Source organism: Nothobranchius furzeri, chromosome 10, assembly GCF_043380555.1.
Source record: "Nothobranchius furzeri strain GRZ-AD chromosome 10, NfurGRZ-RIMD1, whole genome shotgun sequence".
Taxonomy (NCBI): Eukaryota; Metazoa; Chordata; class Actinopteri; order Cyprinodontiformes; family Nothobranchiidae; genus Nothobranchius; species Nothobranchius furzeri.
In genome coordinates, this window is record NC_091750.1 from 49079970 (window position 1) to 49352649 (window position 272680).

The 272680-nt window shown below is 41.2% G+C and overlaps 10 protein-coding genes, 1 long non-coding RNA gene and 1 pseudogene across 16 annotated transcripts; 5 read left to right on the top strand and 7 right to left on the bottom strand.

The window, feature by feature from the left end:
- Positions 1–3828: 3828 nt before the first annotated feature.
- Positions 3829–18235, bottom strand: brwd3 (bromodomain and WD repeat domain containing 3). The gene is made up of 40 exons (XM_015961034.3): positions 18069–18235; positions 17869–17927; positions 17747–17776; positions 17506–17565; positions 16315–16465; positions 16127–16225; positions 13938–14098; positions 13605–13826; positions 13365–13465; positions 13195–13265; positions 11411–11511; positions 11290–11330; positions 11108–11212; positions 10872–11022; positions 10655–10789; positions 10442–10570; positions 10087–10312; positions 9839–9979; positions 9581–9758; positions 9342–9435; positions 9092–9259; positions 8944–9017; positions 8660–8864; positions 8446–8556; positions 8256–8363; positions 7701–7825; positions 7517–7599; positions 7322–7433; positions 7149–7210; positions 6870–7025; positions 6677–6797; positions 6470–6595; positions 6307–6382; positions 6167–6217; positions 5939–6082; positions 5672–5824; positions 5418–5587; positions 5130–5191; positions 4904–5038; positions 3829–4819 (listed from the first exon to the last, which is right to left on the bottom strand). The coding sequence occupies exons 1-40, from the start codon at positions 18100–18102 to the stop codon at positions 4023–4025; spliced, it is 5328 nt and encodes a 1775-aa protein (XP_015816520.3). The 5' UTR covers positions 18103–18235; the 3' UTR covers positions 3829–4022.
- Positions 18236–26013: 7778 nt separating this feature from the next.
- On the top strand, positions 26014–72816 carry npas2 (neuronal PAS domain protein 2). Of its 3 annotated transcripts, XM_070555722.1 has the most exons (22): positions 26014–26244; positions 59332–59530; positions 60351–60407; positions 61766–61920; positions 62044–62135; positions 62419–62508; positions 64360–64480; positions 66946–67059; positions 67142–67260; positions 67880–67962; positions 68048–68154; positions 68678–68825; positions 68906–68990; positions 69072–69198; positions 70028–70125; positions 70234–70323; positions 70712–70903; positions 71434–71634; positions 71737–71909; positions 71984–72076; positions 72159–72369; positions 72455–72816. In XM_070555722.1, the coding sequence occupies exons 2-22, from the start codon at positions 59448–59450 to the stop codon at positions 72671–72673; spliced, it is 2658 nt and encodes an 885-aa protein (XP_070411823.1). In that variant the 5' UTR covers positions 26014–26244; positions 59332–59447; the 3' UTR covers positions 72674–72816. The 3 variants fall into 3 exon arrangements, with proteins under 3 accessions (XP_070411823.1, XP_054586595.1, XP_054586599.1); XM_054730620.2 differs by lacking the exon at positions 70234–70323; XM_054730624.2 differs by lacking the exon at positions 70234–70323 and having other exon boundaries at positions 70715–70903.
- A 2920-nt stretch (positions 72817–75736) lies between these two features.
- Positions 75737–86379, bottom strand: radx (RPA1 related single stranded DNA binding protein). Its single transcript, XM_015961040.3, has 15 exons — positions 85637–86379; positions 85220–85362; positions 84930–85122; positions 84443–84551; positions 83703–83803; positions 83494–83613; positions 83305–83400; positions 83065–83232; positions 77428–77579; positions 77210–77352; positions 77073–77120; positions 76957–77006; positions 76638–76874; positions 76040–76204; positions 75737–75963 (listed from the first exon to the last, which is right to left on the bottom strand). The coding sequence occupies exons 1-15, from the start codon at positions 86226–86228 to the stop codon at positions 75827–75829; spliced, it is 2454 nt and encodes an 817-aa protein (XP_015816526.1). The 5' UTR covers positions 86229–86379; the 3' UTR covers positions 75737–75826.
- Positions 86380–88671: 2292 nt separating this feature from the next.
- Positions 88672–114784, top strand: tbc1d8b (TBC1 domain family member 8B). Of its 2 annotated transcripts, XM_015961041.3 has the most exons (21): positions 88672–88918; positions 100522–100632; positions 100758–100876; positions 102049–102274; positions 102499–102739; positions 102818–103025; positions 103096–103263; positions 103348–103509; positions 103743–103893; positions 109980–110194; positions 110569–110686; positions 110764–111049; positions 111131–111260; positions 111338–111436; positions 111515–111583; positions 111767–112007; positions 112096–112161; positions 113661–113753; positions 113886–113933; positions 114010–114107; positions 114187–114784. In XM_015961041.3, exons 1-21 carry the CDS (start codon positions 88792–88794, stop codon positions 114625–114627), a joined length of 3417 nt encoding a protein of 1138 aa, XP_015816527.1. In that variant the 5' UTR covers positions 88672–88791; the 3' UTR covers positions 114628–114784. The 2 variants fall into 2 exon arrangements, with proteins under 2 accessions (XP_015816527.1, XP_015816528.1); XM_015961042.3 differs by lacking the exon at positions 113661–113753.
- A 14839-nt stretch (positions 114785–129623) lies between these two features.
- On the bottom strand, positions 129624–133792 carry gja2 (gap junction protein, alpha 2). Its single transcript, XM_015961043.3, has 2 exons — positions 133596–133792; positions 129624–130951 (listed from the first exon to the last, which is right to left on the bottom strand). Exon 2 carries the CDS (start codon positions 130897–130899, stop codon positions 129838–129840), a length of 1062 nt encoding a protein of 353 aa, XP_015816529.3. The 5' UTR covers positions 130900–130951; positions 133596–133792; the 3' UTR covers positions 129624–129837.
- Positions 133793–135296: 1504 nt separating this feature from the next.
- gjb1a (gap junction protein beta 1a) lies at positions 135297–139992 on the bottom strand. 2 transcript variants are annotated; one of them, XM_015961045.3, is made up of 2 exons: positions 139852–139992; positions 135297–136172 (listed from the first exon to the last, which is right to left on the bottom strand). In XM_015961045.3, exon 2 carries the CDS (start codon positions 136156–136158, stop codon positions 135436–135438), a length of 723 nt encoding a protein of 240 aa, XP_015816531.1. In that variant the 5' UTR covers positions 136159–136172; positions 139852–139992; the 3' UTR covers positions 135297–135435. The 2 variants fall into 2 exon arrangements, with proteins under 2 accessions (XP_015816531.1, XP_015816530.1); XM_015961044.3 differs by lacking the exon at positions 139852–139992 and adding an exon at positions 139328–139481.
- A 3022-nt stretch (positions 139993–143014) lies between these two features.
- On the top strand, positions 143015–165395 carry ophn1 (oligophrenin 1). Of its 2 annotated transcripts, XM_015961046.3 has the most exons (24): positions 143015–143385; positions 144191–144286; positions 144379–144440; positions 145205–145276; positions 149988–150089; positions 150170–150280; positions 150403–150507; positions 150587–150716; positions 150789–150889; positions 150977–151068; positions 152029–152107; positions 153683–153716; positions 153801–153863; positions 154203–154277; positions 156023–156107; positions 156217–156275; positions 157217–157322; positions 157434–157593; positions 159066–159213; positions 159837–160127; positions 161538–161685; positions 162125–162175; positions 162984–163032; positions 165222–165395. In XM_015961046.3, the coding sequence occupies exons 1-24, from the start codon at positions 143232–143234 to the stop codon at positions 165225–165227; spliced, it is 2379 nt and encodes a 792-aa protein (XP_015816532.3). In that variant the 5' UTR covers positions 143015–143231; the 3' UTR covers positions 165228–165395. The 2 variants fall into 2 exon arrangements, with proteins under 2 accessions (XP_015816532.3, XP_054586600.2); XM_054730625.2 differs by lacking the exons at positions 162984–163032; positions 165222–165395 and having other exon boundaries at positions 162093–162157.
- Positions 165396–172824: 7429 nt separating this feature from the next.
- Positions 172825–199903, bottom strand: ar (androgen receptor). The gene is made up of 8 exons (XM_015961047.3): positions 198747–199903; positions 195074–195225; positions 194795–194911; positions 181208–181486; positions 177975–178119; positions 175347–175477; positions 173304–173455; positions 172825–173214 (listed from the first exon to the last, which is right to left on the bottom strand). Exons 1-8 carry the CDS (start codon positions 199760–199762, stop codon positions 173056–173058), a joined length of 2151 nt encoding a protein of 716 aa, XP_015816533.1. The 5' UTR covers positions 199763–199903; the 3' UTR covers positions 172825–173055.
- A 21850-nt stretch (positions 199904–221753) lies between these two features.
- On the top strand, positions 221754–225246 carry LOC107386572 (N-acetyllactosaminide beta-1,3-N-acetylglucosaminyltransferase 3). The gene is made up of 2 exons (XM_015961049.3): positions 221754–221983; positions 223592–225246. Exons 1-2 carry the CDS (start codon positions 221976–221978, stop codon positions 224736–224738), a joined length of 1155 nt encoding a protein of 384 aa, XP_015816535.3. The 5' UTR covers positions 221754–221975; the 3' UTR covers positions 224739–225246.
- A 2917-nt stretch (positions 225247–228163) lies between these two features.
- Positions 228164–232649, top strand: LOC129152430 (N-acetyllactosaminide beta-1,3-N-acetylglucosaminyltransferase 3-like; annotated as a pseudogene).
- Positions 232650–235396: 2747 nt separating this feature from the next.
- On the bottom strand, positions 235397–237621 carry LOC139072219 (uncharacterized). Its single transcript, XR_011521809.1, has 2 exons — positions 237440–237621; positions 235397–237359 (listed from the first exon to the last, which is right to left on the bottom strand). It is a non-coding gene; the product is annotated as an uncharacterized lncRNA (long non-coding RNA).
- Positions 237622–246710: 9089 nt separating this feature from the next.
- LOC107386575 (moesin) lies at positions 246711–262826 on the bottom strand. Its single transcript, XM_015961050.3, has 13 exons — positions 262597–262826; positions 251102–251185; positions 250263–250358; positions 249918–250192; positions 249752–249835; positions 249410–249556; positions 249225–249321; positions 248990–249153; positions 248768–248898; positions 248519–248679; positions 248314–248406; positions 247740–247964; positions 246711–247345 (listed from the first exon to the last, which is right to left on the bottom strand). Exons 1-13 carry the CDS (start codon positions 262606–262608, stop codon positions 247181–247183), a joined length of 1734 nt encoding a protein of 577 aa, XP_015816536.1. The 5' UTR covers positions 262609–262826; the 3' UTR covers positions 246711–247180.
- Between the last annotated feature and the right edge of the window lie 9854 nt (positions 262827–272680).

Consider the following 272680-nt stretch of genomic DNA (forward strand, 5'->3'; position numbering starts at 1 on the left):
TTAGCTCTCTGTTTACAACCCCAACTTAACTTGATTGAACAGATATCGCAGGAAACCAACCAATTTAAATAAACTCTACCAAAAATATACTGACAGAATTACAGGTGCTGTCATAAAATTTGAATATCATGACAATGTAGGTTTATTTCAGTCAATCCAGATTCATTTTTAAAAACAGACTTGGATATTTCAAATGTGTATTTATTTTATTTTTGATTACTGTGACAACTAATGAAACTCCTGAATTCAATATCTCAGAATATTACAATATCGATTAAGAGCAATGCAAAAAAAAAAAAAAGGACTTTCAGAAATGTTGGTCAACTGAAAAGTATGAACATATACTCAAAATGTAGTTGGGGCTCTTTGGCCTGGATTACTGCAGCAATGTGACGTGGCATGGAGTTCATCAGTCTGTGACATTGCTCAGGTGTTATGAGAGCCCGTGATACTCTGAGAGCCTTCAGCTCTTCTCAATTATTGGGTCTGGTGTATTGCAACTTCTTCACAAAATCTCATGGTTTTCCTACAGGGTTAAGGTCAGGTGGGTTTCAATCAATAACAGGGATACCATGGTCCTTAAACCAGGTACTGGTAACTTTGACATTTTGTGCAGATGCCAAGTCCTGTTGGAAAATGAAATCTGCATCTTCATAAAGTTGGTCAGCAACAGCAGGAATCATGAAATGCTCCAAAACGTCCTGGTAGATGGCTGTGTTGACTTTGGACCTCAGAAAACACAATGGACAGACACCAGCAGATGACATCGTACCCCAAATTATCAATGGCTCTGGAAACCTTACACTGGAGCTCAAGCAGCATGGATTCTGTGCCTCTCCTCTCTTCCTCCACACTCTGGGACCTTGATTTCCAAAGGAAATGCAAAATTTACTTTTATAAGAGAACATAACTTTGGACCACTCAGCAGCAGTCCAGTCTTTTTTGTCTTTAACCCAGGTGAGACACTTCTGACAATGTCTCTTGTTCTAGAGTGGCTTGACACAAGGAATGTGACAGCTGAAACTCATGTCTTGCACACAGTACATCTGTACGTGGTGGTTCTTGAACCACTGACTCTAGCTGCAGTCCACTCTTTGTGAATCTCCCACATTTATGAATGGGGTTTGACTCACAATCCTCTCCATTGTACCTGTTTTTGTGCACTTTTTTCTACCACGTCTTGTCTTTCCCTTCACCTCTCTATTAATGTGCTTGGACACAGAGATCTGTGAACAGCCAGCCTCTTCAGCAATGACCTGTTGTGTCTTGCCCTCCTTGTGCAACGTATCAATGGCCATATTTTGGACATCTGTCAAGTCAGCAGTCTTCCCCACGATTATGTAGCCTACAGAACTAGACCGAGACCATTTAAAGGTCTTTGCAGGTGTTTTGAGTTAATTAGCTGATTAGAGTGTGGCACCAGGGCTCTTCAATATTGAACCTACTGATACTGAGTTTGGGATTTTCATTAGTTATCAGTTACAACCTTCAAAATGAAAAAAGAAATTGAAACATATCAGTCTATGTGTAATGGATGAATGTAATATGCAAGTTTCCTTTTATGAATGGATTTACTGGAATAAATCTACTTTGTCATGATTTTCTAACCAGCACCTGTGTACCAGAAGTATGTTGAGACTTTTAAACAAATTTTAAAGAGGGCAAATGTATTAAATTGGGCTTGCTTGTGGAAAGTTCACTACAAATTCATTTGTTTTAAAATATCTGATCAGGCCTGGAATCACTCCTGACATATTCACTAAGTGTTTTAAGGGTAACACATCTTACTTTATTTTTCCTTTGCTTATATTCAACTAGATGACGATTAATACGGACTGCATCTCTTCTGCTCAGCTGAGTATCTAATCCTCTACTAATCCAGATGTTCAACATCTGCTCTTCCTGTTGAAACTCAGCCTTTAAATCATCACATTTTAGTCACTGTAATCAACTTTCTAAAATTATTGCAATCAGGATGTTGTAAAATTTGATTAGATAATCTTTATACAAAATTTCCATCTAATATCACCCTAAAGCCAGTTTTCTCTGTGACTTAGGTGTGTCGGAGCCCAGTGCGTCATCATTTAACCTTGTTTGTTCCTCGTCTGAGTCAGCCCCAGCTTTCAGCGCATTAATGCTGCCGTTGAGTACATTCAACTTTATGAGCAAGCGTCCATCACAGTAAACGGACAGACCCGGCATTTTCACTGTTCTGAAAATGTCTGCCTTCAGTCGATGCTCACCGCCCCTTTGTAAAGACAACAGATGACTCAGTCCCAGCGCTGCTGGTGAGCAGCTCCTCGGGCTTCTGCAGGCTGTTTTTATTCCAGCCATAAAAAAATCCTTTGACAAATTCAAATGCAGATGTTTTAAAATGAAATTCTATTTTTTATTTTAAAAAATGGAACATACAATCGAAACATTTCATATAAAAACGACTTGTCCACCTATGTCAGACTGTATTTTCCCTCATCTCATCTGAACCCATACCTTATGAAAATAAGACTAAAAAAAAAGTCATCTTGCACTCAAGTCACAATAATCCCAAAACACCAGTTAATGCAGCTAGAAAACACCCTACGAGTGACACCAATGTGTGTTTCATTTCTAAGAACTTGATTAAAACAATACTGTAAAAAAAGGTTTAAAAAGTCTCTTATGCAAGGGGACAAAAAGGTGCTTTTGGAATCAATCGCCTGGTGTTGAAAAAAAAAATACGAGGCATCTTTTCTGGTCATCTTCAGACCAGAAAAGTTTTGACAGCACAAGATTTCATGTAAACACCAGAAGAAAAAAAAAAGAAAAGAGTGTTTAATTCTGATGGCACATGAAACACATATGTGTGTATATTTATATATATCAGATGGTATCTGATCTACTCAATGTTAGAAACACATCAGTCCCTCAATGGTTTAAAACACAGAGAAAATAAAATGTGCCATTTTTCCCCTCAAATACGCAGAAAACAAACAAAAACGGCTCAAACAGCAAAATAGAAAATAAAAAAAAACCTAAAAGTTTGCTAGCATGTTTAAAAGTAAAAAGCATGAGGTTTCATCTCACATCTCCATATTTATTAATCAGCTGCCGTGTGGAGGAGATAAATGTGCAAATATATTTCCTCATCACCACTGACACACACTTAAACAAAAATCTCACACTAGAAAAAAGTAATAAATATTATCAAGTGGAAGAGTTTTAGGTGAACACAGCGAGGAGGAGGAGCAACTGTAAAAAGGAGCAGGTTAGAGTACCAACACCACGAGGATGCAGTGGTTTTTCACCCAAAAACAAAAAAGCTCTTAATTTAGAAAAAGATAATAAAAAAAAAGCACCCAGTTGTAATAGAAAATTATCCAAAATATGATGCTCAGAAAAAGAGAGCCCGGAAAACAAACATTCATCGTCCAAAAGTGTCAAAAATAATATAATTATGGTTTACTTTACTGAAGTCCTTCAAGTATTGCTAATCACCAGACCCCACCACATGTGAGCTCTAAAAGCTAACGTCAGCTGCTGTAGCGAGGCTAAACAACAGCCTCGAAGATGGGCTGACATCAGATACCAGAGGTGATTATTCACCAGGTTGCTGATGCTGACCATTTGAAGTCTCGCTGAATTATTGATGATTTAAGTCGACAATGTGACCACCATGTGTTTGGCATCCTTCTTTGGTGACTAGTCAGAAAAGTCGAGGGAGGGATGAAGTATGTAGTGTTGTACGGTAAAGAACCGAGGAGGAGGAGGAGGAGGAGGAGCAGTTCTGGGTCAGCGTGGTTCCAGTAAGGCTGAGGTGAGTTAGTCCAGAGGGTCTGAGTGGGACAGCAGCAGCTCTGTTCAACAGACGAGGACGATCCGTGGCAACAGTTAACGAGCACCAGCGATCAGTATGAGGTTTGTTAGCAATCTCAGACAGAGAAAAACATATATTTAGATTTTATATTTACACTTGTACACAAAAAAATCCCTGATGTTTCTCTCTGGTTAGAGTTTATGTTTGAGGGCTGAAAAGGAGCGATGTGTCAGTGACTCCAGCCCATGAGGTGGCTGACCCGGGCCTTCTCCGTCATACGGCGAACTCGACCGGATCGGGACCTGCCCAGGTTTAGGGGGTCGTCCTTTGACCCGTGGCCGTCGTCCTCAGACTCGTCTTGGTACGTGACTGTCCTGCGGCCCTGGTTCCGTGTGTTGACCCGACCAGGTCTGCACCGATTCCCTTTAGGACAGTTTGATGCTGGTCTTCTCCGTACCTCCATGATTTCCTCCTCTTCTTCTTCCTCAGGCTCCTCCTCCTCAGGCTCCTCTTCATCGTCATCATCATCCTCTCCTTCTTCCTGCACATGTCTTACATGAATCTGTTGTGGCTGCTCCTTCTCTTCTTCCTCCTCTCCCTCCTCCTCTTCATCCTCCTCCTCTGCATCTGCATCTTCATCTTCCTCCTCCTCTTCCTCTTCCTCCTCCTCCTCCTCCTGCTCTGGCAGCTGCACCCGAGCCCGTTTGGGTCCCTGTGTCATATCTGGACCTCCCTTGAGTTTCCTCTTCACAGAGGTGAACACGTTTCCTTTGGCTGAGAGGCGCAGCGTTAGGCAGGGGGCTTTGCTGTAGTCGTGGTCTCCTCCCTCCACGTACTCCTCTGCCTCAGAATCAGGGCTGCTCTCACTGTCAGATGAAGAGGAAGAAGAACTCGATGATGAAGATGAGGACTCCGACGAGGAGCTGTTGGAACCAGAAGCTTTCTCATCGTCGTCATCAGACTGCGGTGATTCTTCCTCATGATGCTGCTTGGAGCCGATGTTAAGATGCAAGTTACGCCGGTGCCCTGATGCAAAACACAAGGCGGGTTAAATCTGTACCGTAACGTAAAACTGACCTGGAATAATCCAGATTATGCTGCTCATGATACCTGATTTCTTCACAGGGGTTGCAAGGCTGCGGGTCGCCCGGTGAGACCCTTCATTGATCTCCTCTATGGCTGCCTCTGAACTTGAGGAGGAAGGTGGGGTTTCCGCTTCCTCTGCTACATCACTGCTTTGCTGAGCTGAAGAAACAAGACAAATTACTCATATTTAATTACTTAATTAAAAAGTATAAGACACAAACCACAAAAAGGCACGCAAATGCAATCATACCCTGAGAAGGCCTCTTTGAGGTCTGGGACTTTCCCTTCCCTGATTTGTGCTTCCCTTTAGGACTGGACATGAAAAAGAAGAGAAAAATTGGAACATTTTATATTATTTTACAGCAAGTAAACACGGAGGCAACTGCAACAGTTAGCAGCCGATAACTCACATAGTTTAGAAACATATTTAGATTATAATAAAGAAGAAATCAATATTTCTGAAGCAGTTCAGTTTAGCTGAATCCTTCATACACGAGGATAAAAACTGTGTTTGTGTGTTTCTAATGATGCTCAGTACCCGAGTGACGAATCCTTAGGTGGGGAGCTGCCCCCATTGTGCAATCTGCTCCTGTAAGAAAGTCTCTGGCGATTCCGACGCTCGTTCTGAACGGCAGACTTGTAGTCGGAGATGATGGAGATGATGTGTTTTTCAAAGAAGGCCGACAAGCTGAGGGTCATGGAAAAGATCTAAAGAAACAGGAGATCTTAATTAAAACACGACTATTTTATCAGACTTAAGTGTATTTTTCAGCTCAGGAAAACAACGTTCACCTGTGATTTCTTGTTAGGAGTGTAAGCTTTAGAGTTGCTGAAAATGAGGCGGACATCTTTGGCAAACTCCATGGGATTTTCGTAATTCCCAGCCACAAGGGTCTCCGACACCGTGCCCAGATCCATGGGCGTGTCGATGATGTCTCGATAATCCTGAGCAAAAAAACAAAAAACAAAACAAAACCAGAAATGTTGACTTTTTGATTTGATATATTCCAGTAGGCAAATCCCTTTTAATTGAATACTGGTTGTTTCAGATGGCTTTACTGGATACTCGAAGAGATCCACCGGCTGTCTGAATGGGGCGGAGTCTGTTGAGGAGAACATTCGACGCAGCAGCTCCCGGCATTGACCCCGCCATGCTTTTGCATCCATAGAAACGCCTCGGGTTTTGGATTTTGGGTTGGCTCCCTGGAAAAAAGGAAATTAAAATTCACCATGAACGAACCAGCATATGTTAAATATCACCATGCGCTGTCTCTTTTGTTTTTTTACCCGGTGTCCTGAAGATGTCCCCGGAGTGTCAAAGTCCACATCTAAGTCAACCTGCAGAGGAACATAAACATACTCTAATGCAAAAACAGTCTAAAATAGATAATCAAACCTTTGTAAACTTGACACGTTACACATCTGACCTCAACTTCTTCTCCACTGCTGATCTCTGATTTCAGTCTTTGATACAAGTCCAGGATGTCTGTGCAGCTCTGGTCTCTGAAAGAAACAGTGAGCCAAGAAGTCAAATATGTGCCTGGTAGTGAAGTATCAGTGATTATAAAAACACACTCAGCTTGGTCTTACCCAATATAGTGGAGAAGAACATCAGTGACCACCTTGGCAGCTGCTACAATCGGGCTTTGGGGTTCATTGAAAGTACGAGCATTGTGCTCAATGTACCGCACCTCCCACATTAAAGCAGAGATCCTCCTGCAAGAAAAAGACACCAGCTTAGAAAACCAGCAGCGGTACATCAGGACTTACAGTGTGAACTCCTGAGTGTTGCTCCACCTGTAAAAGTGGTTCTCCAGACGTCTGCGGACGGTGCTGAGGTCGGTGGGGTAAGCCACCACAGTACAGTACAGCGGGTACTGTTGTAGGTTTACTGGTGATGCAAACGCCTTGGCAACATCTGGGAACAAACGCAGGAACAATCAGACACCACAAACATTAACAGACCTCTGCTGGAGCTGTAGGAGCCTACCTAGTGTGAGAAGCTGATCGATGCCACAGACGACTCTTTGACATTCTTCCTCTTGTGTGTGAGCACCCCACTCTCCTTCCTGAGGTCTGTAGAGCTGAGCTTGGAGCTCGTCCTCGAACACCTCAACTCCGTCGCCGACTTGTTCTGGCAGGGCAGCTGATGGATCACAAAATCAGCAAAGCATAAATTTGTTTTGTGCTAAAAAACATATATTTTTAATGGCCAACAACAGAGTAACAACATGATCACGGGAGCCGCTGGTGTAAGGGGATCACCGACCTTCCTCTGGAATTGGCTCCATGTCCCAGGGACTCATTCTCTCCCGCTCGCCATTATCCCACCTGATACAAAATCCAAAATGCACATCCTAATTAGCCTCAACATAATTTCACGCTTAAAAAGCAAACAGGAACCTGTTATTGGAGCAGAGAGGCAGCTGTGTGTGGACGTACTTCACGGAGTAGCACTGAAACAGGCTGTCTGGATACTCAGGCTGCAGTGGCTCCTGATCCTCCACAGATCCAAACCACCAGGCGTCATCAATAATGCTGCGAAACCTCATACCTGCAGAAAGGATCAAACATTAGCAAAGGAAGATCCACAACAAGTAGCATGTTATTTAAAAGGACCGCTGAGTAACGACAAACCTGGCTGCCAGTTTTGCTCTTTGGCCTCGTTGTAAAATTGCTGCAGAACCAGAAAGTCGATGACATCGGGCATGTCATGATACCTTGGGAGTTTGGGATAGAAAATGTGGTGAAATGCACTTTTATTTTAATTATAGACACTGCATGATGTATTATTATGTACAGATTAAATATAAACACTCACTTTAAGGAGAAAGACTCGTTGGTCATTTTCCCTGAGACTGGGTCCAAAAAGGCCAGCTTTAGGCAGCAGAGGGTGGGCGGTCCCACTTCATATTTAATTCCAACCACTTTCACCGATTCCTGGTCCTGAGGAGGGAGAAGAGAATGATCAATAAGAATTCATGTTTTCTTCCAGCAAATTTTGAATTGTTTACAGCCTGAATGGCTTCACTTTGGAAACTGATGAGCTAACCGCTAGTTAAAGTGCAGCAAAGATGGAAGTATCTCCCAAATTTCCCAGAAGAAAGCTATTAAAGAGTAAAACTGTATTTTTAAATAACTTTACCACAAAAGCACACTTCAGAATGACCAAGGCTTTCCTTTATGAGCTCATCTGTAACAGTTTGTGGCAAATAACAGCATTATATTTTCTAAATGTAGATTTTGCGTTAAATATTTTTGGTAACTAACAATCACAGGTTGTTCGTACACAAGATTAATTGATTACTGAATAAATAAACTGGATCGACTGGACAAATAATTCTAATGGATTGTGGATGAGGATGCTTTTCTTCACCCTGAGGTTGAGTCTGTTCCACGGCTGCTTTTGAGGGTTGATGCTGTAAGCCTTGGCTCTTCGGACAGCCCTCACGTACGCCTGATGGCCTTGTTTAAAGTAGATGAGCTGGACAGCAGAACAAGAGTTTAATTGTGTTTATGTTACCGTGTATTTGCTCCTTAGTATCATCAGAGGTACGGTTTCTTACCTCGTCTCCCATCTGGGGCACAAAAGGAGATCGGCGTGGGATGGTCTCCATTATCCATGACGGCGGCATCCACTCCTCGGCGTTGAGTCCATCCAGAGAAGATGTGGGTTTCTAAGTTAACACAGTAATGTGTGATCATGATACAGCAAATAAAGTACTAAAAACTAATGATTTTTTATAAAAGTACAGTTAAGACTGCATGTAGCAGTCTTACCTGTTTGGTCTCTTTTGGCTTTTTCTTCTTCTTCTCATTTTCTCTCTTCTTCGCCTCTTTTTTGTCATCACCACCCTCCTCCTCCTCCTCCTCCTCAGAGCTGCTGTAACCTGCAGGCTGTACGGGTCTCCTGGTTGGTCGCTTTGGTGGCTGCAGGTTGATCCCGGCGTCTGCAGTCCAATCGGAATATTCACTGGACGAGTCACTGCGAGTCAAAGGTAGACGATGTTAGGCAGGTGAGAAGGAGAATATTAGGTAATCAATAATAGTTTAGACATATTAACCTGGAGCTGCTTTCACTTTGCCACTGAGCTTCTTCTTCAGATGAGGCATTAGACTGTTCCATCTGTTCTGCTGCCTGTCCACATAAAGTTAAACGTTTTTACTGTGAATCTCAGTTAACAGCAACATCTGGTTTCTGGTGAAACTTACATCTCCGCTGTCCGAGTCGTTCTGGCTCTCCGAGTTACGCCTGTTGCTTGGATGTCGACTCCTCGTTGCGGGTCGGCGGACTTGCGCTGATCGAGTCTGATAGGCGTGGCGCTGCTGCTTTTTCTTGGTGGGCCGCAGGGAACGCAGGCGAGATGCAAGAGGGTCGCTCTATGCAGAGTCGAAGATGGGTGGTGTTAGAATAAAGCAGATGTTTGGAGCTCATCCTGTGTGTGAGACTGAAACAGTGTACCTTGGGTGTGCAGGTCAGAGGTTTCCTCCTCCTCTCCATGTTGTAAAGAGAACACTCCATGTCACCTTTGGCTTGTCTGGATTCTTCCAAAACTCTTCAAAGAAAAGAATCACAATGAAAACAATACCTGATAGTAAACCAATGGCCTTGTATTCTTAAATTAGGCAGATCCATGTGCGTAAATCTTTACTGCTTTTATGTAATCTCTTAAAAGTGATAATTCCCTCCATCCAGCTCACCTGAACGTCCCTTGTGGGACCTCATTTACCACCACTCTGCGGCTCCAGGCCAGCAGGTCTCTCTCTGTGGCCACTTGACTACGTAGAGAATTGTGCTGCATCTGCCACACCCCGCCCACCTGCCCGCTCCTGCGAGGTTCAGCAGCCGGAGATGAGGGCACCACCTCTTCTTCAGCAGCTGATGAGAAAAAGATTACATGAGCAGGTTTTGTGTGAAACATGGGTACTTTGTGTGTCTACATAAACAGAGAAACAAACCTTGTGCCTCCTCAGGAGGCTGCTCTGGATTCTGCCGTTCATCCTGCTCAGTCTGTAGCTGCCTGATGAGATTGTCCAACAGGCTTTCGCCATTTTCTGCTGTTTGTTGGCCAAGTACCTGCTCAACCAACTCTCCATCACCTAAGCAAGAAAAGAAGCAGGATGTGAGTCTCTGTCAGTCAGACTTCCTACATTACAGCGACAAACTCATTCAGAATCCTCTGTATGACGAAAACTGGGCTTTTTACTGTTAGCTATGTATCCCAGCTGAGGTATCAGCTGGTCCTCCTTGCAGTTCTCTCTCCCTGGAACCAAACGCTGGTAGTGAGGAGGATGGGGATTCCCATCAACATCCACGAGGAAGGGCGGGGGCATGAGGTGGGGGGCCTGCTGTGTCTGCTCATCCAGGACGTAGTTGTTAGAGTCACGGATGAGAGGTCGGTAGTCCGTGTGGAAAAACATCTGGTCAGGAATCTATAAAAGAATCAATATTGTTTGTTGTGATTAAATAAAGTCCGTTTAAATTCCAATGCAAATTTATTTTGCACGACTCCTTACAAAAACAGGGAAATGCTTATGTTTTATGAGGAAGTCCTTTGTTACCTTTTCGTAGGCTTTGCTGCAGCCAAAGCCAAAAACAAGTAAATGTCCATGTGAGTCGGTGCAGGCAAAATGCTGCCCATCAGCTGAGAACTTGCAGTCAAAAATAGCACCGTGGCCCTGGCCTTCAATCTGGAAACAGGATTTCATCATTAAACCAACACTAATATAAAAAACACGACTAGTGATGTTTGATTCTCTCTGCTGATCAGTTACCATGTTGAAGAAATTGCGGATCTTGACTCCTTTGCTCAGGTCCCAAATGTAAATGTTGCCATCATGCCCAGCAGACATCATGATGCGGGGGTCGAAGGGGTGGGTCTCCAGCACAAACACCTCATCATCATGTCCCTTAATCAGAGGGCACACACATTTACAGCTTTGACTGGTATTCTTTTCACAACACAGGAACAAGTCTGTTTCAGTCACTCACAGACAAAACATGCAACAGCTGTCCAGATGTTGCGCGCCACACTTTGAGCAGGTAGTTTGACACAGCTGTGATGACGGTGCTGTCGGTGCGATCCCACGCTACCATGGTCACCACCAGCTTGACTTTATCATCCCCATTAGTGATAGAACTCCTAGCACAAACAGAACATTAAACCCTTACAGCTAAACGTGTTGGATAACTGGGAGTGTGTCGTAAACTGTAGTTTGCTCTCTTACCCGGGAAGCCTCGTAGTCATGTCTAAAATAACGCTCTTCCACTCTTGTTGCTGGTAATGCCAGATCTTTGCTATTCCGTCTCGGCTGCCACTCACAAACCTCAGGCTGGAAAAACAACAACATTAAATCATCAGAGGCTTGTAAACAACGCTAAAATCCATTAAGCCAGTGTCTGCGCTCACCTGTCACTGTTGTTGCTAAACTGGACAACCACAACTTTGTCCTAAAAAGTCAAACAAGGAAAGAAAATGACTGAACTTTCAAACTCCAAATCATGATGGTGCCATTGTGTTTGTTTCTTACAGTGTGAGCGTCCAACTCGGAGACCTTCATCGGAGTTTCAGCGCCGAGGTAGTAGACTCTAATCATGTGATCCGTGCCACCAGTAGTCATAAACATACCACCTGTTATCGCAGTAAAATCAATGAACACGTAGCTGACATAACACATTAAAGCATCATATACTTCATAACATTTCATCATCATTTATATTCTAGTTTTATTTGACAAAAAGTTTATTTTTGTCTGATAAAATTAGTCACTGTCTGCTTTACACACTTTAAGTGGCAGTGTGTGTTTTCCCTGCCGATAGGGGGCAGTACATACCTAAATCATTGCGAGCAAGTAGTATTTTTGTGCTTGAGTAAGACCTTAAAAACGGATGACCATTAGGGTAAAAAAAAAAAATGACACCGTTCAACCTTCAGCAAAACAACAAGCACATCAGACTCTCTTTCATCACTGTCAACGAGTGAAGAGGTAAATGTGTAAAACAACGGCTGTTTATCAATGTCAAGGCGCCTTGCCTTACAAGGCGATGTTTTGCGAGGCCAGGCGCCTTGCTAGCAAGGACACTGTCCTTCCTTGGTCAAAGAAAACGGTTAAATGGAACAGGCTTGCATCACGTGGCCGCGGCTTCCACAGTGGTCACGTAACGTCACGTGACGCAGGAGATAACGTTATATTTTATATGTATTAGTTTCAATATAAATATAAAACGAGGCTTTTACTTTTTAAATTGTGTAAATGTTTATTAAAAATATAAGTGAGTTACTACCCGCAAGCTGCAACTACTAAGCAACTAACCAACCATAGATAACTTCTTGGGATCTAAAAAAAACATTTGAAATTAGTTGACTTACTTTTAAACTTGAAAACTGTCCCCGAAGTAGCTGCCGGCTTCTGATCCGCCATCTTTTTGAAAATACTGCGGTGTATTGTGGGTAATTTTTGACCAAGGCTAGGCTACAAGACACCTCCCGGGTGTCCTTGCTCAGCTAGCTAAACGGCTAACAAACAGAGAACACACGCCTCGGTAGAACATGAACATTGGAACCGATTGGAACACATCTTGGCGGCTCCTGATGACGTATCTCCTAGGCAACCGGGGCGGGGCCAAGACATCAAGGCAAGGTTCCTTGACATTGAGAAACACCCAACGTTTATGAATGGTGAACATTTTATAACCGCTTGTTACAAATCAGTAAACGTATTTTGTCCTCACGGAGTCCCGTAAAAGGAAACATGGCGTCACCCTGAGACTTCGACCCGCTCCCATGTATTTTAGACCTGATTTTATGGTTATACGTTACAAAGCCGCCAATATTTTTCAAGAACTGGGCATCATTTAGTTAATTTCCAAGAACATTTCAATGAATATTTCCAGAGATTAAAGGTTAAAAACTACACATTATGTCTTTAACAAATACCTATGACAGATCAATACAGCAAGTTCACAAACTATTGTTTAAAACATTATTTATAGGACAAACTGATGATATTTAGACATCAGTTTGCAGACACAATGAGACAAGCCCTGTAAACTGTCTGTCTGCACTGAGATCCTCTATAAAAAGTCAGAAAACAACAAAAAGATCAAACATTTACTGTAAGAGATTTACTGAAAGAGATGTAATTAAGTAGCTCTGATGTGGCTCTGGTTTTGGAAAACCAAACCAGTTTTTAACTTCTCTTTTTTTTAAGAACCAATTCTGTCACCAGTCCTGTTTGGTGGAAAAAGTCCACCAGTGACAACATGAAGTAACACTGTTGCTGACTGGCTCCATCTGATCTAAAAAAAAGCTTACCACTGCTGAAGGAGGACGTGGAGACTTGAACTCCGGGGCGTGACCGCTCAACAAACTTGACCGGTTGATCACTGAATTATAAAAAAAGACAAATACATAAGCGGTGGCTATTGTTGTCAAACTGAAAAACTTGGAAGCTAACACAGTTACATAGATGCTTAAATACATACTTGAATTTCAAACTGAGGGAGTGCCACCTCCAGAAGCACACCATGCCATCTGCACCTGTAGAGGCAAGGTATCGTGTTGTGCCTTTGGCTACAGGACAGAACTGGGAAAAACAAAACGAGAATTTATTTTTAAAATCCAAAATTTGTGAACACACTAAAATATTCTTTGATAAGGCCAAAATCCATTTATAAGAGCAAAAACGAAGGTAAAACTTGCTTTTCTTTTTCAAAATCCTTCACCTGTATGGATGTTATGGAGGAGGCATGGGCCTGTAGAACAGCGACGGGTGCACACGTGCGCAGGCACCACACTCTGATGACTTTGTCACAGCTGGCTGAAGCAATGAGACTATTCTCATAGTTCACAGTAATGTCACAGATCTCCGCTGAGTGGCCGCGGAGTGTTGCCAGGAGCCGTCCATCATCTGTGGCCCAGATTTTCACCAGACAATCATCCGAACCCTTAAAAAACAAAAATGAGATTGTTGCAGCTGGATGTATCAACAGAACCTGTACAAGCACTGTTAGCAAAATAATGATTCTAAAACCTCCTAAAAAAACAGCATTACTCACTGTGAATATGCGTCGACCCGTGCGGTCAAAAGCTACACAGTAGACCGAAGAAAGGTGACCAAGGATGCGTTTGTGTATCTTCATCTGTTGGTAGGAGGACGACGGAAGGGTCTGGCCAAATCGAGACGTACCTGTGGCCTGGCGAGCGCCCATGATGGGCACTAGATATAAAACACATGGCAGTAATTAAGAGACTGGCAGAGAGAACAACAAAATGATTTTTTATTTTCATAAAATAGTGCTCTCTCTGTCAGCTCTGGTTAGTAAACTATTGCCCTGGAATGGACTTCAAGATTTTCATGTTTTATACAGTCAAACAACTAAGTACTATCTCTTTAAAGTGGCAACACAACAAGTAGGGATTAGGGGTTGTACGAAATAGTCGACTAGTCGACTACACGGCTCTGTAGTGACTTTTTATGCCTGTCATCAACTAGTCGCTGTCACGTGATAATGACTGACAAGATGCAGTCCTCGGAAAAGACAGCAGGTGATGAGCCCCTGCGTGTCTGGATCGAGGCGGAGGCGACGCGCTGTGCGGTACTGACACCGGCGGTAAAACGGACTTTTAACCAAACTGTGACCTTTTCCCTCTTGCAATTTAACCTTCCCCTCACCCCCATCCTAATCTTAACCAGTTTGCGCATGCAACGCTCTGATCATTGACGTGCGCTCCAGACATTGCGTCCTAAGCACCGCCAAATCAGCTGATGTCACCACCTCAAAAACAAATTAAACACGCGATTGTTCACGTCGGCTCATTTCATTTCATGTTTTCTGTCTGTTATTTGTGCCTGATGTGTTTCGCTGCTGCGGAGCGAGGCTCTTCAGCTGTTGTCCTCCGGTGACGCACCCCCAAGATTCCACTATCTCCACTCCGCTCCGCTCCGGCATGAACTCCGCAGCAAAAACGGTCCCGTTGTAGTCGGCCGGCGAGCAGCGGCACTCCGCTGTTTTTGCGGTCGGTAGATCTTTTAGAACTGCAGTTCAAAGGTAACTCATAAGGTGAATATATATGAACCCAGGTAGCAGTTTTTCTTTAGGATTGAGAGGAGATGCAGGAAGATAATAAACAGACAGGACAGAAAAATAGTCAAATAAAAACAAGTTTGCTTTTGTACCTGCTGGTTGCAACAAACAGACACCACTGAAGGTAATCAGAAGTGAGGAACAGAAAATGAAATAATTATTTTAATGTTTAGAGCAGCAGGAACTCTGAGAGGCTGCAGGCACATCAGTGAGTTTGCGGCCGCTGCGCAGGGGGAGGGGGGGAGAGGACTGAAGTAGGAAGCAGAAAGTACCGTTGTTAAAAGAGATGTGTTAACTTAGAAAATGTGGGCGCAATTTTAATTGTCAAAAACTCCAGCGAACCTACCAACCGACCCCCCCCCCCCTCCGCTTCCGGCGTATGACGTCATCAACGACTAGTCGAAGTCGACTCGACTTTCAATACTTGACTGTCGACTTTAAAAAAAATAAAGTCGTGCAGGCCCTAGTAGGGATGTCCTGTGCCGATATTGATATCGGCCCAAAAACACTGTATCTGATTATATCGGACTTAATCAAAAATCTCCGATATTAGCAGAATGTTCCGCTTTAAATTCCATTCCAGCAATTCTATCCAGCAGCGCCCAGATCCAGCATGCAAAGTCCACGTGATCAGAATCAATGTCGGCTATGTGGCTGTATTTTTCGTTAAAGTCCCAAAAAGACAGTTTGGCTCAGTGCAACACTTGTCATGCACAAGTTTCCCGTGGTGAAACAGAACCAGGGAAGATTAATACGTCCAACCTCATTGTGCATTTGAAGCAGGATCACTAAACATTGCATGAGGATTTTCGCAGTGTGTGAAATTGAAACTTTAGACACTCAACTTGTAGCAGTTGGTCAGTGAACAATATTGTGTTCTTTCCTTATGTCCTCAGCTGTTCACATTTATGCAACTAAAGGTTAATAAAAAATTGGTCAGTTTTTTTATACTTATTGTTGCTGGCTTTTGTTTTCTGTTTGAGTAATGTCACTTGATGAAGCCTTTTATACATTCCACACTATGAAATAGGTAAAAGTATGTGTGATTTGTGCTGATATCATATTAGATTGATATCGGTCAATACTGAAGGCTGCAATATTGGCATATCGGAAGTTTAAAAAGTTGTATCAGGACATCCCTAAATGCAAGTTTCACATACCAACATTAGGACCACTTCCATGACTGACAGGAGGTTCAGGTGGGCGTCCTCGGTGGAGTGCAACAACAGCTGAGCCACTGCAAACTTTGTAAGTGCAACCTAAATCACATAGACAAGATAAAATAATTATTTCCACTGTAGTAGTGTTGTTAGGTCAATGAATAAAACACATATGGCCCAATGCTCACTTTTAGAGGTGCGAAGCAGCGACTGTCTTCCCAGACCCAGCAGCGTTTGGACTCCAGGAACGCTGGGTGGGATCTCCTTTTCTATGAGCGGACCAATCCGCTGACAAACCAGAAGCAGATAGTCCGCAGGAATGTGCTGATTCAAAATCACCTGAATACAACAAGAATCATCACAAAGGACTCCCAATAAATAATGCAATAATTAACTGAAAAACACCAACATATGAGCAAATCAAATGACATGGCAACTAGGATGAGGTCCTTCATTGAGAAACCATTTTTCTCATTATTTTTGAAAACGATTGGTCACTATGTGTTTAAAATGCAGGCTGAACATGAAAACACTAATTTGTTATTAATTATGCTGTTGGTTTTCTTCAGATAATCAGAAAAATTGACCAGTTTCAATAAATTCAAACAATTCACAAAATTATTTAACCAAAACAAAATAAATGTAAATGTCACTCATAGGAGAGTTATAATATGATCACTTACACTAGTAATAAAAGCTCCTTTCAAATGAAAATAACATATTTGCATAATTACAACATTACCAACATTTTAAGGAATTGCATTCACTATTGTCTTCTACCCAAAAACACTTTTACTCAAAATAAACAAGGTGCATTGTGTTTCATGTAGATATTTTTACTACAAAATTATCTATCTATCTATCTATCTATCTATCTATCTATCTATCTATCTATCTATCTATCTATCTATCTATCTATCTATCTATCTATCTATCTATCTATCTATCTATCTATCTATCTATCTATCTATCTATCTATCATCTTCAGTAGAATGAAAGAGGTGGGACTAAGAAAAACAGCAGCAAATCAAAAGCGTTTGTTAAGAGTCTTCCGGTTTCATTGCAGACGCATATTTGATATGATTGGCTGAAAAAGATGATGGACAGCTCGCTGAATCCGGTTGAGCCAATCACAGCCTGCCTCTCTCTATTGCGTACCAGCCCGCTAGCCTACACAATAGCGTAGCTTATTTAGTTATTTATCAATAGGCTCATATTATAAATATCTACTATATTGTCACCAACACAAATACATTTATTCACATTTGTTTTAAACGTATTTAAACAAGCTGACATCCGATGGGCCACAAAAACCGAACAAGTTAATAAAAATTACTGATTCGATTAAAGTGATAATAATTGTCGCTCCTGACACTCACCCAGTCTTGAAAGGTCCGTTTGTATTTCTCCCCGTCCCAACTCCATCGTTGCGGTATCAACTAAATTTAAAAACAACCAATTAACTAAGATAACATAAAGCTAACAGCTTCGCCACGACAAAAGAAAGCGCTGAATTAAATTTTCTCATGTTAAAAATATCAAAGTTTACCTTCAGGCACAAACACTGTGATAGGCAGTATAACGGAGACCACACATGAGAAACACAGAAATTGAACTTACCTCATACTCTTCCAGCTCCTCAATCAGAATCTTAACAACAGACACACACACACTGTTAGCACCGGAGGCTAACATCAGCTAATTTAGAAATATAAATAACTAATACAACGGTAATATGCTACCTGTGCAGCTTTTTTACAAGGTCCAGACTGAAGAAATCGGGCAATGAGGTAATAAAGTTCTGAAAAGTAAATAAGTTGTTATTAGCTTGCTAATATTATTGAGACGTGCTAATAGTAGCTATTAACGGGCTGAACATAGAAATACAAATTGTTTAACTTAAAATGTCATGTCACTTATAATAAGGATACTCATTACTCACCAGCTTCGGTTTGTGAATACTGTTCTCTCGCCATCTCTTGATAGGACAGACGACATGAAGCCAAACTGGTGTTTTAGCTTGCTCGTTAGCCGCCAGCGAGCTAACAGAAGCTAACAGGCTAGTGAATGGCCTCCTCCTTTCCCTAGTCGTTCTCAGAGAACTCGGTGCTTTGTTTAGCGCCCTCTAGTGGTCATTTATGTTTATGTTTAACCCTCTCAGGCTCTAAATAAGTTGTGATAAAAGGATGAACACCTAAGTCCTTCAGGGGTACTTCTCAGTAAAAAAATGCTCATGAAACACGTATGTGGAGTAACCAGGTAGGTAGGTTTTAACTGTTGCAAATATGCAACGCCTGCCTCCAGAGGGTTAAAAAAAGAATGAATAAATATGTCAAACAAGTTCACATGCTGCACACATTTGATTAAAAATGATAAAACATCAATGGAGATTATTTAAAACCACATGCTTTTTGTTAGTTAGTTGTGCAGAAGCTTTAAACTACTCCTATTATTATTTTCAACCAAGGGGAGTAAGAGTCAAGTAGTGTGTGTGTGTGTGTGTGTGTTTAAAGTAATTTTAATGTAGTTCTTCAGTCTTCATGGACTTTTGATGGATGAGTAGCTTTCCTCGGGTCTTTTTAAAAATTGGTTTTCTATCTGCTTCTTTTACATTTGAGCATCTGGGGTTGATTTTGAAAGAGGCCTCCTTGACCTTAATAGTAAATTGGAAACAGTGAAAAGGTGAACATTATGTGTAGTCCCCCCCCCCCCCCCAACAAAAACCAAGATAAATAAATAAATAAATAAAACACATTTTGGGAAACTCTTCAGACTAAACAAGTTAAAAAAAGAAGTAAAAGTCATACTGTTGGTTTTGTTTGAATGGAAAAAGTCACAGAGCTTTGAAGAGCAGGCAAAGAAGAATGGTCTCTAATCTTCCTTTAACCTTATTTTGTTCATCCACAAAAAATGTATCGTAATGCAGCTGCATGACAAACGTGTATTCAAATAGCCTTAATTTATTTATTATTGCAGTTTCTAATAGCACTGTTATAAATAAGCATCACCCAATAAATGTTCAATCCCTTTTGATTTAATTAAAGTTGCACACAGATTACAAAGTCTACTTTTTAAAATGATTTTGTTTCATCAGATGTTCAGGTTCAATGTTTTCTAAAGTGACACCTGGTTTATAACTTTATTGACTGTGACTCTTGAGCTGAGTGGGTGTTCAGAAGGTCGGTAGTTTGATCCCTGGCTTCCTCAGTCTGCATGTCAAAGTGTCCCTGACATGGTGTTTCCATGGAACCAAGTACATACAACAAAAGGAAAAACTAGTAGCTCCTGTCTCAGAATGAATAAATGAGACCCATTGATGATAGACATACCGTACCTCTCTTTTAAATATTCTTTTGTGATTTACTGAAAAAAAGAGATCAATCGGTTTATGGTTTTTTTAAATTAATGTAAGATGTAAGTTATAACCTTCTCAAACGACGTTGTCATTGTTTTTTAGAATGATTGTTAATGAATGCTAAACAGATTTCTTGAAAATCTACTGAGTAACTAGAAATTTGTTAATCTGTGTCAGGGTTCAGGATTATTTTATCCATTTCTGGTAGGAGTGTGCGTCTCTGGGTTTGTAGGTTGAGATCTTCCAAGAATGACATGCTTTTTGATGGTTTGGCTTTGTAGTGGTGCTACAGAGACACGTATAATCCTTTCAGTGCAAGGTCAAGGAGGCCTCGTTCAAAAATAAAGCGGATAGTATTATAAAATGTTCTTGTGTTAAATAGAAATTAATTTATGAAATTTAAAAACCTTAATATCAAAAGATAAGGAAGACTTTATGTAATTCCTGCATTTTCACAGATAAAAAAAAAAGTTTTCACACCTATAAAACAAACCATGTTTCTTTATACCTCTCCCTGGGCTGCCACCTTACCTTGGTGGAGGGGTTTGAGTGTCTCAATGATCCTAGGAGCTAAGTTGTCTGAGGCTTTCTGCCTCTGGTAGGGTCACCCATGGCAAACAGGTCCTAGGTGAGGGATCAGACAAAGAGCAGCCCGAAGACCTCTTATGATGAATTATATAAATGGAAACCGTGTTCCCTTGCCTGGATGTGGGTCACCGGGGCCCCCCCCTAGAGCCAGGCCTGGAGGTGGGGCACGTTGGCGAGCACCTGGTGGCCAGGCTTTCACCCATGGAGCCTGGCCGGGCACAGCCCGAAGAGGAAACGTGAGTCCCCCTTCCCATGGGCTCACCACTCGTGGGAGGGGCCAAAAGGGTCGGGTACAATGTGTGACGGGTGGTAGTCAAGGGTGGGGACCTTGGTGGTCTGATCCTCGGCTACAGAAGCTGGCTCTTGGCACATGGAATGTCACCTCTCTGGTGGGGAAGGAGCCTGAATTGGTGTGTGAGGTTGAGAGGTTCCGACTAGATATAGTCGGACTCACCTCAACGCATGGCTCTGGCTCTGGAACCAGTTTCCCTGAGAGGGGTTGGATTTTCTACCACTCTGGAGTTGCTCCCACTGAGAGGTGCAGAGCAGGGGTGGGCATACTAGTTGCCCCCCATCTTGGTGCCTGTATGTTGGGGTTTACCCCAGTGAATGAGAGGGTGGCCTCCCTCCGCCTACGTGTGGGGGGACGGGTTCTGACTGTGGTCTGTGCTTATGCACCAAACTACAGTTCAGACTACCCGCCCTTTATGGAGACCTTGGAGGCTGGAAAGCGCTCCTTCCAGTGACTCCCTTGTTCTGCTGGGGGACTTTAACGCTCACGTGGGCAACGACAGTGAGACCTGGAGAGGTGTCGTTGGGAGGAACGGCCCCCCCCGATCTGAATTCGAGTGGTGTTTTGTTATTGGACTTCTGTGCCAGTCATGGATTGCCCATAATGAACACCATGTTCAGACATAAAGGTGTCCATATGTGCTCTTGGCACCAGGATACCTTAGGCCGCAGCTCGATGATCGACTTTGATGTTGTTTCGTCTGACCTGCGGCCGCATGTCTTGGACACCCGGGTGAAGAGAGGGGAGGAGCTGTCAACTGACCACTACCTGGTTGTCAGTTGGCTCTGATGGTGGGGGAGGATGCCGGTCAGACCAGGCAGGCCCACGACGGGCGACGGTGGCACAGGAGTTAAGTGCTCGCCCCGTAATCGGAAGGTTGCAGGTTCGAGCCCCGCTCAGTCTGTTGCTGTCGTTGTGTCCTTGGGCAAGACACTTAACCCACGTTGCCTGCTGGTGGTGGTCGGAGGGACCGGTGGCGCCAGTGCTCGGCAGCCTCGCCTCTGTCAGTGCGCCCCAGGGCAGCTGTGGCTACATCGTAGCTCATCCCCACCAGCGTGTGAATGTGTGTGTGAATGGGTGAATGACTGATTGTGTTGTAAAGCGCCTTGGGGGGTTCCAGGACTCTAGAAGGCGCTATATCAAATACAGGCCATTTACCATTTTCCAAACAAATCGCGAGGGTCTGCTGGGAACGTCTGGCAGAGTCTCCTGTCAGAAGGAGCTTCAATTCCCACCTCCAACAGAACTTCCAAAATGTTCCGGGGGAGGCGGGGGACATTGAGTCTGAATGGGCCCTGTTTTTGTACCTCCATTGTTGAAACTGCCGACCGGAGCTGTGGTCGCAGGATCGTCGGTGCCTGTCGTGGTGGCAACCCCTGAACCCGCTGGTGGACACTGGTGGGTAGGGATGCTGTCAAGCTGAAGAAAGAGTCCTATCAGGTCTTTTTGGCAGCTGACGGGTACTGGCAGTCCAAGCGGAACGTGGCTTGGGTGGTCGCCAAGGCAAAAACCCGGGCATGGGAGGAGTTCGGTGAGACCATGGAGCAAGACCTCCGTACGGTTTCGAGGAGTTTCTGGTCCACCATCCAACGCCTCAGGGGGGAGAAAGCAGTGCGCCATCAACACTATCTATAGTGGGGACGATGTGCTGCTGACCTCTACTCAGGAAGTTGTGGATCGGTGGGCAGAATACTTCGAAGACCTCCTCAATCCAACCGACACGTGTTCCAGTGAGGAAGCAGAGTCTGGGGACTTTGGGTTGGCCTCTCAAATCTCTGGTGCTGAGGTCACTGAGGTGGTTGTAAAGCTCCTCTGTGGCAAGGCTCTAGGGGTGGATGAGATCCGCCCGGAGTTCCTTAAGGCTTTGGATGTTGTGGGGCTGTGTTGGCTGACACGGCTCTGCAGTATCGCATGGACATCGGGGGCAGTCCCACTGGACTGGCAGACCAGGGTGGTGGTCCCCTTATTTAAAAAGGGGGACCGCAGGGTGTGTTCCAACTACAGGGCAATCACACTCCTGAGCCTTCCTGGTAAGGTCTATTCAGGCATTCTGGAGAAGAGGGTCCGTCGGATTGTTGAACCTCAGGTTCAGGAGGAGCAATGTGGTTTTCGTCCTGGCCGTGGAACACTGGACCAGCTCTATACCCTTAAGGGGATCCTGTAGAGTGCGTGGGAATTTGCCCAACCAGTCTACATGTGTTTTGTGGATTTGGAGAAGGAGTTTGACCGCATTCCTTGGGGGCCCTGTGGGGGGTACTCCATGGAGTATGGGGTACCAGGCCCTCTGATTCGGGCTGTTAGGTCCATATATGACCGGTGTCAGAGTTAGGTCGCCGGCAGTAAGTCGGGCTCGTTCCCAGTGAGAGTTGGACTCCGCCCTTTGTCACCGATTCTGTTCATAACCTTTATGGACAGGATTTCTAGGCGCAGCCAAGGTGTGGAGGGCATCCGTTTTGGTGGTCTAAGGATCAGGTCTGCATTTTGCAGATGATGTGGTCCTGTAGGCTTCATCAGAACGTGATCTTCAGCTTTCGCTGGAGCGGTTAGCAGCCGAGTGTGAAGCAGCTGGGATGAGAATCAGCTCCTCTAAATCTCAGACCATGGTCTTGATTCGGAAAAGGGTAGAATGCCTTCTCCGGGTCAGGGATGAGGTCCTGCCCCAAGTGGAGGAGTTTAAGTATCTCAGGGTCTTGTTCACGAGTGAGGGAAAACTGAAGCGTGAGACTGATAGGCGGATTGGTGCTGCATCTGCAGTGATGCGGGCGTTGTACCGGTCTGTCATGGTGAAGAGAGAGCTGAGTTCGAAGGTGAAGCTCTCGATTTACCGGTCGATCTACGTTCCTACCCTCACCTATGGTCATGAGCTTTGGGTAGTGACCAAAAGAACGAGATCGTGGATACAAGCGGCTGAAATGAGTTTTCTCAGAAGAGTGGCTGGGCTCTCCCTTAGAGATAGGGTGAGAAGCTCGGTCATTCGGGAGGGGCTCGGAGTAGACCCGCTGCCCTTCCACATCGAGAGGAGCCAGTTGAGTTGGCTTGGGCATCTGGTCAGGATGCCTCCTGGACTCCTCCCTGGTGAGGTTTTCTGGGCACGTCCAACCGGGAGGAGACCTAAAGGTAGACCCAGGGCATGGTGGAGGGACTATGTCTCTCACCTAGCCAGGGAACGCCTTGGGATTCCCCCAGAGGAGCTGGCCCAAGTGGCTGGGGAGAGGGAAGTCTGGGCCTCTCGCCTTAGGCTACTGACCCCGCAACACGACTCTGGATAAGCGGATAAAAATGGATGGATGGATGGGTGAATCTTTATAATTTGCTTTCAAGGAGCCAGGCATTTTTATCTTTTAAAAATTATCTTGACCAACATATCTCCAGACTCTCCTACGATATTTTAAAAACTTTATTTGTATTTTTCTAGTTCATTTAGAGTCTGAGATCAGTGGACACATAAAAATGGCCTGTGGGCCTTGTGTCTGACAAATATGGTCTAGAGGAGTGATTCATCACTAAATTAAACAAATCAGCTGTGTTCATGAGCTGAAACATGCAGGAAATGTGCTGGAGTTAGAATGCAGCGCAAGGTAGGTCAGAGCAATTTTTTTCTAAAACCCAACAGACCGACCGGCAACTGTGATGTTGCAAGTGCGATATTCTGGCCACAGGGGGCAATAGGGGCTGGGAGGCCTTTCACTGACCCTGTAAAGGCTCGTTTTATCACATACTGGCTCATGAAAATGATTTAAAAATATGAAAAGGTTGCAAAGTATCCCTTCAATTATAATTCCTTTAGTTGGCTCTGCCTACCAACCTGATAAATATTATTTACTTGTACATGTGTTGCATTTTTCCTGCTGAGCAGTTTTGTCGAGACACCCCAATTATGCACTATTATTGCAGAAAGTGCAAAAACTGAGTATCTAAGAACTGCTGCAGATTAAAAAAAATGTTAAATGAGAGCCGAGTTTGTAGTCAGTAATAAATGGGGGCCCGGTGGAAAGGTCTGGCGGGCCGGACGTGGCCCACGAGCCGCCTGTTGGCATTCACTGCTTTAGTTGATCTGTTGTTGTTTTCAGCTTATTTACACTCACACTGTTTTTACTAAAATACTATATTTGTTAAATTGTGTTATTGTTTTAAAATGGGTTCACTTGCACGTTGTTGGTTGAAGAAAACAAGGTCATCAACATTAAAAGTGTTACAGAACAGAACTGGGTTAACATTACAGTTACAAACAGCTCGTATTTAATGATGGTTTCAAGTCTTAGGAGGCAAATAAGGACGAGTAAAAAAAAAAGAGCTATATATAACCAGTTAGACAGACAAATTTATGAGTCAACTAACTGTCTGACTTAACGTTTATTATTTACTTCACTAATGTAATGTTTTACATTGCCATTTGTTGGTTTGACGTCCATCCTGCGGAAAACCCTGCAAGTCACATGTACTGATCTACTTTTTTTAAAATTCCTGCATTTGTTTTAAACCAAATTGGGTAATAAAACAATGTGATTTTTAATAAAGAATTACAGTTTGACCCCAATTTTGTTTTTCATTTAAATGCAGACTTCTGTCACGTGGGTGAAACTGTAATGGGAGCTTGGATTGATAAATACTTATGGGTATGCTGTTATTTCTTTGCCAAAAAACAAATCTCAGTGTCATATACACATGTTTCAATAAAACTAGCCTGACCTGTTCTGAAGGAAGTTAACACCCTTTAAATGTTTCTAAAGCCTCAAACTGATTGGTTCTAGCTTCTCTATGAAAACAAGTCCGTTTTTCTTTGTTTTGAGATTTTGATGCTAATTTAATGAGCATAAGAAAAACATTAAAGAACATCCAGATGTGAAACATCTTGGATCTCTTAAATCACACAGGATTGTTCCAGAACACATTTGGTTTACCCCATAAAATACGTCCTCTTATCTAAGTCAAAGTTTACACTATAATCGTATTTAACCTTTCATTAAGAAAGCGAGGGATGCCAAAAATTCAGGGCCATGTCATGTTGACAATAGCAATGGGAAAACCTCACAAATCATTTTTATCTTCACACTTTTCAATTAATTACGCACAAGATCATGAAAAAAAAACATGACCAATACAATGAGTTGAAAGAAGCTATTAACTTTAACTTTAGGGGGTAACTTGAACACAGTGCCAATAAACATTTGGACAAACATCAATTTTGGAAATGTGCATGAAAAAGACCCCCATGTTCCCAAAACCTGTAATTGTTTTGTAATTATTTAATAAATGTTTTTTTTATTTTCCTGTTACTGGTGTTTGTGTTCCATTTGTTTTGTTTTTCTTCAATAAAGAAAATTGATTGAATACATCGGACCAATCTGGTTTAGAATTTTTTTCGTCACCCGGTAAACCCACCCACCTTATGATGGCGCTAGCGTCAGTCTCAAACAAGTGATCCGCAAATGCGAAAAACTGAGTGTTTTTTTAAATGCTGCCTTTTTTATTAAGAATGAATTAATGAATAACTATTTTTAATAGTTATGTACCTGAGGTGAATTTTATTTTGAAGTATTATCAAGCGCGTGCTCACTAGTGGGCGGGGCTCCGACCAGCCCAAAGACATGTTACGTCGCTTATTCAGCCTCTGTCTCTGTAGCTGTGGACTCAAGACCCCGGTGTTGGTCAGCTCCGCGGTTCTCAGTATCATTATGTAAAATGCCGGTGTCGGTAGCCGGAGCATTTTCTCTCCCTTCGACTGGGTTTAATCCCAAAAATACGGAGAATATTACAGTTTTTCCCAGCAATACAATTTTTTCTTGTCAACTTTTTCAGACATTGAGGTTTTCAAGCCCACTTTCCCCACTCTCGCTACATCTTCTCGTTTTTTGGAATCTCATCTTTATTTAACAGAATACGGTAAGCTCTTCCTTCTATGTTTTCAAATTTACAGGTTTGACAGTTGTCATATAACAAGCTAACAGCGGCTAAAATTTTCCCCAAATTTCTGTCTATCTCGATTAACAGGCGATATTAATCATGTTTTAGAAATAAAAGCAACAACATTTGTTGCTTTGAAATGTTATAATAGCTGTTTAATATTTGCTCTTTCGTGTTTTAGACGTTCCTGGTTTATTACTTTAGCCCTGTTGCTATAAATAGTTACAAGCTAACACTGACCTAAAAAAATATTATGTTATGAGGATGCTTTCTAAAAAACATTTCTGATTTTGTGTGAAACTGAGTGAAGTTGAAAGCTTGACCCCGTCACTGTTTTGTTGTGACTAGTGTATAATGAAGCTTAGTGTGTGTTGTCACAAAGCCACCTGGGAACCTGCTGTTCCTTTTGGTCAAACTCGCCCTGATTGTTACAGCTGAGCTTTTATTGAGAGATTGGTACATTTTTCAGGCTTAATGAAATATGAAAGAATGCAAAAATTGATTAAGTAATCCAGGTGTGAAAACTAGATTTCATACATGGCATATGATGATGGTGAAAAGCCTCAATACTGTTCTAGTTCTGATTTTCAAAATAAAAGTCTTTGGTGCTGTCAAAAAGAACATATATTGTTCAATATGCTTCTATGCATATGTTGTCTTGTTTATGGATATGTTTTTCTGGCCTGATGTGTTAACACCAAGGCTGACACAGCAGACATGGATTGTGATGAGGATGTATGCGAACAGCTGAGTGGGACAGGATGCCTAGTTCCATGATTACTGAAATGGGGTGTTCACGGCACCATATGTTCCTGTTTACATCATGCTGATTAACATTTGGGCCAGCCTCATGACTCATGTCATCTATGTTGCTTCTCAGCTAATTTTTTAGCACTGTTACTAAAATGGACAATCTGAATTCATGTACAGCATTAGTTAAAAGTACATTTTCTGCTTTGCTTTAGGGTGTGTTCACATAGAAACTTGGACTGAAGATAGTTCAGGGGCTATTATTGCTGATGAAGAAAACCATGTCACCCTCAGCTGTCCTTTGAACTCATAAATGAGGGCTAGAGACAAATTTATAAAGCATTATTTATGTAGGTAGCTTCCATTTGAACTTGCTTTCTGCTAAAAAATGTCATCTTGTAATGTAATTTGGTTTGCTGCTTGTTTAAATGTATTACCGGTAAATATAAGTAGACATTTTTCAGTTTTAGCCCAACCTTACAAGGGCTTTGCAGGAGATTTCTTTTTCCAGCGACATAACTGATCACTTCTGTTCCTATTTTTTACTTATTTTTTTGCTTCAGCAATACTGTGTGTGAAATATCTTTGGCTTTTTTTCCTGCTAGAACGGTGCTGTGCTGAAGGTTAGTTAACTGATGACACACAGCCTCGTCTCTGATGTTACAGAGCATGTTGTGGGGAAAGTAGGTTACTGGGCCATGTCCTGAAGCTTAAACTGAATGCTAGTCTGAATGTTGCTAGAGCTGCTTAGTGTGACTAGGCATGCACAAATGGTGTGGGTCTGCGTAGCAGCAAAAGGGATCAGTGCAATGCTCTGTCTCTTTAAGAAAACAGAGCAGTGATCCACATAAAATGAATGCTGAATGTTCAGCCTATGCTGATCGATCTCATGAAATTGATTGAAATCTGACAACAGGTTGCTATTTGACTAATATCGACTTCAATTCAGTCAGTCGTCTTGGATTAACTATTTTATGCTAATCTTTAAATCTTAAATAAAATAAATTTAAAGGTGCATTGTGTAAGAATAGAGTAAGATTTCCCAAAGCAGTCTTAATGTCTCAGTCATGTTGGAAGGAAGGCTGTCCTTAAACATATTGAATTTTTTGCTGGCTGGCAGGGTTGTCTTTTTTTTCTCCTTTCAAAATAGAAGGAGGGAAGTAGCTACAGTTTAGCATCAGTGAGTGTGAGCTAACACTGCAGCGCCGGCATTTGTAACTCGACTACAGCCATCAAAAATCTCTAGAGTTGTTTAAAGAACCAAAGTCTGGAACAAGAGCAACCCAAATTTTTTTTCTTGTAACCCTAGGAAGCCACGGCATCTTTTTGTTGTACTCTAATATCAAGTAAAGACGGCTAGAGGCTAACATTGAGCTAACAATGCTAACAGTAAATTAGAAGCAAATAGTCAGCTCTAAAAATATCTTATTACAGTGAAATTTTTGCATAAAGTGAATAATGAGTCAAATATGGCGCTTTACTCCCTTGAATGAGTCATTCAGAGCAATAACTAATCTATCAGCCAGACCGTAAAAACACTTCTTGTATGCAAGAGGTATTTTACCGTAATACATGTAGGAAGTGCTTCCTAACGTAAAACACCCAATAGTGCTAGCACCAGATATGACAACGTATTTATCAACTTACTGTGTATGACTCATCTGTGCTTGTTACCTAGAATCTTTTGGTGCTGAGCTGTAGATGACAGCCACAAAACTCACGAAACAGAAGTGAACGAGATTGCAGTAACCAAATTTGACCACAGGATGTCATCTTACTTTATTCTTATGTGCTTCACCTTGAGTATGGAACAGTTTATCAAAAAACTATATTAAAAAAAACTCTGCAGGGCTTTTAGAGGTGTGCAGAAGGAAGCTACAGTGTTTCCTATAGAAGTTATATTTGAATAAAAAAAAATAATCAAATATTTATTTTGATGGGTTTGACTGGGTTTGTGTTTCCATTAGGGCTGGGCAATAAATTGAAAATGTATCGTTATCGAAATTTCTGACTTTTATCGAGATAATTTTTGCCATGTCAATAAATTTGATAATAAAAAAATGAAAAGATGTGTGTAGGTTGGAAACATTCATGTCCCTTTAAGAAGCTGTACCACCTTGAGTCACGTAAAAATGTGACTTAACGTAATACATGTGACAGCTCCATCTAATGGACAACTTTTGTTTCTGCGCATGCATGTAGTTATCGTCCATTTATCATTATTGAGGTGAAATCCTCAATATATCGCGATACTGATTTAAGGCCATATTACCCAGCACTAGTTTACATCTACCAGCCAATAGAGGCACCATTGCAGTGAAAAGTCTGCTTGGCACAGTGAGGCTGGTACTGTGCAAAATGGCACACTTGGCAAGTCAAGCAGCTGTTTCTGAGCCCAGAAGATGTTCTAACGTCAAATACTGTTGTAAAATAAACTTATTAGCAGATATTAGTCCTTACCTTGTACGATTTGTTACTGAACAGGGCCTGAAATTCACTTCCAAAAACAGGGGGGAATTCCCCTCTCACATATGTCTGTATAAGGGGAATTTATATATTGGGGGGGGGGGTTACAGAATTTGCGAGTCCTATGTTGAACCATACCTTACATCACGTTTATAGGCAGCTTTCATTGGACTCCTGCAACATTCTCATCTTCGTTGCTCTTGTCCCTTTCTTTGTTTCATCTCCTCTGCCTGATTTCTTTCCTCACACAGAAGTTAAAAAAAGAAATATAAACTTTCCAGGAACTACTTGTGGGATTAACAATAGGCCTTAACATTGTTGTATTGATGCATTTATTAACTTTTTTGAATCTTCCTTAGTGGTCCTCATAGGTGCATCTGTGGCCATCTTTTGTCTGAATGTTGTCTTTTTCTTGGCCTCTAACACTGCATTCCATTGTCATAACTTTGAAGTATAGAAATCAAATAAAAATACTCCTTTTTGCTGCACTGGTATTAGAAATGATCTGAACAATTTACATTGCTGAAGTTTGTTGTCCAACTCTCTGGGCTGCATCTTTGCTCTTGTTTGTGCTTCTTTATCTGTTGTCTCCATCTTCTCTTCTTACTCTGATTTCTGTCTCTGAATTCCTCTATCTCAAACTGATGAATTTTCATTAACCCAACTTTTAACACAAACAGTTTCGTTGATGTGGCATCAAACACGACTGCAACTATGTACATTATTGTATCTGTTAGCTCACAGTACTAATTAGTTTTGGAGCGGGGTTCTCCCACGCTCCGCTTGGTCCTCTTTCCTCTCTGTCTTCTGTCTCTTCTGCTTCATCTTTTTCCATTTGCTAAACGCTCTGTTGAAATCAAACTGCTCTTGCGGAGGGCCAAGCTCTGAAATCAGCATCAGATTGGTGAGATTTGTGTTATTCAGAGAATTTCTGAATCTTGTTTTTATCCTGTTTTGCGTGCTGAATCCACGTTCACATGACACACTGGCAACTGGGATGACTAAAGCGATCTTAATGAGCTTCTCCATTTCAGTGAACACACCCCTATGGTCACTCAAAACAGCCTCTGCAAACTGCTGGAAGGTCAATGAGGCGTTCGAGTCACTGGAAACCATAGTTTGCTTCAGCAAGGCAAACTCAGAGTGTCCATCCACTGCACTTAGATAGTTTGAGAAGTGTGCAAGAAGGTTGTCGAGTTTTTCAAGGCCATAATGAGAAAAGTTCTCTGACTTTTTTTCCATAATGGCCTTTTTTGGCTCCAAAATTGTAAACCATGACAGAACCATGTCTCACAGGGGAATCTTCTCTCAATCTCTGTTATTAAAGATCCCACGTATCTGCTCTTCATTCAGTCAAAAATGTTGTCTCCTTTAAACTTGTTTCCATTAAGAGAACTGAAGAATTCCATTTCTGCAGGGCCAGGGTGGACAGTTATTTCCTTCAGGGCTTCTTTGGTACTTTCAACCATTGGCTGTGCTGTGGAGAAGTCCAGATCTTCTCTTTGAAAATGTTTTGAGAGAAGGCCTACATGCATCAGTACATCCTTCATCATGTGACAAAGGGCCACAAAGTTAAACTGTCTCCCAGCTAGTAGCAGACCTTTAGCTTTGTTAGCATCTTGTGCATTAGAGGAAGCCATGTGCTCCAGGACATCTCTCAGGGATTTCAGTGATCTACACACTACTAACACTGCATTGTGAATTGACAGCCACCTTACTGCATGCGGCTGGGTGAACTTCAGTTGGGGTTCATCCAGCTGTTTCTGCAATTCATGCAGCTTGTTGCTTCTGACAGCAGAATTACTGAAAAAAATTGATCTCAAATCCTGCTGAAACCGTTTCACCTGTGGCACGGAGTTGGCTGCATCACTGGCAGCAAGTGCGAGACGATGAGCCATACAGTGGATTACTACCAGGTCTGGGTTATATAGCTCTCTGAGTTTTTTTTTAATAACTCCTTGTCTGCATCCTGCCATTACAGCAGCTCCATCAGTGCAAACTGCAGCAAGTTTTTTTCCATCCAGTTTTTTTTATTTCAAAAGCTGTTGAATAGATTATAATTTATAATGTCTTCTGATTCAGAATCCCCATCATATTGATTCTTGATTAAATGACATTTAAACATTCACAATGTTGTCAAACCAATGATCACCAGCTGCGATGTTGTGTTTGTGGCTGAATGCTGTGGTAACCCTGTTGGATTCTAACTTGGTTTCAAATTGCTCCCAATAACAGTTTTACTATCTAAAGCGCTCGCACATCATCACAGCTCCTCTTCTGTGCTTCACAGTGGGATCGACACGGTCCGTTCACCCTCTCTGTATCAAACAAAAACACAGAAGCCTGAAACAGAAAATTAGAAAATGCTTTTAAACACACATCGACACACTTAATATCTGCACCACCTTATAGATAATGCAGCACAGTGAGCTCTTTAGACGTACTTCTTTGCATCTGGTATTCCTTTTATTTGCACCCCTACCCTCCCCCCAACCAAAAAAAAAAAAAGAAAAAAAAAATTAAACATTTCTATGAGATTTAGATTTTCTTAGAGACATGACACTCCGGTACTGTTCATCTGCTATCACTAGCTTTTATAAGAATGTCCCTTATTCTTTTGTCTTTCACTCAGCTGTTTCCTAAAACTCTTAAGGACACGCCATATTGAGGTTTGCAAGAAAAAGCTAATTGTTGATGAAATGACATTCAGATTGTGTCATAATTGCCAGGTTTTGAAGCTGCAACAAAGAAAATGGTAACAAATCATTATTTTGAAAACAAAGAATTTAAAAACGATTTAAAACATATTTTTTGCTAAGTTGCTTGTGATGTTTAGGTACAACACAGGTGTTGATTGGTCTAACAAATACATCTGACACAAACCGTTTTATGACAACGACTATGAAACTGGGCCAAAATTGGGTGAAAAAGCAGTAATGTCTGAAGAATAGTCTTTTAAGACCTCATAAATAATAATAAAAAAGGCTTGTTTATAAAAATAAATCTGACAAGGCGAGGGGTAGTGTAAAACTAGAGTAGAATTTGACAACATTGCCATTAAAGATGTCTGACAGATTTGTTATTTTTTATTTTGCTTTCATGGTTTAAAATATGTAATTTGAGGTAAAATAAGCAGCAGAATCCTTGTAAAGAGGACAGCAGGTTGAAATCATTATACTTAGTTTTCATTTAAAACACAAGGATACGTGTTTATCTGGGGAGGGCCTTTAAACATCCACTGTTTGTCTTTTACCTTTCAAAACACCTGTTTTCTTTCATTTTGAGTGATTAAAAATCAAAAGAATAGTGAATATTCAGTGTCTTGTGGCTGAATCCCATTTAAGTGTTTTAAGTTATTTTGAGTACCAGTAGAAGTGAAATATAGATGCTGTACTCACTAGGAATGTGTATTGGTGAAATTCTGGCGATATGATACAAATCACAATACAGAGGGGACGATATGATATATCGCGATACATTCAGCCAGATGATATTAGCGATGTTTTTAGACTGAATTTATTGTAGGAAATTCAATGAACAGTCCAAACTGATACGTAACATGTTTAACATGAGGTATCTGAACCATAATAGAGGGATTTGCATTTCAGTGGTGGAAACAAAATCCAATGCACACTGCTGTCAACTAGCGTTTGGTGTTTGAATTGCACCAGTGATGCGCCAATATGAAATTTTGGGGCCAATACCGACGTCCGATATTAAGATCACTGTTATGGCCAATAATCGATATTTGCAGATACCGATATACTGACATTATTGCTTCTAAAATCAGCAGATTTTGTATAGAATTAAATTATTAAAGCCGAGTTTACATTATTATGCACCCACAACACACACATTTACGGTTCTGAGATGATTACATTCACTATTCACATGACTAAACAATTACACATCACCCCCCTCACCCTCTGAAACAGGCAAACAAATGGAGACAAGATGGAAAAAATATAAGTTGTTAATATCAGCCCGGTTTTATTTATCGAACCGATAAAGATATTTAAAAAAATGACTAACATTGGCCAATACCAATGTTGATGCCGATATATTGTTCATCCCTAAATTGCACTAAAAGAAAACAACACACAAATGTTTGCATATACATTCTTCCAAAAATTCAGCACACAGGCTTTGCATATTGTTATAATATCGCAGGAAAAAATATCACAATATATTGCCGTATCGATATTCACTTACATCCTTAGTACTGACTCTGTGAAGGTATTAGCCCAAGCTTTCTGACTCAGTGGTCCAGTAGTTAAGCTGCTTACACAACAATATCAGTGGGAACAACCCCACTTTTCTTTGTGTGCTAAATTTAGACTAATGTGAAAAGGCTGAGCTGAATATTTGTTTGGTCGCCGCTTTAATTAGGATGCACTGGACTTGTTTTTTTTTGGTTAACATTGGTGAAAACTGCAGTCTATGCTCTGTGGTCACTTTATTAAGTGCTGGCTCCAGATTGGACCCCTTTTCTCTTCAGAGTTGTCTTGATTCTTCCTGGCGTGGATTCAACCAGGTGTTGGAAACATTCCTCAGAGATTTTGGTCCAATTTAACATGACATTCAAACAAGGCAGGATGGATCCACGCTTTTATGATTGGCATCAAATGAGGACATTTGCTTCAGGTCCCTTGTGTACTCCAGGGGTTCCTGCTCTGTGGAGCACTCAGTTTCCTTTGGCCACTGGTACTGAATGACTATTGAGACTATGACTGGCACTCGTATCACACATCTTAACCTTGGAACCTAGGAACTTTGACAGACTAAATGTTCAGCTCCAGTTATATAACAACTTCTACTGACGTCATCATCCGTGCTGCTGATGCTGAGCTCTTGCACCACAGAGCGCTGTAATTGTCATCAGAAGCTTCTGGCTCTGATCCACTTCACCATGATTAAGATTTTTTTCATTCAGTAAATCAAGCTAGTCACATTATGTTAATTTTATTCCTGCTATGTGTGTGTGTGTGTGTGTGTGTGTGTGTGTGTGTGTGTGTGTGTGAGAGAGAGAGAGAGAGAGAAACATCAACATATTTTCTCTGTTGGCCCTGAAATAAAACAAGTATATATATATTTAAAGTTGTGGAACACCAAAAACACTTTGTAATTATAATGTCTGATTATAATCGGTCACTCAGAGTTTTTCACGCAGGCAGAACATGAAAATAGTCTCCTACACCTATCTCCTGCATTAGCTTCTGATAGAAAATAGACGATTAAAATCAAGGATTTGAAAAGCTTGACAGATCTATGTCACACTGTCACTTAACGTTCATAGACTCACTTATCTTGGCTCACAACAGGGAAGGCTGTTGTTGGTTTAGCATCCAGGAGACAACAAATGTTTTGGCTAATAGAAATTAACCATTAGCATTAGCAACTCCACCACACAGCAGAACTCCGTCAGGCTTGTGTTATTTGTGGAGATAGAACATTAACATTGCAGAGCAAACGAGTCAGTGGTAAAGTCGTGTTGCTGTTAGCCAGTCAGAGGCCAGATGTCCTAATGTCAGGAAATAAGACTCCAAATCCTGCCGTCTGAAGCTACTTTCTCCTCCAGCTGAATTCTCCATGCTGATACAGATGCTTCCGGCCCTCTCCAAGTACGACTTACAAGGCATTAATTCCTACAAGAAACCTGATGAAGAAAGTATTGCAAATGTATTGATTAAACGAGTGTTTCATACCATTAATAATGGCTGCTGACCTGAAATTTTTTAGTGATTCCTTTTTATAAATGATTTAACATAAATAAGTATCTTTTAAAATAGTTGGTAATGTATTAATCTTCTCTAAATAGATGCATTGTCTCCTTATTTACCGATATTAGGTTTTCTGTGTGTTTATTTAATCTGCTCCAGGTTACGTTGAAGGACTGGGTGTGGTTACAGTTTGTTTCAGAAGAAGAGAAAAAGTCTCCACAATGTATACGGCCCCAGCCCATGTGAGTGACCTAGATGTGACTCAGCTCTTTAGCCCTGGGTGTTGGCTACATATGTATTACAGCGCTGTTTGTTTTTAAGGAGTCAAGTACATAAGAAGGAGCATGTCAGACCAGACGCTAAAAAGAGCACTCCCACAGCGCAGAGTCATGTCCAGAGACAAAACGTTAATGATGGATGTGCGTACTGAACAGGAGTCACACAAATGTCATGCTTTCTAGTCCTGTGGAGCGTCGACAGAGACCTTTTTAATGTTTTTGTGTTACCTGCCGAAACCCAAATCCCAGAGGCTTAGATTTTCCTCTCGCCCAGAGATTTCTGAGATTTAAAATCAGCTAGTATTGCAGTTCCTCATTCTAGAATATGGTCATTTACTAGCAGTGGCGGGCGGTGCGTTCCACCCCTGGGCCTTCAGTGATTTCCTATTCAGTCCAATCTAATTTAATTTAACCTTAAAATACCATCAATATGACATCACAGCTGGAGAAACCTCACACACACACACACACACACACACACACACACACACACACACACACACACACACACACACGCACACACGCACACACACACACACACACACACACACACACACACACACAGACACCACGTAATTTCCGGAGCCTTTAAAATCAAACTCGCATTCTCAATTGAGAGTAGGAAACTAAGACCACGGATACTGTCAAATCTCAAAAATGAAATACGGGTTTAAGAGATGAGACAGTAAAATAAATAAGTAAAGCAAACACATTATTTGCATTTGTTTTGGAGAAAATGGCACCGCGAAACAATTGAACATGTTGGCGCAGCTGCGCACACCACGTTATACACAATATAAATTGCATAGAAACAGAACACAGAATAATTTCATTTAGACATTTGATTTCATTACCATTTATTGATTATTAACAAAATAAAATGACAAAACATTTTAAAAAATACTAATAAAATGTTTCTACTCACCAACATAAATGTCCAGCATGGATCTCCTCCTCTCCTGCTCATTTGAAAATAAAATCCATCCTTCTTTCTTTCCTCAGAAAAACCTCAATGGCTCTGTACAGTTTATCTGTGCGCTTCAGGTCCATGAGTGGATCCTTTTCTATGAACATGGAAGCTAATGCTAAAAGACGTGTCTGTCCGGTCGTGTTTCTGGCGTACATTTTAACGCGCTTTAATGCTACCAAATCCATCTGATGCGAGCAACAGGCATTCCCAGCAGAATAACCTGCAGCGGTTCTCTGAAGCTGTTTGCCATGGGTACCGTTCATAGTTGCTTGCCTGAAAATGACGAACAAATCCTTTCCCCTGCTGGGACAAGCCAGCTAGTATTGGAGTCAGACGACCTGTTCTCACAAGATCCATTTTTTCTTGAAAGGTCCGTCTTGAAAATGGTGTGGCAAGTAAATCTGCAACCAAGTCTGTCTCTTCTCCTCTTTCAGTCATCATGTGTTCAAAAACACACCGATAGCTGCCTATAGATACAAATCTCCGTATTTAGTTTTGATATTTTGCTTAATGCCACTAGAAAAGTTCTAACTACTGCTTATCCAATCACAGGATGCGTTCATGTCAACTTTTGCTTGAGGCCAGCTAGCTGGCCTGGGCCACGCTGACTCGTGAGCTGACTGGCTATCGCAACTGGATCGTCTCTGTTCACTTACAGCGGACAGTGGGCTTCTCGATTGATTCTGAAGGCCTGGGGAAGACTTAATCTGCCTGAAAACACAAGCTAGCTTAAATTTGATTGGATAATACCCAACCTTGGTATTTTAACACTGGAAGCAGCACAGCCAAGTGGGTATAATAGGATATAAGGAAAATAGACCAGTAAACATTAAAAAAAAAAAATATTTACCAAAGGAAAAAAAATACATTTACGCTTTTGAGTACGTTTAGGCCAGCAGAGAAGGCTTTGCTGGCCCTGACTGCCCACCACTGTTTACAAGGGATGGGTACCTTTGACAGTTGAATTGATATGGTACAAAGTCCCGGTACCTAGGAATCGATACTGATACTTAACGGTACCAGTTTTTGAAACTTTTGAGTTTTCAATAATTAACTAAATCTCTAAATATATTTTTCCTCAATATATAGCCATATTTGGTAAATATCATGAGAAATAACATACAGCTGTTTGCATTTAATCATAGTGTTGTACAAAAATCTGAAAACCTTTAACCACAAGTGTTTCTAAATGATGCAAAAACTAAAACCCAGCTCCATGTACTCCTATTCCTCTTCTATGCCTTCTAGAATAACTATGATGAAACTAAAACAAACTTCGATACCATACAACATCATCATCATCAAACAGTTGAAGTCAGAATTTTTGAGTTCTGAGGAGAAAGCAAACACACCATTAGCTGATGTTAACGGAAGCTAAAACATCAAGCTAACATTATTTTAAACAGTCTACTTACCTGCTGGAGCAGATTAAGAGATGATGATATCTCACTAATCCCCAAATTCCACTACCTCCGCTCCGCTCCGCTCCGGTCCGCCCCCGCCTTCCGCAGCCGCTCGCTTCCGAACTCAATTTTTACTGCTACCCGCACTACAACGGCTCCGCTCCGGTGCGGAGACCTGAGGGGGGCAAACAAGCATGCGCGGGATTTTCGAGATCTTGCGATACAGTCCGAGCAATAAACGCGGAAGTTAGATCCAAACACCCGTTGTGTGGGAGAAGCATCGGCATGAGCTGTTTAATCTGCCCATCATTTGTGTTGACAGATCAGCAGTGTTTGGATCAACAAAGTGTGACTACTTTGATAGTAGAAACTGTATTTATGGCTTACTTTTGTGCATTTAAACTTCAGCCGCCATTGATAGTTGTTAAAAGTTGTTAAACCTGTGCATATGAAACAAAAAACGCCTTTTGTTTATCGATTTATTGTGAAAAACGGAAATTGTGCTTGCTCCTTTTCCTGTTGGGCCGTTGTGATTTCTGTCCATTTACTGCGGAGGTGCTCCGGCGTCCGGCGAAAATAGGATCGATTCTATTTTTGCCGGACGCCGGAACAGAGGGCGGCGCACGGCGCCGCAATGCCGGAGCACGGCCTCAGTAGTGGAATTGCTCTGATTGACTACAACGGGACCGATTTTGCTCCGGCGTTCGTGTCGGAGCGGAGCGCAGCGGAGCGGAAGTAGTGGAATTTGGGGGTTAGATCATTGTCGCATTTAGTGAAATTAACCCAAACTTTAGAGTAGGGCTGCGCAATATATCGCAAATATATCATTATCGTGATATCAGCATGCGCAATACGCATATCGCAAAGAACAGCTAAATATCACAATGGATGGTCAGCTCAAATGTTTGCTACACATAATGCATTCTGTCAATCAAACGGAAGCATGACGTTTTTTTAACAAATCAAATAGAGCTCTTCACCCATTTGGCCCATTGGGTGGTTTCTCATAGGTTAAATGCCCGTCCTCAAGGTGGACAACACTTAATTTTGATGGTTAGCAAACACCTGAGTTAGCTTTGTTCTGCTCTTTCTGCTGATTCAGCTATTCCCGTGATCCACTGATTGCCTTTTCTTGATCATTTTCTTTTCCCCCTTCCTTGCATCTTTTGCTTTTCTATTTTTAGCAAATTGTTGTCATTTTTTTTGTCATTTCTTTGTTTTTGATTATTTTTGTTCCTGAGTAAAGTTTTTATTTATCGCTAGTAGAATCGTCATCACAATATTAATCATTGTTATCGCGTATCGCAGGTTTTCCAAATATCATGCAGCCCTACCTTAAAAGCTTTCTCTCTGCCATGCTGCTTGCTCTGTTTACAGTTCGCCTGCAGTGACTGACAACATTACGTTCTTGCACATGTGCTGCTGTCTATCTTGGCAAATTGTTGTCTCGCAAGTTCTTGTTAATAAAGGACAGGTACTGAAACAAGGCTCTGTTTCATACCATGTGAATCGGTCTTTAGTAGGTACCAAATTCGGTACCCATCCCTATAATTTACAGATCTGGGGGGAAATGGTGTCCTGTCGTTCAAAGGGTTAAAGAATAAAATGTTTTGAACAGAGCTGCCCAAAGTTAGCCTGGCAAGCCAGACTATATATTCACATATATAAAGAAAGAATTTGGTCTAGTTCACTAGGCTAGCCCAAAGCTGTTTGAACAAAGTGAATGAATCCCCTTGGGCTACAGGTAGTAGAAGGTGCTATAGAAAAAAACGGTGATAATGATGATGATGAATCCCAAATAATTATCACAGTGAAACAGGATTTCTGCCTTTCCCTGTTAAGAACCTTGTGCCCTAGCTCTACGTCATCCAAACAGGAACAATGACATTGTAAAGACTTTATTTTAGTAAAAGATTTTAAAAAATCATTACTATAGCTTGACATAAAATGTTCTTTCAATATGCACCAAAAGTATAATATAATAGTTCTTTGAATAACAAAACAGAAGAGATATCTGTCTGTGACCTATTGTTGCAATTCTTTCTTTTCATCAAGGACAGAACATTTTATTACAAGCAGCTTTATTCTCCTTGAAAAAAACAAAACACCCTCTTCCCAGTGAGAGGGACAGAGGTTTGTGTGTTTGGTTAGAGAGCTTTGGAAATATGGAAGGCAGAGTTTCATAACAAGGAAAATGAAACAGCAGCAGATAGGAATGGAGACATAAGGTCATTTTTTCCATAGAGTCCTTGCAGAAGGCTCTCAGAGTTCACTCAAGAACCTGTGCAGAAGCCATTTGGTATACATGCACGGTTGAGTTAATAACTTTCATTTTAATCAGCTTATTTACTCAGAAGGTTTTCCAGTCAGACCTGTCTGATATATTTAAGATAGTCTAAAATTAATCTGGAGCGACAGACTCTCAGAGATTCAGCTAATTGGAGCTTGTTTTGAGCAGCAGCAGCAGACAACTATAACTACAGGCTGGAATCATTTTGGTTATTCGTTTACAATTGTTGAAAGAATATAATTATGAGGAAATTTAAGAATGTCTACCTGTTTTTTTATGGGTCTGCTGAAAAGGATGTGGCCACCCACAGAGACTCAGCTCTGTGTGCTGAATGTGTAATTATGAGGCTTCTTGGGGAGAATCATCGCCACAGAAACACTTTGGAAATTGTGACAAAGCAGGACTGAATGTCTGCTCTTATGTGTTTGACTGCAGGAATAAAACGTCCAATATTTGTTTTTTTATGTGATCTATTTTGGCAAGATTTGTTTTAACATAATTAATTTGTTGTTCAACAGGTGCATGGACAAATTTAGTTTTAAAAAGGGAGGGAACGACATGTGCTGTGTGCTTTTCTTCTTGTTCACAGCCGTTGGAAACGTGTTAAACTGTGTTCTGACGGTGCCGAGCTTCAGCTGTTACCAGAGGAGGATTAAAGCAAAGCTGCTGTTCAGTTGAACTTGAGACACACTCACATTCGTGGGGATGCACGTCAGTGGGGAAGCATTAATGATTTGGTTCTTCTCTGATCAGTGTTGGAAAATTAAAAGCCCCAGCATTCATTGAAGGAATACCATCCTTTTAACTTAGATCAGCCCTATGCCGAGAAATGTTGACAGCTGTTTAGTCATATCTAGAGATTAACAATGCACAATCTCAAGTGATAAGTTAAAAATCGAGAAATGGCAACAGAGTGACAGCTGAGAATCAAGAAGATTATGGACAACCCTGAGCATTCTCTTCACACGACTGTCCGACAACGGAAGAGTGTCTTCAGTCAGAGGCTTCTTCAGTTTCGCTGCAACATTGACCGCTACTGGAGATCCTTCCTGCCAACAGCCATTGTAATATACAATAACTCTTTGGTGACTTGATTATTATTATTATTCTGAGCTACTACAGCAATCAATTTCCCTCTGGGATTAATAAAGTATTTTTGAATTGAATTTGAATTGAATTGAATTGAATTGAGACGAATGATTTGTGAGTGCTATCAACAGCAGCTAACGTGATGCTAAGTCAAATACAACATCTATGGCTTTTTATTTAAATCAGCGGCTCCTGCTGCAGCTCTGTCTGCACTTTCTAAAGTAAATCTCTCCATCCCTGCTGCCTCTGTCCCAAGTGAGCATGCAGGAGAAAACACAAGTGTCCAGAAATGGTAGACACGCTTAAAACCCTCAAGAATAAAATTTCCCAACATACACTTTATAGTTCAACTACTTCAACAACATATTTTAAATATACTATACTATTATACTATACTATATACACTATACTATTATACTATACTATTTAAATGTATATAATATATACCATTTATATATACTGTTTTCATTAACCCAACATTATGTTTTATCTTATCTTGTGATCTGAAATGAACCCTCGTAAATAATAACTCAGTCACTGCATTTTCACATTCTAGCTTAATATTTCTTACATTGAACGAGTCATAGTTCAATAGATTAGCTGTGGTGGCCGTGTTTATTCAGACTGACTCAATGGCATAATTATTTGTAGATTTTAATTTCATAATTATTTTCAGAGTTTCATTAAAAACCCTTCAGAGAGTTTTTGCTAACACACACACACACACACACACACACACACACACACACACACACACACACACACACACACACACACACACACACACACACACACATACACACACACACACACACATAGTGTCACTTTTGGCAGCAGGTGATTAAAAATGGCCATTTTGAACAAAATGCCCCAAAACATGTTTTTTTATTTATTAATTTTTTGCTGCACTTGGACAAACTCTCCACAAATTTTTACTTGTGCTCTATCTGCACTTAGTTATATGGTGCAAAAAATTGCTTTGAATTTATTGTTGTGTAACTTGAAGAAAAATGACATAAAATGAGACCATTTTCCAATTGTAAGAGGATGGTTGTTGCAATTTAATATCTTTTTTTTTTTGTGCTTCTGGGGGAAGAAAACGCTCAGTGGTTTGAAGCTTTCTCAGTTTTTCCACAGCAAAAAATTTAAAAGAATTTAAAACTTTCACCATGAGGCTCTGCAGCTTGTAACAGTTAAATAAAAAAAAGTAAAAGACTTACACCTGCATATAGCTGTGCTCTTTACATATTTAAATGTTTTTTATTTTTTGCATCATATAGTAGCTCAGAAGATAAGGAATAATTAAAGCACGAACGGACAGAAAGGTTTTCTTCTGCTTATTTATATATTCAGCAGACAAGTGAATGGATTTCTAGGCTGTGTATGTAAAATCTCTTCAATCTGAAGAAAATGGAAACCAGCAGCTTGATGGACGTCGCTGCCCTGGTTAGGGGGAAAGTAGACACCACACATTGTTACCATGGGAACACACAGAGTGAACAGCCGTGCCAGTCTAATTAATGACAGTCACTGCTTTAGCAGAGGGCTGCGATGACATCATCAATACCAGCATCACGCATGTAGCTGGAGGCAATATGGCTTAATTTTTGAGTCATTAAACAAATAATCCCCCTTTTCACTGGTGCAAATTCAGACAGGCTGGATAAAGGTGCAGAATTATAAAACACACAAATGCACACACACATACACAATGACCAATTATTATGTAGTGATGCCTACTTATGAGCACAAAATGTCATCTCATTATCCAATAGCATGACCTACATAAAGGAGCTTAACTAATCTCTACGTAGGCGGATGGTGAATAATGCAGTGAAATGTGGGAGATCTTTATGAATCTTAGATGTCTCACACTTGTTGATCGCTGGCACAGAAACAACTTTAATTGGGAATAAATCTGTATCAACAACACTTGCTCTGTTTACTTTCTTATCATTGTTTTGATACCACTCACTGTACTGCATGCAGATAGCAACACAAGTATGTTGTGTTTCTATAAGAAGACGTTGTGACGATTTGTTGACAGTTTAGCATATTTGTTGTCTACATTTCACCAGTGCGGACAGACACAAATGTAAAACTTGAGGTGCAGCTGGAAACGTTTGAGGATCAACAGTTTGTTTGCTCTAAATTTGACCATGTGTGGTGTTTTCTCTGTCTCCACTTTGAAAGGCAGCCCATGAGATTTCTGTTTTACTTTTAATATGATAATATGAATAATTCATATTTTTCAAAGTACAATAGTATGCAGTACAGATCTAGCCTGGCAATTCAGCCAATGTAAATATTAAGTCTGGCCACAAACCATAGAAGAAGATAGGCCGTATGGCAGAATCTACGGTTGTCTTTAGTTTGTCTCCACACACGACTGGACAGCGCTAGGACCAATCGGAGCATCAGACAATGTGATGTATTCATCTCTACGGAAATCATTCAACAAAGTTGCCTGCCATACACCGTCGAAGAAGATGCAAATACAACCTTTTTTGTAATAAATGACTTAAACGGTCTGTCTCATACTATTTCACACCTTCCAGAGCAACGGTATGCACAATGTATGATAATATCACCGTTGGCTCTATTGAGATGTCTCTGTTTATAAAATGTAAGTTTTTCTCTAAGCCATTCCTTTAACCAGGAAATAAGTCGCTTAGATTCGATGCAGTCCTGCCTTGACCCAAGTGAATTCCACAATAGCACACAGTTGCAGACCCAGAGACCGCAGATTCACCGTCATGTCCTACTCAGACAAAATAAGATAAAATCTAACCATTTCTGGCGATTATTCAGAAAGACCGGACAGGGATCCTGTTCCTCTTTTAGACAAAAATCCATTATACGGTTCTAGGTATTATTTAAAGTACAGATTAGATGAGAAATAAATAACTTCCTCAAAACTGTGGTGATTAAGCACCTTGCTAGCTACACGGAAAGACAAAGAGTGTTGGCAAAGAGGGATCCAGATTTAAGTGTACCTCGATGGGGAGGAGCAGGACGTGGTGACGCAGCAACAATTCCATCCAGCTCAATGCAGCTAGCTGGTCACACCAGCTAGGATTTGCAGCTGAGACAGGATAATGCATGTGTGAAGCCAAAAAAAAAAACACTTTTCATGAGGAAATAATGACATGACATGGCCAAAAGCTCCAAAAAATGGATTTTGCACAATATAGGACCTTTAAGTAGCCTATCAATATCTGCCCATGTCTCAAAGAAAAGCCCAAGTCTTAACTGTACAAAGCTGATGTCAAAGCCATATCAAACTAGCCTGGCAAGCCAGACTAAATAAATGTATTATTTGCAAACTTTGCAAAGCAAGAATTTGGTCTAGTTCACTAGGCTAATTTCAAACGACTACCCTCCCAGATCTGACACCATCGTTATAGTTTATTCTGTCACAGCTCTGGTGCTAAGTACTCCCAACAAACAAAGCGCTGTTATCAGCAAGACACAAAACTGATTGGGCCAATGGTAGACCTGCTGACGCTATAATAGAGGGTGGCTAGACCGACCTGCAGAGCAAAATCTTTTGCTACTGCTACGGTTTCTCTAGATTTCTCAGGAACTAAGCCTAAATAAACCATCAGAATCTGTGTAAATGAGCACATTAAGTATTTTAGCTGCAGATATCTATAATGAAAATAACATTAGCAGCAAAATCATTCCGACGATAAAGTCAGTCAGATGAAATTTTTCGGGATTTGTTACAGCTGCTGTTCACATGGACACTGGTAATGTACTCTTCTCTCTTCTGCTGTAAAATATGAGGAAGGAAGTGCGGTCTGGTGTCTGCCTAGTACATCCAGGACACACAAACTAATCCAAAATGTGTCTCTTGTAGCAGGTGGAGAATGGTGGATGAGACTCATCAATTGCAGCTTTTGTGTTTATTTCGATACCACCTGTATGTGTGTATTCACAAATTCAACTAGCAATAGCAGGGCATCTTATTGGTAAAGAGTACGCAACAGCAGCTCTGCAGCATGCACACTACCTTTTACAGTAGGACATTGTTTTTAGATGTCTTGCTTTTACATTGGGTGTAGAAAATGCCCAGAACAAGTTTAAAGGTGTGGTTGACTGAAAAAATGTTTTTTAAATGTTTTTTCTGATTCTAATCGGTCACTGAGTTTTTCTGCAGACTGAACATGAAAATAGTCTTCCTACACGTACAGTATCTCCTGCATTAGCTTCTGATAGAAAATAGATGGAGAAACTAGAGTTGGGCAAGAAATCGTTTTTCACATGTCAATAAAGTTGATGATAAAAAAATGAAAATATGTGTGTAGGTTGGCGACATTCGTGTCCCTTTAAGAGGCTGTACCACCAAGTTACGTGACAACGTGACTCAATGTAATATATGTGACAGCCACATGCCACATCTAGTGGACAACTTTTGTTTCTGCACATTCATGTAGTTATCATCCATTTATCGTTATTGAGGTGAAATCTTCAAAATACCGTGATAGTGATTTTAGGCCGTATCGCCCAGCCCTAAGGGAAATGCTAGGATTTGAAAATCCCCACAGATCTACATCACAATGTGAAGTAGCATTAATGCACTCGCTCATCTTAATTCACGACAGGGAAGGCTGTCGTTATTTTAGCATCCAGCAAATAGCAGCGGATGCCTCGGCTAGTTTAAGCTAACTGTTAGTATTAGCAACTTCACTTCATGGCAGAAGTCCTCCAGGCTTATGTTATTTGTGGAGAGTAACAGAGTTGCAAGTCAGTGGTAGTGTCATGTTGCTGTTTTCCAATCTGGGGCAAGATGTCCAAATATCAGGAAACAAGACTCCAAATTCTGTCGTCTGAAGCTCAGCTGTGATGCTGCAGACTTGGCCTGCCGAGACAGGGATCTGTGGGCTTTTTTGTGCCCTGAGTTCTGCCTGCAAGGCATTCATTCCTTCTAGAGACCACTGCGTATGTATTGATTAAACATGTATTCCATACCTTTAAAGCAAATGCCACCCCTTTTAGAGCATATTCTCATCTGACTTTGCATCTTCTGAGCAGACATATTGTAGCCCTTTAACAGATGTTAACTGCGTGTTTTAATTTGGTTGGTATATTATGGATATGCTATTATATTTTGTTTTGTTTTGGTGCTAAGTGTAAGTATGACTGACTTTTGGGTCTCAGATGTGAGAGAAACCAGCATGATCAGACTTTGGTTGACAGTATTAGAGCACATGACAAGATTTGTAGATCATATATTTTGCCATACCGTACCATACATAAACATAGGTATTAGGGATGTGTATTTGTGAGATGTTGGCGATATGATACATATCTCGATACAGGGAGGACGATTAAATGTAACACAGTATATTGCGATACATTCAGTCAGACGTTATTAGCGATTTTTTTAAACTGAATTTATTGTAGGAAAATTAAATAAACAGTCCAAGCTGATACTTAACATGTTTAACATGAGGTATCTGAACCATAATAAAGTTTACATTTCAATGGTGGACACAAAACTCATCGCACACTGCTGCCAACTAGCGGTTGATGTTTGAATTGCACCAAAACAAAAGAAAATACGCAAGTTTTTGCATGTAAATTCTTCCAAAAATTAGATACACGGCTTTTGAGTATCGATCTAATATTTCAGGAAAAAATATCACGATGTATTGCCATATCGATATTTTCTTACTTCCCTAATAGGTATGGTATGGTATGGTATGGTATGGTATGGTATGGTATGGTATGGTATGGGATGGGATGGGATGGTATCATATATTTTAACAGATCAACTCAAATAATGTCATTAAATGAAAAATTATTTTATTTATTGTGATAAAATATTATGATGTCAAAATAGTTTATTTTTCTAGTGGTAGAAGACCTATAAATACTGGTGGTGATCACGTGGCTCTTTGTCTCATAATTTATTGAATACATTGTTACATTTGTAAATCAAACCAGCCATCAGAAAGGGCACGGTCCTAAAACAGCTGCAGTTTGAATCAGCCGAGAGCAGAATGTGAGTCGGAATATTTTGTTGAAACTCGAGGTGTGTATCTTAAGCTCAACCACGTCTTCAAGTTCTTCGACATCTGGAGAGAAACTCTATTCATTAAAAGCTGAATAATGAGGTCAGGCAGAGCCAGAAGCAGCTGCTGAAATTACATTCTCACCGACTGTATTTTCTGCCAGGGATCTCTTTATAAGAGAACCTCTGTTATAACGGAGTGTAATACTTTGGCTGAACAAATAAATCCTCTGAAGCATAATTTGAAAATATCCTAGAACCTTAATATTTTTGCAATGTTTCCTGATGTTATGGACTCACTAGTCACATGATGCCTGACCTTTGTAAAGCATTGTGTTAAAAGCTGTTTAAAAAAGATTTTTTTAGACAGCCTGAACATTTATTGTTACTTTTCTAAACTGTGAAGGATTTATTGACTTTTTAACAAAAGACAGTCAGACAAAAGTAAAAGAAAAGCGCTGCACACAAAGCTATTATAGTGAAAATGGTGCAAAATGTTCCTGCTGAACAGATGTAATGAAGAAGAAAAAAACAGCTGACCACTGGAGCATTGTATAATTTTCAAAGCTGTATTAATGACAAAAACAAATCTCTTTATTTCTGGGCTGTACTAGATCTATAATCCTTAGTTCACCCAAAGTTTTCACACGAAAATATTCTATTTAAATACAAATTCCTGTTTATTTGCTTCAGAAATTAGCAGCAGTGCTAGCTGTTTGTTGCACTTGTAGATGGAATTATTTTTACTGGAATAATTAATACATAATTTATCGTAATGTAAAGTTCATGCAATAGCATATACTGCTAGATTTTTTCTAGATTAGACTGGTTGAGGACGATTCAGTAGCCACCAGCTTGTCTGTGTCATCACAACTGATCTGTGAGATAAAGAGCTAACCTAATTTTTTCATTACTTCATCACTAGAAAACTGCGTCAAAAGATTGTATCTATCCTTTAAAGGTGTGGTTCACTGAAAAAACATTTTAATGATTATTTGTGATTATAATAGGTCACTGAGTTTTTCATGCAGGCTGAATATGAAAATAGTCTCCTACACCTATCTCCTGCATTAGCTTCTGACAGAAAATAGATGGTTAAACTCTAGGATTGGAAAAGCCTGATAGATCTATGTCAAGTGGTTGCTTGGACCAATCCATACTGGCTTGAAACGAGGAAGGTTGTTGTTTTAGCGTCGAGAAACAGCAGAGAATGTCTCGGCAAACCTAAGCTAACCGTTAGCATTGGCAACTCAACCACATGGCAGAAGCTCTTCCAGGCTTGCGTTATTTGTGGAGATAAAACATTCATGTTGCAGAGCAACTAGTTAGTTGTAGAGTACAGTGTTTCCCTTACATAGGCGTAGCCGTGGTGGGCTGCCATGGCTGAAATCCCAGCGCCACGCCTACAAGATCCCAAGTTTAATAGATTTTTTTTTCTTTTGCGCTGTTTCCCGAAGAAGCAGCGGGAACTACTCTGTTGTTGCTTGTGATCACAGCCGGCAGGCAGCAAGGAGGAGGAGGCAGGGCAAGGTGGTTACAGCTAGGGATGAGCCGGATACTCATTACAGACTAGTATCCGGTACGGATAAAGCATTTTTGACGAATACGAACATGAAATGAGTAAAACTCGTAAATATCTGTAATCGTGCTGAAGGAAAATCCTCATTGGGTAACTGACTGTCTTCACGCTCTGTGATTGGCCAGTCACGTAGAGCGCCCGCCCCTCCCTACACACAAAACTGCAGCCGGGAGCTCAGTCCGTCCGACCCATCCATGCGCGCGCACACACACACACACACACACACACACAGTAACGGAACTCTCTGTGCTTGCTTCACTGTTGCTCACGTTTCTTCAGTGCTCCCTAGGTTTTCTTCAGCTCGCCTCTTTTTCGGTTTAATATTTAAAGTTACTTTTTTCGTAACGTATGTGGTGCATTTGACAAGACAGAGCTGAAAACGGCTCGTGCATGCGTCGGTCACTGCCTCCGCTCCGGTCGGGTTTTTTTTTTAAATTATTTTAACTCTCTCTCCCTCTCTCTCTCACACACACACCTCAGTCAACATTGTTTTGTTTAACTGTGTGTGGGAAAAATGCCAACAACGTTAGGAGAAAAATCTGTTTAATCAAATTAAAATAAAATGGTTCAAGTATTTCATATTTCCTAGTTCCTACTGCAGTTCATATGCATTAATTCATGCACTTAAATAATAATGTTCTGATTTTACTGAAAAACTTGTTCTGTAATAGTTCCTTTACTATTGTATTCAAAAATATTTAATCTCAATTCTGAGGCTGCTCTGTAAATACAATACACATAGCAACTTCTGATCAATCCAAATAAATTTCAGATTTAAAATAATGTATTGATGTAAACCACACCCACTAATTTCCAAATAATAAGTTGCGTTCATCTGTGTATCTCCTTTGATCCGCATTAGTGATATTTTCAGCACCAGAACAATGAAGCAAAGAAACAGATTCCTGAGTTTATGTTAGTAATTTTATATGGTGCATCTGACCTGTTCTATTTTTCTCTGAATGAGATCAAATCAGTGCTTCTATGGGTTGTCTCCTCTCTGCACTAGAAAAATTTACTTTATTATAATGTTCACTGTAATGCATCTTGATAACAAATAAATTAAATCAAATATATTGGTCATTAATGCCAAATATGTAAATTTGTGTTTCAGTCATTTTTATACTAGCTTAAAAATACTTCATTAAGTCTACTAAGCAGGGGTGTAGAATGTGTTTAATAGGGCCAGCCCAGTAATGATCTTGGACCAAAATAAAGGGGGCAGAAAGTCAAATAAAGGGGGGCAGAAGGTGATGTTTTACCAGACGCCAAGAAAAATTTAATGCCAAATCCCCCTGCAAAGTGTGTCACTGAGAGTTTAAAACAAAAATTATTTTTGTGCAAATATTGGTGTATTCACCTTTAGTACTAGTTATTAAAATGCAGCAGTTGCTGGATTGGTGCAGTTCAAAGTGGAGTGCATCACATAAAACAGAAATAACCCTTTGATGCATGAATTATGAAATCTTCAACCATGATTTTTTAAACAATTTTTTTCATTTATCTTTAGGTGTGAATGAAAGTAGTTTCATATTTACATATTTTTGTAACATTTAATTTACAAATAATTTATTACATGTCCGCCTCAGTGGACAGCGTGCATTCTGAACATGAAATATGTTGGCTTGACTTACTGAAATCCAAATGGAGGGGCTCAAATGCAATAAAGTCTTCAACAGCTGTGCTTAATAGCAAAAATTAAATTAAATAAAAAAAAACAATTTTGAATACCTGTCCACTGTAGTGACCATTATGCATCAAAGGGTTAAGGTGAGACATGTCATACCCCCCCCCCCCCACCACCACCACCACCACCATCACCACCACCACAGCTGGAAAAATTCCTAGGGGAAACACTGGAGTAGCGTCGTTTTTATCCAAGCTGAGGCAAAAGGTCCAAATATCAGGAAATTAGACTTCAAAACCTGCTGTGTTGAGCTCTCCACTGATGTGGCAGACTTGTCTGTGGTGATGCAGGTGTTTCTGGGGTTTTTGTGTCTCAAATACGGCTTGCAAAGCATTCATTCCTGCCAGAGACAACTCAAATGCATTGATTAAACAAGTTTAAATGACCTTCAACCTCAACCAACTTCAACCATTATATCCTGAACATACACAAATTGTAATATTATCTAACAGTTACAAAGTTAGAAAATCAAAAACTGGTACTACTAATAATAGAACCAATCATACCCTTAGACTCGTTTGAAGTTATCACCTTATCTTAATGCTAAGTAAACTGATTGTCTTAAAGCTTACACTACACAACCTTTGACTATTGGCGAGTGTTGTAATGATTACATAAAGGTAATTTTGAAACCAGTAAGTCTTGCAGACTACTGACCCACATTTGGGACTTCATCGGGGGGAAAGCTAACCAGGAAGTTGTTAAAACACACACACACACACACACACACACACACACACACACACACACACACACACACACACACACACACACACACTCAGAGAAGAAGTGCATAGAAGGGAACAACAAAAACCCTCAACTTGTTTGGATGATTGTCATCTTTTTAGCTGCTGCTTATTTAGCCCCATTTGTAGAAATGAAGTGTTATCTTGATCTGCTCCATTTTTATTGCAGGATTTATTCTGAGTTGCTTTACACATTACTTTATTTAAGGGAAAATATTATAATTTATTTTTAATAATTATGGACCTCGTACTAGACTAGCTGCTCTTGAGATAGTATCATTCAGTAACATTGCATCCATAGTGATTTAGTGACATTTAAAAGGATGTTATTTATGCATCAGGCGCATGTTCAAGATTACAATCTGCCCTAATGCTTGTCGCCGCAGGTTTCTTTCACTTGTGTTGCACAGCCTCTGCTCAGACCTCTGCCGTCGTTAGTATTGAGCTACCAGATGACCTACTTTCTGTGCTCTCAGCAGCCCAGTCCTGTTTACAAGCCTCAGCCAGCCGAGGATGTGGAGTACACTACCTGGAAAACTAACACACTAACCCCGCAACTAAAGCAGGAACCTGGAAGGCAGGAAACGAAAAAACTAGCAGACAGTTGTGGATAAATCAGAACTCGTTTGGAGCACACGGTGATTAACAACAGCTCATTAATAACTTGTTATGCAATTTAATGCTTTGAGTTCTCCCTACTGCTTCAGCTGGACGTTTCTAGTTTAGCTGCTATGTTGTAATTGTATTGGGAAAAAATGTCGGAACCATTGTTTAAAGTGAAGAGGGGGACTTCATTTATGGACACTCGTTCTTCGGGTATGTAAAGCTCAGATTTTCTCCACGGGATTCTATTTGTACCTCATGTTGTTTAAACTGCAGCCTCTTCTCAGATTAGAACTGGTCTGCTGCATTATTACTTCTAGTTGCTCTTTTTTCCTCAGTAAAGCCAAACAGCCCTTTTTCTTGGTATTTGTAACAGGAGTCTAGAAGTTCCAAGCTCCCCTGAACGCCCCTCACATGTTTTCAGCTCCGACTATGTCCTGGTTACTAGGTTGAAATAACCTATTTTTACCGCCGTGCCCCCACTGGCATTCATAGCAAACATGAGAGAAAATGTTAAATATAAAAATAAAAGTAAAAGAAGTCTACTTATCCAGCTTGGCAGCACTAACTCTTTTGATTCACAGTTTTCCTGCCTGCAGATAATGTCAAAACTGGGGTTTTGTTACCAAGAAAATTTTCTCTCTTTGAGAACTTACAAAAGAAAAATTTTTGGTCTAATAATTAGGAATAAGTTGGATGATCATTGAGTTGCTTCCTGGTTTCTGCCCTAAATCACTGAAAAGTGAGACTTGACACATTTAAATAGTAAAATGGTCAGATCGACATTTAGAAAAGTCTTACTGCATCTTGAATTAGACATATGTATGTCTATTCTGTGTGTATGCATTCAGATTTTTGAGTTTATGTAACATAAATTTGTGTTTTAATTTTGAGCCATTGAACAAACCTAACAATGCGTATAATTAAAAATACCCAGCCTGAACAAAACAACCTGCTTAAAGTGACTGAAACAAAGCAAGTCCATGCCCAGTTAGTGTTTACTCAACCCGGAGCCTCCAATACAGCAGCACAGCTGTTGTTTGGACCCCAGACTCCGTTTCATTAGCCGTTATCTTGAACTGGTCTTTCAGCACATGAACAACAAGAACAGTGTTTCAGCTCTGACTGGCTGCAGTATTCTGTAGGCAATGTTGTGATTCAGAAATTATCTTCTCATTAGCGGTGTTTTACCTGAATTCATTTTTCTCTCTATTAACATATTTTAATTGTTTTTTTCCAGGATTGCAACATTAACATGAAATGTGAAATGGCTTTATAATTCACAGCTCTGTGACTCAGCAGGAGGAAAAATGGCAAATACTCAGCTGGCAGTGTGATCAACGCTTGCTGTATTTTGAGCTTTCATTTTGCAGAATAGATTTCTGCTCATATTTAACACATTGCTTGATATTCTTTCAAATGTTTACATCATATCCAAATTTGCATAGTAAGTTAACTTGTTATTCACTGATAACTAGAGATGCACTGACTCTGGTTTTAAAGGCTGATACCAGCTTCTGATTCCTGTACTTCTCTGACCTTACAATACTTTTAAAGCAGAAATGTTCCAGATAATTAAAACATCTATTTAAAATTATTTTAAATCAATATTTAATAATGTAATATAATAAAAATTTCTTGAGTTTTAATGTGTTACTTGCAAAGTAAACATACAGGTCCTTCTAAAAAATTAGCATATTGTGATAAAGTTAATTATTTTCTGTAATGTACTGATAAACATTGGACTTTCATATATATTAGATTCATTACACACAACTGAAGTAGTTAAAGCCTTTTATTGTTTCAAATATTGATAATTTTGGCATACAGCTCATGAAAACCCAAAATTTCTATCTAAAAAAATTAGTATATCATGAAAAAGTTCTAAACGAGCTATTAACCTAATCATCTGAATCAACTAATTAACTCTAAACACCTGCAAAAGATTCCTGAGGCTTTTAAACACTCCCAGCCTGGTTCGTTATTCAAAACCGCAATCATGGGTAAGACTGCCGACCTGACTGCTGTCCAGAAGGCCATCATTGACACCCTCAGGCAAGAGGGTAAGACACAGAAAGAAATGTCTGAACGAATAGACTGTTCCCAGAGTGCTGTATCAAGGCACCTCAGTGGGAAGTCTGTGGGAAGGAAAAAGTGTGGCAGAAAATGCTGCACAATGAGAAGAGGTGACCGGACCCTGAGGAAGATTGCGGAGAAGGACCGATTCCAGACCTTGGGGGACCTACGGAAGCAGTGGACTGAGTCTGGAGTAGAAACATCCAGAGCCACCGTGTACAGGCGTGTGCAGGAAATGGGCTACAGGTGCCGCATTCCCCAGGTCAAGCCCCTTTTGAACCAGAAACAGCAGCAGAAGCGCCTGACCTGGCTACAGAGAAGCAGCACTGGACTGTTGCTCAATGGTCCAAAGTACTTTTTTCGGATGAAAGCAAATTTTGCATGTCATTCGGAAATCAAGATGCCAGAGTCTGGAGGAAGTGTCAAGTACCCACAGTCAGTGATGGTCTGGGGTGCCATGTCAGCTGCTGGTGTTGGTCCACTGTGTTTTATCAAGGGCAGGGTCAATGCAGCTAGCTATCAGGAGATTTTGGAGCACTTCATGCTTCCATCTGCTGAAAAGCTTTATGGAGATGAAGATTTCATTTTTCAGCACGACCTGGCACCTGCTCACAGTGCCAAAACCACTGGTAAATAGTTTACTGACCATGGTATTGCTGTGCTCAATTGGCCTGCCAACTCTCCTGATCTGAACCCCGTAGAGAATCTGTGTGATATTGTGAAGAGAAAGTTGAGACGTCAGACCCAACACTCTGGATGAGCTTAAGGCCGCTATCGAAACGTCCTGGGCCTCATAACACCTCAGCAGTGCCACAGGCTGATTGCCTCCATGCCACGCCGCATTGAAGCAGTCATTTCTGCAAAAGGATTCCCAAGCAAGTATTGAGTGCATAACTGAACATAATTATTTGAAGGTTGACTTTTTTTGTAATAAAAACACTTTTCTTTTATTGGTCGGATGAAATATGCAAAAATTTTTAGATAGGAATTTTGGGTTTTCATGAGCTGTATGCCAAAATCATCAATATTACAAACAATAAAAGGCTTGAACTACTTCAGTTGTGTGTAATGAATCTAATATATATGAAAGTCAAATGTTTATCAGTACATTACAGACAATAATGAACTTTATCACACTATGCTAATTTTTTGAGAAGGACCTGTAGATTTAGCTGTTTTCTCACCAGTCCTTACAGTCACTGGGTGAGGGGTAGAGTAGAGTACACCCTAAACAGGTCACCAGTTCACCACAAAGCGGACATACAGACACACAACAGACAATCATACACACACTTCAATATAAATCAGTATATAGAACCGAGAGTTAACCTATTACTGTTTTAGAACATTAGGAGCAAACCAGAGTAGCTGGAGAACATGGATGAAATGAAATAAACATCATAGCTTGTTGTATGTGAGGCAACACTATTAACCACATGTTCCACCGTGCAACCCTCATCCTGATCTTGACGTGGGTAGATTGTTTCATCTTTGGTTTTACAGACTTAAGAGGAACACAGAGCTATTAAAAAAAATCTGTAGTCAACTTTTTTATCCCGTAATAGTTGCATTAAAGGTTGAATATGGATCAATTAAATTAAAAAAGCAGCTGCTTCTGAGGCCAGAAGATGTTGGTAATAGAAAGGCTAATGTTAAATACTGTTGTAAAATAAACATATTAGTAGAAATTAGTCCTTACACTGTACAATTCACCATGGTGACATGACATGGTGCTGGCTGGTCACTTCACATATCCGCAGCAAACCTGGCATCCCGTGGGCTGGACACCTTGTGCTATTGTTGCACTTCAACCTCCACACACTAGAGGTCGCATTGGTTTTCGTCTTCCATATTCAACCTTTAATACAGGGCAAGGGTGCTGATCCAAATCGGTGTCACAGAATGCAGCACATTATGTTCCATGATCACCTTTAGACAGGGCTGTTGGACTCAGAGATGACAGTTATGAGTTATTTCCCCAGAAGGACCTTGAGTCTTTCTAGGAAACCACAAGTTTTTACATCGAGCTTCCTTTCAGGAATGTTCTGTGCAAGCAGAAGGAAAACCATCATCACTGTTGCTCTGTCCTCTATACCATGTTCATGTAACGTGTTGATCATGAACTTTACCCTCAGTGATCGGGAGTTCAGGTTTCCCTTCAAAAGCTCCAAAGGCACAAATGTAAGCAAACGCTAATGCGGTTTATCTGTTAACCCTGTGAGGTGTGGTTTAACCTCCACACAGCAAAGGAACAGGGTTTCACTTTACCACTGAGAACACATACACACACACGCGCACACACAGTTAAACCGCTAAAGTCATGTGATTTTTATTTGATTTAGCACACTTTTTGCTAAACAATTCAGAATCACACCTTTTCTGTTACTCCCGTACTACAAAGATTCTCAAACACAAAAACTAGTGATCCCTCAGCCACTGCAAAGGTTTATTTGCTGAACATAAAAATTAAGATCAACTTGGGAAACATTAGAATTAAAATGGTCCTTTTAATGTTATGCCTGACTTGTCTGTAACAGCTTGTTATTCCACTTTTATTGTTCGTTCAGGAGGATTTTAACAATCTAGGTTTCTCTTGCTGTTTTTCATCTTTGTGGTATGTTTTGATAATTGTGGGTGGAAAGAAAAGACTGGCTTATTTTCAATAATTAGGACTTACATGAATATATCATTAATAAACTGGCTTCTTAAGTGCTGTAGCATCATATTGAGAGCGTTCTTCTGTAGTGGACAGATCGAACTTTATGGAAAGATAAGAAAATCAGTCGGCTGACTAAAAATATAGCTCTAGGTTAGTGAGCTGGAGTGGGAGGCATGGTGTGAAACTGCCTGAAGTGTTTGAGTGAAATCTAAGGTTACTCATCCACACTGTACTGGAACTGTTTGGAGGAGTCTCATTTCAGCAAAGTGCAAATTAGCTGCCCCATGAACAAAACAGATGAAATCTAAAGCGTGCAGCAGGAACGTGCAGCAATCATTAGTGGTAAATATCTCTGCCTCACAGTTACAGCCTGCTCTGCAGCTTCCTCATGCTTCTTTACTTTATTAGCTGCATGACCCATTTCATGCTCTGAATAGTAAACTGAATTCACAGCCCCATAATTAAAAATGAAAGAATGTGTGAAACATAAAATGAATGTTTCATATTTTTTCCTCCCGATAACTATTTTGATTTAGCTGTAAAATAACTCATGATTTGAAATTGAATTAAAACAACTACCATTGTATGTTATTTGATTTTGTTTATTTCTAGTGTTGCACCTTCTAATCCAAAGTTAAAGGAAAGTTTGTGTAGTTAAATCACTGGAATGTGACGCTAATTTGGAATAAACAACGGCTGTTTGAGTTTGACTGAATTTCAGATGAATGGACCAACACTTCAGACACTGTTGAGCAAACAAATCTAGCATTCTTGATCATCTTTTGCTGCCTAAAGTTTCACATAGCAGTTTTTTTAAGGTGTTGTTCACTAAAAACCCATTTTTAAATGATTATTTCTGATTATAATCAGTCCCTCTGAGTTTTTCATGCAGGCTGAACATGAAAATAGTCTCCTACACCTATCTCCTGCATTAGTTTCTGAAAGAAAATAGACCAAAAAAAAAAAGCTTGGTTCAGAAAACGCCTCATAGATCTACGTCACACTGTCACTTAACATTCGTGGACTCACCCATCTTGACTCATGATGGAGAAGGCTTTTGTTGGTTTAGCGTCCAGGAAACAGCAGAGAACGTCTTGGCTAGTAGAAGCTAACCGTTAGCATTAACAACTCCCCTTCACAGCAGAACTCCTCCAGGCTTGAGTTATTTGTGGAAATTAAACATCAGCATTGCAGAGCAAAATGTGTCGGTAGAATCGCTTTGCTATTTTCCAAGCTGAGGCGAGATGTCCAAATATCAGGAAGTAGGACTTGTCTGAAGCTCTCCTCTGATGTGGAAATTTTCTAGGGATGTCCCGATCGATCACATGATCGGAAATCGGCCCCGATCACGTGGTTTCAGACTCGATCAGGACTCGGGCTTTAACTTCCTGATCCAAGCCTAATCCGGACTCGGATACTGGGTTCAAATTACAGGAGAGCAACTTGGTTCTCCTTAAAGGTTGTCAGGCTCTCCTAATGCCCTTAACTTACACACCCAGAAGGAGCACAAAAAAGATCCAGTTTCTACTCATATTATATTATATTATTTACATGGACTCAGTGTAGCGGGGATTCTTTTGGGCAGAGATGCAGAGCGGCAGGCAGACCGCTGATGATTCATGAACTCCAGCTGCGTACATTAAATGTAATGATCAGCAAGATTTCTAGAGAGAACTTGGCTAAAATTTACAAGTAAGAAATGACATAAATATTAACTGCAAAACATCTATTAATGGGGCATTATGGAAGTTTGACAGCCAAAACATGTATAGAAATAATAAATTTCTTCTTCATACATTCTCCTGTAATGCCCTGGTCCTGTAGAATGAGCCCTGGCATTTTTACTGTGATTGCCTGTTTTTCTGTAAAATCACAGAAAAAGAGAGCTGCTCGGGTCGAGCAGGCTGCTTCATGCGCGTTCACACTCAGGCATAGCCCGTAGCATTTGCTATCCATAGCTTTAGCAGCAGAGAGTGAGGTAGTGCCAACTCAGCGACTTTGTCGCTGTTCCTAACGCCTAGTGATGAACCTAGCTACATTTCTGAGGACCCTTAGCTACTTTCTTTTAGATATCTCCTGCAAATTAGCAACAAAATAGCCATTTTCGCTCCGAACCGTTCTTTGAACGTTGTTTTAGCTGTAATCAAGGATATAAATATTATATCCGAACGGCATTGAATTCACAGATAAAAAAGATGTTGGTTCAACTTTCATTTTGGAACAATTTTTCAAGCAAGGGAAGGGCATGATCTGAGCATGCAGGAAGACTGACCCATCATAAACCTTTGTTGGCTGTGCTGAAGAGAAAGGTACAGAACCAAATTATTTAATTAATTAGCTGCGTGTTCTCCTGTCCTCTCTCCTCCGGGCCACACACACACACACACACACACACACACACACACACACACACACACACACACACACACACAGGACTGTCTCAGCTGTTATTTTAGTTAAGGAGTGTGCACGTACAGCATGCGCGCCTCGTGCACGAGCCTACTATTGAAGCCGCCATTACGCTTTTGGCCTGAGGGGGCAATCGCAAGCATAAAAATTCAAAACTCCGTAAAGTCCCTTTAAAAGGTCCATTTATGTTAGTAGAAGATTGTAATAATGGAATTTTACTCACAAACAAAACCTCCATGGTGTACTTTTCTCAAACATTTAAATGAAAGTTTATCCTCTGGAACAAGATGAAGCTAAGATAAATTTCCATCTGTTTCCACAGGTTTTGGTTTTCCTTCTATGGCTGTAAGAAGGTGGTGGACACCTGGTCTCTGCTAGATTTAAACAAAACAAATTTCGAACAAGATTGGGGCTGATGGCACTGTCGAGTCTTCATAGATGGCCTGGTTGGGAGAAGGAGTGACTATGGACAACCTTTCTGACTTTGACGGCCCATGTCCATCCAGCCACAGGGAATGGGAGTGAGTATCATATCCTATTTTTACGTACGATTTTTCTTGTTTTCTGTAACATTCATTGATATTTTACCATTAAATATGTAAAATACAATCATTTATTATTTGAATGAATGCCTTTTATTCGTTCATCCGTTCTTTAGGTGGGTAACAGAGGTAAAAACCTTTATTGTAGCAAATGATTTGTTAAATTCAAGCCGATTGCTCGTACTCCATATTTTCCTGTAAAAATCGGGAGACAACCAGGGTCCTGCAGCAAAAGGGTTGCAGGTTTGACACCCAGCTATGGATTTCTTCACTGTGTGTTCTTCTCATGCATGAGTGGGTTTTCTCTAGCCGTCTAAAATCATGCATGTTTCATTAATTGAAGACTCTGAATTGGCCTTTCATGTGAGTAAGTGGTTGTTTCTCTCATGTGTCTCTGTGAGGGACAGGAGACATGTCCATAGTGTCTCCCGCCTATTACCTGGTGACTGCTAGAGAGCTGGTCACCAGCTTCCTGTAACTCTCTGGGATTCTCAAAATGAATGAAAAAATAAAAATTTCTCCGTAAAATGGTTAAGTGATAGTTGGTTTAGTGACACAAATCTGTTGCAGTTTTGTAACGTTGATGTGAAAATTCACTATTATGCTTTATTGGGAAGCTTGTATAAATCTGTCATTGTTAGTTGTGTTTTTTAAGCAACACATACATTTTCCCACTATGATGTCTTAAATTGGCTGAGAATAAAAGCCTGTGTGAAAGAAGGGATCATATTATCAGTCTTGTGTAACAATAATGTAAAAGGATTCAGAACAACATTTTAACAGTGTTGTTGTGTTTTAGTACAAACAGCTGTGTGGAAGATTTGATGGATGAAGATGAGAAGGACAAGGCAAAAAGGTAATTAAGCCTCTGTGTTTACATGTTTAACCTTTATACATAAACATTGCATGTGTGTCTTGGAGTGAGCAACCGATTAAACAAAGGTGTGCACAAGTATTTTGCAGACTTGAAACAGAAATGTCAGTCAGACCACTACCGCCCTCTGTGGCCAGAATCTCACAACTTCAGACTGGCGGGCTGCTCTATTGGGACTTAGAAAAAATTTAGCTGACATACCCGACGCTTCTATAGAAACCAGTGAGAGATTTCAGCAGTTCGATTAAGGTGTTAAAAAGAACGCACAACGAAGAAGTTTTTGCTTTCGGTTTGACCGGAGAGAATTAATAACGAACACTAGGGGGAGCTAAAAGCAAGCAAAACTGCCACGTGTGCCTTTAAAAATGTATACAATTTCTCTGAGGCAGAAGCTGAACAACAGATTAATCTGGAGGAAATCATCTAGAATTACAAAAACAAATACAAAATATAAGGTGAATATTCACTTTAAAATATGTCATTAAAGTTGAAGCTAACATGGAATTGAATAACTAAAACTGGTCATTTAAGTTTCATCTCTAACACAGTTTAAAGTTGTGCACCAGATCCATGTGTGCAGTAGCCTGGCAAGCCATCCACTATATGAGATATAGTCTATTGATGGCTCTTACTCGTGGGGCGGGATCTACAGTTGTCTTTTAAACTGTCTACACATGCTATTTGATAACGTAATCACAGTGCTGTAATTGGACCATCACATATGTCAATCAACAGGGCAGTCCACCACACATTGTGGAAGAAGCAGGGAAGAAAACGAAGATATGTGTTTTTTTTTCTAAACAAACGCACTGATTGGCCAGCCACAATACTGGTTGGGGCTGCGGAGGTTCCAATGGAGCTAGATCAAAACACAAAGCTAAATTATTTTGCTTTGACAAATGACTGTCTAGATTTTAGGCTATGTGTGCAAAGCAAAACTATCTTTTCTGGATCCATTTGAACAGGAACTGTGCCAACACTTAACATTTTAACCCTTAAACCCTTCAACCACATAGAACCAAATTCTGTTTACACCTTTTGGTTCTAATGGTTTGACTTTGGTAAATGCAGTATGCAACTCCAGTGGTTGTATACAGTATGTGTTGTAAATGCTTTGTTTAGGTATTATTATGTGACATTTAGTGTCCTCCAATGAGGTCTTATTGATATGAAGGTTGTTTCTCCACAAAAGATGTTTATTCTCTCTGTTTTTAATGGTTTATTCTAAGCTTCATTGACATGGCGAATGGAAAGAATAAACCTAAAACTGCTATATTTGATTTTTTTTAAACCCACACTCCCTCTGATTTTATTTTAAATGCATTTTCCTTCTGCTTCAGGGCATCTCGTAACAAATCAGAGAAGAAAAGACGAGACCAGTTCAATGTGCTCATCAAGGAGCTGTGCACCATGCTGCAGGGTCAAGGCCACCCGCGCAAGATGGATAAATCTACCATCCTGCAGCGGACTATTGATTTTTTACAGAAACAGAAAGGTAGCAAACTGTTATTTTGCATTTGCAAAGATTTCAGTGTGTAGTTTAAACAATTTGTGTTTAATTGAGTCATTTATTAATCTTTTATCATTGACTTTTAATTTCAACTGAACCTTTTTTCAGACATCACAGCGCAGAATGAAATTTGTGATGTGAAGCAAGACTGGAAGCCCTCGTTCCTCAGTAATGAGGAGTTCACTCAGCTAATGCTAGAGGTAAAACTCATCAGGATGGGTTCCTGCAGCAGGTGATTTGGTGTTAAGACTGACTAAGAAAAAAAGAGAAAGAAAAATGATTCCAAAATTGACAAAGAGTAGGAATGTTATCATTTTGTTCTGGATTCCTGTTTAAATGAATTTATTCCAGGCCAATTTTAGGTTTAAAAGGTCCAAAAATGATTAAAAATAAATATACACATTTATTCCCAGTAATTTAATTTCTAACAATAAATGTATTTGATCAAAAACTTGATCGTCCTGTTGGATCGTCTCCTTTCAGGCCCTGGATGGTTTCCTGGTCGCATTAACGACAGACGGGAACGTCATATATGTATCTGACAGTGTGTCTTCACTTATTGGCCATTTACCGGTGAGTTACTGAGTGAAATATTTCACCTGTTGATGTTTCTCTCTCCGCATCTTCATTGATCAGCATGTATCTGTTACTTTAGTTTTTATCGCTTCCTATGCAAAAACCAAATCCTTCAACTGCAAATACAGGTGCTGGCCAGTAAATTAGAATATCATCAAAAGGTTGAAAATATTTCAGTAATTCCATTCAAAACGTGAAACTTGTACATTATATTCATGCAATGCACACAGACCAATGTATTTCCAATGTTTATTACGTTTAATTTTGATATTTATAGGTGACAACCAATGAAAACATCAAATCTGGTATCTCAGAAAATTAGAATATTCTAAAGGCCAATGAAAAAATGTTTGTTTCTCTAATGTTGGCCAACTGAAAAGAATGAACATGAAAAGAATGTGCATGTATAGCACTCAATACTTAGTCGGGGCTCCTTTTGCCTCAATAACTGCAGTAATGCGGCGTGGCATGGACTCGATCAGTCTGTGGCACTGCTCAGGTGTTATGAGAGCCCAGGTTGCTCTGATAGTCGTCTTCAGCTCCTCTGCATTGTTGGGTCTAGCGTATTGCATCCTCCGCTTCACAATACCCCATAGATTTTCTATGGGGTTAAGGTCAGGCGAGTTTGCTGGCCAATCAAGGACAGGGATACCATGGTCCTTGAACCAGGTGCTGGTGGTTTTGGCACTGTGTGCAGGTGCCAAGTCCTGTTGAAAGGTGAAGTCTGCATCCCCATAAAGTTGGTCAGCAGCAGGAAGCATGAAGTGCTCTAAAACTTCCTGGTAGACGGCTGCATTGACCCTGGACCTCAGGAAACAGAGTGGGCCAACACCGGCAGATGACATGGCACCCCACACCATCACTGACGGTGGAAACTTTACACTGGACCTCATGCAACGTGGATTCTGTGCTTCTCCGCTCTTCCTCCAGACTCTGGGTCCTTGATTTCCAAAGGAAATGCAGAACTTGCTTTCATCAGAAAACATAACTGTGGACCACTCAGCATCAGTCCAGTCCTTTTTGTCCTTGGCCCAGGCGAGACGCTTCTTGCGCTGTTTCTTGTTCAAGAGTGGCTTGACACACGGAATGCGACACCTGAATCCCATGTCTTTCATGAGTCTCCTCGTGGTGGTTCTTGAAGCGCTGACTCCAGCTGCAGTCCACTCTTTGTGGATCTCCCCCACATTTTTGAATGGGTTTGTCGTCACAATTCTCTGCAGGGTGCGGTTATCCCTAGAGCTTGTACACTTTTTTCTACCACATTTTTTCCATCCCTTCGCCTGTCTGTTAATGTGCTTGGACACAGAGCTCTGCGAACAGCCAGCTTCTTTAGCAATCACCTTTTGTGTCTTGCCCTCCTTGTGCAAGGTGTCAATGATTGTCTTTTGGACAGCTGTTAAGTCAGAAGTCTTCCCCATGATTGTGGTGCCTTCAAAACAAGACTGAGGGACCTTTTAAAGGCCTTTGCAGGTGTTTTGAGTAAATCAGCTGATTAGAGTGGCAGCAGGTGTCTTCTATATTCAGCCTTTTCAGAATATTCTAATTTTTTGAGATACCAACTTTGGAGTTTTCATTAGTTGTCACTTATGAATATCAAATTTAAATGTAATGAACATTGGAAATACATTGGTCTGTGTGCATTGCATGAATATAATGTACAAGTTTCACGTTTTGAATGGAATTACTGAAATATTTTCAACCTTTTGATGATATTCTAATTTACTGGCCAGCACCTGTATGGATGTGATCTATACGTTTTAGAAACGAAGCATCTGTTTAGAAGTTTTTTAAATTAGCAACAGAAGACTGACTGACTGATGTGAGTGCGTCCCCCCGTTTTTGTACCAGTCAGATATGGTGGACCAAAATATCTTGAATTTCCTCCCTGAGCGGGAGCACGGGGAGGTATATAAGCTGCTATCATCCCACATGCTGATGACTGACCCCATTGCTGCCGACTTCCTTGACAGTGAGTATCCTGCTGAGCAGACTCCCTACACACAGACACACACGCACGCACACACACGATCGCACAACCTATGTTTGGGTCATCGTGTTTGAGCACAGCAGTAGTAGAAAAGATTGAAGCTCAGAGATTGTCTTCCACTTTAAAAAAAACTTCAAAATCTAAGCATCCCCTTTTTGATTCTTAGCAGAAAATTCAGTATTTTTGTAAATCTATCATGTATAAAAATAAACATTTCAATCCTGTTGACCATCCAGTTTGTTCTGACTGAGCTCTGTATTTTTAGAGGAAGTGGACTGTGGTTTATTGGATTGCTGATTAGTTTGTGTCTATGATTAGACTTTTGGCTAATAATAGGAGCTAGCTTAGTATCATAGTTGAGACTTTAAATCACTGTTATGTTAACACATTAATCCAGAGCAGTGTGCCATGGGAGGCCAAACACTCTGACCTTAATCCGATGTTTCTGTTGGGCTTTTCTGAGAAATAGAGACGGCGATTCACCAGAGTCTCAGGATAATGTTAGATAACTTAAAAAATGTCCCAAAACCACATTTGGAGCAGTCGTCGTCTTAGTTGGAAATCTCTCCGTTGTAAGGACATAGCTGATTAGGATGTCACTGTTAGTGTCTTCATTTGTTTACGATCTGTCCTAATTTTATTCATAATTTGACTATCAACTCCTATTAAAGTTTTCCAACATTTCTGACACTTTGACTCAGAGAAACTAAATTAAGAAAGGTTCAAAGTGTCTGCAGCAACATTCTGACTATTTTGAGAGGAAAACTGCTGCACAAACTCTTTGAACATGTTCACGTTTTGAGACATCTTGGAAACTCTTGTGCTTGCTGTTTGCAGTTTTTTTTTTTACCAACAGTTGCAGCTGTAAGCTGGTATTTTTATGCTTTAGCAGTCAAACCCGATATCTTCTTAAATATATTTTTTAATCTTTTTGGTCAAATACAAACAGTTGATATCCAAAACACACAAGCTTGTCATTACCAATGCTGGATTACTCTAACAGCACCAGTGTGTTGTTTCAGACTTTTATACCAAATTTCATTTGAGGTTTAAGTCACTTTTCATATTAAGCATCACCACTGCCCATCATTAATCCATCTATCCATCTGTTCATTCATTTTCCTCCACTTAATCGAGGTCGGGTTGCGGGGGCAGTAGCCTAAGCAGAAAGGCCCAGACTTCTCCCCAGCCACTTAGGCCAGCTCCTCCGGGGGAATCCCAAGGCATTCCCTGGCCAGCCAAAAGACACAGTCACTCCATCTTGTCCTGGGTCTTCTTTTAGGTCTTCTCCCGGTTGGACCTGTCTAGAAAACCTCACCAGGGAGGCGTCTTGGAGGCATCCTGACCAGATGCCTGAGCCACCTCAACTGGCTCCTCTTGATGTGAAGGAGCAACGGGTCTACTCTGAGCCCCTCCCAGATGACAGAGCTTCTCACCCTATCTCTAAGGGAGAGCCCAGTCACCCAGTGGAGAAAACTCATTTCAGCCACTTGTATCTGTGATCTCGTTCTTTTGGTCACTACCCAAAGCTTGTGACCATAGGTGAGGGTAGGAACGTAGATCATCCAGCTCAGCTCTCTCTTCACCATGGCAGACCAGTACAACTCCCACATCACTGCAGACGCAGCACCAAATACTCCTGTCAATCTCGCGTTACATGTTTCCCTCACTCATGAACAGGACCCCAAGATACTTAAACTACTTCACTTAACCCTCTCACTGTCTTTATGGGTGACCCCGCGAGGAAGGTTGACCATTGAGCAGGATTGATGGTTTATCCCTGGAGGTCCACATGGCAGGGGTGAGGTGGTGCTCACTCCTCACCCCTGCCACATGGACCCAAGGGAAAAACCATCAACCCTGCTCAATGGTCAGCTTTCCTCGCCGGGTCACACCCATTAGGACAGTGGGAGGGTTAAGGCAGGACCTCGACCCTGACCCGGAGAAGGCATTCTTCTTTTTACCGACTCATACAAACGTCTTTAAACTCAGGACAGCTGCAGGGACTCACACAACTTTCATCCAAATAGAGTCCTGTCAGGTGTCTGAAACCATTTTCCATTTCATTTCTACAAGTCTGAGAGTGTTACAAATGTAAACTATTCTGGGAGAGGTTGGAGAGCTTTGAAACCAAGTTGTGACCAGTTGGAGACAACATCAAGAATCTGATATTTTTAGACTGACAAAGTTGAAAATCAAATTAGAATGAATTGAAATTTAGGACATAATTATGACACATTGTGACTAAATTGTGATGAGAATTTCACAATTTATTTGCTGTTGTGATCTAAGCTAGTGTTGTGTGTAAAACTATGATTCCAGAAGAAAACTTGCGTATTTAGTCACAATTTTGTTATTGAAATTAAAAGGATTTCAAAAAGAGGAATCATTCTGATTTTAAAATAAACGTATTGTATATAACCAAGATGATTTTTCTCTTCCTTTAGGTGAGTCTCATATTGAATTTTGCTGTCACATAGCCAGAGCTAGCATGGACCCAAAGGAGCCGCCTGTATACGAGTATGTCAAGTTTGTCGGAGATTTCAAGTTTCATAACAATGGTAAGACGTTGTGTTTTTGTTTTGTTTTGGGAGTGGGTTAGATCAGATCTTTGTGACTAAAGTGCCTCCTTTTGTCTCACAGTGCCTACGTCTTCTTGCAACGGGCTGGAGCTGACGTTACCAAGAAGTTTGCAGTCGTCGCTGGAGGAGCAGGTCTGCCTCATAGCTACTGTACGATTAGTCACGCCTCAGTTTCTGAAGGTAAGACCTGTTTGGTTCAGACTCGTTCCTTTGTTTTACAGCTTGTACTGCAAGCGTTTGTCATTTCCAACAGGAAAACAAAACGTGACCCTGAGAAAGTGAAATATTTGACATTGAACTCTAATCCTTTACTTATTAATAATTTCCAGTGACAGCTCTGACCAGAATTAACTTGAACTTATATTTTTTCCTCCTCTGATCCCAACAGATTCGAAGCAAATCCTTGGTTTAATTTTCTGCTCTTGAACTCCCATCACTTCACCCTCGCAGACTAATTCCAGTTGTCATTTGCTTTCCTTCACAGTATCTGTGCTCAAGGTCGCAGCTGCTTGGAAACATTCAGAATATTCAATCTGTTTAACTGTGACACGCAAATATGAGCACAAAATGATTTAGTGTGAACAAAACTGTGAGGAAATGTTGCCAAATTCTTGATGCTGAGGAGCAACATGCCGTAGTTTTGAGATAACACCTAGTCTGATTATTGCAATCCTGCTAAAATAACTTTGCGTGAAAATATATAATTGAGAATTTTTCATGAGTAAAATTGTAAAAAGAAGATATAATTTATTTTGGTTTGCTGTTAAGATCCTGTCTCAGTAGTTTTGTTTTGGTTTAGGATTTGTGTAATGTGGAAGATCCCTGTGATGAATTCACATCCAGACACAGCCTCGAATGGAAGTTCTTGTTTTTAGATCACAGGTAAGAACTAAACATGATCCATATAATCATCTGTATTGATTTATTTAAGTTTTTAAAGTGTTTATGATTATCTTTTGTGTTTCAGAGCATCACCCATCATTGGCTATTTACCTTTTGAGGTTCTTGGGACTTCTGGCTATGACTATTATCACGTGGATGATTTGGAGCTTATAGCCCAGTGCCACAAGCAATGTAAGAGTCCCACAGGCAGACTGACTAAGCGTGAGCAGCGCTTGTTTTATAAAAGCATCAAGCAAAGTTGGCTCCTTCTCAGCATCAGAATGTAATGAGCACAGTCTGTGAGCGGCGTCTACTCTTCTTTAGCACATGATAGCTGTTGTTTTTGTCTTTGATAGTTGGACTTTGTCCAGCAGGCACAAAAGTAGCAGAGATAAATAAATGTTTCTTCACCGTGAACTGCAGGTCTTAAAGGATGAAAAACAAAGTTGCCCCACCTTATGATTACATTTCTAGTTTAGTAAAATAGTTTTTTTTTCTTTCCAACACCATACATTCATTACCTAATGCATTAAAACAACTATTAAAGGGCCCTTAAATATGACTCAAAACAACAGGGTGTGCACTATGTCTTACCCTTGCTCTCAGCATTGCATCCCACCTTCAGATGTAGAGTGTGGAAATTTATCAGAAATTATCTGAAGTGTAGAAATGATAGATTTGAACACAATAATGTGTGCTTTTTGTTTGCTCTCAGTAATGCAGTTTGGAAAAGGGAAATCCTGCTATTATCGGTTCCTGACCAAAGGACAGCAGTGGATTTGGCTGCAGACTCATTACTACATCACTTACCACCAGTGGAACTCCAAACCAGAATTCATTGTCTGCACTCACACTGTTGTTAGGTTAGTGTGTTTCTTCTGTCCTAATAATACACAAACACGACAAAACGAGACAAACGTAAATCTGTCTGTTTGCTGTTCAGTTACGCTGAGGTGCGAGCTGAACGGAGAAGAGCTTTTGGACTCGAAGAGTTGTCTCCACCTGAGATAGCGCCCTCCTCTGTGAAGGTCAGAGTCAGGAGCTTTATTACGTACGATGTGACGTTCAGGTGTTTGAGGCTCCGTGCTGAATGTTGCTCTGTCTCGCAGGCCCAGGAGCTGTACCTGGACATCTGCTCCACTCTGGACGCTACCCGCGACAGAAACAGCGGTGCACGTTCGGTGTCCTCCCACAGCTCTCGGAAATCCTCCCACACGGTGCAGTCAGACTCTTTGTGTGAGTCATCCTCTGCTTCCTAAACTGCTAACTCACTAAGCAGCGTACTCTTATGTGAATAAATCATATATGAGGTGAAATTGAGCTTAAAAACGGTCAAATTTCAAAACTAAGCATCATCCCCATGTTTGTGTGGGTGAAGATGCATCCGTGAGGAAATGCTCCCATGGTTTACTTTGGCTTTCCCCTGTTACTTTGAGCCTTCAGACTCGCTGCTGTTCCACCCACCATCACCTCACTTCCATCTGCATATTTATGAAGACAACAGCAGCTGTTGATAAAAGCAAACATAGAGCTGAAATCTTAATGCACACACCAGTGCACTTTGACAGCTGCTGGTTTCTTGTCTAGGTTGATTTGTGGGGTTATAACGAAAACAACTGAATTCATCAGTTTTTTTGCTCAGTGCAGTGGCTGAATGAAGTAGCAATCAATGAATCAGCAGCTGTGCTATACATCCAAAGAAAATAAGTTGTTTTGGTTTTATCCCAGCAAAGCTGTTGTTCCTCTGCTGATGCCCGGAGCTTCCTTTTGGGAGGGGGGGGGGGGGGGTAACCAGTAAACACAAAAATAGCTGCAACTCAGCCAGTTTTAAATTTGATGCGCTGGTGGCTGAAAATCCTCCACAGCGTAGATTTTGAGTGCTAACAGATTGCATGACTTCTTATAATGTGTCGTGTGATTGGGCAAATGATCTGTTTATCTCCTGAGTGTAATTGACTCATTAGAGCTCGTTGGAAGTGTGTTTAGCTAGCAAGAGAGAAACAATGATGGTAAACTAAGCGAACATGTCGTCAGACAGCCTGTAAGTGACCTGTCTCCTCTGTAGCTGCAAACTCCTTCACAGAGGCCTGCACGCCGTCATGGCAGGCTGCTTCTGTCGGCCCCGAGAAGTCATCTGCCAGACTCCAACCCAGTGCTTCAAAGGTCAGTTTATACTCCTCCAACACCAAATCTGTCTGTGGGGGGAAATCGGTCGGTGCAACAACGACTGGTGCTGGGTTGTAAACTTCTGCGTTTTATTTTCTCCTGTAGAATTTGACTCAAAGACAAAAGTCCTTTGACCTTGTTCCCCAAATGAGCCTCTCCCTTTCTCCAACCTGCAGCAAGCACTCCCCCACAATGGTTGGGGCTTAGACTTCCTGTCCTACCAGTTGCCCTCATCTGTTCTGTGTGCTGCATCTGATAGTTATGACTGTTGCTGTCATCTGTCTTCATATCATCTGCTTGTTAAAAAAAAACATAAAAAGAAGAGAAGAGAAAATGGTTTTCTCTTCTATCGTTTTATTTGGAATGTAGTTTTTTCCCTTAAAAGTTTCTAAAGAAATCGTTCACGTTACGTAACAGTAAATGGCTTCTATCACCACAACACCACGCTCAATAACTAGCAACCGCATTTTTTTGTTTTCTTTTTTGAAAAAAAATCATGAGTGGCAAAAAAGATAATTAATGAAACTTGAATCAAGTATAAAATAATTTATTTTTGATATTATATACATTTTTTTCTCTGCAGCAGCAATCCCAGCAGCAGCAACAATCCCAGGAGCAGTCCTCGGTGTATCAGCTGCAGCAGCCTCAGCTCGGTGTAATGAACCAGCTGAAGGAACAGCTGGAGGAGAGGACGCGCATTTTGCAGGCCGACATTAAAACCCAGCAGCAGGAGCTGCATGATATTAAGGAGAAGCTTCATCTCGCGAATCTGCAGGTAGCAATCCCACCAAAGGAGAAAGAGGACCCTCAATCTACTATTCTCTAAAGAAATGTCTTCATCAGAAGACAAGCATAGAGGTTTTTTATTTATGTAAAATTAACTAGGTTTCATAAAAATACATCATCAGAGGTTTTGTCATATCTTTGAATAACATTTTGCACGTGGATATTAGGGGTAAGGAAATAAATTAGCATCCTGGTACCAAATCCTTCCTGTCGTGGTAGATTGTCTCCACCTAGAGGCTATTTTGTGTACTACATGACCCGTATAACATTCTGACTGGAAGTGTGTTCTGGATGTTGGTGAGCTGATGTGATCATGTGATCACCCTACAAAAACTAATTTTGTTAGTGCTCAAACTGAAATAATTGAAGAAGGATTTGCATAATGCTAGTTTTTAATCTTTTCATTTGGGTTTTATTGGTGTTTAACATGCAGAAAACGTCAGTATAATTTATATGAAAGCCAAACATTTTTCTGAAGGCATGAATAAACAAATATATTACTTTCTGTCTTCATCTTAGATGTTGTTACAGCAGCCGATCCACAATGACTTTGGTCAGGCCCAGCAGCAGCCGCAGCAGCAGGGACCAGGAAGGCCGACCCAACAGAACCAGTCAGGGGTCATCAGGCAGCTCTCAGGCCAGTCAAAGCCTGCCAGCTGCAGTGCTCACAGTTCATCACCCCACTCTGGCCTGAGAGAAAACAGCTCACCCTCCACGCAGGTTCTTAAAACGAGATGGAGCTTTTAAAAGCAGACATCCGATCACGTTAAAGTCTAAATGTTTGGTTTGAAGTTTCTCTGAGGAGCTTTTGTTCGTTTTCAGGTTCAGCAGAGGACTGCTCGGGGCAGGCAGTCGGTGAGTTTGCCCATGCAGACGAACACAAGTCTGACCACGCCCTTCTACAGCAATCCCATGATGTTCTCCCAGACGAACACAAGGCCTCAGCAGGATGCAAACCAAAGACACAACCAGTTCAGCCAGGATGGACAGCTACAGTGAGAGCCCTAAACACACACTGGTGTCTGCTTAGAGATGGGATGAAGAACTAACAGCTTCTCTTCCCCTGCAGGATGCTCCTGAACCAGCCGGTGCAGACTCTGGTTCCCACTAGCAGCATCACCTCACAGCCCTCCCAGTGCAACATGGGAATCTCCCAAACTCTGTGAGCCAGCACACCCAGTCCGTGTTTGTATCACATAGTTTTGTACCGTTTCTGAGCTCTTTGTTGTTTTTTTACTTCACAGATACAGCTTGGACCAGCCGATCATCGCCCCCTCTTTTACAATGCAACAAGTCAACTGTAACGCCGTGCTCGTGCCATCCCCCGTCTTCACGTCCCCCATAATGATCCCACACAACACCTTCATCACACATCAGTCCCAGTCAGCCCACCCCACTCAGCCTCAGGCCTCCCAGCACTCGGTGCAGCCTCAGCAGCCCCAGCAGTTCTTTCAGGTACCATACTCATCATCATCACAACTTTTATCACATTTCTGGGTCAGTTCGCTGGATAACATTTATGCTTTCTTGTTGTCCACAGATGACTCAAGGGCTTGTCCACAGTGGATCGACTCCAACTTTCCTACACACCACCAACGTCCCACAGCAAAGCACCGTGGGATACATTCAGCAGCAGCTGCCAACGCAGCAGCTGCCTCTAGCACAGCAGCAGCAACCGCAACAGCAGCAAAGACAGTACCAACTTTCCCAAAATCGGACAGCCAGCATTTCAGATTTTCGGAATATGCTGACTCGGTAGCACCAAGGACTTTCTGGAGCGCTGAGATTCTGCCTTTGTGGCGCCGCCCTGCAGGCGGCAAAACAATGTGGCACTTAGAAATCAAACTTGGATGGCGAGTTCAGAGACAGCTGGTTCTATACAACACCAGGCCGTCCTGGCTCTGCCTGATCCGAGGAGAGAGGCCACGTGACGCTCACTGAGACCGCCAGAATAAGTGGATTATCCAGGCTCTGAAGATGATGCTTTTACGCGTCTGCTTGTTGAAGTTTAAGTGTCTGTTTGCACTTTGACACCAACCCATACCGTAATGTAGAATATTTATAATTTTTCTGTGGTCGATTGTTTCCTTCTGTTTGATTACTTTTCAGATCTACAGCTCAGCGCCCCTTCCCTGGAATATCATCCTTGCCTGTTAAACAGGGTTTGTTTGTGTGATAATTCTACAGCGGCACCACATTCTGTTCCAAACACGACGATTCAAAATCGGGCCTGAAGCGACAAAAGGGATTTCTTCTCATTATTATGAAGGTCCATCTAGATTTTTAAAGCCTCAATCTGGGCCTGAAAGAGTGGCGCTGTAGCTGCCCCAGAACTAAAACAGACATTGCTCCTGACGAGCTGCGAGTCCTCGTGTGATCCAACAGGCAGAGGAGGGGTAATCGTGCCTTCAACCGTGATGCATTCATGGTCTGGTTTGATGGTTTTTGTCTGATTACGGCTTTAAAAATCCAGCTCAGGTCCATTTGGAATAGAAATGGTATATTTTCATAAAAGAATGATTTCTACTTTCTGCGTCAGATAGAAATAGGGAACGTGTAGATTTATACTGGACAAATTACAACCATATATATTTAATATATATGCACTGGAGGAATTTCTACTGCAACCTCAACATGCTCAGTAGATCCTGAACAGTTTCATCCGTGTGGTTCATCCCTATTGCTTATTTAACAAAGTGTGGCATAAAGAAACAACAGTTATTCTACCACTGATCTGTGTTCTGCACAGAGAGAGTTTGCATGCAGCCTAGATGAAAACAGTATTCTAATGTGGTCGACGTGTCTGTTGGATTGTTTATTTGAACAATTTATTAAGACAGAAAAATCTGCTTATCGGCCGATACTCCAAAAAGGTCTGTTCTGTCATTTATTTAGACATTATGAGCTTTTGAAGCAGCTTTCCGACTCTTTCTTTGACAATCTTTGGAGTTAATTCTCAGACTGTTTAGATTTAACGGTGAACCGATGCTATTGATGCTGCACTGATGATACTCGGATTACAGTTGTGACACTAAGAAGATTGAAATGTTGACGCTTGACAATGAGCTTAGTTCAAGAAGAAAAAAAAAAAGACCATATGTGCATCTAAACTAACGAAGACAATCAGCTAATACATAAACAGCGCCTGCATTATAGTTTCAGTTTATTATTCAGTCTTGCAAATCTTAGCTTATTTTCCACTTAGCACGACAAACACGTTTTCGCTCCACTTTATGAAAAGCAGCCCGTCGTGCTCCAAATGCGACTTCTTTTGGTGTTATTAAAATATTCCTGTTGAAGACTGGTGCTGCTCCTGTTGCACACTCAGCACGTATGTTTGGTGCCGTTTTACGCTTTTCTATGTGCAATGTGGATTTAAAAGAAGAATGTTAATTTATGCAGTTTTACCTGTTTCAGAACAGCGTTGCCGTGTAAATAGGGCTGTATTATAAACACATGTACCAGGTAATTTATATGGAAGTATTTTATTTTCTTTGAATGAAAACATTCCTTCTAGCAGTATTTTATTTTAATATATATTCACTGAAGGGGGGTTTGCACAGGACTTAGCATAAGTTGTACGGGGTTAAATGAGTCAGAGCTCCTGCTCCGCCGTTCATAAACATTTAAAAATACTCAAATTCAAAGTGCAATTATTCTGCATCAGTAACAAACTCTGAAGGATGAAGCTAACGCTAGAGCCCTGTTATTACTCACTATTCTTCCATAAGTTTCACATGTTTCTGCTTCGCCAGCAGCTCAAGAGGTGCCATTCACAACTTTTTGTGTTTCTTGTCTTCATTTGTTGAGCATTTCTCAGTGAAAATGCTCCAAATCACATGATTAAAGACAATTCATTTATAATCCTGCAGAATATCAGCCTTTTAGGCAGTGAAATGGGTTATATGAGATTATTTTTCTTCTGAACACATCATTCAGACGATGTTGGATTTAGACGAAGCATCTGTTACCGTTTAGTTTGCCTTCAGAGGTGGTTGAGGGAAACTCGGCTCATTAAACTCATCTGACTTGAACCTAAATCACCTACTAACATCTGGATTACTTCACAAAGGTTGTAAATAATTTGTTCGATTGGTGTTTTGTTTCCCTCCCAGCCACTCTTTGGATTGCTGTTCTCGTTCGTGGTTTTTTTTTTCATCATCGTTTGTTCTTTTTCCACTTGATGGGATGTGAATTTGATCACATTGAACTTCATCTATATTTTCTGATTTGCAACATGTGACACGTGACTGTGGGCAGTCAGATTAATGCTTTCTGTGCAAGTTACCAGAACATGAACAAAACAACACAACCCTTGCGTTCAAGCATTTCTGCAGTTTCAGTGCAGGAAGTAAAAAAAGAATAAAGATTATATTGTATTATAGAATGTTTAAAAATGCATTTAAAATATTTTAGGCCACATAGTTGTTTATTTTCTATGTCTAATAGATTGCATATGTATGTTACATGATTTAAAATTAAAGTAATTTTGTAACAGATTAAGAGGTGTCTTATTAGAAGAGGTGTTGTTTATTTTTGGACCCAGATCGGTGTTGCAGTCACGTGTACAGCTCGTTTTCTCTCTCTGTATTTTACCATGAAAGATAAGCTTTAAAAAAAAATGAACATTTGTTTTAAAAGAATTAAATTGAGTTCAGCCTAAATATTAACTACGATATATTGAATTATATATAAATCAACTTGAATATTGTGAAATATCTGAGAAAAAAAAAATTCAAAATACCTGTTATTCCTCAGCTGCATGACCTGAAATCAAGGCTTTTATTTCTATAATACACACGACACAGCTGACTTCTCAAAATTAAAGCTGCAGAATTTTATTTTCTTGCTCATTATAAAAATACAAAAAGAAAGCAAAATTTTGTACATTTTTAACAGTTTTTTGCAGTTTCTAATCAGGGAAAACTTCTGTGAATTTATAAACTTTGTTCATCAGGACTTCCACTTGATTCCCACCCAAATGGCAAAGATCCAGGACGCACACCAGATGCATGTCTTCCAGCTCTGAGGCCGTCACCAAGATCTCCTCTGCAAGATGACGACCACACATTTAGTTTGAAGCGTTACGACCTGCTGGGACAACGTTTGTGTTGTTGCCTCCTACCGGGCTGAGGAAGGGCTGCACCGCTGAGCGGGAACAGGAAACCAGATGAAAGGCAGGACAACATGGTGTTGTTGTGTGGATCTTGAGGAAGACCAACAGCTCGGGGATCGCCGACGTTCCCGACAGGGAAAAACGCAGCATCGACAGCCATCTGCTTGTTAATACCTGTTGGAAATTTAAAAAATTTTTCTTTTATTATTCAAGAATTAAGAAAAGCTCCTGACATGTAGGTCTTTATGACACGGTAAAAATAAAAGAGCAGAACACATTTAAAGAGGCAGATCCACCTTAACAACAGAGCTGCATGAATTCAAGCCTTTTTTAAGGTCACTCAGACCTCTGACTGTGGAAACTGGGTTTCACTGACAGCAAGTCTTCACCTTAGAGTGACTCAGCGATGATGTAAATTTAATAAAATATAAAGGTCAGGTAGCAGTGTTTGTTCCAGACTGAACACAAAAGGACTCTTCTGTCTCGGTGAGGAACCCACTCATAAAAAAGAAGAAGCCTGCATTTTCGCAGTGAGTCAGACAGATGCTGAAAAGACTGGAACACTTAAGAGACGGCGTTATCTTTGGTCAGGGAGCATCTGTTTTACCCAGAATAGTCAGCTGGTAGTATCCGGGACAGGAAGCAGGTGGGATGGGGTCGGCTATTGGCTCTGACGTCCACTGCCCCGGCTGAAGGTTAGACCACTGCATCAGGGTGATCCTCTCATCAAACACAAACTTGCGAAAGATGCTGTCCTGGTGCAGGCCGCCTTGACACAAACGTTCAGAGAGTTCTTGTTGCTGTATGGACCAGCCGCTGATTTCCCAGAATGGAGCGTTGCAGACTGGGAGAAGACAAATGCATCATTGTGAGTATCAGAACACACACACAGGCACAGGAGTGAAGGTGAAGCTCCAGTAACTCACCCTGACCTTGATCCACCTCCTCTTCCTCCCTTCCATGTGTATTTCTGTGTCTGAAGCAGAGAAGAGATGAAAAATGAGCTCAGAATGAAAACATCATGTTTAGATTTAAAAACTACCTTTTAGATGAAGCGCTGCCACGATTCAGGCAGGATGGTGTGGTTTCACTGAAAAACACGAGTTACCGCACATTTAACTCAATAAATCAGCCGTTTGCCATCAAGGTACAACAAATAAATATAAAGGTCACCCATACCTCTGATGATTTTTTATTTTCAATATGTTTGCTGAGCTTCTGTCAGAGGAGGGGGATAATGAACCACCTGCAAATGTTTGCTTAACTGTTGGAGGAGAAGCTTGTTGTTCTGGTCCAACTTGTTCTTGCTCATCATCTGAAACCTAGAAAAACCTTATTTTTACATTTGAAACACACACCATTCTTAAAAATAATCACTGTAAAATTACATCTGTCACCTCATTGCCTTCCATTGTTTGAGTCTCTGAGGATCTTGGGGCTTCTGTGTAACGTACTGCTGTGATCCATCCCTGAATAGCAACTCTTTTATGTTCTCTGTATTGCAGAGTCTCCAGCTCCTTCTTCAGGTCGGCCGCAGAAACCAGAGGAACTTTACCATAAAGCACAAATCAGCAGTTTTTATCTTTTCGGGAATGATGTATGACTTTTTTGAAATCCACAAAATTATGGTCCGACTGTTGTGTGATAGCGCCTAATATATATTAGGGATGCACGATATATCGGCATCAATATCCAGGGTTCCCACTCTTTTTTTGAACATGATTTTCCTGGACTTTTCCAGGACATTTTCAAGACTTTCAGCTGCTACAGTAAGGCTCAAGTTATTACAACTAGGGCTGGGTAATATCATTTTCATGTCAGAATGTATTAGGGCTGGGCAATAAATCGAAAATTTATCGTTATCGAAATTTCTGACTTATCGTGATAATCTTTCCCATGTCAATAAATCTGGCAATAAAAAAATGAAAAGATGTGTGTAGGTTGGCAACGTTCATGTCCCTTTAAGAAGCTTTACCACCTTGAGTCACGTAAAAATGTGACACGACTTAATACATGTGACAGCCCCATCTAGTGGACAACTTTTGTTTCTGCGCTTACCTGTAGTTATCGTCCATTTATCGTTATTGAGGTGAAATCCTCAATATATCGTGATATTGATTTTAGGCCATATCGCTCAGCCCTAGAATGTATTTTGAAACAGATATTATACTGTACCTATACCGCTATATCGATTTTATAGTTGTGCAAAGATTGTTGTTTTTCACTTTAGGGACCCTAAGTCTCCTCCCTTTCCGGTCGGCTCATGAGTCCCCGGAAGAACGAAAAAATGTATGCAAGTCAATGGGGCTAAAAGAGCACCCTGGATCACGCATATGTTGTACTGCAATTTAAATGAAAACTAATGATGGGTGTTTTGGCCATGTACTTTGAGATTTATCAGCTTGTAAAAGTTCGTAATTAGCATGACTACACATTAGACCTCGGCACGTCGCATATATGACGTCACCACAGAATCTCCTCTTACCACATGGCCAGATTTATGGTGGTTCTTTCCTCCTGAAGGAAGGATTTGAAGTTTGTTGAACTTACATCCATTTTCCCTCTGTTTTTCTACGTGTCTGGTTCGATGACGTCACTTCTGTAATGCGCATTTGTAGTCCTGGACTTATTTTCAAACAAAACCTAAAATAACGTTTCTCCCCGTTCAAAAATGAGCGCTTTCTTGGTATTAAAATGTGTCTTTAAAATTCATGGACATAATATGTGAAAGCAACTGTGAACCCACCACCCGCAGGAGGAACACGAAGGGTCCGGTGCAGTGTGGATCGGGTGGCAGACCAAGGAGGGAGCCTTGGCAGTCCGATCCCCGGACAAGGAAACTGGTTTTTGGGACATGGAACGTCACCTCGCTGGCAGGGAAGGAGCAGGAGCTTGTGGCAGAGGTTGAGCGGTACCGGCTAGATATAGTCGGACTCACCTCGACACAAAGCATTGGCTCTGAAACCCAAGTCCTTGAGAGGGGTTGGACACTCTCTTTTGCTGGAGTTGCTCCGGGTGAGAGGCGGAGGGCTGGGGTTGGCTTTTTGTTAGCCCCAAGACTCTCTGCCTGTGTGTTGGGGTTTATCCCGGGGGACGAGAGGGTAGCTTCCCTGCGCCTTCAGGCCGGTGAACGGGTCCTGACTGTTGTTTGTGCTTATGGGCCAAATATCAGTTCAGAGTACCAACCCTTTTTAGAGTCCCTGGGACGAGTGCTAGATAGCGCTCCATTAGGGGACTCCATTGTCTTGCTGGGGGACTTCAATGCTCACGTGGGCAATGACAGCATGACCTGGAGGGGTGTGATTGGGAGGAACGGCCCGTCTGATCTGAACTCGAGCGGTGTTTCATTATTGGACTTCTGTGCAAGCCGCAGTTTGGCCATAACGAACACCATGTTCGAACAAAAGGATGTCCATCGGTACACTTGGTACCAGGGCAGCCTAGGTCGCAGGTCGATGACAGACTTTGTAGTCGTATCATCTGACCTGCAGCCGTATGTTTTGGATACCCGAGTGAAGAGAGGAGCGGAGCTGTCAACTGATCACCACCTGGTGGTGAGTTGGATCAGATGGCTGGGGAAGATGCTGCGTAGATCCGGCAGACCCAAATGCATAGTGAGGGTCTGCTGGGAACGCCTGGCAAAAGAACCTGTCAAGACGGTCTTCAACTCCCACCTCCGGCAGAGCTTTGACCGCGTCCCGAGAGCAGTGGGGGACATTGACTCTGAGTGGGCCTTGTTCCACTCTGCGATTGTTGAGGCGGCTATTGCTGGCTGTGGTCGCAAGGTGACTGGTGCCAGTTGTGGTGGCAACCCCGGTACCCACTGGTGGACACCAGAGGTTCGGGGAGCCGTCAGGCTGAAGAAGGAGACCTACAGGGCGTGGCTGGTCTGTGGGTCTCCGGAGACAGCAGACAGGTACCGGATAGCCAACCTGGGTGCAGCAGTAGCAGTTGCCGAGGCAAAATCTCGGGCGTGGGAGGAGTTTGGTGAGGCCATTGAGAAAGACTATTGATCGGCTCCAAAGAGGTTCTGGCAAACTGTCCGGCGCCTCAGGAGAGGAAGGCAGCAACTCACTCACACTGTTTACAGTGGGGATGGGGAGCTGCTGACATCAACTGGGGCTATTTTCGGACGGTGGAAGGAATACTTTGAGGAGCTCCTCAATCCCACCTACGTGTATTCCGAGGAGGAACCAGAGCCGGGAGACCTGGGGATGGACTGTCCAATCTCGGGGATAGAAGTTGCTGAAGTAGTCAAACAACTACACAGCGGCGGAGCCCCGGGGGCGGATGGCATTCGTCCTGGGTATCTCAAAGCTATGGATGTTGTAGGGCTGTCGTGGTTGACACATCTCTGCAACATTGCGTGGTAATCAGGGGCAGTTCCTGTTTAGTGGCAGACCGGGGTGGTGGTCCCCATTTTTAAGAAGGGTGACCTGAGGGTGTGCTCCAACTATAGGGGGATCACACTCCTCAGCCTCCCTGGAAAGGTCTACTCCAAGGTACTGGACAACAGGGTCCGATCGATAGTTGAATCTCAGATTGAGGAGGAGCAATGTGGTTTTCGTCCTGGCCGTGGAACTGTGGACCAGCTCTATGCCCTTGCAAGAGTGATGGAGGGGGCATGGGAGTTTGCCCAACCAATCCACATGTGTTTTGTGGATTTGGAGAAGGCTTATGACTGTGTCCCCAGGGGCACCCTGTGGGGACGCTCCAGGAGTATGGGGTGGGTGGCTTTCTGTTAAGGGCCATTCAGTCCCTTTACCAGAGGAGCGTGAGTTAGGTCCGCATAGCCGGTAGTAAGTCGGACCTGTTCCCGGTGAGGGTTGGACTCTGCCAGGGCTGCCCTTTGTCACCGGTTCTGTTTATTACCTTTATGGACAGAATTTCTAGGCGCAGCCGTGGTGTGGAGTGTGTCGAGTTTGGTGACAGGAGAATCTCGTCTCCGCTTTTTGCGGATGATGTGGTCCTTCTAGCTTCATCCAGCTCTGACCTTCAGCTCTTGCAGGGTAGGTTCGCGGCCGAGTGTGAAGCGGCTGGGATGAGGATCAGCACCTCCAAATATGAGACCATGGTTCTCGACCGGAAAAGGGTGGCTTGCCCAATCCGGGTCGGGAGAGAGGTCCTACCTCAAGTGGAGGAGTTTAGGTATCTCGGGGTCTTGTTCACGAGTGAGGGTAGGAGGGATCGGAAGATCGACAGGCGGATTGGTTCAGCGTCTGCAGTGATGCGGACACTGAGCCGATCTGTCGTGGTGAAGAGGGAGCTGAGCCAGAAAGCCAGGCTCTCGATTTACCGGTCAATCTACGTCCCAATCCTCACCTATGGTCATGAGCTTTGGGTAATGACCGAAAGAACGAGATTGCGGATACAAGTGGCCGAAATGAGTTTCCTCCGCAGGGTGGCCGGGCTCAGCCTTAGAGATAGGGTAAGGAGCTCGGACATTCGGGAGGGACTCGGAGTAGAACCACTGCTCCTCCGGTTCAAAAGGAGGCGGGGGACATTGAGTCCAAATGGGCCCTGTTCCTTGCCTCCATTGTACCCGACTCTGGATAAGTGGAAGAAAATGGATGGATGGATGGAAATCTTGAACTGTGTTTTGTTTGTCAATTATATTGCTGAAATTGCTATACATTTCCGAACCTGCGTAAAAGTCCCGCCTCCTAGTTTAATTGACAGCAACAGGCAGATTTCTCCACACAAGTTTATGCAAGACTTAAACTCAAAACAGGAGACTGTCAATAATGCGGGACACGAGTTTCAATTTAAGGGATGTAAGAAAAGTCATAAGAATGCAGGACTCTCCCGCTCTGGTCATCATAGTGACGACACAACACAGCTCTCAGTTTGCTCCTCTGTCAATTAACAGAAAGAGGGAGAAAAACCTCTCACTCGATACATTGCAATACAGCAGCACTCTTTAACTGAAAGTCGCTAGCTTTGGATCTTCTTTGGAGAAATAAATCTTTACTTGAGTATGAAAAATTGGTAAATCTAGCAACAAAGACAGATGGACACACTGGGAAGCAGAACTGTTCAAAGCAATTTGATTGGTTGGTAGCGTCACGTGGGGCGCTGTGCCGGCTGAATGCAGAAATGAAAGCAGACAAGCGCTACAGCCAAATACCCACTGAACACAGCTGAAAACAGAAATTCATGCATAAAATGTTTACCCCTTTGTATTCATTCACAAGGAGGGAAAATAGATTTCCAGGACAACTCAAATATTTCTAGGACATTTTCCTTTTTTTCGCATTTTCCATGTGTTTTCCATGACTGGAAAATTGATCCACGATTTTCCAGGTTTTCCAGGACACGTGGGAACCTTGATATCGGTGGTAGTCATTCTTTAAAGAGCAAGTCACTCCAAATCAACATGTTTTTTTGCTGATAAACTATATAAATGAGTGTCTGATTGTGCTGTAGACAAATGTAGTCAATAACTCGGCACTTTAGTGCATCTTAGTTAAAATTTAAATATTCTGCCTAAAACTGTCAGCACTGCATTTGAATTTAAATCTGCCATCGCTATTGGCTAAGAGGTACACTATGATGTTAGATGGTACATTATGATGTCACAATGTCATGAGTGTGTGTATTTGTTAGCGGCTCCGCCCTCTCGGTCTGCTAAGCGACAGCATTTGTTGCATTTTTCAAACAGGAAGTGGGAGTTGAGTAAGAATCTGGCAGGGGATGACTTGCTCTTTATCATATCGGTCCGATAAGTAAAACTGGGCCGATATTAACAACTGATATTTTTTCCATCTTGTCTCTGCTTGTGTATCTGTTCCAGAGGGTGTGGGGGGTGATGCTGTTTAATAGTTTAGTCATGTGAGAGTGATGGTAATCATCTCAGAAGCATAAACATGTGAAGATGGATATATATATATATATATATATATATATATATATATATATATATATATATATATATATATATATATATATATATATATATATATATATATATATATATATATATATATATATATACCATAACCACACCATAAAAACTCATGCACCATTTCTTTTACCTGGTGATTTTGCTGCTGTCTGTTTAAAAAACCGTGGGGGGTGAGGATAGCAGTAATAGCCACCAACAGTGGACTTCTGCATGACTGTGTTGTCCTTCAGAGTTTTGGTCCACTGGATGAAGCTTTTCACCCTGGGGTCACCCACATATGGCTGGCCCTTGTGGTAACCTGTTGGTGGTGGTAGAAAACCAGTGATCTGGTGATCTGAACACAGAGAACTGCTCTACCAGCTGCAGTCACCTGTGATGAAGATCTCTGTTCCACAGCTGCTTGAGAGGTAGGGCTGTGAGCCTTCCACTTTACAGACTCGCATCTGCGTGCACACCAGGTAGGTCACTGTGGACAAGAAGACGGGACATTCGAGGAAAAATGTCCCACTTACAGCATGAATTAGTCAGCACAGATCAGATATGAATTAATCCAGCTCACTTGGACAAATGTGACCAAAGATTTCAGGATGAGATGTGGAAAACAGCTCCAAGATGAAAGGCTGGTCAAACGTTCCATCCACAGCGTGGACCCAGCGATAGCTCCAGTATTTATCAGGACCTAAACGGGAAAAAATATAATTCACTAAATAACAGACAAAAGGTAAATGACAAGTTTCAGCAGAAAGACGAAAGATGAACATGCCTTACCTTTGTTGCCTTTGCTAATGACTCTTTCCACACGGCCAGCAAATGTTACCAAACCAATGACATCACAAACATAATCACCGGGCAGATTCTCCAACTCAGACCTGTGATAAACAGAAACAACATCAAACAGTATGAATAACTGTTGTAATCATACAATCCCATGTAAAACGACAGTGACAGGGTAGATGCAGGATCTCTGCACATTGCAACACCTTTTCAGGACTTTAAGGTCTTCTAAATAAAAAATTTGACTTCATCACAACTCGCCTGTAACTAATAAACTGTTTAATTTTGACATTCAGATAAAACGAAAATTGTTTTGCAATTAAACCTTTAACCAAAGGCAAAGTTTATTCAATTTTGCCAAAGTATCACAGCATGACAAGTGAGTCCAACAACTTTTTATGGTTTTCATTTTTCTTAAATTAGTTGATTAACTTTCAATACTTTTTTTGGGCTGCATGGTGGCGCAGTGGTTAGCACTGTTGCCTCGCAGCACGAAAGTTGCAGGTTCAAAACTCGGCTGTGGCCTTTCTGCGTGGAGTTGCGTGTTCTCCCCATGCATGCGTGGGTTTCCTCCGGGTACGCCGGTTTCCCCCACAGATCACTACATGCCCTATAGGTTTGAAATTGTAAGTCGCTTTGGATAAAAGCGTCTGCTAAATGAATAAACATAAACATAAAGTTTCAATACTTTTTAAGCCCCCTAAATAATAAAAACACAGTATCCATCTGGTTACCTGCTGGTGAACTGGTAGGAAACCTCGGGGAGCCCCCACTGAGGCTGGACACTCTTGGGTGAGACTATGGTGATGACAGCAGCCGGCTCACGATAGTTCAAGCTGATTTCTTAGAGAAACACATTAACAGGTTGAATAAAAATGAATGTGGTAAAGGTTTGATCCAAATTCTAAAAGCACCAACATTCCAGCTTTTAACCTTACTCTAGGAAATGCAAATATTTAAAATCTGAATGTGTTTTCTGTTTAATATGTTACAGGCTTGACTTCTTTGCTGAGATTTCCCTGAGTCTGGACGAGCAGCTGGAACATGTTTAATTAAACGATCTACTGGTAATAACGAGGGAACTATTAAAGATATGTTATTTCTAATACAATTTATCTCCAGAAGCATGATCACCTTGTAGGTGACAAGAGAATCTTTTGTGTTTTGAATCATTATATTCCCCAAACTTGTGGAAAAACAAAGGCTTAGTTAGGGACGTACCAGTAGAGGTGAAGTTTGTCATTCCGTAGTGGCTCATTTGTGGGCGTGATTTGTTTGAATAACTCTTCTTCAGGGCGTAATTTTGGAGATACAGCACCGTGCCGACACTCAATCTCTGGTAAAACTCGGGACAAAGATCATTCCAAAGCACAAGCGACATTATGCCACTCTTGTCAGCAACCTCAAAGTACGCCTGAAACGTGACAGATTTACACACTTTGGTTATAATAAAGATCTAGATTATGAAGATTACATGATGATCTTATAAGTAACTGAATGGTTAGACTCACCTGATAGGGGTAATGAATCTTGAGTCCCGGCCTGCCGTAATACCTTAACCTGGATTTGTGTATTATTTTTACCAGGAGGGGATAAGGCTTCTTTGAGTATCTGAGATAGGACTCCAGACCACCTAGGAGAGCGACCTTTGACACTGACATAAAAGATCATTAAGGTTTTCACTGAATATTTAGCTCAAGTCAACATAAAATATTAAAATGTATAATAAATTATGACATACTTATAAAAGAGTATACAATTTAATAAGTAGTTATGTTTTATATTAGTAATTTTAGCGTAAAGGTTGGTGGACTAAGAAAATTAGTTGTGTGGGAGAAAGTAATAAAGAACTTTGTAGGCAGATTCTGGATAAAATCTTAAAACACAAGTGTAAAGCCAAAGTTTGGACAGGTCAGAGGTCATCCTACCGTCCAGCACTGTTTCAGAGGAGGGAGAATCTGACATCCAGATGTCCCCCTCTGGATCGTCGTTGTTCCACAGGGGCAGGTAGTGTCTGCAGTCCGGCTGCAGAGGAACATCACTGTGCAGCAGCATGCTCCTCTCCATGCCAGGCTTCACCAGAACTGGTAATGACCGGATGTCATCAACACCGGGCAGAAGAGCGGACTTCTCTGCGTCACAGACCAGCGCCTCGACACAAATGTAACCACATCCCAGCCTCCTCTCGTTGTAAACATAGGAGCACTGCCTGACGCTGATGTCACTTCCTGTCCTCAGAGTGTTGGTGTGCACAAGGTGGTTTAAACTGGGGTGAAGAAAGCATTTGGCTCGCCAAGATCCGTCTGTGACCGTCACGTCGTAGCTGTAGAAGACGGGCTGCTGCTGATCCACAGCCTGCTCAGACAGATACCTCCGAAGGGCGATGACAGCGACAGGAGGGGCCTCCTGAGCGCTGAGTTTCAGGCACGGAGTGTTGGATAAGCGCTCCAAAGTTGACAAAAGGAAAGACGGCTGACGGGGCGCAGAAAGCATAGAAGAACAAGACGAACTACCCTCCATTGGTTTAGAAACCCACCCTCGATAGCATCAAGTTAGCTTGTGGGCTTTTTGCTCCCATAAGTTATAAACTACTAAGATAACTGTGAAATTAGTAAAATAACCCAAATGTACGTCAACATCACAGTTCGCCACGAAAGTTGTTGCTTGCTTGACGCTGAGACGTTGAACTTACCGCTAAATTCTGATGCAGTTTGATGGCGTCATCATTTCGCTCAACCACCACACCGAAAACAGCTAGTTTTTTAAATTACATATTTCATGTTACAATGTGAAATAAGTGGTTTGACTTTATTTCCTTGACCCAAAATGTTTCGGGATATTCTTTATTTTAAAAGTCGAGCTAAAAATGCAATTTGAAGTGACGTCATTGGTGCGCCGAGAAGGCGAGGACCTTTTTTTTAATTGATGAAAATAACATTTTCAAAACTAGGAGCTTGACATTGATTGTTATAACAATTTCAGGTGCAGAGAGTTTAAGTGAGACATTTCTATAAAGAAAAAAGGAAAACGAGTAATATGGCTTAATTGTGACAAAAGAAAAAAAGACAACAATATGACTTAATTATGCAAGGCATTAAAACAACATGAATTATGCAATTTTTGGTAAATTATTGCAGTTTCCTTATTAAATCTAGAGAGGCATTAAAGTGACTTAAATATTGTGTGAAGTAGTTCAAAATAAGGAAAGAACAGATGTAGTGTTCTTCCGTAAACTATTTACACAAAATAATTACAAGGTTTATCAGAAATATCAAAGTCCAAATTGTCCATGTAATAATTAACATCTTGTAAAGGAAGGTATGTTAGAGATTTTGAGCGAGATTTAACAACAAATGTCAGCCCAAGACCATAACAGATTAATGATGATGATGATGATGATGATGATGCATTTTTAAAGCGCCTTTCAGGGAACTCAAGATCACTGTACAAAAAAAATCAAGTCAAAAGGGTTTTTGTTCGTCACACTGAGATTTTTCTGATAATCAAAGAGAGATGGCAATTTTTTTTAAATGTGGGGATTTTCCTACATGTATTTGCTGACAGACTGGCAAACAGAAACAGAAAAATCTGTGTTCTGGTTCTAAAACAGATGTCGTCATTAATGAGCGACAAGTTACCAAAGATTTTGCCTAAATGAGTTGGTAGATGAGTAGATCGTTTTGGACAAAGTTGTATTAGATTTCAACATACGACAGGCTGAAATACTGTAATTTTCAAAACACAGTTATTTTCGTCAAAGTTAAAATATATACTCTCAAGATCAACTATATGAGCTAGTTAGTTAAGTTAGCATTGATTGAAGTTCAAAGCAATTATTTCTCTTGTAACATTTCAATGTTTAGTATAGTTAATGTAATTTCACCAAATTACCACTAGAGGGCGTAATTTTCTAAAAGGCTAAAAGCTACAAGAAATTTATCGTTTATTTTTTAAAATTCCCTTCCTAAATTAGCCACCTCAGCTGTACAGCAATCAGACGAAGCTTTTGTTTAAGTCATATTAGTCGTTTTATTCTTATTTTAATTATTTATTTATTTGCATAGATGACTCCTTAGAATGTGTTTGTTCTAATTTTACAATGTTACCACAAGAGGGCGACACTGGTGAAGCTGAAATGAGCCCAAAGTCAATCACATGAAATTTCACCTCTTTGTTATTTTCCTCCATCTAAAATAAGCCACCAAATTTACACTACTTTGGTTTGAAACGTACTTTAAAGTATTACAATTACGTCATAAAACACATTTTAGAATTACATTAGAACCAACAGTTAAAGCGAATTTGTTGTTTTATTATTTGTCATGCACTGAACCTTGACATAGTTTAATATTCAGAGTGAACTGAAAAGGCTGAACGAGTTGATTCATTTATTTTTATTTTGCATTAAGTTTTGTTCCAATGGAGACAGTCTGTGTTACTTCGTACACACAAATGTTGGATAGCAGTGTTCAGAATAATGTGTTATTCCGAAATGTTACTGCCTTAACTCGATATTAATCATTTGACAATAGTTAGATAGTTTATGTTCACACTCGTTTATTCACATCTTTTATAAATATTTAATAATAAATAAACACTTACACCTGTGGTACTCCTTCGTTATAAATGTGTGTTGTCTGTTTATTTGGTGTTTAGTATTTGTTAAAGCAAAATCTACTCAAAAAATCCCAAAGCCAGTAAAAATTGTCTTGGAAGAAATCGTTTTCCTTTATAAACAAAAAGCTTGACATTCAGATTTTGTAGGGGTTCATAGTAATTATCACATTATTTTGGGAAAACAATGTATTTATTTGTATTGATTTGTATTTATTTTATATATTCGTGCTTAAAATGTCAAATATTTGGTTTTTATGGAGCCTAAAACAGTAAACAAACTGGGCCCGTGTCCTCGGCAAAAACTACAATCCCACAATGCTTTGCGCTTTTGGCAGCATTTCTTGTCGACGTGGGAAGGGAGGGATTCGGACACAAACAAATGTCTTCGGTGTTCTTGTCGGGGCTTTTTACAGCTGACCGTGACATGTCAGGTGGATTTGTTAGAGAGCTTCGTCACGTTTGAAACATGTGGCTGAAACCTGAAGAGATTCTGCTGAAAAACGCGTTTAAATTGTGGGTCACCGAGAAGGATAACGAGTATTTCGTGCTGCAGAGGAGACGAGGTTACGGAGAAGGAGGTGGCGGGCTGACAGGTAACGTTAGCGGTTTGGGTTTAGCCCCATTGGGGAGTCCAGAACTGCTGCCGCTTCGAGAATAACGTTTAAACACAGAAGAGTTATTTATAGAATAATGTGTTCATAAATGTTGCCTAGCTTAAGAGCGGTGAGTCGTTGGGAGGGAGCTAATGCCTCCTGTTTGCAACAGGTAGTCAGAGTGAGCATCTAACAGCTGCTGTTCAGTTCAGAGAGGATGAAGTGTGTGTGTGTGTGTGTGTGTGTGTGTGTGTGTGTGTGTGTGTGTGTGTCAGCCAATCTAATGTGTGAAATCACCTGGAAACATTTAATTTAGCCTGAATATGAAGAAAATAAACACAATCACACTACAGCAGCATAGAGCTGCATCAGCAACACTAGTGAGGAAATGGATGATTTTTAAAAACAGTTTCGCACTAAGTCCAGTTCACAGCTTTGCTAAAATCTCGTGTTTTATTTTTAACCATGAGTTAAAGTCATTAAAGTGACTATAAGGAAGTTTGACAGCCAAAACATGTATAGAAATAATAAATTTCTTCTTCATACATTCTCCTGCAATACCCTGGTCCTGTAGAATGAGCCCTGGCATTTTTACTGTGATTGCCTGTTTTTCTGTAAAATCACAGAAAAAGAGAGATGCTCGGGTCGAGCAGGCTGCTTCATGCACGTTCACACCCTTAGCATTTGCTATCTGTAGATTTAGCAGCAGAGAGAGAGGCAGTGCCAACTCAGCGACTTTGTCGCTGTTCCTAACGCCTAGTGATGAACCTAGCTACATTCCTGAGGACCCTTAGCTACTTTCTGTAGAACTTTCTTCTAGATATTTCCTGCAAATTAGCAACAAAATAGCCATTTTCGCTTCGAGCTGTTCATTGATTTGACGTTGTTTCAGGTGTTATCAAGGATATAAAAGTTACAGATACTGTGAATGTTACTAGAGTGTAGCTCACCTTGAAAGATGTCTAACTCCCATGCAGAAGTCCTGGGTTCGATTCTGGGTGTAAACATAGTTCATGTAGAGTTTCTTTTTTACATTAATGGTATATTTTTTTACAGTAAGATGCCCGAATTTTTATTTGAGACTCGCCGAACGACATTGAACTCACAGATAAAAAAGATGTGGGTTCAACTTTCATTTTGGAAAAATTTTTCAAGCAAGGGAAGGGAATGATCTGAGCATGCAGGAGGACTGACCCATCTTAAACCTTTGTCGGCTGTGCTGAAGAGAAAGGTACAGAACCAAATTATTTAATTAATTAGCTGCGTGCCACACACACACGGGACTGTCTCAGCTATTATTTTCGTTAAGGAGTGTGCACGTACAGCATGTGCACATCGTGCACGAGCCTACTATTGAAGCTGCCGTTATGCTTTTGGCCTGAGGGGGCAATCGCGAGCTTAAAAATTCAAAAGTAAAGTCCCTTTAACTCAGGTTAGACCTGCAGCTGCTTGTTCCCAATGTTTATCCATCTGTTGTGTTCAGTTGATTTGTAAAAATCCCTAAAACTTTACTAAGTTGCTGATTGAACAGAATCACAAATATACAAAAATGGTCAAATACTCCTCCTAAAATCTATTAATTTTATTGAAAGGGATGTTCCATTCAAAATTGAAAATTTGTCTGTTGACAGGTTTCCTCGAGTTAGAAAAGTAGGGAAAAAACTATTTTTAACCAGCCAAGTCATTCTCTGGACCCTTATGTCAATAATTGTCACTTACAGTCAGTCTGATTTATTTAGGTCAACAAGAAGAATTGGGATCACTACTGAGTGATTTTAAGGACTTTTTTACTCACAATGCTAGTTGGAACCATTCACTTACTGTGTTTTATGCTAAGCTAAAGCTAAAGGAGTACAGCTGGGTCAGGAGAATTACCCGGTTAGTTAAAATAGTTTTTGCCCACTTATATAACACTGGGAAATATGTCAACAGACAAAATTTCATTTTTGGGTGGAATATCCCTTTGAGACAGGCATGTCCAAAAGTGCAGTCCTGCAATTTAGTGCAGCCCCCACTTGCATTTTTAGAATGATGAATTCGCTCTCCGTGTAGGATGTTGAAGATCGAACCTTTCTACCATGTTTATGTTCAGATTAGTATTTCTATTTTGAAGAGTACGAAAAATGATCATTAAATAATGTTTGCATTTTTAAAGGAAGAAAACCACATTCTTGTGGCCCCCCATTGACTTTAAACATGACTTATTTGGATCCTCGTTTTGAAACGTTTGGAAATCCTTGCTCTGATCTTTTAAGAATTCATTTTCTATTGCCAAGTAATTCTAAACTGTAGAAGCTTCCAGGCTGTTAATAAAATTTCAGCTTACAATTAAAATGCAATTATAACATCTGAGAAACCTTACACATCGATTTCAAAAGCAGGTGCAAAGGAGGATGGAGTAATCCAAAGAAGCAAAACTCTCTTGCTCAGTGTTTTTTGCTCTGATTCTGAGATTAGACCTTCAGCTAGCAAACAAATTCTAATAAGATTCTAATCTTAGAAGAAAAAAAAGTCAGGTTTACCCCAGTTTCACACTGCAAGCATCAGTGGAACAGAACAGCAGCGGAGCGGCTCACTCGCGAACTTCAAAGCGGCCCTTTTCACACCGGGAGAGTCTTGGCCGCGGCACGGCTTCCTCACTGCACCTCGCTGTACTCACGAGATTCTAAAATCCCTCGAGACTTCCAACACCTTCCTCATCGAGAGATCACAACCCCTGCGAGGAATCACACTGTTGCACTTCTCGAAAGAAACTGGTGGTAAACAAAGCCGTTCGGTCACACATACTGACGTAAGTTATATATAACATCGCAACGTTGCATTTTATTTTGAAAATAACCGGGGACTTTACACTGAAACCGTGTGGTTTCCTGTCTCGCACTATGTGAACTGCGGAAATTGATGTGTCCCAGAAGCGGCTCGTGGAAAAAATAGAACTCGATCCTATCTTTAGCGGCACTGCGCGACATGCTGCTTTTGGGACGCACCTGGAAATTGCCGCGTCGCGGCTGGTTTGAAACACTACATAGACTATAATTGGATTCTATTTGAAGCGGTGCAGCTTCGCTGCCGTTCCGTTCCGCTGATGCTTGCAGTGTGAAACCGGGGTTAGACCAACCTCATGTAAATGTCACAAAATGCTGCTTGTCATTCACAAGACTCATACAACAGTAAAGATAATTTACTAAAAACAAACGATAAAAAATATTTTACTCCTATTTTGAAGATCAACACTTAAATCAGTAAAATTATGAGCCAATTTAGTTGCAAATTAATTGGCCACAAAGGAAATTAACAAAGAAGTCAATTTAACAATCATAGAAGAAGAAATTCCTCAATGTGCAGATTTTCAAAAACCCCTTTAGTAATGCGCCGGCACTGGGCAGCTAGTGGATGCTAGTTACAGCTAGCCACTAACCGGAGTGTGACAGCTGCAAAGTAATTGGTAGATAATTAATGATAATGAGTGGTTTCACACTTGAAGCTGAAATTATCCCCGTTTCATGCGGCAGCTCTTTTTTTTTTTTTTTTTTTAACGTGTCCTGTCTGGCTGTGAAGCAAGCAGAATTGATGTCTGAATGCTGGTAACAAGCCTTACAGTTTTACTCTCAGGTGGAGCATCAGAGCATCTGCTTTTAATGTCTCAGGTGGAGCATCAAAGAGTCTGCTTTTAATGTCGCACCTGATATTTAAAACTTTATTGTTATTGTTTTTGAATGCTTTGTAATTTCGACCAGACACGGAGACAGAGGTGAAAGAGAAAGGAAAAGAGAAAAGGTGGGGAGAGAGGGGGTTAGGTGGGGGGGGGATTCAACAAAAATAAACAATAATGAACAAGAGTCTGCTTCTAGACCTGCAAAATGAGACGAGAAAAAAGCAAAACATAACAAAAAATGGGACACAACACCAATATAACAAAATCAAGCTATCACTGCGTCAACTTGATGAAGAAATATATAATCAATCATTGTTTAACTAAACAGTCACACGATAATATACCACAGTGCATTGAGTGCCCACCATAGTCTTAAGACATGTGTTGAACGTGCCCAAGCCCATACTTATGAGAGCACCATGTGAGCACCTGTGTGTGTACACGCGCTTGTTTATGTAAGGTTTATCTATAGGAGCGTCCAATAGAGAGTGTGAGGGACCACAGATCTGCCCCCCAAAGACGCGTAGGAGACGGGGGGGAGCTCCAAGTCCCAGAGATCCAGGCGCTGCCCCAGAACACAGGAACCCCAAGGAGCCCGCAACCAGAAAGGCCCCCGCCCCCCTCGAGAGGCACAGAGGATCGCCCCGGGGGGCCACAACCAGCAGCCGGCAGAGCCCCGGGAGATATCAGCGGCAAGTCCTCAGGCCTGCCCGCAGCCTCCCACCCCCTAGCCGGCCGAGTCCGGGACCCAGCGACCCGGGACCCAGGGGCGACCACCCCCGCCGGGGACCCAGCAGAGCCCAGGGACCCAGACCCCCCCAGGCCGCCACTGGGATTGATCAGGCAGATGCCAAAAATCTTAAACTCCCTGACCCGGGAGCCACGAACACTCAGGCAGACCAAGGCATCACACCCACACCAGGTGTGACAGGGGGGAGGGGAGACGAAGATCTATATCATCAAAGGAGGTCCCAGGAGAAGGGAGGAGTCAAAGACCCCACCTGACATATACAGTCATACACAAACACAGTCACACACTCCCTCCCTCATGCTCACACATGCACATACAACCAAAGACTTACAAAAATACACGCCGGACACCCATTCATGCTCCCCATACACACCCTATTCACTCTGGTCCCGGTAATGCTGCACATGGAGTACAACCACCACCGGTTACCAGAGTTTGACCCTTTCTGCTGGGGTGCTGATGAGCAGGCTCCCCCGCCCACCGCCGAGCACAGCAACCCACCACCCCAGACCCCAACCAGACGGCCAGATCTCCCTCCTAGTCTCCAGCCCCAGGCAGCCAAGCAACAACAGAGGTGTGCTAAGACCCCCTGGTCTCCCTCCACCTGCTCCAACATAGTGTTGTGTGTTAATGAGGTGTATTCTATTGCTGTGGTGAGCGGGCAGTGCGGGCATTTTCTGGCCTATGCCAGCTGATGCCACTGCACCACCCTACTTGCACCCACAGCCCTTGGTGTCTAAATGCAGTTTAAAATTCGAAGTGGGCACCGGCACTCGGGAGGAGGCTGAGAACTCCCCCTGCCAAGTGCCGTTGAATGTGCTCACTCCCAAGGCCCTAAGTGTATGTTTGCGTGGAATGTCGTCGGTGGAAGTGCATAAGGTGCAAATAAAATTGGGGGGCAGGAAGCCACAGGAATGCGGAAATGGGGTCCATACCCGCACTCCTCGACTTGTCCACCCCCCAAGGTCCTATGTGCATGTTTGTGTGATGATGTGAGGGAGCAGGAGGAGAGAAATAAACGGGGATGGGGAGGAATGGCTGGTAGGGCTTAGCCCTCCAGGGAGCCAGCTCCCCCACTGACCCCAATAGGCACCTCCGTTGTCATACCGCCGCGCAGGGCATGGAGACCCCAGCCCATCCTGCCAGGGCCCAAAGCAGCAGCATCACAGAGCCCCACAGAGCCCGAGGGAGCCGACCCAGCCCCACCCCAGCAGAATATCTATGCCCATCCCTGCATTTGCACAACTTCCAGAATATATAAGACATAAGACATCCAGGTAAGGTTGGGTCCTCCCCCTCCTGGACCTCCCCCTCCCCTGTGATGGGACAACAGAGGAGCCAGGGCCTGCCCTACGCCCCCGAACCCGGGCCAGGTACTTCTGCGTATTCCTGCCTTCTTCCCGGCAGCGTACATGTAGGGACCCGACCCCCAAGGCCCAGCCCAGATCCCCACACGGGGCCGGCCACCCCAACACCCCGAGCCCCCAGGCCCCCACCCAGACCCACCCAGGGGCAATGCAGCCGCCAGGCAGTGACCCATGGCCGCCGCCAAGACCTCCAAGGGGCTCCACTCACAACCGCCAGCAGTACACCCCCCGAGGCAACCCAAGCACCTCCAGAGGGGGGGAACGGCCCCCCAGTGCCAGACATCCCCAGTGAACCCATCCCCAGGGAACATCCAGATACTCCAAACTCAGACCCTCCACCCCCCCACCCACACCATCCCGCAGGACATCATCAACGGCCCCCCATCACCGCTATGTGATGGAACCGATCAAAGGAGCCCAGAGAGATTTATTTGAAGTGGAAGCAGAGGCTAAATCAAGTGCAATATGATCTAACAAAAGATTTCTATACTGGTTAATGCAGAGATTTTCTCTATTTTTCCAATTCAAGAGGATAGTTTTCTTAGCGATGCATATGGCAGTCAGAACCACGTGAACCAAAGATTTTTCAATCGGGACATCATCCAGGTTTCCCAGTAAACAAAGAGAGGGGGTGATTGGGATATGACATTTCAGAGACTTTGACAGGTCTTCACATACTCTACCCCCAAATTCCTGGACAGGTGGACAGGACCACAGTGCATGAACGTAATTGTCAGGAATGTTGTTTGTGCAGTGTGTACAGATGTCAGACGACACAAACCCCATCTTGAACATCCGATGACCTGTATAGTGTACTCTGTGTAGAACTTTGTACTGAATTAATTGTAAATTGGGGTGTCTGATCATTTTAAAAGTTTTTAAACAAGTTTGGGACCAGAAGTTCTGGTCAAAGCTGACTGATAGATCCACCTCCCATTTTTCAATAGGGATTGCTATTCTATCGTCTATTTTGGACAGTGTCTTATATACTTTAGACAGTAGTTTAGGGGGTTTGAGATTGCAGAAGTCTAAAACCCTTGGCGGGGTTTGTAATTCTATTTTATTGAGCTTAAATTTTTGTTTGACTACAGATTTGATTTGGTGGTATTCTAAAAAGCTATTCTTTTCTATTCCAAATTGGGAGACTATTCTATTAAATGGGATGAAGTCCAATCCTTCATATATGTTTTCCAGGTATAGGATTCCTTTATTTTTCCAGTCCAGAAGGTTCATCATTTTATTATTTTGCAAAATATCAGGATTATTCCAGATAGGTGTGCGTCTGCATGGTACTAGTGAAGACTCTGTCATTTTAAGATACTCCCACCATGCTGTCAGAGAAGTGCTGATACTAATACTTTTGAAGCCTTCATGTTTTCTTACGCTTGAGCTAATAAATGGTAAGTCTGAAAGCTCTATCGTATTGCAAATTGTCTGTTCTATGTCTAACCAGGACTCATCTAGTGGGTTATCTTGCAACCATCTTGGTATATATTGCAGCCTGTTGGCTAAAAAATAATAATAAAAGTTGGGTAGATCCAGTCCTCCTCTGTCTTTGCTCTTCTGAAGCGTTTTTAAGCTAATTCGTGGAGGTTTATCCTGCCAGAGGAATTTAGTAATTGAGGAGTCCAGAGATCTAAACCAGTCAGCTGGTGGTTTGTTTGGGATCATTGAAAATAAGTAATTTATTCTGGGTAAGACCATCATTTTAATTGTAGCAACTCTTCCCATCAGTGATATTGGTAAGGATTTCCATCTAGCAAGATCATCCTCCACTTTCTTTAAAAGTGGGATGTAGTTTAGTTTGGTTAGATCTGCTAACTTGGGAGAGACATTAATTCCCAGGTATGTGATATTACCTGACTCCAGTTGAGTATTAAGTAAATTGACAAAAGAGAAATTAATTGGTAGAACTGTTGATTTTAACCAGTTTATAGAGTAATCTGAAACTTTTGAAAAAGAGTTTATCAGTTCTATTGAATGAGACAGAGACGATTGAGAATTCTGGAGGAAGAGTAAAACATCATCTGCATAAAGACTGATCTTATGTTCTATTTTATTACACTTTATCCCTTTAATACCTGTTGTTTGCCTAATTGCTGCTGCTAGTGGTTCGATAAAGATAGCAAACAGTGAGGGGGAGAGTGGGCATCCCTGCCTGGTCCCCCTCTGAAGACAGAAGCTAGCTGATATTTGGTCGTTCGTCCTAACACGTGCAATTGGCGAACTGTATAATGTTTGTAGCCAGTTTATGAAGAAGTTCCCAAAACCAAATTTATGTAAAGTTGCAAATAAGAACTTCCAGTTAACTCTATCAAAAGCCTTTTCTGCATCTAGAGATAATATACTAGTTTCTATGTTTCTACTGTAAGAGAAATCTATCAAATTAAATAATCTACGCGAATTAGTGGACGACTGTCTACCCTTTATGAAACCAGTTTGGTCAGGGTGTATTAAGAAGGGGGTTACCTTCTCTAATCTTTTTGCCAGGGCTTTACAAATTATTTTGAGATCAACATTAATAAGAGAAATTGGGCGATAGCTGGTTGGAAATGCTGGGTCTTTGCCTGGTTTTAACAAGAGACTAATATTGGCTGAGTTCATGTTTGGCTGTAATCTGCCGCTCTCTTCGATTTCCCTCACCATTCTGAAAAATGTTGGAGCCAAAATGGTCCAGAATTCTTTGTAGAACTCTGCTGGGAACCCGTCTGGACCTGGAGCTTTCCCATTAGTCATGGATTTAAGGGCTTCCTGGAGCTCTGCTGATGTTAGTGGCGAGTCCAGGACTGCAACTTGGCTGTCTGTTAATTTAGGAAGTGTTATCCTATCAAGGAACTCATCGATCTCGTCATCTGATGGGTTTATCTGTGGTGAGTACAAAGTTTGGTAAAAGTCTCTGAAAGTGTTGTTTATTCTTTCAGGGTCATAAACTATATTCCCAGTTGAGTCTTTAACAGCAGATATGGTAGTTTTCTCTTTATTAATTTTTAATTGGCTGGCCAGAAATTTACCGGATTTATTACTATGTTCAAAGTTTTCTATTCGTAGTCTTTGTGCTAAAAATTGTGTTTTTTTGTCAATAATTCCATGAAATTCTAATTTAGCTTTACGTAATTTGCTCAGTAACTCTTCTTCTGTGGATGTCTCTAAAGACTTAATGATTTCTTCTAACTCCTGGATACGTTTATTTTCTGTTTTTTTCTTATGTGATGAGAAAGAGATTATTTTACCTCTCATCACTGCCTTTCCTGCCTCCCAGAGAATAGATGCTGATGTTCCAGGCAGGTCATTATGTTCTAAATATAAAGCCCACTCCTTTTTAAAAAATTCTATAAAACCTTCATCTTTAAGCAGTGATGTATTAAACCTCCAGTTTTTGCTTGGTGGGATTGCTTTCTTGTTTACTAGAGTTAAAGAAACCGGAGCATGGTCGCTGACAACAATAGGGTGTATCTCAGTGTCTGAAATGTCAGCCAGCAATGAGCTGCTGACTAGAAAATAATCCAAACGTGAATGAGAGTGATGGACGTGTGAGAAAAAAGTATACTCTCTACGGTTAGGATGAAGAGATCGCCATGCATCACAAAGCCCATAATCACTCATGTACTGTTTAACTATATAAGTGGATTGCCAATTGCGCCGAGTCCCAGCTGTACTGAGCCTGTCTAAGGAATGCATCCAAAGATTAAAATCACCTCCAAGTATAAGTGGACAGTCCAAGTGTTCGGAGAGTACAGAGAAAAAATTATGAAAGAATGGAGGGTCATCAATATTTGGACAGTATATGCTCACAATACATAAGCGTTGGTTCTGTATAGTTATTTTTAACATTATAAATCTACCTTCTGGGTCAGAAACTGTGTCCAGTACTGTGAAATTGATGTTTTTGTGTATTAAAATAGCTACCCCTCTTTGCCTAGAGTTATAGCAGGCAGAGAACATGCTGGGAAACTCAGGTGTTTTAAGTTCATCTGCCGATGTGGCAGATCTATGAGTCTCCTGTAATAATATTACGTCTGCTTGCATTCTTTTTAACTGATCAAAAATCTTTAATCTTTTATCTCTTGAGCCAGTTCCATGTACGTTCCATGAGACAAATCTTAGTGCACCCATAGATGTGTGTGTGAGTAGCTAAAATATGACGCCTTCATGTGAATAAGATGGAATAAGTATCTAAATGTATAAAATAGTATGTTAATAAATAACAGAAAAGTAAATAATAATAAGGATTCAACAGTGTTTGTGGTTGTATTATTTGACGCATAAATTATGATATTGTGTTGTGACTTAAATATATCCATGTGTGTGTGTGTGTGTGTGTGTGTGTGTGTGTGTGTGTGCGTGTTCCTGTGTGTGTGTGTGTGTGGGTCTGTGTGTGCATGTGTGTGTCTGTGTGTGTGCGTGCGTGTGCGTGTGTGTGTGTGTGTGGAGTCTGACGCAGTGTTGGAAAGTTGTGTGGTTGTGCCATACAGGTGTAAAGAAGCAGATAAAAAGAGGAAAGGAAAATACAGAAACAGGTTAAAAAAGAAGAAAGAACTAAAAAGAAAAGGTGATGGGGTGTGAGGTGATGATGAACAGGTGAACTCATCATCTAAAACACGGATCTAGCAGCTGTTTATTACTGACGTGCTCAAACCCAGTGAATCTGATAAGAAAAATAAAGGTCTGACCTGATGTTGGGCTAATACAGCCAGTCTGTCACTCCTCGCTCCTTGTAAAGTTTATTATCCACATAAAGCTTATCCACTGAGATGACAGCTCTCTTCCCATCTTGGATAAACTTTTTACGCAGCGGAAAGAGAGCTCTGCGCCGATCCAGGATTTCCTTAGGAAACTGGTCATTAACGCTGAAGTCTTTGCCTTTGAGCTCTCTTCCGTGACTTTTAACCAGATCCTTCTGCTTAAAATGTTCAAATTTAGCCACGATGGGACGAGGTCGTCTGCTGTCCCCTCTTTTAGCTCCAAGGCGATGTACATCGCCTTCATGCGGCAGCTCTAATGATGGTGGAGGTTAAACATGGTGGATCTCAGCCTGTTATGTCCGTAGACAGAGCTTGTTCTGGATCTACAGGAACGTGAAAAGTGTTGCCTGCTTGATGCGGTGAGTGCTTCTCCACAAGGTCGCTCCCGTGCACTGGATAGTGGTTTCAGCACAGCCCTGTTAATAATTCATGGAGAGCTCAACAGATAGTCGGTGTGAAGGTAACAGATTTAGCTGATATTCGCTCCAGATTGGACCAGGGGCATCCTTAATTTCCGCTGTCTGTGTGGTTCAAACCATCTGATCCAAGTTTGAGTAAAACACCAGCGGGTTCTGCATCACTTTAATTATTCATCAGTAATCATGTTGCTGCTGAAGCCGATAAGGAATTCAGATGGTCCTTGTTTCAGCACCATGATGGTTGGCAGAACCACCTTATATATTTATTGCCTGCTTTTTAAAGTCGACTGTAGCTTAAAGGTTATTTATGCTAAACTGTAGGGATGCAACAATGCCGCTTTTTTCCAAACCGATACTATACTGATACTTGGATCTGAGTACTCGCCGATACCGAATACTGATACTTCTACCACACAAAAAAGTGCTATGAATTGGAATACAGGTTTTATTTTCTTCTCTGCTTTCAACAGGAAAACACTGTGAGGTAGATAAAAAGTAAAATATGTTAATAGAAGAAATGATCACAAAACTGAAATATTGGGTGAACAGGAATGACAAGTTACAGTGAAGCCACTTTCAAGCAACTGTATTGGTATCGGTTAAATTTTACAGATACCAGGGATCGGTACATCCCTACTAAACTGATAATCAACCTGCTGTATCTTTCAGGCCTTCTCGTAGGAACTCTTGACACCGTGTTGGACTCCACATCCAAAGTTGCTCCTTACCGCATCCTTCACTACACACCAGATTCACAAGTGTACTGGTCCATAGCATGTGGTACGTGGCTGTGTTCTCCCCTGGTTTTATTCTTTTGGTTGTTCTTTAATGTTGGTTTTTACAGCTCTTCTTCTAGCAATGGTATAACTTTCTCATTACTTCTATTTGTCGGTCTGCTGGTCCAGGTGTTACCAGGGAGGAGATCATCCAGCACTGGGACTGGCTGCAGCAGAACATCATGAGGACACTCTCTGTCTTTGACTCCAGTGAAGACATCACCAGCTTCGTGCAGGGCAAGATTAGAGTAAGAAATTCCCAAAGTCCTTCTCAACTCGTCCTATTATCCTGTCTGTCTGCGTGGATCCCATCTTATTAACTTCTTTATTAACCTGTCTTTCTGCACTGATCCTGTCTTATTACCGTGTTTATTAACCTGTCTTTCTGCACTGATCCTGTCTTATTACCGTGTTTATTAACCTGTATTTCTGCGCTGATCCTGTCTTGTTACCGTGTTTATTAACCTGTCTTTCTGCGCTGATCCTGTCTTATTAACGTGTTTATTAACCTGTCTTTCTGCACTTATCCTGTCTTATTAACGTGTTTATTAACCTTTCTTTCTGCACTGATCCTGTCTTATTACCGTGTTTATTAACCCGTCTTTCTGCACTGATCCTGTCTTATTAACGTGTTTATTAACTTGTCTTTCTGCACTGATCCTGTCTTATTAACGTGTTTATTAACCTGTCTTTCTGCACTTATCCTGTCTTATTAACGTGTTTATTAACTTGTCTTTCTGCACTGATCCTGTCTTATTAACGTGTTTATTAACCTGTCTTTCTGCACTGATCCTGTCTTATTACCGTGTTTATTAACCTGTCTTTCTGCACTGATCCTGTCTTATTACCGTGTTTATTAACCTGTATTTCTGCACTGATCCTGTCTTAACGTGTTTATTAACCTGCCCTTCTGCACTGATCCTGTCTTATTAACGTGTTTATTAACCTGTCTTTCTGCACTGATCCTGTCTTATTACCGTGTTTATTAACCCGTCTTTCTGCACTGATCCTGTCTTATTAACGTGTTTATTAACCTGTCTTTCTGCACTTATCCTGTCTTATTAACGTGTTTATTAACTTGTCTTTCTGCACTGATCCTGTCTTATTAACGTGTTTATTAACCTGTCTTTCTTTACTGATCCTGTCTTATTACCGTGTTTATTAACCTGTCTTTCTGCACTGATCCTGTCTTATTACCGTGTTTATTAACCTGTCTTTCTGCACTGATCCTGTCTTATTACCGTGTTTATTAACCTGTCTTTCTGCACTGATCCTGTCTTATTACCGTGTTTATTAACCTGTCTTTCTGCACTGATCCTGTCTTATTACCGTGTTTACTAACCTGTATTTCTGCACTGATCCTGTCTTATTAACGTGTTTATTAACCTGCCTTTCTGCACTGATCCTGTTTGCCTTCTAGGGCCTTATCGCTGAAGAGGGGAAGTCTTCTCTGGTGCTGGAGGATGATCCAGAGAAATTCAGAGAAGCACTTCTGAGGTTTGAGAAGTGGTTTGAGCTGCCCCCCCAGGAAAAGCTGGTCACATATTACTCGTGCAGCTACTGGAGAGGAAAAGTCCCCTGTCAGGGCTGGCTCTACCTCAGCACCAACTTCCTGTGCTTCTACTCGTACCTTCTGGGATCTGAGGGTTAGACCTGTCTCTGCTGTAATGTGCCCAGTAGTGTGCTAACTGCTGCTTTTATGGTCCCTTATTTTCCAGTAGAAAATAGCTTTTGGTTATGACTTCTCCATTATAGCTGACCTCACCGTGTTGATAATGGGTAGCCTAGCCATTTTTGTAAAACATTTTATTATGATGCAACCGGCCGTTTCAGCCCTACTCAGAAGTTTTTTCTCTGCTTTGTGGTGCAGTGAAGCTGGTCATCTCCTGGGATGAGATCTGGAGGCTGGAGAAGACCTCTAACGTTATTCTGACTGAGAGTATCCACGTTCTGGCTCACGGAGAGGATCACTACTTTTCCATGCTGCTGCACCTCAGCGAAACCTTTGTCATCATGGAGCAACTGGCTGACTACGCCATCAAGCGTCTTTTTGACAAAGAGGCATTCCAGAGAGTGCCGGCGCTCTCTGACCCACTGCAGATTACCAAAAGGTGCCATCTGTTGTCGGTTTGTGTGACGGTGCCAGTTTCCTTTGGTTTTAAAATAAACTTTTTTGACATCTCCTACAGAGGCCTTGAGGCTCACACAAAAAGTGAGCAATTCCAGACATTTTTCAGGCTTCCCAAAGAGGAAAACCTGCTAGAGGTGCACGAGAGCTACCTGTGGGTGCCCTTCAGCAACCACAACACCCTGGGCAAGATCTGCCTGTCTGAGAACTATCTGTGCTTTGCCAGTCAGGATGGAAGCCAGTGTCATGTCGTTGTTCCAATGCGAGAGGTAAAAATGTCACTGGATTGCTGCGAACATGACAGGATGAGTCTTATCCACTAATGTTACCTTATTGCAGGTTATTAGTGTGGAGAAGACTGATTCCAGCAGCAGGGCCATAATGGTGTGTGTGCGTGGCAAGAGAGCGCTGCGCTTTTCAGAGGTGAGAGACTTCCAGCGGCTCGCAAACACAGTCCGTAGCAGGTGTGGCATCAGCGCCAGCCCGCAGCACTCTGGTTCATCAGAGGTAAGAAGCTGGAATGTTAAATCGCCTTTTTCATCTCGCGTCGTTAATCAGAGTAGTGATGCATCGTGTGTCTTTACCACTAAGGGCATACGTGGAGAATGTCAGTCCCTCATCAATCACTTTGAGGACAACCCAGAGGACGTGACTCTCATGGTGGGACAGAAAGACAGCAGCAAGGCTGTCAGCACTGAGGCCCTCATGACTGTTTTCCATCCTCAGGATGTTGAAAACCTTGATCCTAAAATGGTGAGTGCAAATATTATTCACTCTTTATCTCCTGCGTTTTCGTCAAAACGTTTGTTCTTTGCCCTTTCGTATCATGTGACTCCCAGGATGATCAGGTTGCTGTTAGAGTTCTTTTGATGCTAATAGAAAATAAAACCCTACAGTATAAAGGTTTTTAAAGGCAGATGGCCAAAATAAGAATCAATCTTGCATCTGCTCAGAAAAACGGTTTGATGAGGACGTGTGTTTTCTAGCTGAAAGAGAAGATGAAGGAGCAGTCATGGAATATCCATTTCTCTGAGTATGGACGTGGGACCAGCATGTTTTTCACCAGGAAGACGCGAGACTTGATTGTTCGTGGTGTTCCCGAGTCTCTGAGGGGAGAGCTGTGGATGCTGTTCTCAGGTGTGTATGCCACATAGCGTCTTTATGAAAAGTCTGTTTTGGTTTTATGGTCGGGGGCAAAATGGAAATGATCCTGGTTTTTACCAGGTTCTGAATTCATTCAAGTCCAGCATCAAGTGGAATAAAAAGTGTTGATCTCCTTTAGAGGTAACATGTTTTCCCCTGATAACCCTTCTTAAAAAGCCAGACCTGATCAGCCTATTTCTAGCTGTCCTGCCATGACATTTAACCTTTAACCTTTGAACTGAAGCCCTTAGAGTTGGAGATGTCTGTCTGACCTCAGGGGAGATTTGCTGTCACTAGTCACTCTAAATGATTTAAATAACCTTTCTAAATGATTAACTTTGGATTGTTTGGTAATGACCTTTAACCCTTCTCAAAGATCCTTGCTGTATCCCTTCCACGACATTATGTCAACGCGCGTCTGTATGCTCCAGACCAGCAAACTATCAAAACCTCCTGTTTGGTGTGAGATCACTACTCTGCAGGGCTGTACAGTGTGACATATATGTCGCATGTGCGATGAAAAAAACTCTCTGTGTGATAAACTTAACTGTTTTTAGACGTAGCACTTGTGCAACATCTTTTCAAGTTACTTTTTTCTTCTTCAGAACTTCTTGTTATTGTGTAAGGAATGCCTTTTACTGGCGCACAATGTACTAATAGATGCTGTGGAGGAAAGCAGAGAAACCAGCAAAAATACAAAGGCAGAGACGGTCCAAAGTTTGGGATGAAAAGTGCAACTACGGGCAGATTAGCTAATGGTAGCGGGTAGCAGGCTCACGATCAAACGGGGTTCCGAAAAATATGATGGTTGTGAAACTAAGAATATCTAAACTCTACGAGCGGAAGAAAATTCCCCATCGTCCTGTTCTTAGCTGTCTGCAGCGCTGTGCAGCAGAACTGCAGACATCAGATTGCTGATTCGAGTCTGCTTCAAACACCGCAGCAGAATATGGCAAGCCACTGTAGCATTTAAATCACAAACGTGTCTATCTTCAAACATAATTTAAAACAGATTGTAATGATAATAGAGGGTAAATTGGGTTAAGTAAATGGCTTGAAAAGCTTTTAATATTATTACCACTACTTGTGACCAATAGCTGTGATACTCTGTATAAATAGAATACCCCCTGCTTGGTCTTAGTATGATTAATTAGAAGATCCTAGGATTCTTTTAATTATTAAGGGATTGTACACACTTCGCTTTGATTCAAGAAACTGTCAGGTTTATAAACAAAGTAAGAATTTATTTACAAACACTTAAGACTTGACAAATGTTTAAACTATTATTTACTGTGAGTGGATGCAAACTAAAGGATAGTCTGGAATCTATGTGTGAATATAATATATATCAGAATCTCCATTCTCAGAGCTGAGTTCTGGATGGAAAGAATTTGGTCTGCAAATAAACTGTAAAGATGTTATTAACAGAACTACATTCAGTCGCTATCTCGCTGTGTCTACCTCACCTGTTCTGGAAGACCCCCGTTGGATCCGAGATGTCCCGGGGCCGACGACCCCACTGCACCTGGCTCATAGAAAAACCTCGATGCGCCCAAATTCGTCCTGGGATGTCTCCCGGGTCACAACGATAGATGAAACCAAGCGTCTTAAAAATAACTCTGAAGGCGTTTTGAGTCAGCTTTGTTCTGCAGGAAAACTATCTTTTTATTCAGCTTCTCAGGTGCGAAAAAGGTTTAAGGTTTTGACAACGTGTCAAAATCCTTCTGGTTAGAGAGGTGCTAAAGATGGCCGGTCTGAAGCTCGCTCTAGAGCCCTATTTATAATTATAAATGGCAATATTTAATTATTATCTTTAATTATACAATCTTCTTTTCTTCTTCCTCTGGGAATAAAGGAGTTTATTTTTAAAGAGTTCCTCTCTGATGGACCTTGGAGGACAAGATGTTATTGTTTATGATTTATTATCTCTGCAGTCCAGCTGGTGTGAGGAAGTAGGCTCTGATTAAAGGGGCTACGTGCAGACTGTCTGACTCCTGTCAGGGGAAAATACAGTAAGATGTGTCATAGCCAGGGTAAGTTGACCTGGCTGTGCATTTGACCTGTGAGATCTCAAAACCAGGCCATTTCGTGACGTTACAAGATTATTGCTAACCTGTACATAATATATGTCACCATTCCGTTTTAGTAGTAGAAATGAAACATTATTAGCATTTTCAGTACCACTGAACATCTTAATGAAATGCATTCAATTCTACTGATCATAATTTAACTGTGGATTTATTTATGTTCTTTTGATTAAGATGAGTGATATGAGTACAAACCTAAAATGTTACAGAAATATAGGTCAAATTTTAGTTTAATAAAATATCTAATTATAAATATCAGTATGGGAAAGAGGGAACTATTCAACACCAATTTAATACAGGGAGCCTAAGTCACGCCCATCTAGTTCTGGACCAAGGGGGCAAAAACGCTGTTTTCTAATTCTACTTGTTATGTGCCATGGATTACACTTATGAAATGTGAATTTTATAGATGAATTTCGATATGAAGAAAGCGCTTATTTTTGAACGGGGAGAAACGTTATTTTAGGTTTTGTGTGAAAATAAGTCCAGGGCTACAAATGTGCTTCACGAAAGTGACGTCAAAGAAACCGACACGGGGAAAAACTGAGGGTAAATGGCTGTAAGTTCAGCGAACTTCAAATCCTTCCTTCAGGAGGAAAGAACCACCATAAATTTGGCCATGTGGTAAGTTGCAGCTACGCTAGGGGAGAGGAGAATGTGCGGTGACGTCATATATACGGCGTGCCGATGTAGTAATGCTAACAGCAAACTTTTACAAGCTGATAAATCTCAAAGTACTTGACTGGCGTGGTCGAAACACACATCATTACTTTTTATTTAAATATAAGTACAACATATGTGCAATCCAGGGTCTAAGGTATAGTGGTTCAATAGTTACATCTTACGTAGGAAACCATCAAAGGTGAGATTCCATAGAAAATATGAAATCAATTTGATGTATCTTTGAATATCACTTTAAACAGAAGATCGGAACTTTTTATTGCAGGGATTAGGTAACACTTCGTATTAACCCAGAGTCAAAAGAGAGAGAGAGAGAGACCAGTTTTAAAGTTTAAGAAGATTTATTTCTAAACAATTTAAAATAAGGCTAACTAACTCTAAACACTCTATGTGATGAATGGATCTAGATGTGAATGAGGCAAAATGGATGGTGTAAATGTGGAATGTTGTTATCAGAACTCTCGTTTCCAGAGAAGCATTAGTTCTGTGTGGGAGCGAATGTTTTTGCTCTAAACTACAGTCGGAGTTTCAAAAACCACATTCAGACACTATCTTGCCGTTCTACATACCCTTGCGGAGACCTCCGTTGTAGATCCAGAATGCCAGGTCCTCAGACCCACTTTGGCACCGGAGCCGGTGAAACAGCGTAAACAACAGTTGGTTGACAGCATCAGCGGGTCCCTGAAGGGTCAGTGAGTTCAGCTTTTACTCTGAAGGAGCGTTGCGTCAGGTGTAGCTTGCAACAGGTTTTATGATCCAGCTTGTCAAGGTTCTTTGTGGTTAAAAAGTTACGAGTTGCCGGCTTGCAACTCTAGAACGTTTGAACTGAGTTAAGGGTGACGTGGGAATTAGTTTTATAATTCAGAGTTTTGATTTATGGTCGAATCAGAATTTGACAACAAAAATAAACACCACACAGATCACGCCACGCATCAGAAAGGAAAGCTCTGATTGGAGAGGCAAAACCAATGTGTCATGTGATTTTAACATTAAGTGTGATAGGAGTGCTAGTGTGCAGTTTAAAGTTATATTACTTATTATATACTATCATAGGATTATACTATCAAGTAATTAATATTCTCATTTCACATATTGATTTAACATTGAGCTTTACATGATTATTTGGACTAACAAAGTTATTTGATTATTATTTAATAGAGTTCTTCTGATCTTCTCTTGAGCTGTAGGGGGAGGCAAATAGCTAGTTAAAACAGTTTAGATGCAGAGGCATCAAAGGCCTTGAGCAATATCTCAAGGAGATTAGCTCTTCCTGAGGAGAGAGGAAAATGACCTTTAGGTGGAAAAACGGTCCCTTCATGACGCTACAAAGGCAAAGTGAATTAGAAAATGGCTCTTTTAGCCCCGTTGACTTGCATTCATTTTTCCGTTCTTCTGGGGACCAATGAGCCGACCGGAAAGGGAGGAGACTTGGGCTCCCTATTGAGCCTTTTATAACAAGAGTCTGACATTTCAGCCTCATAATTATGTTTTATTTCATGTTCTGAAGCAGCAGACCATGGTCTTGTTTCACATGAAACACTGTCAAATGGAATATCCGATTAATCAGAAGATTCAATAGAACATTCAAATACTAAAATATCCAATAGCTGCAGCCCTATTTTAAACCTTTAACAGAACAGAAAAACAAACAGGAAGAAACAAAAACACAACCTGCACCAAACCAAGGTACGTCTGAGAAGGTAAAAGTTTATAAGTACAACACTGTGGTGTTGTACTTGAACAAGTCATTTAACGATCATTCGTGAACTTGTTGATTTTTTTTGTGTGAACGTAAACCAAACTTGCACCACTTTTGCCTGATAAATATTAAAGTGCACGCTGCGTTCTCATTCTGGCATGTGTGAATGGGTTTATAAACGGCACTCTACTCCATATCTTTACGAGGATAAAGCCTTAGCTAAAACATCCTGTTAGCCGTACAGTTTATAAAAAGTAGACCACAAAAACGCGACTATCATACAGCGATCGGCGTATTGTCTACTCTTCTATGTCTATGTCATTGAGGACGGACCTCTATAATGAACAAATTACACAAATTTAAATAAAAGAAAAAAGCTTTTTTATTACACTGACAAAATGAAGATATTTCAGAATCAACTTTATTGTCAAGTACGTGAGTGAGACTCACATTACCAGGAATTTGCTTTGGTGGTTGTTATTAGAGCCCTGCACTGAAGCCCTATGCCCTCGGGTCGGCCTGGCCCGACAGCCCGAGGGCCGGGCTTCGGGCCAACAACTGTGTAATTACCTCAGACACGGGCCGGGCGCCTTTATTTTTAATTGAATTAATTAAAAAAACTGATACACTTAAACGCAGAAGCACCTGCCTGCTTCTCACGCACCGGCACCCGTTAGCTCAGTTAAGGTCTGTGTGGTGTTTAAATGCGCCTATATAAACGAATTCTCAAACTGCTGATTGAAACATGTGCCCCTATTCTAATATGCCATTTTATGTCCACTTTGATATGTCAGAAACCATACGTTTATTCTCATGAAAATGGCAGCATTCTTTTCTCTGTGAATAAATTTGCTCTGCAGTTAAAAAAAATACAGCATTCATTGCTGGTTTTTTTTCCAACTGGAGAGCGCATTTTCAGAGTGGCAGATTAAATTTACAAACGCTATATTAATTGGGGGTGTTTATTTAATCTGCCGTTCTGAAAATGCGCTCTGCAATTTGAAAATTAGAATGCTTTTTTTTCTAATTGCACAAGAGCGCATTTTCAGAGCAGATTAAATTTACAAACGCATCCAATTAATATAGTGTTCGTAAATTTCATCTGCCGCTCGAAAAATACGCTCTATTAGAAAACAAGCTGCATTGAATGCTGTTTTTCTTTCTTTTCTTTCTTTTTATTTTTATTTTTTACTGCAGAACACTTCCCACAGATAATTAGAATGCTGAGCATTCTATCGCGCTAAAACATTATGAAAGGTTAAAAAAAAAAGTCTGGCTCGGGTCGGGACAGAGAATCCTGAAAACCTTTTCGGACCGGGTCGGGCTGGGGCTCCACCCCCTCGGGCCGGGCCGGACACGGGCTCAGATTTTAGGACCGTGCAGGGCTCTAGTTGTTATTGTCTTTTAATTAGATGCTCTACTGGTGTTTGTCAGTGTGTTTAAGTAATTGTAAGAACTACTTTTGGTTTTTAGAGATTGTAACAAATTTTTTATGCTGGTGCTACAACTTTTTGTTCTGTGCTACAAAACCTACGGCCTTTGTAGCACCGATGCCATAAGCTAAACATGTTAACGTACAGCCCTGCTGTGTGTGTGTGTGTGTGACCCTGCAGGTGCTGTTAACGACATGGCCACTCACCCTGGCTATTACACCGAGCTGGTGGAACAGTCCCTGGGGACAAGCACTCTGGCTACCGATGAGATCGAGAGAGACCTGCACCGCTCTCTCCCCGAGCATCCGGCGTTCCAAAGTGACACGGGAATCTCAGCTCTGCGCCGAGTCCTCACTGCCTATGCTTCCAGGAACCCAAAAATTGGATACTGCCAGGTTCTCATGTTCTTTCTGTGATTCTTGTTAAATGTGAGAAAACGAGTCTGATGAGAAACACTCACATTGTTGAATTTGGATTTAGTTTGATGTGTTTCATTACTTTGTTCATATATTATTGATTATTTAGTTAAAAATTTGGTCATAAATTGGTTTATTTTAGATGGAAGCATGTTGAGCTGCTCGTTTACAGTAAACCATGTGATTTCTGTTGTCATGGAAACCTGCATGAGAAGTTGCAGAACAAATGGAAAGCTTCTTTCTCTTGATTTGCTGCCAGGTTTGTTTTCCTGTCAGTCCTGCAGCTAAGAGGTCATTAAGCTCTGCAGTGTGTGTTCTTGAAGCAACATAATGGAGCCATTTCTCCTCTTTAGGCCATGAACATCCTCACCTCTGTTCTCCTGCTCTATGCTAAAGAAGAGGAGGCCTTCTGGTTGTTGGTAGCCGTCTGTGAGAGAATGCTGCCGGACTACTTCAACCGCAGAATCATTGGTGAGTCTCTAAACCTCAGATTAGACCAGCTTTGCAGGTGATTTTTAATTTGACACGTCTGACTCTGATGTTTTCAGGTGCTCTGGTTGATCAGGCCGTGTTCGAGGACCTGATCAGGGAAAATCTCCCCCAGCTGGTCGAGCACATGACGGACCTGAGCTTCTTCTCGTCCGTGTCCTTGTCCTGGTTCCTCACGCTGTTCATCAGCGTCCTGCCGATAGAAAGCGCTGTCAATGTGGTGGACTGTTTCTTCTACGATGGGATAAAGGCCATCCTGCAGCTCGGCCTCGCTGTGCTGGACTACAACATGGAGGCTCTCATCGTCTGTAATGACGACGCTGAGGCCGTCACCGTTCTGAACAAGTCTGTGGCCTTAGAGCTTCATGTTTCAGCTGGTATTTCTTTAAATCACCGAGTCGTTTCATCCTGATGGTGTCGTTTCAGGTTTTTCGATAACGTGACAAATAAAGACAGCCCGTTGCCTCCAACAGTGCAGCAGGCGCCTGTGAGTAACAACGACAAAGCATCTCACATCAGTGTGGATATCTGCGAGCTGATCCGAGAGGCCTATGAGGTATTAAATGTTCCCGTCCTGTTCTAGTCAGCTTTGTGTCAGCTGGGGTGGACCTCACCATTACGTCTTTCTGGTAGAAATATGGACACATCCGTTCGGAGGATGTGGAGAGCTCCAGGAAGAGAAACAAACTGTACGTGATCCAGACTCTGGAGGACACCACCAAGCAGAACGTCGTAAGTGAGAATACAGGAAACTACCTCGTCCTGTATCATCACCACGGCATCAGGAGTTGATTTGGCGTCTGTTTTCAGATCCGGGTGGTGTCTCAGGAAGTCCGACTTAACGTCTCACATCTCGATGAGCTGTATAATTTGTTCAAGGTAAGTCTGAAACACAAAATGGCATCCTTTCTGCTAGTGTATTAAATTTGGGATGCACGATATACCCGCATCAATATTGGTATTAGTAAATACCGATTAACAGCGAAAATAGTCCGTATCGACCCAAAATTTAATATTGGTGCATCCCTAATTTAAATGCATCATGCTTTCTCCTGCTTTCAGAGACAACATTTCCTCTGCTGCTACTGGACCATGAACAGCCCGGCTCTGCTCCACCACGACCCCAGCCTGGCCTATCTGGAGCAGTACCAGTTGGGTTTCCAGCAGTTCAGCGTGCTGTTTTCCCTGCTGGAGCCCTGGGCTTTCTGCACCTCCAAGAGCACCCTCTCCCTCTGGGTGTTCCGCTTAATCGATGAGAACCAGGATGGTCTCATCAACTTTAAAGAGTTCTGCTGTGCCCTGGGTGAGCCCGTCTGATTCCTGCTCTCCACTAAAGCACCATCTCCTTTTAGCATCCCTTTTACTATAACTGCATTCTGCTTCATCCACAGATACTTTTTACAGTGGCTCATTCACAAACAAGCTGAAATTTCTCTTCAAGCTCCACCTGCCTCCAGGTTAGTGATAAAAAAAAAACTGAAAAAAGCAGCTCAAATGAACATTTCTCATTATTTTTTCTCCCTACGTTTCTATTGTAGTATCTCTGGCCTTTGACCCATTTTCTTTTACAATCTATGAATTGAGGTCCAGCAGATGTTTTCACATGTGATGCTTTCGTTGTCACAGCCACGTTAGGCGTACACTACTGGAACACTGTTAAATCAGCAAACAGGTGTTGTCATTTCAATAATCCAGCCTGTAACTCAGGATTTGTTGAGCAAGCTCTTTGCCGGGGGGTAAGACACTTTCCTCTGTTTGATGTGTCGCTGTCTGCTCTGAGGCTTGGTGGGGGTAAGATTAGCACATTTTGAATGAATGTTTGCCATGGAAACAAGGGGTTTGAGGCGCTGTAAGAGCATTTGCAGTGCAATGCTTTTTTTAAATTCTAAAAACAGGATCCATGTGAGGCAAGAGTTGCTCAAATTACAACCAACAGCATAGCAGCCGACAGCCCTGAATCACTGTTTGTGCCGGAGCAGGCCATTAAGCATCAAGCTGCAAAGCCTATTTCCTGCCTTCAGGAGGGTGCCTAGTGCCTCAGCAGCAAGGGCAGGTCACATCCTGCTGCTGCAGCTCCAGGCCCAAAAGCGCGGTCTCGTCATCTGCAGACGAGCGCTGCTGGAAGTGAACCAAACACTTCATTGATCTGGGAAATGAAATCATGTGCCTTTCAGAGCTGAGCATCTTTCAGTCCAAAACAAAAAGTGCAGCAGCTGTTTTCACTAATCAGATCAGCTGCTCGGCTGCATCACCTCTTTGTCGTTGTTGGGCATCGTTAAACTTTTACAGCTTCAGCTAAAAGAACCTTATTATTGAATAGAGCAGATGTTCCTTGAGAGTGAATAATGATCAGCACGTGTCAGAAAACACACTTAATTATACTGTTAGGTGTGTGAACGGTAAAATGAGGTTAAATAATTTTATTATCATATTCTGTGGCAGATGAAGGGAACTTCCTGGCTCTTCAGGTCATTTGTTTAATCGGTTCATGGAAACCACACGCATGCCTGCCCCCACATGTGGCCTTCAGTGGGGGTTGGGGCAGCAGCCTGTCAGTGGTGCAGGCAGAAGGCATTTTAGAGTTTTTAAATGTTTAAATGAGCCTTTTCGCATTCTTAAGGATACATTTGATGCATCTAAAAAACGAGTTTATCTCCCACCCCTATTTGTTAGCTAATCTGATCACTGAGATTTTACAGGTGACTAAAGCTGTTCACTTTTAAGCAGATCAGCCACGGTGCACATCAGATCTGACACGCACAAATAAAATCATGAGGAAAGAGGAACATATTCAGTCTGTGAGAAATCATCCAACGGTTCTGGATCTAGTATTATCTGTAGCATGCAGCTAACATGATTTAGCTTTAGCCTCTTGTCTTATTTTTACTGATCTAAAATAAAGTTTTTTTTTTCTTGGTTTCTTCCTTCCATTTGGCTCTCACCAACTCTGCTTAAGCTTTCACAGGAAGTCCTTTACACTTGAAGGAACAGAGTTTGCAGGAGTTTATTCCTCTGACTGAAGACTCTTCTCCCTTCAGTAAACTCTCTGGTTAGCCTCTTTACCCTTTTTCCTTCTTTAAACTCACATTTCCCCCTTTTTACTTCATTGTAAGTCTTCCTTTTGGGTTTTATCTGGAAGCACGACTCTGGACAGTTTGCTCATGTCTTCTTTCTGTTTCAGCTTTTGATCTTCCAGAAGATGGAGTGATAAGGAAAAGTCCTGAAAGAGGTCAGATTTACTTCACTTTTCATGTTTTCAGCATTATCCCAGTGAGTTTCAGTAACTTTAGGTTTTATTCTGTCAGGCCGGGGGAAGGTGGACCTGCAGACGTATCTGAAGCAGTGGCAAAATGAAATCCTTAGAAAAGAGGAAACCATTAAGGACCTACCCAGAATTAATCAGGTAGCTTATAAATCATCCTATTTATTAATTTCATTCAAATAAAAAAATCCTTTGTTATAAAAATGTCTTTCCATTTCAGTCTCAGTTCATCCAGTTCTCCAAAACACTCTACAATATTTTTCACGGCGATCCAGAGGAGGAGACGCTGTACCGAGCTGTTGCCCACGTGACCAGCCTCCTCCTGAAGATGGAGGAGGTTGGACGGAGGCTTCAGGAGCCAAGCAGCCCACCTGAGGCTACAAAGCCTGCAAGAACCACCACCCCTGCTGCTGTGGAGGAGTCTTCAACCACAGAGGAGGCCTCCACAACCCCGGAGAGCTCAGACACCTGCAGCTCCCATAGCAACCAGGAGGCGGTGTCCAACCTGACCCACACAGAGTGGTCCTTTTCCTTCGAGCAGGTCCTGGCCTCTCTGCTCAACGAGCCCACCATTGTCAGCTTTTTTGAAAGACCTGTTGATATTCAGACAAAACTGGGGAAAGCGAGGGCTACCCAGCTCAAGCTAACGGCGAGTAAATGAAGGACGCCGACGGGGCGGGCGCTTCGTCTCTGACTCAAAACTGCGCTTCAGCTTTAATTTCCTTCACTTGGAAAAGTTTGAAGAGCGAGATTATTTTGGTGTCATAAGTGAAGAGGTGCATCAGGAGGCTGTGGTGCAACATGGTGTAAATGTGCAAACGTGGAATCTTGAGACTTTAAACACTAGTCCGTAACAACCCCCCCCCCCCCCCCCCCACACACACACACACACACACACACAAACCAGGAACATGGCTTAAAGGGAGTTTTCAGTGTTTTTTCTGTGCCAGTTATAAATAATTACCTGGCTACGTAGCTTCCTGAACAGCCTTTGTTTGGAGAAAACAAGTTTATATCCTACAGGACCGATGGGCTAACGGCTAGTCTAAGAGCAGCTTTACGGAGATCCTTCAGGAAGCTAGCTAATGGGTGAGATGGGAATTATTTGTAACATTTACTCAAAAACGACTAAAGTCCCCCATTTAGACAAGCTAACAGTTCACAGCATCTGAATGTTGAGATTCTCATCCAGATTAGTAATGCCTACTTTAATCAGAACTACTGTGTGTGTGTGATAGTTTCTCCTTTGATCTGAGTGTCAACTTAATGTAAGAAACACCAGCTTAGGCCATCGTAGGACAGACCCGTAGTGTATCTTGGTAAAATGTTGCGATTTTTCCTGAAAGCCATAAACCGATTGCAGGGATCGTCTGACCGAAGACACCAGACGTGTGAGAGGAACACAGCGAAGGACATTTGCAATAAGGTATGGAGCGTATCCTGTCCCGTTTGTCCTGCAGCAGCACACGGCTCCTCCCAAACTCACCTCAGACACGTGTGAGATATTCTGATTTCATGTGTGGTCCTCGCTGTTCTGCTGCTGGTTGTTGCTGCTCCGTAGGATGTTACTGGCTTTAATGAGCGTAGCGTTTAGCGTGCAAGGGTCAGTTTTCCTTTAGAGGCCTGTGTCGAGATCTAGCGAGCTGTCAGACTGTCGTGGAAAATCCTTAATGGGACTCATTGTTTCATCAACTCTCAGGGTGACATTTGTGTAAAAGGGAGCAAAAGGGATATTTTTCAACCCGAGACAAACCGTATATAACAAATATATGTACCTGGCTCTATCTGTGACATGATCGCTCATAGAGCATGTGTAGCCTACCTGTAGGATTTTACGGACCTTGGTAAACTGCTTTTACTGCTTGCCACCAATTTATTTTCTATTGTTTTTGCGTGTTGCTTCTGTCTCCGTGAGTTATTTGCACAGTTATTGGAGATTAACGAGCTGTAGATGTGCCTGTATCTCTGCCAGAAATCAGCGGCGAGGGATTCATAAAAGGTTGCGACCTCATCAGCTGCAGCTTTTCTTCTCTTGGGGCCAAATTAAAGAATTATTAAAGCTTTATGTGTCGCTGCTTGTCCTGAGGACTTAGTGTTTTAGGTGCCTCTTAACTGTAGCGTCGATTCTGCTGTTTGTTTTTTACTGTTTCACTTTATTTGTTTACTGATAAATCTCATCTAGGACTGAAGGACCAACCTGAAATATATTTCATGATGTAATCAAATTAATATCAGAAGTGGTATTAAAATGCACCTCTCACTAGAAGATACTGCCACTTTGCTCATCAGTCGTGTATCTGAGGAAATTTCATTTATTAGATATTAAAGGTTTAATAAAGACTAATTCATATCATTACAAACCAACACTTCAATCTGAGCATGTTTACCTTTTTATTAAGATTGTTTGCTTGCAGTATTATTTTACTTAGCATCTTTTAAAAACTGTAAAACCTCTGAAACATGAATGAGTTTGAGTTGCATGCTTCAGTCGGTCGGTTTTCAAATATGATCTTACCGTCTGGTTTTAAAAATGTGTTTTACTTTCAGGGACTCTTGTTTTGGTCTTTGGGAAATGTAGAGTAATGACTGTTCAGACTAATTCTGCAAAAAATGCTTGAATTGAACTAGTTTAAAAAATTTGTTTCTCTTCATGTGAACCTAAAATTTAAAAAGGGACTGAGGAGGCGAATGTCATTGTGCAGCTCTGTTTTAAATCAAACTTATGCAGAAATGTTGCCTGGTTTCCTTCTTGTCCATCTAGAATAAAGAGTTGTGATTTAATGAGTGATCTCTTCATTTTAACAACAATACAGCTGAAGTAGGGGTTCATTGTTGTTTAAACACCACAGTTAACAAAACTTGAGACAATTTATTCACAGCTGAGCTGAAACTACTGATCTTGGTCTCTGTGGCGTGCAGTCGGGGTCAGCAAGGCCTTCTCTGCTGGTCTAAATAGGATACCCACACTGAGCACATTTGATTCTTCACAAATCACAAAAGTTCATCTGAGTTACATACAGATCTACACTAGCACAAAGCAAGGAGGTGAAGCGATGCCTTCCAGTGGCGACAAGCCAGAACTACACTTTGGTTCTGGTAAACCAATAAGTAGAGGACGCTGGGAATGTTCAAATGAAGGCGGGAGAGTAGAAAGTCAAAAGGGAACTGCATTTATTAAGTTACAATAGTTAGGAAACATGGGCTGCCAACTCATGCAATGAGTGAGACACTCACGCTACAACTCTTGTGTGTGTGTGTGTGTGTGTGTGTGTGTGTGTGTGTGTGTGTGTGTGTGTGTGTGTGTGTGTGTGTGTGTGTGTGTGTGTGTGTGTGTGTGTGTGTGTGTGTGTGTGTGTGTGTGTGTGTGTGTGTGTGTGTGTGTGTGTGTGTGAGGGTATCCATCTGAGGTACACATTGCATTGTACTACTGCACCCCCCCTTCCTACAGCACTGCATTCTAAATATCTATTTGGCTTTTTGAGGAGGGGTATTGACATAACAGAACAGTTATGTCGCATAATGTCTTAAATTAGTAAGCTTATAGCACACTGGGTCAATTCTTAAAGAAGATATCTTTAGCTAAAATTACATTTGGAGTTAAATAGTGTCAGCATTTATGCAGAACTTCTCTAACATACAGGTCAAACTCAAAAAATGATTATGTCATGCAAAACTCCATTTATTTCAATAATTCAACTTAGACCGAGAAACCCTTTAAAGGCTCAGGAACTCTTTGCAGGTGTTATGACTCACGCTCATCTACTTCTGGACCATGGGTCCCCAACTGCCCATAAAAATGAATGGGAGTCTATGAGAGGATAAAAGTTATTTGTGTGAATTTTAAAAACACACTTTGATGCCAACAAAGCGCTTATTTTCAAATGGTGGTGTTATGTCAATTTGTGTTTCCTCGTCAACGAGTGTTACCCTACAGCTCCTCACAGCTCAGGTGGAGAAAAAGATGTGTCCAATGAATGTCCACAATCACAGTTTCAGACCAAATTTCAGCTCTTATAACTACAGATTCTGAATCAGTTGTAAAACCGTCAGTTTCTCAACCAACAACAGAGGAGTAATGAGAAACCGGGGAAATGCTGAAGTTTCAGAACCAGAGGAAGCAACAACTTCTACAGAAGAGTCTAATGGAGAAAAACCAGAACACGACTCTGTCCTAGACGTGGTCCAGGAAGACATTCCAGAAAATCTTGAAGGTACTTCTGTGCAAACTTCCTCTCATTCTGAAACTATCCACAATCCTTCAATTTCAGAGCAACATGATGTTTCTGCACAAAGAGATGTAGCATCAGAAATGGTGACAAACTCAGAACTTTTAGAACCAGAGGAACCAAACGTTCCTCCACCTAGGCCCAAAGGAAAGAAGAAACGGGACAAAAGGAAGAAAGTCCTCAGCGCTCAAACTCCTTCAGATTGGGAAACTGAGTGGATTTGAGACTGAAAACAGATTTGACATCCTACGAACAGCTTTGTCCTTTGAAATCATGGATTCTACTTAATCAAAACTCCTACAAAAACTTGTTCCAGGAGAAAAAAAAAAACGGAAGCAACCTTAAACATCTGACACCTGCCCATAGACACCACCGATTCTTACATGTAAAGACTTTATATCTACATGTACTTTAGGTCTGTATGTTTGTTTTTATTTATGCATTTATGCAAGAAGAACACACACCGAAACAAACCTCCTCCAAACTCCCCTTCGATGAATCACCACCTTAACGCGGTGGAGGGGTTTGCGTACCCCCGTGATCCTGAGGTCTGAGGTTATCAGGGAGTCTCTGGTGCGGTCTCCCATGACAACCTGGTCTCAGGGGAGGGGTCAGACTGAGTGATTCTGCTTGATGCAGATTCTGCTTCATGTTTTCATGTCACAACCAAAAGCTGAAGCTCCGGTGATGGTACATCAGTAATGAAACGGTGTGGCTACATTGCACCTCATCACCATAAGTGTGTGTGTGTGTGTGTTGCTATGATTCAGTTTGCCCAGTAAGTGGAGTTAGAGCTCCAGTCTTTGATCTGCTGCATTCATGAGCTCAGCCTCACACACTGACAGCAATAACCTAGCATCAGTGTGATCTTGTCTAAAATGGAGCTGAATTGTTTTCATAATTAATCAAAACAAATAAAAAACTACAAGTGTTGAAACAAATAACACAAGAGTGTGTATTTAAGACATGTACTTACTCAATGTTTGAAAGATGAAACACTAGAAGTATTTATTTTACATCCTTTATTCATTGAATACACAGCAGAGTTGATGCAGCTTTATTTAACAGCCTTGTGACGAATATTTCAACCACAGTTTATTTACAGTTTTTCTCAGTTGCTTTGGTGCATTTCTCACAACAGTAGTAAAGTTTGCACCACTGCTAAGGTATTTCTCCAAACAATTAGTGCAAAGTACAAAACATGGTAGATAACCTGCAAAAGCAAGTCGAAATGGGCTCTAAATGGGTTCATGCTTCAAAAGCAAGTCCCTTAATCAAAGTGGATCATTTGTTCTTCAAAGCAAGTATTTATGTCAATGAAAGTGTCGGTGTCATCAAAATGACAATTTATGACAGCAGCATCTTTGAACAATTAAGTCAAAAGGTTTGAACATGTTTTCATTATGATATTAGTCTGGAAGTGCTCCCCAGGGCTGCTGTGGCTACATAGTAGCTCATCACCACCAGTGTGTGAATGGATGAAAGACTGTAGTCAGAAGCAGGCTGGCCGTCAGGATGTTCTCTAGTTTCCCCGAACAGCCGGTCTGTTCCAGGCCCACACACTCCCTGTCTCTCTCAGCTTACTGGAGTATATTTTTACACCTTTAGGTTCTCACTGGTTTTTCTGCAAAATCCGCTCAAGATCTTTGGGACTTGCTGTCCAGGTCACCAAATTATTCCTTTATGAGAGCTGATGTCTGAACTTTGCAACATTTACTATGTGTTTTTGTTTTGTTAGTTCTGGTCAGATTGACAGTGACAGTTCACAGGATTGAAAATTTAATCAGTGAGGGATGCGGAAAAAACAAATTGCAGGTATGTGCTGGTGGTGACGCACTATTGCAGAAAGAGCAGCAAGAAGCAATTTCCCTCTGGGATTAATAAAGTATTTTTGAATTTGAATTTGAATTGAAGAAGCAATTAACCATGCTCGACCTCCTAAACTAATAAAGCTAAATATGCTGAGCCACAAAGATCTGTTTAGTCATTATTGGCCCATTGTGTTGTGTTAAGTGGTCTCTTATAATTTAAACTTTAAACAATAGTAATTATTTATTCTCAGGTTTTTCTGATGTGCAGCTTATGTCATATAGAGTAAGATCATGGCAGGGTGGAGAGGCAACGGCCCGGACGGGATTTGATCCCCAGGCTCCCGGGTGAGAGTTATGTGTGCTAACCAGTCAGCCAAAGGGACATCACCATGGCCATGTAGCCAGGACGCATGATCAATTGGGACACAGTGACAGGACGCTCACACTGTCGCATCATATCTGTTTACCAAAACGCTTCAGAAAACATCACAGTCATTTCAGCTCAGACGGAACCGTTGAGCTGACTCCATCCAGTGCTGCAGTGTCATGGAGGCTGTTTCTTCTCCCTGCTGATTACCTGAAGTGGCTCCTGCAGTGCTTTGATCAGCATCTCCATTTAAGCCTGACAGCACCATATCTGATCTCTGCATTACAGATGGAGCTGGCCTCCAAAGTTCTTGTTCTTAACACTTTGATTCATTAAAAAAAAACATTTATGAGTTGATGTTTCCCTCTTCTCCTGATCCTGCTGACAGCTCCAGCTCCTCCGGAGAACCAGTTAGAGCCTACTCCCTCCGCCTGCTGGATCCGTCCCCGCTTCTACCAAACAAACAACCTTCAGCTTTGGATCACCTTCTTCTGAGTCTGGGTCCACTCCTAACCTTTGTCATCCAGGCTGAAATGCTCTTTTGAACAACTTATGTCAGCATTGATAATGAACAACACAATAACACAGGAATACATCTAGAGCATCAGATTGTTTTTTAATACAAACATGTAGTTTTCAGACTCTTACTGTTGCACGATACAATGTTTTCATTAGAAAAAGATTTTTAAAATGCTGAAAGAAAAGAGAAAATAAACATTCACGGTGAATAAATGTGATAAAGTACATTTTAATGACACAATGTCCGTTTCTTCGAAATAAATACTGACCATCATGGACCCATCCCATATCTGAAGCAGTTTGAAGTCTGTAATGTTTATGCATTCACTTATGTCATGGATTTTATCAATATATTTATCAATAACCCATTTTCTGTAGTGAAGAGAGAAGGAGACAATGAACAACAAGTCAAACAGTTATAACTGTGGCAAGATGCTCGAAGCATAATGCCCCGAACATGCAGTCACAGTCTTTATTTATAGAGAGATGGGAGTGGAGGAAGAGAGAGAGTCCGTGTGTGGGAAGTCAAGAATGTGTGTGTGTGTGTGTGTGTCTTGTGTGGGTGTGTCTGAATTAGTGAGCATGCAGAGGCATAGAGCAATACATTTACATTCAGTTGAATGAGTCAATGATCAAGAATTAATAAACAAATTTTTCCATAACATTCCCTCCTGTTTATCCAAATAGGATAAACAAACAAAAGGAAGCAACAAAACTAAACCAAATAAGGAATACAAAATAAGTAAAGTAATTAGGAATTGTTTCAATGGGGAGCCAAGAGGAGGTTACGACCCAAAGATGCAGACAACCAGATGACACCGAGTGGAGCAATAACATAAAATCCTTTATTGAGAATAAATCCAAAAAGGCAGGGAGCCAAAAACAAAAATCAAAGTCCCAAATAACAAAACCTAGAATCCAAAAACAAGATCAAAATCTAGAGAGGGGAACGAGACAAAGTTGACACAAGACAATGACCCAACAGATAGAGACACAGACAGGGTTATATACACTGGGGCATGATGAGAGGCAGATAGGCTGCAGGTGTGTGGGGAGAGAAACCAAATGAAAGCAATTAACTAATCGGGGAGGAAACTAACATGACCTAAGAGTAAAAACCTAAAGACAAGAAGAGCCAACAAAAATAACTAATATTCTAAGGGGGAAGGAAAACTACAAAAACCGGTGGGAAAACACACTAAAGAGACTAAAATGAAAAGCTGAACCTATATGAAAACTGCAGAGGGGTGACTGGGGAGACCAAAGGAACACAGGACCTGGGAGGGATAATCTGGAGGGCTGCAGACCAGCGGACACATGAGGAACACAAAGAGACACATAAGGGGATACTTAGAGGGGAATGGAGTACACAAGGAGACACATGAGGGAGACGCAGACCATGACAGGAATATTATCCACTTCCATAACTTGTCACCACTAACTATTGTAATGAATCAAATAGAGGGTAACTGGATAAATTGCTTAGAGCTATTTATTTTTATTCTCATTACTTGTGACCCATAGCTGTGATACTCACCTGCGCCTCGACAAAGAGCGATGGACAGTCTTACAGCTTTGTAGGTTGTCCAGGGGCGTCACCGTATGCACTGATCCCCCTGGTGTCGGGGACTTCAGTACCACATGGATCATGGGGCTCCATACGTCTTGGATCTTGGTCCTGCCCCTTTTACTGTGGTCCTCAACATAAACCAACTGCTGTACCTGCAGTTCGCTGGCCAGACCCTCTCCATCATGGCGCTCTTTACGACGATCCGCTGCCTTTTGTATACGATCCTGTGCCCCTTTAAGGGCAACCTGGAGTCTACGGTGGTGTTCTTGAACCCAATCCTCCACTCTGCCTGTTTGAACCTCTGGGACCCTTCCAAGGAGAAAGTCAATAGGTAAGCAGGGTTCCTGACCAAGCATTAAAAAGTGAGGGGACTCACCCGTAGACTGATGAACAGTGGTATTATAAGAGTACAATACCTGTGGTAAATACTGGGGCCAAAGGCTTTTCTTTTCAATAGGGAGAGTGCGTAGCAAATCATGTAACGTTCTGTTGAACCTTTCACATTGGCCATTTCCTTCTGGATGGTATGGTGTAGTGCGTGTCTTCTGAACCCCATACAGCTCACACAGCTGATGGATTAGTGCACTCTCAAAATTACGGCCTTGGTCCGAATGCAGTCTTCCTGGAACACCAAACTTGTAGAACCATTCATGCACCAGTATTTGAGCCACCGTCGCCGCTTGCTGGTCCCTGGTTGCCACTGCCTGAGTAAACTTTGAAAAAACATCAGTCATCACAAGCACACTTCTTACACCATCCTGAGATGGGTCCAGCAGTGTAAAGTCTATCGCCAATACTTGGTTTGGTCTTGATGCCAGTACATGTCCCATAGGTGCCCGACTCTGAGGACGAGGGGCTTTTGCTAAGGTGCAGCGTTCCCACTGGTGGCACCATTCCTTAATATCTTTCAGCATCAGCGGCCAGTAACATCGCTCTCTGATGAGTTTTGTAGTCCTCTTCACCCCCTGGTGGCCATGGTACTCATGCAGCTGCTTCATGACATCCACCTTCAATGCCTCTGGAAGTAGCAGTTGATTAATATCCTCACCACCTTCAGGCCGCTGCGTTTGGCGGTAGAGCAAACCATTTAGCTGAACGACTTTACTCCACTGCCGACACAGCTCCAAAACCTGGGGTGAGAGACTCGCTCTTTCTGTCCGGTCTGGGCGTTTCTGGGTCTTCCAAAACCCCATAAATGTATTTAAGGTGGGATCAGCTTCCTGGAGAGCCTTGAGGTCATCATGGGAATAGGACGGAAAAACTGATATGGCTGCCTGGATGGCTTGTTGAGCCAGGTCAATACCTCTGGGCAATCTCAGCACAGGCACTGACACTCCTGGAAGGGGAATGTCAGCCTCCGTGGGGGCCCCAGGTTTCCTTGAAAGGGCATCTGCATTCACATTGGTTCGACCAGATCTTCAACAAATAGTGAAGTTAAAATCTGCTAGCTGTGCTGCCCAGCGCTGTTCAGTTGCGCCCAGCTTGGCTGTGTTCAGATGGCTGAGAGGATTATTGTCAGTCCACACAATGCATTGTTGACCCAGCAAATAGTCTCTGAACTTCTTGGTCATAGCCCATTTTAAAGATAAAAACTCCAGCTTCATGGAACTGTAATTAGACATGTTCCTTTCTGTGGGTCTTAATCCACGGCTAGCAAAGGCAACAGGGCGTACCCTGTCTTCCTGCTCCTGGGAAAGAACTGCTCCCAGGCCACCATAACTGACATCAATCTCAAGAATAAAAGGCAGGGAGAAATTTGCATATGCCAGAACAGGTGCACTGAAACTGATCCACTCTAGCAGCTATGTGCCTGGAATTATATCAATAGAACCAGAACAGGTCCAGAACAGGAATTGAGACGATGTGTAGTTTTGAGGTTTTATTTCATATTATTTATTCATACTAATTAAAGTCATGCTTGTGGCCACAACGTCTCTCAGGATCCATCGCCTGTGTTTGCCTTAACATTTATTCTAAAACAAAAGAGAAACACTCTGGTTTAGAGACTTGGAGGTCCTGACCTTAACCTCCATCACCTGTTCAGCTTTCAGCAGCTTCCTCTGAAGAGTTATGGGACTGCTTGGAGTGTAATTAAGGTAGTTTATAATGGTAATTAAAATATGAAGATACTCATTAAATCTTCTGACTGACCCAACAGAATAAAGTGTAACACAGTAAATACCCATAGTACCCAAGTACCAGCCAATGAAATTACCAATTTGCTTCCGGCCATTTGATGCATAATATCGTTTTTAATAATAGCATAATTACAAAAAACATGGTCTATGATCCAATTGATCAGTTTAATTTTGTTTCAGACTTGTTCCTAATGTTTGCTTCTGAAGCAGGAGAACTGATTGCCCCCCCCCCCCCCCCCCCCCCCATCCCGTCTCAGCGACGCCCCTCTGAGTGTTCATGACAGCTATATATAACAGCAGACAAGAAGTCTGTAACAGCACGCCCGCACCAGTGCATGATGTGGTTAGTGTTTGGTAACCGGTCCATCGTGAGTTCTGAGTCTTCTTATGAAGACTTTTGGCTTCCTGCACTATGTGACCTTCATATAATTTAATAAAACTTTATCCTGTTAAGTTTAGACTGGAGATTGTTATTCAGCTACTGTGAGGACTTTGGGTTGGACTCTCCAATCTCTGGGGCTGATGTGGTCATAAAGCTTCTTGGTGGCAAGGCTCCAGGGGTGGATGAGCAGACTGGGATGGTACCCCTATTTACAACAGGGGACAGCAGAGTGAGCTCCAACTACAGGGGGTAACACTCCTGAGGCTACTTGCTAAGGTCTATTCAGGGGTTCTGAAGATGAGGGTCTGTCGAATTGTCGAACCTCGAATTTAAGAGGAACAGTGTGGATTTCCTCCTGGCCGTGAAACACTGGACTAGCTCTATACTCTCAGGGGGATCTTGGAGGGTGCGTGGGAATTTCCCCGACCAATCTACATGTGTTTAGTGGATTGGGGAAGGCGTTCGCCCGCGCCCCTCAGGGGACCTGTGGTGGGTACTTTGGGAGTTTGGGGTACCAGGCCCTCTGATACGGGCTGTTAGATCCCTGTATGACTGGTGTCAGAGCTTGGTCCGGATTGCCGGCAGTAAGTTGAGCTCGTTCCCAGTGACTGTTGGACTCTGCCAAGCTGCCCTTTGTCACCGATTCTGTTCATAACTTTTATGGACAGGATTTCTAGGCGCATAGGGCATCTGTTTTGGTGGCCTAAATATCGTGTCTCTGCTTTTTGCAGATGATTTGGTCACGTTGGCTTCATCAGAACGTAATCTTCGACTTTTGCTGGAGCGGTTCGCAGCCGAGAGTGAAGCAGCTGGTATGAGAATCAGCTCCTCTAAACCTGAGACCATGGTCTTGAGTTGGAAAAGGGTAGAATGCCTTCTCCGGGTCAGGGATGAGGTCCTGCCTCAAGTGGAGGAGTGTAAGTATCTCGGGGTCTTGTTCACGAGTGAGGGGAAACTGCAGCGCAAGATCGATAGGCGGATTGGTGCTGCGTCTGCAGTGATGCGGGCATTGAACCGGTCTGTCGTGGTGAAGAGAGAGCTGAGCCAGAAGATAAAGCTCTCGATTTACCGGTCAATCTATGTTCCAACCCTCACCTATGGTCACAGGCTTTGGGTAGAGACTGAAAAAACAAGATCGCGGGTTCAAGCGGCCGAAATGAGTTCTCTCTGCAGGGTGTCTGTGGTCTAGGGTGAGAAGCTTGGTCATCTGGGAGGGGCTCAGATTAGACCTGTTGCTCCTCCACATTGAGAGGAGCCAATTGAGGTGGCTCGGGTAAGGGAAGACCCAGGACACGCTGGAGGGACTGTGTCTCTCTGCTGGCCAGGGAACACCTTCAGATTCCCCCGGATGAGCTGGCCCAAATAGCTGGGGAGAAGACGTTTGGGCCTTTAGGCTTAGGCTTCTGCCCCAGCAAACCGACTCCGGATACGTGCTGAAAATGGTTGGATGGCATGAACTCACAGTTAAACAAACAATCACAGAATTGAAATGAAAACACACATTCTCTGTTTGGGCTAACACACAGTCTGTTGTCAGCAGAGTAAACAGGTTTAATCAGTGATGTAAAGTAGTGCAAACACATCATCAAGCATATCTCTGGTTTCACATTCAGAATTACAACAGCTACTTTATCTGAGGTAATACTAATAACAGTTTAAAGCCACAAACAAAATGCTTCTCAAACTCCAGTCTTGCACATCAAACACCAAAATTAAGTTTTGAGACCAAAGAGACATTTTATGAAAGCGGATAATAGTTTGGCTCTGGAACGGTAAAAATGGTGTCTTGTAACATCTAAAGGGATACTATGCACCTTTTTCATATTTTTATATACTTTTCTTGAGCCAGTATGTTCTAAAACGACCATTTACAGGGTTAATGAAATGTTACTCAGACGCCAACCGCCCTCTGTGTCCAGAATACCACATTTGTAACTTCAGAGTTGGCGTGCGCTCCCTGCTGGTGAGGGGAGCTGACATGGTGGAGCTGGAGCCTTATTACAGCACGATTCCTGCATGTTATAGATCATGAACACAGCTGCTTTGTTTGATTTAGTGATGAATCGCTCCTCTAGCAACTGATGACCACTGGGGAGACATTTCAGCAGTTAGATGAAGGTTTTAAAAATCGAAAACATAGCGAGGAGATAAGTTTCATTTGTGGTTTAATCTCAGAGAATTAACAACGGACACTAGGGGGTGCTAAAAGCAAGCAAAATTGCCTAGTATCCCTTTAATGCATTCAAAACAACAAGATAAAGGACGACACAGAAGCAAACAGAAAATGTATGAGGCAATAAGGCTCACGTCCAGTGTATTTCTACTTTCACCTACTACCACAGGTGTATTAGTACACATGTAAAGTCCATTATCACATCGCACTTTTTCTAAGTGCTGATAAATGTTCTTGCAAGTTTTATTTGCATTCCACAGTCATCAGCTGCATGTAAACAGTTCACGTGCCTCATGACAGTAAAATAAAGAACATTTGATCTGCCTCTCACTTGTCACAGCATCTGAAGTTTGAAACGGTAATTATTAATTTGATCAAAGTCACAACTAAGATCAGAAATGTTTGTATGTCCTAACTGGGCTGTTGTGTTGAAAAAAAAAACCTACTTAGGCATTTTTTAGTTTAAAAAAATGTAAAAATAAAAATAGCAACAAAAAATGAGAGTCAAATGGTAAGAACTCAATCATTTAAATTATTAGGCAGCACTTTAATGCCAGAGTTTGCCTTCCTTTAGGTTAAGTCAAATATCTGTAAACAATAGCAACAGAAAAAGCTTAAGCTCATTTATATTTAAGACTTTAAGTCACATTAAATGTGTCTTCTGAATGAAATCGACAGTGCTTCAGATAATTTTCCAGTTAAACTCAATGAGTCTTAATAAATTTGGAATTATAGTTATTAAGGCTGCTCTTTCTGAAGCCTGCATGAAGCTTACACATGTCCAGGATGTCTTTAGATTAACTATGGATGAAGATATGAAATCCCACTAACTGATACAGAGACATGGGTTTTTATAAATGAATAATTGAACCAGGTCACTCATGGTAGAGACCTTACCAACCTCAGATTTGTGGTTGGGAAGGTTAAAAAAACAATTGTTGAAGACACATCTGGTTGTATTCGGTTGAGTACAGGAAAGACAAAGGGGACAGTTGTCACACACACCGGTGTGGTGAAAATTATTCTCTGTATTTGACCCAACCCCCTTGGGGAGCGGTGAGCTGCAGCTGCACTCAGGAACTATTTGATGGTTTAACCCCCAATCCAACCCCTTAAAGCTGAGTGTCAAACAGGGAGGCATTGTGTCTCATTTTATGAAGTCTTTGGTGTGACCTGTCCAGGATTTGAACTCCGATCTCCCAATCCCAGGGTAGACACTGTACCACTAGGCCACTGAGCTGGTTAGATGCTGTGTAACTACTTCAAACATGTCAAGTAATGAAGTACAAATACTTTGTTACATTACTTTAGTAGAAACGATTGGATGATATTTTAATCAACCATTAAAACACCCTATTGTTTGTACGTAATCCATTGCACATTTTGCATGACACAAATCATGTCACAGTCCAACCAGGACATTCATTCATTCATTCATTCATTCATTCATTCATTCATTCATTCATTCATTCATTCACTTTCTTGTTCATTCACTTGTTCATCCATTCATTCATTTTGACAGAACCATTGTATCCTGTGTTTAGACATCCATGGGCAGATACTCTATGTATCCTAATTAATCAACATTAAAATTTTATATAACATTACAGTAGGGCTGCACAATATATCGCAAATATATTGTTATCGCGATAACAGCATGCGCAACATGCATATCGCAAAGAACAGATAAATATCGTGATGAATGGTCAGCTCAAATGTTTGCTACACATAATGCATTCTGTCAATCAAATGGAAGCATGACATTTTTAAAGAAATCAAATAAAGCTCCTCACCCATTTGGCCAATTGGGTGGGTTTTCATTGGTTAGATGCCCGCCCCCGAGACGGACGGCACTTAATTTTGATGGTTAGCGAACATCGGAGTTAGCTTTGCTCTGCTCTTTCTGCTGATTCTGCTTTTCCTGGTATCCACTGATCCTTTTCTTGTTCATTTTCTTTTTCCCTTTCCTCACATCTTTTGCTTTTCTCATTTTTACGAGTTTTTGTCAATTGTTTTTTATTATTTTTGTTCCTGAGTTAAGTTTTTATTTATCGCAAGTAATATTGTCATCGCAATATTAATCAATGTTATTGCATATCGCAGGTTTTCCTAATATCATGCAGCCCTACATTATAGTCATTAATACCTTGAGATGTATAGTTGTGGCGTGGCTTAATTATACTTTCATACTTGAAGTAGTTTTGAAACCAGTACATTTTTTTAACTTTTACTCAAGTAAAAAGCTTAGATTTACTCATCATCTTCTACAGATGTTTTTTTAAACCCTGCCTAGTATCTATACTTCCACCTGAGCAATGAATATAATACTTTTGACACCTCTATAATAACATCCAATAACACACGCTGTCTTCCTACTCAACTCAACTTCCTGATTCTCAAAAACAGTTTCTACTACGGTGAAGGTTCTCATTCAACATTCTTGTGCTACTGACTCGTTTTCATTGTCTATGCAGTTTTGTCTCTTACATTCAAATAGATGTTTTAGATGTATAGATGTTATTCCTGCAGTTACAATAAAGCAGCTATCACCCACTCCAGTCCTCGAGGATGACCATCCTGCACATTTAATAAGATCACAAGGTTTTATGGAGCAAACAAATGGGTACATTTCTTAGGACGGTAGCCTTCGAGGGCTGTAATTGGTGAGCCCTATATTAAAAGTCTTCAGATCTTCAGGTCGTCCAGCCTGCTTTTGTTGTTGTGCTTGCTCGACTGACTGTTTCTGCGCTGATTTTCAGCAGGGGTGTCACAGATCGGACCGGACACTTTAGTTTTCTCTGTGTCGTCTTCTTCTACTTTGCCTTTTCTTTCCACAGCCATGTTGTCTCTGTTTTGTTTGTGAACGGCCTTACTGTTGTAGGGGCTGTAGGCAGAGTTTGGCTCTGTCATGCTGTACTTTGAGTCTGCAGGGAAAGGCTCAGGCACAGCGGAGTGGCCTGTAAAGTAGGTGTAGTTTGGAGCAAAGGGTGTGATCGCCTCATTCAGCGCCTTGGGACCTTCACGGGCAGCCTTTGATCGTCTGTAGCGAAGACCCTGGTGGCACTTTTTGAAACCTAGATGGTACATTTCCACCAGATTGAGCAGCAGCGATACACAAGCAACTGCAAGCATGAAAAGTATAAAGATTGTCTTCTCCGTGGGTCGGGAGATGTAGCAATTCACCGTGTTTGGGCAAGGCCAGCGGTCGCAGGTGTACATGGCCTTCAGCTCAAACCCGTACAGGAAGTACTGAGCCACAATGAAAGCAACTTCAAACAGAGTCTTGAAAATTATGTTAAAGACGTACGTTCGCAGAAGTGCACCTTGCAAACGCACATGGCCCTGGTTATCTTTCACTGAGGGCTTAGGGGGCTTGTTGTTGAGAAATTGTTGTTGGTTTTCGTTTGTAAGCTCCTTGAGCTTCTGCTTCTCCTTTTCCTCCATGCGGACCAGATGGATGACATGTCCCAGATAAATAAGAGTGGGCGTGGAGACAAAGATGATCTGCATCACCCAGAAGCGGATGTGAGAAATGGGGAAGGTTTTATCGTAACAAACATTTTGACAACCAGGTTGTTTGGTGTCACACGTGAAGCCGGACTGTTCGTCTCCCCAAACTTTCTCTGCGGCCGTTCCCAGAACCAAAATACGGAAGATAAACAGCACTGTTAGCCAAACCTTGCCCACCACGGTAGAGTGTTCCTGGGCGCTCTCCAGCAGCTTCCCCAGTGAGTTCCAGTCTCCCATAATGCTTCACAACCTAACCTTTCAACAGAAGCTGGAAAACCAGGAAATGAGCCTGAAAAAAAAGAAGAAAGACACTGTTTTAACTTGGATTAAATAAACACTGTAAATAAAGCTGTAAAATTAGACCAAAGAAAACAGCCCCATGCTAGTTTTCATCTGTGAATAGAGTTGAGCTCTTTTGAAGATGTTGTGTGGAACGCCGTAGCTCATTGAACACTCTGTGATGGAAGAAATGGAGATTAGCTCTGATTGCGCTAACAAGCTAAGGACTTGTTTGAATTGGAACAGTGTGACCAACATGGATTGATTCCATCTCAAAACAACTAAAATTCAAATGAATAATAGTATTAAAATCATTCTACATGCACATTACATGATTATGCTGATGGAAACATTTTAATATTAATGCTGGAAGTGCCTAAGGCTGCACAGGAAGTTCTGCAGCTAGCTACTTTAGCTATACATTTGCGAATACAATAATGTGAGAGTTGTGTGAAATGTAAGTCATTTGGCAATGTAAAGGTGGATAATATAACATTTGCTTGAGTTGCTGTTTAAAGTTGATTTTAAGATGTATTAAAGTCCTAACATCACTCTGACAAGCATTAGCTTCCAGTCAGAAATAATCTTTATTTCTTATACTTGAGGTTGTCAAAGAGCTCTCCACATGGATTACTTTACAGAAGGTCTAAACTATGAGCCTAAAAATCTAGGCAAACTGGAGCAGTAGAAGAAGATTCTGCTCTACAGGTTAGTCTAACTATGCTCCCTTGGTGCCTCAACAGGTCTACCATCAGCTCAAACAATTTTAGGTGGGGCCAATCACAGAGCTTTATGTTTTTACAGAGACATTGGGCAGACTTACCACCAGAACTGTGATGGAGAAAAACTACAAAGATGACGTTGGCTCAAGAACTAGTCTGAAATGGCTTTGGCATCAACTTTAGACAATTTGGACTTGAGATATGAGCAGATAGCCGTACTTAAGTTCTTTATTTCAAGAAAGTCTGTATTTGCTTGATCGGACCCGCTTTGTCCATGTGGGGTTGCGGGGGGGTGGGGGTGGGGTGGGGGGCTATCTCCAGCGGTCAATGGGCAATCAGGCGGGGTACACCCTGGACAGAGAGCCAGTCCATCGCAGGGCAACACAGAGGATTAACAATCATGCACACACACACCTAAGGACAATTTAGACAGACCAATTAACCTAACACTCATGTTTTTTGGACTGTGCGAGGAAGCCAGAGTACCCGGAGAGAACCCACACATGCACAGGGAGAACATGCAAACTCCATGCAGAAAGATCCCAGGCCGGGAAGTGAACCCAGGACCTTCTTGCTGCAAGGCAACAGCTCTAACCACTGTTCCACAGCACAGCCCTGTCCTACCTCAAGTGGAGGAGTTTAAGTATCTCGGGGTCTTGTTCACGAGTGAAGGCAGGAGGGATCGGGAGATCGACAGGCGGATTGGTTCAGCATCTGCAGTGATGCGGACGCAGAGCCGATCTGTCGTGGTGAAGAGGGAGCTGAGCAAGAAAGCCAGGCTCTCGATGTACCGGTCGATCTACGTCCCAATCCTCACCTATGGTCATGAGCTTTGGGTAATGACCGAAAGAACGAGATCACAAATACAAGCGGCTGAAATGAGTTTCCTCCGTAGGGTGGCCGGGCTCAGCCTTAGAGATAGGGTGAGGAGCTCGGACATTCGGGAGGGACTCGGAGTAGAACCGCTGTTCCTCCGGATCGAAAGGAGTCAGTTGAGGTGGTTTGGGCATCTGGTCAGGATGCCTCCTGGACGCCTCCCCGGGGAGGTGTTTCGGCCATGTCCTGCTGGCAGGAGGCCCCCGGGTCGACCCAGGACACGTTGGAGAGGTTACATCTCCAGTCTGGTCCGGGAACGCCATGGGGTCCTGCTGGAGGAACTGGTGGAGGTGGCTGGGGAGAGGATGGTCTGGAGCTCCCTAGTTGGGATGCTGCCCCCGCGACCCGGACCCGGATAAGCGGAGGAAGACAACGATGTAATAACATAACAATAATATGGCTCAGATTAACATTGGTACCCATAGAAAACATATTGAACCTTCACAGTTAAAACACTTATTTCTAAAATGTTTTAATCATTTAATCTACTTTTTCTAGATGATTTATCTTCAGCCAAACTGACGTCAGCTCAGAACTCCACGCATACATAAATGTCATTTATTTATGCTTATGAAATTGTTTTAGCTACTGTGGTTCAAGATGACATGCCAATTGATTCCTGCCGAATGCACTGTCTGTTTTCCTGGAGGTTGTGTTCTTTCCCGTGTGTGCTGATGGGAAAGTCAGGACATAGCTGACTGTGTGTGAAGAGTAGCCCTGAAGCCGCCTTGGTGGAACCTAGTGGCCTCAGCCTAGATCTTGTGACACCGTTTCCAACAGTCTCCACAAACTCATTTATAAATAGTTACACTTGTCATTTGAAAGTAGAGGATCAGGAAACGCTGTTGACTACCTGAGAATCTGCTTTAAATAGGAGAGGAAGACAGTTTCCACAAACGTAAACTTTTAGAAATAAACAATGCAGTTCTTAATTTTCACCTTTCACAATTATTCTCCCATGCAGTTAAAAGCGGGCGTTTCAATTTTACTGCTGATGCGTAAAATTGTCACCCGATGAGCAGATTTTCAACAATCATCTCCACAGAAAAGATCTACCTGTTCGTTCACCTCACAGAGAGCAGATCTTCTCACACATCCAAGATGAACTTCTCCCAGTTTCTTTCACAGAAGACTCTACCATCATGTTCCATTCCCTCCGCCCTAGCCATAGCTAAACCCTGTGTCCGTGTGAGCACATGAAAACTTTCCAATCTTTAGAAAAGCCTCAAGCCCCTCTCTGAAGAGGTGTTTCTTCTGATATGAGTGGCAGCTGAGGAGTCCAGTAAGGATGGAGACTTGTCTGACGTGTCTGTGAGCTCTAAATATAAGTCACGGAGCAGGGAGTGGCTCCCTCTCTGGTGTTGACCCCTGACTTTGAGGCAGATTCATTGGTGCATCCTCATCTAAGCACTTTAGATAACAAAGAGGACTTTGAATGTGTTAAAAAGAATTAAGCGACACACGGCACCAGACTGTTTTTATGAAAACAATGATTTTAGTCTTCAGCAGTGTGGAAGCATCAAATTTTCCGTCTCTGTATCAGACATCTGTGTGGAAGTCATCTACAAATCCCATGACATTTAATCACGATCATCTCTAGAACTACATTTTGCAGGAGTTTGGGTTCCACCATTTTGAACCTCAAACACGGTGTCTTTTTTGGTGTGTTCCTTAAAAATAGAAGCATTCCTCAGCAGGTTCAGCTGTCCACAGAGTCAGTCACCGACCCCCTTAAATAGAGTGTCTATTGATAACCTCCAAACTCTGCACTCAGGCAATTATGAGAACCTCACCACCCCGAGGTGTTTCCTCAGCAGCGACAGCACGAGGGTGCCTGGGTGTGGAGAAGGTGTAACGAGATGTGAGGTGAAGACGTTTGGTTTAACTCCACTTGGTTTATCTCTCAGTCACACAGCTGAGCTGAAAGGAGACACACAGGGGCTCCGTTGATTTCAGATGACTTCTGCTGGCCGTTTGTGGTACTACAGCTCACACACGCACGCACGCACGCACACACACACACACGCACACACACACACACGCACACACACACACACACACACACACACACCTCTGTTAACTTGTTTTTATTCTGTAAAGTAACATTTCAAAAACACGGGAATAACAGACTTTGGTTAAGTTAATTTTGTTGCATAGACAGTGGACTCACAACCAACACCTTAACATGTTGAATACTCGGCAAAAAGTTTGCAGTTCAAGTATTTTTCTGCTTATTTAGTTCCCTTGCATCTAAAAGCATCCAGTTAACAAAAAATATATATATATTTTTTTTTACTATCAACAAGGCACCACAAAAGCAGTAGAGGCCAGGGTTTCCCTCACCAGAGGCAGGATCCCAGGTGCAGGTTCACCCCTGAGAAAGTCCAGTCCAGCTACTGGGACAGCTCTGAGTCCAAAACCAATTTCCTCTAGAAGATCATAAATAAAATAGGTTTAAATCATAAAACAGGGGAGGTATTAGACTACAGGAACACCTTTGATATTTAAACACCTAAAATTAACATTTTCCACAGGACCACAGTGCTGCTGTGTTCTTTGTTTTGATTCTGAACATCTCATGTGGAAGATAAAGCCTCCTAATTTTAATGAACGTCAAGCCAGTATCTCTCAGAGCCTAGACCGTTAGTGACTGCAGTCGGAGACACTTTTGTGACAAGTTTCATAAATGTGTCGTGTGAGGAATACGATGCAACTGTTGCTATCCACCAAGTGTCTCAATTAGTTCACAATTTCCCTCATTTTTTGTGTTGTCTTACATTGTCCTACACTTTCTGACTCACACATTTAGATTTTGTTTGCCTGAATGGTTTGAGGCGTTTTGGGAAATCTCACTTTTCCGTCCCTTTTTGCCTTAGAATAAATTATGTGGATTTTGTTAGAAAAAGCGAAGCTTCTGTTGGATCCAAGCTCCTATAGAGGAGTCTCCAGCATTGTGCAGATGTTTACCACAGGCCTTCCCCACCAAGAACACCACTTCTGCGATGTTGAGCAGAATACAAACCCCTGACACGGCCAGCATGAACACGGTGAAGACCGTCTTCTCCGTGGGCCTCGACACAAAACAGTCCACTGTGTTGGGACACGGGTACGAGTCACACTTCACCAGCCGGATCATTTTATAACCAGGGTAAATCATGTAAAACACATACATAAACGTGACCTCAAAGATAATACGGAACAACAGGCTGATGACGTATGTCCACCACAGGGCCCCTGTGATTTTCATCTTCTGGGTCTTTATCTGCTCCAGGTCTTTGGGATTGGTCCGCCCTGACAGTTTGTAGATCCTCTTGTCGACATGTCGGCGGTGTGCCACGTGCATGGCCACCAGCAGAGCAGGAGTGGACACCAGGATGAGCTGGAGCGCCCAGAGGCGGATGTGGGAGATGGGGAAGAAGTGATCATAGCAGACGCTGTTGCATCCTGGCTGCTGCGTGTTGCAGGTGAAGCCGGACTTCTCGTCTCCCCATACGCTCTCGGCTGCAACCACCAGGACTAGGATACGGAAAATAAACAGGACAGAGAGCCAGATGCGACCGATGCCGGTGGAGTGTCGGTTCACGCCACTGATGACAGCATAAAATGATGCCCAGTTCATCTTTGGTTCCGGGTCTGCAGAAAATGTAAACATAAAGTGGTCAACGTTTTGAAACACCTAGTAAATAAGGGCGTTTAGGGCAGCAGTAGCTCTGGAGGTTGGGTGGGTTGTCCCATAATCGGAAGGTTGCAGGTTCGATCCCAGCTCAAGACAGAGAATTCTGCTGTTGTGTTCCTGGGTAAGACACTTAACCCATTGCTGGTGGTCGGAGGGATCAGTGGCGCCTGTGCTCGGCAGCCTCACCTCTGTCAGTGCGCCCCAGGGCAGCTGTGGCTACATTGTAGCCCATTCCCAACAGTGTGTGGATGTGTGTGTGTAAATGGGTGAATGATACACTGTAGCGTAAAGCGCTTTGGTGTTCTCTGACTCTGAAAGGTGCTATACAAGTGCAGGTCGTTATCATTAACTTTTTTTTTGTATTTTTTAAAGGTGTGGAGCCCTGAAAATAATCGTTTTAAAACCTTATTTCTGATTATAATCTGTCACTCTGAGTTTTTGATGCAGGCTAAACATGAAAATAGTCTCCTACACCTATCTCCTGCATTAGCTTCTGATAGAAAATAAACGGTGAAACTCTAGGGTTGGAAAAGTCTGACAGATCTACGTCACACTGTCACTTAACATTGATGGATTTATACATGTTGACTCACGACGGCCGGGGAAGATTGTTGTTGTTTTAGCATCCAAGGAACAGCAGAGAACGTTGCGGCTAGAAGCTAACCGTTAGCATGGTAAATGACTGTATTTGATACAGCGCCTTCTAGAGTCCGGAAACACCCCCAAGGCGCTTTACAACACAATCAGTCATTCGCCCATTCACACACACCTTCACACACTGGTGGGGATGCGCTACGATGTAGCCACAGCTGCCCTGGGACGCACTGACAGAGGGGAAGCTTCCAGGCACTGGCGCCACCGATCCCTCCGACCACCACCGGGGGGGGGGGGGGGGGGGGGGCAAGGACACAATGACAGCGACAAACTGAGCGGGGCTTGAACCTGCAACCTTCCGATTACGGGACGAGCACTTAACTTCTGTACCACCATCACCCCACATCAGCAACTCCACTACATGGCAGAGCTCCTCCAGGCTTGGGTTATTTGTGGAGATAAAAACATCAACGTTGCAAGTCAGTGGTAGAGTCGTGCTGCTGTTAGCCAATCCAAGGCGAGATGTCCAAATATCAGAAAAAGACTCCAAAACCTGACGTCTGAAGCTCAGCTGTGATGCGGGTCACTTCTAGTTCCTGGAAATGGTGCACTGCTGTATTTTGCCCCCTAGAGTACGACTTACATTCCTATTAGAGACCACTGCAAATGAATAGATTAAACAGGTGTTCCTCACCTTCAAATAAACAACTTATTGTACATATTTTTCTAATAATCTTACACTAAAAAACAGAGAAAACATAGTAAATTCTCATGTGATGAAAGTAATCATTAAATTATGTATTTTTTAATATAACACACATTTTTATTCACAGAAAACTACAAGTGTTCACAATTCCTTCTTTGTCTCTTCAGCTGGTAAATAAGACCGTTTTGGTGTGTTAGTGGTGGTCAGAGGGGCCGACGGCGCCAAATGGCAGCCTCGCCTCTGTCAGACCGCCCCAGGGCGGCTGTGGCTACAAAGTAGCTTACCATCACTAGCAGTGTGTGAATGTGAGAGTGCATGAAAGCGTCTTTGAGTGTCCTAAACAAGCGCTATATAAATTTGATGCATTGTTATTATTATTATTATTATCAGGTTTAGCCTGTGGCACCAGCTGTCCTCGTGATCCAGGTTTCAGGCGTCCTCTGCGTTTGGGCGCAGGAAGCAACAAGAACCAAGATTTTTTAGGGTGACCAGGGTTTAAGTCCCTCAAAAGCCCTGGCTGTGAGCTTCTGGGTCTGTCCTCACCCTTTAGGATGGGCGGCACATCAGTGAATATTCCAAGTAATTTATTACCATCATTCTGTCTCACTTATTCTCTATTACAGCTCACAGATTACATGCCAGATTAACAACTGTGGGAAAAACAACAATTTACTTTGGTTCATGCAGCTTCTGTCAGGGCAGCTTCATGATAACAAATAACTTTTAACGGCTCACTGAGCGCTGCTAAATCATAAAAAATACAAATAAATCCACAACCCTGTTCCTCTGCGGAGAATTTTGCAGATTGGAGTTGTGTGTCCAAGTTTACTTTCATCATTACACATCTTATTTTTTATTTTAAGTAAATCTCAAGTATTTATGAGAAAACAGTTTAACAGTCTAAATGATTAAATGCATCAAAGACAACAAAAAGTGTAAAAGGTCGGCCGTAAATTAGAACAATAAACTGTTAATCACTGATTGTTTCACAAAAATAAATACAAATAGAGTCTGAAGGACATTTAAAATGTAGAGACTGAGATAAAATTTAAACAAACAGCTGCTCAGTTACACTTCAATTAAAACTAAAAATATAAATCATGATGTTATAAACAAGATAAAGACTACATGGAATATCTGTTTATTTCTCCTTTTAATGTAGATTTTTACAAACTACGCACCGACACTTGTTTTAGCCAGTTTAGCAGAATTCCTAAAAAACGTATTAAAAAGTGAAAATATTCACTTACTTTTTATAAAAATACATGTTTTCATATCACAAACATCTACTTATAACACTTTGTATTACCGTCTCCCTGTAGACATTTTGTTTTACGTTAAATATTTGAGGATTTCTCGTTAATAATGGCCCTTTTATTTCTATAACTGAGTTAGATTAAAATTCAAAGCCTATTAGATTTATAGAGGAGTAAGTATAACATCATGATGATGAAGGTAAAGTTGAGCTGAATCTACAAAGTGGTATCCAGTTCTCACTCGTCCAGTATTTAGTTTTTTTATGACAAGTTCAGAAATTTTGAACTGTCAAAAATAAATTTATTCTAAAATGTTCTTTAATAAATACATTTATGATCATTTACAGCTTAATTAACACCGTTACAGATCAAGTGGGTTAAAACTCTTACAGATAAAAATATAATTTGACTACTTGACATTAGATTTGAGATTTAAAGATCCAAATTTAGATTTAAAATGCATAGAGTTTCACTTATTTTCTTTCATCCAACCCCTCCTGATTGACCTTTGACCCCCATCAGGTAGACACATCTAGTCTAGCAGTAAAGTGGTTACCGGGCTCAGCTGGAGGTGTAAGAGGCATAGGAGGCAGCGGTGAGGATGAAGTGGACCTGCTGCTGGTTTGGCATGAATGTGGATCCTGAGGAGCAGAGAGACCTCTCTGACCCTCCCGCGCTGCTGCAGGACGTTTAAGGCTGCAGCTCTGAGGTCTGGGTCACGTGACTCAGCCGTGGTCCTGGCGCAGCACGGACAGTGGGCATCTGAAGCCAGTTTGATGATAATATTCATCTCTTGTTTGCAGGAAACCCCGTTATGCTCCATAATAAAATAATTCATCTGTTCTTAACTGAACCTCACACATCAAACTGGTTAAGAATTTTATGGTAAAAAAACAAAAGAATAGTCATCTTTGTCTCCAAGTGTCACGTTTTTCTGCTGGCATGCTGTGACGTGGAGATAAAGGAGATTAAATTGTGTTTCCAATTTCAACACACAGATTAAACCAACCAAACACACTCAAACAGCCAATCAGAAACCACCTAATCTGTCGGCCAACAGGAGAAATGAGAAGACCTTACCGTCAGCTGTGGTTTTCTATGGAGTACATCCAGAACATTAGCGTTAACAGATTTTTTAATCTGTGACCGTGAACAAGAGTATCAGCGCACCATGACTTTGCATTGCTAATGATTCCCCACACACAAGCCACTGCCCTGCACTGACCAGGTCATATGCCTCTGTGAGGAGAGGAATCTGCATACAATGGGTCCATTTATGAGGACAAAACAAACAGCTTCAGAGTTGTGTTGCACACAGGAAGTGGAGGACGGTCTTGACGCAATATAGAGCAAAACATCAAAGGTCCAAAACAAAGAAAGGGCCATAAAATCTAAAGATAAGAGGACAAAGGCTGATTTTATTTTATATTATTATAATTATCTGTTGTTATCTGTGTTTTCTGTCTCAACCATGTTCCTGATGAATACTTCATCTCTGTCTCAACAAGTCAGTAAAGATCTTTATTCCTCACTGAGACCTGGAACTGAATTACCACTAACTGGGATTAGATGCTGGTCTAGTCAACTGAATAATCTCTTTTGTTCAAAAATAAAGAAAGATTATAAGGCTGCTCAATTTAGCCCTGAATACAATGTATTTATCTTTTCATGGTGACTGACTGACAAACAAGCTATGCAAACGTATTTAAAATACAGTACGCTAAATAATACATTGATAGATTTTATTGAATTATAAAGATTCATAAATCAGGGTTTAATATTCTAATTTTACAGGATATCTGGTTAAGTCCACACACATGCACTTCTGATTTTTAAATAACTTTGTTTCTTTTTTACATTCATCATATATTTAGCATTTTAAACACGTTTTAAATCACTAAATTGGATGAAAGCATCATAAGTGAATCTCTGTGTTCCTGAATTACTTTTCATTATAGAAAAATACCATCCTCAAAATGTTAAAAGGCAATCAGTGTTTATTAGAAACACAAATAGTTAATTCAATAATTATTTAAAACCCTTAGATTACTGAGCATGAACTCATTATTATGAATAAGTTTGTAAAACCTTGTTGAACATGTGGCAATAATTCATAATGCAGAGATCCTTATAAAATGTTTTTATTATGTCACAAACAATCAGAAGCATCACAGCACTTTACATCCTCTATGAAACTAACCTCATTGCATCCTTAAAAAGGAAAAGGAGAAGTGCATTATTTCAGTTAATTCAAATGTTTTTTTACAACATGCGATAAAATTAGTGTTGTCTGTTCTGTTTTCTGGGTGTTATTACACAGTATTTCCTACTATAAACTTAGATTGAGGTTTATTTTCATTCTAAATGGTTTTTCCAGGCACTTTGAAAGTTTCTGGTCCCAAAGATCAAAGAGTCTTGACCACATCCACCAATCAAACATATGAATGCTGATTGTACAAAAACAACCACTTTAATTGGTGTTTCGAAGCTGTCTCTTGCCCGCAGTTTATGTCTGACTGATGTCATCTGGAGTTTCCAAAATGTAACTGCAGCATTAATTACAGAGAGAAACTATTTAGGTTCTTAACTTAAATTAATGTTGTCATTTTCAGGTAAAACTCTGTATATCCATTTTAATAAAATATGGGATAAGATCGAATATCATTTAAGTCAGTTAATTTGTATTGCACAAATTCACAACAAGGCACTTTACAAAGCAAACGCTCCAATTGAATCTGCTAAACAGTGCACTGAGTTTAGTTAATAGTTCTGCTATTAAAAGTAGCACAGAGGAAATATATCAGTTTGCAGCATTAACAGAAGTGATATAAAACTACACCGACTATGTTTGTATTCAGACACATTGGAGGGATTTCCTGGATGAACTGCCTATTTAAGGTCAAATAGTTGTCTGGTAGAGAGTAGAAATCATGATTGAATCAGTTACAGCAAGTCATCCAGGTCCTGAAGCAGAAAAGCAGCCCCACACCACCACACCACCACCACCGTGTTTCACTGTTAGTATGCTGTTTTACTGAAATGCAGTTTTAGGTTTACACCAGCTGGAACATGATGCACACCTTCAAACAATTCCATTTTGCTCCAAAATGTTTTGGGGGTCATCAAGATGTTTTTGTTTGTAAATGTGAGACGGAGCTTTGTGTCCTTTATAATCAGCAAAGGTTTTGACCTTCTGACCCTCCAGTGGAGGCTATTTCTGCTGCTATGGTCACTTTTTTGTTGTTGCACCACGAACTTTGACCTTAAAGTGAACAAAATGCGATCTACAGAGCTTAAGATTATGGGTTATTTCGTTTTTGAATTTCTCTGTAACACAGGCATGCTGTATTGCTTTTTGAGATTGTTTGGTCCACGTCATGTTGTGAAATTGGTTCTGTTGACGCCATTTCTTCGACAGGTCTAGTAATCAAGTCTGAGTGTGGCTGGTGAAACTCATCTCAGCTTTCCAAATAATTTGGTTTATCACAGTTAGTTCATGATGGGGTGAACAGGGCTAGGTCGTTTTGGGAAGATGTTTTTCTTCAGTTAAGAAATCGTCAGTCAGAAACAGCATTTTGTATTTTTGCAGGTAATCTGACACAGAAAATTTGATTGAACTTTACTCGAATTTTATTTATTTAAATCGACAGACAGACAGACAGACAGACAGACAGACAGACAGACAGACAGACAGACAGACAGACAGACAGACAGACAGACAGATAGACAGATAGATAGATAGATAGATAGATAGATAGATAGATAGATAGATAGATAGATAGATAGATAGATAGATAGATAGATAGATAGATAGATAGATAGATAGATAGATAGATAGATAGATAGATAGATATAGATAGATAGATAGATAGATAGAAGGTAGCGGTCCCTTTAAGAACCTGTTGGGTGTGGAAAAGATTGGCGTCGATGGCCAGTTGGTGTCATTCCATTGCGTTTCGTTTACGCCTTTGGCAGACTGTAGGCTATTAAAATGTTAAGATTACACATTTTTTGAGAAACAAACTCGGTTTAGTTTGTTTTGGAAGCTTATTTAAAACGCTACATCTGTGAGTTACGTAATGAAAGTTTAACCAAACGCGCTGAAGTATTTGTAAAAATGTAAAGCGCTACAGAATGGAACGCGTCCAGAGAAGATTTAGCCGCTCTTGTTCTTCTCACAACACAACAAGGAGGGAAAAGTAGCCAAAAGGGTCAGGATACGGTTGTACGAGGAGGAAAACAAGGCGTCTGACGAGGCAGGAAGGAGGTGTTTAAGCTAAACAGGCTAAACTTCGTTGTTTACGTGACTGGTGGTACGTCTCGCGGCTTCCGCAGGCTCCCCCGGACACCATGGTTCTAGCTAGGACCAGTTAGGAGTCGTTTCTGGTGATGAGCAGCGTTGTCTTCTGAAGTAACCCCGTAGTTCTATCGTGTGAAACCAACACTTCCTCCAGAAGACCATGGGGCATCCTCCTCTCGAGTTCAGCGACTGCTACAAGGACAGTCCCGACTTCAGAGAAACCCTCAAGTGTTATGAGCTGGAGCTGGAGAGGACGAACAAGTTCCTGAAGGAGCTGATCAAAGATGGCAACAGCGTGATCGCTGCGATCAAGGGTGAGCGGGCTTCAAGTCAGCTGTTTTTAAAGAGTTCTGGGTGGATTGGGGCTTTACTGGGGGGGTTTGTGTGACCAAAGTGGGGGGTGGGGGTGGGGGCAGTCAGGAAGGTGCTGATTTCATGCAGATGTGCTGGAAGACCAAACCACCCAGCAGCTGGACCGTGTAGGAGTTGCATATCTCCCTTTTCACTTCTCTTTGTCAAGCTGCTGGGTCCAGTCCCACAGATAAAGAGCCAGAACCAGCGACAGCAACACAGTTACTATAAGTGGGCTAGAAGAGAACACTGTCCAGGAAATCATGGCATTCTGGAAGTGCTGTCCACATATTAGTCAAAGGTCACTGGCTATTATCTGGAACATTGTGAGATATAAAGTGTTATTATACTAATATAAGTGGTTAGGACAGAAATAAGTGACACTGATTACTGAACAAACACAAACAGTCTCAAAAGGACTTTTCTTCTGCAGAAAGGCTGATTTATGACAGGAGAGGCTGCAGCCAAATTCCCCGGGCTGCATGCAGTACAGTATTGATCTGACAGGCTCAGTTTTGTTTTGATAATAAAAGCCACACATAGCAGGGATAAAATAGTTGGATCTACTTCATAATGGCAGCTGCTGAGCTGCAGAATCCTGCCAAAAATCTCCTTCAGGCTTTCTCTTTCCTACCAGAGAAAACCTGCAGAGGAGCCTACATGCTGAATTTAGAGAACAATAGAGGATTGCATGTTGTTGTTAATACTGAGTGGGGCGAGGCTTCTGCTCCTCCTTTTAACTTTGTTTAAAATCATTTTTCCTAACAGGCTATTCTCTGGCTGTGCAGAAGTTTTCCCAAACTCTCAGCACGTTCCAGTTTGACTTCATTGGCGACTCACTTACGGATGATGAGATCAACATCGGTAAGATGGATAATGTTTTTTTTTAATTTCATACCGTTCTTCACTGCTTGAGTCTTTTAATCAGGCATTTGTTTCTGTGTTTTCATCTCCAGCTGAGTCATTCCAGGAGTTCGCCGGACTCCTACAGGAAGTGGAGCACGACAGGATGATGATGGTGGGATATCTGCTTCCTCCACGCTCTCTCCGTATCCTACATGACCCATCATTAGACAAATGAACCGACATGAATATGTCTGGCACGAAAGACACTACAACAAAAATGTTGCTCTTTGAAGGAAATACACATTTCATCTGTTTGTTATGAAACCCTGTGTGGTTCACGTGCACGCACACGCTCATTGCATAACACACTGAAACGTTTGAATCACTTCTGGCAATCTTTAGGTTTTTGTTCCCCTTTTACTTTTCCTGTTCTTCTTTTTTGTTAAACAGCCCAAAATCCTTATAGAAACTTTAATTTATTAAATTCCTGCAGTTTAAAACTTTGTCACTCTCAAGTAAAACAATGAGGATCAGAATGTCCCTCCCATCAGGTCTTACTGGTTAATCTGGCTTGTGTAATCTTAGACCATATTTTCCAACACAAGTCATGCATAAGTCAGTGCTTAAGGTGGAATGGCAGCATCTTCTAAGACATTTTAACCCTCCCACTGTCTTCATGGGTGACCCCGCCAGGAAAGCTGACACGTGGCAGGGGTGAAGTGGTGCCCACTCCTCACCCCTGCCACGTGGACCTCAAGGGATAAACCATCAATCCTGCTCAATGGTCAACTTTCCTCATGGGGTCACCCATGAAGACAGTGGGAGGGTTAATTTATGTCAAACTGGAATTCCCAAACACGACTTGTTTAAAACGTGTTAATCCTGTCAAGAAATACAGAAAATTTCTATTTGTAATATTTTTGTTTTCATGTTCAGATTCAAAATGCCACCACTCTGCTCATCAAGCCCCTGGAGAAGTTCAGGAAGGAGCAGATAGGAGCAACAAAGGTGAGCGCTTTCATAGATTCATCTGTTTTAAAAATAAAACGAAGAAGTCACTGGTCAGCACAGGAAGCTCACTGGGTATCTTTTACTGTGTCAGTCGTGAGTCAGGTTTCTACTCAGCATCTGGGTGGTTTAAGAGACCTCCAAAATAAACCGTACCAGTTTACGCCCAGTTTTCACTCTTGTTTATTAAATGTTCATAACTGAGAAAGAATAGTCACAACTTTCTTCTTTCTCCTAAAACAGATCAGCTGAACATTGTTTTATTTAAACCTTTTTCACAGGATTTTCTGAAGTTTTAACACCTAACGCGCTCTGGTCAAAGTACAGCAGGATTACAGGATCTGAGTCTTATTAAGTCTGTTTTAGAGCAAATGTCCAGCTGCTGGTTTTAGGAGGCGATGTGTACGCTCAGCTCCACACCTTCACTCTCCTGCAGGACGTGCGTTTAGAGAATTGGCTTAATTTCTGTGATTGAAACAGATTCTCAGTTTTCAAAACTTTAAGCAAATGAAAATCTGAAAGGTGTGGCACCTTTCGCTGCAATGGCAGCTGTACATCCTTTAGGCATGTCTCTTCCAGGTTTGCACATCTAGAGTCTGAAACTTTTGCCCATTCTTTGTTGGAAAATACCTCAAGCTTGCCCAGATTGGATAGATAAAGCTTTGTGAACAGCAGTTCTTTGTACAGATGCTCAATAGGATTTACAAGATCTGGATTTGACCGGGCCGTTGCAACACATTCTTTGGTCTAAACGCTTCCATTGTAGCTCTTGCTGTATGTTTAGGTTCACCGTCTTGCTGGAAGGTGAATCTCATTCCCAGTAACAGGTAGCAGCCTACAACAGGTCTTCTTCCAGGATTGTTCTGAATTTAGCTCCATCCATCTTCCCATAAACTCTGACCACCATCGCAGTCCCTGCTGAAGAAAAATTATCCCGACATCATGATGCTGCCTCCACCGTGTTTCATAGTGGGGATGGTGTGTTCAGGATGATGAGCATGCTCAGCTTTGAATGCTCAGCAGATACCTCGCTGTGTGCGCCTAATTTTCACAACAGTGGCCCATTGATCTGCAAGGTACCGTTTCGTTTATTTTTCTGACATGCAGACGGGGGCTGCCATCTTGGAATTGTGTGAGCGGAGAACACGCTTTGAATGGCCACTAGAATAATTCAGCTCAGCTGGCAGCTCACATAGCACATGCACGGTGAGTTTCTACACCCCGTGAGGCGAGAAATATCCAACCGGTTTGATGGTCACCTCAGCTTCTCTTGAGGCAGAAAACACAGTGAAAATTAGGCGCACACAGCAAGGTATCTGCTGAGCGGGGCAGTCATTCGAGGCCGTTCGCTCAGCAGTTTGCTCTTGTGTGCGGCAGGCTTAAGTCTCATCAGATCAGAGCCTCTACTTCCAACTGTGTCCACCACATGGCATACCATGTTTATTTGTATAGCACATTTAAAAACAGCATGACAGCTGACCAAAAGTGCTTCACAAAGGAGCATGAATGCTCTAAATGTGAGATTTGTGGAGCACATGTCTTACAGTTGTCCTGTGGACAGATTCTCCCACCTGAGCTGTGAATTTCTGCTCCTCCAGAGTGACCGTGGGCTTCTTCGAAGCTTCTCTGATCAGTGCTCTCCTTGCCCGGTCTGTCGGTTTAGGTGGACAGCCATGCCTTTGTAGGTTTGCAGTTGTAGCATCTTTTTCCAATTTTAGATGATGGATTGAAAAATGTTCCTTGAGATTTTCAAAGCTCCAGATATTTTTAATAACCTAACTCCTCAACTTTATCCTTGACTTCTCCGGTGAATTTCTTGGTCTTCATGATGCAGTTCAATAATGTTCTCTAACAACCCACTGAGCCTTCACAGAACAGGTGTATCTATAACGAGACTAAATCACACACACAGGTGAGCTTTATTATCTAATTAGGTGAATTTTGAAGGCAACCAGATTTAACTGTTTAATTTTCTAACGTTTCTGCTTCTAGTGCACAAAAAAAGGCTGAAACCAAACTTCCTATAGAAATATTATATTTCACAAGTTCCATTTTTCACATGACTTTCATTCTTAGCTTCAGCCCTCACAAAATATAATAACATTTTAACCCCTTTATTGCCAGGTTTATAATCAAAACCAGAACTGTGGGGAAAAAAGTAAAAAGAAAAAAAAATCAGCTGACTTGGAGTGTCAAAACTTGGTATAAACATATTTTTTCCTTACTTTGCGTTTTTTTAATGTCATATTTTCTAAAAAGTCACAGTTTTAGTCTTTGTGCACAAAATAATGCTGAAACAAAACTTCCTCATATATCCATCCATTCATCCATCCATTTTCCAACACATTCTCACACCCAAAGCATCAAAAGCATGTGACCAAGCCTCAATATATGACGATTCGGGATGCCCCAGCGCGCCAGGAGACGACGGTCAGGGACACACTGATGACGTACCGTCCCAGAGCGTCGGTATCCGACGCCGGTGGTGAGACGGACATTAGAACGACTTGTGAACTACTTAACCTTCCCCTCACCCCAATACTAACTTAAGGTTAGGATTAGGGTGAGGGGAAGGTTAAATAGTCAAATAATGTCTGTGTGACCGCGGGCGTCAGCCAGCAGAGTCACTTGTCCCTGATCGTCGTCTCCTGACGCGCTGGGGCATCCCTACTCATCATATATTGAGACTTGGTCTCGCGTCATATTTTGACGCTTTGGGAGTGAGAATGTGTTGCAACTAATTTCTGAACCCGCTTGTCCATGTAGGGTCGGGGGGGGGGGGGGGCTGGTGCCTATCTCCAGCGGTCAATGGGCAATCAGGCGGGGTACACCCTGGACAGAGAGCCAGTCCATCGCAGGGTAACAGAGACACTTACAGGACAAACAATCATGCACACACACTCACACCTAAGGACAATTTAGACAGACCAATCAACCTAACATTCATGTTTTTGGACTGCGGAAGGAAGCCGGAGTACCTGGAGAGAACCCACGCATGCACAGGGAGAACATGCAAACTCCATGCAGAAAGATCCCAGGCCGGGAAGCGAACCCAGGACCTTCTTGCTGCAAGGCAACAGCTCTAACCACTGTGCCACTGCGCAGCCCACTTCCTCATATAATATTTCATAAGTCCCAATTTTTTTAACATGAATTTCATCCTTCAGTCCTCACAAAATATCATAAAATATTTGTGTGTTTTTGAGATTCAACCCCTTTATTTCCCCCTTCATTGCCAAAGGCAGAAATGTAAACAAATGAAAAAACATGTAATAATTTTATGTGTTATGTCCAGATGATTTGTTTTGTAGGTGAATTTTCAACACATTGGAGTGCCGTAATGAATTATTTTTATTTGAATGCTGTGCCAGTTATCACCCCGCTACACATGGGGGAAAAACGCATTCTAGTGGAAAACAAAAAAACTTAAAATTGCATCTTTGGGACTCAGACAGAATACGTATAATAATAAAAAAAATGCTAATAATATTTTAGCTTATTTGAAAAAAATATATATTTACATGGGAGTCAATGGCACAAACAACAGCTAAAGGAGCATCAATGCAATAAAATAATTTCAGCGTTATGTTAAATGGAGTAAAGGAATTTTTTTAAATAATTTTTGGTAATTCCCCCAAAAATAAACCTGCAAAATAAATTAGATAAATTGTATTAGAATAGCCAAAATATTCACGAAAACACCTGTTTACGCAAAAAAAAAAAAAAAACACTAAGAGTTTGTGCTTGAAATGTGTGGAAGTGAATACTTTTGCAAGTCGCTGTAAAGATGATCTACAATCAGGCCCTGTTTTTCTTATTTATTTTTTTATAAAACAGATTAAAAGCATATCTTAAAATATATTTATGTGGCTCAGCTGATTATCATAAGACATTCATTTAATTTTGGCTCCTTTTTAAATGAACTGATAGTGATTCATCCTCAGGATTCGGTTTTATTATCATCAGCAGAATATTTATGCCCCGAAGGGAAATAATCTAAATTATTTATAATTTTTTAAAAGTCACACAGTAATTAATAACGTAGCTCTAGTTTAATTTTCTCTCACTTTGACTGGTCGTGTTTACTTTAACATCATTTGTTAAAGTTTTCATTATTTGAGGCTTTTAGTTTTTAGTTTTAATCTTTTTTTCCGAGTTAATGAATTATTTTCTATTCAATTGTCTCTAAACTTTAAAGCCGTTACCTTTGTGTTTTAGCCACAGCCAGTTTGTCGCGTTATCCACATTATTTAATAAAAACGTATTCATCTCTGCCTTTTTGTCCCAGTTCCAGAATGAGGTTGATTGATTTTTTGTTTAAAACTCGTTAAAATCTAAACTAAAACTGAACATTCTCACCTTTTTTACATGTCATGTTTACTTTTGACCTGTTCCACATGCAGCGAGTCGGGTAGGAAGTGTAAATACCTTCCTGCCACATCACATGGCTTCATTTATGATCAAAAGAATCATTTTCCTCTTTTTACCATCCCGGATGAAGCAGCAGTTCCTCATGTTAAATAGTTTATTTTATTTATTTTTTCTGCTTTGCTGAGATTCATTTGATTCCATATTTATTTAAAATCGAGGAACCATGAGGTGGTTCATAATTGACCTGAAACTGAAACATTTTGTCTGTTTTTTACGCTCAGCTTTGATTTAGCAATTCTTCTTGATCCGATCTCACCGTCATATTTAATGTATCCTGCAGGAGAAGAAGAAGAAGTTTGAGAAGGAGGGTGAAAAGTATTACTCCCTCCTGGATAAACACTTGAATCTCTCTGCCAAGAAGAAGGAGAGTCAACTTCAAGAGGTTCGGCTGGATTACGAGTGTTTGCATCAGTTCTGTTATAAAAGGTTAAACTGGTGGAACTGGGAATGTTTCTTCTGCAGGCCGATGACCTCCTGGACAAAGAGCGGGTGAACTTCTACGACTCCTCGGTGGAGTACGTTTACCAGATCCACCAGGTTCAGGACAGGAAGAAGTTTGATGTTGTGGAGCCGGTGAGTGTGGTCTCCCACTCTTCCTCTTTACGGCCACATTTACAGGGAAGAGTTTATTTTTACTGCCCACACATGAGTTATTGCAGCGTTTCTTTACATAATATGCACCTTCTGCTGCACAGGTGCTGGCATTTCTTCACAGCATTTTCACTATCAACAGCCTGGTGGTGGAGACAACTCAGGACTTCATGCCATACAAACAGGAGCTGCAGCTCAGCCTGCAGAACGTAAGTGGTGTTACCGACGCTTACAGAGACCTAATGTCCTCTGGATGTCTCTCAAGTGCTTTTTTCTGCATGTCTGCAGACAAGGAACCACTATGAGAGCACTTGTGAGGAGCTGGAGGAGTTGATGATGAGGATGAAAGAACCCTCCCAGATTTGTAAAATACAAAACTTTCTGCCCATGGAGGGCTTCTTATACATCCAGGAGAAGAGTAAGTTTAACTGGTTCCTTTAATTTACTCCGTTTCCAAGTCTTTCGTGTCTAATTTTATGTTCTGTTTTAGGGGCTTTGGGTGTGTCGTGGGTGAAACATTATTGTAAGTATCATAAGGAGGGGAAACAGCTGACGATGGTGTCCTGTGAACAGAAGCCCAACACTAAACAGGTGCCACAAATAAACAAAAGACTTTCTGAATGCATCGTCTCGCTCATCCATCGCTTTTCCAAATCGGTTTTCTTTTTTCTCCCGCAGGCTCCCACACTGCTCACCCTGAAATCCTGCATCCGCCGGAGGACCGAGTCCATAGACAAGCGCTTCTGCTTCGACGTGGAAACCGCGGAGAGGTGAGTCAACGCGAGAGCCTTGTGGGATAAACAGGTTCGGGCGACGAGGTGAACAGGTGGCTCACAAGGACGGGCTGTGAAGGCTAAATGGACTGTAGCCCAAACATTCCCCGAGCTACGGGCTGGCGCTGGAAACAGATGGCAGACTCTGGGATTTCAGGGGGAAGGGAACACAACAAGCTCATATTCATATAAGCATTTGGAGCAAAAGGCATTTGAATCACTGATCCTAAGATAGATATCTGAAATCTGCAGAAATACTTGATGTTTCAAAAGGTGTAAAATCTTCATGAGTTATGCATTCATTTGTGTCTGAACTGAAGCGGTTGGACAAACTCAAGGTGGCACTGCTGTCTCGTCTAGGAAGGAGTGCTGTGAGCTCACAGGGTTAGAGGCGGGCGAGCGCACACCTGAGGCCCTCCCGATGCTCACAACCTGACTTTAACATGAAAGAAGTGAATAATCGGGGATAAAATCTATAAAATAAACTAGTTTTCTTCCCAGATTCAAATCTGGAGAAGGCAACAATACCTGTGTGGAAAAGGCGATGACTGTTTAATGTGAAAGTTGATTTATTAAGATAGTTTTAGGGGTTTTAGTTTCAACAGAACCATCTTCAGTCGTTTCAGTTAAGATTTAATTCAGCAGCCTACGAGCTGCTGGCGTCGGATGGCGTTTCTGCAAAAACGGCTTCTCATCTCTTCTTCATGCCCCGTCTCATTCTGCTCCCGTCACTGCCACATGGGAAGAACACTTCAAAGACTCTTCCTCCTGGGGGGTTGTGTGGGGGGGGGGGGGGCTCTTCCTCGCTTGGCCTTAAATAACCGAGTATGATTTGTTGTGAGTTTAATAAAACTGCTCACAGTGGTTGGCCGTTGTAACGCCGTGCATCCTTTCAGCTGAATAATTAAACTGCAACCTTTGCCTCTCTTTTAATGGCTTTTGTTACTGTTTCCATAGAAACGCGCCCGTCACTTTCCAGGCCCTTTCAGAGGGGGACAGGAAGTTGTGGATGGAGGCCATGGATGGAAAGGAGCCCGTGAGTTTGCCGCTCGCTCGTTTGTCTGCTTTTGTTTCAGCTTCCACGAGCGTTCGAAGCGAGTCTGGATGAAATAAAAAAATTTCGGTTTAATCTTTTAAAATCCAGGAGAAACTTCAGCAGAGACAGTAAACAAATAAATGATGGTACCATTGTTTTAAATTGCGTTTAATCACGTGCGTAGGTGTGAAGCAGAATCACAGCTGGAAGCTGGAGTTTGGCATTTATTAAGGAGTGACTTCTGCGTTGCAGATATGCGCGGTATTTTTGATGAAGCTTTTAGAGCACATGAAGGTATTTGTGTGCAGCTTAACAATGCCTCCAGGTTAGTTAACAGCCTCTCACAGCTATTAACTAATCATGCTTAGTTGTTAATGGAGCCATTTGTGGAAAAACGGACAATTTGTTGCTCCCACGACCTGTCTTTGTTCCCTGCATCTCAGAGTCATGCAATTAGAATTTCTCTCTCCATTGTCACCGTGAGTTGTGTTTTTATCTTCTGCGCGTTCGGCAGACGCTCTCCTCATCATATCAGTCCTGTTTTTGCTGAACGGTGCAAAGAGAACAAATAGAGGATGTGAAATTAACGCACGGCACACTTTGAATGCCTCCTTCCTGTGGTGCTTCCCCAGCAATCTCTTCACACGATGAAACTTTTACAAAAACATACAAAGCGTCTGCCACAGCAGCCTGAGAGCTGGAATCAAAATATTTAAAATACCGAAAACAGAGAAGTCGTTGGGTTCTTTTCTCGCGTGGGCAAAAAGAAGAGCTACAAACTAGACGGATGGACTTTAGCAAATGTTTTGGCTAATTTTTTCTCTTTTTTTTTTTGCATATTTGAAGTCCAAGAAGCTGACATGTTTGATCTCATGTCCCAAAATAACAAGTTATTCCTCACTTTAACACTTTTTAAAAGTATTTGGCAGCACTGGGTGAATTCCTCACAGTAACTGGATTTCTCTTGGCAGATTTCTTATTATGAAATCAATCATTCAAACGGTGGAAAAATGAGCTCAGTTTCGACTGTACTCGTTCTCTTTTCTGTCTCTGTTTCAAACGCATACTTGATTTGTCATCAAGCTGAAGTGACACGGGACAAAAAAGAAACGTTTTGACTTCAGAAACTAAATCATCAGAAATCAGAAACGTGTTTTCACACTCCTGCTCCCTGAAGGAGTATCCTGATCTCTGTGGAGGGACGGAGAGCTAATCAGGCAAATAATCAAAGCTTTGATACTAGAAACTTTGTCCAAGCGGTCTCAGAGTTTCTGGCAGCTTTACCTGCCGCCTGTTGAGCCTAACAGAAAAAGTACATCATATATTTTCCCTCCCCTTCACAGTTTCTGTTATTTTATGTAATTTAGATCTGTTTGCATTTAACCAGAACCAGAAAGCAGTCCTCAAACGTTCACAAATCCTCTTGGAAGCTACATCTCTTGGATTAGATGAACCATCATCAAGCATCCCCCTCTCCATTATAAGAAAATAGACAGATCATTAATCACGCTGGTAGATTTTTCCACATGCTCCCCAGTCTTCGCTTTTCTTTTACATTTCTTATTTTTATTTCAGATTTATCACTCCCCGATCCACAAGCAGGCTGAGAGTAAGTCGGTCATCATCTAACGTTGTAATAAAACTCTGTATTCTGTCGAACGCTCCTGTTTATTTTGGGTCTTTGTTCTTCCAGTGGAGCTGAATGAAACCGGGTTCAAGTTTGTGAAAAAGTGCATCAACTACATCGAGGATAAAGGTAAACGATCCTATGAACACCATCAGGCTTCTGCTGGTGTCCCGATTCACCTGTTGGGGGCGTCATTGAGTCGTATTTTCATGCTGCGCCTGCTCTCGGAGGGAAATCTGCATCAAACCCAAAGAGACGTCCTTTTTGATCAGAACTCTGTAGCCACATGATGTTTGTCTAGCATCTTCACATTCAGCAGATTTGAAAACCAGGACATGGGCGTGTAATCCCACTTAGAACATTTTTACAGCATATAAATTAAGAAAAGAACATCCTCTGTTCCGACTCATGCATGTGGTACATTTCCGCTGGATTCATCTCTCTCTTGAACTTTTCCTCTTGTTGCAGCGATCACACAAGAGGGAGTGTACCGAACGGTTGGCAGCAACATCCAAGTGCAGAAGCTCATAAACACCTTCTTTGGTGAGGGAGCGAGTCTGAGCTTGTTCTTTATCTGTACATTCACTCATCGTAGCCTGGTGTGTCCAAAACATGGAGCTTAGATGTAAACATGAATGCATGAAGCAGATGGAAACTGGTAATCTGGCTAATCTGAAGAGTTGAATTGAAGAAATGTGTAGAGGAAGGGCCTCGGGATTATTGTTGGAGGAAAGGTAGTCAGCAGACTTTTTTATCAACCATCTGATGGATTTGAATGAATTTTCATTAAACGTTCGACTAGAACGGTCAAACCTTCAGAGTCAACCTGATCCAAGATGGCTGCTGAAATGGATACGGCTCCTTCAATCCTAACAGATTGAACAGTATGTTGTTTAAACTGCTCATCAAGTATTGTCTAATTCAGCGGTAAAAGCAGAAGGTTTTGTGGTTTGATCGAAGCGATAAAACAAAGCTGCTGCAGATGTCTACAAGCTGCCGCACCAGGATCGATTGGCACGAGAGCTCAAGCTATGGAAAGAGTTTAAAGCATCTTCTAAAAGTTAGTTCATCACAGAATCTGGCAAAAAAACACATTGGTTGTTCCTGATGTTGTTTTCTGTTTGGAGCAGGAACAATAGGAACAAACGGGTGGACCAGTAGAGAAAACTGAAGGCTCAAAGTTTTAAAAATGGAATAGCTGGAGATCAAATGAGATGATGAATCAATATTTTTCACTGTAAAAACAGATTTTATTTGCCAGAGGTTGTAAAATACATTTTATTATCAAATCTGTTGCCAAACCGTTTTATTCGGGCCAGGTTTTGCTCTAGCTCACTACAGTCGTATGCGGCAGCAATGCAATATCAGCGTGCTCAATGTCAGTGTTGCAAGGGCCTGCAGTAACTCACAGGCTCTTATATCTAAAGTGTTGTGCATTGAAGCATTCAAGCCCTGCATTTAAATAAACATTTTGACCAGTTAGATGGACTCCAACTACTCAGGACACCCACTCCCAGTATAGACGGCAGTGGTTTGGGATGCTAGAGTACGTTGTGAGCATCGTGATGACTCAACTGAAAGAGAGGCAGCAGGAAAGCACTCATTTCATAAGAATGTTCAATAATTTAGCTATTTTCTTGTAGTTTCAGTGTTAACATGCTTCTGTTGAGACAGCTTAGATTATAATCTATGAAGCAGACGTCGATGTTGGCATCTTGTCTGGTTTGTGCTGAGAAGTGACCACATTAAAGGACTGAAACAGAAACTTTACAGGTTGCTGCATGTTGATCTGTGGAAAATATTAGGACCTCTATACAATAAAGTTCCCTTTTGTAGTTGTGGATATTAATAATGCAGTGATAAAGTATAATATGCTAAAAAGTTACGTTTGCAAGTGCTCATTGTGCTTTCAAGGTAGTAACTTAGTCTGAAATGTTTATTATAGCAACTCTAGATGAAATATACAGATTTGGCTCACTATTTGGCAAGAAACCAGCCACTTTAAATTTTTATTCCCTTAATCATTGTGTCATAAACACTTACCAATGATTTACAGATGAATTTTTTAAATATTTACAAACAAGTTTTATAAGGAGAGCCTTATTGTACATAAGAGTTGTTGGAGGGCGTTGCTAAGCTGGTGTTTATTGATTGGTCGTGACGTAAGAGGTTGAGGCTTTGAGTTCAGCACATAACACACTCTACCAGCCTAATATGTAAATATTTAATTATCCTTTTAATCATTTTTATCTATCAAGCTGGTTTAAATGGTCTTTGTTGCTTCGTAGATCCAACAAATCCAGGAAACGTGGATTTCAACAGCAGCGACATCGATGATAAAACCATCACAAGCGCCTTGAAGTTTTATCTAAGGTTTGTTTTTATGTGTGAACGTAGGAAGATTGAGTCTGAGAACGATCAGTTATCACCTACTGACAAAAGTTTCTCTGTGTGTGTTTCCATGTTTTTCTTTCTCCCACAGGAGTTTATCTGAACCGCTGATGACCTACGATCTGCATAGAGACCTCATGTGTGCAGCAAGTAAGGACAGAATATTTTTCTGAGATCAGGGAGGTTTGGTTTGAATCATCACAAACATCCGCAGAAAACAAAAGCTTCATCTTATCGGTTTAAAGGGTCAAAGACAGATTTACGAACTCACTAATCTAAATTCAAGGCATAAACGAGTCGTCTGTGCAGGCTGCAGGTTAAGCTGCTGTAGATCAGCGTGGACATTAAAGGGAATGTTTATTTTTCTCTGTCACAATAAAAGATTGTAAAACTGAGTAGACAGTAAGTTTAATAGCCTCGTTCTGTCCGGATGTTGCATTAATGCCCGTAGAAATACTGTTCTGTAGCTGCATGGAGCTCCTCACATTACACATCCTGACATTTAGAAGTCCTGTTTTTTTATTAGCCACATGCAGCTACGGTGGGTGGCCTCGACCCACAGCTAACTTCTTTATCATTGAATAGAAACGAGTCATTTTGCTTTCCTTATTTTTATTAGGCTCTGATTAAGTAATAGACATCTATGAAGCCATCAGATTATTTCATTGCTGTATGTTTTTTATTTCAGACGCATTTCCTCCTAATCTGCCCAGCAGCTGCTGCCTCTCCTCTTTGGTGTTTTTCTTTTGTTTTGACGTAGTCCTATAGTCTTTCTAGAGGATTTAAAGCCACCGTAACATAAAAATAAAGCTTCTCTCGTATGAAGTCTCTGTGGTGTATTTTACATATTTTTACCCAACTTTCGGACCTCTAGAAATGTTGTTTGAAAGTTTTTGACTTTCCTATCTCTTCTTCTTAGGCTCGGTAACATCTACAATGCTCTGTGTTTATAAGCTAACATTAGGAATTGTGTTTTACTGTAAATTAATGTTTCAGACATAATAAATCCCAGTAGAGGGGTGTTTTTTAATGTAAAACACATTAATGTTTGGGTTTGTTCACTAAAATTGTCTGATTTCTTCCCATCACAGAATCAGATAATCTGGACTTTCGACTGAGTGAAATTCATTCTCTTATCTACAAACTACCAGAGAAGAATCGGGAAATGCTGGAGATTCTCATTACACACTTAGTTTAGTGAGTAAACATGTTGTCTTGTTGAGTCCCTGGAAAGCCCCGTCTTCTCCGTTGCCACTGTCTGACTTGAGTTACAGTTTTTAATCTGCCCAATCTGGCATCTGTTGACAGCGTGTGCAGCTGCAGTGATGAAAACCGCATGACTCCTTCAAACATGGCCGTAATCTTCGGACCCACGCTAATGAGAGCGAAGGAGGAGACGGTGGCCGCCATGCTCGATATCAAGTTCCAAAACATCGTGGTGGAGATTCTGATCGAGGACTATGAAAAGGTACAAATTATTAACCTCACAGGAACAAGTGGAAGCTCATTATTTATAAATGACTCATTATTCGTATAATGGAGGGGTCCTTGAATTTAAACCCACATTTATCTTGTTGAATAGGCAGCTTGGGGTGTCTCGTGAAGCGAACCAATGGCCACGGAAAAACAGTTTGTTCTGACAGAATCTGGTTACACACATCATAAGCGTAGACACGCCCCTTTATATTAGCATGTCCCAACCCACTTCAATGTCAGCCACATATAAACGGTGGTGGTGGTATTTCTAACCGCACAACAACACAAAGCTACTGCTAACGCTAGCCTTAACTAATGCTAATGCAAGCCTGAGGTACTGCTAACGTTCCTGTTGGACAAGAGGAAAACAACAAAGACATTCCAGGATGTACTGGGATTATCCAGACTGAATTAATCCCAGATAGATCCATAGATTGCCTATGGAGTTATCCAGATAGTAAACATAGTTTCTAGCAGCGTTATTGAGCCATCGAGGTAAGCCGGCCAATCAGCACATAGCTCTTTGAATATTCATGGCTTGGTTGAATGGGCGTGGAAAGCCACTCTTTCATTGTAGGGCATTATAATGGTTGCTGGGCAATAATGTAGAAACACTCCTATTGCTACTCACTAATACGTTGTTTCTTATTTGCTACTTATTTGCAGCCTTAAAAAAAAACTAAAAGGGAACTTCAAACTGCGGTTCCGCTGTGAGAAATGTGCTGTGATTTTTGAAATGGACAAGATTTCCACAAAACAATTTTAGCAAAACCGTCTTTGGAAGTGTGTGTCTCAGGCAGACTTCACTGGAGAAAGAGCTTTCAAAGCTTCAGTGGGTCACAGGAAATCAGACTTTTCATCCATCCATCCATTGTCTGGACCCACTTTTTCCACGTAGGGTCGCGGGGTGGGGGTGGGGGGGGGGCGCTATCTGGTGCCTATCTGGGCAATCAGGTGGGATACACCCTGGACAGAGAGCCAGTCCATCACAGATCAGACTTTTCATGAACTTGTTAAAGTTTTATCATTTTGAGAGATTTTACAGTAAAGTGTGATGATGTCACACTTCCTAAACTGACTTATGTTCCGCATCTATGAGATCAAACAGCTTTTGCTTCTTCATACTTGTTATAAACCTCACTTATGGGCATTTTTGACTTCTCTCTAAAAATAGTTTAAAACCTTTCATGCATACATCACTGTAAGGGAAACTGACGGGTAACCATCAGATCGTCTCCTGTTCAAGGCGTATAGTTTTTGTATGGCTACTGTGCGCCAGACGATTGATTTGTACTCTGAGTTTTCCACTGGCCATCTGCAGTCGGGGAGTAAGGGACACGGTTTCTCCCTTTAAACTTAAAATGTGTTGCAGTGATTATTGAACGTGCATCACCTCTGACCTGAGCTGAGCCTGAATAAAACAGACGTAGCGAGCCTGAACATGTTTTGTTTCTGTCGTTACAGACCCTCAGCTCCAGTCCGGAGGACTCCACCGCCCCACCCGTACTACCGCCGCGGGTCACCCCGAGGAAGCGCCAGCCCATAACGATCTCCAAGCGGCCCGCTCGTGTTCATCAGACTTTAAGTCCTGACCACTTCCAGCACACAGAGAGTAATTATCCCCCTCTGTAGACCCGATTGTCATCACCACCCCATCATCACTCCATCCTGTCTGTGCTGAACATACAATAGATGATTATTATGTTTTTTTTTATCTTTTAATTTTGTTTCTTTTTTCTTTTTTAAAATCCTGAAATTGCGTACCTGCTGGGTCTTGACATTTTCTAAAAAGTGTGCATTTATTTCAATAATTGCCACCAAAAATGAAATCTGTTTGTCTACTTACTCTTTTTTTTCATGTATTCTTCTTTTATGTTCAAAAAGAAATCATTTGATTATTTTTTTAAAAGCTCATTTTAAGTGCAAATAAATAAATCAGCTCTCCATTTAATCTTAAGTCTTTTTATTCTGAGCGTGTGGAGGTGAGTCATGTAATTTTCTGTCCGTTTGAACTCTTTGTGTGGATTTAAATGAGCAGAAGAAGCTGGGTGTGACTCTGGGACACTTGATAAACATGCTTTTCTTTAACTTCCTCCAAACCCAGGCGTTTATGAGAAAATGTGACATCATCTCATTTAGTGCAAATCCAGTCTTTTACATTAAAATGTGCGTCGAGTGAACCTCAGAGAGAACACTAACGCATACAGTAGTGTTAATGCTGTCTTTTCATGACAGATGGACAGGATCACACCTCCATTGTGGATGGGGACGTCTCTGCAAGCCCCAAACACCTAAAGCCAACAAAACCCCCGAGCGGTGCTTCGCTCCTTCCAAGAGAACCTCCTCTCAGGCAAGGGTTTATTCCCAGACCTGCGAACTGTCAAGAAGTCGAGAGGACAAGTGATACACGGCAAAAGCCAGATTCCTCCCTGGCAGCGAACGGCGAGCCTGGGATCTGTGTGAGCAGGGTTGGATCGTTTCAGAGCCGAAAACCTCCTCCAAAGGGCACGACCGCCAACCGAGAAGGTAGGAGGAGCCACCTTTATTCATGCAACTCCTAACGATTTCTCTCATTAAGAACTTGTTTGTCTACTGATGGAAAATCAGCTTATTTACACAATATCCAAGTCAGAATAAACATGAATAGCTTTTTCTTTTATTAGAAATTTTTAGATTGAATTTAATCAACTCATCTTGCTTGACTTGTAATTAATGGTGTAAGTTTTGTTCCTTCGTCCTGACGTCTCCTGGAGCAGTTCTCTGTAGCTGGAACATGCAGCCAGAGGGATTTTGGACAAATCCTTGAGACTAAAACACTCCAGCTCCTTCAAGCTCAATGGGTTTAGCAGTAATCCAGCTATTTATTCATTTATTTCTTTAAAGATTCTCAACTGGATTGAGATATTGCTTTGAGTTCAAGTCCAAGATATTTAAATATTTCCCACTTAGTCTCCTCCAAGTGTTGCTGTTATTCTAGGAGGTGGAGCTGCGCCTCAGCTTCAGTTTTCTAAAAGACTGAAAAAGTTTTTTTTCCCCCTCCAAAGAATTTTAACACTTTCAACATTTCTCATCAAGTTCCAGCTGTAATAAATCATCTCCACAGCATGAAGCTGCTCCCATAATGTCGGGACGATGTTTTCCACATCGTCGCACACGTGCTGTTTTATTCGACGATCAGGAATTAACGGTCTTGTTTGGAGTTTCTCCAAGAAACTTGAGTTTATGCGACCTAAAGACTGTGGTTTATTTTGGACATAAAATCCAGAGTCGGTTTAATTGTATGATTTAGACAAACACATCCAGCTTTGTTTAGCAGCTTCTATGTTAGCTCTCTGATTAACGCTCTTTACTGACTGGTTTATGGTGGGTTCTGTTTTTATACTCTAGGTTTTGTATAAGTATAGCATGCTGGTTTAGAGCCCCGCTCATCCAGGTATAAATATACGATTTTCTTTCTCGCCCTAGTCAGTCTGTGTTATTTTGGAAAACACTTGGCTGTGATTTGTTTATTGTGCATTCTTGGTGGTTCCTTGCTCTGGGAGTTTTCACTCAAATCTGGTACTAAACTGCATCAAATGCAACCATCATGCAGCCCCAGGATAATGCTGATGAATTTATTTGAAGACATTTTCAGACTGAGTCTGAGAGAATTCCTAGCAGCCACACGGGGGACGGGGAAAGGTTCCTAGTTCCTATCTGTCCAAATGCGCGTAAAAAAGCGGCTGGTTCCTGAAAAGGTTCCCACATTCCGAATGCGCCTAAAGACGCCGGCCTCGTCGGAGGAGACGTTTAACAGGCTATCCCCCATTTCTCAGCAGTAACAAATCTTTGAAATGCATCTTCTGTGTTTTATTTTTATCATGTTCTATGCTAGCGGATAAACTAGCATCTTCCTTAATGTCCACCCTTATGTATTAATGTGTTTTTGTTCTTCAGGGAATTCTGACGGTCCGATCAGAACAAAGGCAGCAGAGAAACACCCAATTTGCCGACCTCCGATCAGGCCTCCAGAACCTCCCTCCAGGTTCCCCACACCGCAAAAGCCCCCTGGTTTAGTGATCAGTGAGGGCACGCCCACATCTTAGTAAGTGCTTTTGTAAAGGTCTCTGGCTTCCTGCTGTTTGATATGCTAATGAGGGATTTAGAGCAAAGCTTCAAGTCCAATTAAGCTCCAGGATTTAACTTTTTACAATCAAAAACAATAAAACACCTTTTAAACAACCTTAAAATCCTGATAGATTAGCAAATTCTAGTGGCTCAGGCATCTTCAGATCTCACGTCACAGTTGATTTTGTTCTTTTAAAAAATCAAATACTAAAAAACAAATGCATAAAAAAATAAAGCATTACACAATGTGTTATTGTGATGTATTTTGGAAACCGCGACAGTAACCAGCTGAGTATGAAAACAAAAAAATGTGCTGTTAATGTCAAAATAATTAAAATGCCCAAAAGTTGAATTTTCCCATGAACTAAATAATAAAACCTGCAGGTTTTTTTTTTATTTCTCTCTCCTGTTTGCAGCGTTGCTTCTAGGACCAAGTTTTTTGAAAATGCCTCCAGACGAGTTGGCAGGTGAGACCTTTTCATTCATTTTGCTCCTTTTCTTTTGAACGACTCGACACTAATCAGATACACATGCTGTTTAATGCATCAGTAAATGTCAGTTAAACAACGTGAGAGTGTGAAAAGAATTTGAACGCCTATTATATGCATCAGCAGTTAATCCTTAGGTTTTCATTCAAGGCGTCAAAGTGAATAAAGGCAAACTGCTGCATATTATTAAGCTTTTCTGTGCTTAGGGCTGTTTATTAGGACATTAAATTTATCTTTACTCTGGAGTTATTTAGATCCTTCAGCTCACATGTGATAAAAGTGTGTGTGTTGATTTTACGTCCCAGCGGGGGCTTTGCACAACAACCCCGGGGATGTTTTGTCACCGTAGAGACCAGACGGAGGTCTCTCTGGGATCAGATGGCTCGTTTTGAGTCAGGACCAAATTGTGTTTAAGTGGCAGCGTTTCTGCTGGACTGATGGTTTTTGGGCGTTTTTGGGCAGAGGCGGTTTCACGTGCATGCTGACTATTCCCTGATTTTGACTCATGTGAGGTTGCTTGTTACACATGATGCAGTGAAGCCTCTGTCATGTGGAAACAAACACATCTGCTCTTTTATGATTTTCACGCGGCTGAGCCAAGCTACGGCCCCTGCTGTCGGCCCAGCGCGGCCGTAAATAAAGAATGTGGGAGGTTTATTGAGTCAAGCGCATGTTTTTGTTGTCCTTTACTGTTTGCTAACAGTTTGGGACATCAGATGCAGACCTTCAGTGTGATCTCGTGAACATAAATGGATTTTAATTTCTTTTTAATTCTTCTATATTTTAGTCCACAACTTTCTCCACTTTCATCAGGACCGACAAATGTGAAAAAAGAGGTACGAGTTTGTGTGTTTGTGTGTTTGGCTGGGTCATAAAAGCTAAACCCATATTTATTATTTTGCCCTAATTATTACAGAATTTTAGTTCATCGGCAGCCTGTCGTACAACATCATGCAGTTTAGAAAAACCAGCTGCAGTCTGATGTCTAACCTCAGCTGTTTAGAGAGTAATTGATTAAATGAATGACAAAGAATCTGTGTTTATTTCATTTGATGATTCTTTTCTTTATTCAACTAAAAAAAGTCCTTAGAGATACAATTTCTCTTCTTCCTTAATGATAACATAATCAAGAATAAAGCAACATTTGGGTGGAGTAAGGAAGTCTCATTGGGATATTTATCATTTTTATATTTGATATTATTTCAGAACTTTTTAAGATAAGTTCAAATAAGAAGTGTCAATAGGGAGCCTAAGTCACGCCCATCTAATTCCGGACCACGGGTCCCCGTAAGAACGAAAAGATAAATGCAAGTCGGTGGGGCTAAAAACGCCATTTCCTAACTCCGCTTGTTATGTGCCATGGATTTCACACACAGTGTCTGTGAATTTTAAAGTAGCATTTTGATGCCAAGAAAGCGCTTATTTTCAAACGAGGGGAATGCTAATTTAGGGTTTGTGTGAAAATAAGTCCAGGACTACAAATGCGCTTCACGAAAGTGACGTCATCGAGCAAGACGCGGAGAAAAACGGAGGGAAAATGGATGTAAGTTCGGCGAACTTGAAATCCTTCCTTCAGGAGGAAAGAACCACCATAAATCTGGCCATGTGGTAAGTAGCCGCTACGCTAGGGGAGAGGAGATTGTGTGGTGATGTCATATATGCGACGTGCAGATGTCTGGTGTGTAGTCATGCTAATTACAAACTTTTACAAGCTGATAAATCTCAAAGTACGTGACTGGCGTGGTCGAAACATCCATCATTAGTTTTCATTTAAATTGAAGTACAACATATGTGTGATCCAGGGCGTGAGGCAAAGCGGATTAGACAATAGCTCTTTTAGCCCCGTTGACTTGCATTCATTTTTTTTTCTCTCAGGGACACATGAGCCGACCAGAAAGGGAGGAGACTTAGGCTCCCGATTTAAAACACACAGTGTATGAATTAAAATTAATTATATTACAATTTTCATTTTAGCTCTTATTATTTTATATTTTAACCTTAATATAACCCTTTTCCAGTGTTTCCTCTGTGGGAGCCCTCTGCCCCGGGGGTGGTGGTCGGCTGTCGCGGCCTGGGTGCTTTTCAGGTGTGCCTGGGTGGAGGTGGGGGTCTCCGCCCTCCCTGCCCTGGGCACCCTGTGTCGGTGCCTTGGCTGCTGCTGTGGATCTGCTGCTGTCGGGGCAGATGGCTTCCCTGATGGTGTTTCCTTATCTTAGCTGGTCTGGCTCATTCCATTGTGTTTTTTCCATGGGGGGGTGGGGGGGGTGGCATGTGTGTATGTGTGTGTGTGTGTGTGTGTGTGTGGTCGGAGGATGAGTGTTGTGAAGAGGTTTTTATTCTCAGACTGTTTTCAAAGTCTGGGGATGGGAGGGAATGTGGGGATGCGGGGCCTTTTTAACTTGTTAAGCACGTTGAGTTACATGCATTGTATGATTAAGTGCTATATAAATAAAGTTTGATTTGATTTGATTTAAACACAGAAGTTAAAGCTCCCTCTAGTGGCTGGTTCCTGAAAACGTTTTTAAGTCCCGCCCCCTCATTTTAAATGAATGGGACATTTTTCTTTCTTAATAAAAAAAACACCTCTCGTCTTACTTGGTAGATGGCTTCTGCTTATTCAAGTAGCTACTATATTGCAGCTGCTTGTTAAAGAATTTATTTTCCTAACATGTTTACTTGTAATTAAATATCTGACGATTTGAAATGCCATGGTTGTGAGTGGATATTTTCAAAAACAAAAATTTGTTATCTTTAGTTACAGGTTCAAGGTTGGAAACTCTAGAGGTCATTGATTTTACAGAAATATTGTTGAATAATCTGTTGGACTCAAATCAAACCGCTAAGATAATTAAACAAAACAAAATGTTATGTTTTGTATTGATCCACTTAGAAAATATCACAGTACTTACAATAATACTTTTTCTTTACGTTGCCACAGCGACTGCTGTTTCGTGTTTTAAAACATGAAATAAGAACATTTACGTTTATTTCCCTCATGTGACGAACCATGTGTTTTTGTCCACAGAACTGAAAATAAAGTTTTACAGTCAACAACGTCGTGACCTTGACATGCTGCTCGTTAAAGGAGTCGCCACTGATTCTCTCAGAGATCAGCAGAGGAACCGGTTCCTAAGTAGAACCCAGTGAGTTGGAGAGCAGCGGTATGTTAATAGTTATTCTGCACCCGTTGAGTTAAAACAACATTATTGTTGAATTTAACAAATTTTAATTACTCTTGGCCCATGTTTTAGTTTCCTTTATAAGATTAACAGCTGTGCTGGTTTTTACCAGTTATAACTACTTATAGCCAGTTATAACTGTTATAACCAGTTATAATTGGTTATACTTGGTTAATCAGGTTATAACCAGTTATAACTGGTTATAACCAGGTATAACTGGTTAAGGTTTGATTTCAGAGGCCCCAAAGAAAACTGACTAATGGCTTAAGCTATCATTTTAGAAATGTACTTCTGAGATAAATATGTTATAGAGACTACAGTCAACACTATGAATATCTCGATCTATTATATTTATTATTTGTTTAATAAACAAACAGCACTAAAAGAGGCACTAATACCTTCTGGCTTCAAAATGTTGATTTTGAAACTAATTAATGGAGTTAATGAGGTTTTAATTGTGTCTTTTGGGACTTACAGTGTTGAGAGTTTTAGCTTGAATCCCAGCTGGTTTTAGGTTAAAGCTAAACATTCACCTTTTACCTGGTCTGGTACCTCAAATGAAAGACTGTGTTCATTTGCTTTAATTAATGTGATTTTATTTTTCTTAAAAAAAAAAGCTTGTTTGTTTCAACTTTAATTTGTTTAATTTTGTGAATATAACACTCCATGTTTTGTTTTCACTTGTTTATTATGCTCATGTTACACTTTTAAAACTCTGGGAAAAAAAAAAAAACACTCAGATATTTTTTTCCAACTTTTTAAGAACAGAAAAATGAACCATGAAGGATTCTTGAAGTGACTTTTATGTTTGCATTTTTCCCAGATAGTTTGAGCTCAGCTCAGTATTTTTCTTGCATAATGCAGCATTCTCTATAAACACAAGTTATCTCGTGAAGCGTTTTCTTTTTGTTCATCAACATTTGATGCAAATCTGCTCCTGAAGGACTAAATCAAATTTCAGCATAAGCTATTTTATTGCAGATTGTGTTTTTTTAATGCTGCTTGAATGTAGACATTTGAAAAACTGAATTAAAGCCCTCTTTGAAATTAAAATATTCTTTGAAAGTGTTGTTTACATCATATGCACCAATCAGAACCGGGACAGAGGACGTAACATAAACAAACACATCTTTGTTTGTGTCTTGTGGGGATTTGCATCAGGATGACTGACATAATGTAATCCGTATTTGAACTCTTAAAAACGCTCTGAGCCCCGAGCAGCTTTTCAAACTGAAGGCAGCATCATGGGTTCAAATTATTTGTCAGATGCAAGATAGAAAAAAAATCTGCAAACAAGAATACAGAAATGAATCACTCTTGTGTTTTGTGTTAATTTATTGCAGCAGCAAAGAGCAGCGCTGGCGGATTTGTTGGGCTCTAAAGGCAGGATCTGTGGTGTTTACCGCAGCATGCTAATGTCAGCATGCTAACATGCTCTCCATTATGATGAACCAGAATTTATGTCTGCCCCATGGATCATGGCGCCATAGTTGAAACCAGGGATCGTCAGTCTGACAACTTTCTCCTTTGGAGACAATAAAATTTAATGGGATACTATGAAATTGTTGAAATCCTAAAACTTGAAGCGGATCTTCAATCAGAGGACACCTGGTGCCTCCACTGCTCTTCAGCTCTCCTGTAAATCTTTACGACTGTCTCGACACACAGCTGGTCATATGGCTTCGTGGGATTTTGACTATTTCAAAGCAAAAAGAGAAAAAAATACTAGAAATCTGTGGTTATCTACATGAAAATATGTTTCCAGTTGGACATTGTATTAATTTTGCCATCCACTCCTCCTGCACATTCCAGCTCTCCACTGCCATAGCCAGCTCATAGCCCCTCCGCGTTGGCCCGGTTCGCCCCCACCGGCTCACTCTGAACCGGTTGGCCCACATGGAGGCTGAGTTGAAGCCTCCATGATAATTTCTTCATGCCTTGTGTGGCCCGGAGCTTTGGTAAACTAATGTGCGGAGAAGAGTGTGACAGTCAGATAAGCAGTGTGATCGAACTGACTGAACAAAGCTTGCTCTCATTAAGACTTTACACCGATTGTTACACAGCCCCCCCCCCCCCCCCCCCCCCAAATAAAAACGAGAAATATTTAAACTTAGACAACACGGCTCTTAAAAAGGGCCTAAATGCTGCTAAAAGCCTGTCTTCTTCATGTTCAATTAGCTTAATCTTCCTCTTCTTCTGAGACATTTATGTAAATGAAAACTTGGGGAAGAAAACAACTCTGCACACATTTTCTCTCAGAGATATTTTAATTGACTTTGAAATGTGATGCGACTTTACATCTCTGAAAAAAACACGCTTGCAAAACACAGGTCACAAAAGATATAAATCAAACAGGAGATTAATCTGAAAGTGTTTGAACATCAAAAACACATTAAAGTGATCAATATATACATTTACTGTAGCATGTACAAAGAGCCTTGTCAGAATGCAGAAAGACATGAGAAATCTAAATTATGAACACTGCAGATTAAATCATTTGAATCAGGATTAAAAGTTCCAGGGCTCACTGACGTGCACGGTGCACGTGCACAATGCGTGACAAAAGCTACAGTGACTAAAAAGCAGGATTATTTTGCTGCAATGGCGATCTGGTGCGTTCAGGAATTGTAAGAGGGTTTGAAATCCATCTCTGGATTTTTGATTGAATAAAATCTGCACTTTTATAAAGTAGCTAATTTAAAAGTTTCAATTATTTTTTGAAAATTATCCAAAAACAAGCCGACCATCGCTGCACAAGAAAATGTTCCCTTGTCCTGTCTGTGTGGATCAGTGGTGACACCGCCGGTCGGTGCACAACTAACAGAATGTCGCAGGGAAACTACAGCACAGCTCAGCGTTACACACACACACACACACACACACACACACACACACACACACACACACACACGCACACACACACACACACACACACACACACACACACACACACACACACACACACACACACACAGGAAAATCCGCCGGATACATGCATCTGCAGACGTGTAAAAGGAAACCGTTAAAACCTGCTAGATTTGCAGAGAAAAAGATCAATGTTGGGTAAAATAAAAGCCAGGAAAATGTTTATTTTGCAGAGAAAATTATTTGCTGAAAGATGATTTTAACTATTATTTTTTATCTGTAGGTATTTTGTATTTTTTTTTCATTCTAATTAATTAATTTCTGCTGATTATACTTTGGAAAAACTTTTGTCTATTTAATTTCATATATCTAGAATGACATTCAAGTATTTATGATTAGTTAATATTAAAAATGCCTCTTATCCTTTTTTTAGGCCTTTTGCAAACAGCGTACATTATAATGTTTTTTGTGTTTTGAGTGTCTGGGATCGGTTATCTCGAAGACATTCCACGGATTCTTTTTTCCGTCTCTTCGGCAGTGCCGGTCAAGGACTTTCACTCTCTCTACGGCTTCCAGCTTTGAGTTGGCTTTGACTTTAAGTTTGTTGCCCTGCTGGAACATCGCCGTTCTCGTCTGAGATCTCTGGCGCTGTGGATTGGAGGCTGTGTTTTACGTCCATGCTTCTCCAACGCCGTGTGGCATCGCTGACGGTGGCAGAACTCTGCACACTGCTCTGTGCCTTTTATCGGGTTTATTCTAACCCTTTCTGATTTTCTCTTATGTGTGCTAATTTGCTTAAAAACAGAACCAAACAATTACCGACACTATATACATAACCTACCAGTTTGTGTTTCTTCACAAATTGAAATATCATCAAAATCTTCACCAAAAATCACTTGATGTTGCTTTTAGATTGATTATAAACCCCTTTTTCTTCTTATTTACACCATCTAAAATAAAATTTGAAAGCTGCTGAGTAGAAATGACTTAATTGTATTTTTTTTTTTATTTTATTTTTTTTACAAATAATAACAAATCAACACTACAAATGTTCAAAATCAGAAAGAGCAGCAGTTAAACATGCACAGCGTCCCGTTTGTAGGTCTGTTCTGTGTGACCAACACTGTGTCACGGCTTAAGACGACGTGTGAATGCTGAAGTGGGTAAGTTTTGTTTTTAGTTGTACAAAAAATAAAAATAAAACTTGAGTAGACTCTGTCACCAGCTGCTTAAAGCTTACACTGAGGTGGAGCTTGTAGTACATTATGTGTTTTACAAGCAGATGAGAGTATATAGTCATTATTAAAATATACAGAGTGAAGTTTTGTTGTTTGACTGCACCTTCGAATATCAAATCTGAAGTTTTCCCACCTTTTTGCTTTGACAGTAGTTGTGCACACACTTGGCACTCTCCTCACAAACTCTTAGCTAATCATCATTCCCAAAAACACATTTTAGCTACTAGTTAACCAACTTTAAAAGATGATGGTTAGCTGGCTGCATAAAAAGTTTTAATTAGTTACCTGTGATTTCTACACAGGACAGACAACTATAATAACCAACTGGGACATGAGAGAAACACACCCTGGGTTTAAGTCTGATAATGTCTTATCAGGCCACTGGGTGGCGTCATTTTTCAAATTAGATGTCTTCCTTTAAAACTGTTGTTGGTCAGTAGAGCGTAGAGTTTCTCCCTGGACATGATTTATCTGACTCACCCTTTATCAAGAGTAAATCACTAATAATTTGAATAAAAATCAGTGTTTAGAACAACTTAAGTGTGATAAGTTCAGTATTGAGAGTATTAGTCCTACTTGCTGTGAATTTGCATCTGTGTTTCTGGATCCTACTGTGGAGCATAAAGGGAGCAGTGTGATGGTGTGGGGTGTTTCAGTGGCGACATATGCTTCATGCCTAGACTGCCACAGCTCAATCACACCATCAGCATGGAAGCCTTGAGACAACTCTTTAGGGTGTGTTGCTGGGACAAGCCCAGAACGTCTTTGCATCATGACGGGAATGCTCTGCTGACAAGTTAAATTATACTGCAAAGAATGTTAGGGGCAGGAATAACAGCAGGGGGTGTTAAAAGTTAAAGTCCCGTTAGTTATCATACTGATGTGTGGTGAAATTTGTTCCCCGCATTTGACCCATCCTCTCAGGGGGGCGGTGAGCTGCAGACATGGCTGTGCTCGGGAATCATTTGGTATTTCAACCCCTCCTTAAGGCTGAGTGTCAAGCATTGGGTCCTGTTTTTATAGTCTTTGGTATGACTCAACCAAGGATTTGAACCCACGATCTCCTTAGTCTTGGGGTGGACACTCATGCCACTAGACCGTTGAGCTGGAACGCATATTTGGTGAGTACCGGGACAGTGTAATGTGTTTAGGATTAGAGATTACACGTCCTCTCTGGGGAACCCTAACCCTAATAGGTCAGCTCCTCCGGCAGGACCCCAAGGCGTTCCCGGACCAGATTGGAGATGTAACCTCTCCAACGTGTCCTGGGTCGACCCGGGGGCTTTCTGCCGGCAGGACATGCCCGAAACACCTCCCCAGGGAGGCGTCCAGGTAATTTAAAGTCCAGAATTTAAAGTCCCTGTTGCTTTCTTCTTTTTCTTCCTTTTTTCTGTATTCTCTATTCTGTTTTTCTCGTTTTTTCTTTATTCTATCTTTTCAATCTTCTTCTATTCTGTTCTTTTATTCTGCTTTGACACGAACCAACAATTGGAGGGGAGTTTCTGAGTGACACGCGCCGGCCCGTGCATTGCCAGTGACTCTCTACTCCAAACTGTTTTGGTCAAGGTACTGATTCAGGGGGATGTCACTGAGATACATCTACTCCACCTAATAGGTCAAGGACAGTAGTGGGCTCTTTATCCAGTGTTGGGGGATTTTTGGAGTTGGACCATCCAGAGTTTCTCCAACAGAACAGTGACCCAAACACATCTTCAAACTATAAGATTGTTTCACCTTTGAGGTGACTGATGGAGGGCTGCGTGGAGTTTGCATGCTCCCACCATGCATGTGGGGGTTTTTTCCTCCATTTTCCTCCCCCTGAACAAAGACATGCACGTCACACTTAAATGGTCACCCTAAACTGTCCCTAGACTTGTTTTGTGTCTCTGTGATGGACTAGAGACACGTCCATGTTGTTCCTCTACCTCAGCAGGGCTGAAACAAGCATCCAAATGATGACCTCACGAAGCTGAATGAAGGAATGCCACGACTGAGCAGAAACCACCACCAAACCAAAAGAAGCTACTTTGTTTTTGCTAAATGTGAAACTTCTTTGGAACTATGTAGCTCACCACAGGATTTCTTCTGCTGTTGAGTAGTTTGTAGCACAATACATGAACAAGTTTGTTCAAACTGACTGGAAAGACTGTGATATAAAGAGATATTTTCAGCTGCCTCAAAGTGCAAATCTCAGTAAAAAGGGTGATTATTCCACTGGACTTCCATATTTGTAAAACCTGTGCTGGTATTTGGGACCTCGTGTCTGTTTTTCATCTGCAGCTCCACAACAGCTGCTAGAAAACTTGTTGATATTTGCGCATCAGCGCTTTCTGTCTTTTGGGATTTAGTTTACATAATTTAGAGCACTAGGTTTGTGTTTCTCAGCTGCACCGCTGACAACCCTAATGACCTGCTTTCGTTTCGCGGAATGCTCGAGTCCGCTCGAGTCTAATCGGGAGAGTTTTTATGGTTTTCCTTTGTAGGCAGCATTCTGTATCGGTTACTGTTTTATTACAGAGTCGACCGAGGTTCCAGTCCAGATGAGCCGATAATAAATGCTGACGTGGAAACCTCCAAACAAGTCCTGCAACCAGAGGCAGCCATCCACGTTCTCTGAAGCTGTTTACAAATTTGGGGCATGGATTGCAAAACCTAAGACACAGACATCCTGTCTCTGCTTATTCGTGTGCGTAAATTGCAAATCCACGAAGCGCGGGTCCTGAAACGAGTGTGCAGACCTAAATACGCTGACCTGAAATGAACTCTCTCTCTCTGGTCTGCTCACTCGGAAAAAGACGTCCGACAAGCCCGCGTTCGGAGTCAGTTACAGACTCTGGTGGTGTCCTTTGTTGCCAAAGGTTTATTGTAGTGATAGGATGCTGATTAATGCTGAAGGGGAAATTGTCTGAAAGTAGAAAAGAGCTTTTCTGAGACTGACAAGCGAGCGTAATTTTAAAGGCTCAATGGTGGTGCCATAAAATGTCTAAAAACTCAAATATGTTCAGATTGACAGACATTCTAGTATGGCGCAAGATCCAGAATCATTTTTTTATGCTTCTCCATTTCACATGAAAAACATTAGATTTCAGCTTTTACAAAACAAAGACTGATTGCATAAAGATATTTAATTTATTATTTTAGAATTTAATCATCGTCCGCCTTTAAATATTTTACAGAATTTAGGATTAAATTTATAATCAAGGTCATAAGCAGAACTGGGGTTTTATTTTTGGGGAGATGTGCAGTTTTAACCTCGTTTGCTTGGTCTGGATTTTAAGGCTAGGATCTGAAGCAGCATCTTTTTTCTCTGTGAACAAACACACTGAAAGTGGAGAGTTGTCTGCAGAGGAGACCTTGCAGCTCTTAAGATAAAAGCTTAACCAGTTCTGAATAAACAATCTCACTTATGACTAAAAGGTAGAAAAAAAACAAGAAATCTTGAACAATAAAATAGTGATTACAGGACGGGGCTAAAAGCAGTCAAACTGAGGAGGTGGAGAAACAGTTCACAGCCTTTGTTTGAGTTCGTAGAGGCAGCACTTTAGACGCTTTTCCATGATTAAAAACAGAAATCCTTCTACTTGTGAAACAAGATGGGTTTAGCCAAACCTGCCAGGATCTTTGGAACGTGAACTGAGATGATTTCTCCGATCATCTCTGGAAAGTTAACCTTCGTATGGAGCGACTGAGCCTGGACAAAAAGGTCAAACGTGAACTGGTGGAGCTTCTTTACCGTCTGAAATGGAAGAAAAGACCAAAAAAAGTTTCAGTCTCTTGTTTTAAAGGAATTTACCTGGTTGGTCGGATTTGTGTTTTAAATCTCACCATCTGCAGAGAGTCCAGGAGTCGTGTGAGCTGGTAGAACCTCTGAGGACAGTTTGTTGTCATCTGGTAGTTGATGAGACGATCCAGTTCATTAATGTAGGTGAGGCGCAGCTCGTCAAAGTACTTCTGGCTTTTTAACCCCTCGACCGGAACTGGAAAAATACAAAACAACCAGAAAATCACCTTTTTCCCCCTCAGTCCACCAGAGTAAAACATGTTCATGGCTGCAGCAGAAGCAAGATCTTTGCATAAAGGACAATTTACAAGCGGATTAGGGCCACTGAAAAAATTAAGAGAAAATAAGTTGGAAATCTTTTTTGTTTCAGGGTTAGGGTTAGACGTTCATTATCATTTTTAAAAAAACAAACAATTTTGTTTAAATTATTTGGTATAAAAAAACTAACAGATTTTTTTTCTAAGGGATGTTGATGTTTTCAAGAAATCATGTAAAAAGCCTGAGTAGAGCTAAATATATTAGATACTTTTTGTGACATTCTGTTATGGAATGTAATTATTCAATGTAAAAACTGAAATTTGAAGAAGCCCTCATCTGTAATGTATTTGTATAAAACACACAAACTAGTTTTTATTTTTCTTAAATTATTTTAGCCATAGTTATTAAGATTCATTATGGAAGGTTCAAGTCCCACAGGTTGCTGATCCCAGGTTGCAGACCTCTGGCTGCAGACCCCTGGTTGCAGACCTCTAGTTACAGACCCCTGGTTGCAGACCTCTAGTTACAGACCCAAGGTTGCAGACACCTGGTTGCAGACCTCAGGTGGCAGACCCCAGGTTGCATACCTCTGGTTGCAGACCCAAGGTTGCAGACCCCTGGTTGCATACCCCAAGTTGCAGACCTCTAGTTACAGACCCTTGGTTGCAGACCCCTGGTTGCATACCCCAAGTTGCAGACCTCTAGTTACAGACCCTTGGTTGCAGACCCAAGGTTGCAGACCCCTGTTGGCATACCCCAAGTTGCAGACCTCTAGTTACAGACCCTTGGTTGCAGACCCCTGGTTGCAGACCTCTGGTTGCAGAGCTCAGGTTGCAGACCTCTGGTTGCAGAGCTCAGGTTGCAGACCTCTAGTTACAGACCCAAGGTTGCAGACCTCAGGTGGCAGACCTCTAGTTAAAGACCCCTGGTTGCAGACCTCTAGTTGCAGACCTCAGGTGGGAGACCTCTGGTTGCAGAGCTCAGGTTGCAGCCCTCTAGTTACAGACCCAAGGTTGCAGACCTCAGGTGGCAGACCTCTGGTTGCAGAGCTCAGGTTGCAGACCTCTAGTTACAGACCCAAGGTTGCAGACCTCTAGTTACAGACCCAAGGTTGCAGACCTCAGGTGGCAGACCTCTAGTTAAAGACCCCTGGTTGCAGACCTCTAGTTGCAGACCTCAGGTGGGAGACCTCTGGTTGCAGAGCTCAGGTTGCAGACCTCTAGTTACAGACCCAAGGTTGCAGACCTCAGGTGGCAGACCTCTGGTTGCAGAGCTCAGGTTGCAGACCTCTAGTTACAGACCCAAGGTTGCAGACCTCTAGTTACAGACCCAAGGTTGCAGACCTCAGGTGGCAGACCTCTGGTTGCAGAGCTCAGGTTGCAGACCTCTAGTTACAGACCCAAGGTTGCAGACCTCTAGTTGCAGACCTCAGGTGGCAGACCTCTGGTTGCAGACCTCAGGTGGCAGACCTCTAGTTAAAGACCCAAGGTTGCAGACCCCTGGTTGCAGACCTCTAGTTGCAGACCTCAGATGGGAGACCTCAGGTTGCATACCTCTGGTTGCAGACCTCTAGTTACAGACCCTTGGTTGTAGAACTCTGGTTGCAGACCTCCTATTACAGACCTCTAGTTACAGACCTCAGGTTGCAGAACTCTGGTTGCAGACCCAATGTTGCAGACCACTAGTTACAGACACCTGGTTGCAGAATTCTAGTTGCAGACCCGGGGTTGTAGAACTCTGGTTGAAGACCCAAAGTCACAGACCCCTGGTGGAATACCTCAGGCAGAAGACCCCTGGTCTAAGAGGTTCTGAATTTAAAAGATACTCACTGATACTGAAGAGCAGGAGGGCCTTCATGCAGAGGAACTCTTCCTGAGTTATCTGCAGTAACACAAACTCCTGTGACAGGTGTCTCATCCGCATGCAGTGCTCATACATGGTGGAAACGTGCATCCGATGTCTGCAGATGTAAAAGGAAAGGTCAGAATGAGAGACGTGAGCTAAAGGGAAGGTTCTGTTACCGACAGAGAAAGGTCAGAGGTTAAATCTCTGAATTACATCAGAACAATAGCAACTGCTGCTAGATAATCTTCGACATCAGTGGACAAAGTGAATGAAAAATGCTATCAGTGTTTATCAGCGTCCGCCACCTCTGCCAACGTGAACTCATTTGCCAGTTACCCACATTCCTGAGTTGTGCAGATAAAAGTGAAATGAGGCAATTTGGTCAGAATTTTCACTCAGAAAGGTGAATTTTCTCCTACTCTGGAATGTGCCGTTTCCAATCTGAGGTTAAATAAATCTGTAACTCAGATGAGTGTGTAATCTGATTGTGCTACTGAGCACGTCGGATCGGGAAATGAGTTGGAATATATCAGGAGCAGTAAGCACGATGGTGTAAAAGTTCTGTCCACTTTTTAGGTCCGTTTCTCTTCATTTAAAAGAATAAAATAACATATTGTGTTTTCAAGTATTGCTGTGGCTTTCTTCTGTTTTTGGTAAACTTTTTGAAGTGCGTGTTTAGTTCAGGTGAAACTTTCTGTGGGTAAAAAGTCAGGCGTGTTTACAGTTTTAGTTTCCATGGTGACGGCAAACATGTTTTACATGATTTCAGACTGAAAATCCACCTGAACGATGTCTCTGTAAACACATTATTTATAGAGGAATCAGGACTCCTGCTTGGTTTAAAAACAACGGCATGATTTTTAACTTTTCCTGCTTTACAGCTTATTTATGACATTTGAAATACAAATCAGTTGGATTTGAAGGAAGTAAGACTAATTTTTGTTTGGCATCTGAAATCTATGTCCCTGCAAATGAGTTAGTTACAAAAAACGAAGGAACAATTCTGTAATTCCTCAAATAAATATGCATTTTTAATATTTAATTTTCAGCACCAGACCTCTCGGAAAGGCTGGGGGCGAGGTTGACTCAAACAAATGAAAGGTCAGCATTAATTACAGGCCAAACGGAGAGTTTGGGGAGAAAATAAAACGCATTGTGATGAAAAATGCAATTTGTAACAACTTTTGTTTTATCTGCTTTATGAAATAATTGTAGTTTTTGTTTGCTTGATTTTATTTTAACACAGCTGAAAGCATCTAAAACCTGCCACTGACATTTTACCTTGTTAATGCCACTAGACTTGTTTGGCCCATTTCATCTAGATATTTTAATGCCTTGTTACAGTCATGGTAAAAAATTGAGCACACTTGCCTTGAAATTAGTCTAAAAGTTGGTAGTCATAAATAATAGAGACAGGAACTTATGGGGTATGTACCGAGTATTTATGAGGATGACATTACAGGAAGGATTTTGGTGTTATTGGGTCTTTAAATTCTGAAAACTCGGATGTGCACTAGTAAGGAATCACATCTAAGGGCACAAATCCTCCGCCTCCTCCTCTCTGGATAATTTTTCCTGCTGAAATCCTGTAAAAGCACCTGTTTTTTCTCCTTGTCGAGGACTGAATCCAGCAGCTCTGCAGCTATTTGATATTTAGTCAGAGCTGAACTCCGACACCTTTAAACGACGGCCGGATGACAGATGGGCATTCCCACTGATGCTAACACCACGTTGCTCCAGTCAGAGGACTGCTTCCTGTTTCTAGAGACCCCACCCACTTTAAGTGACATCACCTGCTGGCAGGGTCTTAAAAAGACCAAAATATCTCTGACAACACACACCATGAACATATTTTATCTTATTTATCAAAGCCCAGACCAAAAACTAATGTTCAAATTAAAAGTTTGTTTTTGTTTAAACTTAAATCCTGTTTTCTCCATATTTGCTGATATTAGGCTCCTTTAAGTGCTGCCGAGATGTTTCTGGCATGGACGCTTGTGCATGAAGAGGGGAGATAAATCTTAACAGATAAAACCTGATGACCCTGATGGAGGCCACAAACCAAAACACTCTCCTCCATAAAATTGTTTAGACCAATTTAAGAAGTTTCCTCTTAATAACACAAGTGCTGCAGGAACTTTTACCTCCACAGCTCCTCTAACAGTTTCAGTAAGTGTCCCCCTGCTCTCACAGCTGGGTATAATCAGGGTTTTACTACACTGCATGCTCTTGTGGTGAAAAATTGTCATGTGCTTGTTTGAGACTTCTTACATTGTCACATAAATAAAACATAACGACAATCCCGCAGTGACAGATTTAAAAATAATCTTCCTCCAGGTGAGTGATACAGCTGGTATTTGCAGGAGCTGGATGATAATTCAGTTGCCACCATTAGTATTCCTTGCTCACCTCTGTTGTCGGTAATATTCTGAACTGAATTAGCTAAAACGTGTCTGACTGCTGAAAAATGTTCCTGACGTTAATTTCAAAAGGAATCAGGAGGAAAATGGCGGTTAAAGCCTGAATTCCTGCATCAATTCACTGACTAAACACAATGGGCAGCCATTAATGGCTGTCCCTGATTCAGCTTATACATATAGGACTTTACTCACTCATTAAAGACAAGGTCCGGGGCAAAGTAAAGCATCCTGCCGTTGACGTTCTTATAGGACCTCCATATCAACGCAAACACCATCACTCCCATCCAAGACTGCTGGATGATGGTCATCTGGTCGTCCACGTGCAGGTTTCTAAACCCTGGAGACAAATTTTAGGAAACAGTAAGATAGGGATTAGTACTGCTGATTAAATGTTCACAAAAGTTCCCTCTCACACACACACACACACACACACACACACACACACACACACACACACACACACACACACACACACACACACACACACTCAATAAATTATGTATTTTCATGAAAACCCATGAAATAGAAAAAAAAAACGTACTTCAGAGCTTTGAAAATTGGTTTCTGTAATTCTACTCTACAAACATCAACACCTGTTGTAGATGTCTCTCTGAACAACTTCAGGTTGGAGAAATGTAGATAAGATTCCAGCTTGACATGCTAACAGCTAGTCCAACTCAGGCAAAGTATATAAACCTTTAACAATATATATGTAAAAGTTCGCAACAGATCCTAGACGTCTGTAACTTCGGGGCGATGATGGCTCTGTATTTGGTGGGTTGAAGGTTCGATCCCCAGGGTCGGCTAGCCGTGTCAGTCGTCGTGTCCTTGGGGAAGACACTTCAGCCTCCACGGTGGCTTCAAGCAATAGGGATCACAACACTGCGTTAATCTCTTATTGTTTATTTTTTAATCTCGTTTAACATTTTTTATGATCGTTTTCTGCTTTAATTCAACTTTTTCTTAATGTTTTATGATAGTTTTTACTTTTTACCTTTCTTTTAATTTTCAACGACACTACATTTGTTCTTATTGTGTGTTTTCTGGTTGTGTTCAGCACCTTGGACTTCTGATAAATTCATGGAAGGTGCTTTATAAAAAAGTAACTAAACTAAACTGAACGGTATGGCAGACTACCCCTTTGACTGATTTCCGTCATGATGAATATGTCTCGCTGTCCGTTGCTCTGATTGGTCCTAGCTCTGTCCAACTGGTGCAGAGACAGTTGCACCCCCATGTCTATGTGTCATGGCCAGATTATATATTCCAGTTTACCAGGCAATAAAGGTGTATGAAAGAAATCCACTTTGCATTAGTTGTTATGAAAATGTTTTTAATCTATATCAGACTGTTGCCACAGATATAACTAAAAGGATGATGGTTTATCGCTTATGAAGATACAGTCAGGAGTATTCCTTGTTTTTCCAAACCAAGGTTGTTCAAAGGGTTATAAGCAGGTAAGGTATGTATATTATTTTTTTATATAATTTTACACATTTAATAAATGTAAAGTATGGCCTAGATCATCTGGAGTGTTTTTCCTTTTGCTTAAAATAAACAGAGATGCAGAAGTAAGACAGAGAACTCCAGCTAGGCCAACTAATAGATCAGAGATGCTGTCTCCTACTAACAGACCTCCCCTAAGTGTTGTGAAAAATTGTAGGAGCATGCATGTCAACCATGTGAGAGGACAAGTCATCTGGCAGAATTTATTCTTGTCACATTATTCTAAAGTGATTATTAATTTTGTTACTATGAAATAGCCTCAGATCATGTTGCTGAGAAACTCTCAGGTGACTCAACATGGCGAGCTTGTGTTATGTCGTGAATTCAACAGGACAGGGGATGAATAATGTGTTGGCAATATGGTAGCAATAAATAACGTGTTAGGGTTTGATCAACAGCCTAATAAAAAAGGCTGGTTCTGTTCTGGGGACAACTGTGGAACCGCTGGAGGAGATAATGCAAAGAAGGATTCGCCAGAGAATCAAGAAAGTTATGGACAACCCTGAGCATTCTCTTCACAAGACTGTCCGACAACGGAAGAGTGTCTTCAGTCAGAGGCTTCTTCAGTTTTGCTGCAACACTGACCGCTACTGGAGATCCTTCCTGCCAGCAGCCATTGTAATATACAATAACTCTTTGATGACTTGATTATTATTATTATTATTATTATTATTATTATTATTATTATTATTATTATTCTGAGCTACTACAGCAATCAATTTCCCTCTGGGATTAATAAAGTATTTTTGAATTGAATTGAATTGAATTGTTAGCAGGAGCCAGTTGTACCACCATACTGAACAAAACCTCTAAAGCTCAATAAATTAGCCCTCTGCTGGGTAACATGCCCTTAATGAGAGAAATGTGGCTATGTGGTGGAGAAATTGCTGTAAATCTGTAAAATTATGGTCGACGCCCAGAGGGAGGCATAATAGGAAGTTTGACTTGCACCAGAAATGAAACACATCATTAGACAAAGTAGGATTACTGGGTCATCTTGAGCTGATTATTGCTGCCAATGTTTGGGATCATGTAAGAGCAGAAGTCAGGACATGTGTGGTCTTTTTAGTGACAAATGTTACTTATTAGAGCTCAGTCAGATAGAATAAATTTTCATGTTATGCTTGTTAACCAATTATGAGAACAAGTTGGGTTATTTGCAGTGTCAAACTCGAACAATAAAAAAATATTAAGGCAACACTAAAGATTTAAAACGCTAATGCTTTCAAACTGGTTTCACTGGTTCTTGAGCAACTTCATATTGGATAGCTGCTGACCAGAACTGCACTGAAAAGTTTTGTGGTTCGGGTGGGAACACTAATGGGAGGCCTCTACCAGCTTTACGGCAATAGATCTGCCAGTATAAAGCTTACTAGCAATGAGCTTTTTCAGTTCACCGAACATCAGTAAAAGGCACAAGAAGAAGACAAATTTTACTTTTTGTCGGCAGAGTTTGGAAGTGAAAGTAAGAAAGAAATGTCTTTGGTGGTGAAGGAAAGAGCTAAAACCAGAGCGAACGTTGGCGTGGCCTACACTCGTTTCAGGGAGCTAAAGGAGGCTACGAAACCACGGACTGATGGTGACCTGGCTTTGTTGCTACTTGTAAGTAATAATAGTTTTGTCCAACGGTGGGGATCTTTTTACTTCATGGTTTGTTTAGTATCAGTTGGCTCGTGTTAGCGTTAGATCGTTGTTAGCACTAGCCACATCAGGTTGTGGCAGGGTTGTTAACAACAGTTGTAATTCCGCTTTCAACCAGTAGGGGGAGAAGTAGAAAATGTATTTAGTGTTGCTTTAAAAGGAGAGATTTAGAGCTTTTAATAAAGGTGCTAAAACAGCATAACAGAAGCACTATTAATGCTATTTTTATCACAATTTCTAATGAACTTCTGAAAAATAGCTGTAGAAAATCCATTTACCTGGCAGTCCCTTTGCCCATTTGACCACTTTGACCAGTTGCCTCTCCCCCAGCTCATTGAGACTGGTGAGCAAGCTGGCAGCCGAGTCCGGCTGGCCACAGTCGTGACCTGCATTCACCACCTCAGGCTCAATGGACTCCAGGATGTTGAGGAAAACCAGCTGGGAGTTAAAGTTGGGACCTGATTTAGGAGAAATGTTGTGGGGGACTTCTGCTGGTTCCTGAGCAGAAAGATCCTCTTCTGTGTTTTTCTGCTGCCCGATCTTCTTTAGTTTACGCGCTGCAGTCGGAGACAAAAAGAAGACGTGTTGTTTAATCAGACTCTTTCGCTAAACATCTGGATAATCTAATTTAGACAATAATCAGAATGATAATTTCTGTTTGGTTTAATATCTGAAATGTTAAACAGCCTAAAAACTCCCATGTTCCAAATCTTCCACTGAAAATGTCCCACGTTTTCATTTGCGTTCAATTTTCTTTACTGAAATATCAATTTTCCTCAGAAAACCAACTCACTAATAGCTTTACAGATATTGAATCGTTTTCAGTCCCTCTGACCAGATGAGGCTCATCAGATGGACGGACTACCATCATCGTTTGAGTCATTATTAACCAATCCGGAGATTTCTAAAGGATTTAAACCAGGAATAATTGAAAAATCACATTTTCTTCGTATTTCTTTGATTTTTGGTAAAACATGCGTTTCTATGGCTCTAACACAACATTGGTCTCTGGTTTCCATCTTAGCGGTACTGACGTGATTTCTTTACACAAATATTCTGAATATTCTGCAGCAGCTGGTCCACATGGAGACCTGCTCTCTCCAACTAAACTGCTCTTTTTATTTGATAAAGCGGGCTGTCATGTGCTCAGAAATAAAGAGAAATTCAAATAGACTAATTATTATACTCCAGAGCCAAACATGTCTGATTTTACGTCAATAAAGTTGAAGACTTACACTCTTTCTAAAAGTTAATACTATTAAAATTGAAGGCTTTTTTCAGAATGAGCCGAGAAAAACAGCGAAGAACAAATGGTTACTATGTGCTGAGGGCTTTAAAGAACAGGCACTTGATTGTTTGCTATTTTAAGTGCAACTAGCAGATCTAAGAAACATCATAAAGAATTTTTTTTAAATTCCAACCATAACCGGATGATCTAATTCTCTAACAATGGATCAGTTGTTGGCTTGAAGAAGAAAAACTAAGAAAACAGATGATCTAAATAAGAGACGACAAAATACCTCTTTAATAAAAAGCAACAAAAGTAAAAAAAATAAAAATAAACTTTTAATTGCCGTGCGATTGCCTCCAGCGGTGTATGTGAAGAACTTCTCATTAAAACTGCAGCCTGGCTCCTCGGCTCGGTTTGATAAATATTGAACTGCTAGTTTTAGACACGACTTAAGTCTCTCTCAAGAGTTGCGGCGTTGAAAGAAAATTGCAGATTATATAAGATTTCCATCTTCATCCCTGATCCAATAACAAACATTTCAAGTACAAAATGGTAATTAAAACTTTTCTGGGGGATTCTGGGTTGTGACACGGGAGCAGTTCTGATCTTTGCAGAGCATAGTGTAAACAGGTTGGGTTGAGCTAACCTTCAGAAGCTCCACGTGAAAAAGATTCAGCAGGAACCTTTTGCACAATCCAAAGTAAAAATTCAGAAGCAGATGCCAGGATTAGGAGCTGGACAGAGCTGACCAGGAAAACTGAGCTTTGGTGTCATTTTCATTGTTTTTAGCTGAAATTGGCAGCGAAGGAACAGCAAAGTGATCCATTACGTGCTCGTTTTCCAGCTAAATCAATCTGCACATGTAAAATCACCAATTTTAGGGTAATTTTTATCTCCTGCGGCCTTATTGGTCTCATGGTGATTGTAATCAACAACTTTATCACTTCTGTCTTCTGATTGATTGCATAAAAAACCCACAGGGAAGTGTGGGGTCTTTGTCTCCAGATGTGTTATCTGTGACTTAGCAGATGCCACTTCACGCTCGTTTTACTGTCCAGGCTCAAAGATGTCATTACCTAATTTCTTGTGTTCCTGTAAAGGTAACCTGCCTGACAGTCTGACACAGAGAAGAATAAAAAACCTTTTCAATCACTCTCGAGACTAGGTGGTACCAAAAGCACAACTCAGACAGCTTAAATACAGAAAAAAAAACGCTGATTAAACAGAATTAGTACCAATAAATCATGCTACTTAAATTAGCTTATGAAATTATATCATACTTATAATTATTATAAGATGTAACTGAAGCAAACATAACTATAATGCAATGTTTTTGCACCTGAGTTGTGCTAAAAAACAATCATTTGTTGCATATTTAGTGATCAATTTTTTGAATCCAAATTAAGTTAAAGTGGCCACCACAGCTAATCTTAGCAAAGACTGAGCTAATACGATGTGTTATTCACTTAAAGTCATCCTCAACAGGCACTTTGAACACTTCCTGATCACGCAAAAATGTTTCTAATAACTAGTGACATCAACCTGGTCCAAGATGGCTACCACTGTTAGTTCAAGTCAATCCTGGCTGCATCTGCAGGGGTCTGTAATATAAATGAATTCCTTATGAGGTGATCTATGTTGGAATAAAGCTCTAGTGGTCCTGTTTCAGAAAGTAGACTTAGCTGGAGGAGAGGGAAGCAGAAAATGGCAGGATTTAGAATCTTACTCATTATTATTCATGATATTCGGACATCTCGCCTCTGATTGGCTAACAGCAACACAACTCTTCCACTGCCTCTTTGCGCTGCAACATTGATGTTTTATCTCGACAAATAACTCAAGCCTGAAGGAGTTCTGCAATGTTTTGGAGTTGCTAATGCTAATGTTAGCTTCTAAAAGCTAAGGCACTCTCTGCAAATAAATCCACATTCTGTGGGAAGTACAGGTGCTTGGCCAAAAATTAAAATGAATTTAATGTTTCTTATGCATTTACAAAAGTGTACTATTTTCACTATATTTTCTATGGATTTATTGTAGATAACAGGAGAATCAGACCCCTACAAAGAGGTGAAAGTCAGACCTCGGTGTTGGTATTCCCATGAGCTGCTCTTTCACAACCCAAACCTGATCATTTCTGGCATGGTCACAGTGGAAAATACTCAAGCCACCAGGGATGGAAAACAGAAAAACTCTGCTGATTGAGAGCGTCCAGGAAGTCATCTGACCCCAGTCCTCTGGCTTGTGACATCACTGAACCTGACCAAATCAGCCTCAGGTCTTCACACGGTTACGGACGAATCGCTTCATCTGAGCCTTTTCTTCCCCTCATAGGCTCGCCACCCTGGCGCAAAGGAAATCTGGAATCATCTGACCACATGACAGCTTTCAAATCTGCAAGAGCCCAATATTCATGCTCCAAAGCAAACTAGGTTTACGGATAAGTGATAGTCCCAAGGCAAAAAACGGTTAGGTTCAAATAATGCGAGCTCTCGTCAGAAAAGCAACTTTTTTTCTAATCTGAAACTCTAATCTGAGTTTTGCTGTTGATTTTTTTTACTTGATCTCTCCTAATACCTAAGTGATCTCTGCATATGATCAATAATTTTTCATTGCCTTTTGTCATTTTATCAGGTTTTAATAAACAGTAACCAGATTTCATTGTTTTAGCTTTTTTTAGCCTCCTGACATTGGGGTGTGTTTCTGACATTTTGTGCCTGTTTAGTTCTTTTCCTTATCTACTTGCTTAGTTAAATCCAGGTGGTGCCATTTCTTAAAATTTGTCCAGACAGTTTAAGAACCCTACAGCCAGTTTTAGGTAAAAAGTTCTCCCGCTGTGTGAAAATGAAATAAAACATTTGAGTTAACACTGATAGTCTGGATCTCTAATAGATATCTGGCGTATGTGTCTCTCCATGGCATGACGACAAGACTCTTTTTGTTTCTTTGGATGACCCACCACATTGAAAACTGATGCTGAGGAATCCTCGTGAGCTGACTTCTGTGGTTAGGGGCACTTTCCTCAGGTTTAGAGGCATGCAAAGCAACAGTTTTCCATAACTGCTTGCAAACACAACAATTGATCCAGCTTGGCTACTTACTGCCAGTCAAGCACGAGCTGAAAGCAGCTCTGTTTCCTCATAACACAACTCCATTTGTTTTCCACTGACAGGTGATCACACCATGTTAATTAACCATAAAGATGATGTCACTTATCTTTTTTATCAGTCACGCGTGAGACGGAGAGCTGCGCTGCAGAGTAACGTGATCAGAGCAATAACAAGCAGAACGTGGTGTTAAAGCAGAGCGCATTGTGTTGGTATCCACAATTATAATGACCAAAATTACTTTGAAATACTTCATTTTAAAAGCAGATTTGAGGTTTCTTCCTGCATAATTTAGGGTTAAATAACTCATTGCCAGCTGAAACCTATTTGTCACTGCGGTATTTTTCTAGTTGGCGGTCCTTTCAAAGTTTTCTCTGATTTATCTTTTATTTTTAGCTGGAAACCGATTTAAATTAAAGGCCTCAAGATCCTTGAAGGGATGCGTGTCGCCTTTCATGCCTGAATTTTAAAGAGACATGTTCAGAAATTATAGAATTATAGCCATTTTGGTTAAACCTTCAAATAAAAATAATGCTTAATCTCACGCAGTTTAGTAAGATTTAATGCGATCTGTTTGCACTCAGCAGAGTTGCTGCCACACCACTTATTATCGGAATATGTGATGAGTGAGTTATGGGTATTTTTGTGTTTTTAGGGTCATCTTTAACCCTCCCACTGTCTTTATGGGTGACCCCGCGAGGAAAGCTGGCCATTGAGCAGGATTGGTGGTTTATTGCTTGAGGTCCACTTGGCAGAGGTGAGGTGGTGCTCACTCCTCACCCCTGCCACATCAACCCAAGGGATAAACCATCAACCCTGCTCAATGGCCAACTTTCCTCGTGGGGTCTCACCCATTAGGACAGTGGGAGGGCAGGTTGACTCCAAAAGGCAGCCAGTCGTTGACATGTTGGACATATGGTGATTCTTCTCTGAAAGTTATGTTTAAATCTTCCTGGTGATTAATGAGATGTTTGACAAACAAACACAAAACTAACAGAGGCCTAAAACAGTGGTTCCCAATCTTTGTTTCCTTGAGGACCACCTTGCCTGTGTCCAAGAGAAGCCAAGGAACCCCAACCAGTGGTGCCCCTAGATACTTTTCATAGGGGTGGCCAGATGGGGCCAGAGAAAATTTTGGGGGTGGCACACCAGATTGGTCGGTGTGGTAATTCTACGAGAGTTTAGCCTGTGGTGATGCATTGCATGCTCCTTTGTTATTTCATTTAAAAACAATATGCATCCAACACGCTTACCTCAAATTTGAAGAACACAACATTTTCAGAAAAAGACATTTTAAACTGTTATTTAGAACGTTTTAATATTAATTGTAGAATTTTTAGAACATTTTAACTGCTGACTTCACAAAAACATCTACAAAACTATAGAGATTTAAAGTTTTGTTTTGAAAAGGGTTAGCAGGAGAAGCAAAAATGGTAAATGATAAAATGGCCTGTATTTGATATAGCGCCTTCTAGAGTCCTGAAACCCCCCAAGGTGCTTTACAACACAACCAGTCATTCACCCATTCACACACATATTCACACACTGGTGGGGATGAGCTACGATGTAGCCACAGCTGCCCTGGGGCGCACTGACAGAGGCGAGGCTGCCGAGCACTGGCGCCACCGGTCCCTCCGACCACCACCAGCAGGCAAGTGGGGTTAAGTGTCTTGCCCAAGGACACAACGACAGCGACAGACTGAGCGGGGCTCGAACCTGCAACCTTCCGATTACGGGGCGAGCACTTAAATACTTAAAAAAATCAAATTATTTATTTACTCTTTAATTCTATATTTTTATTGGGTTTTACATTTATGTTTGATTAAATAATATGAATTTATAGTTTGTGTGAACATTAATGTGATTCATTAAAGAACACTGATCTCCTCTGGTGTGACCAATGAGGTGGCCAGCAATTTTCTAGGGGTGGCCCTGGACACCCCTGGCCACCCCTTGAGGGCACCACTGCCCCCAACCCCAACTCCTACCCGCAAACATACTTTAAATGTGATTAATTATAAACTTTATACAGGCAAAGATTTGTAACTCTATTACAAGTTTTGATTATGCTACTGGATGTGTTATTGGGATTTTATAAATGTATGTTTACAACTATAATCTTGGTAACCTCATACCCTCAGCATATGGGGGTACCCTTGGGTAATCAGGGACCCTGGGCACAGGACCACAGTTCTAAAAGATGCATACCTGCATTCCTTCTCTGAGGTTTATTTCTAAACATTTTACATAATGGTTCAATGCTATTTATTTATTTATTTATTTGCAGTAGAGTTCTGGCAAATTTAGCATTTTCTAATAAATTCCTTGGCTTTCTAACTTCTCTAAAGTGGAGATGTTTTTGGAAATGCCTTCAGGAAGCTTTAGACTGAGTCTGTTTTGAGAAAATGGGACTTAAAAAAAGAACCGAGTTCAGTTTTGGTAGAAAAAACTGGAAGCGACCCTTTACCAATAATTTAACTGTGGTCAGACAAACACAAACAATCCCAGCAGATTAAAGATTTAAACACAGGGAGGGATTTTGCTCTTGGAGAGACCATTAAGACGCCAGAGTCACCAACAAACTGAGTGAAATTGAAAGGGTCAATTATCTCTTTAGAGCAAAGAGAATCATTTGAATAAGAACACCAGGATGGTTGAAACCTAAAGCTAAAACAAGCAGAAGAAAAGGCACACAGAGAGCCAATGATTGATGGAATAAATCAGACTTAGGCTTTAAAAAACTTGCAAATTAAAGAGGTTAAGGTGTGTAAGGTTCAACCTAAAATATCTTGGCACCGGGATTATTTGAAACGAGGTAGAGATGAAGTCAAAGCACCTATTTTCTACATCAAACGATTCCTTGTAGCTACGAAGCAGAACGTTTTGAGTGTGTAACATTAACTTCAATGTTTTTATGAGAGTAAAACATTTTCAGTAATCTGGCGGTGAGACGTCATCAGGACAGTCGAGCCTGTCCGCTGCGACGCTGAGAGATCAGAGGATAATGGTGCCTTTGTGTAAATCATTAACTTAAAAAGGTTTAACTCTAACGTTCTGGTTGGGAAACAGTGTTGACTTTGGCAAACTGGTATATGTTCAGGTATAGAGAATTCAGAGGGGAGAATTTTTACAGTATAGCAACAGACATAAGAAGCAGGAAAAGTGCACATCTGCTGTGAGTCTCCTGTAATTTTGTTATTTCTCTGCTCACATGACTCTATTTGTGGGAGTAATTAAAATTCCAGAAATAACATTGAATTCTATTTGCACGAAGATTTTCCTCAGAGATAGAGTATAAGCAGACAGACGAGATTCAGAGTTTCCTTTTCATCCTCAGATCTTTAAACTGATAAGACAAAATCAGATTGAACGTAGTTTGTCCTTTTTAATTTTTCCAACACGAATAGCCTGTTTAAGGTCAAAGGTCAAATGTTGTCCTTCAGGAATTTCTGCTAGATATCAGAATTCATGCTTCCATCTATTACAGACCATCATACTGCCACCTCCATGTCTGACTGTTGGCAGGATGTTCTGTTTCTGAGATTAATTAAGCTTTTTCTTATTTAATCGTGACCTCTGACCTTAACTTTACCCAAGTGAGGTCTGCAGTGCTTTAGATGTTCCGGGACCTTTTGCACTTGACTTTCTTCAGCACAGATAATGATGTGTTGCATTTTGAGATCTTTTAGCCTACTACATGTTGTTGAACAGACTCTTTTAAAATTATGTCTTTATTCTACAGGTCTGACCTACAAATCTACTATAGGTTCAAACAATTAAGTCGAGCCAATCACATTGCTCAATGTTCATAGACAAACGTCGGGAGAGCTACAAAGATAGCATCAGCTCAGGAAAAGCGCTCGTTTAAAACGGCCTTGGAAGCAACTTTGGGCTTTTTTTAGACATGAGCAGATAAAGATGTTTAAGTAATTTCTTTCAAAAAAACAATGTTTTTGCTTCCTCTTTTTCTTTGACAGTGTATGGCGGACTGCCCCGTTGACTGATCTGTAGCAATGAATTTGTCACGTTGTTCGTGGCTCTTATTGGTCCCAGCGCTGTCCAGTTGTGTGTGGATACAGTTTGAAAGACAACCATAGATTCGGCCCCACATCCAAGCTCTGCCTACGAGCCATAATATACACACTGCATGACCCAAGAAAAGTCACCATCTGGATTTAACTAAGCAAACAGGTACGAGCCTCCTATTGCGTAATTATTTAACCCCAAATGGTGCAATTAGTTGCTTCTCATTTCTTAAATAACCATGTGGAAAGACACATATGGTGGTCGTGGAAAAGATGTTACTCTGTTTGAGAAGGGTCACATCATTGGCATGCATCAAGCAGAGAAAACATCTGAGGAGATGCAGAAAAGACTAAAACTGGATTAAGAACTGCCCAAAGCATTATTAAAACTGGTCTGATGAGTCCAGATGGACCCTGTTCCAGAGTGATGGTGCATCAGGGTAAGAAGAGAGGCAGATGAAGTGATGCACCCATCGTGCCTACTGTACTAGCCTGTGGGGGAAGTATTATGATCTGGGGTTGCTGCAGTTGGTCAGGTCTAGGTTCAGCAACAGGATGTGCTCCAAGAATTAGGTCAGCTGACTACCTGAATATACTGAATGACCAGGATATTCCATCTTCCCTGATGGCACGGGCATATTCCTGGATGACGATGTCAGGATTCATCAGGCTCTAATAGTGAAAGAGTGGTTCAGGGAGCATGAGACATCATTCTCACACATGGATTGACCACCACAGAGTCCAGACCTTAACCTCATTGAGAATCTTTGGGATGTGCTGGAGAAGGCTTTGTGCAGGGGTCAGACTCTACCATCATCAGTGCAAGATCTTGGTGAAGCATTAATGCAACACTGGATGGAGATTAATCTGGTGACATTGCAGAAGCTTTTTGAAACAACGCCAAAGGGTATGTCGGCTGTAATTAAAGCTAACGGTGGTCCAACAGAATATTAGTGAGTGTGACATTTCTTTTGGCCAGACTATATATTTACATATAGGATGGCTTGCCAAGTTAGCAGTAACCAGGATATCAAATAAAAGCCAGCTTTCCAAATATTATGGATCATCTCAGTTAATGAAGGCAATTTAATTTCCACAGCACTGTAACTGGAGAACGATTTGTAATTTTCTTATATTTAAATCAAATGTCACAACTAGAACTTCTAACTTTCTTTAAAGTACCTAAAGCAAAGAAAACCCTCTCAGTGACACCATCCTACTGCTGCCTCCTCCATGATTCCTCACCATAAATTTCCCTGTGAAATGCCGAGAGTCAATTATACGTCCGTGATGAGAACATAAGTGAAAGGATCTTTTTAGCCACGACTAGAAAAAGAGGTGCCTTTTTACTACAATCACAGCATTAGATCACATTTTCCCTCCACAGGGTTTGTCAGTGACTGGTGGCAAAATTACCAGCATGTCTGCTGCTTTAATTCACATGTCTCGTGTCAGCTTTGTGCCTGCAGCCCAATTTTCACCGTTAACAGAATGAGAAAATGGAAGAGAGTGAAAATTGAACACAGGACCAAAATTAGTCCACTACATGTCAATCTTTACAGCCTAATTTGACGAGCAGGTCTGGGTGACAGTAAGGAGAAGTGAATGGAAGAGGTCTAAATTGCATGGCAGCTCAGTCAGGGGCTTGATTATCAGTAACATCCCCTATTGTGATGATGCTGCAATTGAAGTGAACCAGCTAAGATGTGCAGTGCAAAGAATAAAGTACTTGGTCTTGGAAAGCCATTAATAGTTTCACTTTTAGGACTTCACTTTCTCTGTAGTGGGCTTTGTTCGTTTAGTGTGGAGTGCGCTGCATTTGTTACCGTCCTTACAGCACTTTTTAAAATCAAATTTATATTCAAGCACTGCACACCCCGAGCCGGGCGCAGAATGCTCTGTAGATTCAAGAATATGTTTGTGTGCATGCACAAAGGCATAAAGAGGCCCATGCATTACGGCGAATGTGCATGGATCGCCGCTATAGCTCTTGAATGTTGTAAAATATTGCTCACATGCTTCAGTTTTCTTTGAATGTCCATTTCTATAAATGGAACTAATGCATTTGTGTGTTGTGTGATCATGAATTAAGTGCAAAACTATGATTTCTAGGCATTTTCTGAGTTGATACGTTTAGAATGAACAGAAGAAACACAACTGGGATTAACTTCTGAGGTTCAGGACTTGTTTTAATTAAAAATATGTGAACAAACTGGGAATCTGATGCAAACTGCATGCTCAGCGTAGGGAGAACAGAAGACAGATCATTACGTAGAATATCGGAGTATCATGGATAGTAGGAGCTGCAGATGGTCCAATGACAAGTGAGGGTTGGTTCTTGTGCCATTGGAGATTCAAGCCCTCAGACAATAATTTGATCAAACATCTGCTTTAAAGTGACGGTGTGTATTTTCCCTAGTGATGGGGCAGTACATACCTAAATCACTGCAAGCATGCGGTATGTTTGTGTTTTAATAAGACCTTACCAACGGATGGCCATTAGGGTCAAACATCAGACTCCCTTTCATTAATGGCAACGAGTGAAGAGGTTAATGTGTAAAACGACAACTTTCAAGGATGGCAAAAGCTTTGTAACCGTTTGTTAGAAATCAGTAAATGCATTTTGTCCTCACAAGCTCCTGTAGAAGGAATCATGGCGCCTAACATGGAGTCGCCCTGAGACTTGGACCCACTCATGTATTTTCATGGTTATATGTGACGAAGCCACCCATGTTTTTCAACAACTTGGCATCATTTCATTCATTTTCAACAACATTTCAAAGGATTTTTCTGGAGATTAACGGTAAATTGTCTCTTTAGAGCTTTTATAGCAAATTTGAAAAACTAATTTTCTTAAAACATATTTTCATGCCTCTAAAAATCATTCTAGTATAGTATAGCAGCAAATATATTGTGGAGGTAAAAAAAAAAAAGAAAAAATGTAAGGAAGTGGTTCTCTTGCATTTGTCTAAATACCTTAGCCAGTAACATGTTTTCGACTGAAAGCAACCATTGGACCATCTGGTTGTCGGTTTCACTGAACCCCCACACTTCCCTGGGTTCTGCACGCATTACACACTCTCGTATTTTGCAACAGAACACCACTGGTGTAAAGAAGAAGAAGAAGAAAATGTCTTTTCTATAGCGCCTCTCAAGATAAAAATCACGAGGCGCTTCACAAAAACAAAACATGTGAAAATATAAAAAATGATTTAGAAAATGTTTAAAAATGTATTTAAAATTAGCAAAAAATAGACAATTGTGATTAAAAAATGTAAGGAAAGAGAGAGAGTGAGTAGATAGGGAAATCAGTGAATCCTGAGGAAGGTGGAATAGGTGGGGAGGGCAGTTTAAAGAGAGAGTGGTGAAGAAGGTCACACAAAAGCCAGCTTGAACAAGTGAGTCTTCTGCTGCTTTTTAAAGGAGACCACTGAGTCCACTGATCTCAGGCTCAGAGGAGAGAGTTCCAGAGTCTGGGGGCCACAGCATTAAATGATCTGTCACCTTTGGTCTTTAGCCTGGTGCGTTGCACAACCAATGGGCTTTGATCACTGGACCTCAGGGACCTGCTGGGGGTGTAGGGACTAAGAAGATCCCCAATGTAAGATGGTGCTTGTCCATGTAAGGCCCTATAGACCAGAACCAGGATCTTGAAATGAACCCTGAAGTTGACTGGCAGCCAATAAAGCTGGAGGAGAAGTGTGAGACGTTCTCCGCTCAATAATATCAGAGAAGGAGAAACAGCCAGCTGCTACCACTTCAACTTTAGGACAAACTACCAGAGTGCCAAAAATAAAAACATCATTTGAAGTCACGGACAACAAAAGACGTTGGGTGTGTGTGTGTGTGTGTGTGTGTGTGGGAAGCCAAGAATATGTGTGTGTGACTGGCTTGTGTGGGTGTGTCTATATGAGTGAGCATGATCAAAGAGGCATAGAGCAATACATTTACATTCAGTTGATTGAGTCAATGATCAAGAATTAATAAACATACATTTTTCCATAACAGACCTAAAACATGGCAACTGGTGTTTAGTACTGTCTCGTTTTCTCTTGAAATGGGGTTTCTGGTTCCAGCAGAAGAGTCTCAGAGAAGATACCCAAGGGGAGGGGTGAGTGTTCCGTGACCGTGTTTGCGTTAAAAACCTAGCTTGTTCTGTAGATTCGCTAAAGCAGCTTTAAGCCTCATTTCAGACAAAAGTTTTTTGACCAGATCCTCTCCTTAAGGACTGATTATTGTAATGCTTCAAAGATGATCTTATCAGATATTCCTGCCATGTGTGGTGTGTTAAGAGCACTCTGGTCTGCTCTGAAGCATGTCAGGATGGCTCCAATCTCACATGCGGGTTCAACATGTTGAATTTGAGGACAAATCAACATGCAGCCTGTTGATTGTGACAAGAAGAGAGGGAAGCATGCTGTGTGCTCCTCCTCTACTTATTCATTCTGAAGTTGAGCTTGATCATGAGAAGTTTTGGAAGATTCCCCATCTGACGTGGGAATGTCCTGGGAATGTCTAGGAATGTCCGTTTGCGTAGTGTGTAATTTTTGTCATGTTGCTGCACACCAGTGTAGGACCAAAACTGGTATGTCTGTGATTTTTTGTTTTATCACCACATGACCGGTCTCTCGTGCTTTGAAAATCATCTGACATTAAAATCCTGCCATGTGAACCGGGCCTTAGGCATCTTAGAAAATCTTTCTTCTAGCTGAAACTTTGCTCACAACCTGTTGACTGCTCTAACAAAAGCAATACTCATGTTTTGTGATTACAGATGTTTCAGTTTCATTTTTGGAAACAAAACCAACGTTGGGTTTGTTTGAACCACAGATGAGGAAAAAACATCCTAAGAGAAAGCATGCTTAAACTTTTGGAGAGGTGATTCCTTTTTCCTGGAAGTTATTTAATCAGAAAAATGTCAAACTGCATTCTGCACAACGTCCACCAGCAGAAGTGGCTCGTCCAGATCTGAGTCACCAAGGCAAGAAAACCCAAAAGCTCTTAACCCGCTGAAATCTACTTTTCAACCAGAACAATAATTACGCTCGTGCCCAGGAAGACACACAAAAAGAGCCATTTAATGGAAAGGTGACGTAAAACAGAGATTACGAGCCTCTTTCCCGCCATAACGAGGTATCAGTCTCCTAGTTTTATAAAAATAATTACTTTAATCAGGGAAAGCACCAAAAGTGACTTGATCTGATTTTGTTTCAGTAAAAAAAAAAATGTTTAAACAAATTAAGAAATTAAAGGTTTTTATTATGTAGGCTCATTCAGTGCATTTTAAATAATAAAATCCTGATTGTCATTAAGATTCTGGCTGTGAATCATCCAAAATGATAAAATATCCTCATAAAAATGAAGTTAGAAATTGTGTCTTAAGTCTGGTTTGGCTCTGAATGCTTTTTTTTGGACTGATAACATGATGCATTATGGGTAAAATGTTCACGCAATCATATTGTACAACATAAAAGAATGCCTGAATCAAATATGTTAGCACTTCACCTCCGAGTGTCATTCCTGCTTCAAAGCACTTCTTCAGACGACACGAGGGGCAGTTCTTTCTCCTCAACTTATCAATGGTGCAGTCGTTTTTACTTGCACACAAGTACTTCTGTTTTCCTGCATGAAACACAGAAACCACCCATCACAAAAAAAGAAAAACTTCATCATTTTCCATTAGCAAATAGAATAAAGCTGGTTTAATTAGTGAGGAAAGAGTCTAAAGCAGGCCAGGAGATGACGGCGTGAGCCACCAAGCTCAGAATCCAGGTTGCGTTTTACCTTCTGCAGCTCTTTTGAAGAAAACTTTGCAGCTGCCACATGTGAGTGCACCGTAATGGCAGCCAGATGCCTCGTCTGAACAGATCAGGCACGTTCTCTGAGGGGGGAAGAAGAACTCCATGGGAAACATGTGCTCCCGACTAGCTTCGAACCTGCAACCAGACACGACAAACAACAAATGTGATTAAAAAAATAAATAACAAGTCTCCACATCTTTCCAGCAATTTATTTAGTCTCATTTTAAACATCACTACTATAGTTTTCCTTATTCAGGTTGAGTTTATCTTCTGAAGATGTCTGCCCACAGCTGACAGCTTAAGCCCAACCTTGAACCACACAAAAATAAAAAAGATCCTTCAAAAGCCCAGACAAGCTGCTAGTCATCCTGCAGTCTGTGTGTGGCGGTATTCAAGGAGAGCACGGCTTAATGATTTATGAAAGTGTGCTAAAGACTACAGCGCTGGGTGTCCGGTGTGTGTGTGTGTGTGTGTGTGTGTGTGTGTGTGTGTGTGTGTGTGTGTGTGTGTGTGTGTGTGTGTGCTTTCTGTACTGAGAAGAGTTGTAAACAGAAACGTTCAGACATAATAACGTTGCTTCAGTGACGAAATAAAGAAAAATATCAAAGCTGTAAAAGTGACACCGACTTGAGCAGAAATGTGTTTCATTTAGAGCACAGAGACCATTTTCCATGGATTAGACTGATCCTCATGTGTCAAGAGAGACATATGTTCCTGTTCATCCCCATCATGCTCGTGCATATTCAAAACCCAAGGGTGCTTTTTCATGAATAAAAATGACTGCTGCAGCCGCTGACTAAGCCTAAAGACTCTGTCATGGACTAATTATGGAGAACGATGCAACTTTCGCAGCATTTGTTTTGGAAAACAGGAAGTCACCATCTCCATGAATCATAATCCATGAAACAGCACTTCCTCACCAAGATCAACGACTGTCTTTATGTTAGTTCTTACGTTTATTTACTCAAATGAATCTCAGCCTTATTCTTGCAAATTCATTAATGGTTTTACAAGACTTGTTTATCTCAGCGGTGTTTACATCAGCTCCAGCAGATGTCTGCTCTTGCTGGTTCCTTTCGTAGAACCCAATAAAGCTGGTGGAGTCTGGTGTTTAGGTGGGGAGTATCCAGGTCCGCTGGAGGTTTGGGATTTTAATGGCATGAGGGAATGTTTCAGGTGCAGCTTGGGGAGGAAAGCTGCACAGATGGAAGATGTCTGGCTGCAGAAAGATTCATCTTTACTTCAACAAGTGGTTCAGAGTCCTGCTTGGAGGATGGCTCCTCGGATTCCTGGATAAACCAGTTTGTAATCCTGGTTTGGTTGTTTGTCCTCTTAAAGGGTAATTTTAGATCACACTCCTATTTAAAACACACACACACATACACACACACACACACACACACACACACACATTGAAATAGGCCTTTTATGATGCACCAAGATTATTCTGACTTTTGCATTAACTGAATTAGATGTCTACTTTTATTTCCTCGAGTAAAATAATAATAATAATAAAACTTTGCAGCATTTATTGTTCTTTCTTAACTAAATCACAGTGATGTTCCTTCTTTCATGCACACAGTATTAAATACTTAACAAAATCATCTGTTTTCACTAAATTTGGAGGTCGTTTTTAATCTTTTTTAATACATTACTGAGCTCGTGTGAGATATTTCAGCACAAATGCAGACAGATCTAATGTCCATTAGTATTTTACCCATCTTTCACTCCAACGTTCTTCTCACCACCCCATTTAGGACATTCTTCTCTCCACACACACACACACACACACACACACACACACACACACACACACACACACACACACACACACACACACACACACACACACACACACACACACACACACACACACTCATACAACTTCATTTATTTGGCCCAAATTCGAGGGAAAATCTACAGCTCTGCCGAAAAACCACAAGCTTCTAGGAGGAAAAGACGGAAACACAGACCGTGCGGCGCACAAGATTTTTCTATAAATGAGTTGGACTTCCATTTTAACCAAAACCCTGCTGCAGCAGCCTCAACGAGGAGAGCAGGTGCTTTGCTTGTAGCACGAGAGGCGTTTTAGTAATTTGGCAACAATAAAAGGTTCGGCTGAGGTCAGGTTATACAAATGAGCAGCAGATTGTTGCTGCAAATGAAAGGACAAGTCTGGGTGCTCTTTTGGAGTTTGTGCAGATAAAAGCAGCAGAACTCAAGATGAAAGGTAACCGAGGTGGATCTGGTTGTGGATGGAGTAAACAGATTTCTGGATCAGACCACAGCAGAGTCTTGTTGACCTGATGGTCTCAACAGCACACAGAAAAATGGACTGCTGGTGGGGTTCCTGTCGCCCCCTACAGGCAAAACATCACCAAAGACCGCATTAAGAAAAACATTTCACCACACACAGATATGATGAACCTCTTTGAACCGGTGTCCAAGTGTGTGTGTGTGTGTGTGTGTGTGTGTGTGTGTGTGTGTGTGTGTGTGTGTGTGTGTGTGTGTGTGTGTGTGTGTGTGTGTGTGTGTGTGTGTGCTCTCAATTATTAACTGCAGTGAACTCACAGACAGACTGTAAGCTGAGAGACATCAATCAATTTGTTACCACATCCTCAGCGACCCCCAACACCACAAAACCCAATTTATTAAATAACACACACACACGATGAAATGACCTGTACAATACCTCTCAGTAATGCACCTTTAAAACATTTATTGTGTGTTTTGAATTTCATTTGTTTTCTAAAATTCACTAAATTAAAATCAGTTTACAACAAATTTTCACAGAACTTTATCATTTTTTATGTTCCATATTATAAATATTTCACTCTAATCTTGACATTTTTTCAACATCAACGTTTATATTTCTATTTTCACTCATCTGTACCTAAATAGCCAAACGTAATACGGACACATCCCTGTTTTCATTTATATATAAACAATTAACATCTGACTGTATTATGTTGCCTTTGACTTCGTTAGAAAACTGCTTATTAATGATGTTTTAATTTGTGAACCAGCTGTATTTTAGGCCAATGCGAGCACATGCTGGGGCACATCAGGGGGATTTTAACATGAGGAAGCCTTTATGATTTATTTTTCCAGACTGAGGCAGAAACAGCTGAATGTTTGATCACTTAAACACTTAATAGATTGCAGGAGGACACATGGCTGTTTTCCTGTGCAGAATCATCTGCTGCACGCTGAGTGGGTCTCTGAGTTGGTTTTAATAAATTCACTTTGACATAATTATTACCTCTGTAATAAAAGGCAGCCACATGCATTTCTCTTTCCTAAACAGGTGCTAACTCACTCTGCATTTTCAGACTCAATGCATTCATTATAAGTTTTAAAATCATCTTGTGCTGGAAAAACGTGGATTTACTTAACAGCAAGATGGAGTTTTATGGTGCTTTAAGTTTGGCTTTTTCTCCTTAATTCTGACCAGATCAGCGCCAGTCTGCATGGCTGACTTTGATGTTCTTGGAATGGGCTTGAAAAGGAGGACTTTTTTATTCTGATGTATTAAATAACTGTAAACTCAGAAACGTTCAGAATTTTCAACCTTGCTGAATGCCTGTGTGTAATAATAATAATAATAATAATAATAATAATAATAATAATAATAATAATAACCGGGTTGGACTTGCCTGGTGTCGTTGTAGACCACATCCAGCCACTCACCGACCTCGCTCTTCATGTCGCAGGAGTTGGGATGGGGCGTCCTCAGCATCCCGCCGGGATACCACTGCTCAGGACGCACGACGCTCCCCTCGTACGGGTTACATATGAACGCCGTGCTGGCTGCAGACTCGTTCACGCGCTGCCTCGAGCCCCAGAGCTGCGTGTTGTACTTCTTGTTGAAGGTGTAATTACTAGCCCACAGCGCTCCCGGAGCCTCGCTGCCCTCGCACTTGACTCTGACGCTGAAGCACTCCGGAGGATATCTAGCAGGCTCGTCCTCCCCAGCATCCCCGAACTCCCGCGCTGCTTCGGCTGGGAGGTTGTAGACCCGGCACGGCCTCTCCGGAGCCGCGCGGCTGAACGGCACCATGCTGTTTGACGGCGCAGCATGGGCATAATGGCAGGAGGCAGCGCGCGCTGCGTCCAGGTGATCCATGCCTCCGCCCGCCTCGCACTGGGCGAAGTTCTGCGCAGACGTCCGGGTGGAGGGGAGGTGATGGAAAGAAGCGGCGCTGTCGGAACTTTTGAACATCTCCCCCGCCGGTTTCTGCTCGGGACACCTGTACTCGGTGACGCTCTGCGCCCCGGGACAGCTCAAAGGCACCGAGTCCACCCCGAAAAAATACTCTCCGCTCATTTGGTCGCGTGCGGCGCACGGGGGGAGCGCGGGGTCCACGTCGGACTCCATGGCCAGACCCAGAGACACGGACACGGCTTTGCAGAGCTCCCTGGCGGTCTCCGAGATTGTTGCGCAGGCAGAGAAGGAGCGACTGTCGCCCTCTCGGCGGTCTGCGTTTAACAACTCATCCTGAGGAGCAGCAGCTGTCTGACAGCAGCGGGGCTCCAGCATGTCACAGGCAGGCGGATTGCTGCGTCCGGATCCGTAGCTCATCTCATGATCGGGGTCTTTGAGCCCTCCTCGACCACTTCCTGTGCAGTTTTTGCTAAAACAGACCCGACTTTCCTCAGTTTTGTGCGCCATACCAAGAGCGCTCGCCCAGCGTCGGCTGTCTCTATCCTCCTTAACCCCGGGGGGAACCAGATAACTGGCCGCCAGCTTGGCTCTTTTCCCAGAACCAGTTTGTTGGACTTTGCACGAGAAAAGTCCGCACAGGTCCCAGTAATGTCTGATCTGCTGTTCGGCCCGATCTGACTAGGAGCAAAAACGTTTTGGTTCAAAAAAAAAAAAAAAAAAAAAAAAAAAAAAAAAAAAGGTCTCACGGAGCAACAGGAGTTGCAAACTCCTCCTAATCGGAGATGTTCGGAGTCAAAAGGGGCACAAGTTTGGTTCGGCTATAAAGTAAAATTGGGAAAACACCTAAAATGTCGCATTTCCTTTCTGTGAAGCAGCAGCAGGACGAATTTATAAATTTAAGTGGGTTAGATTTTATTACTCCCTGGCACGCATTCCCATTAGACCAAACAAGGCGGCTATTATCTGAGATTATTCCCTCTGCCTCCCGTTGTTTTACTCCAGATTTGCATCAGTGCATCCCAGTTTCTAGGTCTGACACTGGCTTGATTGGATGTTTTCTTCAGCGCACAGGTGCGTTTTAAAGATTACTGACTATGTTTAAAAAAACAGTCCAAAGATAAGAGTAATGTCAAGTTGCCCGCTCAGAAAGATTTTAGTTCAGTTTGACAAGTTAAAAAGGATTTAACTCCTTAAATAACTTTTATTTTAGCCACATTTTTGTTATAATTTAACCCAGTTGCCAATTCATAAGAAAAAAAAGGCAAAAATGCAGTTAGAACAATGTCTACTGTATAATTAATGGCGTCTTATACAAAAAAGACCAACTTTGCACAAAAACAATTGAAATAGATGCAGGTAATTTCCCTCTATGACAACTTTGGTCAAACAAGTGGGAGGTTTTTTTTCAACATAACTTTTTGCACAACAGAGTTTTGGTTGGTTACCATGGTGACACTAATGAGCCACAGACCACAGCTTTAACATTTCTTCGCATCTCTTTTCACAGATAAATCTAGGCACAGACGTTTAGTCTAACAGCTCTTGTTGATGTTGGGGTTTGGGAACCACGGTCAGAAGAAATTAGCACAGGACTTGTGTTTATTTACTACTGATGTATCTGCTGATCTTGCCATGATGCCAGGACCAGCTGTGGCGTAGGGAATGAAACAGGCTTTGTTCTTGTTGTCCCAGAATGAAAATAATTCCCTCTTGGATGGGGAATGAGAAGAAGGGGCAGTGCCTAGTATGTTAGCTATTACTGGTAGCATGTCAAGGCACCTGACTTATTTATGAATGAAGACCTCTGTGAGAGTTGGACACCCAGAGGAGGGACAGTCAAATCTATTTGCTTTTCTTTGAATATCGTCCTCGCCATAGACGGGTTCGGATTTGCCTTTGAAGGTTATTGGAGCGCACAAGCTACAGGTCGTCGGAAGAACCCTAAGAACAGCTGCGCTCCCAGAAAAGTTTAGAGGGTCAGAGGGTGGTGGCGGTGAAAGGGGTGGCCCATCAAGTCGGTCCTTGTGGTAATTTTTTTTATTTTTTATTTTTATATAGCGCCAAATCACGACAAGAGTCGTCTCAAGGCACTTCACATAATAAACATTCCAATTTAGGTCAGTTCATTAAGCCAATCAGAAATAATGCTTCCTATATAAGGAACCCAGCAAATTGCATCAAGTCACTGAGTAGTGTCAGTGAATTTACAGCAATCCTCATACTAAACAAGCATGCAGCGACAGTGGAGAGGAAAACTCCCTTTTAACAAGAAGAAACCTCCAGAGGATCCTGGCTCAGTATAAGCAGCCATCCTCCACGACTCACTGGGGATCGAGAAGACAGAGCAGACACACACACACACACACACACACACACACACACACACACACACACACACACACACACACACACACACACACGCACACACGCACATGCACACGCGCACACACTGTGAGAGCGTTTAACCTTCAGCTGTACATTTCATGCTTCTTCCTTCTTTGTCATTGAAAATCTATTTGAATCCCAAAAAAATTCCTCAAAATAGAGAAACTAAAACGTTTTAGGAAAAAAAACACTATCAGTTATATTGTTCAGCATTTAATTTGCCCATTGCTGTCTTAACAAAAGCATTCACAAAAACAATTGACATTTGAACTTATTTTGGAAACTGTGGAGTGGGGTGGCCAGAAATGTTCCAGTGGGGACTTCAGCCACTCCTGGCCACACCATGGGGGCGTCACTGCCCAGGAAGAACAATTAAGCCACATTACATCAATAAATACAGTTTTCAGTGGTAATGATTGATGAAAAGAGCAAACCACAGTAAAATGCATCGTATTTGTGGTATTTTTTATTACTCTAAACCTTAGATCTAAAACACGATGGAGGTTGTAGCATGGTCTCATTACTGGAGGCGCTTCCAGAGTGTTTCACAGTGTTTAGCACCATTTGTTAAACTCAAGCCGCTGCAGATGTCTCCTGCAGGAGGAGACTGACTCTGAAAACAGGTGAGACTGTTTATTTGAAGTGTGTTGAAAACAGAACAAATCTGGAGCTGCTGTTCATTAACGGAAAAGCAGAGAAAATGAAGTTTGAGCTATTTGGTAAATTAATTAGTGTGATGCTGATGAGGAAACATGTGACTTGAGAGTAAGGGAGGACTGTGAGCTCTGATTCACACGAGCCTTGCCAAAACTCAAACACGAGAGCAACTTTCTCTGTTGTTTCAACTTTTAAGGAGAAATGTTTTAGTTTTTATCATTTATAGAATTTTTTGAGTCACCTTTGGTAAAACGTTAGCCTAGAAAAAAAAAACTATAAAAATAGACATGAGAATTCAATGAGAATATGAATGATATTAAAAACAATAATCAGATGCCAAATTTCTACTAAAAATATCTGATTTCTGTACAATTGTTTGTATATATTTATAGATATCTGAAAATCACGGGAGACTCCAGCATAAAACTGCACATAATCTGAAGAGCCTGAATAACGACCGGGTTTCATGCAAATGAGAAGTTAAAGCTTTAAAAAAAAGACGTGTTTGTTTTCTCTGTTCCGTGTTTGAACATTTTATTAAAATGATCCAAAATATCCTCCATCTTTTTTTAAAACTGCTGTTTTGATATCCTAAGATTCTCTGATCCAGACTTTTGATCAAACTTGAAGTTAAGGTTAAATAGATCCAAATCTGTGTTATTTTGCATTTGAATAATCTGAAATGAAAACAGTTATAACACTTAGCTGCAGCTGGATGGGAGGGTTGCAGGCACAAGCCTGCTCTGTGGCATCGTAAACAGACTGGGAAACATGTAAAATCTTTTCAGAAACACATTTACCTAAAGCACGTTTTAAAATCCCAGACTATTCAGACAGTTTTTATCATTATGTTTACCAATTCACAATATTAGAGTTTCTTAATGAATGAGCTTGAATGCAGCTTTAATTTGAAGTTATTCACAACCAAAATAGAGTGTTTGTTATTTCTAACAAATGGGGGGCTGTTTATCAGGGAGGAATTAATTTAATTACACTAATTACCATAACCATAAATAAGATGTTTATTTCTTTATATATTTTGGTGACGGGTACAGACAGAAGTCTAGACACGGCCATCTTTTTGTTATGCTCTGACAGGCTTTTACTGACGCTGTTTTCAGCTGTTGATGGATGCAAAAAAGGTAGAAAGCAGAGACGAGAGAATTATTTTATAAAGTTTTTCACAAGAAATTATTTTCGGCATTTATTTTGTTTCTCACTCACAAATGAGTGGAATAAAACTCGTCTGTTTTCTAACATTTAGTCTGAAAGTTAAAACCTTTAACCTACAGGAGCTGAACAGAATAAACTCTAAAAAAAACATAATGGTTTTCCAAAATAAAATACCCGCCAAATGAATATTCAATCAGTCAAGATTGAACATAATAATAATAATAAAGTAAGAAGAAGAAGAAGAAGAAGAAGAAGAAGTTACCATATTTGTGTGTTTTAACTCTTCTTAGAAGGATCTTTGCAGAGTTTCTCTACTCTGACCAAAAGGGGCTCCACTCTTCTCTACTAGCTTTAATCTGATTAGCGTTTCTAATTTCACTTCCTCTACAGATTTTGACGTGACGGAAACACTTGCACACTGAAAATAGATTCCTCCAGGGAAAGAAAGAGTTGGTTTTCTTAATTCAACATTTCAGGCTTCAAATTGAACCAAATTCCCCTAAATTGTCAATCACACAAGTTAAAAGCCCCTCACTTAGCACCTAGTGGTTATATTGTGACATTACTAAAATGCAGATGCATGAGTCCATTTCCCCAGAGTCTGACAGGAGTCAGTCACCAAAGGCTCTGGTCTCATCCTGCTATATCTGAAACGTTTTTGGTTTTTACTCTGAAGCTTAAGAACATTTCGCCCGTTATATTATCACTGTTGAACGAGAGATCAACTCAACTGCAAAGTTCAACTGGAAACTTGGAGTCCTTCCTGTCTCTCACGATTGTGGTAATAGCTACCTGTAATTTTAGGAAATTTCATCATGCAAAGACAAGAATTAACAATGACTTATTTTTATTTCAGTTGAGTAATGTATGTGTGATTTGATTTGATTGGCTCAGGCCTGCATGGGATGCTGCCCCCGCGACCCGGACCCAGATAAGTGGAGGAAGACGACGACAACGACTGGATCAATTATAAAAAATATCCTGCAATCCTCTAGCATGAAAGCTCAGTTTGCTCTGAAAAACCCTCTAAACTTCAACCAGTTTGCTGCTGTAATGGAGCAGTCCTTGAAAACTGAGGATGGAATCACTAAACTGAGAGACAAAGGTCTATAATTGCTGGAAGAGTGGCTCCAAATTCAAGGAATAAAATAAAACCCCTAAATACACAAATAAATAATCAACTGAGAAAAATGAGATCAAAGAAAAGTCTGAATCATAACCCCTTCACTATTTCAGTTTAATGAATTACCTTGTGGGTTTTCAGGGATGTTTCCTCCATAAAACACCTGACAGGAAAAAACTCTAATACACAAATTGCACCTGTAATTTATAAGAGTGTTGTGGTATATTATCCACATCATCAGCAGGTTAAAAGTCACTTCAAAATGCATCCAACAGAGGGTGTGTGTCTGCAAATCCAGTAGATCATGACTGCACTCATAGTTTTCTATCACTCATGGAAAACGGTTACATAAGCAAACTAATAATACAATTATGAACCCTCAAACTGATATGAACAAGGGAAAGCCACCCGAACGTCCTCTTCATGAAGTTTAAAAGCCAAACTTCAAGTAATGTCTGATAACCGCATTACTGTAGTTGATGGCTCTCACATGCTTCCACAGCTAACAAGCAGGCTTCCTCTGATGCCCGGGGCAGTGAACTTTTGCCACCATTCTCTTTGTGCAGTAAAATCTAACAAAAATATCCCTTATGATGTCACAACAACGTGATCGTGATTAGCTTTGGCTGATCTTGTGTTGTTCTCAAAACCACCCGATTGCGGACTGATTTCTATGCAACATGCACATGAGAGTGAACAGCCATGGAAACTGCAAATCCAGAACAAAGAAAGCTGCTTATTGAAGTTCTGCCATCTAACACCAAAACAAAGGATGCTTCTTATTTGTATTATTTGTTTAAAATGAGGCCAGATTTGGTGCCTTTTAAAATCTATGGTTCCTTAAAGGTGTGGAACACCGAAAAGCAATTTTGTAATAATTATTTCTTATATTACGTAATCATTAATGCTGAGTTTTTCCTGCAGGCTGAACGTGAAGATAGTGTCTCCTGCATTAGCTTCTGACAGAAAATAGACAGTGAAAATCTAGGATTTGAAAAGCCTGACAGATCTACATCCCAAAGTCACGTATCATTCATGGACTCACCCATCTTGACTCACAACGGGGAAGGCTGTTGTTGGTTTAGCATCCAGGAAAGAGCAGAAGATGTCTTGACTGGTCGATGCTAACCATTAGCATTAGCGATTCGACAACATAGAACTCCTCCAGGCTTGTTTTACTTCTGGAGATAAGACATCCATGTTGCAAGGAAAACAGAGTCAGTGGTAGAGTGGCATTGATGTTAGCCAATCAGAGGAGAGATGCCCAAATATCAGGAAACAAGACTCCAAAAGCTGCCTTCTGAAGCTCAGCTGTGATGTGGCTCAATTATAGTTCCTGGAAATGGTGACCGCTCCTCTTATACCATCATCATATATACTCGACAAATAATGTCCATAGGCTTGAATTATACATTTTTGATTTCAAATGGGAGTTTTCCACCACCGTCATTTTGACCGCGTCACACATCTTGTCATGCCCAGAAGAGGGAAGCTGAGGGGGGCTGTTATGGTAGGAACAAATGAGCCAATGTAGCTACTAGCTAACTTAACTAAGCCAAGAAGCTAAGAAGGGCTATGGGGACCGAGGTAAGTAAGTAAGTAAATTTTATTTGCATTGCACTTATCACAGACAGAAAACCACAAAGTGCTTCACATTAATCAAAACAAAACAAAGCATGAAGTCATAAATTATATTGAGCTTAAAACATAAATAAATTAAAATCAGAACAACAAAGTCATGAAATTCAAACACCACAAAACAAATGAAAGATTACAAATTTGAGTTACAAATAAGAAAATAAAAGATTTATGTAAAAGCAGCTTTAAAAAAAAGGGTCTTTAGCTGTTTTTTTTAAAAGTGTCTAGACTGTCAATGCTACATAAGGATAAAGGAAGATCATTCCAACGTCGGGGTGCAACAGTCTGGAAGGAGTGATCACCTCCACTTTTGTGTCTGGTCTTTGGAACTTCTAGATGGTTCTGTTGTGTGGACCTGAGGGCTCGGGTTGGCACATAAGGCTTTAAGAGTTCAGTAATATAGGGAGGAGCTTGACCATGTAGAGCATTGAAGGTTATAATAAGGATTCTAGAATGATCTCTAAAGTAGTTCGGAGATATTTCTTAAATGATAAAAACAAGGCTGTAGTCATGCTGGTCGTCTGTGGGGATCTAATATAAACTGGTAGCTGAAAGCTGTGGCCTTTTACATGAGCTCATGATCCACGGTCGGAGATCAGCGCAACGGTAGCTACATGCTAACCCGAAGGTAAGGGAGTTTTTCTGGGCGTTTTTAGCAAGAAAAACGCAGTAGAGCAACTCAAAAGTGAAGGCACCGCCGGCCTGCTTAGTAACAAAATCGTAACAAGGTAGCTGACCAAGGATATCGTGCTTCGCTGGACCATCACGGTCAAAGATCCGCAAGTCCACTGATGTCGATGGTCCTGGCTCGGGGAGCGTCGACTCGGCTACCGGCGCTGTGTCGACGCAGAGCCGGGAGCCACTTCGACACTCCCCGTGCTGGAACCGTCGGCAATGTCGGACTTGCGGATCTTTGACCACGGTGGAACACTTAATCAGAAGAGTTACAAAAAAATTCACCTCCCTCAGAGTTGACATGAATGTAAACTAGATCTAGTAAACCTGAAATGTTTTTTTTAAATAGGCTGTAGACATGTTTATTTCTGCTGTGAAAATATCATTTTTAACATGGAAGTCAATGAGGATTTGCTCACTTCTGTTGCCAGCCCCTAGTGGATGAGGGTGGAACTGCAATTTTAGCAACTTCCTTGTTGGCTTCAAAAATTCCCTGGATTATGTGGGGTAGGATAAAACGAATGTTTTATCCCTTTCTTGTTTATTTGTTTTGACCAGATTGACAAGGTAATGGCTTATCAAAGCAGGTCAACACTAAAGCAAGCTGTTCTTGACTTTAACAATGCAAAGGTTTCTTATTAAAACATGGTTTCAGAAACATTTACTGTCCTTTGAATTTTGCATTATGCTGTTATCCCTGCAGGAAGTGACACTGACGGAAGCACTACTGCTAGCTACTATCTGAGCTAAGACAACATTGAATAATTTAAAATCTAAATAACCCAACCCCAGTGGATCCAGCCTATTTCTATCGGAGGTTCCTTCACGTTCAAAGGAGGTTTACCTTCCCACTGTCACCCTAGTGCTGCACTTGATCAAAAACAAGGTGATGCTTCAAATCATTCCCTTCATATTAGGATAATTTAAGTCATTGGGATTTTATACTCAAGCAAATCTAATTCCACTGCAGCTGTATTGAATCTCCTTTAAACAGCTGGTCTGAATCAGGTGCTGTTATGATTTGAACCTGTTGCTTTTTAATGGACTTTTGAAAGAAGTGGTGATTTAACAAAAGAACTGAATTAAATAAAATTATTGTTATTATAAGATGATACAGGTTTTTCTCTCAATCTCTGATTCTGCTCTCTCTCTTTTAATTATTGTCTTCAATGTTTTGCTCAGGAAAGTTGTATCTAGTGCACAAGACAATATATATATATATATATATATATATATATATATATATATAGATAGATATAGATATCTATATATATATATCTATATATATATATATATATATATATATATATATATATATATATATATATATAATATCCTTGTAAAACAAATAAAATTCCAGAACTACATTTGTGTTATGATCTTTTTCCAAATGCTCACAAGCATCACTGAGCACAAAGAGACAAAGTCAGGTCATTATAACATTTTCCCGAATTAGAAGTGACTTTAGAGAATCAGAACCGAGCTGTCTATCTGTATAAGGTCTATCTTATGAAAACACCGATCCACTGTGGAGGATCAGAACCTCCATCTGTGCAGCTGAGAGCAGCTCTTACTCTATAAAGTGACTTTATCTCATTAGTGATCCTTTTATTGTTCTAAGTTCTGCCCCAGGTTTCAGTTGGACTCACTCGGTACCACATGTTTGTGTTTAAATACTGCAGATCCCTAACTGATCAGAGAGAATTATTAGCAGTGACTGCAGCCGCTCTCACATAAAACACACTCCCTGGTGGTGCGAAGACATGGAAGACACAATTTACAACATCAACCCTTGACACCTCCTGCGTGATCTGAATTAATAATGTGGAAAAGACTAATAGCAACACCATGTAGGACATCCATTTTCTAATTTTACTAGAATTCTTTTCATGTGTTAAATTTTAAAACATCACTAAACTGCTGCGAAGACAGCGCCGCGTCCCAATGAATCTGCAAACACGGCCCGTGAATTTGGCTCAAAGGCTGTGTGTTACAACACCACGGGTCTCCATCCATGGAACCAAGCCTTGGACTGGTCCCAAGCCGAGCATGTGGGTCAGGGATCTCTTTTATTTGATCCATGTTTACCTTGATGTTGAGAGATAAACTGCAGGGACTCCCTCAGCCTGTTACACCAAAGTCAAAGTGAATTCTTGACATCATGACTGATGATGATGCTTGAACTCCAGTCTGTTCAGAAGAACGTATGAAACCTCCAAACTTAAACCGCCCAACTCATAAAAATCCCGTTTTAGTGTTTGGAGGACTCAACAGCCTAACATTGAGGGATCATTTTATCCTTAAACACAGAGAACAAACAGACCTGAAGTTGGAGATTTAGTGTTGCTGCTCTGTTTTACTACAAATGAAGGAAGGAAACACTTCTTTAACGTTCTGCCAAAGATGCTTGAGGTTTTGTGAACTGGAAGTCCTCACGCTGTCCGATTGTAACCTTGGATCTTCATGGATTTCTCCATTTTTTTCTAGAGAAAAAAAAGGCCAGCATCTCAACCTTGGCTCTGTTCCTTTTGGAAACCTTGCTGTTTTTTTTCCCTCTTCCCTCTCCCACACATTCCCGCCCTTATCACCACCCTCCTTCAACTCCAGGGTAAAGGAAGATTAAGTTTCATTTACTATTAACTCTGTCAAAGTAACAGTAAATTATTTTTTGTGGATTTGAGCTGATGTCTATTCTTGGAGTCAGCCAGGTTTCAGCCGGACAAAAAAAAAAAAAACATTAAAAACAGAAAAAAAAAAACGTCAAATTTTAGACTCCTGTGCCAATCAGAGCTAAAGGAACCAAGGCTACGTCCAGGAGGGAAAAACGTACAAGCAGCAGGTGTTAAATGTTTCTGTCGGCGTTTTTATCAAGGACATTTCTGTCTGGCAGCCGCTCATGGCCTTCACAGTGTTCGCTCCCGCTGGAACAAAATTCAGACCTTCAGGAGGATGAACTAAAAAAGGGAATGACCCAAGACGTATCAGGCTGGATCTCATATTGTTGTGAAAATCTGCATCACACTGGGTCACTCCAAACTCACTGACCTCCTGAGTTCACCCACAAATCACTGCAGACATTTAATACTATAAAACACTTAAAAAACATTATTACATCACGCCAGGAATGATCTTCAGAAGGACCGAACTAATCAGGAAGGTCATTATTACTAAAAGTGGGTTATTAAGGAAAATTTGATGCGTATTCCTGTTTAGTTTTATGGTTTCCTGTCAAATCTGTTTCATTAAGACAGTATTTTAGTTTTAAATGAGAATTTACTTTAATCTGAATGTAAGATGGCATTTAAAGCAACAAATCAATTAAAGGAAAATAATACAAATGAGCAAAATGAGAAAACAAACAAAAATGCATTACTAAACATATTCCACAGACGGCTAAAGCCAGGGGATAGACTGGGTTTTATCAGCAAAACTGGATATTTATCTCATTAACCCTCTGGAGGCAGGCGTTGCAGATTTGCAACGTTAAAACCTACCTACCTGGTTACTCCACATACGTGTTTCATGAGCATTTTTTATCTCAGAAGTACCCCTGAAGGACTTAGTTGCTCATCCTTTTATCAAAACTTATTCTGAGCCTGAGAGTTAAAGCATCTAGAAATAAAAACAAATCCACAAAACTGATCATTTCCAGGGATCATTTGCCTTCATTTGGAAACCTCATGGAGTCTGAAACTTGTTGAAATACATTTTAGAAAAGCTGTTTATTCTGTATTAAATAAGAACATTTTAAACAAAATTACACAAATCAGACTTAATATCTAAAATGATGATTAGCCTCTGACTGAAGGATGTTCGTAGGTTTGCTGTCTATATTTTCTATTATGAGATCATTTAATTTTATGTTCCAGTCGAGCGTTGCACCAGTCAAAACACACAAAACCAACCAAAACACACATTTTCCTGTGTTGTCTACCAGTTACCTGATATATTAACATAATTCTACTCCAGTTTCATTCCTATATTTTGTTTCTTATTTGCTAAATCTTGCTGTTCGTTTACTTTAGACAATACAAACATATCTAAAATGATTAATGCTAATCTGCTTTTTACTAATTCTGTCTGAGATGTTTGAGTGTTCATTAATCTGTTATTATGTCTAATGTTGCTGTTTATTCTAGAGACGAGGTTTCTTTATTAAGGGAAGGGTATTGAAGAGATGAAATGTGTTAGTCATAAATGACAATTACGAAACAATTTAAAGTTGATCAAAAACATTTAAATGTTACTGTTAATATTGATCATTCCTGTGTATTTTATGCGGATGCTTTCAGTAGAGTACGTTTACTGAAGCGGCAGGGAGAGGGTTTCCTCCAGAATGTTTAAAATACTTTTTCTCTCACCATCTAGTGTTTAACAGATGGATGTGCAGCTTCTTGCTCTCATCAATAACTTCTGTCTTGGAAGGACAAGGAGATTAGACTTTTCAATTCACTTTATTTATACAACACCAAGACACGACAAGAGTCGTCTCAAGGCAACTCACAAAATAAAACATTCCATCTTAGTTCAGTTCATTAAGCCAATTAGTTAAAAGTTTCCTATATAAGGAACCCAACAGATGGCACTTTAGAGCAATCCTCATGCATGTGGCAACTGTGGGGAGGAAAATTTTGTTTCAACAGGAAGAAACCTCCAGAGGGTCCTGGCTCAGCATGTATCTGGATTATTTTTTTAATCTGTGAAAAACCTGATTTTGTCTCAGCAGCAAATTATTATATATAGTAAAAAGCTTAGAACTAAACCTATATATATATATATATATATATATATATATATATATATATATTAACTTGTTGAAATTATGAATTGATAGTTTAAAGCCAGGTCATACATTAAGTCAATAAGGACTCCTGCTTTATCTTTACCTAAAATCATTGTGATCAGTAGAGGTTTTTTTGGACTTGTTGTTTTGTTGCTCATTCTCCAACCGGTTCCTGAACCCGACCCTGACAGGTGTGTTGTGGTGTCAGATGAGAGGTGTGATTGGATACAAAGTGCTGGCATAAAAGCATGCAGGTCAAATCTAACACTGAATTTAATTGTGCCATGTTCATAAGAACGTAAATGTGACCGAAAATGAGTGAAAAAGCAGCCAAAGAAGTCCAAAGAAAACTGGAAAATCCTGAAAAGTGTTAATGAAGACCAGCTTAACGAGTTCAGACTGCTTCAAAGAAACAGATTCACTTATTCATACTTTAACGTGCAAATTATCTTGACTTAGGACCAGATTTTAGATATGCAAATGTTAAAAAAAGCTTCAAGAAAAACACACACACACACACACACACACCCACACATTGTGCTCATAAATCAGGAAACATTTCTTTGAAGGAAGTAAGTTACTAACTGTTGCTCCAGACCTAATATTACCACGAACAATATTGTTTGCATTTAGAAGAACTTCTAAAGATCTTGGCTTGGTTTCTCTTTTGTTTGGTTGGTGGTCCCTCACTGGGGGGTTGGGTGTTTTGGGCTGGGGGTGACAACACATTGAACTTCTGGCTTTGAATTTGTGGGATCCCTCCAGCTTGGGCCTGGGCCGTTTCTCAAAATCTGTACTTGTCAAAACTTGTGCACTTGTGTATTTGTGAAACAACGAACCAAGTACTGTTCCAGTCAAGTACATATCATGGCAAGTACACTCAAAGTTTCTGGTTGTTGTTTCTCTACCATCTGTTTACATTGATGTGTCCTTCTGCAGAGGTCAGAGTTAAGGGTTCTGCATCAAAACACTCTTATGAAAGTGATCTGACAAAAATGTGTGAAAAAACAGCCAAGCTTCAAGAAAAGATACCTTAAAACGACGGAGGCTGAAGAGCAGTTGAAAAGATGCCAAACAAGTCTTGCTGTTTGAAAGGAAATTAAATAAGACCTGAGATGACTAAAGAACTTGGCATCCTGAATGTTGGCACTTGATTGACACAGTTATTTCTAAAGAAAATATACAAAGAGAATTAGTGGCACAAAGGAATTCCATAATTATTAGTTGGTGTTAAAAAGTCCACTGTGCTCAGATATTAGGGAAGATTTATTTTTACAAAAGCATAATCTGATTTCATGAATTAGTTTTTGCTGTGATCATTTTGTCCACTTAGCTGTATTTATTCAAGCTTTAACGATTCAGATTTCCTCTCCATCCAGATCTTCTGTTGGAGCTGTTGTCCGTTAAAATGAAGAGAATGAAGACTCACGATATTAACCTATCTGTCTGATAACATTGTTAGTGTTGCTTTAACACTGTGCTAACTTTGGCTAGTAAAGAGCTAGCGTGTATTATCATTTAGCAAGCCAAAGCGGAAATGTGTTAACTCCTTCCTCATATGTGAGTGGACACATACTATTTAAAACCTTTGTCTCTATTTGAATGTGGTGTGTTAACTATGGCCTGGATTATCCTGTTGATGGTTATTCTTGGCGGATCCTGCATCAATCGCTTATAAAATGCAATAGAGCAGCAGCTCTTTCTTTGTGGCCCCCGAACCGCATAATAGGAATGGTGCCGGTGTGCATGCATTGGTGTTCTGTTGAATTGTAGGCTTGTGTAATGAAACCCCCCACCCGGTCCAACAGTCGAGCTTCAAGGTCGTTTTGTTCAGTGGCCCTCAGACCATTATATTTGAGTACCCCTGCAATAGAGGATACAAATGGTATTGCAATGCGGAAGTTATTCAGCTGGCTAAAAATTCAGGAAGGGTTTCGTGGCATAAACCTTACTAGTATTCATGAGCTCACCCATCTCAGCCACCCAACCAAAATGGGTTGATTTTTGCAGCCGGGAGAGAACAGAGTGTGTCTCGGCTAGTACACTGATAGCTTTAGCAACTCCACAGTGTGGCAGCACTGCTTCAAGCTTGTGTTATTTGTGGAAATAAAAGAGGATTGTTGCAACACAAACGAGGCAGTGGTAGAGCTGAATTGTGCTGACTCCAAATCCTGGAGGGGGACACACCCCATTAGGGAGAGTGGAACAACATCGCCGCCATATTGGATGGGTCTCCTCACTCTCCAAAGTCAATGCAGAGTGGGCAACAAAGGCCGTTTCTGTGCAGCCTGCAGCTGCAAAAACCGGTGTACAATTGAAAACTGCTCACATGGGATTACTATTGACTTTTCTAGCCTACCTGATGAGATTTTATATTTTAATTTACTTTGTTTAGTTATATTTATATTTCAATTACCACACCTTGTGTCTGATTTTGCAAAAAAAAAACTTGATAAAATGTGTTTTTTAGTTGGATAAGCACCTTCCTCAGTAGAAATGAATGCACTGGGGGCAAATTTAGACCCATCTAAGATGGCTGCCAGCCACTACAGCAGCTCAACAGGCAGCGCCAGTCCATGGGGTAACTACATGTCTGTGCTGTTGGCGACAACGTTTTTTTGAGTGGGGAATGGTGTGGCTAATGTGGCACCATAGACCGTAAATGTAAGATGGACGGAGCTTCTGTGACATCATCTGTAGGTTTCTGATGAGCTGAGTTGAAGCCCAATGGGCGGCTCCCACCACTGCCATCTTGGCCGCATCATGTATCTCGTCACTCCCGGAAAATACCACATACATGAGGGGACGAATGTTTCCCTTTTCAGCCTGATAAATTGGATATGTGGCGTGAGAAAGTGTTAAGACAGTGAAATGTGCGTCTCATGCTTAACTCATTCACTGCCAGCCGTTTCCTGATCGCTAACGGCCTTCGCTGCCAGCGTTTCTCATTGTTTTTACTGTTTTTGTAAGAGTCACAGAACGTTGCGTGCTAGGATTATGTCGACGCCAAAACAACCAAAACAAAGCGGAGAGTCACCTCTTACATCAGGAAGAATCTGCGTGTTTTCAGCGTTATCCGTTCTTTCATAATCCGTTGTCGAATTGTGATCGGCAGACGCATTTCCGGTTCGCGCCTCACTTTTTTTTACAGGAACGGCCCAAAAAGATCTCCAAACACATGGATGTTCTGCTTCCTGATCACGTGATGTGTGACGTATGACGTATGCGGATGAAGATCGGCTTCGGGGCTGAGATGTTTGTTCTCAGCGCGGGGCTCGTTCCGATTTTCAAACAGTAAAAAAATGCAAATGACGACTCGTCATTGGCAGTGAACGGTTGGATCTAAAATGATGACTTTAGTCGTCAATGGCAGTGAATGAGTTAATGCATGAGAGTCTGCAGCCCTGCAAATGTACTGAAAAAACAAGCTAATGACAACTTTACATCTGCAGCATTTCAGGCCACATTTAGATTAGGAATTTGAATACAGACATTTTGAAAGCGTTATTGATTCATTAAAGGGCTGATCATGAAAAGAAACACAGGAACACCCTTTGATGTTGTCAAACTGGATGATTTATTAACAGAATGAACTGTAATAAAAGAGGATTGTCTGGCTGTGCTGATTGTTTCTAAAAAGATACATCAGGTTTCATGTTGATGCAAATTCAGAGAAGAGGAGCCAAGGGTTGTTTTACTGGCGTGAAGTGAAAATTTGACATTTCAAATAATATATTGTTGATTTCAGACTTTTTTTAAATAGTCATTTCAAAATCACTCCCTAAAAATATTCTGTGCCAAAGCAAACATAGTTTTCAAGAATTAAATTATTGTTTTATTACTTAAAAATTTTACTTCTTTTTATTGTTGGAAGAGTTCTGAAGAAGATTAGGAACTAATGAAGTCATATCAGCTACACCTATTAAAATGTGTCTGTCATGCCAAAGTCAAACACAGACTTAATTTCGGCTGGAAGGGGAGTCTGATTAGAGTCTGTAAATCAATGTTCTGTTTAATATGTTTCAATGATCTACTTGAACTAAAGTTTGGACCTTATTAGACAGTTTTATGGCTTTTTTCTTATAAGGTACAACCTCAACCTAGGTAGAATTGTTCAAATGATTCTTAAGGACCTGACTTGTTCTGGAGTCCTCAGGTTGATCAGGTTTTTGTTGATGAAATCCTTCCTGAGTCTGGGTCCTTGGTTAAACTTTATAACTATAGCTGCTGTCATGATGGTATTCTCAAATCATTTGGGTTTGCCCAAGAGCAACCTGCCAGTGGAAATGTTTAAGGTTTCATTCATCACAGCCAGTTTCCCGGCCAGATTTCTCACCCAACCACCCACGTGTTTTTAGTCAACACTGTTTCATTATGAGCTCTACGTTTCTGCTCCCACTAGCATAGCAGCTTTACATAAAAGGTTCAGTGTTGATGTGTGAGAAGACATTTCAAGTAAAGGGTGTGGAATGGCAGTCATGCAATGGATCCCGGAAGTGTTTTTGCAAATTCCAGTTTGCTGAAGGAGATGGATGGGCCACCTACAGATTTCCATTTCAGAGATTTAGATAATCTGGTGGGAAATGGGAGCGATACAGTCAGTGTGTGTTGTAAACAATTCTCAGACAGATTTTAGCTCAGTGTCTGTTAAACTGACTTGTATTTTAAAGGGAACCCAGGTCACAAAACCTTGTGGTTCTTAAAAGATAAATGTTAGTATCGGTTATATTAAAATGGTGTAAAAAACCTTCTTGATGTCTTCATTTTTATAAAATTTGTTAAAAATAGTTTAACTTGTAGGTCGTCATTGTTGCTAGCATCACACTGCACTCTGGGTAGTGGCCTCATATGGTTGCACCTCGGTTGCACCAGCCGGCTTTGGGACCCTGTAGTGACTGTTCAGCGACATCAACATGTCATCTGTTCAGCCTTTTCAATTTGAACCAGAGCGAAACATTAATGAGGACATCACTGACGATGTTTCACAAAACAAGCGTCAAAATGAAGAGCAAGAAGGGCGGGATGAAGAGAGAGCAGGATCGAGTTGCAGGAGCGGGTTGCAGGAGTGGGTTGTCGGCTCAGGACAGTGTCCAGCGTCTCTTGTCTCTCCAAGGGCATTTAAGCCTGATTCATGCTTCTCCGTCAGCTCCACAAGGGACAGACACGCATGGATTGATGGAAGCGTTTTGCTCTCATACTTCTCCGTCTCCTGGAGAGTGTTGCAAAGCAATTCCCCGGCAGGACAACAGAGGGCGTAGCGCTGTTCTGTGGTATCCTGTCATGTATCGGTCCAAGATAGTGTATTTATATTGTGTTTTTTTGTATATAAGAGACTTTTTAACACAGACAAATTTGTCTCTCATCCTCCTCCACCTCTTCATGCGCTCGCCACCTCTAAACCCACGTTTCCTGACCAATCAGCGGTGTCCTGACCAATCACAAGCTTGCGTTGTCTGTCTCGACTGACGGATGTTTAGAAAAGAGAGCTCGACTCCGTCCGTCCTTGCGGAGCTCTCCAGCAGGCCCGCAAGGACGTTGTGTGTCTCCGCACTGACGCAGACGGAGAAACATGAATCAGGTTTAAGGCTCCTTGTGTGGGAAAATGGTCGGTAAAGCATTTAGTTTCCACCTTCTCTTATACCCAGCCGCTCCGGTGAGCTCTTTAAGTAGTTGTGGTCCACTTTAAGCCTCAAACGCATCAGGAGATAAAAGTTGGGAACACAGCAGCGGATCTTTGGGAAGTTGTGTCCCTCCACAGGCATCTTCCCACTGCCTTCTCCTCTTCTTGCCAGTGGGAAAGCTGTGTAAACTCACATCACTCCCCTTGTTGCCCTCTGACTGGAAATTACATCCAAAAGCAGCACAATGCTGCATTTTGCTTCATTATTAATACGGTGAGCGCCTAAACAAACACTAGCGTCAATAGCTATTCTTCCGGGAGCAACCAATATAAGTCATCGCCCCCAGAGTGCATTGTGTGCGGAAAACATGGTATCCTATGTCAAAAAATGTACTAAATATTATAGATTTATAAATAAACAGCAATATTTTGTGTGTTTCTAACTTGTGGCTTCTTAGGGCACACACGTCCTCATAGCTGGAGTTCCTTTTAAGCTAAGGTTAATTAGGCACGGTTCACACTGTAGGGTTTAAAAATTGTGGAAAGATTTTTCAAACATCAGAGATCGGACACGCCACGGTGAAAATAAAAGCTTTGGTCCCGATGTTGTTCGGCCACATGGCAAAAGCTCAAACTTTGTCAGGTCAGGTGGGAAATCTCACAAAACCTCCTGACATTAAACGTGACTTAGCAGTAAACCAGAATGATGGACCGTGCAGGCTGCTTCTGATTGGCCATCACATTCAACAGGCAGCACACTCTAACAGTTGTGTGTCATTTTGACGGATTGCAGGTCTGCAGGCATTTTAAACATTCTCTGAACATTGCAGAGGCAATAACATCAAACAAGAAAAGATTCCCATGTGATGTCTGATGGAGCGTTATCTCATACTGGGACACTATTCTCAATACTGGGGCAAAAATCCAAAACTTTGTGACTACTGACGCTTTGAACCTAAGTCACCTAATCACATGGGTCCACCATACTGGAGGACAAAAGCTTGTAAACAATTAGTGACACAAGTACTAAACAAAAGGAAAAGTTGTGCCTGAGATTTTTTGTTGTGTTGTTGTTTTCTTTATTGTGACATTTAGCATGACTTCAACTAGTTCAAGCCCAGTTCAGTTATCAGAAGCAGATCACCTACGTGGGGCAAAAGTGAATTATGGAAGTATTGAACGGAGAGGAAACATGGCGACAGTTCATATTTTTTTGCCAGTTTAGACTGGTTTCTACTGGTTCAAGCCCAGTTCACTTGTGGGAAGTTTTAGGTGGAGGTAGAAAAGTGACAAAGTACATTCTGGCCACAGGTTTAAATGTTCCTACTTGTAGTGGAATTGTTAAATTGCATTGTTTATATCTTACTGGGACACTAAATGTTAATGTAAAATGAAAATAGGAAAATTCATGGTATTGAATGTTTAATAATTATTATTCCAAAAATATAAGTGACAGGAAGAAAGTCAATCATGATGGTTTTCTTAACCCTATTGGTGAGACTGACGGACAAAAAAATGTCTAGTGCAACCTCTGATATATAAATATATTGATTATATGTGTATGTGTATATATATATATATATATATATATATATATATATATATAGACTCAGTTTAGAGTTTTTTATGCTTTCCACTAGATTGCACATTTTTCTTATGTCTACTGGGGAAATAACCAACACTACATTGGAATAAAAAAAACTTCAATGAAAATATTTTTATGACCATTTATGACACGCCAGTGTGTTGAAAATTTGCCCATAAAACAAATCATCTGGACATAACACATAAATTTTTTTTATATTTTTTAGCTTGTTTACATTTGTGGTTATGATCATGCACCTGACAATAAAGGGGGGAATTAAATGGATTAAATCTCAGGAACGACAAATATTTTATTATATTTTGTGAGGACTTAAGCCAAAGGACAAAATTCATGTAAAAAAATTTGGGAGTCATGAAACATTATATGAGGAGGTATTGTGTCTGCATTTTTTGTGCACCAAAGTTAAAATCGTGACTTTTTTAGAAAATATGAAATTACAGCAAAATTATTATGTGAGCAAAAAATATTTTTATGCCTTTTAGTGACACTTCAAGGCTGTGACAGTGTAACTCCAAAAAAGTAATCTGAACATAAAAAAAAGAATAGATTCTGAATATATTTTTTATTTCATATTTTCACAATTCTAGTATTGATCATAAACCTGGCAATAAAGGAGTTAAACCACAGAAACACACACATTGTTTATTATCTTTTGTTGGGGCTGAAGATAAGGATGAAATTCATGTTAAAAATTTGGGACATATGAAATATTGTATAATATTTCTATAGGAAGCTTTGTATGTGATTTTTTTGTGCTCAAACACCAAAAATTTTAGAAAATTAAAGGTAATATAAGAGTTACCAAGGAGATGGTACATATCTATGGCCTTGTTCTTGTCACAAAATACTGTAGCTTCTCCTCTTCACTGCAATAGCAACTGGTTGTAAGCATTCAAGATTGTTTTGATTTGATTACTTTCCAAACCTTGGGAGCCTGAAGAGCTGTCAGCTGTTCTGAACGACAGCAGCAAACGACTCAAACAACATCTAAAAAAACGGCCTCATGCCGCTCCTCGGAAGTAATTTGAGGGATTTTTGTAATAAGGGCTCCTGACCCTTGGCTTCTTCAAACCTTTACCATGTTATGCTCAACAAAAATGTCTGATTTCTGTCCTCATTGCTAAATAATAACTATAAAATGATAACTGAGCATGTTTTTGTGTTGCAATATAAAGAAATAAACATTCATTTTATAAAAGAAGCAAAGCATCAAGTTTGGGAATGTGTAGATCTTATTTTTTTACCATTCTTTTTTCTTTCAGACAAGTGAAACCCTCGAAAATCACCAGATCAAACAAAAATCTATCCCACAGTTGATTGTGACTGAACATATTAATGATGTTCTGTCAGCTTCTGGAAAAGTAATTTTGTGGGTGATGTATTTTTTTTAATCATTTTTTTGCTTTACATATTTTTGGTAGCAGGCAGAGAACAGATAATCCTCATTCAACCATATTTCTGCCTAATCTAACAATATTTTCCTGCAGGAGGCTTGGCTCCTTCGAGCACAAGTCAGGGTGACACGGAAAGAGAGCAACATTCACATCCAACAGGTCACGCTGCACCACTCGGGACGAGCTAACAGTAGCGAGCCTCATTTGCTTCAGTGTCAGCTTTGGTGGCAAATGATTTGTGTTTCATTCGAACATTTCTGCAAGAAAAAAGAGAATATGGACAGAACACCACGGCCATGACAAAGACGACTAATAATTATTAATTTTAGAAATTTTTTCATGCTTATTCTGTATTTATTCAACCAAAAATGTAAACATATATAAAAACCTTTGCTCTAGGATTCAGAAATAGGAGGCTGAGATAGGCCATTTGTTTAAAAGTTCTTTAGTCCAGTGGGACTTCGGTGTGAAATTTCTGACCACTTTACTGTAACTCACAAATCCAAACCCAGTCATTTAGCTGGATTCCAGTCGAGACTTGGACAGAACTCTTCCTGAGTCCTCTGAAGTTTTGGAAGCAGACACTTGTGGATTTGCCAGAGAGCTGAGCTGTTATTAAATAAGAGCCCAAACCCATTTATCCTCACAGGAACATTTTACAGAACACACAACGGACCACAAAGATGACATAAAACACCAGCAGAATTTGTTCAGTGGCCTAACTTTTTCTGGCCAGAGAAGCAGGCTTTGTGATGACTATAAATAGCTGCCAACATGAACACAATACCCTGCACTACAAGATGAACTGCAGCATATCTTTACATAAAAAAGGTACAGACACAAGTTACTGGCCTCTCTCTTAATTTTCTAATTATTTTCAGAAATAAAAACTGTTTTATTTCCTGGCAGTAAGGGACTAATAAAAAAATTAAGTAAAAACAAAACAACGGAGCCACTAAAAGTGTTAAAACGAGTAAACAGAGGTTAGGTCTAGAGTCCTTTAGAGGTTTTTAAATGATCTTTAGAGAAAGTGAATGTGGACTTTGAGTTTAGTGTTTGACTAAACTTCAGTTCAGACTATCTCCTCTCAGAGTAGATCAGGTGGGATAGTTTTCATGAAATGCCGTGTGGAACATGTTTTAACTCTAGTGTAAGAAAAAGGTAAAAAAAACACGACTTTTACAAAGAAAATTAAATCTGCCTTCATTGATTCTTTGTGTTTGGCTATTGGTTTAGGATCAAACACTTGGTTTCAGGTTCTGTGAGTCTCAACTCTTCAATGGACTTTCTCAGTATGTAACTACAGTCCTGAAAATAAGTCATAGAACTCTAATGATTTTGCTAATCTACAGAACAAGGTTTTGAAGACAAACACGTCGTCCCTCCCCTCCGGTATCTACCCTGAGACACTTTTGCCGGAACCGGACACCCGTTGCAGCTTCAAACCTGATCAGATCTGTGCTGAAAAGCTTAAAAGACTAATTTACCTGAAATATCTGAGATGTGGAGTTTATTTTAGAATGTCACGCCTCTGTCTGCCTGACAGACTAGAAGCAGGGCTTAGTCATTAAGTGTCAGAACATCCTTTTACACTGAGGAATGCTCACAAGTGTTCGCTTGTTACCTGTAACCTGAAGGAACTCAACCACTGCAGTTGTCAATCAAAATGTTCAGGTAATAACTAATTATTACTAATGTTTCTCTATCAGCGTCATGTTTGTGTTACACTTTCTTTCTTTTATTCTGGTGGTAAATGGAGCGGTTATTTAAAAAATTCTATTCTGTAACAACATATTTCCATTATAAAACCTTACGGTTGTGATATTTTTTGTTTATATACATATATACTTATACATATAGGGCTGCATGGTGGCGCAGTGGTTAGCACTGTTGCCTGGCAGCACGAAGGTTGCAGGTTCGAAACTCGGCTGCAGCCTTTCTGCGTGGAGTTGCGTGTTCTCCCCATGCATGCGTGGGTTTCCTCCGGGTACTCCGGTTTCCCCCACAGACAACAACATGCCCTATAGGTTATAAATTGTAAGTCGCTTTGGATAAAAGCATCTGCCAAATAAATAAACATATTATCTAGCTATAAAAAGTAATGCTGTGATATTTATAAAAATATTTTTAAGGTTTAGTAACTATATGTACTTTTAAAATTATGTGAGGATTTTGTGCCAGTTTTAGTTTTTATCATCGTTTTTATGGCCCTCCTTTTTCATCTTGTGTCACTATTTTGAGGAAAAAAAGAAATGAAACTTGAGAATAAAGTTACTGTTGGCTTGGGGATTCAGTATGATGAGAAAACAATAAATCCACTGTTGAATGCCACCAAACAGGAAAAGCGGGTGTTTTAGGGTTTCTTTATCAGAAACGGAAACATAAGTAATTGCATTTCATTAAACCAACCATGGATTTCAAACCTGCACAGGTAGTATTTAGTTTGACTTGATTTCGTTTCACAGGAGGACATTATTACCATTTACCACCCAAACCACAACCTTGTTGCCATGCTGCCCTCTGGGAAAAGGTTCAGATCCCTGAGCTGCAGGACCAACAGACTGAGGAATAGTTTCTTTCCCTGGGCTGTTAGAACCCTGAGTGGACAGAAAAATTAACTGCATTGATACTATTTTGTACTGTCTTTGTTTTTATTGCATGGTGCATATTGTACTTATCTATCTATCTATCTATCTATCTATCTATCTATCTATCTATCTATCTATCTATCTATCTATCTATCTATCTATCTATCTATCTATCTATCTATCTATCTATCTATCTATCTATCTATCTATCTATCTATCTATCTATCTATCTATCTATCTATCTATCTATCTATCTATCTATCTATCTATCTATCTATCTATCTATCTATCTATCTCTATCTATCTATTGTTGTGCTGTTCTGAGCAAATGCTCTAGTCATAAAAAATCTGACTAATCTGAAATTACCCTAACCTTCTCTTTATAATAAAAAATACCAATGAAATCATTTTTTTTTACTAAAGTTTATAGATCCATTTGTGAACACATCAGTCTGAGCAGTCATTTTGTAAAACGATGTTTCTGCAGAAACTACAAGTTCACAACCTGAACGACCCATTACAACAATACCATCATACAATTGCCTTGATGCAATGCTATCATGCTAGTTTTCCACTGCTGATTGTGCACGCTCAAAATCCTCGCTCTGGTTTATTTTTCACTCCATCCGGTAGTGTCATATGCACCAGTCCTTCAATTCTTAACCTAATGAGACATCTATTTTTGTCACTGCAGGATTCTGAAACAGCCATCCATGACACTTTCCGTGGCACTAGGAGTTGTCTTTGTGATGGTGTTTTTCTACAATTTTCAAGATTTCTCAGATGTTGACCCCCCATTTCTTCAAGTCAATGTGAGGAACTATGTTATCCATGAGAAGCTACCCAACAGAAGTTTGTCCAGGTACAATTACTTCTGGCACCAATGTCAGCAGAACACATCTGCTGCCAACATCAGCGGTTTCAGTTCACTTCCTGGAAACATACAGGATGTCATTTATTACCAGCACTGTCGGCATTTCCCCATGCTGCTTGACATTCCTGACAAATGCGGTGGAGTCGACGGGTCCGTCCAAGTCTTTCTTCTGCTGGTCATCAAAAGCTCTGCTACAAACTATGACCGCAGAGAGGTGCTGCGCAAAACCTGGGCCGAGGAAAGACTTTATAGGGGTGTGTGGATTCAAAGACTCTTCATCTCAGGGACGATGGGTTCTGGTTTTGAGAAAGAGAGACTGAACCAACTCCTCCAAATGGAGCAACGCAAGTACAACGACATTCTCCAGTGGGACTTCAATGACTCATTTTACAACCTCACTTTAAAGCAGATGCTTTTTCTAGAGTGGATGGAGAGAAACTGTCCACACGCTCGCTTCCTGCTGAACGGTGATGACGATGTCTTCGCCCATACAGACAACATGGTTGTGTATCTCCAAAACCTGAAGGACAACAATGGAAGTGAGCATCTCTTTACTGGCCATCTGATCTCCTCTGTGGGACCCATTCGACAACCAAATAGTAAATATTATGTTCCAGTGCAGTTGTACGAGTCCCACTCATACCCCGCCTACTGTGGTGGTGGTGGGTTCCTTCTGTCTGGCTACACAGCTATGGTCATATACAACATGTCTCACTCCATCCCTCTCCTTCCCATCGACGATGCTTACATGGGAATGTGCTTGGCCAAGGCAGGACTAAAGCCAGAGTCCCATGCTGGGGTGAGGACAGCAGGACTACACCTGCGTGGCAAAAAGGTGGATATTTACAATCCTTGCTATTACAGGGAAATGATTCTTGTTCACAGATTCCTCTCCGTTAACATGTATGTTATGTGGAACAGGCTACATGACCCAAAGCTCAACTGCTCCACCCAGGATCAAATATAACCTAGAGTCAATATGGCTAAGCAAATCAAGGCAGGGCAAATTTTGTTTATAGAGCACGTTATCACGCACAAAGGTCATTCAATGTGTGTTACAGTGTTAAAATGTTAAAACTAAAGAGAAAATATAAGAACAATAAAGTTCAACTCCTCAGCACTCACATGGGTAAAGCAACAGAGAACAGGGCATTTTTGGGGGTATTTGTGATTCATTTACCCGACAGAGACTTTAAATTTGTGCAGGAACCACACCCTGAGGGGGCTTGTTTTGCTTCAGCTTCCGGACTCTTCTACTGGATCTAGTTATTTATATACTTAATTGCTCAGAACAAACAGTGTAATTGTAAGAGCAATTGGGGTTTTATAAATTAATGTCATGGATGTTATACTAAAAAATGTTAATAAGGAAAGTTTCTTAAACGTATGAGCTTTCTGATGACCCTGTGCTCTTTGGAAAGCCTAATAAACAAATCCAAACTGGATTTAATTTTTGTTTGAAATCCTCAAATAAAAACGGGTTTTAGACAAGTTGTTGTTTTTTGTGTTCTGCTTAAACGGTTGATGCTTTTAGTCATTTATATGAATTTATACACGGGAGCTCTAAGTAAAACACAGCAAAACGCCATCCAAACATTACCATAACCTTTGTAAAACTAAATAAACTATAAACTAATCCCATAATTACAAGCTTAGTTACCGGTAGTCTGCATTTATTGTTTTCACTCTGAGAACAAAGACTGACTCATAGGTCATCCAGAGGAAGAAATAGCTTCACAGTCTGCATGTTTGGATTGTTGCGCTCTCATTGCACCCCCCAGAGGACAAGAGAGAAAACATTTTGCTACCAAGAAGGTGAAAGCACCTTGATTATGGTTTTGGTTTAGCGGAGGCATCGTGAGGTACAAAAAAACCGAAGACCTTATGTCTGCAGCAGAACAATCAGAACGTCTCACTGTGCAGACAGTTTTAATGGGGAAAATGTAAAAGGTCAGCAACAAGTTCTTCATGAAATGCTCTCAATAGCTAATCAGGAAGGGCTACGGACGTCTCAGTAGAAATCAGGAGTTGTGTATCACAAAGGTGTGTGTTAACCCAATTCAAAAGGAGGGAAACATTGGCGATGGTTTCCTGTCCATCAGTCTGGGAAGGGCTGATGATGCACTCCATCATTTTGAGAGAACAGTTGCCATTTTCACCCAAAAGAAGTTTTTTTTTTTTACCGTGTCCTGTCTGGCTGTGAAGCAAACAGAATTAATGTCTGAATGCTGGTAACAAGCCTTACAGATTTACTCTCAGTTGGAGCATCAAAGTGTCTGCTTTTAATGTCACGCCTGATACTTAAAACTTTATTGTTATTGTTTTTGAATGCTTTGTAATTCCGACCAGACACGGAGACAGAGGTGAAAGAGAAAGGAAAAGACAAAAGGTGGAGAGAGAGGGGGGAGGGGGGTTCCACAAAAATAAACAATAATGAACAAGAGTCTGCTTCTAGACCTGCAGAAAGAGACAAGAAAAAAAAGCAAAAGAACAAAAAAATGGGACACAACAACAATACAACAAGATCAAGCTATCACTGCGTCAACTTGATGAAGAAAGATATAATCAACATTGTTTAACTGAACAGTCACACGATAATAAATCACAGTGCATTAAGTGCCCACCATAGCCTTAAGACGTGTTGAAAGTGCCCAAGCCCATACTTTTCAGAGCACCATGTGAGCACCTGTGTGTCTACACACGCTTGCTCATTTAAGGTTTCTCTATTGGAGCGTCCAATAGAGAGTGTGAGGGACCACAGATCCGCCCCCCAAAGATGCGTAGGAGACGGGGGGAGCTCCAAGTCCCAGAGATCCAGGCGCTGCCCCAGAACACAGGAATCCCTAGGAGACTGCAACCAGAAAGGCCCCCGCCCCCCTCGAGAGGCACAGAGGATCTCCCCGGGGGACCACAACCAGCAGCCGGCAGAGTCCGTGGAGATATCAGCCCCGCCCGCAGCCTCCCACCCCCTAGCCGGCCGAGCCCGGGACCCAGCGACCCGGGACCCAGGGGCGACCACCGCCGCCGGGGACCCAGCAGAGCCCAGGGACCCAGACCCCACCAGGCAGCCACTGGGATTGATCAGACAGACGCCAAAAATCTTAAACCCCCGACCCGGGAGCCACGAACACTCAGGCAGACCAAGGCACCACACCCCACACCAGGTGTGGCAGGGTGAGGGGAGACGAAGATCTATATCATCAAAAGAAGTCCCAGGAGAGGAGAGGAGTCAAAGGCCCCACCTGACATATACAGTCATACACAAACACAGTCACACACACTCCCTCCCTCATGCTCACACATGCACATACAACCAAAGACTTACAAAAATGCACGCCGGACACCCACTCATGCTCCCCATACTCACCCTATTCACTCTGGTCCCGGTACTGCTGCACATGGGGTACAACCATCATCAGTTACCAGAGTTTGACCCTTTCTGCTGGGGTGCTGATGAGCAGGCTCCCCCGCCCAACGCTGAGCACAGCAACCCACCACCCCAGGCCCCAACCAGACGGCCAGATCTCCCTCCTAGCCTCCAGCCCCAGGAAGCCAAGCAACAACAGAGGTGTGCTAAGACCCCTAGTCTCCCTCCACCTGCTCCAATATAGTGTTGTGTGTTGATGAGGTGTATTCCATGGCTGTGGTGAGCGGGCAGTGCAGGCATTGTCTGGCCTATGCCAGCTGATGCCACCGCACCACCCCACTTGCACCCACAGCCCTCTGTGTCTAAGTGCAGTTTAAAATTAGAAGTGGGCACCGGCACTCGGGAGGAGGCTGAGAAATCCCGCTGCCAAGTGCCGTTGAATGTGCTCACTCCCAAGGCCCTAAGTGTGTGTTTGCTTGGAATGTCGTCGGTGGAAGTGTATAAGGTGCAAATAAAATTGGGGGGCAGGCTGCCACAGGAATGCGGCAATGGGGTCCATACCCGCACTCCCTGACTTGTCCCCCCACCCACCCCCCACCCCCCACCCCCACCAAGTCCTATGTGCATGTTTGTGTGATGATGTGAGGGAGCAGGAGGAGAGAAATATGCGGGGATGGGGAGGAATGGCTGGTTGGGCTTAGCCTCCAGGGAGCCAGCTCCCCCAATGGCCCCAATAGGCACCTCTGTTGTCAAACTGCCACCCAGGGCATAGAGACCCCAGCCCATCCTGCCAGGGCCCAAAGCAGCAGCATTACAGAGCCTCACGGAGTTCGAAGGCTCCAACCCAGCCCCACCCCAGCAGAATATTTATGCCCATCCCTGCATTTGCACAACTTCCAGAATATATAAGACATAGGACATCCAGGCAAGGTTGGGTCCTCCCCCTCCTGGACCTCCCCCTCCCCTGTGATGGGACAGCAGAGGAGCCAAGGTCTACCCGAGGCCCCTGAACCAGGCACTACTGCATGTTACTGCCTTCTTCCCGGCAGCATACATGTCAGGACCCGACCCCCAAGGCCCCGCCCGGATCCCCACTCGGGGCCAGCCACCCCAACACCCCGAGCCCCCAGGCCCCCACCCAGACCCGCCCAGGGGCAATGCAGCTGCCAGGCATTGACCCATGGCCGCCGCCAAGACCTCCAAGGGGCCCCACTCACAACCGCCAGTAGTCCACCCCCCGAGGCAACCCAAGCACCTCCAGAGGGGGGCAACGGCCCCCAGTGCCAGACATCCCCAGTGAACCCACCCCCAGGGAACATCCGGATACTCCAAACTCAGACCCTCCACCCCCCCACCCACATCATCCCGCAGGACAACAAAAAAGTTTTTAACTCTCATCTAACATAATTAGCCCCATTTTTAAAGATAAATAAAATACTCAAAGTTCCAACTGCATGAAGCACAGTAATTTTCCAAACTTGTTCATTATAAAGGTGAAACAAAAAAAGGAACATACACAAATGTAGTAGCAGATTGTTCATCTCCAAACCTTAATTTATGGACTAACCCCACCTCAAGTGGCTCATCTTGATGTGGAGGAGCAGCAGGTCTACTCCGAGCCCCTCCCGGATGACCAAGCTTCTCACCCTATCTGTAAGGAAGAGCTTAGACACTCTGAGGAGAAAACTCATTTCAACCGCTTCTATCCACAATCTTGTTCTTTTGGTCACTACCCAGAGATCGTGACCATAGATGAGGGTAGAAACATAGATTGACTGGGTAAATCAAGAACTTTGCCTTCTGGCATAGCTCTCTCTTCACCAAGACAGACTGGTACAATGCCTGCATCACTGTAAACGCATGGACCTCTTCCCTGACCTGGCATTCTGCCCTTTTCCGATTCAAGACCATGGTCTTGGATTTAAAGAAGCTGTTTCTCATCCCAGCTGCTTCACACTATAGTTGCAAACCGGTCCAGTGAAAGGCGAAGATTGTGATCTGATGAGGCCAACAGGACCACATCAGCTGCAAAAAGCAGAGACCCGATCCTTAGGCCACCAAAACTGATACCCTCAACAACACCTTGGCTGCTTCTAGAAATCCTGTCCATAAAAGTTATGAACAGAATTTAAAGTGCAAACTTGGCAGAGTCCAAATCTCATCAGAAACGAGACCCACTTACTGCCGGTAATGCAGACCAAGCTTTGGCACCGGTCATACAGGGACCTAACATCCCATACTGATACTCCATACTCCCGGGGTAGCCCCCATAGTGCCCCCCCCACCTTCCCCCCCCCTACCCCACCCACCCCCATGGGACAAATCCACAAAACAGATGTAGATTGGTTGGGCGAACTCCCACACACCCTCCAGGCCCCCTAAGGATGTAGAGCTGATCCAGAGCTCCATGGCCAGGTAGTCAAGTAACTTTTTAGATTTGCCTCAGCGGATTATCACAGTGAAATGTAAAGTGGGATGCAAAAGTTTTGGCAGCGTCGGCTATCTTCATGGTTCTCCTGTTTAGATCCTTGGTTGTTACAATGAAAATGAAAGTCAACTATATCACATTAGGAGACTCACACAGTGATATTTGAGAAGTAAAGCATATGCTTTACTGAAAGTGTGCTATAATTGTTTAAACAAAATTACCCAGGTGCTGAAAAAGGAAGAACAAGTCAGAGCAAGTGGGAGGAGCTACAGCCCAGATGGGACGACCTTCTGGTTCCATATTTGCATCTTAGTGCATACACTGAAGAAAAGCAATCAGTGAACTTTATTCTGAGCAATAGAAACAGATGAACAGAGAAGGAGTAAAAACATTGTTACCCTGCATCATAATTTCATTACATCATTGGTGAGAAGTGTGACGGTGTGGACTTTAAAGAGTTAAGTACCCAAAGACCCCTGCAGAGACAAAAAGGTCATTCAAGCTTCTCACAATGAGCTTGCACATCACCTATAGTAGTGTGGATGTTGGAACGAGCTCTGGCCTGTGTAAAACATTAATAACACACTGAACTTCTGTGCTTTTCTGATAATAATAAATAGCTAATGACGCGAACCCGACACCTTGCACAACATGAAAAACAAAAATGTCACTTCACAGGAAATTCCATCCATAAATCAGACGCAGTCCAAATGAAGGGAATTCATCTCAGAAGTAAGAAACAACTGTCATTTGCATGTCTAGATAACTGGTTTACTGTAAACAATCTTCCAAAGTCCAAACTCTGCCTTCATTAGCATAAAAACTGAAGCTGCATTAAAATGTTTTATTTTGTAAAAGTTTATCAACGCTGATTTTGTCTGTGACTTAACGAGTTTGCTTCCTCCTTTTGTTTCCCGTGTTTTATTGTCTTTGTTAATGCTTTTATTCGACGCGTAAAGTTAAATGTTGTCATTTAAAGCTGTTTTGAGCTGCTGTCTGACTTGGTCATTAAACTGTTTTATTTTCCAGCAATAGGTCATTAAAAACTGTTAATAAAAACAAGCATTAAACCTGAACAGACTGCATTTGAAAGAGTTTTTAAGACAAAATGTGGAATTTGTGACTAACTCTGCAGACTTCAGAGAACATCAAGCTGAATAGTTTTCATGCATCAGCTACTGTGCCCCGCCGTCAGATTTAGGTGAAAAGCAAACCCTGCTTTGTTTGTAAGAAGAAAACTCAATAGTGACATTTCAGGTTTATCGGAATGCAGCATGTGAGGGAGAGCTAAACTGTTTATTTAGGGGTGAGAGGGAAATAAATCAGGGTTTGACTTTTACAGCTTTAGTTAATTATTTCTTTGTATATTTTCAACGTTAGATTCTGATTCTGGGAGACTCCAGACTCCTCTAAGAGGAGTTATTATGAGTTGAATTAATCTGAAATCCACTCACAGGTCTGTTCGCCCTCTTGGTCGGTTTTACTGTGTTACGCTAGAATTGCTGCTATTATTTAAGTAGAGCTTTAAAGGTTATTTATTAAACATCAGTTATGTGGAGTTTTATGAGTCCTGTCTGTCTGTCTGGCAGACAGGAATGAGAACGATTTTATCTCAGAACATCTGTTTCTCCTGAGGCGTGCAGCTACCTTCTACCCAAACGAGACTCGGCTAAAATGTTCAGGTAAATATAATTTCAAATGTTTAAACTGTCAGCTTCTGGTCTTTTACAACTCTTTTATTCAATTTCAATGATAAAATTTTTATTCTATAATATTTCAGTAATTGAAATGTAGTTTTACTGTATTTGATAACATTAACATTAATTACTGCATTATTAAGCATTAACAAACAAAGGATCCCTTTGTTAATGTTCTCGATATTAAGTGTCTTTAAGGTTAGGACATAGGGCAGAGAGGGGCATTCTGCTTAGTAATGCATTGCTTAGCATTATTAAGCAGTTGTGAATACTTTATTTGATAATTTATTACTGCTTAATAATGCACTAAATAGTGTTAATAAAGGGGCCCTTATTGTGAGGTGTAACCCTGTATTTTAATACCACGTATTAGTTTTTCTCTGATCCATCTTAAATGAAAGTAAACATTTCTTAACATACTTTAAAAAGTTCCACTTGTAGAAAGCAGCAAATTATGTAATAAGTTCAACTTCTAAATAAATAAAAATCAAGTAAAATTTTTTACAACACCAATAAAATCTATTTTTGGGACTAGATGTCATAGATCTGATGCAACAATCTGGGCTCTAAAGTTGTGTCTCTCTTGCCAACATCCTTCAAAACTCATCTATGTTCTGTTTGATTTTCTGTTCCATACTAGGGTCCTTATCCAGTATCCATGGCACTTTCCGTGGCACTAGGAGTTGTCTTTGTGATGGTGTTTTTCTACAATTTTCAAGATTTCTCAGATGTTGACCCCCCATTTCTTCAAGTCAATGTGAGGAACTATGACATCCATGAGAAGCTACCCAACAGAAGTTTGTCCAGGTACAATTACTTCTGGCACCAATGTCAGCAGAACACATCTGCTGCCAACATCAGCGGTTTCAGTTCACTTCCTGGAAACATACAGGATGTCATTTATTACCAACACTGTCGGCATTTCCTCGTGCTGATTGGCATTCCTGACAAATGCGGTGGAGTCCACGGGTCCGCCCAAGTCTTTCTTCTGCTGGTCATCAAAAGCTCTGCTACAAACTACGACCGCAGAGAGGTGCTGCGCAAAACCTGGGCCGAGGAAAGACTTTATAGGGGTGTGTGGATTCGAAGACTCTTCATCTCAGGGACGATGGGTTCTGGTTTTGAGAAAGAGAGACTGAACCAACTCCTCCAAATGAGCAACGCAAGTACAACGACATTCTCCAGTGGGACTTCAGTGACTCATTTTACAACCTCACTTTAAAGCAGATGCTTTTGTGGATGGAGAGAAACTGTCCACACGCTCGCTTCCTGCTGAACGGTGATGACGATGTCTTCGCCCACACAGACAACATGGTTGTGTATCTCCAAAGCCTGAAGGACAACAATGGAAGTGGGCATCTCTTTACTGGCCATCCAGGGAAATGATTCTTGTTCACAGATTCCTCTCAGTTAACATGTATGTTATGTGGAACAGGCTACATGTCACAAAGCTCAACTGCTCCACCCAGGATCAAATATACAAGACTAACCTCCTCTAACCTGCAGCACCTGCAATCTTTACCTGAAAGTGCAAAAGAAAGTGATCAGTAAACTGTACAACAAAGCAGTGATGTTGACCGTTCTGCTCAGCATCTGGCTTTTTCTCAGATTCTGAACCCAGAAATGGCTGCAGACGGCGAAACAGAAATCTCTGGAGCAACCAGTGACTCCACCCCCTAGCCAATCAGTGACCAACCGTCTCTTACGTCATGTTCTCAGACACTAGGACCTATGTTTCCATAATGGTTCCGTGGTTGTTGCTCCCTTTTCAGTACCTGCTTTGATGTGGTACCAAGCATCATACTGAGCTGAGCCGAAAACGCATCAGAGACTGTTGATCACTGATTGGCTGGAAGGATGTCACTGGCTGCTCCAGTTTACTGGCTTGCTTAGTTGCCCTAAGCCTTTTCTGTTTTTTTTCTGACTTTAAACTTGTAGGGACAACCACTTGGATGCACTTGTTTTGCTTTAGCTTAAACTTTTGTATTCTATTTAATTAATTAATTGACATATTTAATGAGGATAAAAAACACTTGAGATGAAGCATCTCGTTTTCAAGTGGGTCCTTCTGGAAACAAAGATGCAAATACAAAGCCAAGATAACAGCGATAATTTGAATTCAAAACAAAATGACAAATTAACGATACCACAATTAAAAATAATAATAATGAATGTAATTAAATAAAAAATTAAAAGTTAAAATAAAAAATACAAAGAAGTTGGCTAACCAAATAGAATAAATTGGGTGAACAAATGTACTAAAGTACATTTACATAAAAATATGATGACAAATGACGCAACTAAATGGTAGAGAGACAACTAATACACAACTCAAAGAAAATTAGGTTAGTATGACTAAATGATGATACAATATTAATTCAAAATTAGCTACAGATGGGTAATAAATAATCATGAATTATTCTGCCACTTGGACTAGCTCAGTGTTGAACCTGGATAACTTTGCATGGGGGAGGGAGGTAAAGAAGGTGTAAAAAGTCAAATTTAAATGGAGTCAACAAAATATCCAATAAAAAACCCTTTAAAACTGTTTTTGTGTCATTGATTTTTTAAAGACTTGTTTCTTCGAAGTCCTCACCCACAGGACAGCTTAAGGCGTATTCAGTAAAGCCGGCATTACAACCAAATACATCCCTAAAGTATGTTTATTTATTATGTCTGGTTCTGTTCTTTGGAAGTTCTAATAAAGAAAAACGAAAACCTGTTTTTTAGATCATCAAAGGAAAAGCGGTTTTACACAGGTTACTGATTTTTGTCTTCTGTATAAAGTGTTGAAGTCAAAAAGACAAAATACGTGAGGTCTTATTCATGAGAACACAAAGTAAACATCATCCTAATGTCATGCAGTGCATGTTTTAATGTAATCACCCTTACCCCAAGTTGACACCATCAGAACAAAATCAAACGGTGTTATAACCATTAAACTATACCCAATTGCAAATATAAGCATTAATAAATGGCTGTGATAACTGCTGAGAACAAAGCCTGACTCACAGGTCACAACGTTTTAATAGCCCAGGGGAAGAAATTGCTTCAGAATCTGTTTGTTTGGATTACTGTGTTCCGATAGCACCCCCTAGAGGACAAGAGAGAATACACTTTGGTACCAAAAAGGTGAAACGTCCTTGAAGAAGTTTTGAGAGAGTTACAAACATTTCTGTAAAATGTAGGAGTTGTGTGTTTGCTAGTCTGGAGCATACAGGCGTGTGTTAACTCAATGCAAAAGGAGAGAGACATTGGTGACGGTTTGCTCTACATGTTTCGTTTCATCGATAATACCCTTAATTTCATTAATAATATGGGAAAAATGTCCCATCCAAGCAGTTATCAGTGTGCTGAATCATAAACACTATAAGCTCTTTCTTGTTCTTTAAAAGTCACAAAAAGTTTTTGTTTTTCAAAAAATATACATCAGCACCATAAAAGCCAAATGAAAAAATCCTTAGGTTAGCTTTAGGTTATATAAAATAGGCAGATATGTCAGGGATGAGGTCCTGCCCCCAGTATCTTGGGGGTGAGGGTGAGAGAGAGAGAGAGAGAGAGAGAGAGAGAGAGAGAGAGAGAGAGAGAGAGAGAGAGAGAGAGAGAGAGAGAGAGAGAGAGAGAGAGAGAGAGAGAGAGAGAGAGAGAGAGAGAGAGAGAGAGAGAGAGAAGCCTAGAACAGACTGGCTGCTCAGGGAAACTATAGAAGGTTATCTACCATGTTTTGTACTTTGCACTAATTGTTTGGAGAAATACATTAGCAGTGGTGCAAACTTTAACCCAGGGGTGTCAAAAATGCGGCCCGTGGGCCGGATCCGGCCCGCAAGCGGGTTAAATCCGGCCCGCGAGATGGTTGTGTAAATTTTATTTTCATACTTTACAATGTAGAGTGAAAATAAACATATCATTGTGAGCAAGTTTTCTCTGTAATGAGTATAAATAAAACAAAGCTGCGCTCAAGGCTCACACAAGAACTTGAATCACATTGGCCGCCACTCAGGATGTGACTTCTGATATTGATGTGCTGGTGAAAGCTAAAAGATATAAAGTAAAATGAGTCAAATATACTTTAAGTGCTGCATGAAACTGATCTAACCATGTGATCTGTAAGCTCTTTGAATCACTAAGGAATGTTTTATTTATTTATTTTTTTTTCCAAATTTTCAAGTACACTTCAGGTGTTGTACTTGTACTATTTTGGATACACTGTCCTCAGGCTCCAGCCTTGTTTTATATTGATTGTATTGAAACAAAGAAAACAATCTGAAGTTGTTTTTAATTTACCGGTCCGGCCCACTTGGGACTAGATTTCCCTCAATGTGGCCCCTGAGCTAAAATGAGTTTGACACCCCTGCTTTAACCCTCCCACTGTCCTAATGGGTGACCCTGCGAGGAAAGTTGACCAGTGAGCAGGATTGATGGTTTATCCCTTGATGTCCTCGTGGCAGGGATGAGGTGGTGCTCACTCCTCCTACTGTTGTGAGAAATGCACCAAAGCAACTGAGAAAAACTGTAAATAAACTGTGTTTGAAATATTCGTCACAAGGCTGTTAAATAAAGCTGCATCAACTCTGCGGTGTATTCAACAAATAAAGGATGTAAACTAAATATATCAAGTGTTTCATCTTTCAAACATTGAGTAAGTACATGTCTTAAATACACACTCTTGTGTTATTTGTTTCAACACTTGTAGTTTTTTTTTATTCATTTTGATTAATTATGAAAACAATTCAGCTCCAGTTTAGACAAGATCACACTGAGTGTGTGAGGCTGAGTTCATGAATGCAGCAGATCAAAGACTGGAGCTCTAACTCCACTCACTGGGCAAACTGAATCATAGCAACACACACACACACAAACACACACACACACACACACACACACACACACACACACACAAGCACGTGCGCACTGTGAACCATAAGTTTAGGAACTCTTTAGGATAAGATAGTGATATTTTTTCATATTTAAACAACTCTTTTATATGAAATGATTTGGTTGAATTTAAAACCACGTGCAAATCCAGTCAAATCAGATTATGACAACACTGCTCAAAGCCTTGGGAGGTAGACAAAACTTGGCTACAACGTGCAGCACATCTCGACATTCAGACAACCTTCAAAGAAGCTCGTAGAATCAACCAGTCAGGCCTTTAAACAAATACATCACCAACTCTTTAACGGTGCACATCCGTCTGGGATCATTCATGCACTCCCAGTTGTTTCAACTGAATATCAGATGGATTCTGAGACGTTCAAGAAGTTTGCACAGTTGGACGTATGTGTTACCAGCCAGTAGAAGTGTCCTTGTGCACGCTGATGTTGGGCAATGCGGGACTTCTCTAAATCTTTATTACAATATAACTTTGATTGGTGCAAGAATGCATTTGCTGAAAGAGATGTTCATTAGGAAGAATGTTGTTATTAATCTGAAAAGTCTCATTTGTTCTGACAGGAAACATGAGGCACACTGATAAGTGTCGTCTTATAAAAGACAGTTGGTTGATAAGCCTGAGTTTACAGGATGGCAGAATATTTCGACCCTCCAAGTGTTATTCTCCTTTATTACACATATGAATGAACAAATGAAGACAGATAATGAACTCCCACGTGCCTTAGGCTGTCTGGGCTGCTCTCTTCCTCTCTGAAGTTTGCAAAAAGTTTTTTTTTAAATAAAATGAAGTTTTCAGGCCCCACAAGTAATCAGACATGCTGACAAAAAATCATTTAACTAGCATCTCACCAAAACAGCATTTTTTTCTTTAGTAATTTAAAAGCTCCTCACAAATACATGATCTTTCATTTTTAGTCAATTTACAAATTTTAAACCAAAAAACAGAAACTCAGACACTGACAACTTCAGCGTTCCAAAGGGTAATTTTAATGTTTGAGCTTTAAGATCCTTTAAAAAGTTTGTTTTGCTCTCCTTGTCCTGGGAGGTCATCCAGCTGGCGGGTGGAGAGACCTCGATTTGGTGACAAGTGACGCCTCACTTTGGGTATTTGACAAACTGACACTCACTGAAACAGAGTGTCCAACTCAGCTTGTCAAATACACTAAGTGAGGGGCCTGATCTGCTGCAGGATCACAGCTGGCTCTGCAGAACAAACCAACGACACACTACTGCAGCGTAAAATCACTCTGCAGATGAATAGTTAGCATTTATTTACATCTTACCATCAGATAATAAGCCGTAGCCATCCAGAGCTAATCCGTTACCTGTTGGTGCTGAGTTTGACGAGCTGCAGCGCAGCACTCCTCCTTCCCCTCATGAGAGCTTGCAATGATGACACCGTGCATAAGACAATTCGTTTGACCACGGAGCTTCAATGCAGCAAAGAGGAAGTCAAAACAAGGAAGATAACTGCAAAGCTAGCTCTCAGGAAATGTGTGGAAATAAAGTGTCAACATGTCACAGTTGTGAAATGCTGCTGAAGGCTGTAATGGCTCACAGTTTTTGAGATAATGGCTCGCTGAGACACATTCAGTAGTTTTGCTCACCTTGTGGCACTTTTATTATTGTTACTGTGTGCAGAAAGTGTTTATGAAACTGGAAGTTTGAAAGCTTTAAAAAGCAAACAAATAAATAAAATAGAGAACATTCATGTGAGTGTAAAGTTTCAGTGTTAGTAATGGCTGCACTACAGATTAGTGTTACAGCTGCACCAGAAGACCACAAGATTACAAAAACACTACCTCTTAGACTCTGCTGATTGGAGGTTGATCTGCCACTTAATCTCCCTAAAGAGCTATTTCACTTCACCAATTATACCTTTCAACACCGAGAACACACCCTGCACAGTGCTGTGAAACTTCCTCGTGTCGCTCTGGGCCAACGCACCATGAGTCACTCACAAGACTTCCCTTTGCAGCTACACTGTAAGACCCACCAAGTGAAGGAGCATGGAACCTACTGTATACCAACTGGTTAGAGTGGGATAGAATGGCGGATTGTTGGTCGTGTAGAGGTTCTGTTGGGTCTATGAACATCAAAGTTGACTGTGATTAATCCAGACAGTTTAGAGCCCAGTAATCAGAGCTCTGATCTGGTCTGTGTGGGGAAGAAGAAACTGAACTAAAAAGTGAAGGTCCCACTTTACTGGTCTGTCTACATTTCAATGAACTACATAACCAGATCCAGCTGGTTCACACCATGGAAACATTCAGTAGCATGATACAGTAGCTCAGGAGGTAGCGACGGTTGTCCAGTAATCGGTTGTAAGACTGATCCTGACTCCTGGTGAATAATTCTGCTGTTGAGTTCTTGGGCAAGACACAACCCACGTTGGCAGGTGGTGGTCAGAGTGACTGGTATCGCCTGTGTACAGCAACCTTACCAGTGTCAGTGGTGAGGCTGTCAGTGCACCCCAGGGCAGCTGTGTCTACATTGTAGCTCATCACCTCCAGCGTATGAATGAACCCTAGAAGGTGCTATTTAAAGACAGGAGAGTCTTCTTTTGGTTTTAATGACCTTCAAGTGCTGGTTCAGACTCCAAACTGTTTTAAGGATTTATTTTCACTGTCCAGATTATATTGTGTTAGATATTTTATCATTACTCTGAATTTATGGCTGTTTTCTTATCTATGTACCACACTTTGGTCAACCTTGTGTTTGTCAAAGGTGCTATACTATATTTAATGTGGGTTTAATTAGATTACATGGGGTTGGGTAGAATTAGATTGGATAAAACTGAACTAAATTGGGCTGGATTAGATTGGATTTGGTTGGGTTGGGCTGAATTGAATTGGCTCATGACCAAGCTGCTGTAGGGTGGTCAGGGTCAGTCAAGAGACAAGGTGAGGAGCTCCACCATCTGAGTGCTTCTTACTGAAGGCAGTCACCTGTGGTGGTTTGGATATCTGACAAGGACATCTCCTGACAGCAGCATTTGATACAGTTGACCATGACATCCTCCTGCCATGGTTGGAATGCTGTGTTGGTTTGAAGGGAATGGCTCTCCAGTGGTTTTGCTGCAATTTGTTGGGAGATCATCCTATGTAATCGATGGCGCCCCCAAAGGATGGCCAGGGGTGGCCATGGCCACTCCTAGAAAATTACGTATTTTATTTATTCAAGACATAAATGTATAATACAAATAATACCATTAATGAGTAACGAAATGATCCGATTTTTAAAAATACATATGTTCTGCTGCTCATTAAAAAAAGGTGTTTATCTCCAAGTTTTTTGTGAACACAGCAACAGGTGAATTAAAATTAAAAAAAAATAACATTAAAAATTTTTTTGAAATAACATTTGAAATAGTATGTTTCTGTTTGTAAATTTTGAGTAAAATAATTTGGATGTGTACAGTTTGTTTGTTTTTAAATAAAACGAATAAAGCAGCAATGCAATGCATCGCCACAGGCTAAACAAGGACCAATTTGGTGTGCCACCCCAAAAATGTATTTGGTCCCATGTGGCCACCCTTTTCAAAATTTTCTGGAGGTGCACCTGTATGTAAACATGCCCCCCCCCCCCTACAAATCAGAAAGCACCTCTTTTAAATGTGGCATGCCCCAGGGCTCTATCCTAGGCCAATTACTGTTGTTCACCCTTTACATGTTGCCCTTTGGATAATTTTCCTGAAATATAACATGTCTTTTCATTGTTTCACGGGCAATTTTCAAATGTATCTACCATTAAAATCAGGAGCAGATTCTCTCAATCATTTATTGAGATGTCTCAGTGATGTTAAACAATGGATAGCTGTAAAGTTTTTTAAACTAAACGAACATAAAATAGAAAATTATCATGTCTTCAATGTTCAACTGGGCTCCCCATCCTCCAACTATAAAAAAACAATGTCAAATCTTGGAGTGTTAATAAACGGGACCAAATGATCAAAACCGGTCAGTGCAGTTGTCCTTTCAGGCTTTTATCACCCAAGACAGCTAGCAAAGGTAAAGCCATACCTTCCTGCTAATGATTTTGAGCAGGTTACCCACCTTCTTGTTGTTGCAGATTGGACGACAGCCACTCCTTAAGTTTGGCTTAGATCAGTCATCTATTTCTTGCCTGCAACTGGTCCAAAATGCAGCTTGACTACTGACTGGTACAAAGCAGTATAACACATAACTCCAATGTTCATGTTGCTTCACTGGCTCCCCATTAATTACAGTTCCAGTTGAAACTTTTATTGTTTGTTTCTAAGTCTCAGCAAGGCCTAGCCCCTTCATATCAGTCGAAGCTAATGGTACATCACACTCCAGCCAGATCTTTGAGGTATAGCTCACAGCAGCTTCTAAGACGAGGCTAAAGACCCGAGGGGACAGGGCTTTTTCTGTAGCAAGTCAAAAATTGTGAAATAGTCTGCCTTTGATCATTGTGTGTGTGTGTATGTGTGTGTGTGTGTGTGTGTGTGTGTGTGTGTGTGTGTGTGTGTGTGTGTGTGTGTGTGTGTGTGTGTGTGTGTGTGTGTGTGTGTGTGTGTGTACGCAGTGGTGCAAAAAAGTGGTTATGCACTGTATACCGTAGTTCCTAGGACTCGTTTAAAGACGAGAGGAGATGGGGCTTTTTCCACGGATGGAATGAGTTACCTTTTATCGTGCGTGCTTCATCATCGGTGACAGTTTTTAAGGTCAGGCTAAAGACTTTTTTGTTTGATCTGGCTCTTACTGGTGGCCGTCAGTCTGCTTGTGTTTTCTTTTATTAGTGCACTTTGTAAGCTGTTTTTATTTCTTTTCATTTCTTTTTTAGTATTTGTTTTTATTCTTGTTTTAATCCTTGCCTGGTAATACTAATACATGTCTGTCTGCACAGTGCTTTGGGGTCACCCTGTGCCTGTAAGGCGCTGTAGAAGTAAAGCTTGAGTTGAGTTGAGTATGCAATGGGGCACCAGGCTGGAGGGAGCGCCACAAAAGTGACGAGGCAAAAAAAAGTCTGCATTTCCTGTGTTTTTGTCCATTTGTGTATCTGTAAATTATGTAATTAATAACAGAGAAGAACATCAGTGATTAAGTGCCCCTCTGCTTGTTCAACTCACACTTCCACGCTTGCACCCTTCAATTGCACGAGTGCGAGTGCATAGATAGTCCCGATTCTCAAGTGCGGAAGTTGATCACGCCCCTTTTGCACCCTTGATCCGCCCTTCACCCAAGTCCACATCAATGAAGAATTGGGTGAAGGGTATTACCCACAGTCCATTGCTACAGGAGAAAGGGCACAAGTGCCTTTTCTAAAATACATATTTTCAAATGAAAGTAGTTCATTTTAGGACGATTGAAGCTCTGAATGTTTTAGACAAAGCAATGATGAATATTAGTTAATTTGAAATAATTGGTTGTTTCTTTGAAAGTTGTTCATAACGTTTTTTTTTCAAAAGTAGCACAGTGACCAGCATCACAGCATGGGTTGTGGTCGATGACGCAATGCTCCCTGTCCCAATTCGGCAATTATTTGCACACTTGTGTACCACACACTCAAAGCCTTACTGCGCATCTCCTCCAAGTGCACTCCACAGAAGACGGTAGGGTGCAATGCGAGTTTTGGGATTGGGCCATTATGTCTGCTCTGGTCTGGAAACACTTTGGGATCCATTGGGAGAAGCTGGAGAGAGCGGCATGGTCTTTTCTCCATGAACTGTAAAATGGATGGATGGATGTTTAAAACAATTTCTGTTGACCAACGCAACATTACAGTCAAGTGAAAGTAGAGCCAAGCATTTGTTTCACTCGTGAGCTTCAGGTATGAATGGTTACTGCTCCAGATGTTTCAGCCCACGGGGGTTTATTAATTGATAGAAGGATAATAAACAGCTTCACCAGTATCTGTAAATAGGTAACCCTGTTTACTGTTCAAACATCTGCAAGAACCTATGAAATGACTCCCACTTTGGTTCAAGTTTAATTTCAAATGATGCCAACAGTTTTCATCAGCCTTTAAGCTTTATTTTCAAAATGAATCCTTTAGGGTTTGGATAAACCGAATGGACTGGCAAACCTCTTGAATACGTTTTAAAGTGTTTGTTCTCCCATTGGCGGCTCTGCAACCTCTGATCACATTCAATGCATTTCTTATGTAAGGTGTTACAGTTATGTTCTCCTTTAAGCTGAAGCCATCACCTTTTGGAGATAAGACACCATCCACAGGCAAATGTGAACAAAGATGGTGATCCATCAGCAGAGTTCAGCCTTGTTCTGGACTCCAAAACTCAGTAATTAATAATAGTTGTGGAAAATGAAGGGCTTCAAATAAACAGGAAACTGACAACCCCAAACCACTATCTCTTAGATCTAAAGTTCCTCTGTGGAGACGAGATACCACAACGACAGTTGGGTTGTCATGGTAATGAGTTCAGATGGTCAGTTTGCTGAAAAGGTGACAGAACTGAGAGACATAATAATACATTTCTATGTTTTAATCAGGAGAATCGTGGTTAAAATAATTTTAAAATACACGTTTCTGAGAATCAAGTGACTTGACCCCATAAGTTAGTTTGGTATGGAGATTAACAGATGTCAGATGAAAACATTTCCTTCCTAAAATCACTAATCTGCATTAACCCACACAAGAATGGCTGCAACTCTGATAGTTTTACAGAAAATCAGCTAAAAGTTCGTTGAAAGTCATCCGTAGTGAATATTCCCTGATCTCAGTGTTGTGATGACGTTTTCAAGATTTTACCTTAACAGGTACCTTAATGGGTAAATCCTAGTTTAGCCTGCCATAAAAGGCAAACGTGTGATTATTAATTCCTTTCGTTCCATTTAATGAAGTTGGAGAAACTCCTTAAAGGGACTTTATGGACTTTTTAATTTTTATACTCGCGATTGCCCCCTCAGGCCAAAAGCGTAACGGCAGCTTCAATAGTAGGCTCGTGCATGAGGCACGCATGCTGTATGTGCACACTCCTTAACGAAAATAACAGCTGAGACAATCCCGTGTGTGTGTGGCCCGGAGGACAGAGGACAGGAGAACGTGCAGCTAATTAATTAAATAAATTGGTTCTGTACCTTTCTCTTCAGCACAGCCAACAAAGGTTTATGATGGGTCAGTCCTCCTGCATGCTCAGATCCCTTCCCTTGCTTGAAAATTTGTTCCAAAATGAAAGTTGAACCCACATCTTTTTTATCTGTGAATTCAATGCCGTTCAGCGAGTCTCAAATAAAAATTTGGGCATCTTACTGCAAAAAAATATATGTAAAAAAATTAAATCATTAATGTAAAAAAGAAACTCTAAATGAACAATGTTTACACCCAGAATTGAACCGAGGACTTCTGCATGGGAGTCAGACATATTACAAGGTGAGCTACACTCTAGTAACATTCACAGTATCTGTCACTTTTATATCCTTGATAACACATGAAACAACGTCAAACCAAAGAACGGTTCGGAGCGAAAATGGCTATTTTGTTGCTAATTTGCAGGAAATATCTAGAAGAAAGTTCTACAGAAAGTAGCCAAGGGTCCTCAAAAATGTAGCTAGGTTCATCACTAGGCGTTAGGAACAGCGACAAAGTCACTGAGTTGGCACTGCCTCTCTCTCTGCTGCTAAATCTACTGATAGCAAATGCTACGGGCTATGCCTGAGCGTGAACGCGCATGAAGCAGCCTGCTCGACCCGAGCAGCTCTCTTTTTCTGTGATTTTTCAGAAAAACATGCAATCAGTAAAAATGCCAGGGCTCATTCTACAGGACCAGGGCATTGCAGGAGAATGTATGAAGAATAAATTTATTATTTCTATACATGTTTTGGTTGTCAAACTTCCATAATGCCCCTTTAAATAATGAAGATCCGAATACACTAAAGTGCTTTTGTGGAGTTTACGTTGCCGTGTAAAACATCCTTCACTGTCAGTCGTGTGTCTGTTTAAATCAAGTCACTAAATGGAAATGAGTAAGTAACAGTAATTGTGACTCATTGTTTTGTTTTTCTAAAGTTTAAGATGATTAATGTGAGATAACTGAGTGCAGCTTGTTTCAAAGTGACAGTACACTTTACTAATACCACAAATACAGGGGAAGTTACAGATACAAGCCAACACCCCCCTTGCTGCACCAGGGTTGTTCAGTTTCCTATTACAAAAAAATAACCGAACATTACGTTAAAGCAGGGGTGCCCAATCCTGGTCCTGGAGGGCCGGTATCCAGCAGGTTTTGTGGTTTTTCTGCTCCAACAGACTTGATTCAGTGGTTGAAACACCTGTGCAGCAGCTCATCAGGCTCTGCAAAAGCCTGTTAATTAGCTGCTGATTGAAATCAGGTGTGTTGAAACAGAATTCAAACTAAAACATGCAGAATACCGGCCCTCCAGGACCAGGATTGGGCACCCCTGCGTTAAAGGGTTAAATGCAGATCTCAATGCTGCTAAATCTTTACAGTAAAGTTGTTTCCATAAGAAAATGAATGTAAAAGATTATTTTTGCCACTTGTTTTTAATGCTTCCATGACTAAGTGTTGAGCGCTGCAGCCCAGAAACAGCAGTTGCTGCTCTGGAAGGGTGCTCTTCTTCTTTTGAGCTGAAGAGACAGATGCTTTCTGCAGTCTACACTCGTCTTTAAAGGTTCAAACTTCAAAACAGGTTTTTTTATTTACTCGCCTGTCACTCACTGGGTTTGTTGCACGCTGGAGTTCTGAACCCGACTCCTGCTAATGGGGTTTATGTGACAACGCTGCTGCGTGTGACATTTGTGGAAAAACTGACTCTGACAGACATTTCTGTGCATTTTATTTCAGTTTGCAGAAATAATTTGCAGAACTTTCAGTCTTGCTGTGCAAGTCTTTGTTGTTTGCTCTTTAGCCACATTTTTGTGTTGCTTTCAAAGTTTTCCAGACTTCAGTTGTATGCAAAAATCACTCTTATGTTAACTGAAATTTAAAACAAGTTTCCTACCAAAAAATAGCAGGGAATATTTTCTAAATGTCATGTTTGAAGCAGATGGTGAGCCACCTTGTGGATAGTTGAGTCATAGCATCCTTTAAAGTATTTTCTATTAAGGGGAGAGTTTGGGCTTGCTTTTAGCACCCCCTAGTGTCAATTTAGTAGACCCAAAAGCAAAACTCATCTCCTTGCTGTGCTGTTCATAAGTCCAATAGACCAGACCGGCACTCTGAAGTTGCAAATACGGTATTCCGGTATAGTCTGGGTTACTGTAAAGGGTCATTTTAGCACATACTGGCTCTAGAAAAGTATTTAAATATATGAAAAAGTTGCTTAGGATCCCTTTAAATCAAAATCCATAAAAAAGAACAATGAGACACAACTTTAACTAAACTTTTATTAATTAATCAAATGAAAACTTCCAAGAGGCAAGATCTGATAATAACCCGGGCAAAGGCACTGTCTTGTCAGTTTACAATCGTTCAGTCCTGTTTGACTCGAGACGAGATACAAGCAGCTTCAATGGTGATTTGTTCCGATTGTGATGCTAATAAGTGACGCTTCAGGTTGAAAACACTGTGCAGCAACATTCATGGCAGATATAAGAAGTACATGTAGAAAAGAAGGAAGTCGGATCATCCTGGTACAAATGTTCATTTAAAGACATCAGAATGGAAATTAGCAGAAATATCCACTAAAATACAGTTTGGCCTTTGCAAAATAGTCTAAATACATTTTTTTTTATTTCAAAACAATCTATGACATGTAGGAACTCCTTCACATGACTCGATACTAAAAGGGAATTTGGAAGAATGGCACCAGAGAATTTTTCTTTTTAAACAAAACATTTAATTATTTCTATTTATGGCACAACACACATCTTTATTTCTTCAGCCTGCTGTCTCTCTGACCCTTACCAGCTAAAACACTCCTCATTTTTATTTTTTTTAATTATTTATGACAAAAGAATTGGAATTTTATCATACAAAAATACCTCAGAGACGTCCTTTTTATTATTACACATAATTTACCACAACTGTAAAATCCCAATTATGAAATAAACTAAATTAAATACATACAGTATGTCAAATAAAAAATGCACACAGAAATGGAAGAAAGATTTGACTAATTTTCAAGTAACCTGTAACTTTCCAGTGCATGTCTAAAGAAATGAAGCTAATTAACCGATTAACTACTACAATTACAGTAATTCAGTTTACTATTAATAAACTATTCAAAACATCCTCTGAATTAACCGCAGAAGCTTTAACATGCACTACTATCAAATTAAATGCTGCTACTTTAAATTAAATAACTTCTGAATTCAAACGCTCAAATTTGGCGACAAAATGACAACTGAAGGTTATTTAGCCTAATTTCTTCAGCGTTTCGCAGCTCTAAACACGTTTTTAATGACACCAGATGTACAGGATGTTTTTTAATCCTATTTGGACTAGAGGTGGATGGAATATTGTGAAACTAAACACCAAAAGGAAAGTCAGTTCCGTCTATAAATGAGGATTTGTTGGAGGACCTTCATTAGTTAGAAAACCTTCATATTTGCACACGGAGTAGATTGTAAATACTGTCTGATCTGTAACAGAACGCTGGAAAATAATTAAAAACGTAATACTGCTCAAATATTCCTCCTCAGAATCATATTGCAGGGAGGAAAGGCGCTGTGTGAAACCGTTTACAGCAGAAATGCGTCGGAACCAGTTTGGTTTTAATTGTGCCAAATTTAGAGTCTTCTGTTTTAAAAACGCGACACAGAACAGCGACAAAAACATAAAGAAACTAAAGGTTTTCCTGCTCATCGTGTCATAAAGAGCCTTTAGCTAACGTGCTACATAAAGGAATGTTCTACCAACACACAGTTTGTCCCTTTTCAACCAGTGACTCGCCTAAGATCGAATTTAGAAAGAGGAATTGGAATTTTCCAGATCTGCATCTTAACGCTGTGCTGTTGCAGTCGCCGTATGTCGCTGAGCTGATTTGTTTTGGGTACAGAGAGAGAAACAGCTGGAGTGAGGCAGGACAGCAGTCCAGGCAGCAAGGCGCCGGATGAGCGGGCCGATGGGCGGGGCAAACGCATCACATGCACTCAAACTCATCAATGCGCTGTTTGGTGTTTCCTGACCGGATCTGTCGGAGGGTCTTGTACTTGTCGCGTCCTGCTTTCATGTTCTCCGCGTGGATCATGTCGTTCACCGTCTTCTTGGTCTCGTCCCGAGCATTGGCCAGCTCCGAGCTCAGAGCCTGGAAAGACAACAGAAGGTCACCGGGAATCCAGCTCCTGTTTAGAAACGTCACAAAACTCCTCCGTGGTGATCGGTAAACATGTTGTCTCATCTACATGAGAGGGATCTGAGTAGCTGATGCAGGTTTGGGACTCAAACATGTTTAAATGAAAGTTTAGGACCACATTTGGATTGTTTTACTGTGTAACAGGGCAGTTTAAAGGTTTATAGATAAGATTTTTATGTAACCAACATGTTTCTGATTAACCTAAATAGAAATGTTGTTTTCAGACTTCAGCACCAACAGATTTATCACCTGTTCCTGACATCAGGATCTGCTGTATTCCTGACATCAGGATCTGCTGTACTCAGGTCAGACGTCATGAATGATGTTAGTGTGGTTTAAGTCTTACCAGTAGATGTTTCTGCAGGCGTTCGTTCTTCTCAGCCTCAGTCATCCTCTCCTCTTCGCTGCGGTCCTTGTAGGAGGCGGCCACCCCGAACTCGGCGCTGGCCTCGGCGCTGCTCTCATCGTTCTCATCGTGCTCGTTCTCTGTGTTGACGGGCTCCTGGACCGCCAGCACTTTGTTCTTCAGCTCTTCTTTGGTTTTCTCCAGGTCCTCCTGCACTGAGGTAGCCTGAGGATGTGAGAGCAGGGCGTTACTCTGACTGAGATCCCTACAGCTGTCCACTGGTGTTTTAATAAAGACAAGCAGAGTAAACTGTCTAAAGCAGCTGTTTTTCAGTTAGAAACGGTCTAAACTCCACCAAATATCCATTCACCAGGAGTTTCTCCTTTTTTCCCCTAATGAAACAAACTTAATAATTAAAATTTTACATTTCTGCCAGATTTTTCTCTAAAGCAGCAACAAGAATCTGCACGGACCGCTTTGGAGGTTATACGACCTGACAGCTTCTTGCCACATGGTGGCAGTAGAGAACACGTTTTTCCTCTTTTTAAAGCAGTTATGATTTAATTTTGTGCACCTTCTGCTGCCACTCCGTGGCCTCTTCTTCCTTCTTCTTCTTGGCGTCCTCCAGCAGGGAAATCTTTGACGTCAGATCAGCCAACTCAGTGGCCTGAAAGAAGAAAAATATTGTGTTTGTTGACTGAATTGTTAACTTTTCTGCCACCGCACCTGCTTTTATTAATAAGGTGTTTCTGACTCAGCCGCTTTTTGCTAAAGCTAACCAGATGCTCTTGGTTTTTCATTTGATTCTCTGACTGCTGCAGCAGAGCCATCTTAGCCTCCTCGGCGCCCTTCAGTTCAGCCTCCAGACGCTCGGCCTCCACCTGAGCTCGTTTCCTCTCCTGCTCCAGCTCCAGAGCCCGGTGCGTCTGCTCCTCCAGCTCTGTACACACACACACACACACACACACCATAGTGAGACTCACATTGTCAAACAGAATAAAGCTTTACTAGAATCCATAGTTCCACACCTTGTTGGGCTCTTTTCGTCTGCTCTTCGATCTGCTTTAATCTTTCCATCAATTCCTCCTTTTCTTTTTCAATCTTCTCTTTCTCTTTTTCCGCAACCTCTCGTTTCCTCTTCTCATTCTCCAGCAGAGCTCTGCTCAAGCAGGATGGGATGTTTCAGCTTCATCAGTAAATCACAACATCACAATTCTGCTGTAGCTCAGACAACAGTAGAACGTTTGTACCGCTCCATCTTCTTGAGGTTCTTCTCCTCCCGAGCCTGAGCCTTCATCTGCTGCACTTCGATGGTGTCTGGCTTGCGGCGGCGCATGTACAGCTCGTGGTTGCCCATACACAGCGCCAGAATACGTTTGTTGATGCGCAGTCTTGGAGCATAGAACACAAAGTCCTAGGGCACAGATGGTTCTGTCAGAAATCATCCATTAATATGAAATGATAAACGGTGAAGAGGTAACATACTGGTGCTTTTTTGTCAATCGGTTTGATGACAAACTTCTTGTCGTTGAAGGAAATGTTCCTTATTTCGCTCCAAGGGAATCCGATTTTGGGAGTCATTCTGCAATAAGAACAAAACCTCTTGATTGGTGCTGGACACAGATCCTGAGTACCAAAGGCACGAGGACAAATTAAAAAAAAAAACTCACTTGTCGTTCTGTTCGTAAATGTTGAGGCCGAGCGCGTCCACGCCCAGCCACAGCTCCGTCCCTTTCTTGTTCTTGATGTTGAAGTAGTTGACTCCGTACATTTCCAGATCCTGTGCGATCTTCAGATACTCCATCATGGACTCCTCTCTGTGGACACATGAAGGGCAGCTCTGAGTCTGAGTTTCTGCACGGCCCGACTCCGATCACCACGTAGCATCCATCACACACGGAGCTAAAGGTGACGCCTCTAAAGATCAGGCCACTTCTTTTAGCTGAGAGGTTTCAGATCCCTAAGAACAGCACCAGCTTGCTTTTGTTCGTCTGTGCCGGAACTGAACCCACCTCATTGTTCCTTTGTGTTCTTCATGCCAAACCTGAATCCTCTCCTCCCACTGCTCCTTGTTGAGCTTGTGCTGATCCAGAACTCTGTGAAGACAAAGTGTCACTCAGAGCAACACTTTATCTAAATCTGACCGTCAGATCGGTAACAGAAAACCACGTTCGTTACCTCTGAGGAAGCAGGTTTTCACTGTGGAGATAACCTGGTGTGTGGACCTCTTTGTTGTAGTCGGCGAACTTGGCCTGCACGGCGTAGGAGGCCAGGAGCACGGCCGTCTCTGGGGGGCAGTAGATGTCGTCATTTAGGATGGCTTCCTTCACCTGCAGGAAGAAGAGCCGCTGCGTGGCTTCCTGAATTAACTCCTCCGAAACATCCTCAGGGAAGAACTTGGCACGGAATTTAAACAGCAGCGGGCTTTCCTTCCTCACATCCTGGGCTGTCACCTAAAATAAAACACGGCACGGGTGAGGGAGGAGGTGGAGGAGAGTGGTGACACAAGCCAACGAGGCTCACCTTCTTATTAAGCTTCAGCCATGTGGAGAAACCCTTTGTGTCTTGGTACTGGAGCCCAAAGTACCAAACCTCTCGCAGCCCAATGGTCTTCACCACCTGAAACAGCCAAAGCAGTTATGGTTATAGCGCCTTATTCAAACAGGAAAGATTTTCTTCAGAATATTGTCAGATGAGTCTCAGAATCCTTTAGTTTAGAGAACTTCCCTGTTTCTGTATGGACTTTCTCCGAAAGCTCCAGTTTGTTTTTATTCCCCATCAAGTGATTTTCCACTGCTAGTAGGAGGATGCATCCGTTTCTAAAACCTCCATCTTGGGGATTCCCTGACCTCCACTCACCCACAACAGTCCCAAACACAATTCAAAAAGAGCAGACGGACGCTCCTGCTGTGATCCAACCTTTCTCCTGAAAACATCTGGGACCTCCTGACCAGAGATCCATGAACGGCTCCTCCCAATCTGAGAGCTCCCACACCACGTAACCTCCTGAATATAAAACTCAGCCGACAGCCAATCGTTTTTTATTACCTTATTATTTTGTTTTACTTACAGATTCAGGTTTATAACTCTAGTGATATAAGGTTACATCCTAAATCCAGCTTTTTCCTTTAGGTTGCTTGTATTTATTATCTAAATGATCGGTTATTAAAACGTACAAGTAAATAAATGAAATCCTGTCTTATATAAGCTATAAAATCATATTCTCATGTCTCTAGTTTCACCTCTAAACCACACGTCCTACATGAGCGGTTATATAAATCACCTACATCAGACACTGATAAAGTAAATAACCTACAGGAGAAAAAAACAACTTCTTCCTCAGGAGAGGGAGCTTCTCCTACCTGGTCAAAGAGCTGCTTCCCTGTTGTGTTGGGCTGAATGGCGAACTCCAGCTCCGCATCCATCGTGGTGACTCGTACGCTGATCTGAGCCGCAGAGAAAATCAACACAAACGCAGGTTAGGAGATCTGATAAGAATTACATTTATTTGGGAAAATGTGAACTTTGAAGATACATGCTGGTGTGACCTGCTGGGTTAAGGGTATGTCCTCATAAAAATTATTGCTAAATAGCAGTAAAAAAAAGGACTTGATTACATCCGTTTTTGTGTTTGGTCGTCTGTGTGCATCCAGTGATTCATCTCAAAGTTTTCAATGGTTTATGTGATATTTCTCTCAAACTTAAAACACTCAGAGATAATAAGCCAATAATATACATTAAACTATTTTTAAAAAATAAATTGAAGCAGAATTCATGAAAGAGTCGCCTCATGGCTCTTGGCTGAGTACAGAACTTATCTACAGGAAGTAACCACATCCTCTGGAGGCTGGGTCTTGTGAGGCGAGACTGCTAAACACCAAAGTGTCATGAGAGTCATCTACATCCTGTCATGTATCAAGCAAACCTGAACTCAGATCTGAGGTGGAGTCTGACAGGAGAGAATAGTTATTCTCTTCAGTTGTCCTCTTCTTCCCAACCGGTCCATCTAGGACCTAACTTTTTAAAATGTTTAAGCAACTTTCGGTTTGTTGCAAAGCCAGTTATCAAAGGTTGAATCATCCATGGAGGTTACTCAGAGGTAGGATTTGATCCTGTGGATGGGAAGCCAACCAGGCCAGAATGCCCCTACCTTCTCTCTGTTAGGAAAATCAGCAGCAAGCAATGCCTACTGGGAAATAACTGCAGAGGCAGAGGCCCACGCCTGCCCTGAACAACAATGGTATGCATTATTGCACAGAAGCAGAGCTGATTATTGCGTTCTTTCCCATCCCCGTCAGCAGCACTCCATTTTACCGCCCAGTTCCCCCTCGGTCACTTCCTGTCACCCTCAGCTGTTGTAAGAGTTTGAATGAAACATTTAATCTGAAGCTAAGGCTACATCAAGTTGTTTATCTAAGGAAATATTTAAGAGGAACAGCTGAAGTTAGTGGAACATGTGTTCAGCTCACCGCCACCACCCTGAATGCGATGAAGCGGTTTCATTTCCGGAGACAGAAAAGTTCATCTTGCATTAAAAAGGGAACCAAGTTGCTCAGTTTTCTGCCCAGTTTGGGTGTGTCTCTCATGGCCAGAGCACAAAAGTACTTTCAACACTATTTTTAGCCTCAAGTGCAAAACACCACTCTCAGCACCCCATGTGTCAATTTTCCATGACTTTTATTTATTTTAACAGTTTGACACCAAAAGAGAAACAAGGTTCAAAAAGGCTTTTATCATGAATATTTCTGTTTCTTTGACACAGCTGGATTTGGTCACTTTAATCATGAAATCTCCTTAAAGAATAAATAAATGTTCCCATGATAAAAAAAAAAGGAAAAATGTAATAAGACACGTTGCTGTGCAGCGAGATAAATGTAACACAAAAATATGCAAACAGTTGTTTGAGTATAAACAGAAAGTCTAACATAGTTTCTACATTTGCTAGTAAAGTTTTTGGAGTTAGCGTTAGCTCCCTTAGAGTCAGCCCTGTGAGGACTACTGGTATAAACCCAGAGGTCGTGTGGGTCAAACACACAGAACGTGACTTACTTTGACACCATTCCTTCTGTTATCTCCACCCTGTTTAGATACAGAAAACGTAGATACGCCATGCTGGTGTCAGCGATGTGGTGTCAGCGATGAATAAACAATCATCACAACACCTTCAGACAAACAATAACTAAAATCCTCTGAGGACAAATGCATTACAATGCCTGCTGAAGATATCCCAAAACCTGGGAGTAATAGAGGTCATCAAAACTGCTTTTTGTTGAAAGGACGGTGATACCAGCTGTGTTTCTACTTGGTTCTGGTCTACAGCTTCCAACTCTGCAGCAAAACCCAGGAGAAGGTCCCGCTGCCTGGTTCCAGTACATAAGAAATCTCATCCATCCTCCATTAACAACTACAGATCTGTTACCCCAACATCGCACACCAAGAATGTCTAAGAGAGACTGCTACTGACCTACCTAAATAAGCAAACACCTTCTAGGGCCTTCAGCAGCTTGCTCATCGCCATGGGGATGGGGTAAAGATGCCATCACATACCTGCTTCAACAAACCCACAGTCCTCTAGACAAAGCAGACAGCGCTGTGAGGATCATGTTCTTTACAATCCAACCATTATGTAAGAAACTCCAGAACACACAGGCAGAAACCTCCACCATCTCCTGGATTAATGACTATCTGACAAACAGACCTCTTAAAAGGATTTATGTTAAACCAGGTCGTCGGCAGCACTGGAGCACCACAGGGGACGATACGTTCTCCCCTCTTATTTACCTTCTATACGCCTCAGACCTTCAGTACAATTCAGATGATTCTTCAGATCTGCTGGAACATAGCCCTCTACAGAAGATCCACTAGAACCAGCTACAGGGACTCTTTGTAGAAACTTTAATGATACGTTTCTATCTAAAGCATCCAATTTCTCTTTTGGGATTAACAAGGTAGTTTTCACAACCCTGGGAAAGCTGCATGACTTGCTGAGTCAAGTGGTAATGACAGGGTGTACTTTAGGCTAAAGCTTAGCTAACATACCAATATTTATTTACATTTACGCTCTCGTGGTTTGAACTCACCATGCTTACATAGGATGACTGATTTTCATGACATTCTGGCAGCTTACCATTTCTTTAAAATAATAGTTTATTGGCAAGTATTGATATTCAGATTCTGTTTGATTTTAAAATCTTAAAAGTAAAAAAGCAGATTGCAAAATACGTCTAAATCTCACAATGTGAGAGCTGTGAGTTCCAGTGTGCCCAACCCTGATCCTTGAGATCCCCTATCCAGCATGTTTTAGACGTTTCCCTGTTTCAACACACCTGATTTGAATCAGTGGTGATTAGCAGTGTTCTGCAGAGCCCGAGTAGCTGTTGAACAGGTGATTCAGTCACTGAATTAGCAGAGTGAGATATAAAACAAGCTGGATAGGGGATCTTGAGGACCAGGGTTGGGCATACCTGCATAGTCAAGTTTTTTTTTTAATATTGTCAGTCTTTCTGCAAACATGTAACCTCCATTCATTTCACCCTTCCATTATTTTAAAACAATTATGCAACCATCTTAAAGTATGTGGGGTTGTTTTTAGGATTATGTTTGCAGTATGTACAAGTATTTTAGTGTTTGTACGATAAAATCTTAAAATTAGCACTATGACTAGTGATGTAAGAAAATATCGATCTGGCAATACATCGTGATTTTTTCCCCCGCGATGTTATATTGATATTCAAAAGCCGTGGATCTAATCTTTGGAAGAATTTACATGCAAACAGTGTTTTCTTTTCTTTTGATGCAAATCCAACACCGACCGCTAGTTGGCAGTAGGGTGCAATGGGTTTTGTTTCCACCATTGAAATGTAAATCCATCTGTTCTGGTTCAGATACCTCAGGTTTAACATGCCAAGTATTAGTTTGGACTGTTTAATGAATATTCCTACAATAAATTCAGTCTAAAAAAAATCTCTAATACTGAATGTATCGCAATATATCGTGATACGTATCGTATCGCCAAAATTTCACCAATACACATTCCTAACTATGACAATACTTTATGCCCCAGTAGAGATCACACATGAATTAACATTCAAATATTAAAGCTATTTCAATAATAATAATATTTTTTAAGTTGCATCTCCATTTGAAGGTGGAATCAAATTAAATATGATAACTTCTAAGTAGACAGGTTGACTCAGAGCTGAACTGTGGAAAGTACCCCAGACAGGAAGTCAAAAAATAAAACCACTGGTGCACTTGTCTCTGTGTTCAGACACACCAGCCCTACATTCACACACCAATGTTATCGGTGTGACTCACAACTACAGTCCTTTCAGCTGAAGCCAAGACAACAGAGAAGATAACAGCAAAAGCTCTCAGGAACATGAGAAAAGCAAACCGTGTGAAAGATTGATAGAGCAGCACGTCCCAACTCCATGTACGTTACGTACAATTTAGTTTACCGGTTGATAAATTTAGTACAGTCATCTAACAACACTCAAACACAGTCAGGGCAACCTTAAAAACTTCTCGACACTTAAAAATGTGTTATTACCCAGTCAGGTGGAAGGTTCAAATGTGAACTCAGGATTTAGTCGATAAGCTAATATTCATATGAATATGAAGCAGTGGTAGAACTCATCCTGAAGCTAAAACAAGCAAATAACACAGGAAGGAATCACATGACAACAAGCTAGTTTATTTGCTCCAAAGACAAAACAATGACTTTCTCCTAATGGAGCTCAGTATTTACATCAAATCACCACAGATCCTGCTCATTAGACCAGATCTAATTTGGGCCTCTACATCTCCACCCGGATGGTTTGTAGTCTGCAGTTATGACTTTTGCATCTGTGGTGCAGAAATTCAGTGCAGAGTTCACACAGATGATAAGAAGAGGGAGGTGAGAACAGGAAGACGTTTTGGTCAAAGCAGGAGACCACACACACACACACACACACTCATAAAAAAGGTGCTACTTTAGCAGGCATTTATTTTAGGAGGTCACAAAAGAGCGTTTAAAAATCCTGATAGTTGGATTTTTTTTTTGTTCAAGATTTTCGTTGGATTGTTAAAGACAACGATGCAATAAAAATCACACAAATGTCTCACTAATCTGCTAAAGTTGTGCACAGTGTAATGGAGTCCAGCTGCTACTTCAGATATTTGTGTGTTTTTTATGTTAGTCTATTCCTCCATGAAGGATGGAGACAGCCCATAATTCAGCAAGTCAATAAGGTTAGAACAGACTGATCCTAAACTCACATCAAATCCAGCTTTATGTAATGACGGCATTCATTGAAACTGTTGAAGCCCCGTTGATTATGAGGAAAGTCTGAATGGTTCAACAGTCTCCAGACCCTTTAACCTCTACAGTAAATAAACTGTAACGTGTAATAATGAAACACCACCAACAACTAAAAACCAAGAAAAACACATAAAATGACAACAGAATGGACCAACAATGAAGGACTTACTTTTAGGACTCTTGAGCCTTTAAAGAGAAAAATCAAAAGCAGGTTATTTGATGGTGGTTTGTCCACAACCTTCAGCTCTACTCGGTCCTAATCTTCTTTGCTATGTGCTCCACAGACCCATTTAATCTCCTGCCAGCATTCCTCCAGGTCTTTCCATTTACCGCGTCTCCATAGACACACAGTTAAACGTCTGGAGCTCCTAACTAGTCCTGAAGTCTGCATGTTGGGATAAAATGGTAAGTTTTGCATAGTTGAACTCTTTTTTGTTTAATTAGCATTGAAAGACCTATATAAAAAGAGCTGGCTAGTCATTTGACTTGGCTCTATAGTTCAAATAGAAGGCATGAAAGTGAAAAAAGCTGCCTTGGTTAAGTCAGATGGAAAGGTCATTTTGTTTCTCTGCAAGCCAAGACTATTAGAACTAAAATGCTCTAGTTTAGTCTGTTTTAGTGTTCAACGAAAGAAGCATTTTTAAAACATCATTAGCAGTAATTTAGTAGCACTTTATTACCTCACAAGAGTCTAACTAGACAACATCTTGCATCACTGATCATGAAAACACATGAAGTTGTAAAATGAGACTGATCCAGTGAGTTCTGTGTTTGCTGTCCTGCTGCAATGCAATCTGAAGTGGAGCATGGCATCTGAGAACCACGCTGGGGAGAGCAGGGAGGGGAGCAGCCAGACTGTGATGTGAAAGTCCATATAAGGCTGCAGGCGAGGAAATTACCAGGGAGGAACTGATGTAACTGCAGAAACCTTGAGTCACAACATGACATCCTTGGGAAACTGTAGCACTGCCAGGAGTCATCCAGCAAACAGTTTGATGGGAGTTATTGATATTGTGCAATATTAAAAGTTTTGAATGGAACTTAAAGTAAAACTAGTTTATTTAAACGTTAAGCTAAAGCTTTAACATTGACCTCAGTGGTTACCGAGTTAGAAACTTGACCAGTTTAATATTTGGCAGCACTAAGCAGCCCTCTGCTGACCCCAAAACCACACTAGATAGTTTTGTGGAGTGGGTAAGTGTCCTAAGGGGCGCTCTTTGTTAGCTGTAATGCTAGCAGTTAGCATTTTCAGTTTGCCGATCGCTATTCAAAAGCACAAGAAAAAGAAAAAGAAGAAGTTTGCTTTTCCGCGCAAATGCTCCAGTTGACAACGTTGTCCTTCGCGTTGCTTCTTCACTTCACGGTTGGCCCAATGATGATGAAACACCCCATGTATGTTTCTGACCTTGATTCCTTTCCTTTGATCCTTGAAAATGATCCATCTAGTGGAGCATCTTCTCCCTGTTGTCCATCTTTTTTTTGGGGGGGGGGGGTCATCGGCAGTCTCTTGGAAAAGGGCCTCATTCGATTAACCCCAAAATTCCACTACCTCCGCTCCGCTGCACTCCGGCACGAACTCCGCAGCAAAATCGGTCCCGTTGTAGTCAATCAGAGCTGTTCCACTACTGCGGCCGTGCGGCGCAGTGCGCCGCCCGCCATTCGGCAAAAATAGGATTGATTCTATTTTTGCCGGACGCCGGAGCACCTCCGCAGTCAATGGACAGAAATCACAACCGCCCAGGGAGCAAGCACAACTTCCGTTATTTCACAATAAGTCGATAAACAAAAAGCGTTTTTTGTTTCATATGCACAGGTTTAACAACTTTTAACAACTATCAATGGCGGCTGAACTTTAAATGCACAAAAATAAGCCATAAATACATAAAAACTTCCGCGTTCATTGCTCGGACTGTATCGCATGCGCATGCCTGTTTGCGCACCTCAGGTCTCCGCACCGGAGCGGAGCCGTTGTAGAGCGGGTACCAGTAAAAATTGAGTTCGGAAGCGAGCGGCTGCCGAAGGCGGAGCGGAGGTAGTGGAATCTTGGGGTAACAGCACCTTCTCAGCTCCCTTGTGGCCGGTGAGGAAACCTAATGGAAGGAGCTTCCCTTCATTCATCTTCACGAGTGCTGTCTCACCAAATTCAACTAATCTGATGCTTGCTAAAGCAGTGTTTTCATTGTAATATCGTCATGGTCTTAAAAAGGAGTGAATGTCTGTGTGTTTCATTTTTGTTTGTTTTATTTGTTCATGCTTGTGTTTAACTTGAGCCGAGGATGCTTTTAAACCAATGTTAAACAAAGCTACTTTAACCAGATCTGATCAATCTGCGTTTGGGTTCCAGTCAAAGCTCCAGCTTATGCTAAATGACCATCCTTTGGGGGATCAAGCCAGACCTTTCAGTGGAATCATTTTAGCAGCATTGGAACCATCCTTTTCCAAGATCAAACAACCACTATTTGTTTTAATCTGCAAAACAACTCATCAGACTTGAAACGTCCCACCAGCAGACCCAGGAGACTATCTCTGACCAGCTGATGCAGATTCAGAGAATTACGCCCTTTGATATCCAGAAGTCAAACTACTCGCTTGCAAAGAAGACTTTGTGGCCAGCCGAATCGCTGAGAAGCCTCATCTCACGGGTATCGTACTCTGCACTGGCGTTGGATGGTTAATTATTAATATTAGGGATGTAAAAAAGTATCAATATGGCAATATATCATATTTTCTCCTGGGGGGGGGGGGGGGGGGGGGTCCCATGCGCTCCATCCCGCAGCTCTCCTTTGAGAGAGCAGGGGTGGGGGCTGGGGGCTTGCACATGTTCCGCTGCTGTTTCTCACCAGTATCAGCTGATGGAGGGCTCTAGTTTCGTTGCGCCATTCATGTCAGCGGACACGGTAGGGTTGGGGAGGGGGGCGGGGCATGACGCTTAGTCTGGTGGGTGGCCAAGCAAAAGCGCTGGGGGAAACCCTGCTGTATATAATCATTTGTCCTGCATCTTCATTAGTAGAATTATAGTAATAAATATATTTTTGTGTTGGTTCCCTGGCATACCCAAATAACCTATTTATATCATCAATCGAATATTAAAGGTTTAATAATACTGATAATGTCTTTATGAACACACAGTGGCCGCATAGTGGTGCGGGATTTTTGTGGCACTCGTGCCGGCACCCATGGTTGCAATATTGCTGCAATGCCAAACTTGTGAATGCATATTACGCCTTGGCGCAGTAGAGGGTGGTATCTAAAGGGAAAGTAAACACAGGCAGTAAGTTTCACTTTTATAAACACAACTAGCTAAGATGATGTTTATGTTTATTTATTTGGCAGATGCTTTTATCCAAAGCGACTTACAATTTATAACCTGTAGGGCATGTTGTGATCTGTGGGGGAAACCGGAGTACCCGGAAGAAACCCACGCATGCATGGGGAGAACACGCAACTCCACGCAGAAAGGCCACAGCCGAGTTTCAAACCTGCAACCTTTGTGCTGCAAGGCAACAGTACTAACAACTGCGCCATCATGCAGCCCACGATAAACTGGAGTGATGCAGCGCTCTGAGAGCTTCCCTCTGTTAGGGCTGGAGCTCTGATCACCAAAGACTGCACAGGGACAAAGTGAAAGCCAACTTTTTGAGCAGTTTGTCAAAAAGAACTGAATGGGCAAATTGATCGCAATAAAAAGCTAGTTATGTCCAAGATTAACAGAAGTCTGCAGCAGCGCAGAGACCCCCCATACCCCCTTTATACTGCCATCTTTTGTAAACTGGACATGATTGTGCCACATTACCAGCACTTATAAATGACTTTAGAGTCCCAGATGCCGGCTCAATGTTGCAGCAAACTGGCAGCATTGTTCTCTAAAAGAGGCTAGTGAGTAATGTCTTTGGAGACGAGGCACAAAGCTAAAACTGGAGTGAACACCGGCGCAGCCTACACTAGTTTCAGGAGCTAAACGAAGCTACAAAATCCCAGACTGATGATGACCCGGCTTTGTTGCTACTGGACTTGTAAATAAGAAATTTTTTGTCCAACAGTGCGGATCTTTTTACTTAGTGTTGTTTTTTATTTTTTGTATTAGCTGGCTTTTGTTAGCATTAGCTCGCTGTTAGCGCTAGGTACAGCAGGCTGCAGCAATATTTGTTTACAACAGTTGTAATTCCACTTTCAACCAGTAGGACGGAGGAAACTGTTAGTTTAACAGACAAGAATGCATTATGTGTAGCAAACATTTGAGCTGACCATTCATTGGGCTATTTATCTGTTCTTTGCAATATGCATTTTGCGCATGCTGATATCGCGATAACGATATATTTGCCATATGCTCTGCAGCCCTAGCTTTAATTCAGCTAGTTGTAGATGTGATTCCATTCTGGGAAAGAATTTTCACCCATTTATGTGACAAACATCCCATTTTATTCACACCGTCAGCTGAACTTTCACCCAGACCAAAACATTATTAGGTTAGACTTTGGAGAGATATCCCCTCAGTCTGGTGCATCCATCAACTCTACAGCATCTGCAGTAATAGCACAACTTATACATCATATTAAACCTCATTACTCTTGTTTTTTATTTTAGGAAAACCATCATGCTTCCTCTTAACCATCTAATCCTTCCACTTTTCTAGTTCCTCCTTATTCATTAAAGTCAGGTCACATTTGAGGACAGATTTAGTCTCTAATCTAAGTTTGAGGTCTCTAAATATAAAGACAAAACATTTAAATAAGGCATATCTGATTAATGTAGTAAGTTAAACATAGTAGCTTAAAAATCATAAAAGTTTTTTTTACACCCCACAGCTATAAATAATCCTGAATATTGACTTATGCAACAGCTGGTTTGGTTTTTGCTTCTTAGCTGATTAACAAAAATAGGCATGTAAAGTTTATGGAAGAGGTGACAATGTCTAACATTTCATTCTTGATGACAATTGGAAAAAAAATTTTGAGGAAGTTCTGACAAACAATTCTACAGGTAGAGAGCAGGTACAGGGCTCAGGCACTTGTAGGGTGTTTATGTTCCACATGATTTGAGTTTTATCTATTGAGTTTACAAAAAAATGCTATCTTAAATAAATAAACCTGGATTTAAAAAATCTAACCAAACCGGAGTAAAAAAAAAAGAAAAAAAAAAGTTAAACTTGACTTTTATCAACTGAAAAATAACAATGATTTAAGATTGATGTGCAGCATTTATCTCCATCCGATTGGACATTTGTTTTGATATTTGTTTTAGTGATGCACTGATGTAAAATTTTGGGGCCGATACCGATATTAATATCACTTTTATGGCCGATAACTGATATTTGCAGATATACTGACATTAATGCTTCTAAAATCTACAGAATTTGTGTAGAATGAAAATTATTAAAGCTCAATTTATGTTATTATGTACACACACATTTACACTTCTGAGATGATTACAATAACTTTTACAAGACTAAATAAATACACATCACCCCCCTAAACCTCTGAAACAGATAAACAACGGAAACAAGACAGAGAAAATATTGGTTGTTAATATCGGCCCAGTTTTATTTATCAGATCAATACCGATATGTTAAAAAATGACAAACATCGGCCGATATCGATATTAATGCATCTCTACTTTATTTTATTCTTGTGTTTTTTGCGACGGTGTTCAGCACCTCGGGTTTCCGATAAGGTTGTGGAAGGTGCTTTATAAATAAAATTGAATTGAATTAATATAAACCAGATTGTGCATGTGATGCTATGTGGGTAACCTGGAAAGAAGAGGGCAGATTTAACAGTGTCCTTTTTTTGCATCTCAGAACTCAATAAATATAGAAACAAAAAGCTGAATCTTGAACAACACCAGGGGAAATTTAAATATGATGGGTTTGAAACCACTTTCAGTTTTACCAAATATGAAGACATCAGCAGAAAACTTGGCTTTTCCTTTGTTATTATTCTGTCTTTGTGTTGTCTCCTGGGGTTTTCTTTGTGTTTAACTGGACCAGCATCAGGTCAGAGCGAACCAGATTTAACTCCTTCACTCACTGGGCACCAATCAGAACTGAGATTTATTGGTGAAACTCACACCGTGGTTTATTCTCATGCACTCCCCTGCCGATTTGGTTAGCACAGCTGGCCCCAGTGACAGTTCAAATCCCTCCTTGTTGGAGCTGGATGGAAAAAAGCAGGCCTTGTTTAAGGAAGGCTAGCTCGGTGGCTACTGCAGGCCACACTTCCGCTGAAGACCATCAAAAAGAGGATAATTATGGCTCACGAGCCGCGGAGTAACCCAGCAGGCTCGTCTTTAGCTGCTATTGTAAGTCTAAAAGCTTGAATGGAGGATTTGATTAAAGGCGCTAATTTTACTGAATAGATCATGAGCGGGAGCGCGCGCGCACACACAATTAACGGAAAGTACCACAGTAACGGGAGTTTGAAAGGATGTGCCAGCTAATCAAATACCATCAAGTTAGCTTAAAAATGAGAATAAATCGGGCATTAGCGTTAGCTTAAACGGGATAAACGAGTCCGACTCAGGTTAATGCATGATGACGCTGATATGGAGTCTTACCGTTTTCGGCATCTTTCCCTTCTTTTAGGTCCGACACAGGCTTTAAAAAAGTTGTTAAATCAGACGTGTAGTTGAGCAGAAAACTTTTTTCCCATCAGCACAATGCCCTCCCTTCGCGAGGACAAAAACGGCACTTTTCTCTCGACTTCTAAGCGCTGTTATCAACCCTAAGCTCCGGGGAGAGACTCTCTTTGTTTCGCCTTTAAGTCAAACGGACTGGAGCCTGGTTTCCTGCTAACGGTACCCCTGCTGCAAAAACCACACCCAGACCGATGACAGGACCAGCAGCCAGCCAGACTGAAGGGAGGCTTCAGGCCAGCGGCTGGCTGGCTCCGCCCGTGGCGGTCGTATCGTCATGGCTGCATCTCATCTGACTGCCCCCTAAAAAGTTACACATCATTCTCTTTATCTTTAATCATTCTGGCTTAAATTCTTCACATATGACGTCAGAGATACAGAAATAGACTGTTTCGCTCTCAGGGGCGAATTTAAGTAGAGAAGCATGGGGGGCTCAGCCCAGTTGAAACATATTACGGAAGAGTTTCTAATTTTATTTTAGAAAAGTTATATCAGTAAAACGTGTCTAAAAATGTATATTTCATTATAGGGAACAAAATAAAATGATAACTGCTTGAGTTTTTATGACTTATTTCTAGTCTACACTTGCAACTCCAGAATGAATTGGAAATCAAATAAAAAGTATTGCCCCCATGTGGCTGGATGCGGTATATTACCTCCTCCATGTAAACGAGTCTTTTTCCAATTAAATTAACAAAAATGCATCTCTGATGTTTTTTTAACATGTTGAATTTTGTTCATACAGGTAGAGTTTATTTGCTGTTGTATTTTGTTTGTAATTTCTGTTATTTTTTGAAACCATGATTATGTGTGAGTGAGAAGGGGAGACTTTCAGTCTCATTTCTTGTGCACTGTTGCTTTCTTCTTCAACAAAACAACAGAGGGAGCCTAGGTCACACCCATCTACTCCTGGACCACGGGTCCCCGGAAGAAAATGAATGCAAGTCATTGGGGCTAAAAACACTATTTTCTAATTTTGCTTGTTTTGTGCCATGCATTTCACATATGATGTCCGTGAATTTTAAAGACAAAGTTTGGTACCAAGAATGTGCTTATTTTCGAACAAGGGAAATGCTATTTTAGGTTTTGTGTGAAAAATAAGTCCAGGACTACCAATGCGCTTCACGAAAGTGACGTCATCAAACCAGACAGAGAAAACTGAGGGAAAAGGGCTGTAAGTTCAGCAAACTTCCCAGAGGAGGAAAAAACCACCATAAATCTAGCCATGTGGTAAGTAGCAGCTATGTTAGGGGAGAGGAGAATATGTGGTGACGTCACATGTGCGACGTGCCGATTTCTGGTGTGTAGTCATGCTAATTACAAACTTTTACAAGCTGACAAATCGTACGTGACTGGCATGGTCGAAACACACATCATTAGTTTTCATTTAAATTGAAGTACAACATATGTGCAATCCAGGGTCTAAGGCAAAGCGGATCAGAAAATAGCGTTTTTAGCCCCGTTGACTTGCATTCATTTTTTCATTCTTCCGGGGACCCATGAGCTGTTCGGAAAGGGAGAAGACTTGGGCTCCCTCTAGCAACATCCAAATGCTTGGTCAATATTTATAGATGTCTATGGCTGTTAGGAGATGCAGAAAAAATGCACTTGAGACATCTGATAAATTGTGTCCTTTAATTTAAGTTCTTATTTTAAAAAAACAATTGCAGTTTTTTTAATCAGATGGCACAGAAAAAATACTGAATTTCTGTAAATGTGTTTATTTTGTTGTAATTCTATTAAAAATTGTCTCAAATACAGCTGTTTTTGCATATTTATGTTAAAGCACGAATGACAACTGGTAGCATGAAGGATGCCAAAGGGCCTGTATCCCACCCCTGTATTAAAACAGGAACAATGTCAACAAATTGACAATTCATGAACCACAGTTGAGGAAATAAAACAGCTTTTCCTTATCAAGATACAGTAATATTAAGAGGAACATTTCTGCATTCCCTGCTTGAATAAAAACTGTTGTGGATGCTGGTTCAGCATGCCATGCTAGTCCAGCATGGGATGCTGTTAATTTGATTCAGGTCCAGCATGCTGGTCCAGGATGGGATGCTGGTCTAGCATGCATGTTCAGAATGAAATTAACAGCACTCCATGCTGGACTAGCATGGCATGCTGAACTAGCATCCAAAACACAATACTGCAGTTTACTTTACTTTTTCTTTTAAAAAATTGTGAATTTGTTAAATTGTTATTGCATAACGTCTCTGACTTCAGAGTAAAACGCATCTAAAAATAACGACAAATACTCAACTTGAGCATTGGGAAATGCATGCAGGATGCAAACTCTGCAAGTAGCATCCATTACACCCATCAGCCAGCAGGTGGTGGAGGCGTACCATGGAACCTGTTGCTCAGCAACCAGAGTGGATGAAGAAAAGTAACTACAAAAGTGAAAGGTTTGGTGAGGAGTTTCATAAAAATCCTAATTATTAAAAAGGATTCCTCCTGTCACATCAGATAACTTGTTCCAAAAAATAAGTCTCATAAAAGCTCCAAAACATGATATTGCTTCAACAAACATTTCAACTTGAGTAATCTGGACCACAAATCTGCAGTTTGCATGTAAATGAATTTATATATAACTGCAACAAAACCTTCAAAGCTACTCAATACATTTTTTTAGTCTAGTCTTGCTTGTTACTACAATAAAACATAACACAACACAGTTTGAACAGAAGTTTGCTTTATTTACGGAGAGAAACACAGTTTTGTCATTAAGACTTACATTTTGTTTGAGTCCATGGACCCAAATAGTCTATTTTTGTAAATTTTGGTCTATGAAATCAACACTTTCCAGTCAGTGTAGATTACAATACTGCAGATCATCACAACAACACAAAAAAACTTGCTATACTGTTCCCTTTTTTTTTGTACACAGCAGACTCCGTTTTCTGCTCAACCAGGACGCTCACTTCAGAGAAGTGACCACTGCCTTTCTCAAGCATAGAAAACAATAAAGTCAGTGAGTTCAAATGTGTGTGTGACTAAACCTGAGTATTACACTGTGTACTGCTTATGTAGTCATGATTATTAAGTGTGTGTACCTCTCGTCTCGGCATTTTGCAAAACAGCAATTTCATACGGCAGCACAAATTTGCAAGACACTTTTGAACCCATTTTCATCGCGAAAGGCATGTAAATGTTTGCACAGCGGAAATCACTTTGGGGTTTTTTTTTTGGTTGTAGCCAACAACAGCGCACTCCAAATACCAACAACACCAGTCTGAGATTCTTAAATGAACACGGGTTTAATGCAAAATGGCCTCAGATACCAAAGTTATTAAATTACACTGTGAATAATATAATATAGTAAAACAAATTACAACACACCTGTGCTTCGTGAGCATTAAGGGTTAGTCATTAAATCAACAACCGAACGCTCTGGTAAACGCCTGGTTTTAAAACACCTGGTTTCCTCAGAGCAGCAAACATCCAGCACAAATCTGATTTGATTCACGGATTTGTGTTTGCCGTTTAGTTGCTCACAGCAGACAGTGTGGATAAGAAATGCTTTGCCCTTGTATAGAATTCCTTACATGACCACCCGTGTGTTGAATCACCTAAACAATATTCGACACAGCCACCCAAGAACAACTTTGGCATGTTTTATTAGGCAAAATATATCCAAAAATATTGAAAACTCCCATTAAAGTAGCGTAAAGCGGACGCGTCAGTCCAGAACAGATGCATATAACCGAGGTGCACGGGTTACGACACATAAATCATCTGAATATATGAACAGCTCAAAAGTGTTGTAATTCTTTGTGTACACACACGTGTGTGACTATTTACAGAGAGGACATGATGCTTACTGCTGTACACAGGGCATCAGTGCATTTTTAAGTAGCACGTAAAATGTCCTTGCAAAATAAACAACTGTACCCAGTAAGAGTTCGTACATACCAGTGGGCTACTCCCAGTGACACACAGTGTCACAAACATTATGGCATTGATCCCCATCCCCCCTTTATTTAAAATAAAACTATATTCAGAATATACATTTCATATTTTGTTACATTCAAGGTATAGATACAATTTGTATCAACAAGCAAAAGTCAGTTCTGGACATTAGTGGCTTAGTTGTTTGCGGCACAGAGAGGGAGAAAGGGGTAAAACTACACTGGCTCTGTTCAGGCTGGACTGTTCTCCACTGGTGCACTGAAAGGCTTTTGCAGTGACAGTCAGTTATTTTTGTTTTGGAAGTGGTCCGCTGCCCAGAGAAAACCGTCTTTTAGCACTTAAAAACAAGGACCAACTTAAAGGAACAGGTCAGATCTTTTGGATTGGGTTTGGATAATGATGATTAATATTATAGCTATTGCTGACCGTTGCTGACAGATCTTTGAATGGCCTCATTTGAAATTAGCTCTGAACAGACTGACGAGCAAACGGCTAATCACACCGAGGCCACAGCTAAATTTCAGCACCTTAAAGGTTCCATTCAGTCATTCATTTTAAATAAATTTGCTGTGTGGACTCAGTGGATTCCTTTAAAAAGGAGATGGAAACTCACTTGTTCAAGCTGGTTTTGGTGTGACCTTCATCACCCCCTCCTTGTTCTGCTCTCCCTACCTATTCCACCTTCCTCAGAATCCACTGATTTCCCTCATTGTTATTCACAACGTGCAGACATCTCTCCTTTGATTGGCTACAAGCAACGCAACCCTTCTGCTGTTTTTGTTCGCTCTTCTCTCTTGAGTATAAAATGCAACATTAATGTTTTATCTCCATAAATAACTACAAACATGAACATGTTCTGCCATGTTGTGAGGTTGCTATTGCTAATTGTTAGCTTCTACTAGCCAAGACGTGCTGCCGATAGGAAACAGACGGGATTAGAAAAGCCACTCAGATCTACGTCACTCTGTAAACCAGCATTCATGGAGTTAAACATCTTGGCTCCTGATGTTGATTTGGTGTCTAGGAGAGAGCAAAGCATGTCTGGGATAGTAGAAGCTAACTGTTAGCATTAGCAACTCCGCACCAAGGCAGAACTCCTTCAGGCGTGCCTTATTTGTGGAGATAAAACATCACTGTTGCAGAGCAAAGGGAGTCAGTGATAGAGTTGTGTTGCTGTAAGCCAATCAGAGCCCAGATATATCAGGAAAAAAGCCCCAAAACCCCAAAACCCCAAAAGCTGCTGTGCTAACCTCCCACTCTTCTAACTTTTACTTCCTGAAACAGGAGCACCAGAGCTTTTCCCCACACAGAGATCGACTTACAGGACATTTGTTTATACAAGAGACCACTGCAAATGTATTTTTAAAAAATGACTGAACTTGAAATTTTTAATATATAAAAAGAAACAGTTTCTCAGTGAAGGAGACCTTTAAAGGTGTATAAAAGTCTGTACTCGTACACCAATGGAAGTTTCCATATTTGTTTAAATGCAACAGCAAAGCACTGGCCTTGATGAGACTGGCTGTTAGCTTATCAATCCAGTCACAACATTTTTTTCAAAGACTGATTTATAAAAGAGAAGAAACCCTCTAAATTAAAATGAAGAGATCTGAACCATCTCTAAATGTATCAAAGATAATCTGGGCAACTGACCTTTACATATTAAAACAGGCTGATTTAAGTCAGAACAAATATGATGTCAACTATAATCAGCTACTGCGTTGATCATTGTTTCATTTTAAACCAAGCCTCTTAGTGATGACATGCGGTGCTAAGAAAATGTTTCAGATAATTCTGCTATCTCACGGAGAAAGAACAGCACGCAAATGTTGAGCCAAACGCCAGAAACAACCTTGACAGCAGCCTTGCAATCTGATTGTTTCACATGAAGAAACATTTAGGCAGTTTGTTTCACCTTCTCATGAACAGACGGCCAGCCTCAAGCGGCCTCGTCTGTTTCCATGAAAACAAAAACAAAGTCAGCAAAGCCCAAAATTCATTTGGGCGGACCACATTCAGCTTTTTTTTCTTTATATACCACGATTATACTTAAACATTATAAAGAAATAGATATATATTTCAAACACCAGTATTAAAACAGGCAGACTCACACAGCTAGCCTCATTAAAGAGTAATACCACTCACTTCAAATGTCTGTAAAATTCTTCCAAATGTCAGGATCAAAAACATGATTGGTTAATTTTTATTAGTAATTTATTAAGATAATAAAATGCCCAAATAAATAATGTACTTAAGTTTTTTCTTTAAAAACAGGTTAATGTTAAACGCTACAAAAAATAGTCTGTGAAACATCAAATCCAGCACGTCAATGATCCTGAATAATAAAAAATACCGGTAAGTGGCATTTCCCTTTCAAAGTAAAAGTATGAGTCTGCTATGAGGGTTAGTTGTCATGGTGCAGCTCCACTGGGTTTGCTAACGTGCTAAATGCTAAAGTTTTACGGTCAAACCAAACTGTCCTTCACTTGGTTCTGCCTTTTACCTTCATATACTTTAGTGAATAAGCAGCAGAAATTCCACTAAGTGAAGTTACACCATAAGTTCACCCTCATACTGCACTGTGTAATATACCAAGGTGCAAAAATAAGAATATACACCAGAAGTACAAAGTTTTGCAATGCCAAATCTAGATGTCAACTTTACATAGCTAACTTTTAGGTACTACATGTTACATGTAGGAGTTCAAAGTATGTCACTAATAGATCAGAGTACACTGTAGCCAGTAACCACGAGATTCTGGCAGGAATAAATTCAAAGTTAGAAAATTGAAAGTATCCTGAGAGCAATGTGCTGCAAAAGCACAGCCAATCCCTCCACCGTTACCTCATCACTGGCTGTGTGTGTGTGTGTGTGTGTGTGTGTGTGTGTGTGTGTGTGTGTGTGTGTGTGTGTGTGTGTGTGTGTGTGTGTGTGTGTGTGTGTGTGTGTGTGTGTGTGTGTGTGTGTGTTATTGTGAACTTCAGCAGTCCGACCGCCCACAGAAAGCCTGACAGGAAATTATATTCTGTCTCCAATATGGTTTCTAGCCTGCAAGCAAACTCATTTCTTTAATAGCTTTGAATTCTCCAACTTCACAGAACATTAGCATGCAGGTGCCGATTCCTGCATCTGACCAGAATCAGAAATCAGATCCGGGGAGCTCTTGTGCAAACGTTTAGCGGTGATGGTGTGGAGTGTTTACGACTTACGTCTGGTGAATAACACTAAACCTGGAGGTTTTACCAGACTCATGCACATAAGAAACCAGGTAAGTGGAGAGAATGAGTTAAGGCATGAAAATGAATTATTTTTAAAGAACAAATCATTTCATACAGAATATCAACTGGAATTTTTGCACTTTTAGTAGTTTTGCATTTATTCCCATTCAAACTAGTTAAATAAGTTAACCCTCTAAAGGGAAACAAGCACAGACAAATGAGATAATAACGATGGAAAAGCTTTACCTAGTGGCCATGCTGATAAAACTTTTGCACTCTTTTCGGCTGACCTGTACTTTGCTTTCTGCTTGATATGCAACGATATGGATACGTGCAGATAGCTTTAGGAACCATGTCGACACATCAATCCGGCAACCACGCCATCTCTTGGTGAGTTTTTATCAAAAACAAGCAATTCCAGCTGCTTGCTTTCTAATATCCCTGGTGCACTGGTATGAAAATGGTCGGATTTTGGCCTCAACAACTCTATCGTTCAGCAGCGCTGCTACAAAAACGTACACATCATCAGGATGAATGTAATAAAAGGCATCAAATCAGACCACACAAGTGCAATTAATTTAAATCTAAATTCCTTCCCTCTTGCATCTACTACTAGGATTATTTTAAAACAATCAGCACAACAGATGTGACAAATATAGAAACAGCTAAAGTCCTGAATCTAATAAAATCAGAAAATATACATATAAGGGAAATTCTCAATGAAGCAATTGATCCTAACTAACTTAGCATAAATATGTATATTTCTGAAACTATTAAAATTCGGTCTTTTTTGGCATTATTTAGCAGCTTATAGATAACTTTAAAATAATGGCTTTTTGTGAGAGAATATTTACAGAAGTACGTGCACGTGTCTACAAGTCAGATCTCCGTTTGGCTTGCTTTGTGCACAGTCAAATTCTACCAAAATAGTAGCTTTCTCGAGTGAGGCTGAGAAAATAGATCTCTATAGATACTGAGATGGTGCTTTCCATATGAAAGGAGGACAGAAACTAGAACCAATCAGACGGTGATTAAAGCGTGAGGTCATTCAGATATAAGGCCATTATGTCATGCTGTGAGGTATATTCTACCTCCATCTAAACTTCAATAAAAATCCACACAGATAAGGGGGGAGAACAGATATTTACAGCAGAGGGAAATCTAAGCAAGGCTATCTATACGTCCACTGCACTCGCTACGCTTTAGATGGCCTTCAGATCACGTTCTCGCCACCTGGACAGGATCCTTAGGAAAGCTACACGGTGCACAAAGGGCAACCAGTTGAATTTTGTAAGATAAATGTTTATTTTATTTTGACTGTGCTGTCATGTGGCTTTTAGTTCATTCTTTTTGTCTCATGAAGGAGTTCAGGGTTAAAGTGGCAGTGTGTAGTTTGCAGGCGCTAGGGGGCAGTGCGTACCTTTCAGGGTAGTTTTACACCATATCACCGTGTCGCTAGTTAAAAAACATTATGGTAAATGTTTCCTGTGGAGCAGAAAGCATGCGACCTCGGCGTGAGTCCTCAGACTTTGATGGTCCTTAAGTTAATTCCACTGAGAGAATGCGATGCTGATGTTAGTTTTCAGGCGCTGTACTCTCCGGATCTGCTCGGGGGCCTGCGCCTGCCAATGATGTCATCATACTACGCCAGTACCACTCGGCCAAAATATATTGCATCTCTTTTTCGATTCTGTTCTCTTTCACTTATGTTATGGAAAGAGTTTATTAGTTTTGTTATTAAATTTGTGTTTCTTACTGCCTAGATGTTTTTGAGCGAGGTAACGTAACTTCCGTTAGTCGTACGTCCAGCCAATCATCTAGTGTGACATCATCAACAGGCGCAGGACCCTGAGCCGGCCAGAATAAAACATGGCATCCTCGAAAGACGCTAGACCTGCGCTCTAAGCAACATCGACCTGATTTTTATGGTTATATGGTATGAAGCCAACAATATTTTTCAACAACTGGACATAATTTTTGTTATTTTCAACGTTTCGATGGATTTTTTCAGCGATTAAAAGGTAAAAACTACATATTGTCTCTTTAAAAAAACACATTCAGGATTACGTTAAGATTTTAAATCCTTCACAGGGTTCATTAAAAGTGTAACTATAGTTACTTTGAGAGATTTTCTTCTTAGTTTTTATGGAGATGTCTCGTTATCAAGTAATTTAAATCTGTATCTCAAAATATTAGAGCCTGCATTCTAAAAATGTTTAAATTAAATCAAACAAAAAAGTTTCTTGTGAAAACCACAAATTACACCATAGTTCCACAAAAGGATGTTTCTTTAGCAGGGCTCAATCACTCAGATCTGTAATCACTAACTGGCCACGACCCATACACAGAGCTCAGCTGTAGGGCTGGAATCTACAGCGCTAGGACCAATCTGAGCAATAAACAACATGACGGATTCATAGCGACGCCATACAGCGTTGAAGTAGAAGAAAAAAAAAGTTCCTCTTTCTGCTCATGTGTCTAAGAAAAACCCAAGTCTACATCATCCAACGTTGATGCCAAAGCCGTTTTAAACGAGCGTCGTTCCTTTGCCACCGCCATCGTTAGTCGTTGTTTTGCTCGGCTGTAGTTCTGCTGTAAGTGTAAACTTTTTTTCAAAAGTTCAGCTGTAGTGGTGCCAAGCCCGCCCAACATCTCCCTACAAACACAGAGCACTGTGATTGGCCTAAACTTACCGAAGCCAATGGTAGAGCTGCTGAGACTACAATGGAACGTGGCGAGACCGACCTGCAGAGCTAAACCTTTTGTTACCGATACGGTTGGTCTAGATTTCTAAGCTAGGAACCTTTGGGTTCAGAGGAATTCAATCATCAGGTCAATGCTGCTTTTTTAAAACAAATTTATAAAAATCTACA

Coding starts and splice junctions, on each gene's coding strand:
- brwd3 (XM_015961034.3), bottom strand. CDS start 18,102: ATGGCGAGAGAACAGTATTCACAAACCGAAGCTG. Junction 10,313..10,441: donor GCAGCAAAGCCTACGAAAAG/GTAACAAAGGAC, acceptor ATTCTTTTATAG/ATTCCTGACCAGATGTTTTT. Junction 6,083..6,166: donor GGACATCTTCAGGACACCGG/GTAAAAAAACAA, acceptor CCTTTTTTCCAG/GGAGCCAACCCAAAATCCAA.
- npas2 (XM_070555722.1), top strand. CDS start 59,448: ATGGCCTGGTTGGGAGAAGGAGTGACTATGGACAACCTTTCTGACTTT. Junction 68,991..69,071: donor TAGCGCCCTCCTCTGTGAAG/GTCAGAGTCAGG, acceptor TCTGTCTCGCAG/GCCCAGGAGCTGTACCTGGA. Junction 71,910..71,983: donor AGCCAGGATGGACAGCTACA/GTGAGAGCCCTA, acceptor CTTCCCCTGCAG/GATGCTCCTGAACCAGCCGG.
- radx (XM_015961040.3), bottom strand. CDS start 86,228: ATGGAGGGTAGTTCGTCTTGTTCTTCTATGCTTTCTGCGCCCCGTCAG. Junction 76,875..76,956: donor GGAGGTGGATCAAGGTCAGG/GTGAGTTACTGG, acceptor GTCTTCTCCCAG/TCTGCAACGCTCCATTCTGG. Junction 76,205..76,637: donor CTACCAGCTGACTATTCTGG/GTAAAACAGATG, acceptor AATTTCCAACAG/GTATTAACAAGCAGATGGCT.
- tbc1d8b (XM_015961041.3), top strand. CDS start 88,792: ATGTGGCTGAAACCTGAAGAGATTCTGCTGAAAAACGCGTTTAAATTG. Junction 103,510..103,742: donor AAAACCTTGATCCTAAAATG/GTGAGTGCAAAT, acceptor TGTGTTTTCTAG/CTGAAAGAGAAGATGAAGGA. Junction 111,050..111,130: donor GCCGTCACCGTTCTGAACAA/GTCTGTGGCCTT, acceptor GTGTCGTTTCAG/GTTTTTCGATAACGTGACAA.
- gja2 (XM_015961043.3), bottom strand. CDS start 130,899: ATGGGAGACTGGAACTCACTGGGGAAGCTGCTGGAGAGCGCCCAGGAA.
- gjb1a (XM_015961044.3), bottom strand. CDS start 139,355: ATGCCTCTTACACCTCCAGCTGAGCCCG. Junction 136,173..139,327: donor TACACCTCCAGCTGAGCCCG/GTAACCACTTTA, acceptor CATTTTCTGCAG/ACCCGGAACCAAAGATGAAC.
- ophn1 (XM_015961046.3), top strand. CDS start 143,232: ATGGGGCATCCTCCTCTCGAGTTCAGCGACTGCTACAAGGACAGTCCC. Junction 151,069..152,028: donor GACGTGGAAACCGCGGAGAG/GTGAGTCAACGC, acceptor CTGTTTCCATAG/AAACGCGCCCGTCACTTTCC. Junction 153,864..154,202: donor CAACTACATCGAGGATAAAG/GTAAACGATCCT, acceptor CTCTTGTTGCAG/CGATCACACAAGAGGGAGTG.
- ar (XM_015961047.3), bottom strand. CDS start 199,762: ATGGCGCACAAAACTGAGGAAAGTCGGGTCTGTTTTAGCAAAAACTGC. Junction 181,487..194,794: donor AGCAGGAATGACACTCGGAG/GTGAAGTGCTAA, acceptor CTCCGACTGCAG/CGCGTAAACTAAAGAAGATC. Junction 173,456..175,346: donor CCTCCTGCTCTTCAGTATCA/GTGAGTATCTTT, acceptor GTATTTTTCCAG/TTCCGGTCGAGGGGTTAAAA.
- LOC107386575 (XM_015961050.3), bottom strand. Junction 250,359..251,101: donor GGAAGCAGCTCTTTGACCAG/GTAGGAGAAGCT, acceptor TGGCTGTTTCAG/GTGGTGAAGACCATTGGGCT. Junction 247,965..248,313: donor CCACGGAGTGGCAGCAGAAG/GTGCACAAAATT, acceptor TCACATCCTCAG/GCTACCTCAGTGCAGGAGGA.